At 34.8% G+C, this 288,358-nt stretch overlaps 12 protein-coding genes, 1 long non-coding RNA gene and 2 pseudogenes across 34 annotated transcripts; 8 read left to right on the forward strand and 7 right to left on the reverse strand.

The window, feature by feature from the left end:
- Positions 1-503: 503 nt before the first annotated feature.
- Positions 504-4,781, reverse strand: LOC138325217 (frizzled-4-like). Its single transcript, XM_069270716.1, has one exon. The coding sequence runs from the start codon at positions 3,372-3,374 to the stop codon at positions 1,692-1,694; it is 1,683 nt and encodes a 560-aa protein (XP_069126817.1). The 5' UTR covers positions 3,375-4,781; the 3' UTR covers positions 504-1,691.
- An 11,354-nt stretch (positions 4,782-16,135) lies between these two features.
- On the reverse strand, positions 16,136-17,287 carry LOC138323536 (uncharacterized). The gene is made up of 2 exons (XM_069268240.1): positions 17,260-17,287; positions 16,136-16,635 (listed from the first exon to the last, which is right to left on the reverse strand). Exons 1-2 carry the CDS (start codon positions 17,285-17,287, stop codon positions 16,136-16,138), a joined length of 528 nt encoding a protein of 175 aa, XP_069124341.1.
- A 6,057-nt stretch (positions 17,288-23,344) lies between these two features.
- LOC138325225 (E3 ubiquitin-protein ligase HACE1-like) lies at positions 23,345-65,276 on the reverse strand. Of its 3 annotated transcripts, XR_011208749.1 has the most exons (27): positions 65,106-65,276; positions 60,887-60,941; positions 60,130-60,219; positions 49,737-49,841; positions 49,153-49,228; positions 48,834-48,911; positions 47,590-47,643; positions 46,644-46,726; positions 46,361-46,457; positions 42,355-42,468; positions 41,972-42,078; positions 41,577-41,736; positions 40,320-40,801; positions 39,963-40,031; positions 37,811-37,898; positions 36,293-36,404; positions 35,512-35,609; positions 35,128-35,215; positions 34,589-34,738; positions 33,979-34,040; positions 33,380-33,514; positions 32,591-32,722; positions 32,213-32,308; positions 31,845-31,915; positions 29,494-29,607; positions 28,660-28,983; positions 23,345-28,615 (listed from the first exon to the last, which is right to left on the reverse strand). XR_011208749.1 is itself a non-coding variant. In XM_069270741.1 (26 exons), exons 1-26 carry the CDS (start codon positions 65,167-65,169, stop codon positions 28,881-28,883), a joined length of 2,871 nt encoding a protein of 956 aa, XP_069126842.1. In that variant the 5' UTR covers positions 65,170-65,276; the 3' UTR covers positions 23,345-28,880. The 3 variants fall into 3 exon arrangements, 2 of the variants coding, with proteins under 2 accessions (XP_069126842.1, XP_069126828.1); XM_069270741.1 differs by having other exon boundaries at positions 23,345-28,983; positions 42,367-42,468; XM_069270727.1 differs by having other exon boundaries at positions 23,345-28,983.
- A 261-nt stretch (positions 65,277-65,537) lies between these two features.
- LOC138325247 (synaptotagmin-1-like) lies at positions 65,538-145,307 on the forward strand. Of its 6 annotated transcripts, none has more exons than XM_069270773.1 (10): positions 65,538-65,618; positions 81,751-81,830; positions 132,970-133,204; positions 134,051-134,238; positions 134,683-134,808; positions 135,155-135,322; positions 135,797-135,973; positions 136,391-136,508; positions 139,774-139,907; positions 142,165-145,307. In XM_069270773.1, exons 3-10 carry the CDS (start codon positions 132,988-132,990, stop codon positions 142,348-142,350), a joined length of 1,314 nt encoding a protein of 437 aa, XP_069126874.1. In that variant the 5' UTR covers positions 65,538-65,618; positions 81,751-81,830; positions 132,970-132,987; the 3' UTR covers positions 142,351-145,307. The 6 variants fall into 6 exon arrangements, with proteins under 6 accessions (XP_069126874.1, XP_069126884.1, XP_069126902.1 ...); XM_069270783.1 differs by lacking the exon at positions 65,538-65,618 and adding an exon at positions 74,684-74,834; XM_069270801.1 differs by lacking the exons at positions 65,538-65,618; positions 81,751-81,830 and adding an exon at positions 81,876-82,033.
- A 347-nt stretch (positions 145,308-145,654) lies between these two features.
- On the reverse strand, positions 145,655-149,960 carry LOC138325237 (uncharacterized). Its single transcript, XM_069270754.1, has 4 exons — positions 149,347-149,960; positions 148,426-149,089; positions 146,645-147,028; positions 145,655-146,349 (listed from the first exon to the last, which is right to left on the reverse strand). The coding sequence occupies exons 1-4, from the start codon at positions 149,781-149,783 to the stop codon at positions 146,104-146,106; spliced, it is 1,731 nt and encodes a 576-aa protein (XP_069126855.1). The 5' UTR covers positions 149,784-149,960; the 3' UTR covers positions 145,655-146,103.
- A 392-nt stretch (positions 149,961-150,352) lies between these two features.
- Positions 150,353-153,790, reverse strand: LOC138325273 (uncharacterized). Its single transcript, XM_069270823.1, has 4 exons — positions 152,628-153,790; positions 151,586-152,249; positions 150,789-151,181; positions 150,353-150,622 (listed from the first exon to the last, which is right to left on the reverse strand). The coding sequence occupies exons 1-4, from the start codon at positions 153,125-153,127 to the stop codon at positions 150,398-150,400; spliced, it is 1,782 nt and encodes a 593-aa protein (XP_069126924.1). The 5' UTR covers positions 153,128-153,790; the 3' UTR covers positions 150,353-150,397.
- Positions 153,791-154,405: 615 nt separating this feature from the next.
- On the forward strand, positions 154,406-161,525 carry LOC138325280 (tripartite motif-containing protein 2-like). Of its 4 annotated transcripts, none has more exons than XM_069270836.1 (4): positions 154,406-154,549; positions 158,545-158,677; positions 159,118-159,268; positions 159,811-161,525. In XM_069270836.1, the coding sequence occupies exons 2-4, from the start codon at positions 158,545-158,547 to the stop codon at positions 160,694-160,696; spliced, it is 1,170 nt and encodes a 389-aa protein (XP_069126937.1). In that variant the 5' UTR covers positions 154,406-154,549; the 3' UTR covers positions 160,697-161,525. The 4 variants fall into 4 exon arrangements, with proteins under 4 accessions (XP_069126937.1, XP_069126942.1, XP_069126949.1 ...); XM_069270841.1 differs by having other exon boundaries at positions 154,412-154,559; XM_069270848.1 differs by having other exon boundaries at positions 154,416-154,548; positions 158,539-158,677.
- A 6,182-nt stretch (positions 161,526-167,707) lies between these two features.
- LOC138325306 (uncharacterized) lies at positions 167,708-178,485 on the forward strand. The gene is made up of 4 exons (XM_069270867.1): positions 167,708-168,190; positions 168,851-169,562; positions 176,625-176,741; positions 177,168-178,485. Exons 2-4 carry the CDS (start codon positions 169,457-169,459, stop codon positions 177,581-177,583), a joined length of 639 nt encoding a protein of 212 aa, XP_069126968.1. The 5' UTR covers positions 167,708-168,190; positions 168,851-169,456; the 3' UTR covers positions 177,584-178,485.
- A 2,807-nt stretch (positions 178,486-181,292) lies between these two features.
- LOC138325315 (uncharacterized) lies at positions 181,293-187,581 on the forward strand. The gene is given in 3 exon segments (XM_069270878.1): positions 181,293-181,629; positions 182,976-184,699; positions 184,701-187,581. Coding segments are annotated over 2 exon segments (3,120 nt in total). The 5' UTR covers positions 181,293-181,629; positions 182,976-183,055; the 3' UTR covers positions 186,177-187,581.
- A 1,142-nt stretch (positions 187,582-188,723) lies between these two features.
- Positions 188,724-198,237, reverse strand: LOC138325325 (uncharacterized). 2 transcript variants are annotated; one of them, XM_069270898.1, is made up of 4 exons: positions 197,808-198,237; positions 197,322-197,600; positions 192,837-192,989; positions 188,724-190,163 (listed from the first exon to the last, which is right to left on the reverse strand). In XM_069270898.1, exons 2-4 carry the CDS (start codon positions 197,551-197,553, stop codon positions 189,784-189,786), a joined length of 765 nt encoding a protein of 254 aa, XP_069126999.1. In that variant the 5' UTR covers positions 197,554-197,600; positions 197,808-198,237; the 3' UTR covers positions 188,724-189,783. The 2 variants fall into 2 exon arrangements, with proteins under 2 accessions (XP_069126999.1, XP_069126990.1); XM_069270889.1 differs by having other exon boundaries at positions 197,322-198,237.
- A 6,978-nt stretch (positions 198,238-205,215) lies between these two features.
- On the forward strand, positions 205,216-207,473 carry LOC138310372 (uncharacterized). Its single transcript, XR_011206412.1, has 3 exons — positions 205,216-205,448; positions 206,040-206,145; positions 207,253-207,473. It is a non-coding gene; the product is annotated as an uncharacterized lncRNA (long non-coding RNA).
- Positions 207,474-217,215: 9,742 nt separating this feature from the next.
- LOC138325341 (splicing factor, proline- and glutamine-rich-like) lies at positions 217,216-281,362 on the reverse strand. Of its 10 annotated transcripts, none has more exons than XM_069270975.1 (12): positions 280,823-281,362; positions 279,249-279,550; positions 278,627-278,919; positions 277,869-277,953; positions 277,217-277,343; positions 234,584-234,769; positions 234,082-234,189; positions 219,040-227,006; positions 218,786-218,869; positions 218,040-218,117; positions 217,676-217,760; positions 217,216-217,484 (listed from the first exon to the last, which is right to left on the reverse strand). In XM_069270975.1, exons 1-8 carry the CDS (start codon positions 281,312-281,314, stop codon positions 226,749-226,751), a joined length of 1,851 nt encoding a protein of 616 aa, XP_069127076.1. In that variant the 5' UTR covers positions 281,315-281,362; the 3' UTR covers positions 217,216-217,484; positions 217,676-217,760; positions 218,040-218,117; positions 218,786-218,869; positions 219,040-226,748. The 10 variants fall into 10 exon arrangements, with proteins under 10 accessions (XP_069127076.1, XP_069127049.1, XP_069127066.1 ...); XM_069270948.1 differs by having other exon boundaries at positions 277,217-277,361; XM_069270965.1 differs by lacking the exons at positions 277,217-277,343; positions 277,869-277,953; positions 278,627-278,919; positions 279,249-279,550; positions 280,823-281,362 and adding exons at positions 235,109-235,235; positions 235,761-235,845; positions 236,518-236,810; positions 238,952-239,253; positions 241,358-241,915.
- On the forward strand, positions 242,721-269,295 carry LOC138325332 (zinc finger MYM-type protein 3-like). 2 transcript variants are annotated; one of them, XM_069270914.1, is made up of 18 exons: positions 242,721-242,969; positions 243,662-243,698; positions 244,459-246,038; positions 246,558-246,615; positions 247,456-247,544; positions 248,543-249,809; positions 250,330-250,404; positions 250,966-251,013; positions 252,707-252,774; positions 253,163-253,325; positions 253,798-253,976; positions 254,363-254,489; positions 256,446-256,655; positions 264,682-265,131; positions 265,639-265,764; positions 266,576-266,833; positions 267,450-267,567; positions 267,864-269,295. In XM_069270914.1, the coding sequence occupies exons 1-18, from the start codon at positions 242,898-242,900 to the stop codon at positions 268,051-268,053; spliced, it is 5,115 nt and encodes a 1,704-aa protein (XP_069127015.1). In that variant the 5' UTR covers positions 242,721-242,897; the 3' UTR covers positions 268,054-269,295. The 2 variants fall into 2 exon arrangements, with proteins under 2 accessions (XP_069127015.1, XP_069127024.1); XM_069270923.1 differs by having other exon boundaries at positions 267,453-267,567.
- On the forward strand, positions 257,069-264,672 carry LOC138308272 (uncharacterized; annotated as a pseudogene).
- An 842-nt stretch (positions 281,363-282,204) lies between the features above and the next one.
- The window catches only part of LOC138325387 (zinc finger MYM-type protein 3-like), a 23,232-nt pseudogene continuing 17,078 nt past the window's right edge, over positions 282,205-288,358 (forward strand).

A 288,358-nucleotide genomic window follows, 5' to 3' on the forward strand; every position in this document is an offset into this window, starting at 1 on the left:
ACAACATATCTTACCTGAACATATTATTAAACAAACCAACCCTAAACTGGCAACGACAACGCAAATTTTCTCTTATATTATCTGTTTTAACAGTAGACATTAATCACTAGATGCCTTGTGTGACTGCTACTATGCCTGGTGCTAGGAATCTTGTTGAATTTAAATCGGCATGTTAACTACCACACCAGGTATTTCAGCTTATGAATATCCTAAAGTGTGTCCTTGTATACTGATTACAGTACTTGTATACGACGGATTTTCCTATTTTCAGCGAATATAATTTATGGTTTTATATATCAATAAATATCAGCCTAACTAGACTTAACAACCTCCAAAATATCAATAAAGGAATTAATCACAACATTAAACTGCCAAGACAGCTCGGAACACATATCATGTGCATCGCTTGCACTTAAGTACCACAAAACACATTATGTTGTGGACTGATAAATACACACCAGGTAAAAATCATCATATATGAAAAGTAAAAGACAAATATAATATAAGTTTAACTGTTTGTTTTATATTCGTTCATAAATAACAAAAATAAAGTAATGGTGAACAAATATTGACATCAATACATTAATGAACAAGAATAATGGTGAAACAAAATCCTGTAATGAACTTGTGATTTTGTGCCATTTTTAAAGCTACATCATGACAAAATTAAAATTGTGAGTAGACAATATTTATACATGTGACTAGTTGGCATGTGTAGGCAGGCAACTTTTTGGAGTAAAAAATATGTAACAGATTAGAGGTTCGTATCTGTTCGTGATTTAGACAGCTAGGAGGAACACTCTGTTATATTTATCGATCTTTTTTGTTACCAGAAGAAGTGAGAATGCACTACAGTATAGCCTGAAAGCTGATAACATACCCGTGTTGAATGCATAACATTTTGAGACCCCTGGCCCTCTTTATAGAAACAAGACCACCCGAAAAAAATGTATATCGGGGCGTATTACACCATGGTCTTCCAGTGTTTTGCCGCTTAGCTCGATAAACGGGTTTGTATTTTTACTGCAGTCGAGAGAATAGATTCAGAAAATTTTGGTTAGTGGTTAATGGATTCGAGTCCACATATGTCAGCGGTATTCGGGTAACTAGGCTTTTACATTGGAAAATAGCGGAGAAGAAAAACGTGAGGCCTACCAGGGGACTCGGCATGGAGTCTGACAGCCCAGGTCTGGTCCGTTTTACGCCGAACCTCCATCTGCCAACTAGTTACATATATGCCTGCCAGTATCACTAAAATGTTTTGCACTCGGCTTTCCGGTGATGGAAAACCATTTTTTGCCTATGCCATATAAATGCATTAGAAAACAGAACTTGTTTAACAATAAGTAAATCACAATTTGAAATTTAGTTTGAACACAATGGATGCCATGCTGAATGAATGAGTTCCAAGTTAATTAGTAAACTCAGTTGATTTGGTTCTTGTTTTTGGATAATTATCTGATTTTTTGAAATATTTTCTTTTTTATCGTTTGAACTAAGTTAACTTCTCAGCTGATATGGATAATTACCCTTTTAAAACTAATACTTTTTTGAGTATTTGGCCATCGTTCAATGCTACGGAATCAACAGAGGACGATATTTGGCTCACTTTTGGCCCACAATCTTCATTCACAGTATCTTTAAAGCCCAGCCGCTATTAAACACATTTTTTTGGATTTTATGCTTTTTTGTCACACAACTGTTTCACCATCTGTTTTTATCCTTTTGGATTTCTCGACCCGAAGTGTCCGGTTTTGTTGTTTTATTGGAATAAGTTGATATTGATGACTTTGAATATGATATTCAACATTTTTTCTGTCACGTTGTTTTCTAAAACATTTAAAACACACTTTCCTAGCAAAGTTACTCCAAGAATTCACAGTTTTTGTAGACCAAATCCACATTCCGCTCGTTATACCCACCACAAGCGACATGAATATTTTTAACATAAAAATTTCAATCTTTGGTAAACTAGTTGAATCTTTTTGATACCACGTATCTCTGTACACATATTCATAAAATAGACACCCAATAACACACGTAGCGGGGACTGTATATAACACAGAAAATATTCCTATCCGCACCATAAGGACCTCAAGCTTATCTGTTTTCACTCCATCACTTTTGATTTGTTCTCGTATTCTGTATAGTGATACAAATCCGGCGACAAGGAAAGAAACTCCGATCACGAGGTAGACTAGAAGGGGGACGATTGCAAACACCAAAAGTGTCTTGGTATTTTGGTTGCCAACGTAACAAATTTCAACGAGTTCGTCGGCATCAACGTCTCTCATGACCAAGATGACAATGGTCTTTACTGCAGGAACTGCCCATGCTACCAGATGAAAGTAACTACTGTGTAACTGAATGGCTTCATGTCCCCATTTTAGTCCCGCGGCCAAAAACCACGTTAGTGTCAAAATCACCCACCAGAGAGCACTTGCTGATCCAAAGTAGTATAATAACAAGAACACAATGGCACAATCTGTATTTTCTAGTCCCTCCTGAATTAAAATTCTGATATTATTTTGACCATCTGTGTCGCACGCGATAGATTCTCTACCCGCAATGAGTCTTACGACATAAGCTATACTGTAAATATTAAAGCACATTGATAGAAATATAATTGGCCGCTCTGGATAGCGAAATCTCTGAGAATCAATGAGAAATGTCAGCACAGTGAAAAGCGTGGAAATAAAACATAATCCAGTCCAGATGGACATCCAAATGTCAGTGAACTTTTTATCTTCAGCTGTGAAGGCGTCATTTGTACCACATTTCATGGCACATCTCTCTGTTCTATTGATGAAGATATATTTTTCTGAATTACGATATTCCATACATTGCTTCTTTTGAGGTCTTGGTATGACCTTAGGTACAGAAGGTGGAGGTTTAAGAGTTGGTTCCTCTGTCTCCTCGCCAGGTCCATCCATACACATGTGATTTTGATCATTTTTTGGAGGAAATTTCGAACAGTTCAATGCCAAAGGCCAGGGGTAGCCAAATTCTATGAGGACTGGTTGACACCTGTTTTTGACATTCTCACAAAGTGGTCGACATGGTCCTATGGGTACCCGGACTTTCTCTGTACACATAGGTACGTATACAGAACACAGGAAAAACTTGAGACGTGAAGAACACCCGTATTGTATGAGAGGGGTAAACGTTTGGAGCTGTAGCTGGGCATCCAGTTGAATTTCGTGACCAACAAAATTCGGCATCCCTGTTACATTATAGCCGAGGCCTTTACACATGTCTATCTGGATGGTCTCACAACTCCTTACAGTTTCACTTCTTGCTGTCATTATCCCATTCGGCACCACCAGGAGCAACAAAGTCGCAATGAACACCGCCACAATGCTACCGTAGCCCATTCTCACAGTCAGTGTGAAGTTTTAAGGTGTTTCATAAAACTGTTTTCAGAGTCAGCAACGTAGTAAAATTGATAAGTATAAAAGTTCGACTCGACACCATCAACAAACATTAAATTGCCATAACAGTGTGTAAGGTTGCCTCCTCCTTTTCATGTGTCTCTAAAACTTTCACATGGCGTTGGTTTCAGGACGCCCGTACACATATAAACACGTCCGTGATAGTAAAGTTCTGAATCCTCAGTGACACTCATCAGTACGTCCACTTCAAAGCCAACACATGAACTGAGGTTTTAGTCCGATCGTTGTAGTATTAGTAATCCGTGGCCTGTCAGTGTGTGTAACACAGAGAATAGTGCATGCCAGAGCTTAGGCCCCGCTGGTGTTTGGTTTCACACGCACCAAGTCCAATCAAATGGCCTGTTATTCTCGGTGACTCCTCCCCGCTCTGTTGAGTATGCCCACCGTGAACTATTCAATCACACCCAACCGCTGTCAATCATAGCCTGTGTCCAGTTATCAATGGAATCCTCGTGGTGAAGTGAAGCACTGCTGATTTGGATGCAGGTTTCCTATGCTCGCTTTTCACTCGAGTTATTCACAGTGAATGGTCCATTCTTTTCTATTGTTATGGTTTCTAGTTTCAATATGACTGTGAACGAATTAGATAATCAGGCATGCCGAAGTCGAACCCTCACATACACAGCATTTACGGGATCAAATAAGAAAAGCACATATGGATGGATGGCTATCGTACACAACACGCACAATATCCCCAATAGCCCTGGCAGATAATACAAAGTTATTGTTTTGTTAGACAGGCTGACAGCGTGTGCTGTGCTTATCCATACCAACTAAGTCTATAGAACGAACGTCTTCCTCTTTCCTTTCGCTTCATTCTTACCTTCTTTAAAGAACATTTAGTAAATCCCAGTTAGTTGGGCTGCGCCATGTCCCTTTAAATTCCCATGTTATACTGGCGAGGTCAAGCTTCAGCCCGCCTCGCTCAGAGACCGACTCGGGATTTATGACGAAACCACCACTTATCAGAACAAATAAAGCATATGACACTTTCTGCATAAAGTCTTCATACGTCAGGCCTACCTGTGTAATAAAGTTTGTTTTAACGGTAGTTTTAGACTTGGCTCCTGTTTATTATTCCTGGGCACTGCTACTCAACTCAGTCTGTTTTGGCTGCCATGCTATGTGGTCCGTCATATATATATATAACGATTGTATCATTTCACAGTAAGTGGCGATCAGGTAGCTTTCTAACGATCAACTAAAACGTGAATTAGAAAGGTGAATCCCATGGTCTTACCAGCTTCTCCAAACTCAGCATGAACGTCAGTGACAAAACGCAGAAACACTTCACCAAAACAGATAGCACGAGTGTAGCAGTATGATAACAACAGCAGACGATAGCATACACTCTAGCGCCATCTATCAAATCCGATAAAAACTATATTCTCTATTGTCCGTTCGTTCAAATATGTAACATACAAATAAGAATTAGATGAACTTATGAGCATTATGTGTTTCAAATAGCTTTGTGTTATGGAGTCAAAACATCTGTCGCCAAGCGGAGATTAGTGAAAAATCATTACAAATCGGATACTGGATAATTTGTTTGCTTACAAGTTTATGAAATCACAGCCGATGTTTTTTGTCGGACAGAACAAGATGGTAGGAGTAGTTTCCCCTGCTTGCTTCATGTCAATTTTTTAAAGTGTACAATAATTATATCTTGTTCGCTGAATAAATGATCATCAACAAAAAATAGTAAAACGAAATAAATCATAATGATAAATTATAATAGATCTAATACTAATGAAATTTTATAACCATTTTTGTTTAAGCGAATCATAGCATATAGATATATAAAGTAGGGGTTTTTAACGGACTATCTCGAGCTAATCAAAACAGTTTTCAACATAAATAAGCAATTAATTATGAGATGTGATGTAACTTTTAAACACGTTGAGGTTCGAACATCTGATTAAGTCTTTATATGGTATTATCTTAAATCTGATTCAAGATATAATAGTTTGATTTTTGCTCTGATGAAAATGACATTACAATCGAAGTTTCTTATTTAGACGTCTTGATGAAACCCTGAAGTAATGTTTTTTAACATGATGCATGAACTTCAAGAAGCGAATAATGTTATGTGAACAAATATAAATGTATTCTTAAAATATATTCATTTGTACATTGATTTAAAAGATAAGATTAATTTTGGTCCATTGTGATGGATACAAAATATGTAAGGTACAATACATACAAAGGGAGGTAAGGAGGATAGCAGAAAAGCCATGCTACTGCACCAGCAAGTCAATTATTTGTTGGTTTTTAAATGAATTTGATAATGATACAGAGAGTTATTATGTGTAGAAGTTCTGGTGCTATTATTATCAATTCTGTCGTCAAAACCATTTTCAATTAAGATTTGCTATCTAGCTTGACTTGACATAGATTTGTAAGACTGTTGTCACTGTGACCTATATTTATAAAGTGAACATCACTGTGACTTTTTGTAGGTTGGATGTCTCTGGCACTGTGACCTATATTTGCCATGGTTCCTTTTTCAGATAGCACAGAAATAATAGAACTTGATTTACTGCCCGGAAAGTTTACCTTATTTTGATACATTCTTAAACCGCCGAACCATGAATAATAAAGAGATAATTACTATAATTTCTAAAATAAATTGATTTTATCAAATTGAATTGAAATGGGATAACTCATACGTTTCACATCCAAGCAGTTGGTATTTTGTATGAATCTGTTACGAATCCGTTTTAGAGCAAGTCCCTTCAATAATAATTGCTTATGGCATAAATGTCACAGACGAGTCCAAAAGAAAGAGGGAAACATTGCATTGTGCTTTTGAAAGAACCAAAAGGCATGTATTACAAGATATTTTTTATAAGTGTTTTGTTCGTGGTTTGCCCTCACTAGTTTTATTGATTTTAGTATCACGTTATCGGTTTCATGGTGGCCTACTCGATCGTTAGTGTACGTTTAATGTGATTTCATTACAGCTACATTCGGCCTTTGTAAATTGAGTTAAAGAAAGACATTTAATGTAATTCATTCCATATTAATTTCGCGAAACATAATCAACTGGTACATGACTTCCTAGACGTTTTGATTCATAAATGTTTGGAAAATGTCCGAAATATCTTTACTCATCACCCAACTGGAGACAGAAATCTGGTATTAACATGACAGTAAGTAAATTGTAACGAAAAATACGCACAGTCGCGTTGCTTTTCAATCAAATTGGCAAATGCATTTTTTCGTTGGCTTCATAAACCTGATAACCGATCGACCAGGGGGTTCTTGATTAAAACTAAAAGCATAGAAGTTAATTAAGAAGAATATTGAGAGCGTCTGGCGCATAAAAAATCCAAAAATAATTCTGACATCTGATTCCACATATGTAAGGGAAATCAAAGTAGCATTTTTTTCATACTATTTTTATCTGAAAAATACGTGTTAATCTTTTGTTTTCTTTTCTTTTTCTGTACTTCATACTGACAGCAGGTAGCTCAATGTCACAACCTGACCAACGTTATTTCAATAATTCTGCTATTTTTGTGTTTGTTTACTGTCAATTACTTTCATGTATCATATGACTCATGTGCATTATTGTATAAATATTCCAATATACAAAAAAGGAACAAGATATAAGCATATGAAAATGGACAACACATACTGTTTCGTCATTCTAGACTACGACAGTAGTCAAATACAATTATGAAATAGTCAATATTTATCAAATTTCCAAGAAGATCATCCTCGTATCTAGCTCACGAAAATGAAAAATAACTACCATAAAGAAATATGTGAAGCTTCGTAATTACTACAAGATCCGAAAATATGTAAAATTATTACTCCCTTTAGGCTAACTGGTAAGGAAGCCTATTTATACTGAATTTGATGGTTTGTTAAGTGAATTTACGAAATTATATTTAACGAGGATTACGAAAAGCCTCGGGGCTACATATAAATTCTTGATGCTACATATGTATATAAATGCAAAAGTGAATCACTAAATTGGATTAACGCCTCGTTAAAAACAATACTGTCTACATCCGGAAGAAAATGGGACAAAACCATGCCTACTAGTGATGTCAGCGTGTTTTTTATCAACTTACGAATGTAAATTTTGAAAAGTATGGAAACTAAATGTTATTTTCGTCAAAATTCCTATTATATATTCATCTTTTACTTCTTGCTGTTATCTCCAACGTGGAAAACCGAAAGCAAACAACACAAATCATCTCATGCTGATAATACTAATGTTTTTAAGTAGATTTTCATAATATTTAGAGAACTAGAACTACATGTATATTAGAGAACGCATGTAGTACATATACCTGTAAGCATTAAGGGACACACATAAATGCGCAGTAAAACATATGACATTTTTTTTCCATACTGTAAAGTTACGTATTTTAGAGATAGTCATATTTTTGCGCTATTCGTGCAAGACTTTTTGCGCTAAAGTATGATTTCGCTAATTACATTTTCTGTAATTTGTTTGTGTAGCCATTATTATGAACGCGAATTCATCACTACGGTAACGTGTCCAAATCAATTTTAAGCTAAACTTTGATGTGCAAAAATATGAGTACATGTACATTATGACAAAACGTTTAAGCAAATTTATCGATTCTTCTCACATTTTTTCTTCATATGGCCAAACAGCAATTTTCACATCATTTGAGAGGAAATACTTTGAAAAATGAATATTTTCTAATGAAAAATATATAAGCTGTAATCAAATCAATTATGATACAAATTTATATACAACATACCCAATCGATTCTATCGATGCTCCTCACCTTTCTTCTTTACATGATCAAACAGCAATTTTCCACAACCACTTGAGAGAAAATACGTTGAAGATGAACATTTTCTAACAAAAAAATCTATAAGCTGCAATACAATCAATTATGATATGAAATTATATACAACATACCCAAAACCGCTGACTCGAGTTCCAGATAGTCTGTTTGAGTATATTGTAAAATGTAATTGGTAAGGGTGTGGTGGTGATAGTAGTAAATGATTGGAATGTGGTCAACAATTAGTCTGGAATGGACATAAATCGGATTCTGTTTACTTAAAGCTTAGTCAGTATAACAAATGTTAGTTTCATTTTGTTATTCCTTTGTTGTTAATCATAAAACCATTTTGAATTGTTTCTGCAGTATATCTTATAAAAAATCTTATATAATTCCAATTCAAAAATCAAAACAAACACAACTAGAAAGTAAACATAGGCTTTTTCATTATTCAAATTGCATGATTTGAAATGAACGAATAACATTTTCTTTTGATAAAATACCTTTTTGAAACATGACAACTAAAACACTGGACAAGTTACAAAAAAAGAGATTTCATCAGACGGAAGATGTATGCGTTAGACGATGAAGTCATAAGGGTTGGTTAAGAGTTTATTTAATGCTAAAGTTATCAATGCTAACTGGCCTTTACTTACAGACAGAAAGCATCCCTCCCGGTTCTCTCTAGTAAAGGGTGTGGCCAATTTGTCTAATTTGCAATACAGCCTTCATCTCTCCGGACAGGAGCGAATCAAATACATTGAAATTACATCTTCAACAAAAGATACAGAAGTATATTTGGCCATGATCAAAGGAAATGGACAATACTAATAAAAACCTGGCACCATCTTGAGAGCAGAGGCCAGAGATTTGGAATACTTTTCTAATAGCAGACATCCATATGCTCTTAGTGAGAACCTTATAACAGATACCGATATTATAAATCCGTTTGAAGGATGATAATTACTTACATTAGTGATATGTTAGACATACACTTTTTATCACAACATGGACGGTTTGTTTGATGTAAAAGCGTGCATTTCAACAGGTTTAATAATAGTTTATTTTATGTGTCTTGGTACATAAAGGATAAAATTGGGTTTCTCTGTCCCTTGTTTTACAATTTTGAAACATTTAGCTATATTTACTGACAACTGTAAACTCATCTACTAGATCTATTTTGCTGTTTCTTTACCAATTATGTTATTTCATTTGTCATTTCAAGAAAATATGGCTCTCATTACAGTCGTATTATACAACAATTAAAACAACTTAAAGGAAGATTAACGTTCACACTTAAATTATTACCTAATCCATGAGAATTATAACCTTTATAATTATACACGTACATTACGCAACACATATTATTATTATTTTTTTCACGTTTTCATCAGTTGAAAATCCAACTCTTCAGCTCACGATTTGCACTTTAATGCATATTTTGTACTTTGCAATTGGCACGTCAATGAAAGGAAGATGTCTTTAATATGTATCATTGAAGACCTCTCGTGGACATTTTAGAAATAAATCACCTTTCATTACTATTTTTTATTACTTATTAATCATAACAAATCGAAAGCAAATAAGACATTGTAAATAACGATTTTTGCGTTGTTGGAATAATATACTTCATTATTAAATCTGTTGTTTGTGTGTTAATGACGATCGTGATTATTACGATAACATACTGTAAACAAACATATATTTAAGTGATAACTTCGCGTTTTCATGTTCGACGACATTTTCATGGCTATCTAATTTTGCGATTTTAGGTGTTTCTTCTCTATTTTACTTGTAGCTGATTTTTTTCGCGACGATTTTTTTCGTGAATTCTAATCGCTCTCGAATTACACAAAAAATCGCACATGAAAATAGGTTCGAGTACAGTATAATGCATTTTTGTTTTGATCATGATATCTGTTGCTAACTGAATACGTATCTGATTACATACTCTGCATAGACATATAATAAAAGCATTGATAGAACCATGTTTTAGCTAATATAACAAACATTTTCGTTTATGATGTAACTATCCTTTGACATATTAGATGTAGGAATACTGAAAAATGAGAAGATGGTCTTCTCATCTTTCGTTCTCGTTTCATTTCGACCTGGATCAAAGAACTTTAGGCTACTCTTGTGATTTCGAAAGGAGTATTGTTCATATTTGTGTATTTGCAGTCATCTTAAAATATCAAAATCGGTTTCTATTGTTTGGACAATTTTGCATGCAAGAATTTTTAAACGTGATACTGGAAAGAGTAATCTTTTCCATTTTGGTCTACATTCTATCTTTTAAATTTATTCACAGAATCCTTGTTTAAAGCGATAACTTGACTAATGTAGCGACAAATGCTTATATCGGTTATACATTGTACAATGGACCTCATGTATTTGCTATCTATATGTCATACGACATTTGATAGGGATTTGGCAAAAAAAATTACACCAAAATAACTCAAAAAGCCAAATGTAAAATGATTCTCTCTATATGCCATTGAAATCATATGCTGTACATCATAACATATTTGAAATAGTTTGTGGTTTGTCATTGTAACAAGTACAGTAAATAGCATGCTTAAATTAAATATGTCGGATGAGTCGAGTCCTTTGGTAGGTCCCATTTTTTTTCCTCTTAAATTGCCGTATCTAACATGGATGATTCGAACACGTCTGAATCCAATACTGTTATTGCGTCGAATACTTTTTGTCGTACAACTCTTATAAAGTATAGCAACATTTATTTCCATTGATATTAAAACATGTATAATACAAATTTCGTTTTTGTAATTTGTGGTTCTGGTTCCATATCAAACAAAAAATATTTATCGTTCCATAGCAAACGAAATAATTAAAATATGCACAACCAACAAACTGTGATAAAGATCCCTCTTACGCGGATAGAGGACAACATATGGAGAGGTTTCTAGCATGGGATAACGTTGCTGCAAGATTGCAGTAAACCATTCTACTCGGACGAGAACCGAAAATTTTTCGGTAGGCTCCGATATGTGCGTGATTTAGCAAATGAATGAATACCATTGTCATTTATTTTACCATGTTTGGAATTCCATGACGCCAATAAACCAATTGGTCATATTTTTTGTTTTAACTTCTTGTAACCTTCTGCCAATTTGTGGAATCTTGGGAGACATATGCGATGCATGTATATGCCAAATTCTGTTAGCATGACAGTTGCGTCTTGCCATTCTTCAAACATTCAATTTGATTAGTCCTATTAATTACCCCTGTGGCATTTTGATCATTTATTTAAACAATCCGGCAGCCTACAATTTTATATAAGGATTGTGAATATCATGTCCTTCTAGACTCGAGATACGATCGATGTTAACTAAATTATCACAACCAGGGGTGATATTATTCTCTTCCTGCACGAAATACCGGCCGACATCTCCTTCGTGTAACGGCGTTTGGTCGAAGGCACGTAATGTCTTTTGAAGTACAATGATGCGTTTGACATTAATTGTCACTGTCAGACGATGTATAAAATTATATATCCTTTCTCTTAATTTTCTTCGCACGTGAGGTGCTCTGATATGTATTTGATACAATGTATAGCTAAATTTCATAGAATCCATCGTTGAAAAAGCACGCCCCTGTAGACGCTCTCGATCACCTAAATGATCTTAAATTGCTTGTTGAAGACAAAGAACGTCTTGGGCATTTTAAAATAGTTTCATTTTATATCATTTATAAGTATATGTGTTTCTTTATTGATTTTGCTTACAATTATTTTTAAAATGTAATTCCGGTAATGCATTCAACAAATTATAATATGTCTTTAAAGAAAGTTTATGCTGGGCAATAAAAAACATCAAGAAGAACGCTAAACATTTAAGTTTTAATCAATATGTTTATTGTATCTTTAAACGGGACGTCCAATGAAAAAAACAAACAAACGAAACTTACAATAGACAATGTAACGAATTTTTATCATTATGATGCTAAATATGGACACATGTTCACAACAAATGTTACAAATGTTGCATTTTAACAGCGGGTCGTGTAACAATGCCTCATGTGAAATTTAATTAAAAATGACACTACTTTAATCAAACAGTTGACATTAATGCGTTCACGTTACGTAATATTGTGAACGCCGGAGTAATTAACTTGTAATGGCCATCTGTCTACTTAACCGTTAACTTATTACATGCACCATGATGTATGTGTTACAGACCCCTCATAGTTAACACATAACTCAAGATACTCACTATAAATTAGCACTATTAGATTTTGTGCATTCATCGCGACCCCTTTCTATCAACACAATCATAACACCAAAGTGCTCGATAGCATTTCGTCGTAGCAGTGCATCAATGCTTAGCACTATTTTAGCATTGCTATATTAGCGCAATACGAGGCACCGCTATGTTATTATAGAAATTAGCACTAAGAATTCTAGTACTCCTAACTTGTCATTAATGTTGGCGAAATATGTAAAACAAAATGGATCACGACACACAATTTATTAAGAGTAAACACAGGTGCAACAAGATGGTTTGGTACTATGTGGTATTGTTGTCGTTGTTGTTGATTATGATGTTTGTTTGTTTGTTTATTTAAATACATTAACGCCCTATTAACAGCCAAGGTCATGTAAGTCATGTCTCCCATGTATGCGGTGTGTAGGGTGAATGAAGTGTGTGATGCGTGTTTTGGGAGACTGTGGGTATATTCGTGTTGTGTCGTCTTGTATAGTGGAACAATTACCCTTTTTATAGTGCTATTTCACTGAAACATGCCGCCTAAGACACCAAGCAACACATCGCACCCGGTCATATTATACCAACAACGGGCGAACCAGTCAGTGGTCCTATTCCATGTATGGTGATGATGATAATGATGATGATGATATGATGATGATGATAATTAATGCACAGACAAACACTTGTAGATGGGTTTACGCGCGTGAGGATGAAAGAGTAGTCGATTGTATGTGTAGCTGAATTGTGAAAATAAAATAAAAACAAGCAAACATCATATCCAGTGTTTAAAATGTCTGAAATGCAGAAAAAATGACACTGTAATATAAAATTCTACATTTGTATCTTTCTGAAGCTGTTGATAGAATAATAAATTTCAAATCTTCAAAAAGAATAAATAAATGATAATAATAAAATATATTATTTAAAGAACCAATATGACTCCCTTTCGTGGAAACTTAATTTGTCGAAACAGGTTTAACAAGTTTGCGAAGATTAATTTTCACAAGTTTTAAAATGTGAATGAAAATACCTTTCAACAATAAGAAAGTGGATATCAATTTGCGGTACACTTTTAACGTGAAAGCAAGTTGGCTTGCAGAAAGCGCATTGATATTAGCGTATTACGAGTTCAATGCTGGAAGCTAATGTGTATGCACACCAAGAAACGTCGTCCCATTTTGGTACTTGTCGGGGCCATACTTTTTATATTTATGGCAAAGTTAGTATCGCATGTTAGTATTTTTCTATCATAAATAGGCAATTGTGACAATTTTGTCCATGCATACGATTTATGCGGTTGACATCACATGCGTATGATTCGTTTTTCTCTATTGCGCGTTACATATAAGATAAGTTACATCAGTTATTTATCGTCGTACGCATTGTTTTAAAATATGAACCACCACTTACATCCTTCCTATTGACTAACACACTTAGCTCTACTAATTATATCATATATTGGTGTTGTTCGGCAAGGTTTACAACTTTAAGATGAGTTATGTTTCACTCGTTTTCACTCGATTCTCATTCCAGATGTTGACGTGACCCATAATTGATCTCGATTTGTAGGACGTTTTCGCCAATGAAGCAGAGAACGCTAATCCTTCCGGTGCACCTGAGTCTCCACGCAGATCTATATATTTGTTTTCTTTTGCTCTGATCGCCTTAGATTTTGAATGATCGTGTTTACTTTGTTATTAGTCATTCTGGAGTAATCCGTTTTAACTTCCATCATCGTGTCTGTTTTGACAGGCGTGTGATTCAGAAACTTTTTGTCCGCTTATTAGCACCACAAATGCCGTTGCGTCGACAAGGTGATACAACATCGAGATGGGAGGTCCGTTTGACACAAGTCTTGGAACTCAATTAATATTTCAACAATGCAAATAGATGCATAATTATTGTATGTTAAATTTGATTTTAATAATAAAACATGTTATTTTAAACAGATTTTGCAACGTATTATGTAAATCCGAAGGATAAACAGACATTAATTTAGTATAAAAAACAGTTTTATTTCTATATAATCACTGCTTAAATCTTAACAGGCATTGCACACGATGTCATAGCTTGATCAGCATAATGACTTAATTTGCCTCTTTTTTTCCTTTTTTTTCTTTTTTTTTTTAATTAACAAGCTATAATCTTGTCCTAACTGAAAGGATTTTCCTCAGTAAAACCGGTAAAAAAAATTAGTAAAACTGTAGGAGGACAAGAAGACTGCCAGAATCTTGAACTGTCTTAGATGTTTATTTTAGTGTCTTCGTTGACGCAACACAATGCAATTACCAGTACGTATCACCGTTGATACCTTGTCCTGATTTCTCGAACCTAACTTCAGTCAAAAACGGACTTTAGTCAAAACAACTTACTTACGTTACATTATGAACAAAAGTGAAGTTTTGACTTAAATCGGTGCTTAATGTTTCGGGAAATCGTTGTCAGGTCTAGATTGCAGGCTCCATCCATTAATTTCTTCATTTTACCATTTTTTTCTCTTCAACATCGCCTTTTCATACCAAAACATTTTATAGGACACGAGTTTCGAAAAAAGGGGGGATATGTTATATGTACATGTATATATATATAAAACAAAATGAATGACTAGTCTATTCGCATATTTAGACAACACAGTCCAATGACTCTCTGGTGGGAAGTTTGTTTAGATGTCGTGGGGTTTGTGTTGTAGAAGACGTTGATCACTTCTCGTGTTCCAATCCATCGACTCTTTGAACGAGACAAAATGTCGGCCATTAACCGGCCGTCTGTGGATTTATCATTGCTAAATGAAGGATTCGGAGGTAATTTAAGCGTATCGGGGGACCGCGATTTGGTTTGTTTTATCTTTAGGCATGTCAAGGCTACAAAGTCGCTGATAGTAAAGGGATTTCTGTGAAGATATTCCCCCATATAACCTTATTAGCCTGATAATAGCGAAATATACTTTGAGTATCCAAACTGTTGAAGTGAACACCATACTCTCAACCTATGTATTCGAGACTGTTAGGTACCGAATTATAGATAATACGTCCTGAAAAGTATTTTTTAACAAAAATGACATAACGAATTGCGTCATTAAAGTAATCCTCATTAAAGTCATTGTACACTTTAAATGTAACACGATTATCCCACTCTTCACGGTTAGACAAAAATGTGTATGCGAATAAAGTTGAACGGTATCGATTCTCAAATATTCAGAGTACATATTTAATTGAATATTTTAACAATTATACCACACATTTGGTAATGAGATATATCTGGGATTATAGTTTTTCAAAAGCAGCATGTAGAGAATTTAACTTTGACTGCCAATAGCCTTGAGCAAAGGCCATGGTCATTCATTTGGACAACTTTGTATACTACTCGTCTGATATCAAATCTCTTAGCATATTGGCTTTTGACAAGAAGTGTATTTTACAGCAAAAAGGCCTCTTCGATCCTATGTAACCTTGGATGCGGTCAATGTCATTTATTTGAGTAAAGTAAGTAGCATCCAACAGACCAATTATAAGATCTCTTGACTTGAAGGTTTTAACCATAATTTACCCATTTGACTTGGATAAAATTTCAATGTCATTCATTTGAAGAAATTTGGTAGGATTTATGCCAGCATTGATTAACTCATCGTTAATAAGTCACCGAAGTTGAAGCCCATTATTCTTAAAATACTAATGACGCATCATCTTCTATGACTGGTTGTACCGGTATGGCTACTCTGTTGCCTGGTTGTATCGGTATGGCTACTCTGTTGCCTGGTTGTACTGGTATGGCTACTCTGTTGCCTGGTTGTACCGGTATGGCCACTCTGTTGCCTGGTTGTACCGGTATGGCTACTCTGTTGCCTGGTTGTACCGGTATGGCTACTCTGTTGCCTGGTTGTACCGGTATGGCTACTCTGTTGCCTGGTTGTACCGGTATGGCTACTCTGTTGCCTGGTTGTACCGGTATGGCTACTCTGTTGCCTGGTTGTACCGGTATGGCTACTCTGTTGCCTGGTTGTACCGGTATGGCTACTCTGTTGCCTGGTTGTACCGGTATGGCTACTCTGTTGCCTGGTTGTACCGGTATGGCTACTCTGTTGCCTGGTTGTACCGGTATGGCTACTCTGTTGCCTGGTTGTACCGGTATGGCTACTCTGTTGCCTGATTGTACCGGTATGGCTACTCTGTTGCCTGGTTCCTGTTTTAATACAAAATTGTACAATTAGTGGGACCAAAAGGATAATGTTTTTGCTATTTCCAATTTTAAGAGTTGTTGTGATAATTACTAAATATACCAGATGAGCGATACAGACCCTCTTGGCCTGTTTAAGCTAAGCCACATTTTTGAAAATGCATGACCACCATTGCCGTCAGCTTCAAGATCTGGTTGGGTTCCTGCCTGGAAATAGCTGGTACGAGGTTATAGGAGCACTGTTCCTTTATACTTGTATCACAAATTTCGTGTTTCAGCCAAACATGACTTTTGGCAGCTGCCATGTAAAAGTTCTAAGCAAGATGATAAATCTAAAATTCACAGGGTATAAAGAAGTGGCCAACGAATATATAACCATTACGACCCTTTGTTTGGAGGTGGCAGTATCTGTCAAACACTTTTGACAAAATAGGCCTTCACATAAGATGTAGGTTCAGATACTTTTTCATTAAGAGGGTTTAATACAAAAGGGTGGTGCTGAATCATATGAAAATTTTTTTACTTGTATTATGAAAAAAATGTTTGAATTGTAAAATTAAACTGCAGTTTAATAGCTCGTGTTTCTTTTTTGTCCACCATCATCATCAGATAGTGGACAGTTCAAATCACCTTTTATCTGCGTCCAGCGTCTATCCATCCTTTAACGCTATTTCTCAAAAAGTTATCAGGATAGTGACAACCATCAGGACAGTGACAACCATCAGGACAGTGACAACCATCAGAAGTGAACAACATGAACCATCAGAATGACAACCATCAGACAGTGACAACCATCAGAAGTGACAACCATCAGGATAGTGACAACCATCAGGATAGTGACAACCATCAAGAATCAGAGTGACAACCATCAGACAGTGACAACCATCAGACAGTGACAACCATCAGGATAGTGACAACCATCAGGATAGTGACAACCATCAGGATAGTGACAACCATCAGGATAGTGACAACCATCAGGACAGTGACAACCATCAGGATAGTGACAACCATCAGGATAGTGACAACCATCAGAACAGTGACAACCATCAGGATAGTGACAACCATCAGGATAGTGACAACCATCAGGATAGTGACAACCATCAGGATAGTGACAACCATCAGGACAGTGACAACCATCAGAACAGTGACAACCATCAGGATAGTGACAACCATCAGGATAGTGACAACCATCAGGACAGTGACAACCATCAGAACAGTGACAACCATCAGGATAGTGACAACCATCAGGATAGTGACAACCATCAGAACAGTGACAACCATCAGGATAGTGACAACCATCAGGATAGTGACAACCATCAGGATAGTGACAACCATCAGGACAGTGACAACCATCAGGATAGTGACAACCATCAGGATAGTGACAACCATCAGGATAGTGACAACCATCAGAACAGTGACAACCATCAGGATAGTGACAACCATCAGGATAGTGACAACCATCAGGATAGTGACAACCATCAGGATAGTGACAACCATCAGGATAGTGACAACCATCAGGATAGTGACAACCATCAGGATAGTGACAACCATCAGGATAGTGACAACCATCAGAACAGTGACAACCATCAGGACAGTGACAACCATCAGGATAGTGACAACCATCAGGACAGTGACAATCATCAGGATAGTGACAACCATCAGGATAGTGACAACCATCAGGATAGTGACAACCATCAGGACAGTGACAACCATCAGGACAGTGACAACCATCAGGACAGTGACAACCATCAGAACAGTGACAACCATCAGGACAGTGACAACCATCAGAACAGTGACAACCATCAGGATAGTGACAACCATCAGGATAGTGACAACCATCAGGATAGTGACAACCATCAGGACAGTGACAACCATCAGGATAGTGACAACCATCAGAACAGTGACAACCATCAGGACAGTGACAACCATCAGGACAGTGACAACCATCAGAACAGTGACAACCATCAGGACAGTGACAACCATCAGGATAGTGACAACCATCAGGATAGTGACAACCATCAGGATAGTGACAACCATCAGGATAGTGACAACCATCAGGATAGTGACAACCATCAGAATAGTGACAACCATCAGGACAGTGACAACCATCAGGATAGTGACAACCATCAGGATAGTGACAACCATCAGGACAGTGACAACCATCAGGACAGTGACAACCATCAGGATAGTGACAACCATCAGAACAGTGACAACCATCAGGATAGTGACAACCATCAGGATAGTGACAACCATCAGAACAGTGACAACCATCAGGATAGTGACAACCATCAGAACAGTGACAACCATCAGGATAGTGACAACCATCAGAACAGTGACAACCATCAGGATAGTGACAACCATCAGGATAGTGACAACCATCAGGATAGTGACAACCATCAGAACAGTGACAACCATCAGAACAGTGACAACCATCAGGATAGTGACAACCATCAGGATAGTGACAACCATCAGAACAGTGACAATCATAGGATAGTGACAACCATCAGGATAGTGACAACCATCAGAACAGTGACAACCATCAGAACAGTGACAACCATCAGGATAGTGACAACCATCAGGATAGTGACAACCATCAGAACAGTGACAACCATCAGGATAGTGACAACCATCAGGATAGTGACAACCATCAGAACAGTGACAACCATCAGGATAGTGACAACCATCAGGATAGTGACAACCATCAGGACAGTGACAACCATCAGAACAGTGACAACCATCAGGACAGTGACAACCATCAGAACAGTGACAACCATCAGGATAGTGACAACCATCAGGATAGTGACAACCATCAGGATAGTGACAACCATCAGAACAGTGACAACCATCAGGACAGTGACAACCATCAGAACAGTGACAACCATCAGAACAGTGACAACCATCAGAACAGTGACAACCATCAGGACAGTGACAACCATCAGGATAGTGACAACCATCAGAGGATAGTGACAACCATCAGGATGGTGACAACCACCAGGACAGTGACAACCATCAGGATAGTAACAACCATCAGAACAGTGACAACCATCAGGATAGTGACAACCATCAGGATAGTGACAACCATCAGGATAGTGACAACCATCAGAACAGTGACAACCATCAGAACAGTGACAACCATCAGAACAGTGACAACCATCAGGATAGTGACAACCATCAGGATAGTGACAACCATCAGAACAGTGACAACCATCAGGACAGTGACAACCATCAGGATAGTGACAACCATCAGGATAGTGACAACCATCAGGATAGTGACAACCATCAGGATAGTGACAACCATCAGAACAGTGACAACCCGAGGATAGTGACAACCATCAGGATAGTGGCAACCATTAGGATAGTGACAACCATTAGGATAATGACAACCATCAGGATAGATTAGTGACAACCATCAGGATCGAATAGTGACAATAATCACGGTAGATTAGTGACAACCATCACGATAGGATAGTGGCAGCATCAGGATAGCGACAATCAGTGAGGATGACGCGAATGAGGGGTAAGAGGAGGAAACACTGTCTTCCCTCTCTGTGAGGAGCAGTTCAAAAACCCCGTCCCAGAGTCTCGCCTCAGACGCAACATTGTTTTACATGCCAAACGTGACAGTGACATGGATAAAGACCTATCTGGTAGGAGCTTGTATGACTACATTTTCTATTTTGATGCTGTGAAACAGCAATCACAGGTACGCTAGGCAAGCCTGCGCACATCAAAACAGTAATAACGTAACAATCCAAGTTTTGTTACTTTCACGCCCTAATTGAAGGTATGAAATGATAATGAAAAAAATGTGTACAATAATTTTCATAATGATGTTTACAATAACGCATTCGGTGATTTCTTCCAATAATTATATAGTTTATAAAGAAATGGCACTCAGATTCTAGAATTAATTTATCAACTAGTTATTAAATAAATGGCACTGAGGTTCTTACCGGATTTATTGGTGTTGAAATCGATATTTCAGAAATAAGAAATTCAAATTAAATATAAAATGTATTTCTGTTATTTCAGGAAAATGAGTAATTCAATTTGTTCTTGAGTCAACTTTAAATATCATGAAATAAATAAATATCTTTTGTTTAAATTCAATATAAATGATTACCAATTTCTTTACCCTTTCGTTTGAGTCCTTCATTCACAGCATCAAGGATTTATAAGTGAGTCGTATACGCCATTGACAGCATCTGAGTGGCCGGCCTTAGCACTTTGATTTCTACATTTCTGCATTAAGTTCTAAAATGTATTTTGTTTTAACCTTCGGTCTTTATCTTGTGTGTTACAGATTCACCCCAAACCTTGCAACAACTCGGCGCCAGTTAAGTTTTCTGCGCAGCGGAACTTCTGCCACTTTAACAGAACACGCCAGTGAGGAGAGGTCCGAGGACAGTTCCTCGTCACCACCCATCAAGATGTGAGTATCCTTCATTGAATGATCGTTGCTATATATATATATATGGATGTACTACCTTACCTGTTTGAATTCAGACAGTATTTTACTTATCGTGTGTCTTTTCTCTGTTACAGGAGTCAGACAGACCTGATGGAATAGAGGACTATGGAGCGTAGGAGGCACTGGAAGATTACCTTGTGACCCTGAGGAATCAGATGACAGCCCTGACCAGATGACAGGCGACCACCATCATTTCTTTGAGGGGCGACCTTCATCCCGTTGACAGGAGTCCCATCACCTTCCCCTCTCGTCACCGGACTAGCGCTTGGCACTCGTGAAAAATTATAATGTTTCCTCCTCACTCGATGAAATATAACTGGTATTCATCAAGATACAAGGAATATCCTTTATATATATATTGTGTAGTGTATATGAAATACTCCTATATGAATATAGAACGGTGAAAAGTATAATTTCATTTTCTTATTGTGAAACTATTGCATACAATGAAAACTATTGGTTTTATTGTTGATTTCTGTATTTTACAGGTTCAACAGAGGATCAAAGAGAGAGGATCGAAGTGTGTTGGAGCAAGGGTTACAGATCGAGATTTCAGAGGAGAGTGGACAAGCTCCTGTCCCGTCCCCGTTTGAACGTGCAACATCGATGTTAAGGGTACCCAAAAGCCAGCAACACCAGTTTGATTTGTCACTCAAAACTGCAGGTCAGCAACCAACACGGAAGCGTAGTCAGAAGTCCATATTGCCAAGAGCAGTGCCACGCCAGTTACATTGACTTCGGTTGCCACAACCGTCGTCTCTGTGCCTGTTTCTGTTACTTGTTCCGGCTCCCTCTACTGCGGTTCCTCAAGGGCCATACCAGATATCCTTTGGGTCTACACCTTCGATGATCGTTCCTTTCTTGTTACAGATGCCTAGTCCACGTCAGCAGTTTGTTCCGATACTAATATAGCAATCCTCTCCTCAACAAAGCCCTGTCTAGGCTATTTCTCAAGCTACCACTCCGACTCAGAAGTTCGTCCCTATACCTATCCTCAAGGCACCATACCATCAGAGCAGTTCCCGATTACACCATAGGAGTCCACGATGTCGCGTCCACCATCACCACTTCGTCCGTCACCATCCAATCCAGGCCCATCCCGAAGCAGCAAGTCGTACTACAAACGTCACAACGAATCTTCGAAACAACGGTGACACTTGCTTACTCTTTACATACTGAATTTTTAAGGATGACGCTCTTGATCTAAAGTGTATTTTTTAATTGAAACACATTTTTATTAGCTTTTTTCACATTATACAAAGAAAAATATCAAGAAATCCCAGAGGGATCTTGGCGGGGACCAAAGAATGATCTATGTCTGACATATCATGACAGAGGGATCCTTTCTCTGCTTTTCAAACTATCAAATCTAAGATGGCGGCTGGTCGGCCATCTTGTTGACAGATCGGTTCCAAAATGCAATATGCACAACTAGGGCCTAGGGGAACCTACATATCAAATTTGAAAAAAAAAATCCATGTGGTACTTTCTGAGATATAGTGGTAGCAAACTTCAACTACCAAAATCCAAGATGGCGGCCGGTTGGCCACCTTGTTGACCGATCGTGATCGATCACAAAATGCAATATACACAATTAAAGCCCTGTGGGAACCTACAGATGAAATTTTAGACAGATCCCTTCAGTACTTTCTGAGAAATAGCGGTAACAAACTTTAACTATCAAAATCCAATATGGCGGCTGGTCGGCCATTTTGTTGACCGATCAGTCCCAAAATGCAATATGCACAACTAGGGGCCTAGGGGAACCTAAATATCAATTTTGAAAAGGATCCCTTTAGCACTTTATGAGAAATAGCGGTAACAAGAATTGTTAACGGACGGACCGCGGATGAAAGGCGATATGAATAGCACACCATTTGGTGATGGTGGGCTAATAAAGGAACGTTTATCTTTTTCACTCTCACTTTCTCACTTACAATATTTAGTATATTTTGAATGCCTTGCATGGTTTTATTCACATGAAGACATTAAAATTTTGATATTTTTTTTCAACAGAGTATTTTGTTTCATTTTTCTATAGAATTTATTGTACTTTTATTTTATAATCTTCAGAATACAATTTCTATCTCTCATATTGGTAATTTTTAAGAGTCATAGTGTACAGAAGACCATCACTACTAGAAGTTGTTTAAAGAGGAAGGTTGACACAGATTTCTGTTTAGTGTTTTCTTTCTGTCTTCACATGCATGTTGGTGTAAAAAAAAGAACAAAATTAATGAACCATTTCCAGAGAAGAGGATATTTATTTGGTATAAAACAACATCCAATGAGAGAGGTCACAGATAAATAAATTAATGATGATTAACAAAAGCAGTAAAATAGATAATTAAATAAAAACGGGTGTATATAAAAGTATCACAGACAATCATGTATTTTTCACCTGTAAAACTTACCATATCTGAGCAGTGTATCGTTTTGAACACATTGGCAACACCAGAGATATCCCTACACAAAATGAGCAAAATTTCCCTTTTTCTTTTTTTCCCATTACCAATATCCTCTATCCTGATGTTACCATAACTCTTCCAATTCCGTCTTTGCATATTACAGAGTTAGCTCCCTTGCGGGTAGGTATCGGTTTTTGTGAGTGCAATTCACATCATTTTACCGAAAAGTATGACGTTAAGCTCACAAACACATGATGTCACACTCAATACCTACCCACAAGGGCAGATAACTCTGTAATATGCAAATACGGAATATAAATTTCAAAGATTATCATAAAAGGACACACTTTCAAACATAAAAGTGATTCTCCATTATTTTATATTACAATTATACTATTTTGCAGACAATACATTTCAACCGTCTGAGTGATTTCCCATTGTGTATAATTTTGCTAATTTTCAATCAATCATAATTTCAGTGTATCAAATTTAAGAGAGTGATAAACCTTCATCTGAGACCCATTGTTGATTGCACTATGCTATAGTACTATCAAGTATTACCAATATATTTTCTCATGTTCACAGTTCAAATTACTCTCTAAAATTATTATTAGTAATCAGAAGAAAAAAACCCATTACAAACACAGGCCTGTAGTCAAAAGCATAATTATCAATGATCTAGAATATGCTAAAAAACCCATAGTATACTGAATTATGAACACATTTTAAGGAAATCATATTTTCAAGCTTTTTGCTTGGTCTTAATTTGAATTAATGATTATAAATCTTGACTATGATATATTGTAATACTAATTTAAGCACACCCAACAAGAAAATTCAGAAGCAGTGGATTTCTTTTTGTATGATATATTTTCATTATGTTATATTATAAACAAGGAATTGTAAGGGAGATAATTCCAGTAACACGTTGTAAAAGTACAGGGGAGGTAATACTAAGGGAGGTAATCGAAATCATAACCTTTACAAAAAAATATTTTACCATTTATTATTTGTATCCTATCACTTTCCATGTGATTTACAAAAAGAAAAAAATCTTTCTCAATCACTAAATAAATATATTGTAGTCCACTTAGCTAAAACTGAGGCTACATGTACCTGGCCATTCAGATTATGAGCTCTTTTGATCCAGATTTACAAACAAATAAAGAATTAAAAAAAGGACGATAGAGATTACATACATTGTAGAAGTAACAAGCTGAAACACCTTAGAGGTATATGGAACAAAATCCAGGTTGACAAATAAACAATCCTATAAGCAATGATCAACATCTATCTAGCACAATATAAATATTAGTTCATAACTAAAACATAACACAGTCATGTTTAACATGAGGGTAAAAGCTGAATGGAATAACATCCCAAACATATCACAAAAACTTACTATCATAAATATACAAGACAATGATGACAATGGCATATTAACAATAATTATATTATCTTATTCTTCATTGAATATTACAGAGTTATCTGCCCATGTAGGAAGGTATTGATTGTGACATTATGTGGAAGCAAGAGATAGTGCAACAATATATTTTTCAGAACAAAAATTCCACGGAAGTGGATGTGTCGCCTGAACAGCATCACAAAAAATAGTTATTTACAATTGAAAATATTGTTAATAATTTAGGTGAAGTAATCAAGTCCCATAACTCTTGCAAATATTGATGGATTTTGAGAAGTATCGAACCCATCAAAGATCTCATTGATATAAAGCAATATACCAAATTTGGATGAAATGGGACAATAAATACTAAAGTTTTCAAGCGGAAGCCATGTTTCGACTATTTTAAGGTCCCGTAACTCTTGCAAATATTGACAGATTTTGACCAGTATCAAACCCTTCTAAGATCTCATTGATATAAACAACATACCAAATTTGATTGAAAACGGACAATAAATACTAAAGTTATCGAGCGGAAACCATAGATTCATCAGTTTTGACAATTTTAAAGTCCCGTTATTCTTGCAATTATTGACGGATTTTGACCATTATTAAACTTATCCGAGACCTCATTGCTATTAAACAATTTGTAAAATTTGGTTGAAATTGGACAATAAATATTTAAGTTATCGAGCAGAAACCATGGATTTTTCTGTTTTGACGATTTTAAAGTCCTGTAACTCTTACAAATATTGACAGATTTTGACCAATATTGAACTCATATAAGATCTCATTGATGTTGAACAATTTATAAAATTTGGTTGAAATTGGACGTTAAATAATTAAGTTATCGAGCGGAAAAACCATGGATTTTTCTGTTTTGACGATTTTAAAGTCCAGTAAACTCTTGCAAATATTGACGGATTTTGACCAATATTGAAATCATATAAGATCTCATTGATGTTAAACAATTTATAAAATTTGGTTGAAATTGGACGATAAATAATTAAGTTATCGAGCGGAAACCATGGATTTTTCTGTTTTGACGATATTAAAGTCCCGTAACTCTTGCAAATATTGACGGATTTTGACTATTATCAAACTCATCTCATTGATATAAAGCTATATACCAAATTTGGTTGAAATCGGAAAATAAATACATTAGTTATCGCACGGAAACCGTTTCCCAGATGCCGACATAGTGATACCTAAGTGTCGCCCTTGCGTTGCAGGCGACACAAAAAAAATGATGTGGGTTACCAAAATAATGATATATTCTTACAAGGGCAGCTAACTCTATAAATCATTGAAAGATATTTGAGGATTTCATTCTTTCATCTTGTCAAACTTTCATTCCAAACAATTTGTACACAAAGGAGGTTTACATGAGACATTACGGTAACACAACAATGGACACACTTGACATCGTACATTTATCAAATGTCAATGTGACAATGTACATACAGAACATTACAGGTACAGACACTTTTACCGTATTTATCAATATCCTAGCCATTGGCAAGAAATAAGCACCTTTTGATGTTGGTGCAGAAATGATAAGTTCAAGTGCGGTCTAAAAGTTCATTACCGTATTTACCAAAAAAATAACACACAGCTTGCCTAATATCTGTAAACAATGATTTCAAACTGATTTGGAATCATCGTTTACAAATAATGAGACAAAGAAAGCCCCCACCCCCTCCCCTCCTCTATACCATACTTGGTAATTAGATCTTAATTATATATAAATTAGGATTCATGAAATAACTTCATCAAATATTAGAAACAAGTCTTGTTGAAACAAACTTATCAATTCACATAACTTAAAACTGACGTCAACTAAAAGCAAAATATTGCTTTAAAGATACAAAGATAATTCTACTATAAGGCCAATTATCTAGCTACCCAAAGTAAGAGCGGTCAGGTGTATTGTCCGAGGACAAAATCACAAAAGCACAGGCCTAGGGTCATAATATTATTCTCTCAATATATTGATGCATCTCACTGATTGAAATATTAAACTGGGCATAGCTAAGCACATTGTGGAACAGGTCATGGTCAAAGTATGATTTATAAATACAAAATGTAGTTAATTGTAGGTAGGTTGAAAACACAAACCTCAACAAATTGAATAAGATATTGATCTTTGACTATAGTCAAGTGCTACTAACTCATGGTCCCCTATTACCTACAGGCTTGTAGTTCAGTAGGTTAGCGTCTATCAGTATTTCTTAGTTGAAAAAAATGTTGATGATATGAAAATAAAAGTACATGTAGACAAAATCAAAGTGTTACAAAAACTGTTGTTACTAAAGATGAACTTGGTTTCGTTGTAGGAATTGTTAACAATATACTGACAAAACCATTTTAAAGAAAATAATTACTCTAGAAATTGTGTCATGTTGTAACAATATTTAACAATGAGACAAATTTAAATCCATATGATTCAGGAATATGAAAATGTCATGGTGGAATGTATTATGATTTAATTACTCTAGCTCTAGTCTCTACTTTATCACAGTATAACTTGTCTAAACCGGATGTCACAGGGACCAGCATATTTAGCTGGTATAGACAAGTTTCCTGATTGGACAGGTTTTAATTATTATATATAAAATGCCAAACAATTAGGCGAAAATAGACAGAGACCAAATTAGACAAGGACCAGTTTTGACAAGTTATACTGTATCATACTAATGATATGTTTCTTTAAAGTTTATCATTCTTTCAGCATCATATATTGCTTTGTTTTCTGGCTCTTCTAAAACTACAGTACACGTTATACAAAATATCAGTTCATAAGTTCCAATATATGTGAAATATAAACTAGCAGAATCATTTGAATACGGTTTTACATAAGTAGTACATTTCCATAATTTTCATAATAAATGTGAGTTCTCGATAGATCTATGCATCTGATATATTAACAACAGAAATATTTGAGTACAATTTAATTTTTTCTCTCGTCTCACTAAAAAACTATTAAAAAATCCAAAATATTGTTCTTCCAATATGTCTTTAAGATTTAAACTCATTAAATTGTAAACTTCTCCAATTTCACATGTAATAATCAGCAATATGTGATTAGTTTTTTGTACCAACAGAAAAGATTCTATATGACATATCCTTGCTGCACAACTTCTGCACAATACAAGAATAAAGAATAGAAATGATTGTATTAATACTGAAATAATAGTATCCAATATGGTTGTTCAAAATGTATGCATTACATATCAAGTAGTCAATATTATTTCTTTCAATTACATCTTATACATCTTATTCACCATAACTCCTCAAGATAGAACATTGGGCAAATGTGACATTAATAAGCTTCATACTTATATGGAAGAAGATGTTTAAATAAAAATGAAATTAATAATCAATTGATCATGACTTGATATTTTCAATTATAGGATAAGCTGATTTAGCCAAGCATAGTGTCATATTTGTTCAAAACTGAAGGCACACATGCATGATAATTTTCAATTGAATTCACACAAACATGAAAGGCCTACAATTATTGCTGGTTAAATTTTGTGTTGCCTGAGGACTTTTAAGTGCATGATATTACTAGCAAACATACAAATGTATCAATCCGATAAAGCAGTATAACTTTACAACATGTAAAGTATATAAATCTACAATAAAATTCTGATTAAGCTTTGTCACACCTCTGATCAAGTTTGGCATACCATAAGATCAAGCCTTGGTATAACCCTGATCAAGCCTTGGTATAACCCTGATAAAGCCTTGGTATAACCCTGATCAAGCCTTAACCCAACTCGTCATCTACTTCTTTCTATACTTCCTATTAATCACTTGATAGCTCTTTTGCTTCTGGAAGCCTTTACTGTGTAGAGCATCAATCAAGTTGGCCTCTGGTATATATCACTGCCCAAACTATGTTATAACCTGACCAAGACTTGGTATGACCTTGATCAGGCCGTAGTAAAACCCCAATCAAGCCTTTTCAAGCATTAGTATATCCCTGACTTCCACATGCTGATGCTATTCTGATTCTCTCCTGAAGTTCCTCTTTTGTGGGATATTCTGGTAATTTCAGCAAATTGATGCTGAAAGAAAAAGAACATTTTTTCATATTAAAGGTAGATTCATAAAATGAAGTCTAAGATTTCATACAAAACTTGAATCTAAGTATGATCATCAAACAATGGGGATCATTTAAAATATCATTCCAATCAGTAAGCAGTCTGGGGATTCGTCAATAATGTATTTACCTCAAACTGCCAATTATCTTGACAGAAGTTTTCAGTTTTTCTCAAATATTTATCTGTTGATTACCTAATATTACAGACTATTTTATACAGATCTTAGAGACCAGTAGAACTAGATACCACCCATAGCAGATACTGCAAACCAACTTATTTTCATGACAACTTAATTTAGCGTTTTCATGCTTAACGGCTATTTCACAATGGTTTTATTTCTCAATTTACAGTTTAAAAACTGAAATGTGCTTGTGCTTCAAATGTTTTAGCAGCAATGTATTTTCCTGAATTCTAATCGCCCGCAAAATATACAAATCACTCGCAAAGACTTCCTGTTTCTGATGACATACTGACCATGTACTTGCTGTGGGGAGTATCTGGTATGTATATGGCGTACTACTGATGGTAAATTTCTGTGCTCCCCCTCCTCCTGTCAGCTTGGAAAATCCTCCGTACGGTACTCGGGAACTGTAAAATACAAAATCAATTATTGGAATTGTCACTCGCAATTGTAACTTTTCTCATAATTCAAACTCTAAATTCAAAGTATGCTTAGGTCACTTACGTAAGTGCTCATAATGCAGAAGAAATGGCTTTGCTAAATTTTACACCATTTACGTATATTTTATACCACTTACGTATATTTTACACCACTTAGTATATTTTACACCACTTACATAAATTTTTAACCACTTACATAAATTTTACACCACTTGTATATATTTTACACCACTTATATATATTTTACACCAATTATATATATTTCCAATCAACAACGATGCTTTTTGTTTTTATTTGAGTCCACTTACTTCTTGATTATCAGCATTATTAATTTGTTAGTACAGTAGTCTAGAACAAGAGGCCCAGAGGGCCTGTATCGCTCACCTGGTTTGTAATGCCAAGTAATGTTCTGAATATAAGTTCATTGTTTCTTTTCTGAAGAAATTTGGATATTTACCTCTTATTCCCCTATTGGGACCCACTCTTTCTCCTCCAGGGGGGTCAAAGCCAAAATTTATACAAATTCTGTTAACCCCAAGGATGTTTCTGGCCAAATTTGGTTACAATCCATGCAGAACTCTAAGACAAATAGAATTTTTTAGGATTTACCTCTATTACCCCTATTGGGCCCCGCCCCTCCTGCCCCCAGGGGGTCAGAGCTAAAATTTATACAAGTTCTGTTCCCCTTCCCCCAAGGATGTTTCTGGCCAAATTTGGTTACAATCCATGCAGAACTCTAGGACAAGTAGCGATTTATAGGATTTACCTCTATTAACCCTATTGGGCCCCGCCCCTCCTGCCCCCGAGGGGTCAGAGCCAAAATTTATACAAGTTCTGTTCCCCTTCCCCCAAGGATGTTTCTGGCCAAATTTGGTCACAATCCATGCAGAACTCTAGGACAAGTAGCGATTTATAGGATTTACCTCTATTACCCCTATTGGGCCCCGCCCCTCCTGCCCCCTGGGGGTCAGAGCCAAAATTTATACAAGTTCTGTTCCCCTTCCCCCAAGGATGTTTCTGGCCAAATTTGGTTACAATCCATGCAGAACTCTAGGACAAGTAGCAATTTATAGGATTTACCTCTATTACCCCTATTGGGCCCCGCCCCTCCTGCCCCCAGGGGGTCAGTGCTAAAATTTATACAAGTTCTGTTCCCCTTCCCCCAAGGATGTTTCTGGCCAAATTTGGTTACAATCCATGCAGAACTCTAGGACAAGTAGCGATTTATAGGATTTACCTCTATTACCCCTATTGGGCCCCGCCCCTCCTGCCCCCGAGGAGTCAGAGCCAAAATTTATACAAGTTCTGTTCCCCTTCCCCCAAGGATGTTTCTGGCCAAATTTGGTCACAATCCATGCAGAACTCTAGGACAAGTAGCGATTTATAGGATTTACTTCTATTACCCCTATTGGGCCCTGCCCCTCCTGCCCCCTGGGGGTCAGAGCCAAAATTTATACAAGTTCTGTTCCCCTTCCCCCAAGGATGTTTCTGGCCAAATTTGGTTACAATCCATGCAGAACTCTAGGACAAGTAGCGATTTATAGGATTTACCTCTATTACCCCTATTGGGCCCCGCCCCTCCTGCCCCCTGAGGGTCAGAGCCAAAATTTATACAAGTTCTGTTCCCCTTCCCCCAAGGATGTTTCTGGCCAAATTTGGTTACAATCCATGCAGAACTCTAGGACAAGTAGCGATTTATAGGATTTACCTCTATTACCCCTATTGGGCCCTGCTCCTCCTGCCCCAAGGGGGTCAGAGCCAAAATTTATACAAGTTCTGTTCCCCTTCCCCCAAGGATGTTTCTGGCCAAATTTGGTTACAATCCGTGCAGAACTCTAGGACAAGTAGCGATTTATAGGATTTACCTCTATTACCCCTATTGGGCCCCGCCCCTCCTGCCCCTGAGGGTCAGAGCCAAAATTTATACAAGTTCTGTTCCCCTTCCCCCAAGGATATTTCTGGCCAAATTTGGTTACAATCCATCCAGAACTCTATGACTAGTAGCCATTTAAAGGAAATGTTGACGGACGACGACGGACGGACGGACGACGGACGGACGGACGGACGGACGGACGGACGGACGGACGGACGGACGGACGGACGACGACGGACGCCGCGCCATGACATAAGCTCACCGGCCCTTCGGGCCAGGTGAGCTAAAAATAACCAATAACAATGTAAAAATAACTTGATAATTAACATACCTGCCGGTGACAAACTGTAGAAGCTGTACCCTCTCATGCTCATTTGACTCCTCCAGTATCTCCCAGAACCACTGTAACACAAAAGTTATTGATGGTGTAGGTGTTTGTTAGTGAATTGGAACTACATTTTCACACATCATTCACTCAGGAAAGTTCCTCTTCTCTTTTCTGTTTCAATGTGACCTTGAACTTGGGATGAGATCAATGTCACTGTGACTGACCTTGACCTCTGGTTTAGAACTTGAAAGATTTACAAAAGAAGCAAATACATGTATACTTATTGTTCAGTAAAGGAAGACACTTGTTCAGAATTCTTTTTTTTAACTGTACATATCATAATACATATTGATGTTATAAATTAGAGTTACCTTTATAATGGCAGATGCCTCACAGTAACCATTGTAGTCCGTATTGGCCTTCCAGTCGTCCACACAAATCTCAGGTAACCCAGACAACATCAGCTCCTACACAGAGCAACACAGGAAATGTAGAACACTTAGGTACAAACATGTCAAAATATTGTGTTTCTAATGTGCAGAGGTATCTGCTCTTGTGGGCAGAGTCCAATCTCCATAATTAAAAGTTTGAATAATCTTAGCATTCTAGTTAGGTTTACTTTAATATATATAGAGAATAATTTTTTTTAAAGTTCAACAAAATAAAATGTACCCGGTACCTCTAAGGTGCATATGAAGGTATTTAGTATTCTAGATAATTGAACATGTACAGTATATCGCTGTACGTACCAGTTCATACTCATCAAACATCTGAACCAGTGATTGTGGTATGAAGGCATGGAAGCCGGACAGGAAGCTCTCGATTTGTGGCTGTATGGCTCGAGTCATTCTCAGTTCCGTCACCAACTGGACATATTCTTCCTGTTACCATGGCAACATTGACAATATCAGGACATTGGTGAAAGATGCTATGCCCACAACAAACACTTCATCACAATTTATTTGTTCTGTACCATGCCATCAATGCTTTTTGTATAAAATCTCAATGAAAACAAGGTGCCTCCATGCATGGCTAAATCCCCTGCATGCTGCAGTAATATATATTTTGGTGTGGAACTTATTTGTGTTTCATGTTACAAATCTAGATTGTGTTTACATACATTAGATTTTAATATGATTCTATAGTAACAGAGACAGCCACACAGATGCATTGAGCCAATTTGATATTCCCAGCAAATGTGTTTCGTGGGGAGGGGGGGGGGCAGATAATATGTTCATCATTAAAATCTTAAAAGAAAATAAATCTTTCATCCTGTGGCCTTTGATCTGCTATTGCTTGTTGTTCTCAATTAACTGACTTTGCTATTTTCACTAAATTATATCATCATTTCATCATCAACCTCATGAGAGCTTTCCAATGATATTTCAACAATTTTCAATGAATTTAATTATGATCAATAACTTTTTCACAAACCGTTTCCATGAGGTGTACTCAAAAGGCATCCAAATGTAATATGATAAGTGAAAACATTTTAATATGACAACAATGGTGCTATGTCTCTACACAAACTTGTCTACCTTGTTTTGTTCCGTTACTGGAATCGTAGCACCACCAGGCTTTAATGCTACCTCCTGCATTTTCCCGAACACATCTGTTTCTACAGAGAATGTGAGATCAAGGCCAAGGTTACTTATATTGTGGTCCAGTATCCACTGAAAATACAAGAAAGCATTTGTGATTTCTAAGCTTCAAATGAGAGATATCAAACATATCCCAGGATTTTATATTTAGCTAATGTATATATATATGTATAGTTTTTTAACTGTCTGAAACCTAGAGCAATTTTTAACTTGTATACTGAACACCACTACTACTAGTGAAAATGGAGGGCGACACTTATATCAAGATTACATTATATTTGTATTACCTATACTTTTTCAAGAATAATGTTTTTGAGGTGATTGGCTGAAGTTTTTTGCTTTATGTCCTATCAACAGTCAGTGCCAATTAGGGACCGGTAGTTGTCCCACATGGGTTTCAAACTAGCAACCTGAAAGTATAGGGCTAGTAGTAAAATATCAGAACACTTTAACCACTCCACCATCATGCCCTATACAACTTAAGCCTAGTTATATGAGAATTAATAATTATCCAGATGTTTATTTTGATACTTTACCTGGAGATTCTTTGCATATTCTGGGTCAATAGAGGCCACATCTTTGTAGTTCACAGGGATACCTATGAAAAAGATGAAATACTGTAATTTTTGGTGTGGATAAAATATTTTTTAAGTGAAACTAGAAAAATAAATTTCAACTTTAATTAAAAACTGTAATCTGGCCATTAAATTCAGTGGATATATATTTCAGGATATAGCCAAAGGTCCTTTAAGACAAAAGTTCCGTAACTCTGGGGTCTAACAACTAAGGTCTGCATTCAGTAATAATCCCCCTTTCTCTTAAATTCCTATCATTTCTGGTAAATAAGATGGTAAACTAGATCTAGAAATAACCACTACGGGGAGTGGAGGCGCAACGTCCTGGGTTATGGAAAATGTAGAAATTCTTGATGAAACCGGCCCTGGATTCAAAAGAATAGAGAGGCCTCACTTGTAATCCAGGTAAATATATAAAAGAGCGAGTCCAACACGGCAGTTCCTTCCAGTAAGCTGATTACTGGAAGGAACTACCGTGTTGGACTCGCTCTTTTATATATAGATCTAGAAATGTAAATGTATTGTACTTAGGATATGTTTGTAGAATGAGTGAATGAAATAGCTACTGTACCTAGGATGTGTTTGTAGAAAGAGCGAGTGAAGTAAATACTAAGTAAGTGTTGGTGATAGAGAGCCAATCCTAGGATGTGGCCGGCAAACTGGAAGTAGTTGAGATGGTCCGGATTGATAGCAGAGTTACTGTTAGGCTGGAATGTACAACCTGTGGGTAGAAAGAGACATAAATATTAAATACAGTATGACATTTACAAACAAAAACATACACAAATAATATAGTTTGACAGTAAACACAAACAGAAGAAGAAAAGAAAAAGATCATTCATAATTATGCAGCTTAAAATGTCTGCATCAGTAACAATAAAGAATATCATAAATGATATAAAAATATTTAAATGTATTTTTTTCATAAAATGGTAAAATGTTGACCCTTTTCAATCACTTTTGCACAGACTCCTAAAGCAGAATATTTGAGAATTTTTTATCAATACCTAATATTGAGTGCTTTTTTGGTCACATCCAGCATCTAAATAGATAACATCCCACCTTTAACCAGCTAATCACATACAGAACTATTCATCTTTTGATACCTACCATCGGCAGATTGTGTGAACAGTGCATAATCAGGGTTAAGGATTTCTTTGGACAAAATATCAAACCATTCTCTCACCACACCTCGACCCTGAAAAATATTGATGTCAAATTTGACATTCGTTTGTTAGATAAAACACAGTTTTATCATCACAATTCTTCACAATAAGAAGGACATAAGACAAAAGTCTTTAATTATACAACAATGACTCATTTAAAAAAAAGAAATGTTTGAAGACTTCTTTAATCTTTTTTTAAATTAACTTTCTATATTCAGAGAGTAAAATATGCTATCATTATAGATATCCAATTTTAAACAAACAGTAATTTCTTTAGATGAATAACCTCCCCTTGTATACTTCTCAAGTGAATTATTTCTGTACTTACCACGCCTTCTTCACCTGTGAACTTCATAGAGAATGCCTTCTTTAGTTTGTCGGTAGGCATCACCATCATTCTCTCACAGCTACTGTGAAACAATCGATCTGTAAATACACATATACATTATTGTAAGGTAAGTTTCATAGAAGAGAATCAAAGGGATTAGTTTCGTTCAATTGGCTTAACATTCAATTAACTGCCTGGGTCATTTAAGTATGTGACAAGTTTATACCAGTATGTGAAGGAAAGCCGAGGTATCTGGAAAGAAAACACAGACCAGCAGTCAGTACCTGGCAACTGCCACACATGGATTAAGACTCATGACCCCGAGATGAAGGGCTCGTAGTAATTTGTTGGGAAATCTTAAACACTCAGCCACTGAAGCCCAAAACAATGAAGGCTCTGCTTATAATATAGGATACAGACTTCTGACAAGCAGTAGCATTTTGTTATGTAAATCAAAGGACAAAATACAGGTTACATGACATAGTTTAGTAGGTGACACACCTCTTCACTTATAAATCAAAGTATGAAGATCCTATGCCTTATTCTAAAGGAGAAAAACAGGAAAATATTCCTGTAGAGTGCCACAACCACGATTCGAACCAGGGTCTCTGGTATGAAAAACTATGGCTCTACTGACAGAGCCAAAGGACATGCTCCGTTAGCTGAGTGAAGAGACTGTATATTACACACACGTCACACCAACCTACTTCTCTTACAAAAGATAGCATGGGTTCTACTTAATAGTCAGCTGTACAGCTGACTTCTGACACAAAGTTCATACCTCTGTCGACCACCAGTATGTCTTCCTGGTTTAGTGTAGAGTGTATCAGTCCGTTCTCATCAGGGGTAGTACCCAAATTCTCGTAAAACCATCGTCGCCTTGTCTCAAACGGCTGGAAATCAAAATTGCTGCTATGTCCAGATCATTAAAATTATAATATTAATGACAATTTATTAAATCATACTTCTTATAAACAAGAGGCCCAGAGGGCCTGTATCGCTCACCTGGTTTGTAATGTCAAGTCATGTTTTGAATACAGGTTCATTGTTTCTTTTCCGAAGGAATTTGAATATTTACCTCTTATTTCCCTATTGGGCCCCGCCCCTCCTGCCTCCAGGGGGTCAGAGCCAAAATTTTTACAAGTTCTTTCCCCCTTCCCCCAAGGATGTTTGTGGCCAAATTTGGTTACAATCCTGTTTTGTTTTGTTTATTTTTACGTCCTATTAACAGCCAGGGTCATCCATGCAGAATGTAGGACAAGTAGCGATTTATAGGATTTACCTCTATTTCCTCTATTGGGCCCCGCCCTCTCCTGCCCCCGGGGGGTCAGAGCCAAAACTTATACAAGTTCTTTCCCCCTTCCCCCAAGGATGTTTGTGGCCAAATTTGGTTACAATCCATGCAGAACTCTAGGACAAGTAGCGTTTTATAGGATTTACCTCTATTTCCCCTATTGGGCCCGCCCCTCCTGCCCCCAGGGGGTCAGAGCCAAAACTTATACAAGTTCTTTCCCCCTTCCCTAAAGGATGTTTGTGGCCAAATTTGGTTACAATCCATGCAGAACTCTAGGACAAGTAGCGTTTTATAGGATTTACCTCTATTTCCCCTATTGGGCCCCGCCCCTCCTGCCCCCAAGGGGTCAGAGCCAAAATTTATACAAGTTCTGTTCCCCTTCCCCCAAGGATGTTTGTGGCCAAATTTGGTTACAATTCATGCAGAACTCTAGGACAAGTAGCGATTTATAGGATTTACCTTTATTTTCCTTATTGGGCCCCGCCCCTCCTGCCCCCGGGGGGTCAGAGCCAAAATTTATACAAGTTCTGTTCCCCTTCCCCCAGGGATGTTTGTGGCCAAATTTGGTAACAATTCATGCAGAACTCTATGACTAGTAGCGATTTAGAGGAAATGTTGCCGGACGGACGACTCGCCATGACATAAGCTCACCGGCCCTTCGGGCCAGGTGAGATAAAAAATGATTTTGCTTCTACTGAGAATTTAAATTACAATAATTTTTTCCATAGTTCTTCACCAGCCAAGTTAATGCAATTTTGTGGCACATTGTTATGCTCTGCGAAATTTATGAGAAATTATAGATATACCTGGTACATTATATGTAGGTATATATTCCTATAGGTTGATTGTGAAAAAAATCAAATCCACTTTCATGAATTTTAATCTTTCTCTTTTATATTTAATACAATGAAAATTTTGACCCACATTATTTTATTATCAAACGACCAACCATATAGTATTGTGTCACCACCTGGCATCTGCAATTATTTTTTTAATGTGACTTACCTGAGATTTGATAATTGGCAGAAACTGGGACATCAGTTCTGGGCATTCAAGTAGAAAATGAAAGTGGTCAAATATCACTTTTGGATTTCTGGATAACAAAGTCAACAAAATATAAATTTGAGAGAGCTTATTCAATAAGGACTTAGTCTAGATTTATGTCAATAACTAAAGGTAATTATCTAGTTCACCCATACCATTTTATCATTACTTTGAGATGGGTTATTGTAAGATTTGGTAGAGGCATGGATAGGTGAGCATCTGTGGCTGATAATGGTGTTTCTTTCTAGCCTGGCAAATTTTGTTGCAAGGATGATAATAATACCAACATTCAACCCAAAATTTAACTGTTGTAAATGTTGATCATGTATGTGTTTGGAAAATAAAAAATATTAAACAAGAGGCCCAGAGGGCCTGTATCGCTCACCTGGTTTTTTGTTAGTAATTATCACAAGACTCTGACAATTAGAAAAATAAGCAAATTGACTCCCAAAGTTTAATTTTGAATCACAACCATACAATGATGCTATTGATACCATACAAATATGCTATCCAATACATAGGTTCAGAGACAAAGTAATTTATATGAAAATAGTAGCCTAATTGACCTTTTGACCTCGCATCTATTGCCGTCTAATGCCCCGGGGGTCAGCCCTATCATTTGTACAATTTCAAATCCCAACCCTATAAGGATGCTACCATTGCATTATAAGTGCTCTTCCATTCTTAGTTGCAGAGAAGAAGTCGTTTATATGGAAATAGCTAAATTGACCCCTTTTGACCCCACCCTTCAGGCCCCCGGGGGGGTCAGCCCCATCATTTGCAAAATTTTGAATCCAAACCCTATAAGGATGTAACCATTGCATTATGAGCGTAATCCCATGTTAAGTTGTAGAGAAAAAGTCATTTATATGGAAATTGACCACTTTTGACCCCGCCCCTCAGGCCCCCGGGGGGTTAGCCCTATCATTTGCACAATTTTGAATCCCCACACTATAAGGATACTACCATTGTATTATGGGTGCTATACCGTGCTTAGTTTCAGAGAAGAAGTCGTTTATATGGAAATAGCCAAATTGGCCACTTTCGACCCCTCCCCTCAGGCCCCCCGGGGGTCAGCCCACATCATTTGTACAATTTTGAATCCCCAACCTATAAAGATACTACCATTGCATTATGAGTGCTATCTCATGCTTAGTTTCAGAGAAGAAGTCGTTTATATGGAAATAGCCAAATTGACCCCATTTGACACCGCCCCTCAGGCCCCCGGGGGGTCAGCCCCATCATTTGTACAATTTTGAATCCCCACCCTATAAGGATGCTACCATTGCATTATGGGTGCTATCCAATGCTTGGTTTCAGAGAAGAAGTCGTTTATATGGAAATAGCCAAATTGACCCCATTTGACCCCGCCCCTCAGGCCCCCGGGGGGTCAGCCACATCATTTGTACAATTTTTAATCCCTACCCTATAACGATACTACCATTGCATTATGAGTGCTATCTCATGCTTAGTTTCAGAGAAGAAGTCGTTTATATGGAAATAGCCAAATTGACCCCATTTGACCCCGCCCCTCAGGCCCCCGGGGGGTCAGCCCCATCATTTGTACAATTTTGAATCCCCACCCTATAAGGATGCTACCATTGCATTATGGGTGCTATCCCATGCTTGGTTTCAGAGAAGAAGTCGTTTATATGGAAATAGCCAAATTGACCCCATTTGACCCCGCCCCTCAGGCCCCCGGGGGGTCAGCCCCATCATTTGTACAATTTTGAATCCCCACCCTATAAGGATGCTACCATTGCATTATGGGTGCTATCCCATGCTTGGTTTCAGAGAAGAAGTCGTTTATATGGAAATAGCCAAATTGACCCCTTTTGGCCCCGCCTCTCAGGCCCCTGGGGGGTCAGCCCCATCATTTGTACAATTTTCAGTTAGTAGCCCATAAGGATGCTACCAGTCAAATTTTGTTGAAATCCGACCAGCGGTTATGGAGAAGAAGTCGATTGTTGACGGACGGACGGACGGACGGACGACGGACGACGGACGACGGACGACGGACGGACGGACGCCGGACGCCACGGTATGGCATAAGCTCACCTTGGTCCTTCGGACCAGGTGAGCTAATAAAAGGGAAAAAAATGTTGATACATACCTGCTAACTAAAGCCTTTAGTACATGATTATGGCGCCAAACAAATTCTATAAACCTTGGTGACGTCATTCTGAAGTAAAGAGACAGTACTGTAGTTATTAACAAAAACGTTTTGACCGAAAATTCTTCAGAAGTACAACATAATTAAATGTGATTTAGGATAAAAATAACTCATTATTTCAGCTGCTTTGGGGGAAAAAGGTTCAGTCCATTCAGAAATGAATTGTTGAGTAACATAAACATGTATTATATAGCTAGAAATTATTACAGGGATGATATTTTAGGAAAAATTTCATTGACAAAAAAATAGGATATTCATCTTTTGTCAACAATTTTCTTTAACAATGCAGTGACTTACTGTTGCTGCACTTGACATGAACAACACATGTAAAAGGCCTGCACTACCCCACAGATCCTGGGCAGGGTAACTCCCACCACATCTTGATCTGCCTGCTCAAGACTCAGACGTTTTAAAAGCTGCTCTTCCATATCTGCTAATGTGAACTTTGCAGCAACTACTTTGTGATGGGTTGTCTCCCCTTCTGTAGGAGTTATCTCCCATTCCACACTCGCTCCCATACTTGCTGGTTCTTTCCTCTCTGTTTTTACTTCAGTCTCTGTTTCTACTTTCTCCACAGAATCACCATTTAAAGTCTTTGTTTCCTTTACAGAATCATCTCGCTCTGTGTCTGTGTTACAGGAGTCATCTGGACAACCTTTGACAAGGGAATGCAGATTTCCAAATGATATTTCTTTTTTGAAATTTTCTGGATTTCTTTCAAATTCCATCTTGAGCAGATTTAGCCAATCATCAAGCAGCTGCCAGAGCATGTCCAGTGGCTGAAACAGAACAGAAATAGTCTGATGATATAACATAATTCATTTAAAAAAACATGTTACCATAAATCACTATGCTTTCATGAATAGTGTGTTTCAAAACTGTACATATACATGAGTCCATAATTTTGCTACAGTATATCAGAAGAAAACTCCAGTTCTTATTCATAAATTATCATGAATTATTTACATTCGCAATTTTTCTTGTGAATCAATATGAAAATAAACCTCATAAAAATGCAAGCCGTTAATAGAAAATAATAGAATAACTCATTTCAACATCAATACATTTTAATATCTTGTTTATACGAGTGTTGAGGATACCTTGAAGATTTGAGTAGTTTTGGGTGATAGCCTACCTTGAAGATTTGAGTAGTTTTGGGTAATAGCATACCTTGAAGATTTGAGTAGTTTTGGGTGATAGCCTACCTTGAAGATTTGAGTAGTTTTGGGTGATAGCGAACCTTGAAGATTTGTGTAGTTTTGGGTAATAGCATACCTTGAAGATTTGTGTAGTTTTGGGTGATAGCATACCTTGAAGATTGGGTAGTTTTGGGTGATAGCATACCATTAAGATTTGTGTAGTTGTGGGTGATAGCATACCTTGAAGATTTGTGTAGTTTTGGGTGATAGTGTACCTTGAAGATTTGAGTAGTTTTGGGTAATAGCATACCTTGAAGATTTGTGTAGTTTTGGGTGATAGCATACCTTGAAGATTTGTGTAGTTTTGGGTGATAGCATACCTTGAAGATTTGTGTAGTTTTGGGTGATAGCCTACCTTGAAGATTTGTGTAGTTTTGGGTGATAGTGGCGCTACTCCATTGATAGCGGAAGATTGAGGTGAGCTGGAGGTACCTGATATAGATCTATACAGAGTACACAGGGTCTTCACACATCGCAGCAGGCTAGATACTTGGGTCTCCAAGTTGCTTGAAACACTATACAGAAAACATTAATACACATTTACAAATGTATAGACTAAATATGAAACATTGATAATTGTTTATAAATTAACTGAGGAGGATGTGACCTATATTTTTACCTGAGGAGATTAATTTTATTTTTACCCAAGGAGTTTGTGACATTATTTTTATCTGAGAAGACCTATCATTTTTACGTAAGGAGGTTGTGACCTATATTATTACCAGAGGAGGTTGTGACCTATATTTTTACCTGAGGAGGTTGTGACCTATATTTGAAGCTTCCTCTGCCAGCTGGACCAACACTTTAACACCCATATTCCTGTTTTTCTCTATAAGATGTAACAGGACCTTTGTATACTGAAAAATAAAGAAGGAATATCAACACAGGTTATTCATACCTGAAACACTCCAAAAAGTTGGTATTGTTTTTAAAATAATCTTCTGAGATCAAGCTTGTGCAGTATAGTTTGGCATGGTTTTTTCAGCACTGGTGATCATAATAAAATTGAATTGAAAAAAAAAAAAAAAAAAATTAAATAATCAAAATATAACAGGTATTTTAAGCTCAGATAATGAAATTTATATAAATTACAGATCATACAAAATAAGGAGATTAACAAAAAGAAAATTTACAGTTATATATACCAATGATTCTTTTAACGTCTCCCTCCTGACCATACCAATCAGCTGATCAAAAAGTTTAGGCATGTGTTGTAGTAATATACAACATGTCTCACTATAACCTCCCTACAACAGATATACAAACAACATTAAATATAATCAACTTTTTGACTCAATCTTAAAGCTTTGGTGATCAGTTCTACAGGAGAAAAGCACAATTATATATAATTAGAATGTGATTCGAAAATATTACAAAGTCACCCCTGCTCAATTATAAAAGGCATCACCACTTTCACTACCCAAACCAATTACTGTACATGTACTGAATATCTAAATCATGGTTTTACTGGTTTAATTTGTTTAACACCCTATCAACAGCCAGGGTTATTAAAGGAAGTGCCAGTTAGATATGAAGCACCCACAGAAAAACTACTGACCTACAGTCAGTACCTAGCAACTGCCCCACAATGACATGACAAATTGCGAACATTGCCCCAGATATGGAGGGCTAGTGGTATTACATCTGAACAGCTTAACCACCTGTCCAGTGTGACTACCTATATTCAGTTAAAACAAGAGATCCCAGAGGGATCTTGGCGCCCACCAAAGATTAATCTATGTCTGACAAATGAAAGAGGGATCTTTTCTCTACTTTTCAAACTTACACTTCTTTTTTTCTGCTTTTCAAACTTTAAACTATCAAAATCCAAGATGGTGGTCGCAAAATGCAATAGGCAGAACTAGGGTCCTAGAGGAACCTACAAATGATATTTGAGAACAATCCCTTCAATACTTTCTGAGAAATAGCGGTAACAAACTTTAACTATCAAAATCCAAGATGGCTACCGGTTGGCCATTTTGTTGACCGATCAGTCCCAAAATGCAATATGCACAACTGGGGTCCTAGGGGAACCTACATATGAAATTTGAGAAAGATCCCTTCAGTGCTTTCTGAGAAATAGCGGTAACAAACTTTAACTATCAAAATCCAAGATGGCTACCTGGCGGCCATCTTGTTGACTGATCAGTCCCAAAATGCAATATGCACAACTGGGGTCCTAGGGAAACCTACATATGAAATTTGAGAAAGATCCCTTCAGTGCTTTCTGAGAAATAGCGGTAACAAACTTTAACTATCAAAATCCAAGATGGCTACCGGTTGGCCATTTTGTTGACCGATCAGTCCCAAAATGCAATATGCACAACTGGGGTCCTAGGGGAACCTACATATGAAATTTGAGAAAGATCCCTTCAGTGCTTTCTGAGAAATAGCGGTAACAAACTTTAACTATCAAAATCCAAGATGGCTACCTGGCGGCCATCTTGTTGACTGATCAGTCCCAAAATGCAATATGCACTACTAGGGTCCTAGGGGAACCTACATATGAAATTTGAGAACAATCCCTTCAATACTTTCTGAGAAATAGCGGTAACAAACTTAAACTATCAAAATCCAAGATGGCCACCGGTCGGCCATCTTGTTGACCGATCAGTCCCAAAATGCAATATGCACAACTGGGTCCTAGGGGAACCTACATATGAAATTTGAGAAAGATCCCTTCAGTACTCTCTGAGAATTAGCGGTAACAAACTTTAACTATCAAAATCCAAGATGGCGGCTGGTCGGCCATCTTGTTGACCGATCAGTCCCAAAATGCAATATGCACAACTAGGGTCCTACGGGAACCTACATATGAAATTTGAGAAAGATCACTTCAATACTTTATGAGAAATAGCGGTAACAAACTTTAACTATCAAAATCCAAGATGGCTGCCTGGCGGCCATCTTGTTGACCGATCAGTCCCAAAATACAATATGCACAACTAGGGTCCTAGGGGAACCTACATATGAAATTTGAGAAAGATCCCTTCAGTACTTTCTGAGAATTAGCCGTAACAAACTTTAACTATCAAAATCCAAGATGGCGGCTGGTCGGCCATCTTGTTGACCGATCAGTCCCAAAATGCAATATGCACAACTAGGGTCCTAGGGGAACCTACATATGAAATTTGAGAAAGATCCCTTCAGTACTTTCTGAGAAATAGCGGTAACAAACTTTAACTATCAAAATCCAAGATGGCTGCCTGGCGGCCATCTTGTTGACCAATCAGTCCCAAAATACAATATGCACAACTAGGGTCCTAGGGGAACCTACATATGAAATTTGAGAAAGATCCCTTCAGTACTTTTAGAGAAATAGCGGTAACAAGAATTGTTAACGGACGGACGGACGGACGGACGGACGGGACGGACGGACGGACGGAGGACGGACGGACGGACGACGGACCACGGACGAAAGGCGATTTGAATAGCCCACCATCTGATGATGGTGGGCTAAAAATCCACTTGTCCGACAACTAAATCCACTTGTCCAAACTTTAACCACTAACTTGCAGAGAAAAAAATGTTTACATAATGTCATGTTACTTACTATTGAAATACAAGAGATCCCAGAGGGATCTTGGCGCCCACCAAAGAATGATCTATGTCTGACAATGGAAAGAGGGATCTTTTCTCTGCTTTTCAAACTTTTGCAAACATACTACATATAAAATTTGAGACAGATCGCTTCAGTACTTTCTGAGAAATAGCAGTAACAAACTTCAACTATCAAAATCCAAGATGGCTCCTTGGCGGCCATCTTGTAAATCGATCGGTCCCAAATCGAAATATGCACAACTAGGGCCATAGAGGAACCTATATATGAAATTTGAGACAGATTCATTCAATACTTTCTGAGAAATAGTGATAACAAACTTTAACTATCAAATTCCAAGATGGCAGCCTGGCGGCCATTTTGTTGACCGATCGATCCAAAAACGCATTATGCACAACAAGAGCCCTAGGGAAACCTACATATGAAATATGAGAAAGATCCCTTCAGTACTTTGTGAGAAATAGCGATAACAAACTTTAACTATCAAATTCCAAGATGGCAGCCTGGCGGCCATTTTGTTGACCGATCGATCCAAAAACGCATTATGCACAACAAGAGCCCTAGGGAAACCTACATATGAAATATGAGAAAGATCCCTTCAGTACTTTGTGAGAAATAGCGATATTAATCTTTAACTATCAAAATCCAAGATGGCTGCCTGGTGGCCATTTTGTTGACCGATCGATCCAAAAACGCATTATGCACAACTAGGGCCCTAGGGGAACCTACATATGAAATTTGAGAAAGATCCCTTCAGTACTTTCTGAGAAATAGCGATAACAAACTTTAAGTATTAAAATCCAAGATGGCTGCCTGGCGGCCATCTTGTTAACCGATTGGTCCCAAAATGCAATATGCACAACTAGGGCCCTAGGGGAACCTACATATGAAATTTGAGAAAGATCCCTTTAGTACTTTCTGAGAAATAGCGATAACAAACTTTAAGTATTAAAATCCAAGATGGCTGCCTGGCGGCCATCTTGTTAACCGATTGGTCCCAAAATGCAATATGCACAACTAGGGCCCTAGGGGAACCTACATATGAAATTTGAGAAAGATCCCTTCAGTACTTTCTGAGAAATAGCGATAACAAACTTTAAGTATCAAAATCCAAGATGGCTGCCTGGCGGCCATCTTGTTAACCGATTGGTCCCAAAATGCAATATGCACAACTAGGGCCCTAGGGGAACCTACATATGAAATTTGAGAAAGATCTCTTCAGTACTTTCTGAGAAATAGCGATAACAAACTTTAAGTATCAAAATCCAAGATGGCTGCCTGGCGGCCATCTTGTTAACCAATTGGTCCCAAAATGCAATATGCACAACTAGGGCCCTAGGGGAACCTACATATGAAATTTGAGAAAGATCCCTTCAGTGCTTTCTGAGAAATAGCGATAACAAGAATTGTTAACGGACGGACGGACGGAAGGACGGACGGAAGGACGGACGGACCACGGACAAAAAGCGATTTGAATAGCCCACCATCTGATGATGGTGGGCTAATAAAGATGAAGAGACCAGGAACACCAAAAACAAACAATTTCTTTTGTTCCTATTTTGTAATGGAACAAGACCTACCTCTACACTAAGATCCATTGGGGTCTTGTTAGATCTGTTAGGAACAAACCTGGCTCCTTTATTCAACAAGATGTTAGCTGTGTCATGTTGTCCATGGCTGAAACAGCAAAGTTATAAAACCATTCCCAATATGACATAGAAGTAATTCAGTAAAACATGTTTATAACAAACATGCTTACAACAAAATCATGGTTATAACATAGTGTTTTTCAATCCTGTCAATGTTCCTATAAGATGCCTCCAATATGTGTAATAAGTTCATGATATTTTACACTAATCTTACCTGCAAGCAAAGTGTAATGGCATCCAGCCATAGTGATTTGGTCTGTTTACGTCAGCACCATGATCCAGTAGGCAAAGCACAGTCTGTGGATATAGGAGATAATATATAAATGGATATAGGAGAAAATACGTAAATAGATATAGGAGAAAATACATAAATGGATATAGGAGAAAATACATAAATAGATAAAAGGAGAAAATACATAAATGAATATAGGAGAAAATTCGTAAATGGATATAGGAGAAAATACATAAATGGATATAGGAGAAATACGTAAATGAATATAGGAGAAAATGCATAAATGGATATAGGAGAAAATACATAAATGGGTATAGGAGAAAATACATAAATGGATATAGGAGAAAATACATAAATAGATATAGGAGAAAATACATAAATGGATACAGGAGAAAATACATAAACATTTTCTCAGTGAAATGTCATCACAGTTTTCTTCACTATCAATGTCAAGATACCCAAATGTCATGAGTGAACCATGATTTGCAGTCATTCAATCCTACCTTTATCGTGGTGATTGTGGCGTTATATATTGACATCATTTTTGTTATGTGACCGAATAACCAGAGGGTGGGTCTAATCCATGGTAAGTTAAAGGGTCTAATCCATGTTAAATTATAGTTTACCCAAGTCATTTTGGTATCTCCTGTATTCACTTGTATTTATTTACCGACTAATCAATCACAGGGACACTACAGGACAAGGTAAATGTATGTAACAACAATACATTTGCTGGGAAGGGGGATGAAGATATGGATACATGAAATCTCCACATGGTCATTGTAGCTAATCTCGAGTCATCTCACATCCCTTAGGGAGTCACATCCAAAGCAAATGGCTATTTTTTTCAACACTACGCCATCCTACCACCATTTATAAGCAACCAAATTTTTTATATTAAGCTCCAATGTGTGTCTACAATACTTACAGATTTGTGTCCATTTTGACAGGCCACATGTAGAGCAGTCTGGCCTTGGGCATCCTGTAGGTGAAAATCCAAATATTATTGACTGGTGCTTGTGAATATGTAGCTTATACAGTTACATATACCATTTTTAACCCAACAAGACCCCATGTCCCTAATAGCACCCCACAGCTTCTTGAAGCCTTACTTTCATTTACCTCAAGTTAAATGCAGACTGAAGCTATGAAAAATGTGTAAGCTTCACCATCTGATGTCTTTTGCAAATTGATTAATGACTTACTCTGCAATAAATTTGTGAACTGTTAACCCAAATTTGGTCCCATTAATATAAGCAGACTGTTGCCCCTTCACTGTTTAAACAAGTGGCTCAGAGGGCCCCTATCACTCACTTGGTTTGTAATGCCAAGTTATGTTCTGAATACAGGTTCATTTTTTCTTTTCTGAAGGAATTTACCTCTATTTCCCCTATTGGACCTTGTCCCTCCTGCCCCCTGGGGGTCAGAGCCATCATTTATACAAACTCTATTCGCCTTCCCCGAAGGATGTTTCAGACCAAATTTGGGTACAATCTATGTAGAACCATATGACTAATACCGATATAATGAATTTACTTCTATTTCCCCTATTGGGCCCTGCCCCTCCTTCCCCTTGGGGGTCAGAGCCAAAATTTATACAAACTCTGTTTCCTTTCCCAAAAGGACGTTTCTGGCCAAATTTAGTTAGAATCCATGCAGAACTTTATGACAAGTAGTGATTTAAAGAATTTACCTCTATTTATCCTATTGAGCCCCACTCCTCCCACCCCTGAGGGGTCAAAGCCAAAATTTATAAGAAAAACTCAGTTCCCCTTCCCCAAAGGATGTTTCTGGCCAAATTTGATTAGAATCCATGCTGAACTCTAGTAGCATTTTAAAGGAAATGTTGACGGAGTGACGACGGACCGACAGACGACGGACGCCGCGCCATGACATAAGCTCACCGGCCCTTGTGAGCTAAATATTGTTTAAATGATCTGGGCTCAGTGAAATCTACAAAATCAAACACATGCGAAATATTCAGAATATCATTAGTGTAGCTTAGAACAACAGTATTGTATAGATTCACAAATTGCAGGGATCAGTACACTGCCAAATTTAGCCTTTGCAAATATATTCCTTATAATAAACTGCAAAATATAAACCCAACAATTTATAAAGCGCAAAACAATAATTGATTTTATAGCATTAAAGGTTAGACCTCAATCTTACCTCCACATCCACATCTTTGACATAGGTGAAGATATCATGTAGCAGTTCTGTCCTGCCGTTAACAGCTAGCCAGTGGATCTAAATACACAAATCAGAAATATGAAGGCCGTTGGAGATCAATAACATACACAAATGTTATGATGATATTAACAGTCAGCCAAATCATACAATTTTGAAATCATGTTAGGGGTATACCATCAACAGTATAATCATTTTACTTTTAAAGTGATATGTAAAACTATGATAAATCGTTATGAACCCTGATCAGCATTTTAAAATGTTATCCCATAATGTTGTTTAGGCTTCTCTATATACTTACTGTAGTTAAACCTTCATTATTACGAATGTTGACATCTGCTTTGTACTCGAGAAGCTTCATGATACATTTCCTCTGGCTAAAATCAAAAAAACAAAATTTCAGCATTGACTTCTTTTTTCAGAATTATCCGAAGAAAAATTTCAAATCTCATCTAATACCTAATCAATTATTAAACTTTTTAATCAATAAAGTATTATTTAATTACTGTATTATAGGCATATACATATTAGTGAAGTAAAACTGCATCATGTTTCATAGCCATTATTTTCAGCAATAAGTTGGTTAAAATAAAAAGAGTCAAATTATCAAAAAATTTTAATACACAACAATTGTTTTTTTTTATACAAATAAATCTTTGATATCATCATTGAAGACTACAATTTTGGTTGACTATGCTATGTGCTACACTTTTCACCATGTGATAAGAATAGGGATGAATAGTACAACCAACTTTGACTCTCTAACAATATTAAATCACTCAGTTGTTTGGCTATAATTTTGTATCTAGGTAACAAAGATGATCATATATGAACATGACTTTGTTGATTGTGGATTTTTAAAAATGAACTGAACAAAGTATTTACCCGTTCCTGGCAGCCAGATGGAGGGCCGTACATCCTGACATATCTTTGTGGTTGACATCGGCGCCTTTCTTCAGCAACAAGTGTAGACACTCATATGACCCACAACTGCAAAATTACACGCAAAGACAATGTAACAAACAAAATGTGTAATGAGATCTTAATCTTGGAGAAAACTAATAAATGTAAACATGTATACCATAAGTTATTTTTGGAATGAGTTGTTGCATGTTAAATTTAATATATAAAATCCTTCTTTTTGGCCTCCTTGATGAAAGCATAGAATTTAAAACCATGCATATATAAGTCTGCCTGATTAACAAACTAAATCAAAGTACTGAAAGTACTAAATGGCTCGGTCTCGATGATTGGAGGAATATATTTCTAAAGTCAACACTTTTTTTTGGACAATAAGAAATAAATTTTGCTAGTGTTCCTTCCAGTTTGGACTTTTGAGGATTTCTTGGACACCAAGGTGTTAAATAAGAAACACATACTAAACTATTGGGAGCCCATTCTAATATTTCCCATGATGTTATATGCCAAATGATTTTATAGCATCTTTAACCTTTTCCTTGATAATTTGATGTCAATTAAAATATCCATTCTGAATTGCTATTCTCATCAAGTTCCTGGGAACACAGTATCAGTTAACATGTATTGTTTTGCAGCAGAGACAGACAAGAGGCATATTTTTCTATGCCAAAATGTCTTAAATGTAGAATATGTCAGTCCTCTAGAAGACTTATTAATACAGTCATACCATTTCTGAATAAATTGGTCAATTGGTCTACTTTTAACAAGTTTTTGTAATTATTCTTTTGTAAAACAGCAAGTTGATTGATATAATATCCAAATATGATTTAAACTAGCTCTGGATAAAATATCTTACACATCTAACAGACATTAAAAAACGTCTGGTCCATTTTCATGTAAAGTATACATTAATTTATATAAATATTACTTCATAATTTATTTGATGTTATGTAGTTATGCCAAAAAGTAATCATTCTACATTTTATTTCAATATCACTTGGTTATCTTGTTAGCTCGCCATAGACCATGAATTGTTTTATACACTTTCCTAACTTGAGGAAATTACAAATGAATTTTTCTACAATATTTGTATTTTCAAATCCCAATACTTCTGATGAGTATAATAAAACTGGCATTACAAGTGACTAAAATATTTTAAGTTAAAAATAAACAGGAAGAGATACATTCCTTAGTTTCTTAAAGATAGCAAACACGGATTTAATTGTTTGTTCTGCAGTTTTTTCCTTTTCTTTAAAAACGCTACCATTAATGTTAAAAATATACCTAGATATGTATACCCTTCTTATCAAAATAATTATATATCCCATAACATAAACTGGTGTTGTTGGACCAATTTACGTTTTGAGAATATTACAACTTTTATCTTTCTGATATTGGGTTATAATTTCCATGTAATGCAATGTTGTTCAAATCGTCATCGGCATATAAAATGATAAAAAGTCTGGGATACATTTCAATATTATCTATAAATAATTTGTCATTAGTTGTCAGACAATTAACATTCTTTTTCCGCCAGATAAGATTCCAAGTCATCAAAGTAGATTGAAAATAGGAAAGGAGATATAAATAAGGTACCATACTGTGCATGTATATGTTCAGGGTAAATAAACAATATGTAAGCTGATCTTGCAGAATTGCAGAAAAGGTAAAATCACCACTTTCAGAGTGATCAGAGAAGATTGATCGTCAAGGAGGGAAAACAGATTGATCGTCAAGGAGGGAAAACCACCTGTGTTATGCAAATTAACATTTAATTTATTTTGAATAAATTGTGCCGAAGATGATGATTAGTGTATTATTAACGATAATCTAAATATGTTTTCTAAAAATATTAACAAATAATGTCATATAGTGTTATAAATTTAATATTTTATTTATTCTTTTTGTTTCAAGCATGTACATGTCATAGAAAATAAACAAATACCAAGTATATGCTTAAATCATATTAAAGTAAAATTCACAAATCACAACACTTATGTGTATTGTATATATGGAATGAAGATGTCATGATGATGGTAATTATTTGGATCAAAAATGTTTAAACAACATTAAATGTATTATACAAATGTAAATATGGAATTTGAACATGATGTTAGTAATTATTTTCAGATCAAAAACTATTACAGTATTAATTAAGCTACCACAGTTGAACATTATTTCTTTTATTTTGTTCACACAATTTTTCTCCTGGACTGGTTCCAATTGAAATGATACTAACTTGCATGTAGACATTCTGTAAAACATAAGGAAACAATAACTGTATTAACAGAGTAATTACTGAAAAGGCTAATATCATATAATTAAACATTTTTTTTTATAAATATCAATACCAGTTTAGAGTAAATATTATTGAAATTTATTTCCCGTTGTTCTTTAGTCCTCCTGTTCTTTAGAGTTTTGTTCTTCATAAATTGATTGTATTATAGCAGTTATCATATAATGTACATGTATCTGATAATGTGCACAAAGAAGTATTACTGCATACCTCCAACCTCTCACAAAGGAAAAGTGTGGCCAATAAATGTCTTGTTACCACAGTTGACTCCACAATAATAACCCCTTTCATGGCCAATCAGGATTACTTGACCATGAAAGGGGCTGAATTTCCCATTCATGGCCAATCAGGATTATTACCTGACCATGAAAGGGGCTGGATATGTGTGCACTCAACCATGGTAACAAATGCTGTAAGAGAGGGGAGATAATCATTACTCACTTTGTTCTAATGATTAGTTTAATCAATAGACCAACTAACCAATGCTGACAAGATTTTTAAAATTACAATGCAATAGGAAAATCACATTTATTTAAATGTACATCAAAAAGCTTCATTAATTATTATTTCAATTAAGCAACTTCGTATTGTAAGGAAAAGTTTTAACTCCTCATCAACCTTTATATCAACAAATGATGCCTTGGTATTAATATACGTATATGCATTTTATCAATTGAAAGCACATATGGAATTAATTTTAAATAAAATTTACTTACATTTAAAGTTTCCGACAATTTCTTTTTTCATTTACTTATTGTTCTTGCAATCGCTAAACAGAGCTTGATGATAATCAAATTGTTTCATACTGTACATATCTCCTAAAAACATTTTGATGCAGCATTTTGCATAAAAGCTTTTATCTCTACACATGGCAAAACACCTTGTGTTCCTTACGATGGACAATGACAAACTGATGTATAACCATTGAGCAAAGAACGTTTAATACTGAAAAGTGCTCACAAGCATAATAGGTACAGGTAAATCATACAGAGAACAATGGGAGAGTGGCGTATAGGGATGGAAAGGTGTGTATTTTTTCAATCAGCCTGTCTTTTTGTTCGAGGTTAAGAAGCATGCAGTAAGTCAGTTATTGCATGATTTCTCGTCACTCGGGACTTATTACCCCCTCGCTTCGCTCGGGTGTAATAAATCCCTTGTTACTCGAAAGCCATGCAATAACCTATACTAAGTATAGGCAGGTGTGCATTGGCACGTTGATAAGTTATTAAAAAACTGGCGGATGCTGAATATGAAAGGCGTAAAGTCTATTTTGTCGAGTAAAAAAATCAAAGAACATATATTGTTCATACCCAAAGATGTAATCGCACTAAAAACAGTGATCATGTAGGCTTTTGTGTGAGTGCATTTGTAAGACTGTGTCATGTGGTAGAGATTAGTTTCGCTCGAGTGATCACACAATGCAAGTGATAGAACGAATAATCATACCCTGCTATGGCAAGCCGTTTTGATATTTAATACATAATAGCTTAAGTTAAAAAGTTATTTAGCTTAAGTTAAAAAGATTTCAACTTAAGTTAAAAAGATTTCAACTTAAGTTAAAAAAACTTACATAATCAAAGTTTTTTCACTTAAGTTGAAATCTTTTTAACTTAAGTGGAAATCTTTTCAGCTTAAGATGAAATCTTTTCAGCTTAAGCTAAAATCTTTTAAACTTAAGTTAAATAACGTGATAATGCAAAATACTCTTTTCTAACTTAAGTTGAAAAGATAGCTGCACTATGACAATGTAAAAAGAATTTGTCTTAAGGTAGATTTCTCATTTTTGCATTAACACTTATTTTAACTTAAGTGTAAAAATATAACGATCGCACTTCCATCGAAATTGTGATCATGCAAAAAATGTGAAGTCAACCATGAAATCGCCTTTGGACTAGTCCAATATACTCATTCAATGAAAACACTCCATACATAACAGCCAATCACAGTCAGTCACAGTTTCGAAACTGCTTTGGGTGCGATGACAATTGCCTAACAAGATGGTGGCCCCCAATATTTATATGCCGAATACTCATTGCACGTTGCATTTTTCTGTTATTGTTAAGTCAAATGTTCATTTAGCATATTCTCCTGTTGCTCATCTAAAAAAAATTGCCTTTGTTAAAAAGTCAAATCAGACCAGCTACAATTAATCACAACCAAGCTGAAAAGTTTTTTAACTTAATAAGCTGAAAAGTTTTACTAGAAAAGTTATTTTAACTTAAACTGAAAAGGTTTTTTTATCTGAAGTAGAAAAGTTTTTTTTAAACTTAATTAGAAAAGTTTTTTAACTTAAGTTGAAAAGTTTATTTAACTTAAGCTGAAAAGTTTTTATAACTTAAGTAGAAAAGTTTTTTAACTTAAGCTGAAAAGTTTATTTAACTTAAGCTGAAAATTTTTTTAACTTAAGTAGAAAAGTTTATTTAACTTAAGCTGAAAAGTTTTTTTTAACTTAAGCAGAAAAGTTTATTTAACTTAAGCTGAAAAGTTTTTTTAACTTAAGTAGAAAAGTTTTTTTAACTTAAGTTGAAAAGTTTATTTAACTTAAGCTGAAAAGTTTATTTGACTTAAGTAGAAAAGTTTTTTTTTAACTTAAGCTGAAAAGTTTTTTTAACTTAAGTAGAAAAGTTTTTTAACTTAAGTAGAAAAGTTTTTTAACTTAAGCTGAAAAGTTTATTTAACTTAAGCTGAAAAGTTTTTTTAACTTAAGTAGAAAAGTTTTTTAACTTAAGCTGAAAAGTTTATTTAACTTAAGCTGAAAAGTTTTTTTAACTTAAGCTGAAAAGATTATTTAATATATACCAGGTTTTTTTAACGAAAAATTATTTCTAAGGCATTATTCAAATCCAGCACCTTTATTTTCTTACTAGCAAGGTGGATATATAAGGTGAAAATAATGGAAGGCGCCATATTTATAATGTCTTCTAGGCAGAAAACATTTCTTGTTGGGGTTACCTTGAAGTAGTTGATTTGATACCGTTCAAATATTTATCTGAATTGCTGATAGTACGTTGTCGGCCATTTTGTTTTATGCAATATGGCTGTTCAAGCTTGTCGGGAACACGTACAAATGGACTAGCCTAACCCATTATAAATATAAGGGGATGGCAGGTGGAATATTGGAAATACGATTTACTTATCTACAACCGGATTTTTTTAGCTTAAGTTGAATAAGGTTTATTTGCATTATCACTTTTTTCAGCTTAAGTCAAAAAGATTTCAACTTAAGTCAAAAAGATTTTTTTTGACTTAAGTGAAAAAAAGTGATAATGCAAAAAAACTTTTTTTAACTTAAGTTGAAATCTTTTTAGCTTAAGCTAAAATCTTTTTAACTTAAGCTAAATAACTTTTTAACTTAAGCTATTATGTATTAAATATCAAAACGGCTTGCCATAGATGGCAGGTGGAATATTGGAAATACGATTTACTTATCTACAACCAGATTTTTTTAGCTTAAGTTGAATAAGGTTTATTTGCATTATCACTTTTTTCAGCTTAAGTCAAAAAGATTTCAACTTAAGTCAAAAAGATTTTTTTGACTTAAGTGAAAAAAAGTGATAATGCAAAAAAACTTTTTTTAACTTAAGTTGAAATCTTTTTAGCTTAAGCTAAAATCTTTTTAACTTAAGCTAAATAACTTTTTAACTTAAGCTATTATGTATTAAATATCAAAACGGCTTGCCATAACCCTGCCTCCACTCCGTTCCCGGCAGGGTATGAATTCCACCCCGTTGCCGCTAGTGTTGCAAGCCCCGATGTGATCCACATCGGGCACTTTGAGATTGATAAAAACATATTTTTCGGGTATTATCCTTATGTAACTGTATTGTTCTAACAACTATGATCAATATTCAATTCACAAACCTTTCGATTATAATCTTTCATCAACTATTAGTGGTAAAATCCAAGGAAAACACAACACATGTATAATTCTGTTCAAATACGCCGCCATGTTTGACTTACCGGAAACCGTGACGAAATGAAACACTCAACAGGTAAAATATGTTTAAAAGTTTTAAAAAGCCAACAAACTAAGAATAAACATGGTGAAACTGAACAAATGTAAGTATTATTAAGAATTAAGCAAAAAAGATTGTTTAAAGTCCATGTCAAAAACTTTGTAACATTTATTTCTTTCGTAGTGAAAATTTGTAGGTCATTCCATATATGGTACTAGGTGCCATATTTGGAGCGCGAGACTGTCTAACGAGAAGCATCATGGCGGCCAAGTGAGCCGTGTCGGAGATGTGAGCCATTCAAAAGTGCTTCAAAACATAATTTAGACATGGAGGTTGGTAAATAAATAATCATCTTATGTTAAAAATGTTTGATATTGTTGAATTTAATTAAAAAAAATACATGACACACATGAAATGCAACATTTTCACCGCTGGATATTTTGCAACACTACGGGCAATGGGACGGAATCGTAGCTCTGACGACGACCATCTGTCAGAAATCTTCCGTCCGTCGTTCAGAGCTACGTCATCGCAGCTATGCAAGTGAGAGTCGGGAGTATGTTTATGTAAGTTTTAATTGCTAATCTCTGATGATTGTTGATAAAATATATCTCAGGATAATTGCTAAACATTTAACAGTTTTCTCCATGTTTGTTGTAGACTGAAACAGCTTTTTAAGTGCCGTTCTACGATAGAATTATGAAAAAGAAATTGGCATTTTCATCGATCTACAAATGTAGTAGTCCAAAAAAATCTCACTTTGAGTTATACCAACATTTTATGTATGATTTGTGTCATTCGGTTCAAATATTTACTTCGTTAATTACGTAGTTTACTGCTATATTATATATATTTTATCAGAACGTCAAGCTCCTGTAGGCCTACATTTGATGAAAGAGGCTAAAATGTATTTAAAGGATGGTTTAGTGACAACCTCTAAATGTGCTTAATATACACGTGCTTATAAAATTATCGATAATTATGGATGTGGTAAATATTCATACCTTATTAACTGCCGTAAGTTGGAAGATTACGCCACATTTAGAAAATGTTCATCGTCTGTCACGCGCTATTTGAGCAGTAGACAAAGTTTATCCTAAATTTTGTTGGAGTTGTCTTTCTTCCATTGTGGATTTACACGTACATGTGGCATAACGCAGCCGTGATAAACAAATCTCCATTTCGTCCTGAAATTTATTTGCTCCAGCACTAATATGATTCAAAGAACAAAAATCATTATTGTAACAATTTTGATGTTTGAGGTGAAATATTGATTTCATTTTTTCCGTTGCGGGACAATTGTCACTAGTAGGGACTAAACGCGTGGGGCGAAACGAAGCATTTTCGGGACGAAACGTCTTCATGCGTTGTAAACAACATTTTCGGGGACGAAAAGTCTAGATACATTGTAAACAATTCAAGTGAAAATTTTCCAACCTAAGATCATTTGGATAATGTATATGGTAAGGATATGAAAGCAGTAATCTACTAATCCTATTTCAACATTACAGATACTCTTATTTCAGTAACTTTCATATTCAAAATTGGCTATTTAAAATTCCCGGTAAAATCAAAGTTGTTGAATACACTGCCGTTAGGAGCGCTAGTATCTGCGAGCAAGTTCTTAGCCAATCATATTGAGGAAATTGACTGAAAGAGAATTTTGCAACCACGATCACAATGGCGAGGTAATCACCTCGCCAAAAAGGAAAATATTACAATATCCGTAATACCTTATTGTATGGATACATGAAGTTACAAAAGTTGCTAGTGAAAAAGATATGCATGTATCTAGTTTTTATCATTTTAGGAAATTACATAAACCAATTTTTTCCGTTACGGAATACTATCGTGGAGAGAGATCCTATTGATGGTGTTAATTAGATCAATAGATAACGATTATATTGTGTTACTGGCCATACAGAAGGCCATGATAAAACAGACAGGTGTTCACATTGGTCTAGATTTAGACAGTGTAGTATAACTAAATTGTCTGGTTTCTCAACATATACAGATCTAGATCTAGACAGTACTAGTGTAGTATAGGTAGCTAAATTGTCTGGTTTCTCAACATGTACAAATCTACAGATCTAGACAGCACTAGTGTAGTATAGCTAAATTGTCTGGTTTCTCAACATGTACAGATCTAGATCAGATTAAATGCCAATCAGTTTATTTCAAAATTGGAAAATTTGCATTTTATTGTGTTTGTTGATTTTTTTCATCAAAATTACCTGTCGTATGTTTTGTTTGAATTACTCCAGTCATTTAGGATAGTTACATTTTTGGTCATGTTGTGTTAATAGATTAACAAACAGACAAACTGGATCCAGAAAAACATATATATATATACCCACCTAATTTTGTCGCATCATGTCTATAATTACTATATTGATCATAGATTAATCAGCTACAAAAATCACATCTTGCTGTATTTTGAATTAAAATCTGTTGAGTGGGAATTCAGCTGGATATTGTTATTAGAATAAGCAAATCAAAAGTTGACAGATGCAATTGGCAGCTAGTTGTTTAAAGTGATGTCCAAATATATGTGTATATATATAGATATGCAAATAAACACACTATGGGAAAACATATCTGTGCATGTTTACACTTTCTATCTTTAAGGATTGCAACTAAACAGTGGTATGAGTTGTAAATATATTGCAAGTGTAAACAACTATGTCACTATGATTCTCTGCTGTACACACATTAAGAGTACAGTGTAAGTAGAAACTATCTATAAACAATCATAATTACTTTGTAAATCATTTGTTGGTGGCAGATGTTTTAAATATGAATAACTGTCATAGCAAAGTTATTTACTCCATTTTCTATAGATAAGAAACCAGAAATAAAGGTAATAGGCCTATAGGGCAGTCAACCAGTTCAGCCACATCAATTATTGACGATCTACGTCACACCTCCCAATATAATGGCCGCATGTTCTAGTGTAAGTGGGAAACCAACGGTTCATCAATAATTAACAATCCAATTACAGGTTCACTGTGACTGGTTATACTACATATACATCTTATTATCTCATCTTGTCAAGACAAACAAAAAACAAGATCTTCACTTTCAAAACACACCATCATTCTAATTCTCTCTTATCTATACAGAAGTAAATAAAATATATTCTATGACGGTCTTGGTGTAAATGTAAACAAGTCTATATTTAAAAGGAATGGTGCATATGAAGTGTTAAAGGTATACTGTACAACAGTTTGCTTGCCTCACATATGGCCTTGAGTTTGAGCATTTGCGCCATGACAAAGGTACGAGATCTGACCCCCGACTAAGACAGCAACAGTCAGTCTATAAATGTGGATACATTGTTTCTGTTTCTGCTTATATATTGCACTCAGTATAAAAGGGGGTAGAACAATATGTTTGTTTGTTATCAGTACATATACATGTAGTAACAAGCCAAATGTGTAGGATTTATAGCCATCACTCTTCATGCATGAGAATCAAGGGGCTATAACTCTGCAAAATATGAGTCCTATGTAACATAGTTTTTTTTAGCTTACAATCTTAATCTTACAGAGCTTAATTATCATTTGTTACTGCAATTTCATCAAAAACAAATTACACCAACTTTATGCCTTTATCAAAGGGCAAAAACTCTGTAAAATAATGTGTGGATTTTGAACACAATATAATTTATGTTTAGGAAATTGAACAGTTTTGAAAATGCTTTAGTTGAAATATATATAGTATAGAAATGGTTGAAAGAATGACAAACATTCCTGCATGAATCTATGAGCCAATTGCTTCTAAGCAAAATCAAGTCTGGAAAGACAGCAATCAAAATATTTATATAAGCATGAAATACATGATTACATGTACATGTTTTAGTTTATATTTTAGTGCAGGGACAGCAGATCGAGTGACAAATCAAAAACTCTCCAAATTAATGTTCCCTATTTAACCAACTCACCCCAGAAATTTATAATGAACTGTTAAAGTCTTTGAATTAGAAGATCTCAAATGTGTTTTGTTAGGGGTTAAAAGGGGCTCGAGAGACAATAAGAAGTCATTCAGGGATACTTTGTGTTTGCATTGTAATACTGGTGTGTGGGTCGGCCATGGCTGTTACACTTACTTGGCTGCAATGTGGAGGAGGTTTCTATTGGCTCTCCCATGGTGATAGTTCACATTGTATTTCGAATCACCAAGTAAATCTGACACTGATCTGAAACAATACATTAGTGAAGCAATACATTAGTGAAACAATACATTAGAACAAAGTTCATACAGAAAACTGAAGTCTATTATCATGGTTTATATGTTTTCAAGACATTTACTAAATTCAGGACCATGTATATCTATTGTAGCTGAATTTCAGGCATAACAAACACTAATGTTCTCCATTAAATGGAGAACCATGATTTAGGGCATAATGCAATTATATACATGTACCGTATGTGCCATAATTAGCACCCAGGGCACTATTTAATGAGCAAAAATGGAAGTTGTGTACGGATATAAATCACCCATATCTTAAATCTTTCTGTACTCATGCATATGGTGCATTAATCTGTTACAGTATGCACATCCCTTTTATTCTTGGAGACGCATTATTTTGTTTTGTAAAACAAAAAAGACGTAAAAGACTCAAAAGTTCATGTAATATGGGATACAATGTTGATCTTAAAGGCATCACATTTTGTTAAACATTAATTGTTAAATCCAGGAGATTGGGGCGTTTATACAACTTCAACTCTCCTCCAGAAAAGGGGAGGGGCGCTTATAGGGTGAGGGGTGCTAATTACGCCGAATACAGTAATATATACATTATACATGTATATAAAGCTTAATGGTATGATATAACAATTATTATGAAGCAGCATTATACTAACCTGTACTGATTAGCGATTACCATTGACATCAGCATATAAAAGGCAGATGTATCATCTGGAAATACAATAATAGTGTTTATAGAAAACAAAGAAATAGTTGTTAATTAGTATCCAGGTCATTATACTATCAGGGAGAGATACATTTATAGCTCAATACTCAAAACTATATCATTTATCTATAGGTACAATGATTTCTTGCATGTCAAGCTACAATAATGATCAGGCAATCAAATTAACACATATGACAAATACAATGTCATAATTATACTAAAACAGAGTGTAAACATGTAGATCTACTTGCATGTATAAATTAATCTGTAACAGTCTGAATTATATATATGCTGGTTCCAATATTAATTCCAGTTGCCTTTTCCTCATGATCAGCTCCTTCTTATTTAACTATGACCATGCATGTTTACACTATAGGAGATTTCGAGGATCAAAGATAAAGGGTCTTGTACTGTAGGGTTAAAGATGCTGCACCGCCGACGGATCCTAAATGACATTCATCATTTGAACAAATATTGGTGTTTGATCGTTTAAATATGTCTAATTAACACAAAATCATATAATGAAATAATTCATTTGCCTTTAGTGCATGCGCAATCAGTTTTCATTCATATAGGATATAGTGACATAGATTTTTTCGGATGCAATTAATTATTTTTTATATTTTTAACTTAAAGTAAAATTAGAAGCTCAAACTTTTACCATTTGTCAGCGGTGGAGCATCTTTAAACATTTTAAAGAAAAAAGAACTACATGTAACTTTACGTGTATGAAGGACAGATTAATGATTATGCATCATATCAGGTCTGTGAAGTTAATTTTTTTCACTGCTAGCTAGATATTTGGACTAATAAACCCCAAAATTTTACTAGTCCAGCTATTTAATCACTAGTCCAAATTAAATATACAACCTTTTTTCTTCAGCACTCTAGTCATGATCATGATCAGTTTATGATTTTTGACCCAAATTACAGTCTGTGCATAATATTCGTGAAAGCAAATTCTCACAAAATGATGCATCCAGACTGAAATAATCATATACACTCTGGCTATGCACTCAAAATGCAATTGACCATCGCTCTTATGAATAATATTATATATTATATATTTACAAATTTAATTCGGGTGGGGATCGAGCCACTAGTTCAATTGAACTATAGCTAGTTAACTACAATTGGCACTAGCGCTAGGAACAGCTATAATATTACTAGTCTTGGACATGTACATCAGACTAGCTGCTTAAAGTCGTAGACTATGTAAATCACTTATAGTTTGAAAAGTTATAATAAAATACAATGAAATTGATCTATAAGAGTTCAAACCTGGGAATAAATCAGATTTTGCTATCCTTGGATTACTGAATTTCTATAGCCTCTGTTTTTAATCTTACTTGTTTTAGTATCTAACTAATTATAATACAATTTGACAAAATAATGACAATTAAAAATATATATATATATACGTGATCTATAAGGTTTGATGTTCATAAACATCACTTACTCTATAAAAAATATCAATTAATCTCTCATCCAGGACCTTAGATAAACTATATAAATGTATTTGCATTAGAAATCAGAAAAGGGGACTGGGTCAATCATCAGCGAGTGATTTACAGGATTCAACTAGACAAATATACTGGACTCATGATCTATGATTTTGCTATTGGACTTGATTACTTTATAGAGACCACTATATATTTCTTTGTATTATGTATGGCCGGATTCGTAAAAATTGGAAAATTTGTGTTCTGGAGTCATAGTCGCCTTAAAAAATCCTACATCAATTAAATTGCAATATCAATTGCTGTGACAATATATATGCATGCTGATACATATATATATAGCTCAATCAGTAGAGCATCCGGCAAGTGTTTGGAGTTTCCAGGCTTCGACCCTAGTCTGGCCTCTACATAATTCCTACTCTCCCTGCCATTGCAAAATTGTAAGTGTAATTCGGCCTTGCAGGCAAAGACTTGCAGAAAGGAGATTATGGAATGTAGTGGAATTAAACTGAGTCATTGAACATTGGTACTGTGCAGGATAGCTCAATTGGTTGAGAATCCCCCTAACTAGTGTTTGCATGGAGACCCCCTAGATATTAGACTAATCTCCCCCTAGAAATTTTTTCGATGGCCATCAAATGTGTATTCCCCTTGATATTACACTAATCTCCCCCTTGATACTTTTTCTATGGCCATCTAATAAGTACGTATCCCCCTAAAGATATGACACTTAAATCTCCCCCTAGATACTTTTTCGATGGCTATCAAATATGTTCCTAGATATTACACTAATTGCTCCCTAGATTCTTTTTGATGACCATGAAATATGTATCCCCCCCCCCCCCAGTGTTTTTTCTGGGTATTTTGGGAAATTGCCACCTGGTGAAAATAGGGAAATTTTTTGCGATAAAAGTAAGAAATGAAAAATTTGAACGGTGTTTTGGAATTTTGGAAAAGGTAGAATAGACAATTATGCTTTTCTAAGAATCAAGTGTAAGAATGGTTACTAAAATACAACGTTCAGACTTCCTGAATTTTTTTTAGTTTTGTCGCACAAAATATGCGTCAACTCACTGATTTGGAAAATTTAGGCATAGATTTGGGAAAAAATAACAAAAAATGCAATTGGAAATGGGGCCTTATTTCGGCCCCAAATATATAGGCAGGAAAAACACTGCCCCCCTATATCCCACATTACGATAATACAAATATCTCCCCCAAATACTTTCTTTTGCATTGGTCATAAAATATGTATATATTATACTTCACTCCCCAAAGACATCTCCAGCTACAGCTATACTAATATAAATAAAGCCATTATGTATTTAAATATATATAGATATTTTATATATTTTCCCTCTGATGGACATTATAATTAATATAATTATAACTATGTACTGTACCTCCCCATCCTGATATATTGTAACATTTTTGTCTAGGCGCACATCCTTTTTGATAATATAAGTATCCCCCCGAGATATTTTCAACAAAACTGTAGATTTTATTTCCAGATCTATGCAACTATATGTATGCATATAGTGTCTAATCCTTATATAAAGTTGAATTACAACTGACGTACAATTTTAGACTTATATAATTATTCACTCATAAAATGATTTACATTGTATTTAAATTAGTAAATATGTTATCTGAAATATATATGACAAGTTTTATTATTATTTTTTTTGCCAGATCCAAAATCAATGTAATCAAACAATTGGTTCATATATACATATAAGCTTATAAGTTATAAATATGTTTGTATCTATTTATAACAAAGGTCTTGATGACTGAATAATCATAATTTATAAGCATTGAAAATATGTATACAAGACGTAAAGAGCTATATATATAGTTTTAAACATATGTTAGAAAACATAAATAAATTGTATAAATTTGCAAGCTCAATAAAATCATGGGATGATGTACCTTTACAGGTAAACATTTGGTAATACCACTGCGTACAGGTGACTATCTGACAGTGCCTATATATAGACACACTTGTACCTGTCCCTCCCACCACTAATTAGGTAGTTAGGTAATACCTGACCAGGTGTGATTAGTTACCTGGCACCTGTAAAGGGACACCTGGTATATCTTAATTTATGACCATTTGCCAACTAAAATTATAACAATCACTACTGATGTTATGGGGGGTTGGGGGGGGGGGGGGGTTACTTTTTTGATAGGGGGGGTACTTTTTTGATGGGCAAAAAGTATCTGGATACTTATTTGATGGGGGATACAAATTTGATATGACACCGCTAGTCGCTACCTTTTCTCGAAATCCTCTCCTGTATATTATTAATGTTCCATCAATATAATATATAAAGTCAGATTTGTTTAATGAAGTGCCAACGAATGATGAAAATATTCAATTTATGATGTTTTGATATATGCAACTAAAATAGATATGTTTCTATATATAAATATAGTTATCAATAAATATCAACAAACAATTCATAATCAGACAATCACTGAATCAGTGATGTCATGATCATGATAGCTGCATCAAAATGTAATATAACCCTCTCTATGGATAATTGTTAAACACATCACCAAAATAACCAACATAACATGCGCACATATTTAACAAAATGAGCAAAAGACTATAAAAAGAGGACCGGAAGACTTTAAGAGAAAAAAGCATACAAAATGTTGCTGAAGAGGAAATAGCAGAAAATACGATATTCTACAAAAAAAATGAACCTTGTGGAAGTTCCACTGTTCTAGCTCGTCTCAGTGATGCCGCTAGATCTTTTATGAATTCCATGATGTTGCCTTCCTTCTTCTTCCTTTTTAGCTGGTTATGGATGCATATTTTGAAAGATTAAATCATGATCACAAAAGTTATATTTATCAACAGACACCAAATTTCTAAAAATAGAATGGAACTCTTTAGTACTGAAAACCACAATATGTCGTTTAATAATTACAATTTTCTAAACATTTATTTTAAACGAACGCGTACTTTATTTTTATTTTTAAGTTAGATATATAAATAGTCAAATAGTCTTTCATTTCTTTTTTTGATGGCTTTAATTATCAACAGTAGTATTTAACAATCTAAAATTGCATACTTTTGTTGAAAAAAATGCCGAATAAAGATTTCCAATTGTTCGTTTGTTTTATATTTTGTAATATTATTCTATAGGATACAACTGAAAGTAGAAGTATATAATACCGCACGCTGAAAAACACAACAGGTGTGGAAAAGTGCAGGTAACTTAAAAATTGAACCTTTCAAAAAGTCTTTTAGGTGTCATATTTCCCTAATCTATATTTACTCTATATTTTATTCTACGTTTGGTTTATTTACCGATTTTGCATATGGTTGTAATATCATTACTGTACAGTACTGCAGTAAGCTAACTGTTGGTGTTGCTAAGTAAAATGTGTTTTCTCTCTATTTTTTCTGAGACTAGCATTGACAACCCTGAAACAATGGAGAGCATGTTGATAAATTTGTGGTTTGTTGATTTTCTTTATTTCAAATTTCTCCATAGGAAAAGTTTCTTAAGTTAAGTGAAGTTTTCCCCATAAAGCTGACAATACTTGACTAAAATCGAAATAAATAAAATGGATTTCATACAGTAAAGGTTTTCGCTGGGTGTTCAATAAATGGGGTCCTTGGATAAATTTGGGTCCCCTTATGTAATTGGAATGGACATTAAAAAAGTAAAGTCCTTTAAATTTTCTATTTATATACTAACTGGTTGGGGACATATTATTGTGAAGAACATATATCATCGTGATTTTGATTGGCACAGTATACCTATAGCGATTTTTAAGTGGTTTTGTGTTTAGAAAGATGCCCAAAAATACAAAAAACGTTTTCAAATTCAGAAGAAAATTTAATTTTTAACATAAAAATACCAAATTTCAGTAAATCTTAATTACCTAACAAGTACAACATTAGTCTGGGTGGGATGCATGATATCGGCTTTATTCTAGGAATAAATAGTTCCAATTTACATATTGTCTGCTTCCTCTGATGACAGGCAACAGCATTCAAAAAATGGAAGTTGTAAAGGAGGTAGTTCAATCTTAGAAAAGAACGCTGATTGGGGTCATGCACTCAAGCGCTTTTGACCAGACGGCAAAATACAAGGTAGTAAACTATGTCGATTTGATTTGTAATTTTTATTGTTTACATAATTAATCACCACCGGAAAGCATTCAAATATCTTTGATATTCAATCAGAATGCTAATAATTTATTCAAACATGTGAGAAATATTTGTCATTTTGCCGGAAATAGATATGTAAATGACGACCTCTTTATTTCCCCTGTAAGCGTAATCTAACGATATGACAGGTCATAAACAATACATGTTTTCTCTCTTTTGTAAACCAATTTAAACATCAATTAATTTTTAGAAAATAGTTCAAATGTTTATCTTTATGTTGATACCAAACTAAATTTATTCCATCACACATAACTATTTTAATTTTTTTTTTTAAATCACGATGATATGTTCAGTAAAATGACATGAAAACCTATTTGACTGATCTTTTTCAAAGGGCTGTTTTTATTGTAAAATATTTTATATATTCACTTATAGCTTATTCATTTGAAGTGCTGTGGACTAAAGATTATTTATAACTCTAAAAATCTAAATTTGAATACAACGTTTAGAAAGAAATGGAGAAAAATCACCATTTTTTCACGATAATATGTCGCCCGCCAGTAATTGTGGGGACAGCATAAACGCAAACCCTGCATTGTCATTACCCGTAATCGAAAGGGAAAAGTAAGGTAGAAGAAGTTCAGATGCATATGATTGAGCAAAAAAATATAATGCAATATTTCAAGACATTCTAATCCCTTTTATCTGTAAAAAGGTGATTTTTCTTATTTTTCAATATACATAAGGATCCCTGCAATTAACATGTACATATTGTTTAATGATGGTTCTATATTGAAGTGACTCGTGAGTAATTCGAAACTTTAAAAAGAAATATCTATTTGTTGATTCTTGATATGTTCAGTGGCTGAATATTATTTGCATTGATTTAATTCAATCATTCATTTTTCTATTTAAAGAAAAGCAATAATATTTATGAAATAGGCTAAGAATGAAAAACTTATTATATAGGATAAATTTTAACAACTACATTGTATTTGATAAGCAATGACAGTCGATCAACATGGTAAAAGAGAAGGTTCATATATATATACTAGTATATAAATACACTCTGTACTGTACATGTTTTCAGTTTCATTTATTCAAAGTCATCCAAAATATTTATGAAATTATGGGAAATCTGTAGATTATATGGAAGAATAAAAACTAAAAAAAATATCTTAGATGGAAGTCACGATCAAAAAAGAAAAGTAAAATCAAATTTTTGATTTAATATTTTAGGAAATCTGTTTTGTTTTAATATTGAAATAATAACTTTTTATTAGTAAAAAAATATTCCATAACAATTAAAGCTTAAATTCTTAGTTTACATATAAAGGAAATGTAAAACCATCACCCTTGACTTGTCACGGTCAATTTACCATAAGTATATACATGTAGTACAGTACCTAAACTGTAACCAAACCTAACAGTGCATGAAGAAAGAAATCTGTAAATTACTCATGTAATAATATTACACTTGTTTAAACAGTAAGAAAACAATAACAGCAGCAAAGAAAACTTAAAGAAACTACAGAAACTTGAGCTAATTGAGCTAAAGAAGAATAATATTAATATATAATATATGTATACCATAATACGGTATCATTTAATAAGCAGTCTTTTTTGTTTGACAGTCTGAGATAATTACGATAACTATATATGGTTTAATTTTCTGATGTTGATTTACTCATATATATATATATATATATGCAAGAAATACACCATTTAGTTTTACATTAGGCATAGATATATGCAGTGTGATTGAGGAAGTAATAAAGACAACTTTGGAATCAAATAACTGAGCTATAACCTTGATGGAAAATTATGTATACCAGCTGGTAATTATTATTTTTTATTATCTTGTAAATCTGAATACTACATGTAGATACGTTATACAATTGTCTCTTGTTATACCGTCACCTTTAGTCCAGCGCCAATTTGGCGGTACAACGAGGGTGGTGATACAATCGGGGTTTACAATATATATTTTGCATCTGTAGCTGTGTTATATGGTAATACCGGGTAACAAAACTATCAACAAATTGTACCTATAAAATAAGCAAAGAATTGAAGTTTTACCCATTCAAGTATGTAAAAACAAAGTCGAGGATTTCCAATAGGTTGACCGTTCAGGTGACTATAGGAACGGTGGAATCAGAGTTCAGGAATCCATTCTAAATTACAAAGTGGCGGTATGCGAGGGTGGCGATATTATCGAATGGTGATAGGTGGAATGATTACTGTATTTTCATTTGTCTGTGATATTTCATTAATCCTTAATGGATACCTATACCTGTAATGATTTCTCGCTCTCAGAATGAGAACCCATATGCCACATCATTATAATTTAGCTTACAACATAGAATTATAGCTACATTTAGAAATAATAACTGTTGCTCATAAGGGAATGTCCTTGTGTCAGTCTGAAGTTAATTAAATATCATGACATTTAGCTGCAATAACAGTATTGTTGTGTATTCCAGAGGGAATGGTCTATTCATTGCATGCAGTATTTGAGTATGAGCCTCAGGGGTATAACCAATTTTTGAGTTGTGTGGTTCCATGATCCCTATTCTATGTCTGATGGAGCAACAGACTAGTATTGGCTGTATCTGTATACAAACTTATTGCTTTATTAAGATAAAAATTGCTACAGTTGTAAGAATAACTTTAACCAATAAATTATCTTCTAAATGTTACATTACTGGCGTGAATCTTACATATTCCATAGAAGTTTTGTTCCCAATTATTTTCATTCAATACTGTTTAACATATTTACATTCCCAGAAGGGCACTGGTAGCAGTGTAGTTATCAAAGCTGTCCGACATATTACCACAAGCTATATACATCTCTGGATTTTGAATCACATGTAGGGCAGTTATATAAATTACCAGGTAATGATCGTTAGTCTGTGTTTTTACTCGAGATATACTCCAGCTTCCATCCATCAATATTGGTACATCCTTAAATGACCCTGGTGATTAACAGGAGGTTAAACAAATTTGAGGAGAAGACTAAGAAAGGCTATCTCTGATGTCTAATCCTATTGACACTTACCATCTTTTTATCAATGAAATATTTGGAAATTGAAACAAATCAAATCCATTTCTTCCATGAGCTGAGAACTTAAGAGAAAGAACAGAATAAAAGCAATAGAGAAAGGTAGCTAGCCGCTGTAAATTAATTAATCTTCAGTTGTAGGTTTATTGATTGGCAGAGAGTTATCTCAACATGTCTGTAATGTGCAATAGCTTTAAACATTATTTGGTGTTGTAAAAACAGATTGTTAGATGTGATACATGGAACTTTCAAAGTTATCATGTAGAAAGTATTATTTGTGCCGACACCAGCAAATTTACCATCTAGAAAAATCAATAAATCTGGTCCTCCCGGAATTACTGACAATGCCTCTGAAGAGATTTTCTAGCATGCTATATACAATGGTTTGATGGAGTATGTAAATGATTTGGTGTGTTTACATGTAGGAGGATAGGGGAAAACACTGTCATTGAATGTCCTTGTGACATCCATCCATGATGGCTGCTAGGTCGATAGCAAAGTTACGCTGTTCAGAGCTAGGGGCAAGATCCTATGCCATCCGAGTACAGTGCTGGAGTCGATCTTCATTACACATGATTAGATATAAAAAAGTATCATTGTAATTTGGTATTGATCTTTGATATTGTTAAGAGTAATTTGGATGGATGGTTTGGAATCTCTACAGGGCTATAATGAGGTCCTTTTGACATCATTAACATCAATAAAAATGACACCAGTGCTTGGCATAAAGTGTTAAGTTAATATGGACCTTCAGGCCTGTACAAGTCAAACTTTGTAGGGACACGAATCAGATGTGGTCCTCCGCTGGTCACACAATTTCAAACATTGCGGTGATTCTGATGGAGCTTGATCATTGATCACACCTCCGCTTACTGCTGTAGCTTTTATCGGGGATGTATGTAGTGGATCCATGTACACAATGTTCAGGGCTACATTCAAAATCAATACTAGGGATTGGTGTTCTGAGCAATTACAGAGGTCTGTAGAGGCATGGGTACATTTTCTTTCTGAGGCTTGGAAAATTACAGCATATTGAATACATGCATACATATTAAGGTTCTAGAGAACATGTATCTATAGCATGAAAGTTTCTAAAAAGAGGGAATGTATTCATCCTTGAACATGAGTTATTTCCCTTGGTGAGCTGTTTAATTTCATTACAGTTTAAATGAAATACAACCTTGCTCTTTGACTTGCTTTGATGTTGATTTCACTGAGCCTGTTATCTATAATGTCTGCATCAATCCGCCTTTTTGATTATATTTTAATCAACCTACATCAATAAATAGCTAGCCTGCCAACACTAAAACTTGCTGCAAGCAGTTTAATTTGTACGGATTCTCATTAGATAATAACTTACCTTTATCACCCAATCAATTTAAAAAACACTAAAACTTTTTTTGTAGTTGCCACTAAAACTATGATTACATGTATTTTGTTGACAGCTAGTTATACTACTCAAGCGCTTTATATTGTTATTATGTATCTTGGGATCTTTTATATATGCTTTGTGATTAAAAAATGGTACTTTTTACTTTGCAGACCTAAACTAATTCTATAAACTTCTTAAACATTCATGTTGTGTTGAAAGTTTATTTTTTGCATTTTCTTTGTTTTATGTAATAATGATGAATGCTGGATTGAAAGCTTATGGATGTAGATCTTGAAGTAACTTTATAGTAATATTTACAAAGTAAATGCTTTTTGTAATACCTTAATTAGGTCATCTAAATCTGATCATCGTTCAAAAGGGTTAAGATGACCAGACTTTATTAGTCATCATGCTTTGCCTATCATTGGCCGCCATGCACCATCAATAAACTTTTCACATTTCAAACTAAATCTTCACAAGTTCTATGTACATATACCTGTGGGGATAAGGTTGACAGTAAGAAATCCAAGATGGCCACCATTGCTGCTATATTGAAGAAAAAAAAAGTTTTCTCAGGTTCACTGGCAAGATTGACAGGGTAGCTGAAAATTAGTACCAACATAGATTAAAGTTCTATCTCCTATTGTTATTAAAGAAAGAAACAAATATGAATGAAATAATTATAACACATGATAATGTATGCAAGTAATGGTTATAGGCAAAGCTTTTTGTGATAACTCATCTGGTGTCAAATGATACTAGCCAAGTTATACTATAGAATTAAATAGGACGTATATGACTGAGCATCCTGTCTGTTTGTAGATCCAAGCTTTCAGCAGTCTTCTGTACCCATATATTGATTACCGTAGAATAAAGAACGCCGATAATGTCCTCTATCCGGAGCAGAAATCTAACCTTGGCTTAGGGCCCTCTTGGTAGTACTTTAGTTTCCAAATCTTTATTGGCTCTCTGCAGTACAATTGAAATGGGATTTTGGGGTTTGTTTATGTTAAAATCAGTATTAATTGACAACTTCTATTTCTGCAATAAAAATGGTTTGTTCAGCAGAATAACTGTTATAGGAGTTCGGTATTTAAGTCAATAGGGTTTATATGTATCTTGCATGGAATTGGAGTAGGGGCCGGCCCAGGACATACCTATAGTGTTAGTTGTCCATGTTTATACTGTCCTGTCCCAATTTTATGTGAAGATGTGGCATTCATATTTTTGAGATATATCTAGTTACAAATTCATTTATTATTCAGTACAAAGAATGAAGCTGAATATCTGTAATTGGACTTTCTTTGAAATTTCTTATGAATAAGGGGAAATTATGTAATTGGACTTTCTTTGAAATTTCTTATGAATAAGGGGAAATTATCGGAGAAATTATCAAATTTTATATAAATCAAATCTACAGGATATGAGGATTTACATGTACATGTAGTCACAAGGCATTATGGATAATGGGGCTGGGTTGTGGTTGTCCAACCATGACTACATGTGTATAAATAAACAATTAGCCTTGGGTCAACAATTATCTCATCCAAATTTTAATCTTCATATATTTGTGTGAAATCAATTTTAAAATGATGACAAAAGAATAGGGACTAATAAAAATGTGCCTAAAGGTAGCGTGTCCTTATGTAAAACAAGAAATCATCAGATTGTATCAATGCTGATGAATATCGGGTTATTTATATCCTTATAAGGAAAAGGTAAATTTTGGATCACATTGTAATATAAGAAAATCATAAAATAAATAAGAGATGCAACTCCTGAGCCAGGTATACTAAATGGTATATTATAGGATCATGTGGTGCATGCAGTTGGTTGCCATCATGTTTCGGCCTTGAAGGCAGGCCGTCATCAGGGCACAACTTACATGGTGTACAAATAGTACAGTATGACAATATAGGTCAATAATTGTTATACAATGTATAAGGTTAACCTACATGTACTTATACAAGGTTAATGCCACGGAAATATTTTAATCCCTTCTTACAAAATGATAAAACAGCTCCTCCTCCTAAATTACTGGAGGGATTTCAATGATACGTGGTGGCATTTATTCTTCTACAGTATAGATGTGTATATAATCTAGTATATCTGAACAAGATATCTCCACCTTTTTAGGTCATTTGACCCGAAGGATCAGGATTACCTATAGTCATCATGTTTAGTCCGTTGTCGTCCGCCGTAGGCTGTGTGTTAACTTTTCATATTTTGAACTTCTTCTCCAATTCTACCCCTGCGACTTGGCTTTTCATATTTTGAACTTCTTCTCCAATTCTACCCCTGCGACTTGGCTGAAACTTGCATGAAATGATCCTGACATGAATCCAACCAAGTGTTGTTTTTTTTTACCTGTCAATCTGAAATCCAAGATGACCGCCACAGCCGTCATCTTTAAAACACATTTTGAACTTCTTCTAAAGTTATACCATTATAATTTGGCTGAAACTTACCTAAAATGATCCTGATATGATCCTTATAAAGTGTTGTTACATCTCTGGTTGATCCCAAATCGAAGATGGCTACCTTTACACTATATCTAATCATAAAAACGGTAATTTCCTATACTACTATTGCCAATGTAGACAGATGACCGTTAACATATCCAATCAAATTACTTCCCCTTCACCTCTGGGCCATGAGTACGGCAACTGGTTAAGGGTTTTTCTGGGTACTCTGACTTTTTTCCACCGATAAATCTGGCATGTCCTTGAATAACCCTAGCTGTTGACATTAAACCATTAATACCAAATCAAATAATGTAATGAAAGGCTTCATATTAATAACTTTATACAATAGCACAACATTATCATACTAATGTAAATATACAAATTTTCTTCAAAAAGATGACCGTATAAGCTAACGTTTGTTATAAGACAGAATCTAGCTATGAACTGTTCCTAACTGAACTGGAACTATTAAAAAGTTCTCTTTTAATTTTAAATGATTTCTTTATAACTCAGTATTCGAATTCAAATTTTCAACTGTATAAATTTTGACAGTTTATCAGCAATGCACTGCATATTTTATATTGCAAGTGATACATAAAATATGACTACTAATTAAAAAGTATGGTTGTAATGCATGGTCATCACAGGGACCTGGCACGAAAAATTAAACCAACAGTATACATATATATGATACTATAATATATATATATGTATACTGTTGGTTAAAATTTTCGTGCCAGGTCCCTGTGATGGTCATTGATATGTTGTTTCTCCAGTAAATTGTATGAATTAAAAGTGCTATGTGATATCAAACACATGACAGCAATAACTGCCTAATAAAGGTATCGTGGACATCAAATCTATAACCAACTGTCCATGATGATACTATATATACAGGTGTATATTAGTATAAATTACACTCCCACGCTTGATACAAAGTTATATATATATAAGTAAGTGTCTATATTTAAATCTAACTCATGCTTTGGGACAGTTTTGGACCTGGAGTAGTATTAAATGTTGTAAGTCTATACAACACCCAATAGAAGGACTGTACAAACTTTACAAATTCCTACCATGATTAGTTTTCAGACGTCACAGTGTTGTTGTTAGTGAATCGTGACGGCACGATCTTCACCCAAAATGTATACATACAATATCCTTAATATTGACCAACAGACAATAGCTGAAAGGGAGTTAAAGTTCTCTATGCCCCTTTGATACACAACACAGTACAACATGTACCTCTGAATTAGCTACGTAGGTACACCTGAACAATTTAAATATCAATAGCTCCTCAAGACATCACTAGACGTGACGTTCCAATTTGTCATTGTTTGTTGACTGATAACATTCAAGATTGTGATTTCTGGAAATAGTTGTGTCTAAAAGAAAAGGTGGAGAAGGTCAGGTAAGATTAGCTTTAATCTAAACAAAGATTTGAAACAAAAATAAGATTATCATTCTGCAGTATTGGTTGAATGGATGCCTCTTAAATTAACATAATGAGAAAGTCATACTGACCATTTAGGACAGTTACCAACTTACGGGTAGGTGAAATATACCTATATAGTTGAAGTTTCTCTTAGAAATCAATGAACCTCCGGTTTTGAAATAATTGAAATGGTTATTCTGAATATAAATCTCATTGAATATGCAATCAAGAAATGATAAAGTGTACCTGTGTGGACTAAAACAGCATACATGTGCAAGATTTTGTGTTTTAGTGGCTGACTTGAAAGCATTTTGACATTAGATTAAGTTGATTATATATAGTTACAGTAAAATTCAATAAAGTCAAATTATGCTTTAACGATCATTATATGTACTGTAAATGCAGTATACCCCGGGGTAATCATATCTGTTTTATGTTTTCCTGATGTAGTTTAATGTTTCTTTATCTGTTTACGCAAACTTTAAAGAAATCCTATAACTAATATAGGATTGTATAGTGTTTCTATAGACAATTGTACCTTTCTCACTTCATCTCCACATATACTTTGTACTTTTGTCCTCAAAACTCTCCTGTCTGCATGCTATATGATGGTCGTCTGACATGTTTGAAGATAAGATTAGCATGACGCCACCAAGAAAGATCTATAGATGATACTTCTGCCTTCAATAATTATATGTACATGAATATTATTTAATTGATAACAAATTAAGCTGATGATATATCCTGAAAATTTCCTTAAGTATTATCTTCAGCCATATTAAAGTTTAGTAACATATATATAGATATACCGGGGTATTTAATTGACAATGACAATGGGTTCCACGGAGGTAATTTAAGATCATGAATCATAACTAGAGATAATGTTAAAATGGTATTGAAATATTTTTTAAAGTCTTATAGATCAATTAAATATCAAATGTCTTGTCCGAAAGTTTTTTTTATTTTTTTTTCAAGCTTTTCAACAGGCAGATCGAATGTTAGTGTTTGACTTTATAGATAATTTGGTAATAGATTTGTGATATGTTAATTTCACATTTAAATGTCATCAATACCCTGTTATTTTTGTTTAATGAGGTCACACTTGAAAACTGTCAAACAGGATCTAGAAAAGTAATGAGGTAATAAGACATGCCCCCTTTAAACCATTTAATGATTACATCGTTTTTTAATTGGCACTTCCTTTTTATAAAGTTACAATTTATAAATTGTTGCGTGAATGATTTTCAATGGTTGAAGGAGGTGGCGTTGGTCTGGAAAACATCAATATTTTTATCAGACTTCCTTAGTGAAACATTGTTAATCAATTCACAACACTATACCCTATTGGTCCCCAAGGTACCTGGTATATATGTAAGCTATATTGGTGCTAAATCCTAACATGGCCAAGACAGTCGATTTAAACACAGTGCATTAAAAGGTACTGATGATGCGATAATTGCTGATGAAGATTATCATATTCGCCGTTATTAGCGCCACTCCCCTTTTTAGGTCATCTGACTCGAAGGGTCAGGATGACCTATTGTCATCATGCACCGTCCATCGTTGTGCGCTGTCCGCCGTGTGCCGTGCTTACACTTTTCATTCAAACGACTTGTCAATAACCAAAAGGCCCAAGGTACTGATATTTGCCCTGTAGCATGCTTGGATGAAGGGCTACCAAGTTTGTTCAAATGAATGACCTTGACATTCATTCAAGGTCACAGAGGTCAAAAAAGGCCAAAAATCTTTAAACGACTTCTTCTCAAGACCCAGAAGGCCTAGGGTACTGATATTTGGCCTGTAGCATGCTGGGATGAAGGGCTACCAAGTTTGTTCAAGTGAATGACCTTGACCTTCATTTAAGGTCACAGGGGTCAAATAGACTACAACTTCTTTAAACAACTTCTTGTGAATAACTAAGAGGCCTAGAGATCTGAAATGGGACCCATAACAGGCTTGGATGAAGGGCTATCAAGTTTGTTCAAATGAATGACCTTGATCTTCATTCAAGGTCACAGGGGTCAAAAAGGCTAAAATCTTTAAACAACTTCTCCCAAGAACCAGAAGGCCCAGGGTACTGATATTGGGCATGTGGTATGCTGATATGAAGGGCTACCAAGTTTGTTCAAATGAATGACCTTGACCTTCATTCAAGGTCACAGGGGTCAAATAGGCTAAAATCTTTAAATGACTTCTTGAGAATAACTAGGAGGCTAGAGACCTGATATTGGTCCTGTGATAGGGCCTGTGATATGCTGAGATTAAGGGCTACCAAGTTTGTTCAAATGAATGACCTCGATCTTCATTGAAGGTCACAGAGGTCAAATAGGCTGAAATCTTTAGACAACTTCTTTTCAAGAACCGTAATGCCCGGGATACTCATATTGGGCCTGCAGCATGCTGAGATGAAGGGCTACCAAGTTTGTTCAAATGAATGACCTTGACCTTCATTCAAGGTCACAGGGGTGAAATAGGCTAAAATCTTTAAATGACTTCTTGAGAATAATTAGGAGGCTAAAGACCTGATATTGGGCCTGTGACATGCTGAGAATAAGGGCTACTAAGTTTGTTCAAATGAATGACCTCGATCTTCATTCAAGGTCACAGAGGTCAAATAGGCTGAAATCTTTAAACAACTTCTTCTCAAGAACCGTAATGCCTGGGATACTCATATTGGGCCTGAGCATACTGAGATGAAGGGCTACCAAGTTTGTTCAAATGAATGACCTTGACCTTCATTCAAGGTCACAGGGGCCAAATGGGAACGACTAGGTTGTATTGTGCTAATAGTCAGATGACCGTTAAGGCCCATGGGCCTCTTGTCTGGAGAAGGAATGTGAATCATGGCAGGATAAAGCCTCTCATATCTATGTTAAAAGGCACTTGTTTACTGTAACAGATTAATGTGTCATGAGTACAGAAAAATTTAAAATGTTGCGGAGTTTTATTTATCCACAACTTACATTATGGTTAACTAATATAAGTGCCCCCTTTGTTACAATTTTTTAAGCACCCTGGGCGCTAATTACTGCAGATATGGTATATGAGTCTGAGGAACTTATATCAAAGTGACTCAGTTGATTAAGATACTCTATCAAGGTGTTTAATTGTCACACCAGTGGACAGAACATACCTTAAATGGAAGTTTATATAACATGATTGAGTAATTTATCCGCGAGTATGTGTTCACATACATGTACCAAATAATTCATAAATAGCATGCATATTTGTTGATATTACATACAACAAATAAATACGTAGCCAAATATTGGTGTGTTAAAGTTTGGCACTTTCATGCCAAACGCCAAATGAGCCAAAATATGACCACATCCAAAATATCCCAATTTACAGTATACTTTATCCAATTTACTTGGCCACTGCGGGCTGCGCTAGACATGAAACTCAAACATCAAATGACATTAACAAATCCATGGATGGAGGAGAAAAACAAATCCGCTTGGTCCATGTGTGACAATTTGTGTGATGTATGAATAACAAAGATAGTATGGAGGTGTTGTTGTCCTTTCTGTACTCGCTGTTGACATAACTGGAGCTGTCAGATCCTTTTTTACACCCCTAATAAATTAGATTACATGGACACATGGGAATCCTACTATAGATAAAACGTTACAGCCAGCCTTATACAATGCCAGTAATCAATAGCACACAAAGTAAATACACCCATGCATGTCCAGCATTCAGTTTAGACTTTTTCTTTTTAAACATCATGCAAGCATGATAAACAAATAAACAAATTCTGGATCTGTTAGAAAAAAACCTTTTCAACTGAGTCTTGCATCAGAGTCAAGTTATTGTCTTCCTGGAATGGTACTAGAAGCTAAAAGAATGGGGCTGCTATGGCCAAGTGGTAAAGATGTGCTGATATATTACCACAAACCTTCACCTCTCCAGGGTCACAAGTCCAAATTCCATGTGATGCATTTGCCAGATACTGATTGTAGATTTTGGATTTTCTCTGGGTACTCTGGCTTTCTCTCACCACCAAATACGTGGCATGTCCTAAAATAACACTGGCTGTTAAAACAGTTACACTAAAGAAGCTAAGAGAGGACGGATTATTTCCATATTTACATATTTGTAATGATCCATGTTTGTTTTGCCTTTATTCACTTTATTTATTTTACTTCATGTGGAAGTCATTTTTGCATCTGAGCATCACATTTGCATAAAGGTATATGTGCAATTCTTAAAGTTTTGCAGAGCTAGCTTAAATGCATTATATACTCAGACCTATCGTATGATAACACCACTTTCTTAGAGTCCCAAGTAATCAATTAACAAAATTTTTCCTGTGTATAAAGATCATGTGACTATAAAGGCCAGATTTTCTTAGTCCCTCTGTTGGTCTTTTTAGACAGGTTTAATTTGACATATATATTACATCCTCACCATTACTTGCGGCTCTGAAGGTCAAAGGTCAGAGTAAACATTTTTTGAAAATATGATTTTTAAGCAAAATATGCTTGTTTTCTATAAACTGCTGATTGGTCAGAAAGTCAATGGACATTGCTACGGAAATTAGATGACCCATGTTGCAGGTGATAGGCATCAATTTCCATGGAGCCTTATTTTCAAATTACATTGCTTGTTGAGTGCTCAAAAGTCCCTTGTGCTGTTTAATGGATTTATTTTACACTTTATTGAATCCTGGGCCGAGTAGTTAAGATGTCTCGACATATTGCCACAAGCCCTTTACCTCTGGGTCGTGAGTTTGAATCCCATGTGGGGCAGTTGCCAGTTACTGACTGCTGATTGGTGGTTTTTCTCCGGGAACTCCGGCTTTCCTTCACCAATAAACCTGGCACATCCTTACATAACCCTGACTGTTAATAGGATGTTAAACTAATAAAACCCAACCTGTATTGAATCAGATTTATATTTAATTATCAGCTAAGTAATCATGACTAAAAAGCTTTGAAGATTACTGCTTTGTTGTGAAACAGTATTCAGTATTATCTGTGTAATTGGAGAGACCGGTGAATTATAGCCATTAGTGTTACATTTATATTGCGTTATTTAAAAACCATGGTTACAGACTAAGCACTAAGGATAATCTTGGAGTCCATTACCTTGTTCACACTTAGTTGGCTCCATATATGTACTACTATAGAATGGTAATAACGTCTTCCTCTACCACAACACGTGTTGGAATGTAACATGACAGGAATTACTGTCCCCTAATGTATTATGGAGATTCGATGATAGTGGCTATTTTATTCCAGAAATACAAAACATGGGGCTGGCTACAGAAATTTTCGTTCCTAATCAATACATGTTTAAATATTTTATAACTTCTTAAATTGTCAGCCTTCCTAATTGTACATGGTATTGTACGTATAGATGTATTGTGTGATGTTAATTTATAAAGCTACATGTGTACAGTAAAACATGGTTATAATGAACCTATTGAGACCAACAAATTGACTTAAATTGTTATAGCATGACGGGAATAAAAATTACTACGATATAACAATGGATTTGTTTTATTCTCAACCGCCGACAGAGCATAAACAATACTCATTATTTGAGCAATAAATAGGGGTTTAATCATGTTTATATGTCTAATTAACACAAAAAAATTATATTATTTATTTTGCTATTGATGCATGCACAATCAGTACTTCATTCCATATAGGAAATAGTTTCATGCAATTAATTATTTTTGATATTTTCATCTTGGATGTAATAATTGGAAGATCAAACTTCTCAGCAGTGGTAATGGTGTAAAGTAAGTAACTTTTGTAACTGAAGGAAAATACCAATTTGTTTGCTCGTGTTTTTGATAGAGAAAAAGTACCATTCATTAGCGGTGGAGCATTTTTAAACATGGTTTACTGTATATGCCAATTATATTTTCTTGTTTCAAAATTTTGACAATGCGAATCAAACATTATTATTGATAAAAGAATAAAGCCTGACAAATATCAGAAGAGTCTTTAAGAGCAGCTAGACAAAATTAGTCACATGTAAAATCTTTGAAAGGTGTGATGTTATAAAGAGTTTAATGTTTTATGGTCAGACCAGCAGGCAACAATTGTAACCTGTGGAGGTTTGAATTTGAACAAATTGATTCGAACCAAGTAACTGGCATTAAACCTATCTATTCTTGCTCTGTTTCATTTGTACCAGTTTATATTATTCAAAATGCCTAAATACTAAATATATATATAGTCAGATACATGTATTGTTAAAGCTGTAATGTCTTCAAAATTTGGTCATACAGTTTGTGACAGTTTGTTTCATAATAATTAAGATATGTCCGACATATTGCCCTATGACTGTGTGATTTTTAAAAATTCAATGTGTTAAGAACATATGTTCATGACCTAGTGTTTTGATTGAGCATAAACAACCAAATTGATCCTACACACAAACATGTATATAGAGTCTATCAGGTCAGAAATGTATAATCTGTGTTAACATTATTGGTTTATTTCTTTGGTGAGGTTAAGAAGTTTTGTAAATATTAAATCTCTTTGATCTACAAAACTTTATTTGAATATCAAACCTCCGGTGAATTAACTTACAGATGTGCTGAAATAGAATAGTAATGAAGAGTGTCTTATAATGTATTAAAAAAAACCAAATACATGTATATGGCAAAGTGACCTTTATCTTTTTTGTAGACAAATAATTATCCATACAGATTCATATGTTTAAAACAATGACTATAGGGTCATATAAACTTATAAAGGCACCAAAGTAGAAAACAGAATTAGTTCCGACTAATTGAATATGCCATTATCTTTTTTCCAGATGTAAATAATGTCTGGCTTGTGTTGTAGTGAGATAATGTAATTAAACATTGTGTAAGGATTATACTACACTTATCCAGAAAATTGATACTGACATTGTTTTATGTATATTACAGAATACGGCCAGCCTCATCCCCAGACAGCCAAATACGGATCACCACGATGCTGCAAATGGCCCATATATGGCAAAATTAAGGTAGAGTTGTCACCCCTGGGAGGGTTGGCCATTGATTTTATTGGAACATTGTTGAGGGCTTTGTATGTAAGTGTGGCTCGGTATTGCTTCGAGCTACTGCAGCTACAGGTTTATGTGTTGGCTATATCGCAGAAAATGTTCGTATGCTCTGAAGAGGAAGCCTAGCTAATTATCACAGCACACGTATAGACGTCAATTCTAAGGTAAACATTTCATCTTCGGTGTTGTAGTCAAGTGCTTTTGTATTGTGGGAGGTGATGTTGATGTGTGTATAATAAACAAAACGTTAAAGTTATTTTGTGGCAATTGAACCGTTTCTTTGATTCCATTATGTGGTTGAGGTTGATGTTGAGGTATTGCGATATACATCATCTCTGTTTCTGAGCAGTGCTCTCTTTTCATTTTCATCTGTGTAAAGCTTCTAACCAAACAGGTTCTGTAACTATATTAAGTTTAAAAATATGAACATTTTCAAAATGAACACTACACAGTAAATCCAGTCTACAAAGACAACCTTACTAGAAACAAGAAAAAAGTCTTTATATTTTACCAAGTGGTCCATACACATGTTGTGTTGGGCCAGTTTGCACCCAAAGAGAATGGTCTTATTAAACAGAGGTCCTTTTAGAGAGGTGATCTCTAAGACAGGTTTCATTATATCAGACTGATTTCATTTAATAGAGAATTAAATATTTAATTATTTGGAGTTACATTTATTAAATTTTGTCAAATCCTGACCAATTTTTAGATAAAAGGAATGTTTTTTGTGTTCAGTATGTGTAAATTTTCTAAACTGGATGTCGATGGAATCAGCATATTTTTTTTCGGTATATACAGGTTTTCGAGTATACCATTTTTTACTACTATCAGTTAAGAAGAATACACAATGATGCCAGACTACACAGGGGTCTGAATTAGACAAGGGCCAGTTTTGACAGGTTATACTGTATTTCATAATAAACAGTGTCTCCAGCACAGGGATCTGAATTAGACAAGGGCCAGTTTTGACAGGTTATACTGTATTTCATAATAAACAGTGTCTCCAGCACAGGGATCTGAATTAGACAAGGGCCAGTTTTGACAGGTTATACTGTATTTCATAATAAACAGTGTCTCCAGCACAGGGATCTGAATTAGACAAGGGCCAGTTTTGACAGGTTATACTGTATTTCATAATAAACAGTGTCTCCAGCACAGGGATCTGAATTAGACAAGGGCCAGTTTTGACAAGTTATACTGTATTTCATAATAAACAGTGTCTCCAGCACAGGGATCTGAATTAGACAAGGGCCAGTTTTGACAAGTTATACTGTATTTCATAATAAACAGTGTCTCCAGCACAGGGATCTGAATTAGACAAGGGCCAGTTTTGACAGGTTATACTGTATTCATAATAAACAGTGTCTCCAGCAGATGAAGATGAGCAGATGAGGATGCTACTAATTACAAAATTAGTACCTTTTGCCTGTTTTGTGAAACAAGGTGATTTCAGAAAAGAGTTTCAATTTGATATACCTGTAACAAATACTTTTGTCTCAGATTCTTTGCCAATAATGTGGAAAATTGGAAGTAATTTTGCAGCTGCTTATTTAATGTTTTGCATTCAATGAAATATCCATGGTTGCCTTTAAACATTCCTGTAGTAAATTATAACCCGGTGATGAAGAGAACAGTGGCTACAAGACGTTCAGAAAATGTCGAAATTGAGAGAAAACAAATTGCATATTCCCTTGGTAACTGAATTGCATGCTGTTCTTTGACGTTTTTCTTACAAGCATGCTGGTAAGTGAAAACTTGTAACTTGTAATATGCTTTATTGTTTTATTTGATAGGAATCGATAGCTACTACTAACTTTGATTTGATAAAGTTTAAAAATTGATGTGGTAATTATCTCTCCTTGCCTATTAGATGTCACCTGGAATCGGTTAGTTAAATAAACATCAAAATGTGGGTTTAAATAGGTGTTCTGGCATCATTGTAACAGCATTCATGTTTATGACAGAGAATTGGGGGGGGGGGGGGGTTAGTTGGAGCATTAAGTTTTACACTGATTACTAAGAAAACTTAATTTTATGACAAAACTCATTATGTATTCTAAGCTGATGAAATAAAGATTGTTAATTTCGTTACTTTATCATGCTGACATTCTTGCAAATAACTAAATTCTTAATGGGTGATTTGATGTATCAATGAATTAGCACAAAAATACGACATCATTTAGGGGATTAAGTCTGTGTGAAAATTGCCAAAACATAAAGACTAAATATGTATAACTGTGTTGAAATTATAAAGCTATAACCTTATCAAAGAGCAAGTGAACTTATACTTAGATGAAAATGTACATGTGACACATATGCAGGTTGTCTTAGCTACTCCGAAAGTCAAACGTCAGGACCAGATACAGTATATATTAGGCCTGTATCATGATAGGATAAAGAACCACAAGGTTTGCTCAAAAGATTGATTTTGACCTTCATTTAAGGTCACTTTATATTTTAGTAGAGCAAAGATGGTCATAATCAGATTAGCCTAAAATTTATAACAGAAGGAAACTTTCTCCATGATCTTTCAGCTATTGCATTGTGATTCTCTATATGGTAACTGAGAAGGTTCATGTCATTTGGAAGGTCAAAGGTCAATTGGCAGATTTTTAGCCCACCATCATCAGATGGTGGGCTATTCAAATCGCCTTTCGTCCGTGGTCCGTCGTCCGTCCGTCCTTCCGTCCGTCCGTCCGTCCTTCCGTCCGTCCGTCCGTCCGTCCGTTAACAATTCTTGTTACCGCTATTTCTCTAAAAGTACTGAAGGGATCTTTCTCAAATTTCATATGTAGGTTCCCCTAGGACCCTAGTTGTGCATATTGTATTTTGGGACTGATCGGTCAACAAGATGGCCGCCAGGCAGCCATCTTGGATTTTGATAGTTAAAGTTTGTTACCGCTATTTCTCATAAAGTACTGAAGGGATCTTTCTCAAATCTCATATGTAGGTTCCCCTAGAACCCTAGTTGTGCATATTGCATTTTGGGACTGATCGGTCAACAAGATGGCCGGACCAGCCGCCATCTTGGATTTTGATAGTTAAAGTTTGTTACGGCTAATTCTCAGAAAGTACTGAAGGGATCTTTTCTCAAATTTCATATGTAGGTTCCCCTAGGACCCTAGAAGTGCATATTGCATTTTGGGACTGATCGGTCAACAAGATGGCCGCCAGGTAGCCATCTTGGATTTTGATAGTTAAAGTTTGTTACCGCTATTTCTCAGAAAGCACTGAAGGGATCTTTCTCAAATTTCATATGTAGGTTCCCCTAGGACCCTAGTTGTGCATATTGCATTTTGGGACTGATCGGTCAACAAGATGGCCGACCAGCCGCCATCTTGGATTTTGATAGTTAAAGTTTGTTACGGCTAAATCTCAGAAAGTACTGAAGGGATCTTTCTCAAATTTCATATGTAGGTTCCCCTAGGACCCTAGTTGTGCATATTGCATTTTGGGACTGATCGGTCAACAAGATGGCCGCCAGGTAGCCAATTCTTGGATTTTGATAGTTAAAGTTTGTTACCGCTATTTCTCAGAAAGCACTGAAGGGATCTTTCTCAAATTTCATATGTAGGTTCCCCTAGGACCCTAGTTGTGCATATTGTATTTTGTATAAATGCGTTCGTTCGCCTTCCAAAAGTCCTTATATATCAAAATGACAATCAAGTTGTGCTTAAGTTGTTAAGTTAAGATAATTGAAATTATCGAAAAGCTTCATGTAAATTTAACACTTTTCTAAAAATAAATTCTGAAAGCAAGGTAGCGTGGGAATGTCAACATGGATATAGCCAGCTGGGAGGGACGTTTTAGGATTCCTTTAATACAGATTAATTTCTTTGTGCGCAGAGCAATTTTTAAGAGAAATTTTATTTTGTTATTTCATAAGAAATTATACTGGATATATTAACACCATTTTAACCGACTTTAGCTTCCTTTGCCCGACTATTCACTTTAAGAATATTAGTCTCTAAAACCCTGACAGGAAAACAAATACATTTTGCTGTCTTGATAAAAAACAGTAATATTCAATCTCATAACACTGTGAAAATCAATAGTTTTTCTGCCTGCTCCTCTGAGATATGAGTTGCTTGCTTGGAATATACTTGTATTGTACATATCTTTCAATTTGTACTGCGCTGTGAAACCAAGTCTTGGAACACTAAGGGAAGTCTTTCATCTCTGAATTGGTGGTGTGGTGTTTGTCCTGTAAAGTGCTGAAGGACAAGTGCAAAGGTATGGTTTCCTTCTGATCAAAGTGTTACACAGGCACTGATGCTTGTTTTGGGCTCCACCAGACACACAAGTGTTACTGGTATTGGTACTAGATAGAGTCACAGGAGGGGATACAGCGGCTAGTACTGTTTCTGGTATGAGAGAATGTCATAAAGGTCTCTAGTACTATTTCTGGTACAAGAGAAAACTAAAAACGTCACATAGGTCTCTAGTACTGTTTCTGGTATGAGAGAAATGCAATATAGGTATCTAGTACTATTTCTGGTACGAAAGAAAAACGTCACATAGGTCTCTAGTACAGTTTCTGGTATGAGAGAGTGCCATATTCTAGTACTGTATCTGGTACAAGAGAGAAATGTCATATAGGTCTCTTGTACTGTTTCTGGTATGAGAGAATGTCATGTAGGTCTCTAGTACTGTTTCATGGTACAAGAGAAAAACGTCACATAGGTCTCTAGTACTGTTTCATGGTACGAGAGAACAACATCAAATAGGTCTCTAGTACTGTTATTGGTATAAATACAAATGATTTACAATTTACAGAATAATTCATGATTTACATGTTATCATATAGGTTTCTAGTACTTTTATTGGTATGAGAGAATGTCATATAGGTTTCTAGACTCTGTTATTGGTATGAGAGAATGTCTTTATAGGTTTCTCTAGTACTTTTATTGGTATGAGAGAATGTCATATAGGTTTTTCTAGTACTTTTATTGGTATGAGAGAATGTCATATAGGTTTCTAGAAACTGTTATTGATATGAGAGAATGTCATATAGTTTTCTAGTACTTTTATTGATATGAGAGAATGTCATAAAGGTTTCTAGAACTGTAATTGGTATGAGAGAAATGTCTTATAGGTTTCTAGTACTGTTTATTGGTATGAGAGAATGTCATATAGGTTTCTAGTACTTTTATGGTATGAGAGAATGTCATATAGGTTTCTAGAACTGTTATTGATATGAGAGAATGTCATATAGGTTTCTAGAACTGTTATTGATATGAGAGAATGTCATATAGTTTTCTAGTACTGTTATTGGTATGAGAGAATTTTCATATAGGTTTCTAGTACTTTTATTGGTATGAGAGAATGTCATATAGGTTTCTAGTACTTTTATTGGTATGAGAGAATGTCATAAAGGTTTCTAGAACTGTTATTGGTATGAGAGAATGTCTTATAGGTTTTCTAAGTACTGTTATTGGTATGAGAGAATGTCATATTAGTTTTCTAGAACTGTTATTGGTATGAGAGAATGTCTTATAGGTTTCTAGAACTGTTATTGGTATGAGAGAAATGTCTTATAGGTTTCTAGTACTTTTATTGGTATGAGAGAATGTCGGTATAGGTTTCTAGAACTGTTATTGGTATGAGAGAATGTCATAAGGTTTCTAGAACTGATTTATTGGTATGAGAGAATGTCTTATAGGTTTCTAGAACTGTTATTGGTATGAGAGAATGTCATAATAGGTTTCTAGAACTGTTATTGGTATGAGAGAAATGTCTTATAGGTTTCTAGTACTTTTATTGGTATGAGAGAATGTCTTATAGGTTTCTAGAACTGTTTTATTGTATGAGAGAATGTCTTATAGGTTTCTAGAAACTGTTATTGGTATGAGAGAATGTCTTATAGGTTTCTAGTACTTTTATTGGTATGAAGAGAATGTCATATAGGTTTCTAGAACTGTTATTGATATGAGAGAGAATGTCATATAGGTTTCTAGAACTGTTATTGATATGAGAGAATGTCATATAGGTTTCTAGTACTGTTATTGGTATGAGAGAATGTCATATAGGTGTTTCTAGAACTGTTATTGATATGAGTAGAATGTCATATAGTTTTCTAGTACTGTTATTGGTATGAGAGAATGTCTTATAGGTTTCTAGAACTGTTATTGATATGAGAGAATGTCTTTATAGGTTTCTAGAACTGTTTATTGGTATGAGAGAATGTCATATAGGTTTCTAGTACTGTTATTGGTATGAGAGAATGTCATATAGGTCTCTAGTAGTAAACTGAAAACTCACATAGTTTGTACTGTTATGTAGAGAGAATGCCATATAAGTCTCTAGTACTATATCTGGTACAAAAGAGAAATGCCATATAGGTCTCTAGTACTATATCTGGTACAAGAGAGAAATGTCATATAGGTCTCTAGTACTATATCTGGTACAAGAGAGAAATGTCATATAGGTCTCTTGTACTGTTTCTGGTATGAGAGAATGTCATATAGGTTTCTAGTACTGTTTCATGGTACGATGAGAAAAACGTCACATATGTCTCTAGTACTGTTTCATGGTACGAGAGAAAAAACGTCACATATGTCTCTAGTACTGTGTTCATGGTACGAGAGAAAAACGTCACATAGGTCTCTAGTACTGTTATTGGTATAAAACAAATAATTTACAATTTACAGAAATAATTCATGATTTACATATTGTCTTATAGGTTTCTAGTACTGTTATTGGTATGAGAGAATGTCATATAGGTTTCTAGAACTGTTATATATTGGTATGAGACAGAAAATGTCATATAGGTTTGAAGTACTTCTATTGGAATGAGACAGAAAATGTCATAAGGGTCTCTAATACTGTTACTGGTAAAAGTGGGAATGTCACATGGGTTTCATAAGTACTTAAACTGGTATGAGACAGAAAATATCACATCAAGTGATTGATCTTTAGTACTGAAATTGGTATGAGAGAGAACCTGTTATGCTGTTATTTTTATATGAAAGAACATCACATAGTTTCATCTCTCTAACTATATTTATTGGTACAAGAGAGGAATGGGGCAAATCTCTAATGCTGTTATTGTATGAGGGCGAAACGTACCAGAACTTGGGTACCAGAGAGGGAAGGTCAAATACAGAACAGGAAATTATAGAAACTGTACTGTTATTGGTGCAGAAGAGGGAACATTATTTTTATAAGACGGATCACGTAGAGTCATATTGCTAGCATATCATGACATTATCTTACATTAGTTGCTATTTATGTTAATTGTTAGTTATGAGGAATTGTGATGATGTAAGCAAAGTTGATTTCAACCTAAAAGATTGTTTTAGAAAGAAAAAAATATCATGAAATAGTTTTCTTGGAAAGTTTAGTGTTTAAGATTTAATTGAATTCAAACTAAATCTTGATTACATTGTTCAACAATACTGTACATGTGTTTATTTTTTCAAAGAAATTTTCAATCTTACAAATTCTATAGACCTATAAGCTTAGGACTTTACACAGAATTTCCTGTTCTCATGACAATGTATTTAGCTAGTTTATATGCTGAATGGCGTGTTCTCATGCAAGGTATTGAGTTTCAATTATGTGTGGTACATTTACATTGTACATCTGTGATTAAAACCTTCAATTAGGGACTGTAATCATATAACTGGAGAATGCGACTTGACATATAGATTCGAAGGCTGAAGAAGGCACGGTAGCGGTGCTGCCACACAGTGATCTGGTGGTTGTCGTGGAAATCAATAGTGGCCATTTTGGCTTCTACTGCTGTAGAGAAATTAAACTTTGAAGAGTTGATTGATTGCCACAGAAGCATGGAGAAAAAAATTGAAGAATAAGGCTGTAGGTGGCCAACTTCACAACCAGGCCTTCAGTGGCTGATAATGGCAGCCAAGTTCCCTAGCTCCGATGGTGACAATAATCATTACACACCAAACATAAGATCTGCTTCCGTAAACCTTGGGACAGAGATTAACACGTCCACAAAATTTTAGTAGATATTGTAGCTAAATCTATAACTTGAAGGTGCCCAGATTGTAACATGCAAAAGCCTTGGGGCATATAGGTTATAGCTTCTGCAAATTAAATATAGAAATTTAGCTGCTTCAGCTTCAGACATGTGAGAAAATAGTTTGCAGTTTCTATATCATGGGGGAATAGATTGTTACTTAAATGAAGAGCAGAGATTTTAGCTTCTACACCTTCAGGGCAGAAATCACAGATCCTACAAATGGAGGGTAGCAGGAAGGAGTAGATATGATAGGACCAGTATTTGGCCTTAATTTTTCAGGCCAAAAAATATTAACTCTTATCCACATCAATTTCACTTCAATGAATACTCTCATACTTGCCATTCATCAAAACATAACTTTTTATAACCATGTACATGATGTGCTCCACCTATGACTTCACCAAATTGATGATTTTCCTCTTCTTGCCGAATTTTGCTAGAAATTCATCATCTTTAGGTTAGAAAAGGCCTGAAATGGATTTGGCCGCCACCTTGGAGCAACTTTATATTTTGCATGGATATGCGTAAATACACGATACACAACGTGTGAAAATCTCTTTCTGCTCCACGGAGGCAGCCGCATTCATTTATAGAGAAAACCACTCAAAAAGTATGATTTTTTAAGGATTTTTGTGAAAAATGGCGGGAAACTGCATGTTGATAACGTCATAGTGAACATAATTGGCACATGCTGGATATTTTTGGGATGTAATGTGTTAGCAAATGTATTCGACTGTTATATGGCAAATTATGTTGTTCTTTACTGGAGAATTAATTTTGCGGCCATATTCAATGCATGGCATCTAGAATGAAAATTGTTACTTTGACACAATAATGGCTGACAACCTATCTTGGAGGTAAGATATTGTTTAGTAGAGATAGCAGCTGTTAAAATATTGAAAGAGAGATTGAGTAAATTGAAGGACTCGAGCTCTGCATTCAGAACACTAATGCAATCTCTATTTAGATGCAAAAGTATTCAGCCTATAACTTCCACAAATGTTGGCGACAAGATAGGTATTCATGATAGTTATCTTAGGATTGTGTAACTTTGCTGAATATTTAGTTTAGGATGAAAAGCCATTGTTTTCAGGAGAGTTGTAACAGCAATTCATTATTTACAATCATTCACCAAAGTCTGTGAGGACTACCATGATTTTGCCCAATTCAGGTTTTCATTTAAATCTTTAACTAGCCGGTTCTAGAGGCCTAAAATGGTTGTGTGTTACATGTCTACAATAAAAGCAGCTCTTTAGGTTAGTAGTACTAGTGTTTGTTCTCGATGGACTGTATGTCCATGGTTAATTATGTATGGGATCTGAATCCCATTCTTGAGACCCAGGTTACCTTTCAAGGACTGTTTACCACTGAGGAATTTCCATTTGCAGTCGCTGTGGATCTGCTACGCAATAAAGCTCAGTTGCTTTTTTAAAGGTCAAACAACGGTCATGGTCACTCTGGAATTAGATGAAAAAAATTCTTTTCATAAATGGTAGAAATAAATATCCTATAAACCTATAATATTGAGTGTGAATTTGAATTTCTAAATAAAATGGAAAAAAATAGGGAGCTTGTATGGATCTCTCAAAGCTTAATTCCTTCACCCCTGAAGACAAATTTAGATGCATCCAACTCAAGGCCTGGAACAGTCCATAGTGAAATTTCAGTGGTGAATGACTTAATTCAGTTATCTGAAGAACAAATTTTGAGCTTGATACAAAAGACGTTTAGGTCACAGATTGCCTTGATTACTGTTTTGGATGACTTAGTAAGAGTTTATCATTGAAAGAGGTTTGAGCAAAAGTATTTGAAATTAAAGCTTGTTGTTAATGTTGAGTGCATGAATTATTCTGTGTGATCTATGGTAGGTAATGTGATTCTGAATTACAAGGTAAAGTTTACCTTTGGGAAATATATGTAGTGAGAATGCTGGAGTGAGTCAATCATCGGTGACCAGGTAGTTCAATCGGTAGAGCATTTGGCTATAGTGTTTTGAGGTCTTGGGTTTGAGCATCGGTCTAGATCTGGCCACTACATTTTCTCCTCTCCTGTTACAATACCTGGTACGTTGTTAAATTGGTAGCCACAATCCACCAAAAGTGAAGGTCATCATTGCTATGGAGAAACAGATTTACCAGTAGCAATGTAGGTTTTTTTTTAAAACTTTAATTACACAATGTACCTATGAAAATTTTTGCACACATTTTTTTCGGAAAATGTGTTTTAATAAAAAAAAGAAGGGAATATGTTCAGAATTTTCATTCAGCAAGTAATCAGATCATATATGATACAACTGCTAAATTATTTCCACAAATATTGAAGCTCTTTCCTGATACCAAGTAGAGGAAATATTGCTCTGTACACTTGGGGGAAAATGCCTTCCATATTTCACAAAAGTCCTCTTCCTGTGTCTGAGAAGCAAGCCATGCATTAAGCAAGCTTTAATTTGATTGTAATCCAATTTTTACCTTCCCAATTACAGAAGAGAGTACCTAGTTAAAATCCATTTGCTTGGCATATTGGTGTCTTTTTACCAGACTAGATTAGTACAGTAGTTGAATATCCTTAAGTTAATTTGATTATTTGGCTAGCAGACTGAAATTTGACACTGGAGGATAGTAGGAGCACTAAGTGTAGTATGTTGTGAATTCATTCCTCGGCTATACTGAATATTGATCAAGATATTGCACAAATTTAGACTGACATATAACTTAATCTTGGCGAACTTGCAATTGTTTTGAAATGGAAACTAGTAGCTGTGAAAAAAGGGTGTTTGCAGTATTCAATGTTGCTTTTGTTTTTGGAAGCATTGAATATATAAGTCCATCTGGTGGAACAGCATAGCATGCAAATACAGTTATTTGGCATTAAGGCCATTTTGCACAGTCAAAGCAATGCAATAAATATAGGCCGGATACAATTCACATGTAACAATGCTTATAAATTTGAAATGGTGTTCATCTTTGTTGTAAATGCTCCTCAAAATGCCAAGCTGTTGCTGTTTTATAAGATGTGTTGATTTCGTTTTCCAAACATACTTGCCACAAACCTTGCTACCTCTACTATTTTCATATTGATAAACATGTACCCTTGCTTGTCTTCAAACTATCAAGCAGTTCTTGGTAGTTTTTCTGCTTTCATGCAGATAGCTCTTTTTGGTTTAATTTGTCTACTTGAATTCTTCAAAAAAAACAAAACTATCACTTCTTTTAACAATAAACTCTTCTAGTTTTTTGTCTTGTATATATTTCAAATACCAGGTAGTAAAATTTGTCTAGCATGTTTGTCTGGGTTTTTAAATACCATTACCCCATGCAGTCATATTTGTCAGGTTCAGATCTTTGGCATTTAGTGTGTCCATGTTGTTGCTGAGTCTAAGGCTTGGTATAGTCCAGGCACTTCTTAGCTGTGCTTTAAACAGTCATAAATATATTAACTTGGCTTAACTGACAAAGACAGTTGAGCCCACGGGCTCCATATAGACTTGTTCAGTATAAAGAAGATTAATCAATATTGTGGATTCTTATGTAAATCTTGTTCTCCTATAGACTGGCATTGTTCTGGAAACATCACAGTATCTACAGGATGATATATCTTATCGTCTTAAAAGCAATGATCGATGTTGATTACGATCAAATCAAATGATAGTTTAATTGGGTTTTGTATCAATGAGTAAATATAAAATATTTTTCGATGCAGTGGAACTTGGTTGATACGAACTCGGATAATTCGAAAACCCGGCTTGATACGAAGTTCTTTGCCGGTCCCGGCCGAATTCCCTCTTTATCTTTGTTTAGAGAGCTCAGATAATTTGAATTCGGAAAACTCGAAGAACTCAGATAATACGAAGTAAATTTTGGATCCGAATGACAAATATCATACATAAAATGTTCTTATAACTCGAAATGAGATTTTTTGGACATCCTGCCGTAGAACAGAATTTCAAAATATATGTCTCGGTTTTATTGTTATAATTTTGCAACTACCATCAGCGATTTTGACATCTCTCTTGTTCACATCGTTTCACGACATGGAACTAGTCTATATATATCAAGTAAAGAAATCATCAGTAGACATGAGAACTCACTTAATTCGAACACTCGGATAACTCGAAGTTTTATCTCGGTCCCTTCAAGTTCGTATTAACCGAGTTCCACTGTAGTTAATTTATTTAATTTCATAACTATTGTAGTAATTTAAAAAGAATATTGATCTAAGTTATTGATCTACCTCTAGCCCTCGTTTACCTCACTTTCACAGTCCCTGTGTGGGACATTTCCCAGATACTAGCTAACTGTAGGTCAAAGGTTTTTCATCAGATACTCTGGCTTAATTTCCTCCACCTCTCATTAATTAGTTCTTTAAGGAAGTATTGAACAAAAGAAGATTTCTTATCATGATTAACCTCTATTTGATGTTGATGATATCAATTTCTACATTTGATAGATAATTTAGTTCTATTGATGTTCATTAATAGCATGGTCAAGTGTGTGCTATAAAATGAATACATTTGTATCTCAATAAAATGCCCAGAAAGCAAAGGTTTAGTTTATTGAAGTGAATTTCTTACACTTAGTATCCTCATTATGAAACTACATGTATTATAAATGTACTTTTAAGCCATTAAAATCTAATTAGTTTAATAAACAATCAATCAATAAATGTATAATATTTACAAAATTTAATGCAGTCATCAATACTGTTAATCCATATATACCTGCTAATTACCTTAATTGAGACTTCTATTGTTACTGTTTTTGTCATTATATTATTATGTATCCCACACCTTTTGTATAATGTTCTATATAAACATTGAAGGAACTGGTCCATTTTATTATCCACCCTATAAATCAATGGCGTCCCTAACATTTGATTCTATCATAACATTGTGCATTCATTATTGATATATTTCCTTGTACAAATATTGTCTAATTGATATTTAGTGGACACACTTTGGAATGAAACACATAGCTATATAAACGTTGAGAGTATTTTATTTTATTGTCCTTTAAAACACCGGGTATCGATCAGACCGTCTAAAGATTGATGAGAGTTTGTGAGTTAATGCAGCACACCATCACCATCAGTCCTTGATTTTAAAGTTCAGTTTCACCATCGAAGAGCTTTAAATCTGCTATCAACTGTAAACTTTAAGTACTTGTATGTTAGAAGTGCATTTTTTACAGTTTTCTCTCTCCATCAAAGCTGTAAATCGATCAATGAAGGTTGTTTTCATCTTTGATGTTTGGCTATGTAACATTATGTTTTAATGTTTTAAAGTTCATTTTTTTTGTGGTAAATAATTGCATTGATCTGTTTGTATGCGTTACTATCAAAATGTGGTACAAGCTTTGCGATTTCTTTCAGACAAACAAGATGTCAGCTTTATTTGTATATTTGTACCATAACATTCTTCAAAATTGCTTCAGTGGATTTTCAAGGTCAAGGAAAAGGTCATAGAACTTTGTAAAGATCAACTTTTACCCCCGTAAGTCATTGTGCGTATATGTAAAACGGAACTGCATCTTTAGAACAATTAATTTCATGACAGGAACATTTTTAGGTCACCTGAGACGAAGTTTCAAGTGACCTATTATAATCACCTTTTGTCCTTCGTCGTCCGTCGTCTGTCATGCGTCGTATGTCCGTAAACAATTTACATTTTCGACTTCTCAAAAACCACTGAAGCAAATTCAATGAAATTTTGCACAAACCTTCTAAGTCATAAGGCCAATCAAAATTGTGAATTTTATGGTCCCTGCTCCCCAGGGGGCTGTGGGAGGGGCCAAAAGGGGTAAAATTGACTATAATTTAAAAAATCTTTTTCTCCACTCACAGATGTGATGGAATCAAATACTCATCACAGATAGAAAGGTCTAAAGGTTCTTTACAAAAATTGTGAATTATACGACCCTGGGGTCTCAGGTTTCCCCTTGAGGAGGGGGTTAAGTTTACTATAGTTTATATAGGGAAAACACATTTTTGAGCATTATTTGGTCATTTGTAAAAGGAAATGAGTCAAAATTTGTCAGAATTATCCCTATGAAATGGCCATTGAATCCTATTAACAAATTTTCCATGACTGACTCCCAGGGGCCTTAGGAGTGGGGCCATAAGGGGTCAAATAAGCTAAACCTTCAAAAATCTTCTTCTGAAATTCTGGAACTGGTAGAATCAAATATTCTTCATAGATGGAAAGGTCTTAAGGTCCTTTACAAAAATTGTGAATTATATGACCCTGGGGTCTCATGTTTCCCCCTGGGGAGGGGATCAAGTTTACTAAAGTTTATATAGGTAAAACACATTTATGAATGCTATCTGCTTATTTTTCATAGGAAATTAGTCAAACTGGGTTAGAATTATTAGCCTGAGATAGCATTTTATCGTCATATCCATATTGGTCCTTGCCGACCCCCAGGGGCCTTAGGGGCACTGAGCCAAATTGGGTCATATAGGCTAAAATTTCAAAATTCTTCTTCTGAATTCATAGATTTGATGAAACCAAATACTCTTCATAGATTGGAAGGTCTTAAGGCCCTTTACAAAAATTGTGAATTTCATGGCCCTGGGATCTCAGATTTTCCCCTGGGGAGGGGTCAAATTTACTATAGTCTAAATAGGAAAAACACATTTATGAACATAATTTGCTTAGTTTTAATAGGAAATGAGTCAAACTGGGTTAGAATTATTAGCCTGAAATAGCATTTTAACACCATATCCATATTGGTCCTGGCTGACCCCCAGGGACCAGAGGGGCGGGGCCAAAATGGGTCAAAATGGCTAAAATTTCAAAATTCTTCATCTGAATTCACAGGTTTGATGGGACCAAATAATCTCCATAGATTAAAAAGTGATAAAATCACTGACACTGACTGACTTCTAGTTTGGTTTTGTTGTTTAACGTTAGCAAAGCAAATTGGAATTTTAAGCATAAGGTTTGGTAACATAATACACTAACTATCAAAATTAAAAACAAAAAATAAAAATTCAAATACGAAAGTTCAACTTTAAAGTTTATTTTAATTCGTAAATAATTTTTATAGATTTGAACAAACTTTGCAATGCTCTTTCTGTAGCAGCACTCAGGTGACCGTCAAGGCCTCTTGTTTTCTTTACAAATTCCTTACTGTTGAGTACAATGTGTCAAGACTGTTCCATATTCATGCAATGAGTCCTAGTTAGTAAACATATGTACAAGAGTGACTAGAGTCGAAACATGTCAACAACTATCTGATTAAAAAAATCAGCTTACTGGAAGGAACAACCGTGTTGGACTCGCTCTTTTATATTTGTACAAAATGTTAATTGCCTCAAGTCTCTTTTCTACCTTTTAAGTATGTATTGAAATACTGAAGCTTATGGCAATCTATCTATATAAGAAAACAATGGTTAATTTCAGGTGAACTTCCATCCTAATGCTTTAGCCTGAAAACAATAACTGAACATTTCAGATTTACTTAAAGGAATATTTTAGCTTAACTATTCATCTGTTGTGGTAAACAATGGGTTATATTTCAGATGACGTATTTCTTTGTTCAGCTCTTGCAGCAAACAATGGCTTATATATCATATTATCCCCGGATCATTGCCGTAACACATGAACGTAAACCAATTATAGAAACAAAGTGTTGTGACATATATAACCTCACTGACGCTTGATCACTTTATAATCCGGTTGTCATGGACCATCCAACATGATAATAATCCTAATCTCTAAAGTTAAAGACAGACTTGTTTACCAATTAATGCGGGTCATATACAGGTGATTATTGCCGTAATGGATCATCACTGGAGTTGCTATGGTAACATATTTACTCTTATTAGTGTTACAATTGTACTCATGTTCCAGCCCCGTTTCTCCTGTCCTATCCCGTGTCCTGTCCTATCCGATGTCCCGTCTTGTCCTATCCCATGTCCTGATCGGTCCCATCCAATGTCCCCTCATGTCCTATCCCATGTCCCGTCATGACCTATTTCATGACCAGTCAAGTCCTATCCCATGCCTGTCCTGTTCTGTTCTATCCCATGTACCGTCATGTCCTATCCCATGTCCAATCATGTCTTATCCCATGTCCTGTCCTGTCCTATCTCATGTCCCGTCATGTCCTATCCCATGTACCGTCATGTCCTATCCCATGTTCTGTTCTGTTCTATCCCATGTCCCATCATGTCTTATCCATGTCTGTTCCTGTCTATCCATGTCCTCATGTCTATCCCATGTCCTCCTTTCTGCTCTGTCTATCCCATGGTCATGTCCTATCCATGTCCTTCATGTCCTATCCCATGTCCCGTCATGTCCTATCCCATGTCATGTCTTCCCATGTCCCCATGTCCTATCCCATGTTTTGTCATGTCCATGTTCATGTCCTATCCCATGTTCTGTTCTGTTCTATCCCATGTCCCATCATGTCCTATCCCATGTTTTGTCATGTCCTATCCCATGTTCTGTTCTGTCTATCCCATGTCCCATCATGTCCTATCCCATGTTTTGTCATGTCCTATCCCATGTCCTGTCTGTTCCTATCCCCATGTCCATGTCTGCATGTCCTATCCGTCTGTTTGCCATGTCCATGTCATGTCCTATCACCTATCCATGTCCTTCTGTCTATCCCATGTCCCATCATGTCCATCCATCCCATGACCTATCCTATTCCATGTCTTGTCATGTCCAATCCCTTGTCCCATCATGTCCTATCCCATGTTCATTAAACATGTTCCATTCATAAATGTCAAGTAGATTTAAGGATATGACACGTTATAGTGGTGGATGAAATACAGAATACCTCAAGAAAAAACACCAACCTGCAGTCTGTACCTAGCATCTGCTCGGAAACCTAATAGCCATCATTAGCATTGCTACATGATAGATTTTCTTCAAAATGTTGCAGTATCTGTAGAGTACATGTGTATATGAAGTTTATAGCAATTCAAAAACATCAAAATACAATTTAAGATGTCTCTTACTATAAAACGTCTTGCTGACCCCATAGACCATGAAACAGCTCTGACATGACATGCATACAAATTGGCCTGAAGATGATCATTGGTTGATAACTTGGTGCTGGATTTCTATGTCTAGACTCAGCCCCCATATACAAACAGGAACAAAATACCTTGACATTTGATGACACAGACTCACAAGACTCTCACTTTCTCCTGTCTTGATTGGAGATTTTTATCTCGTAATGAAAAACAATTGTGTCTGGATGCAACTGCCATTGACATGAATATTTAACATAAATCATCATGTGTTTTGTTATTGATATCAGTTTCATATACTTCTTTAATTAGGGACATGTAAATGGTTGAGTTTCGCATAGGGGTTTAAATTGCTTAACTCGTGCACCCCTGGAAATTCATTATGAACTCTTCCAGCATTCGAATAGGAAGAGTTTAAATGTGTCTTTAGGGGTGAATGAGTCAATATGTCGAACATTCTACCATCAATAAAGTCTTTCACCAAAGAGTGTGTCACAATAGCTACTAGATATTAGTACCAATAGTCATCTGACCCGAAGGGTCAGGATGACCTATAGTCGTCATGTTTCGTCCGTCCCGTCGTCGTCCATCCATTTTTGAACTTCTTCTCAAGTTCTACTGGTGCGATTTAGCTGAAACTTGCATGAAATGATCCTGACATGGTCCCGACAAAGTGTTGTTATTTTTCGGGTCGATCTGAAATCCAAGATGGCGCCGCCACAGCCGCCATCTTGAAAACACATTTTGAACTTCTTCTTCTCAAGTTCTACCGGTGCGATTTGGCTGAAACTTGCATGAAATGATCCTGACATGGTCCCGACAAAGTGTTGTTATTTTTCGGGTCGATCTGAAATCCAAGATGGCCGCCACAGCCGCCATCTTGAAAACACATTTTGAACTTCTTCTCAAGTTCTACCGGTGCGATTTGGCTGAAACTTGCATGAAATGATCCTGACATGGTCCCGACAAAGTGTTGTTATTTTTCGGGTCGATCTGAAATCCAAGATGGCCGCCACAGCCGCCATCTTGAAAACACATTTTGAACTTCTTCTCAAGTTCTACCAGTGCAATTTGGCTGAAACTTGCATGAAATGATCCTGACATGGTCCCGACAAAGTGTTTTATTTTTCGGTGTCGATCCAAAATCCAAGATGGCCGCCACAGCCGCCATCTTGAAAACACATTTTGAACTTCTTTCTCAAGTTCTACTGGTGCAATTTGGCTGAAACTTGCATGAAATGATCCTGACATGGTCCCGACAAAGTGTTGTTATTTTTCGGGTCGATCAAAATCCAAGATGGCCGCCACAGCCGCCATCTTGAAAACACATTTTGAACTTCTTCTCAAGTTCTACCAGTGCGATTTGGCTGAAACTTGCATTAAATGATCCTGACATGGTCCCGACAAAGTGTTGTTTTTTTCGGGTCGATCTGAAATCCAAGATGGCCGCCACAGCCGCCATCTTGAAAACACATTTTGAACTTCTTCTCAAGTTCTACCAGTGCGATTTGGCTGAAACTTGCATGAAATGATCCTGACATGGTCCCGACAAAGTGTTGTTATTTTTCGGGTCGATCCAAAATCCAAGATGGCCGCCACAGCCGCCATCTTGAAAACACATTTTGAACTTCTTCTCAAGTTCTATTAGTGCGATTTGGCTGAAACTTGCATGAAATGATCCTGACATGGTCCCGACAAAGTGTTGTTATTTTTCGGGTCGATCCAAAATCCAACATGGCCGCCACAGCCGCCATCTTGAAAACACATTTTGAACTTCTTCTCAAGTTCTACCTGTGTGATTTGGCTGAAACTTGCATGAAATGATCCTGACATGGTCCCGACAAAGTGTTGTTATTTTTCGGGTCGATCTGAAATCCAAGATGGCCACCACAGCTGCCATCTTGAAAACACATTTTGAACTTCTTCTCGAGTTCTACCAGTGCGATTTGGCTGAAACTTGCATGAAATGATCCTGACATGGTCCTGACAAAGTGACCCCATATGTAATTAATTTTACTATTGCCAAGGTAGTCAGATGACCGTTGTGGCCCTTTGGGCCTCTTGTTGTGTTATATAGTATCTAAGCTTAGTAGTTCAGGCTCTGATTTCTCGAACCAAATTGCAGACTAATGCTTGGCATGGGTCACAATGATCGGCCGGTATCCGGGGATAGAGGGTGATCGGGAGCACACCGGTGGTTTTGCCATTTTTCTGACATCAGATAACACAGGTAAAATATTAACTTATCACACATCATTTACATAAAAAGGATGCCATGTGGTAATCTTACTGCATCTGTTTCGAAAGAGAACTTTTTGGGGACCGGTGAGACAGGGAATATTGACTGAACATATAATGCTAATCGGCCGATTATCATATGATGTCTGGGTGATAATTAGCTATTCACAGGAAATTGTACGAATATCGCCCGAGAATCTTATGGAAAAAGGAACGATAGTTGTAACAGGCCTGATGGAATTGCGGGAGGTGTGATTGCCGTTCGATTCCCGGCCGAATATCGGATGATACTAAACGGTGCATGAAGGATATGTTGCCAGTTATGAAAATCTACAGAACACCGGAGAGATTTTAACTTTGACTTAAAACTCTTAGGGCACCTCCCCGATTATGCCTGAAAGCCTTGGCCAACGGCCATCCATGACTTGTGTCCGGCTGGGAATCAGACCAAAATGAATAAAAACTATGCCGGGAGTACATCCTAAGCCTAATCGGGAGGGGTTGTAACTAAAGCATAAAGACAAAACTGAAGTTTTTCTCTTTTTGTAACTTATATGAAAACTTTAGACTTAAGTCAGTTTTGTTTCGAGAAATCAGGGCCGGGTCACTGACATGCAACCACTATACTTTCAGTTCTTAGCCTCACTTGATATTGTCAATATGATTATTATAGCTAAGTTGTTCGGGGATGTCAGACATTCTACCACTATAGCCCTCGATTCCACCTCTGTGTCTATAGGAGTTAAATTGTTACTGTTTCATAATGTCTCACAAAGTATTGCAATAGTTATTATCATTTACAAAGTCTTAATCCTCATGCCATTAAATTGTTGATGCTTTACAATCCGATATAAACATACAGGATTATCCAATAATGTGTCAGGTTTGGGAGATTCAGAGGAAAGCCAGAGCATGAAAAAAAAATCATCAACCTATTTATAGTCAGTACCTGGCAGCTGAAATACCATCGAAAACTTAAATGGTATTACTAAAAGGAAGAAGCAATTGTTTGGCTGCTGTGTTTTGCTTTCATGTCATGTTTCTGAATAAGAGCAGCCACTTTTAGTATGGCATTCTCAAGAGACTTGACTGAATTTCCGATATACATGTAATGTTTGTCTCTCTTGGAAACCTGCTACAGAAAAGTTCGGTGAAATTTTGATGTCAATTGACCTGAAAGATGTTTTCATTTCTTTACAAACTTCTAAGCCTAACTTTGGGAAAATTGTAGATCATTAATTAAGATATCTCAGCTTTATCCTGAAAATAAAATAACTATATTATCATTTGTCTGTAATAAATCTCAAGGGTACAGTTTTATCCATACTTGTATTATCAGGACTTGAAGTCTTACAAGAAAGCCTTCTTGTTAATAAAAGTATCAAATTGGATGTTTCTCACATATTTGCAAAAAAATAAGTTGACTGCAGCTTAAGTCAAGAGATTTTTACATTGCTGCTTGCAGAAATACCCCGCAAATGCTGGTTGACCATGCATGGCCACTTAGCCAGACTTGCGAATTGTATAGATTTTTGTGAGTGGAGAAATGGCAGTAGGCTATCTGTCACCATTACCGAATCAAATATGGCTATGTATAGATTTGTTTAGAGGAGAAAGCCCAGTGGTGCTCTCACCTTATGGGAAACATTTTGTCTGTAGATCGTTTATGCCAGGATACTGGTTCTGGTTGCCATACTACCGCTGGAAGCGAAGTCAAGAATGATTGAATCAGCAACATAATATGGACAGGTCTGGCTATAACTAGCCATTGTAACACCGCACTACTAACATTGCGTTAACAACTTTTGGTCAGGATTTGTTTATCAACTGTCGTCTCTCTCTTGATCTTGGTTTCGCTGACCAGTACTGTGAAAATCAATACACCAGAAATGTCTTGATGTAGGAATTCCAAGCACTGTAGAAATGAGCTGGTCGTAAAAATCTGTTGACAAAAAACGAAGGCTTAAAAAAATCACAGAAATATCAGTATATTCTAATTGTTGTTAACCTTATAAGTAACCTTTGAAATTCTCAATAACAATATTATGATATTGCTATATTGCTACCCCGCTAGTTATACAAATTCCAATATTCATACATATATCATGTTTTATACTTGTGCGGTACTGATTTGAGATGGAAATCAATACCAGATATGATATAATATGCTCTAATTCTGTAATCAGTGTAATTTTCCCAGTCCGTGATTGACTTCATTTCCTGTCCCTGATAATGGGAGGGCAGCGCCAGATTCAGTAATGGTAATATCTGTGCTAAGGAGTGGCGATCATTCGTGATGAATAACCGATGTTATATATGTATAGGATCTTATTTAATTACTTGGCTGGTGAATTGGTTTATTGGATATTCTAGAAAACAAAGGGAAAGGTGATGGTTCTGGAAATTCACGAATCCCTTGGTACTGCAGTTTATTGGTGTTGTGTCTATATAGCTCGGATCTCTTCTAGAACTTTCTTTTAAAAGCATGCATGAACAAGTTAAAATGTCGAACCTGCATGATATGTGGGAAATCTAAACACAGGTGATTGGCAATAATAAGATATAATTGTTCATGAAGTATTTATGTTTCCTACATCTTTATAATATGGGGGGGGGGGGGGGGGGGCTGCGGTGGCCAAGTGGTTAAGATGTCGCAAGATATTACAACAAGCCCTTCACTTCTGGGTTTGTGAGCTCAAATCCCATGTGTGGCATTTGACTGGTACTGATAATTGGGTTCGGTGGTTTTTCTTGAGGTGCTCTGACTTTCCTACACCAACAAACCTGGCACTGGAATAGGAAACCTTAGTAGATTGTACCTTAAATTTGGGATGGATTCTGTAAGGTTTTTTTGGCTTGTTACAATTATCTATCTTATGGTTTTCTTCAAAAATGAATTCCAAATTATTAAGTTTTTATTTTTAACCTATGTCCATGCAGTAGGATATTCACTGCACATTTGCAAACTAAGTAAATTGCAACAAAATTAAATCATACAAGTTTCCTTTTAGGTTGGGGTGTGTACAGAATATTTATTAGTCTTTCAACTTCTTGTAAGAAAATTTATGTCTGCAAATTCCTGTTATAGACATCGATAGACTTTCCATTAATTACCATAACCAAAGTACACATGCTCTCAGCATTTCTTTTACTATACACTCTGTTACCTTTACCAATAATTAGCATATATGAAAGTCGCCCAACGTTATGAGAATCATTCCATGATCTGTACGAACAAGTTCTTTTTTTCTATTCATTGTGTTTATGTTACATAACTCATACCATGTGATCAGCAGGTTTTAATTGAAGGGTGCATGTATTATGTGTCATTAGTTTGTACATGGATTGAATATATATATGTTGTAGGTGTTAGGATAAAATTATTCGGTAAAATTTTTAGTAATAATTTTGCTTTCATCGCAAAATTTTACATCTGCCGGCAAACCCTAGTAGATTGTACCTTAAATTTGGGATGGATCCTTCGGGTCAGATGACCTATTGTCATCATGCACCGTCCGTCGTTGTGCGCCGTGCGTAAACTTTCCATTCAAACAACTTCTTCTCAATAACTGAAAGGCCCAGGGTACTGATATTTGGCCTGTAGCATGCTGGGGTGAAGGGCTACCAAGTTTGTTAAAATGAATGACCTTGACCTTCATTCAAGGTCACAGGGGTCAAAAAAACTAAAATCTTCAACGACTTTTCTCAAGAACCAGAAGGCCCAGGGTACTGATATTGGACCTGTAGCATTCTTGGATGAAGGGCTACCAAGTTTGTTCAAATGAATGACCTTGACCTTCATTCAAGGTCACAGGGGTCAAATAAGCTAAAACCTTTTAAACAACTTCTTGTAAATAACTAAGAGGCCTAGAGACCTGATATTGGGCCTGTGACATGCTTGGGTGAAGGGTTACCAAGTCTGTTCAAATGAATGACCTTGATCTTCATTGAAGGTCACAGAGGTCAAATATGCTAAAATCTTTAAACGACAACGTTGTATTGTGCTAATAATCACATGACCATTAAGGCCCATGGGCCTCTTGTTTTGGCTTGTTACAATTATCTATCTTATGGTTTTCCTCAAAAATGAATTCCAAATTATCAAGTTTTTATTTTTAACCTATGTCCAGTAGGATATTCACTGCATATTTGCAAACTTAGAATAAAAGTAAATTGCAACAAAATTAAATCATACAAGTTTCGTTTTTAGGTTGGGGTGTGTACAGAATATTTATTAGTCTTTTAACTTTTTGTAAAAATATTTATGTCTGCAAATTCCTTGTATAGACATCGATAGACTTTCCATTAATTACCATAACCAAAGTACACATGCTCTCAGCATTTCTTTTACTACACTCTGTTACGTACCTTTACCAATAATAAGCATATATGAAAGTCGTCCGACGTTATGTGAATCATTCCATGATCTGTACGAACAAGTTCTTTTTTTCTATTCATTGTGTTTATGTTACATAACTCATACCATGTGATCAGCAGGTTTTAATTGAAGGGTGCATGTATTATGTGTCATTAGTTTGTACATGGATTGAATATATATATGTTGTAGGTGTTAGGATAAAATTATTCGGTAAAAAATTTAGTAATAATTTCGCTTTCATCACAAAATTTTATATCTGCCGGTAAAAATGCTTTACTTTGTATTATATTTTTATGATCTGTATTTGTTAAATAGCTAAATGCATTACATGATTCTTGTCAACATTTTTATGATCGACATTATGCCTTTAGCATAAATGAAAGCAAAGTGGTAATTAACTGTATTTTGCATTTATTGCATTTTGATAAAAAAAAATCCCTGATAATTACTGGTGATTTGTACATTCCTTTGATATTCAGAAAATTTAAACATCTATTCAGTAAGCACATATTTCAATCTGTTAATGTGACACTTAAAAAAAACTTTTATTTCATCAAAGTATCAGTATAAAAATGTTATTCTTTTATTATCTGCCTCAAAAAGCCATGTGAAAAGGTCTGCATCATATTAACAAGAAAACCTTTTCATATTCACATTTTCAAGGTACAGACATTCATTTCTGATCATCCTAATACATAGTTGTGCGTCACTACATCTATTGTTTTTGTTACATGTTAAACTGAGCATGAAGCTACATTGGGTTTAATACCTTACATGTCTCTGTGTGTTTTACATAATTGATACGCTACCAAATTTATCCCTATGGGGAATGATCGTTATCAGCAGTTTATCTACCCACACCTTTGACTACATGACGTAGAAATACTCGTCACAGACTATAGCCAGCACTATGTAACCTTTGACAAATATGTCTCTGTTGCAGAATAAAAAAAACTTTATCTTTTTATCCTATTTTTGGTGGTGCAATGGGATGATACATCTATTTGATAGAAATGTTTTGAATCTTTCACATACAATTATGTACTTAAATGTATAGACTTTGCTGAAATAGCACTTGCCAGAATGCTGATCAAATTGAGATGGAATGTCTTTGTGTAGGTGAAAGGGGAGAAAGTAAGATGATTCTGTTTCCAGCAAAATTTCTCTTATATAACTCTCCCCAAGGGCAGATAACTGACTCCAACATTAGTTTTATGCGATTCAGTAAAAAAGATTAATGAGGATTTAACTGGAAGACCTGCGTCATAACCTGAGACGCAAGTTTAGATCTACGAATGCTGGTGTTTTTTATTCAGCATTATAATGTTATTTTCCTTTCCTAATGAACTTTTTGGGAGTTGTAATAATTAGCCTACCATTCATGCAAAACTGTTTTGTTTCAGCTTCTCGGATAATTTCAGATCAATTTTTCATCAAGTTCGACCACCATCGAATCGCTCCTGCTTAAGGTTTATGAAATAGAATCTGCCAATCACTAGTAAATGTCAGATGGCGAGGTGATTATTGGGCGATTAAGTGTAATCAGGTATAAATATGTTGAATTATATAATGTTTCCTATATAAAGAAAGAAATAGGTTGTTGTCGTATATATAGGTACAAAATGATTCTGCTCTCCATTGATTGGTCCAACTTACTGTAAACCAGCTTATTTTCACATATTTTTGCAATTCAGTTTTGCAATATTTATTTCACAAGCAACATATTAAAAATTTAAGAAAGTAATTGTCGCGAAACTGACTTGAAGGCTGTTTGTATGGATAACTTTGAAGGAAATCATTGTATACTGTAAAGGTGTAATACTCAGATGTTACTTATAATGATTTAAATGAAAAAATTCGAAAACCTTCGTGATTTCAAACTATTTCCTCGTCAATGATGCACACAATTAAACAAATTCTGTGTGCAAATATTGTATATATTAGCTGTAATATATTGTATAGTGCCATTAGATTCAAGATTTTAGGGTAACAATTGAGAATAATAATGCTAATTATATATACAACTGCAACTTTATGTGATGAAGTGGTATATGAGTTTTAAGTTCAACATCAGGGGCTGCATTGAGCAAGCGTTCCAACATTTTTCCACTTAGTAAGCCTGCCAATACCTCTCTGGGGTCACAAGTTCGAAACCCATGTGGGGCAGTTACCATGTTAGTCATTGGTCTATTATTTTTCACTGGATACTCTGGCTTTTCTCCAAATTCTAAACCTGATAATGCTTAAATGACTTCTTAGGCCGTTGATAGAACAGAGAAGATTAACAAATAAAACATATAATATACATATGACATCAACTTTATCAAAATATTACTATAAATGCATTAGACCTGATGTTTCATTCAGGCATAATTTAATTCATGGTTCCCATGCAACCTTGAAAACTAGAAAAAGTAGGAAAAATTGAAATAAAAAATCAGGGTAAGGAAAACCTTGAGAAACAAAGAAAACGTGTTGAAATACCTTGATAAAGCATAGATTTTTATTACTTGCTTTAATTTTTAATTTATTAAACTATGTCTGATCATCAACTAGCTTATTTGTAAAACTCTTTAACATGAGAAGCATGTAGGAAGCTACACAAACAAACCAAATATATAGTTTATTCATTGTTTTCTTTCATTATAAATGTAGTTTTAGGTTGGAATAGGTCCAGTCAGCATCATTCAAGTTGCATTACTCTTAAAAAATAAGCGCATAACTTGTGAAAAGTATCTGAAAGTGTGAAAACATAACTTGAATTTCACTTAATGTCCTTGAAAGAAACCACTTTGAATTGGAAAGCCTTGAATTCTAGTCCCAAAAATAGTGGGAACCCTGAATTTATGTGTAAACATCAAAATTAAGCGATGTATAATAATTTGAGTACACTTGCTGTGTTATACAAATAGAAATATAATTTATATCACAATATTAGTCTCTGGTTCTTATAGAAAACTATTCACTTACAAATGAACGTGATATTTGATAGACTATGTTCTAAAGATAATTGTCCCCAACAGGTGCTATATTAGCATCATTATTGTCACAAGAAACAGGATAGAGAGAGAATGATACTGTCACTTTTATTTCCTATCTATAATGACAATCATCCGCTTTAATTAATAGACATCTCCCTCACACACTACCAGTGATAATTGATAGCTGGCTATATTTCTTAAATCACAAATATCCTTAGCAACTCTGACATATCTCTTTAGAGAATTAGTCATGAATCTTACATTTGCTACAGATACTCAGGGTAGGAAATATCTTCAGAGTTAAATTGATTCCCCACGACATTTGTCCAGCATATACATTAATATAGAGCAAGATTCCCAATATGTGTTAGAATAACTAGGAAGGTGAATAACTGTCTCACATTGTGTGTATTTTTGACAGTTTATGAAATGAATATTATATTTCTGCCATTCATATATATATATCAGATAAGGTGATAACACTTTAAATCTACCCTGTGGTTGTATAAGTTGTATGTACTCCTGCTGGTTTGTTTAATTTAATTTTGCAAACCCTGAAATGTAACAATGCAACTGTGATTTGTCTTTGTATTTATGATACAAACTGTAAAAATCTGCAGCTGTTTCTTCGACTTGTCTCACGTTTATATGTAGCCTTGAAAAGCGAGAATCACTTTATCTTTGTTCATTATTTCAGTGAACTATCTTTGTTCATTTCTTTTGTCTCTCAAGCCTTAAATTGTCTTCTCATGGCCACTGTTATTAAATGCTAATTATATAATTACATTGCACAGTGTCTATAGTTATCTCCCTTAGAAAATAAAATTCCAGGTTTTGAGTTATTGACATGTATCACATGATACTGTACAGTAAGGAAAGGGGGCATAACTCATGTTTTAACCCAAATGTGGCGGCTATAAAGGTAACACCTTAACCAGTTGGCCATTTCGGCTCCAGATCAGTAAGATGAGTAGAGGGCTTCTATACTTAGACTTAAACTCAAGACAAAAAGATGAGTAAATGGCTTCCATACTTAGACTTAAACTCAAGGCTAAAAGATGAGTAAATGGCTCCCATATGTAGACGTAAACTCAAGGCTAAAAGATGAGTAAATGGCTTCCATACTTAGCTTAAATGGCTTCCATACTTAGACTTAAACTCAAGACAAAAAGATGAGTAAATGGCTTCCATACTTAGACTTAAACTCAAGACAAAAAGATGAGTAAATGGCTCCCATATGTAGACGTAAACTCAAGGCTAAAAGATGAGTAAATGGCTTCCATACTTAGACTTAAACTCAAGGCTAAAAGATGAGTAAATTGCTTCCATACTTAGACTTAAACTCAAGACTAAAAGATGAGTGAATGGCTTCCATACTTAGACTTAAACTCAAGACTAAAAGATGAGTGAATGGCTTCCATACTTAGACTTAAACTCAAGACAAAAAGATGAGTAAATGGCTTCCATACTTAGACTTAAACTCAAGACAAAAAGATGAGTAAATGGCTTCCATATTAGACTAAACTCAAGACAAAAGATGAGTAAATGGCTTCCATACTTAGATGAGTAAATGGCTCCATATGTAGACGTAAACTCAAGGCTAAAAGATGAGTAAATGGCTTCCATACTTAGACTTAAACTCAAGACTAAAAGATAGTAAATGGCTCCCATATGTAGACGTAAACTCAAGGCTAAAAGATGAGTAAATGGCTTCCATACTTAGACTTAAACTCAAGACTAAAAGATGAGTAAATGCTCCATGCTTGCTTCCATACTTAGACTTAAACTCAAGGACTAAAAGATGAGTAAATGCTTCCATACTTAGACTTAACTCAAGAACTAGTAAATTGCTCCATACTTAGACTTAAACTCAGCTAAAGATGAGTAATGCTTCCATACTTAGACTTAAACTCAAGTAAATGGCTCCCATATGTAGACTTAAACTCAAGGCTAAAAGATGAGTAAATTGCTTCCATACTTAGACTTAAACTCAAGGCTAAAAGATGAGTAAATTGCTTCCATACTTAGACTTAAACTCAAGACTAAAAGATGAGTAAATGGCTTTCATACTTAGACTTAAACTCAAGACAAAAAGATGAGTAAATGGCTTCCATACTTAGACTTAAACTCAAGACTAAAAGATGAGTAAATGGCTTCCATACTTAGACTTAAACTCAAGACTAAAAGATGAGTAAATGGCTTCCATACTTAGACTTAAACTCAAGACTAAAAGATGAGTAAATGGCTCCCATATGTAGACGTAAACTCAAGGCTAAAAGATGAGTAAATGGCTTCCATACTTAGACTTAAACTCAAGACTAAAAGATGAGTAAATGGCTTCCATACTTAGACTTAAACTCAAGACTAAAAGATGAGTAAATGGCTCCCATATGTAGACGTAAACTCAAGGCTAAAAGATGAGTAAATGGCTTCCATACTTAGACTTAAACTCAAGACTAAAAGATGAGTAAATGGCTTCCATACTTAGACTTAAACTCAAGACTAAAAGATGAGTAAATGGCTTCCATACTTAGACTTAAACTCAAGACTAAAAGATGAGTAAATGGCTTCCATACTTAGACTTAAACTCAAGACTAAAAGATGAGTAAATGGCTCCCATACTTAGATTTAGATTCAAGGCTAAAAGATGAGTAAATGGCTTCCATACTTAGATTTAGATTCAAGGCTAAAAAATGAATAGAAGCTTAGGCTCCCATATGCAGTCTTGAACTCAAGGCTAAAAGATGAGTAGAGGGCTTCCATACTTAGACTGGAACTCAAGGCTAAAAATGAGTAGAGGGCTTCCATACTTAGGCTTTAACTCACAGCTAATATTGCCATTCAAATAAATACAAAACATAAGTAAAAGAACCTTGGCTAATAGTCATGTCTGTAAACATTCAACTTAATGTATCATCAATGTGACAGCTTAAATAAAAGTTCTTCAATAGTTTAAACATTGGAACAGTATCCTGTTAATGTTTATATTGATATGTTCAGCTTTGTTTGCGGTTGCAATGTTTATCAAATTTTCACGAGGGCGAGATGTTAGTGATATCAGCAGGGTATTTAGCTGTAGGCATTATAGTAATATTGATGGATGGAGTCTTCTTCAAACACTCCATTCCAGGCTGGTGTTCAAGCCCCGCACTCACGGGCTATATTTAGCAATGGAAAATATTGATATTTGTTGAAAATCAACATTTCTGCGTCACTGTTGCCATAACAACGGTATAATGTACAAAACATACATAATGAGCATTGACTATTAGAAGAATGCCTTTCTTTGTGAACAATAATTTATTTTCAATTATCTTGTTCGTAGCACAATGTCAATAATTATCTGGATCTGTGTATTGGGTAAAGCTTGGTTGTTCTGATCCAGGTTTAGGTACAGCTGTTAAAGAGTTCTGAATACTTAACACTGACACTTGCCTGGAGTTAGAGTTCCGTAGCAATGTCGGGTTCACTTATTGATAAAATTATTTGAAGTTTTCTCCTCACAAATCAATAAAGCGGACTGTTTTGAAAACAGATTTTAGACACCATTATCTAGCACAATTTATTTTTCAGAGGAATTGGTTTTCTAGATATCTTTTGGAGTGTTTTTTTACTCGATAACGGATTGTCATTGTGGTCATTGGCCTGATTGCAGTAACTGTATCTTGGAGTGTTGAGGAAAAATATTAAGTGAATAATCTGTTCTGTCAAAATAAATATTCAAAATGGATTAATTCAAATACTTTGATAACTGTAAAGTTTTACTACTGTTGGTTGGTTGGGCTCAATGTGGTATTAACAACATAGATTATCTATTAATGGCCTGTCTGACCCTGCATGGAAATTGTGTGGAATGTGTGTGTGAATGTCTGTAGGTTTTGGGAGGTTGTACATGGATATATTTGTATATGTGTGTGTGTGTATGTGTGTGAATGTCTGTATGATTTAGGAAGCTGTTGTATATTGATGTTGTGTCTCCTTGTGTTAGTGTGTTTTGGGAGGCTGTGGTATGTTAGTGTTGTGTCTCCTTTGATAGTGTGTTTTGGGAGGCTGTGGTATGTTAGTGTTGTGTCTCCCTATGATAGTGTGTTTTGGGAGGCTGTGGTATGTTAGTGTTGTGTCTCCCTATGATAGTGTGTTTTGGGAGGCTGTGGTATGTTAGTGTTGTGTCTCCCTATGATAGTGTGTTTTAGGAGGCTGTGGTATGTTAGTGTTGTGTCTCCTTGTGATAGCGTGTTTTGGGAGACTGTGGTATGTTAGTGTTGTGTCTCCTTGTGACAGTGTGTTTTGGGAGGCTGTGGTATGTTAGTGTTGTGTCTCCTTGTGACAGTGTGTTTTTGGAGGCTCTGGTATGTTAGTGTTGTGTCTCCTTGTGATAGTGTGTTTTGGGAGGCTGTGGTATGTTAGTGTTGTGTCTCCTTGTGATAGTATGTTTTGGGAGGCTGTGGTATGTTAGCGTTGTGTCTCCTTGTGATAGCATGTTTTGGGAGGCTGTGGTATATATTTGTGTTGTGTGTTCTTGTGATAGTGGGACTCTTGCTTCATGTACTTATTATAGTGCTATCTCACTGAAGCATGCTACCAGAGATACAGACCCCTCCAAGTCACATTATACTGACAACAGGCTAACAAGTCATCCTACTCCCTGTATATGCTGCTGAGTGCTAAAGCAGGAGCAGCTGAAACTACCACTTTTTTTAGACAATGGTGTTGGTTGGCCAGGAACAGATCCTGGAGCTTCCTTCACAGGGACGAGCACTCAAATCAAGGGTAAGAATGAGGGACTATCAGCTAAGGGAGAATAGATAATATAATTTAAGAGATCCCTTTAGTCACATTTACATTCAATGGGGGCAACTGTAGGTACAATTCTAATACTCTGGAAGGTCAAGTTTTATTAGAGTCTGATGGACCTTGGAAAATAAGGTTCAACTGTTTTACAATTAAGCTTACAAATTGAGAATGATTTATTGAGAATTAGAAACCTCAGGAAAGCATACAAATGTTTTGTGTGATTTTACATTTTGAAACTTTTGTCATGTGATTTATTATTTAATTCATCCAATCAAATAAGGATTATATTGGAAAGAGATGTTCGATTTTTTTTTTGAACAACAAACATATTGGTATACAGGTAATGGCCTATAGACCTTGATTGGTTGTAATTGTTCACTGATCATTGAAATCAAAACATTATACTTTTAACTGTAAAGATCGTACAAAAGATTATTTAGATATTTTTATCTGTATTCAATCATTATATATTTTAGATTAAAATATTATAGTGTGGTGTCTTGCCAATAAGTCCCTTCATTGTTTCTTATACCTTTACAGACCCAAATGATTCTTCCTGGTTCAAAGATTACATGAATTTTTTTATATATATATATAATCAAATAAAATGACAATATATATACAACTTCCTTGTTGTGATTCTATTTCATAGACAAAAGGTACTTAATACCCTTTTTTTAGTCTCTCCATTACCATTCCGTCAGACAGCTGAGAATTCTGTCTTTCATTGATCTGAACTCTTGTTCTACCTTATGTCACGAACTCCGGGTTAAATGTATTCTGGCTCATTTCATATTTATATACCTTAATGAGAAGGGAAGGAGCCAGGGTAAACAGATAATGGATTCTTGAGTTTGGCTCCACGATGATAATATTCCAAGATGCCACAACTTAACATATGTCAGATATATTAGTGACACAGGTTAAATACTATTGACTCAGTACTGATGACATGTTTTTGTTCTCTAAGTGAGAGCCATTCTTGCCATCACCACTGGTATACAGTATACACACGCTTACCCTGCCTCATCAATAATCACAGCCTTCCCAGGGTCCTTTGTGAGTATTGATCTGCTGGCCGTCTGCTTCGACTCTATCATTGCCCTTCTCCACTCAGTATAACCCACTCTCTCACGGATTTCTCTAGTTATTTTGGATGAAATGTGACTCTATTTGGAAATTGTTGTGAACATTTGATCAAAAACTGTGCCTGTTGGCATTGTTTGAGGATTTTTACCCACTAAAGGACCTCGGTAAGTTTGTAATAAGCATGAGTTTGAATCCTTGGTCAGTGAAAGAGTTGGTGGTGAAAAACCTCCACAATGGTGGCATCATATTGATCTCCATGATCAGCCTCAGTAACAACATCTCTCGATTACATTTCTCGTATCGGATATTCTACCTTCATGTTCAGTCATAGTATTACAACAGATTAGAAATAATGTTGAGAAACACATTGATATAAATTTATAGAACAGAATAATTTATGAGCATTGATGTTTTTATCAAGGAACTTATATGTATGGTATAAGGTCTTAAGCCTGATTCATTGATCTTTGACCTGACCTAAATTTTATAAAAAAATTTTGTCCACATAATGATTTTAGGTTGATCAACTCTGAAAAGGTTTTGAAATTTAATTCTTCATTTCAGCAAAAGTCAATTCTGAAGTAAGAATTTCACTGTACAAAATTTTCAAATTTAAAACTACCCGTTGAAATTATCCACCACTTTTGTTTCACAAATGAATTTATTTAACCCATGGTTCCCTGTTCGTAATGTCAGATTCAGTCAAATTTGGGTTTTATCAAAAATACAATGTTATGGTTTTGATGAAAATTTAAAAAAAAAAAAAAATATCCAAATAACATTTAAAGTGTTAAACTATAGTTTATAACCTCTTGAGTTTATGTTGTTGTGAATGAAACATATAGAAACTTCACATTATCGCTTAGTTCTACTGGGTTTGATTGATTTTATACTTGTGGTAATAATGAGGAATGTGGTAAGAGAATTGTGGTACAAGCTGAATGTCACTTAATGAACTGTATTGTACTGGGTACTAATTAGTGATTGATAGATCGAGGACTATATACACTGTAGTTTAAACATACATGTAACAGAATATCAATATATTGGAGGCCGAGAGAGTTGGTGTGAATCAACAGATTGGATTCATGATTAATTCTGGCCAGTTTTGTCAATCAACATTCATTATGAAAGCCCTTAGATTTATATATTCCATTGGAAAATAGTATTGACTTTGAATTCTAGAAAACTTTTCTTTGAAATTTTAAATGATGGAAATTCTTCAAGTTACCCTGGTGGTTAAAAATAAACATATATGAGAAGACTTATTAAGATAAAGTTATAAGGAGTTATATAAAGTTTGGGAGTAATTCTTTTATCCAGGTCCGTTGCTTTGTGAATGCTTAGTGTAAAATGTTTCCTCTATCTAAGGTACTGTATAAGTCACTTTCTTTTATCAAAGGTATACCATTGGTCAACATATGAATTTCTAATGTGAAGTCAGAGCAGGTGGTAATGTATTTATGAAATCTAAATCAGATTGATTATTACTTTGACTTCAAAGTGGCTACAGTGGTCAAGTGATGGAATCTTGAAGGCATTCAAAATATCCACTAGTCCTCTGGGATATCAAAATGCTTACCTCTTTGATAACTCGTTATATATTGTAAGTGAATGGTTTTTTCTCCAAGAACTCTTTGTTAAACCTTTATTATTTCCTCCAACACCAAAGCCTGTGTTTATTTGTTGTGTCAATGCTAGGCAAACCAACACTTACAAACTGACAAGTGTGAATATGACAGTTTGGAGGACAGTTATATTAAGCAAACCTATAAACTCTTTTATTCTTCTTGTGTAACTAGGCATTTCATCGTTACAAGACAGTAGGAATATTTTTAATTTTTTTTTTTTTTTTTGGGGGGGGGGGGGGGGGGGGGGCATATACCAGGCAATCCTGTCTATGAAGAACTCCAAAGGGACAACGGAAAAATTGTCTCTAAATATACCCAAGTGGGCTAAATAAAGAAAATGTTGTATAAGCAGGTGGTCTATTTACAGAGGTGGTCGCTAAGACAGGTGTATTATATATGAGATACTTTATATGGAGATGAAGAGTTACATGTTATATATTGGTGAGTGATGTATGGAGACTCTGGTCTGTAGTTGATTGATGAATTATAGATGAATGGAGCTAGGGAACTAATGCCAAACCTCGTAATATTGTATAGATTTTTCTAAAAGAAGGGGCCACTCTCAGTTATTTATTTATTGGCTAATATTGATGGAATTCAGAAGCTACTGAATGCCAGAACAACTTGTAAGGCAACTTCAACTCAACACACACTTTAATTACTGTACTATTATTGTTTAAAAAATCTATCTAGATTTTCACTAATGATTGTTTTGGATAAACAGCCATTTTGAGATTCCGTATCAAAAAGATGGTTATGATTGGCAAAATTAATTGAAAAACTAAAGTTCTAGTTTACCATTATTAGAAGTATATAACTTGGAATTGTTTCAGTTATGTTACTGCAATAGAGAAGAAAAAAAAATACAGAAAATGAAGCACCCACCCATCAAAGTTTGTCAAGAATGAAACATACTGACAGATGCTCAATGCAAAAGCTAAATGTTGATATTTTAATTTTGCCGTTAATTGATGTATTGAAACACTTTTCCTGCAATATCCTGTTTTGACGTTGTATGGTGTTAAAATGGATTTAATCAAGTTCATGACAATTACCCTGCACTTGGAGATGTTCACAACAGAAATATGCCATATTAAAGTAGCCTAGTCAGCAGACATGTGTTTGGCCATAGAGTTCCAAACGTTGTCGTCACATTGTTATGCTGATCCTTATACAACAATCATATGACTCTTGTGACATCAACAAAAAATATTCCATGTGTGATTCATAAGATGATGACAGACATGGCTGGATTATGTAATAGCTTTTCACAGGATCGTATGATTTCAATAATTTGATATGCAATATGGCAGCTTGGTGATCAAGTAGTATCAACAAATTATTTCAAGAGTATGATTTTGTAAATTTCATATATAAAATATTGCCACTAATGTAGGATTCTATTTATCACATATGCTTATGTAAGGATGGATTCTGCTATCATTAATGGCCAGGCTGTGAGACAGACTGCAGCAAGTGGTAGGTGTCAGTGATCAATATAACTGATACATCATCATCTCATATATCTCTGGGTGCCATATTAGAACTACTTTAATGTTCTGATGTCATGTATCTACATTTTATCTGTCACATAGTTAAGTTCCATAATGATGCAGAGTGACACTTTATGTATAGCAAGCATCCATTATCTTAGTCTGGCAGCAGAGCTGCATATGTAAATGATTTGGACAAGATTTATATTGATAAAAGTAGTAGTTAGACAGAAGACATTTTCCACAGGACAGACACTTTTGAATTTATATTTTCATTCAAAATTATTATGGTCAGCAATAATCTAGATTAGTTAGCTTTTCATGTATAGTTTCTTAAGCATTTCTTTATTAACTTTACTAAGTTATATTAGCTACATCAGGTTATCTCCCCTCTCAAGGGGGGATAAATCCAAAAAATGCTGTTCTTTCAAAAGAAATTGCCTAGACATGAAACATTAATTGTAGGCAGTTGTAATTTACAGTATTAACTTGTCCTTTCCGTTGTAAACAGAATTTATACACGACCATCGTGAGGGCAAGCTTGTTGAACCAAATGAATGCAAAACAAAGCAGGGACTTGTTCTGATTGAAATTGGCTGTTTATTAAATATAAACGCCCCGACTTGAAAATATTACTTTTCAAGCCAATATAAAAACCAAAAAACCAATTGATCTCACAAGACATCAAGGGGGGGGGGGGGGGGATAAAAAAACGCCACTTAACATAATACTTAACATGGTATGAAATACAAAAAAGGTTGAAAAATAAAGAATCATAGTAACAAAATTGAAAAAGAGGAGGGGGTGGAGGCGGCTTTCAATTCAACTTGTTAAAAACGTAACAAATAAGAAACTGACTGACCTTGAAAAACGTCCTTCATGTTTTTGTTTCTCTGTCACAGCTCTGATGCGCATGCTTAATGACTATTATAAATCAAGACATCATTTGGTTCGAGGGGGATAAAAAATGCCACAATGTTGTTCTTCAACAACAACATACCCCACCCGTTCTCTTACTTATGGCACTATGCGCCATTTTAAGTATTTTATAGAAATAACCGAAATATTCGAATAACAGTTATTAGATTAGTTGGAGTACTCTGTATATTGTTTCTTTTGTATTGAAACATGTGCAAAGAATTTTTTTCATGAATATCTTGAAACAAAAATCTCAGAGTTCACATAATTTTATGTGATATTGCATACAAAGCTAAATTCCTTCTCTCTTGCTTATATTGACAAGTAAAAAGACATTAAACTTACCGGTAGGTGCACATACAATTATGATTTTCCATCAAAAGAACACCTGGAATTAATAAATCTATCATACCTATAAATTGAATAAACTATCAATTGTTTAGGTTGATACACTAGCAATCTGTTAGATACACTTAAACGTGTTTGGAATTCTTTAATGTCATCCCATTATTCTCCCGATGTACTTAAAGTACAGATATTGGAATATAGATTATATTGATCTAAAAGCTGTTTATATACCACCCACATTATTGTGGGACATAAAAACACAGTAGGCATGCTGAGTTTTGTTTACGTGTCAGTCAAGCGGAGAGAGAAAATAATTTGAATACGGAATGAGTATTGTCAACCGATAAGCTTTACAATAATTTGCATGCTGTGTTTTTGAAATGCCTTCATTTTCTTCCGCTGTGCATATTTGTTTTAGCTAATTAGAGTTACATAGCAACACACTGCGACCATGATGGGATATCTCAGAATCAAAGATGATGGATACGGTATTATGGTAGCTATATAGGATGCTCTTTGACGTTCAACCCATTCACCCTGAAAATTCATAATGGACTGTTCCAGTTAAGGTAGAAGAGTCTAAAAGAAAATGTTTTCAGGGGTAAATGAGTTGAATCAGTGAGCACTCAGCCAATCAGAGTCTTAGAAAATATTAATTTGCTTGTGGTCAGTATATTGTAGGTGATTGAGATGTCTGTCTTCGACTGAGTACAGTTCAGTGAGATGAGATGTCTGTCTTTGACCGAGTACAGTTCAGTGAGATAACACTTTAAATTTGTCAGTAGTAGCTGTTACATTACATGAGGATACAAACAACAGATGCTGGATGCATACAGGGAATGACTGTCATAAGAGCTGTATGCAGATAGGATCGTAAGTGGGGTAGTACAATCAGTAGTCAAAGAAAAAGTATGTCAATATCACCCACATTATGACAGATTCTTTCAACCAAAAAATTAGGCAATTTGGATACATGCTGAACATCCTTCATTCTGTCATATTCACATAATTGCCCATAAAATAGGGTTACTTGCATACCAGCAGTTCATTCAAAAATGCCTAAATGCTTTAATTCAAGAAAAAGAATTTTTTGCATTAAACTTAAATAAAATATAGGTTTTCAGGTTCAACTGCATAAAGGTTAAACTTTTAAGAGTTCAAACATTGATGTTTATATATTCAATCATTATTCAAGATGAAATATTTCACATTTGATTGCAGTCTAGATATAATTTTATTTTGTACTACAAACAGATTAGCATGTTTTTAAATATTTGCTAATTAAAAGTTGAATTGTTGTAATACACGTATCCGTCTGGCCACCGTGGATGATACCTTGTTTTCCCCCCGATGTGACGACACGATTTGACAACATTATAGATGTTAATCTGTTGTTGATTAAATGTGATTTTTAGCTGTTGACGTGTGAAGGTGACAGCTGGTACATAAGTTCCTACATTGGTATGTGTTATATAGGTATGCGTTACAATATATATACAGGCTGCTGAGATTTACTGCACAGAGCTGCTGTATATGACTGAAGTGATTTATTAGTATGGCATACTTCTGGGTTTATATCCACATTGTTCACAGTGTCACATTTATAATAGAATTAAGTCTTGGTGGCATTATGTAAGAGAAAGCTTTGTGGTGACAAAGCATTAAAGTCTCAGATACTGATCTATGTATACTCCCACCATTTTCAAAAACCTGCTATATATTAAAGCTCATAAAATGAATGTTTCACAAGTTGAAAATCAAATTAAATTAATTAAGACTATGATAATATGCCACTATTTTGAAAACTTTTTCTAATAGATAAACTCATTAGAATGATCGATTTACTGACAACCATAATGAAAAAAGCAGTAAATTAAACTTGCATGGCTCGTATGAAAAAAAAAAATTAAGGGGTAGAATTTAATTATGAGGAGAATACAAAATTAATTGGCACAGTGGCATTAAATTTCACTATAATTCTCCAAATGGAGCAGGGTAACTGATGCCTAGATATGGAGTCCTGGGGGTACAGTCCCATGCAATATCAGGGTATTTTGATTGACGTCTTGGGAAGTGTGAATTGATTTCTGTCTACATGAAGACAAACTTAATTTGCACATCCATCGCATGCATCTCGTGTGGTTTAATTTATGTAACATGTTTATAACAGGTTGTTAAGTGAAAGAAACTTTCTTTAAAATAAAGTAAACAATTGATTACCATAACCATTAATTTCATCAATACAAATTCCTTTGTTTCTGTTGTTCTTTCTGGCCAAATGGTTAAGATGGCTCTTTACCTCTGGGTTGTTAGTTTGAATTCTATTTTGGGCACTTGCCAATTACTGACTGTTGTCTGTGGTTTTTCACTGGGTACTCTGGCTTTCCCACCATCTAAACCTGACTTGTCCTTTAATGACCCTGTTGGCTGTTAATAGAATGTGAAACCAAACCAATGGATACTGTGTAAATTGTTCTTAAATAAGCTCAGCAAGGGTTTATATAAATCTGAAGTTTACCACACCATTTCTCTAGTAATTAACACAATGATATAACAGGAATAATCTGTAACTCGGGGCACAATTGGACAGGATAATCTGTGACTTGGGGCACAAGCGGACAGGCATTTGTTGACATTTACTGAACAGTGATAAATTTGGGGGGGGGGGGGGGGGGGGGGGGCTTATTACCAGGCACATGGACTTATCGTCAGATATGGTAATGGTAAAAACTGTTACATTTACAACATTTCAATCAATAAAAAAATTATATGGTTAATGGAAGTTGTCATACAAAGAAAGGTTAAAACATCTTCAACAAGACATAAAGATCATGATAGATTTCCTAATACTATAGCCCAAAGCTGCTTTTATTTTTGTACATTTTACATTAGCAGATTACAGCTTTCATTTGCAGAGTGTGTTAGCACGGTCCTATAAGAGAATGAAAGTGATTGTTTAAACAAGATATGAAACAAAGCTATCGCCACCCACCTACGGAAAACTCCGGAATTCAATGTATGAAATCGTTCAGTGACATTAAAACCTTAAGTGGAACAGCATGTTAAAATCCAGGAGTAATGACTTGATTAAACCCTATGTAGACATCAGAGCCCTCACCTGATCGATTGGTTTTAGTGTTTATGTGGTGTCGGGTGTTAAAAAGGTTTGTTTTAAAGACAGCTGACACAGGTTGTTTTCTAAATATAACTGTACTGCTATGAATAATGTTGGTAATGCATGATGATTTTTTTATCATTGTTGGTTAGCATTATTTTTATCTGCACATTCTTTTATTATTAGTAGTTATAAAACTCACTGCTTGTCAGTAGCTTTTGTCTGCCTGTTTGACATTTTCTCAGTAAGTTTGCATCAGTTAGTGAAGTGTTTATTTGTTTCTTTTGATACTGATTTCATTACCGTTCTTGTATTTTGGTGTTCAAACAGTTTCTGAGAAATCCTGTTTCTGAAGTCTTTTGGCATCTCTTCTTGAGAGTGTTGATGTACATGTTGATTATATATAACTTTACCATTCCATCGTAAGCTGTGCTTATATTTACTTGGACATTACCAGTTCTAAATCTTAATTAGAGTTAGTATAAAAAATTTACTGTCATTATTGCAGTTGGCTCCCAATGACTGACAAAAATTGATAATACCATTAGCTAAAACAGGCCATCTACAACCGAGCCAGTCACACTTCCAGATCCAAATCCATCTAAGGTCTAAGGGGGGGGGGGGGGGTACTGCTTTGAATACCAACAGCAATACCATTTAGCATTGGTAATCCAAATTCAATGAATGTTTTTATCAAATATATAAATATATAGTCTTTGGATAAAATTGTTCTTTGTTCGTCTGTCTCATTTTCATTTGTGACTTTACTCAACATTTCCTTCAACGTTCTGTTGTCACGTTCTCGCAGTCCATTTGTCTGTGGATGGTAGGCAGAGGAAATTCTATGGTCAATTTGAAGTTCATCTGTTAAGAACTCCTTTCCTTGGTCTGTAATTTTGGTGTTGAATACCACAGCAATACCATTTAGCATTGGTTATCCAAATTCAATGAATGTTTTTATCAAATATATAGTTATATAGCCTTTGGATAAAATTGTTCTTTGTTCGACTGATGGCTGTAAAGTTATACAGTATCAACACCAGTTACACGTAACACTGACATGTCTACAAAAAATTGAAAAAGCTAATATATGTTCATATTTGTTTTATTGCTTTACATAGAATTTGTAGCAGCTACAAAATGCATTAACCATAACTAATATTGTGATGCTACAGTGATGATGGAAGCCCCTATTAAGCTTTCAAGTAATGTATCTCAGTATAACGAAATTATTACTGCATATATGGCAATTTTAATTCATAGACAATAGGGTACTTCATCACCTATTTTAATATTTTGTCCATGTTCTGGTGATCAGTAAATTGGCATTATGTTGTATTAGTTTCATTAAACTCTTTCTGAATAAGTTTAAAGACTAATGGATGCAGTGAATTGCTTTATGGTACAACTGACATATAAAATCTACATATGATTGGCGTAGTATATTTTGAACAAAGATCATACTGTGTCCTGAAAGCTATCAAGCATATCCTACTACTGTGTTCATTTCAAAGCTATATTTCATGATACTTGGCTTAGTGCTTAATTGAAGCTAGTACAGCCATGGCAGCAACCACACCACATAGAATGTCTTCTGTATACTCGCACTTTAGATTCCAATGATTTTCTGGCTAGAGAACTTGATTACTGCATTACTAAATAAAGTTACAGTATCCCCATATAGTCCTAGTTACAAATTATGATGTTCATAATTTAACAGTCTTTACACCTCTCTATGGCTGCTGGTGACAAAATATATGACTATATATGTATTGATTGTATCTTTAGTGCTTCTAAAGTGTTATTGTTCTCAACACTCTCAAAAAAAAGCCAAGAGTAAGCATAACCGAGAAATTTCTGACTTCATTCTTCCTTTCAGTGTGGATTTCAAAACAAATTATAGGGGTTACATAGGTGGGGTGATCAAGACGTTCTAATATTTCCCTGCTACTCTGCCCTTTGGACCAAGGTGCATGGCATAGTGGTTAAGATGGTCCAAACTTTTTCCACTAGCTGCATGGTTTCCACCATTTAGTCATGTTTTGGAGTGTTGCAGAACGTGAATTTTCAAAATGTTTGCAGGTTAATACAGACGGCTCTTCTCAACCTCCAGGTTGCAAAATTCAAAACCTACAATTGCCAGGTTCTGACCAAAGGTCCGTGTTTTTTCTCCAGGTACTCCAACTTTTCGACACTACTTAAACCTCGCAGTCCCTAAAGGACTCTGTCTGTAATTTATAATAATTAGAAGGACTTGTAGCAAAATGATTAAACCAGAATACACACAGAATCAAAAGGAAGTGTTAGGGAACAGCTGCACCTAAAAACATCAAAGTCACACTGAAATGAAATGTTCTCTATGGAATATAGGATGAAAGGCCATTGTGATCAGCTGTACACCGATTCAGCCTGGAGTTGGTCAGCCTGTTTAATGATGTTCCAAACCGATGTCTCTGCTAATCCCTATAATTGGAAAAGCTTGTCCGAATGACAGCTCTATTGATGGGATCTAATATTGACGTAGGGGTGTGGTGTCACCTAGATACTTCTGAGTACACTGATAATTGACGATTACATGATACCAGGGTATGATTGATATGTGTCGCTATGGTTACCATCCTCCACAACCTACGAGGAAGCATTGGCGAGTTACAATGTTATCTTGTGTTGGGTTTGATATGTCTTTGTGTGGTGTTATTGATACAGGTCGTTACATGGTCTACAAACCTGGTTTTATTAATAACAGCAGAACAGTAGCGGTATTTAATGGTTAGGATAGAAAAAAAATTAACTTCTAAATAGGATAGAAAAGAATTAGCTTCTAAATAATAATTAACTGTCACTATTATAAATTCCACATATACTGTAAAAACACATACATGTATTTCAGCAATAATTCAATATTGCTTGTTACAAGATAAAAAATTTATTCAAATTAATCCTTAAATATTCTTATTTTAGCGTGAGAAATGCTGTGGTAGAATATTGTTGTGTTAATTTGATTTTCTGTATATAGTTTACAAATCCATGATGAAGATTGTGGAAATTCTATATCATTACTTGTTCAAGATTGCTTTTGTGCTAAAGATTGCTCCAAAATTTAAGTATGATTACAGTATACTGTACTAGCTGTAACCCAGTTTGAGACAACTGAAATTTTGCATCTTCAGGCTAAATATTTGGAACAGTTTGTAGCAGCAAATATAGCATAGATATAAGTATTTATTAATTTATTGAATTTATCAAAACGATTGCGAATGTACACATTTGTTTTTGTTGATCGACACAAAATGGTATCGATTAACAATGGAATAAAAGTTAACGGAAATTGACCCTCAATAATGAGAATGACAGATATAATGAAATCATCTATTTTCTTGGAAAATCTTTTGTTGTCATTGAAAATCTTTTGTTTTCTTGGAAAACTCTGTTACTAGGTCACTTAGTTGCTGTGCCCTTCCTCGGACACTGTACATGTGCTGTACGTGCCACCCGTTTGATAGCGTTGATCGATAAGTTAAGATCTATGTGTCTGCTCTATTTCTCCCCTCACCTACCTTACAATGATTCTTTATCAAGATAAGAGGCCGACCTATTCAGGATATGTTCTGTGACAAAAGTCGCTCGGGAATCGTACAAGTGTCAAGATGGGAAATAATTACAGCGCTAAACCGACGACAACAACTTCTTTGCGTCATGTTAGAAGGAACCGATCGCTTGGCAACCATTGATCCACTCCAGCGAGCATATGAAGAGATGAAGTGAAATTGGACAGAATTAAATAGCTTTACAGAGAATACCGCTATGTCTGTTTACTATGTTACAGTCGCTCAAAGCTGTAGTGATTTCCCTGTGGGTCTGTTTCCTTTCCCGGCTAGAAAAGCCATTCCTTTATATTAATGCACAGGCTACACTCACAATTCATGTTTATAATCAACTCTGGTGTCCTTGCTAGCTTCTTCATTTAATGAACGGCATCTAAAAGCACTGATTTGATTGGTTAGCCTTGTATTTAAGGATTTTTTTATTTGCTAAATTCTTTTTAAATTGGCTGCTTTTCAATTACTTAAAGAATTTTAAGATGCTTCAGTTTTGATGTAGATTTATATAAAGATTTGTAGAACAACAGTATTTCTTCATTTAAATTTTCTTTTAATCTACAAGCTTCTTTTGAGACACTTTATGATAAATTCATAGAGTAAATCTTAGTTAATTAAAAGACTGAAATTGGCTACATGTCATTTTTCATAATCTTACTGATGTCAATGTTTTTCAATTTCCAGTATTATATCAATAGAAGCCTTTTAATTTGACCTCTAATGTATTATACATGTACTTACTTTTACAAAATGTGTTTGAACTTGGTGGAATTTTGTTAAACTTCCAAAGTGGTAAATACCAAAATATTTTTTTTTAAAGTTAGTGGTAAAAATGTATACTTCAAAAAAATGTTAAGGGGATATCACACCCAGGCTTGTAGAGGTTTCATTTTCTTGTTCTGAAAAATTCAAGTGAAATTTTCTGATTTGACAAAAAAAAAATTGAAATCAAATATGTTATCGTTACTGGACTGGTTCTCGAATAATCTGTTGTACATATAATTAAGATGTAAACCAAAGCATTAATGCTGTATATATATCTAGATTAAAGACACCATATATTTCATTGATATGTTTATTCCTTGGACTAGTCCAAAAAGTATCTAAGGTTTAAATAGGATTGTTTTTAGCATCCTTTGAACAGTCTCAGGTTCATTCAGTCTGAACCACAGATGTGCCAGGAAAGCCAGAGTACCCAGAGAAAAAACCACTGATCTACCATATGGTCAGTACTACCTGGCAACAGTGAGTAGCACATCTAGCAATGCAACTGGTCTGCAACATTTGACCATTGGATCACTGAGGGATATATAGTGCTAGCTTGGACTGTGGATTTTGTTATTAAATGTGTGCTAAACATCAACAAACCTCAAGTCTATGGGGAGAGGCTGGATTGGGATATACAAGATGGTGTGGGAGGCAGCAAGGCCACTGAGCTATAGTGAAGCCATCCCAACAAGATCAATATGTAACTATTGAATGTTTGTGCCTGTAGCTTCATGTCGTGACTAGTAGGAGCCATACAGCAGGAGTAGTAGAATCGGGGAATATTATGATGCAGATAGCTTTTCCAGATCTATAGTAAGTCACATACCACAGGGGAATATTATGATGCAGATAGCTTTTCCAGATCTATAGTAAGTCACATACCACAGGGGAATATTATGATGCAGATAGCTTTTCCAGATCTGTAGTAAGTCACATACCACATCCACGACTGAGTACGTGTTTATTGTAAGCTTGAGTTGCCCTGGTGTGTAGTGAAAGGTCATTCCTGTATACGTAGTTGAGCGTTCATGCTTGGATAATTTTGTATATAGACTTTACCCTATACATACGATAGCAGTATACGCCACCAAAATGGAGGTTTATTGAAACGTAGACTTTTCTGGTGAAACTTTACATATGCCATGGATTAAATAAGATTGGGTCCGTGGTAGGAAGGATGACTTTCGGTAAGTTGACAGTTTTCTTTAATTGACAGATTTGTTAAATGTCTATTTAACCGAGATCTGTGTATCGGCAGCCATTCAAGCTGAAGTTAAAATTGACTGTTTTTTAAACATGGTGAACTTTACTAAGGTGTTGTCAAAATTCCTTTGCTGGTTTGTATCTTTTGTACACTAGGATATTTGTGATGCCCGAGTTGTACTCCTAAAATAAATTACAACATTTTGAACATTTCAAACCACCAGTTTATCTGTTGTAACCGGTAAATATCACAACCTTTTTACTTGTACAATAGGAGATTTATCTGTATGTGTGGATCGAGGATTGTTTTGCTCATGAATTCAGTGTACACATCAATTGTTGTTGCTGTATCCGCCTCCTCTGTCTAACAGATCATTATGTGGATAGATTCAAGTTTATTGATTTTCATACCACAACCAACAGGTTTGTTGACATACAATTGATTTACTAAGTGTGAAGGAGTGAATGAAGAAATGAAGAAATAAAACACTCCCTCAAATAAGCAATATCTATGTCAACAGATTTTCACTTCCCATATTATGGAAAAGTTTTAACAGACATGAACTTCAGGGGGAAAAAGCCAACTGAAATAGACGATTTTGTGAAGAAAATTTTTTATTTTCAATAAAATCACACCAGAAGTATATGCTACATTGAGAAGAAAGTAAAACTTTTTTCAAAATTTATTATCCATATTTAAACACATGTACGGCTGGTTTTATTTAGCCTTTCTTGCACTAATGTTTTTCACAAATCCCACTCTCTATTAACACATTTTATAATTGTTTGTTGGTCATGAACATTTCACTTCCTCGCCAACAGAAACATTATATTCCTGATTATTTAAACCCGGCCACCCTGCAACAAAGTTTTGGGGTGTATTGGATTCAGTTGGTTCAATTGACTACTCCTCATAAACTACTGGAGAGATTTTAACAAAACCCTGTGGCATTAATCCGTATACAGTGTAGATGTACATAATCTTTATCTGAACAAGATATGTACCACTTTATTAGGTATACAGAACAATAAACAACTACTTCCTTTAAACTACTGGAGAGATTAATCAATAATTTAAAAGATTAGTTAAAACCAGAGTTATTCAAGTGTGGATGACATTTATGTGGTTTTAGCCTATGTATATCACATCTAAAAGGAAAAATATTGACTGAAATTCACACTTACGTACAGGAAAGTTAGACAAGCATCAAACAGATTATAGGTTATGGATTTTTCTTCAGGAACTTCTACTTTAATATACCACTACAGATACATAGAAAGTGTAGAGTAAGCTAGCATATTTGAATGATACATGCTATTCCTATAGGAGTTTTGTCCTGATCAGATAAAATGTTTTGAATGATCATGTGTGGCGTTATTTTAGCTATTAGCCATGAGTGCCATACTGATGTTGCCCTGATGATTTAAAGGGTTCTCTGTATTCCATCATAAGAGTTATGTACATGTATATTTACTGCATTCAGTTGGTAATTATGGGAGGAATGCTAACTGGACGATGGTAAATTTAATGAAGCATGCTAATCAATTTACTCAGTTATCTTACTAGAGTGATGTGTTATGGTAAAATAATGGGGAAATATTTTCTAAACTTTTGGCATTTTGACATGTGGTGGAATTTAAATATTGACAGTAGCAGACTTACCTTATTGAAATACAGTTTTTGGAGTGGATTTTTTAAAATTTTGAAAGCTGAAGTAATGTCAAGCTTTTTGATTTGACCTGTAAACTGGCAATCATTAGCTACTTCAGTCAATTGTTGTCACCACAGGACATATATGTGTCTATATCACAAATGGTTGGTTACACTATTGACATCTACATCTATATGTAGTTCAAGGAGCAAAAATTCACAGCCAGTCTGGAGTTCAAACCCCTGACTCTCTGATCACAGCCAGTCTGGAGTTCAAACCCCTGACTCCATGATCACAGCCAGTCTGGAGTTCAAACCCCTGACTCTCTGTTCACAGCCAGTCTGATATTCAAACCCCTGACTCCCTGATCACAGCCAGTCTTGTGTTCAAACCCCTGACTCTCTGTTCACAGCCAGTCTGAAATTCAAACCCCTGACTCTCTGATCACAGCCAGTCTGATATTCAAACCCCTGACTCTCTGATCATAGCCAGTCTGGTGTTCAAACCCCTGACACTCGATCTGTTCACAGCCAAAATCTACCTGTGGACATTGTAGGCGGATACGATACTGATTACAGTAATCAACCAGTATATACTCTTCCCAGCTCCCTCATTAGTTTTTCATCATAAAGCCTCAAATTACAAGCTATATTTGGTACCCTGTATCGCCTTGATATGCATTTACTTTACTTGAAATTAGGTTTGGTTACAGAAACTAAATATATTTGGGTATACGTACGAACACCATATGCAGTGGGCAAAAGACAAATGCACTGCCAAACTGAACTCAGAACCAATAGAGCTCTTTGGTCATTGGTTATTGACCCTGAATCCTGGAAAATCACCACATATATATGAATATACAACCAACCATACATGTAACTGGTTTCAGGTCATTGAGGATTGGCCCGCCAGCTGTCACCGAATCTTCCCTTTACGTTTTTGCAATGACGTACATGATATTTCAGATCTTTCCAAACCAAGTCTGTCAAGTTTGTTGGAAAGCTTTATCACATCCCATCTGTGAATTGCTATTATAAACTGATACAACAATAGCCTAATTAACATTTTATGGCATTGTATATATCCATATTTCTGAGGTAAAAACTAAAATGCTAGGCTACCAGTACTGTGAGTGCTAATGACATCCCCTAATACAGCCACAGAGATTTGATGGAGATGTAGATAATAGCCTACTGCCGCTAATTTGATTGTGACTGTAACAGAGGGTAGCTGTAAAAATCTATCTCATAAAGAAACACACATGGTCGAGACATAAAAGAAATGTTTATTACCCAATAGCTTATTATCAAACAAGTAGGTATCATCCTCATAATTCTAGATGACGATGAGACAATTCCACGGTAAGCCATGTGGTGTAATTACAAAATCTGTTTACTGGATTTTGACAAGGGCATAACACTGGTGACATCACCTAACTCAATCACCCCTGAAGACACATTTGGACACTTCTGAAACACAAAATAGACTAGTCCATTTTGCAATTTGAGGGGTGTATGAGTTAAAGAAGAAGACGAGACATGTGTAGAAAAGTCACATGTGACATAATGGGGGGGGGGATTTCATAAGATGCATATTATATGTCATTTGATAAGGGTAAAGCATTTGCTCGCCTGTCATCTCTCCTATGGCTGTCTGCGGGATAGCTATACAATTGATATTATCCAGAGACTTTCCTGATATCTCTATCATGGTGATGCAATTTATGGAGATGCAAAAGAAAATGTAATTTGAAACAGGATTTATAAAGTTTCTTATCTTACAGTTATTTTATCACATTGTTTCTTAAATTCAAGGTTATATTTGTTAAAGTTGATCCCATAATGGTTATAGATATAGGCGCGCCTTCAGTTGTTGGGTAATAATGATATTATAATAGTTAATGATAGATAAAAGATTTTAAGTTGAAAATTGATTCTGTCAGAAGTCGTGTCCAGATGTATTGACCTTATAAAACATCCTTCAGTTAAACCGTTTATATTATAATATTATAAAATATCCTTCTGTTAAACCGTATAATTTATATTTGTAATACAGTACTATCGACAGCCTTTCACAAAACATAACTTTTGCGTATGCAGTGTATTGCTTGATAGAAATTCAAAATTATAGCTCTTCTCTAATACTGTAACAGATGTCAACGGAACATATTTGGTCTATATAGACAAGTTCTGGATTATACAGGTTTTCATTATTATAGATTAAGAAGAAAAATCCCTCTAGAGTTAATGCTGACCAGATTTGATCCATTGTCCAGTACAGTAATAGCCTGTGGCTGACCTTTGTTGATTATGTCAGGCATCGGAATTACACCTGATGGACACTGAATAACAATGGTGTGTGATTACCATCAGTTCAGTGACAGGATTACCTGTACAGACATTAACATCATAGATAATTAGTATCAGTACCATATACACCTGTCCAGGTGGTTGATCCATCCATTTATATTTTAAGTCATATTTTCACTCTGTGTTACTGCCTGGCATGCTTCAGTGAAATATAGCACTATAAAAAGAGTAAGAGTTCACACTACATGTATTACAGAAAGTCACAACATGAACATGATACTACAGTCTCCAAAAACATATACACACACTGCATACATGGGATAGCATCCCTATATTACTATAGCTGTTAATTGGACGTTAATTTTATCAACCCACTACATATACACTGTATTGTTATGAAAGGGAACATTGGTTGGTTATGATTATATTACAGTTTTGTGAAGGTTTTTGTGGCATTATCCTCAATTCATCAAAAAGATGTCTAAATTGGTGACATATTTTCTAATGTGGTGAGGTATTCCAAAGTGATGATGTTTAATTAAGTTGTAGTATTAGTAAAACGGGTAGCTGTTGTCATCTACCTCGTACAAGAGAGGTCATATGCTTTTACAACTCACTCAGATTAACAATACCATGACGTCACACCAACAAAAGCATGACATTACGACAATGCTGAGTTTACAAACCTCATCAATATATACCCATCCCATCAATTCACATCAACTTTACTGTGCATTAAAAATATAAGGTGATCAATAGGGAAACATTGAGAAAGATAATCATTCACCCCTGAAATTGAAACTGGGTGAATATCAACCCTAGGGGTAAAATTTGGACACTGTCAAACACTTAATTTAGCCTGATGTTAGGATTTTTTTTACTTCAGAATTTTCCAGTAGAGTTGATATTCTACTGTACTTTTGTGTCACTTTCAAAAGAGGGTGAATAATTCTGCTACATTGTATTAGTAATAGCTAGCGACCATAAGGTATCTCTGTAATTTTTAGAATCTAATGTGGCTCCCTAAGTATCTATTGATTTATAGATGGACACCAAAATTACAACAGACAGTCAGAAAGTCACATGACATATTATACTGGGTATAAAATATCATCATGTGATGTAGATTTGAAACTGACTACCATCAGCATATTGAATTATGAATTTTTGTATCAATATCTATATCGGATTGAAATAATTTATTTTCCAACTGTGACATGCATATATAATAGATGAGAGTTTGTAATAAGTTGATATCTGGAAAAGACTTTTATATGCCTACGTGAGGTACATGCATATAATATTCATTTCTGCTCGAAATTGTTACAATATATACATTGTATATAAATATTAACCATAGCATGTTGCTAGAAAAAAACACGTCAATATATAGCTTTGTCAATCCTATAAAATGATTTGGTGAAAACACACAGTGAAGCTGAAACTATTGACAGGTGGCCATTCATACTGGCGATCGTCAGAGCAGGTTTGATGTTGTATATATAGACGAAATTCATGAACACATGTAATTGATATAACTCTTTTATATGTTTTGTCATATGTACCAGTAATGCTGTTTATACTTATATTGTTTCCCATTTTTGTGTACTTACAGAGTAGGGTGGTGTGAGCTATGCCTGTCCTAGATAAGGACTCACTCCTTCGGTTACGGCGGGACCTCTCAGCCACCGTAACGAAGGATGTGGTGTCCACAATGGCCAATGTCATTGAGGAGGTCACGGGAGGCGGCGATGTTACAGCACCGAGCGGAAATGGCACAGACTTCGCCACCACACCGGCCACAGGCTTCAACAAGTTCAAGGACATGGTCTGGGATAAAATAGAATCATGTAGGTCATTTGTACCCCTGAAATTCCATAATGAATTGGTCTATAGTCTTTGATTTAGAAGAGCCTAAATGTGTCTTCAGGGGTTAAAATATATGCATAGATCTGTTCTAAATCTAATCCATTACTTTATCCAAGTATCTATCATTTATGTGTGAAATTTAAAGGCCTTTTGAGGAATTTCTCTGGATTTCCCTATTTTTGGACTAGCCTTTCATAAAATTATTCTACAAAGTAAGCCATAAATCAATTTGCAAAAGAAATCAGTAAGGAAACCAACACAGTTTTCATATTTTGTCTGCATATAAATCTATGTAAGAAAAATTAAGAAAAATGGGGAGGGGTGCTTATAGGGATGGGGGCGCTTATTGGGTCAAATACGGTATGTTATTGTGTTATTTTAAACAAATCTTTCAGAATTACAAGAATTTCAACACTGTATACAGTTGAACCCTTAAGTATCTCAACATTATAAATAATCCAAAGAAACTGTTTAATTCCATGCATTTTGTTGAACTGGATTAATGGTATACATTCAAATCCACCTAATAAAAAAAATTGAACAACCTGGGAACTCAAACTTTTAGGCATTTTATCGCAAAAATATTCACGAAATTAAGCCCTTATGAAAATATTCACGTTGACACTATCTATATATATATATATCAAGGATATGTAAAGAACATAAGTTCTGCTTTTAGAATTTGTTTTTCATACATTTAGCAGAAACGTATATACAATGTATATGTATAAATAAAAAAATAAAATAAAAAAATTAGAAAAAAAATTGCCTTTAAACTAAAAGCCTGACTTTAGGAGTTCTTCAATAATGTGTACGTTGTATTACAGTGGGTCTACCCATCTGGGCGCTGGTCCTCATCGCCATCGGGGCGGGGCTGTTCCTACTCTGCTGTCTCTACTGTATATGTAAAAGATGTATATGTAAGAAGAGGAAAAAGAAAGACCAGAAGAAAGGTCTCAAAGGAGCCGTCGACCTCAAGAGTGTGGCTCTGCTGGGAAATGCTATCAAAGAAAAAGTATGTAAAACAATCAATGCAATGGAACAACTCAAGTAAACTGCAAGTCAATTAATATTTGTGTGCTATTAAATTCCTCATACTTCACTGGCAATTAAAAATTATAAAACTGATTGGGGTTGAACATTTTTCAATCGTAGTTTAAGTAAAACCATACAGTATGTGTCTATAAATTGCAATATTAAAGTCCCCATGAAAATAGTACACTTATGCATTAGATTTCACCAATGGCTTCCAGTCACAAAATTTTAACGTAGAAATATAACTATCATTAGAGGTTTTTTTCTGCCGGAAATCATGATATTATGTACTAAAAATCATTGGCTACCATCAAGTCAGAAAAAATATTCATAATTTTGTAAAATGGGATATCAGACTTTGATATGTCTCATTTTATAAGACTTCTTGAAGTTTTAATCAATTTATTTCTACTGGTGTAAACAGGTTCAACCCGACCTCGAAGAATTACAAGTGAACATGGAAGATAATGAAGATGCAGAAAGTACAAAGTCTGAAGTGAAATTAGGAAAACTTCAGTTCTCACTGGAGTACGACTTCCAGAAAGGGGAGGTAATTCTTATCTGTATGACTTTCACAGTGTATAGTGAAATGGTTTTCAGTCTGAAGGATATTACATCAAAATGGAAGAATCTTAAAAAAAAAGAAATGTTGGAACATTATACCTTCTGTAACTATAAAAATACTATAATAAACAATCCAATGAGATATTCAAAAAAATATCTTCAGATTTTTGTCACCCTTGGCAATAATCTCCCTTGTAGGTTATATTTTCATGGTCCTTGATGGTAATCTCCATTTGATGTTTTATATAATCTCCCCTGATGGTACACTCCCTTTATTGTTATGGGTTATCTCCCTTGAAAATAACCTCTCATTGATGTTTTGTGTAATCCAGCTGGCTGTTGGTGTGATACAAGCTGCCGATCTTCCCGGAATGGACATGTCAGGAACGTCAGATCCATACGTCAAAGTTTTCTTCCTCCCAGACAAGAAAAAGAAGCACGAGACCAAAGTTCATAGAAAAACTCTCAACCCCGTTTTCAATGAGACTTTTGTATTCAAGGTGAGGTTTTTTCATTTAAAAAATCAGTAGACTCCCACACAAGTCTCAAAATTTTAACTAACACTTGATGGATTATTGTAGAGCATATTAATTGGCTAGTGAATAAAGCATTCTTAGCTCAAATCCTGGCTAGGACACTGGATAAGGATTATTGCTTTAGCTATTCAAGATTTGGTTTGGGAGCTGTTAGCATCCAAGTAGCAGCTGTGGTTATATTCTTTTCTGGAAGATAGGAAGGCATTTGCTATTTAAGAATACAGACCAAATAACCATGTATGGTAGTTTGTGTACTACTTTCAGTTTGGGCAATCTTACTATATATAGGCCTCATAATGTTCACCTTCCATAGACAACCCCTGTAACTTTGACCGACATCAAATGAAGCTTTAGTTATTCTTTAAACAGAAAACTTGAAATTATGAATTAAGAGTGATTTGTAAGAACTCATTAAGCAATCTTGATTTTGTTTTCCAGAATGTTCCATTTGCTGAAATCGGCCAGAAGACCTTGGTCTTCTCAATCTACGACTTTGACAGGTTTTCCAAGCATGACCAAATTGGCCAGGTGAAAGTACCGATGAATTCAGTTGACTTGTGTCAGACCATTGAGGAATGGCGTGACCTTACCAGCCCCGACACTGATGCCGAGAAGGTAATGATTCTCCCAAACCCTTCATTAACCTACACTTAATATTTCTGTCCATTTTCTTGTGATGTCAAAAACTTACCCGCCCAAAAAAACTAACAGCTAGAACATTATGAAGGGAAGTAACTCTGACAAACTTGGAAATTATTTCTTTTAAAACTAAATGTAGTGAAAATATAGTTAAAATATCTCATTAACTCCTTCATCCCTGGAGACACATTTGAAAGCTTCTTATTCAAAGGCTGGAACAGTTCATTATGAATTTTCAGGGGTGAATGAGTTAAGGTTTATTGACTTTTTATGTGGCCAATGTTTGGTGTTGGACTAGTACCAAAAAAGCTAAAACACAAAATCCAGATTATCAGCGGTTAAAAAAAATGTATCATTACTGCTTCAGATAATTTAGTGTTTTTTCTTTGACAGGAAAACAAGTTAGGAGACATTTGTTTCTCCCTGCGATACGTTCCCACTGCTGGCAAGTTGACAGTCGTTATACTGGAGGCCAAAAATCTCAAAAAGATGGACGTTGGCGGACTGTCAGGTGCGTTTAATATCCTTATTACTTACTGGCTAGAATATTGACTGTTAACGCCATATTAAAAAACCACAATAGTTAAGACTACAAATTTGGATGGATATAAAGAAAATGTTGAACAAAATCTATTAATGAAATTGTAACGACAATTAAATGTCAATCATTTGGCAAAGACTTATTCTAAAAGCTACAATTAGCAATAGATTGGCTATATACAGTAAACATTTCCATTTTAAAATTAAATTTGTTTTCTTTGCAATTTGTGAATTTTGCTTAAATAAAATGTTATGATATTTCTTATATCTGAGTATGTTTATTCACTTGTTGGATTTATAGAAGCGTAGTGCTGATGTACCATATGTTGAAAAAAAGCTACAGAAATTACTGTATGCAGATATTGAGAAGAAAACATTTACAAACATAAGTTAACTTATGTCTTGTTAATGAATGGATTTTTTTATGTTACGAAGATATAACACATAAATATGAGTGTTATCTAAATAATTCGTAAACCTCGAAGCGGTTAATGTTGAGAGTGTACGCTTATGCCTTTTGTGTTATATATGTACAACAAAAAAAGATTTATTCAAATTAATCCAAATACAATATAATATTAATAGATTAATTGTTCAAAATTCACTTAAGAACTCTTTTTCTTTGATAAAATACTGCCATTGAATCAGCCAATCAGAAATAATGATACAAATATGAACTGATTAAGAAATATTTTAAGCAAACGAAAACGCTTTATTACAAGCAAAATTGAATTATTTTAGGATGAAGTGTGTATGTCAATATTTTCTCTGATCTTGTTTTGATATTCTATATAAATTAGATATTTTTAAAAATTCTCACTTGAAATTAGGTGCATGATACGTATATAATAGATATTTTATGTTGATATATTAAGGCCACATTATGTTTTATCATGCATTAATTTTCTGCATGAAAATCAGATAGAACCAATTGTCTAGATGAAAATAAGGACAGCCCAATCTGTTCTGCGTTACAAACAACGTTCTCTCTGTTTTGAACAATTATAGTTTGGGTCAAAGGGCACAAAGCACAGCTTATATCGATTTATAAATACTTTTCAGTAAAATTGAATCTCAAACAAAGAGAGAAAATCAATATTAGAGGAGAAATGAAGGACATGATTCAGGTATATAGATCTTATCATACCTCCCCTCCGTTTTGTTGAATTTGCTTTATGAATACTAAATTTTATCTTTGAAATTCACCTGAAAGGTTTTAAGCACCTTAGTATATGGTGTTAACTTGGCTAGCCAACTAAATTTCTCTCTGTGAATTTTAATTGCAGACTGTTCTGCATTTTCAAAATAAATTTATAAAAAAGAATGAATATGCTTTCTTTTGCATATTACAGTTTTCTCGTTCTTGAGCAAAGATATTGATTATTGCTATAAAGATAATGCCATATTTCCCGAGAAATAAGACTCCGACAAATGTTAGTACAGCAATACAATATACAGAATTTTAAGCCTAATCTTTTAATTAAAATAATAATAAATGAAAAGTCAGATAACTTCGTAGTTAGAAATGTTTTCACTTTATGAAAGAGCAATCAATAAATTATATTGACTGAAAATTTTTTATTTAAAAAATTTTAAAAAATGATTTAAATACATTTTTACGTGCAAATTAATTACACATTGACCCAAACTATAATTTATTAAGAGACTGTGTTTGTGTTGACAGGTTGTACTGTCGTAACTATAGGGCATTTATAGTGCAATATATAACATATAGTGCATTAATTTCTGCAGATTTTATGTTGTAGGGGGAATGTATTATCATATATGTCCATTTCACATTCTTTAGCAGACAAAGATTTTAATTTGTTATCAATTGTTATTGTGTTACTTATCATATTGTAGTTTGAATGTCACTCAGTGCACTGTAATCAATTTGAGAGAATTGTTAAGAGATATATCTATTGGTTTTGTATTTGAACATTCAGGTATTATTTTCAATTGAACTTTTTTTTTTAATCCCACATTCTATTTTCAAGTAAAAAGTTATCATTAAAATGTTTCATCATATTTCTGGTCGGATATTTGGAGTTTCAATCTGAAAGAACAAAATTATTTTATCTATACATATTCAAAAAAATTTTTTTTTTTTAAATCTTGATCAAAGTTTTCATGTCAGGGGAGGTAACTCTGACATGCTCTGTCTCAACAAGTGACCTTTTTGTCCTTATAGAAAACACATTGTTACCAAGAATATCTGCTGGAGCAGAGATCAAAAGCCAATAATATTTTGTTATGTTCTTACAAAATACTATGTATGCAACCTTTGTCTCGTTTACCAGATCCGTATGTGAAAATAGCTCTGTATCAGGGCAACAAACGCCTGAAGAAAAAGAAAACCACTATTAAGAAACGTACTCTGAACCCGTACTTCAATGAATCATTCACATTTGAAGTCCCCTTTGAGCAAATACAGGTATTTGGTCACTCACCTGTTTGTTATTATTATTGCATTGCCATGGTTACAAGGCGTTTTTATACTATTGGTGATGTGATGCCATGTCCAGTTACCTTGACCTAATTACTAGATCCAGTGTTATCTAAATCAAAAACGTTCATGGTCCATTTTTTTTTTAGTTTTTGTAAGGAAATGCCCAGTTTTTTTGCATGTGTACTTATGCACGACAGCTCTGTCCTACACTTTTGTCTGTGTTGAACTGGTGATTTACTAAGCTTTTGACATGTATATCCATGGTAACCATTTAGCTTTCTCTATTCCCACATGCTGCTTCCTAGCAACCTTGTAATCATGCTTATATTCTCAACATCAATGTGCTTATTGCAATTTTGCCCCCCCACATTTTTTTTTCCAAAAAACACCTTTTCTCTTGATGAACAATTTTTATTCTCACTTCATCTTCATCATACATCTTATCAAATTTTTGGCAATTCTGTTTTCTTCTCAGTATATCTTGTAGACAGAGAATGTGACTTATTGATTTAAAGCTTATTACGTGTATATAATCTTAATTTTTTCTTCTGGGATTGCTTTTAAGTGTTATAGAATGTACACACAAACTTTTTAGTGTCCTCAACCTTTGACCTCTACAAAGGTCAGCACCCATGCCCCAAATACGGTCAAAAACTGGACATGGCATTAAAGGTACTCGTGCATGATTTGTTTCTATCTTTTTTTACAGTTTTTCTTACATTTCTTAAGTGGGTTGTTGATGTTTCTGAAAATTTTCCTTTTTTTCCATTTTCATTTCGTCTGGCAGATCCTTATGTTAAGATATCTTTGATGTTAAATGGGAAGCGAGTTAAGAAGAAGAAGACGACAATTAAGAAGTGTACTTTGAATCCATACTATAACGAGTCATTCACATTTGAAGTTCCTTTTGAACAAATCCAGGTATTGTTGGTCTGTAGTAGCTGTGTGAAACAATCTTGTGATGTACTGCCGCACATTAGTGTAGAAATCGGTGTGCTATACAAACTAGTGTTTCATCAACTAACATCTATAGTGCCTGTTCCCAATGCTTTACATGTATTGAACCCAGCTGCGTTATTTTTTGAACAAGATCAGAATTCAAAAAAGTATTTCAGTTTATGTTTCAGTTAATATCCTTTGATGTTAGAAGACTTCTATTAAATGCAAAAATGATTTTTGAAAGAAAATTGTTCAAGAAATCTGGGTAATGCATGTTATGTAGAACATTCACATTTATCCATAAGCATGCTACACTGACAATGGTTGGGTCAAAGATTTATAAATCATGATGCTATCTTTAGCTAACCACACAATATCAAAACCTTTGAGAGCATTTGATAAATGGAGAACCAATTTTATAATAGTACATGTAGATGAGGAAATTTTGATAATAATTTCTCAAAAAAACCTTCTTACAAACAAAGTCATTAGAGTGGAACCACCCTAGTCCTTAACTTGAAGACACTGTTTAGCTCAAAGTATACTTTGATGGCTCAAAATAAGACAAGGTTCAACTGAATTCATAATGATAAATGTATAAATTATGAGAAGAAATGCACAAGGAGACCCCCTTTGACAGCTGTGGTTTGCTATTGTGTTATGCTAATGAATGTATATTAGATATGCTGGCATGGCCTAAATGTGTTTCACTTTGTTGTAAAAAGAACACCAGTTACGTCTTGCTGAGGTAGGCTATTAATAGACCTGATTAATGCAAAATATTTATAGTCATGGAAGGAAGACATTTGATGTAGAAAATTTGGTTTCATTTTATTTCAAATTCAAGTTATATACTAATTTTTTGAATAATTTTGAGGTACTAGAGTTGAATGTTGAGCTGGTAGCTGTCTATATATACCAATATATTGATGGTTCACAAGTAGATCACAGTAGACGGTAGAAGTCATGTGACAGTACTATCATGGTGTTCATCCTCACATTACACTCCCGCTAATCCCTTTGACCAAATTACTGACAGGGGACGTAACCCAATCACTTATTAGACCTTTTGACAAGGGAGATAACAAGGGACATAATCAGACTACTAACTGGGGCCTACAACAGGGGAGATAAAATATTCAACTAGCCAAGTCATTCGACAGAAAATTCAAATATTCACCAGGTCGTTTGATAGGGGAGATAATCTAACCAATTACCAGACCATCTAATAGGAGAGGTAATTTTTCACAAATAGCCATGCCATCTGACAGAAGAGATAATTGTTAACAAGTAGTCATGTTATCTAACAGACTAACATTGGAAAAAAGTATAACTAACTGGGCCATATGATAGCTAGGGAAATGACTTACTAACTATCATTTCATCTAACAACTAACAGTTTGTGGCAAGGGAGGTAACTGGACCACTAACAATATACTGAGACGGGGAGATAATTTGATCACCACCCATATCCTTTAACAGTAAAGATACTTTAACCCTTCTATTTATTCTATTTCAAACAAGGGGTACAATAACTCTAATCTGGGATGTGAAGGGGCTATACAGAAGACTTTGAACAAGGGACATAACTCTAACTAAGACTTTTAATAAGGAACATAACTCTTAATCCTGACTGAGCCTTCAGTGTATCCAAATGTTGTGCTAACAGATACTGCACCAACATCAGAGACCCCTTCCCATGTGTGTAACATACCATCATCTAGATCATGATGTGTTCTCAAGTCTTGCCAGAACAACTAGAGACTGCAATCATTATCTACTAACATTTTGTATGATATGGAATGTGATTTATGTTGTTAAAATTATGCATATTCCAGAATGTAGTTACTTGATTATTTTATTTCAGTGATTTCCTCAATAATAATTTTAATAATGCTTCCTTCATTTGTTTTATCTGGAGAATAAGCATAAGAATCTTTGAATATTTAATAATAAAAAAACGAACAAAAACCAGAGTATGAAAATGCTAAAATGCTAATAATGAAAGAAGGAAATAAAGATAAAGCCTGAACACTGTGCCTTTGATTGTATTGTTGAACTGGTTTTCAGCATTTATATGTTGTATGCTTTAAATGTATATCTTGGGGGGGAAAACTTCAGTAAAATCTTTTAACTGTTACAGTAAATGATGTTTATCTTGACATTATTATAATATATATTTACTGATGTATGCTACGATTGACATATTATTGACACATTTATTTTTCTGCTAAAACAGAAAGTGTCTCTGTACGTCACAGTCGTGGATTATGATCGCATCGGGACCTCAGAGCCAATCGGCCGGGCATTGCTGGGATGCAACTCAAGCGGAACGGAACTTCGTCACTGGAGTGACATGCTTGCCAATCCGAGGCGTCCAATCGCACAGTGGCACACCCTACAGGAAGTGCCAGAGAAGAGCTAAAGCGACCTGGCTGGACCAATCAGTGCAGGACAGCCCTGTGTACTGGTCGATATGTCCTGTTAAGGCCATGGTGTGCAATGTCATCAGACATATATATATATTTAAACTGTTGAACATATATCGTTACATGTCATATTTATGACAAAGGATGAATGACATATTATATTTGACAACTTCTTGCTATGATATAACATACTTGTTTTCTTGTTTTGGGGTAATACGTGTATCATCTTTCTGTTGTAGTCTGTAGAATGTTAAAAAAAAGAAAGCATTTCGAACGTTTCTGCTTTCAGGGTTGTAGAACTTTTCATCGTTCTTTGATACAATATTTTCAAGTTTTGAATCATTCAACTTAGACCCCAAAGTTAAAAGAAACAGATGAAAACAGCAAGGAAATATTTGTGTTGATATTAAGATAATGTCATTATAAAGTAAACAATGCAACATTTGAAAAATAATGTGTTATGTGAAAAGGACGTAGCCAGTTCTCATTGTCCCCTATCTAAGATATTTATATATACACAAAATTGTATGAGAAATCCACAGTATCAGACCTATTCCTGAGTATTGAATTGTAACAGAAATCCAAAATGTCTGACAAAAACACCTTTTAATAGCTATGCTTTTTCATTTAATATCTATATTACATGTATTTTAAATCATATTTTTACCAAAGAAAATCAGTTCTGGGCCCAAGTGTTTACTGTAAAACTTGATGAAATCATTTTACTTCAGTATTGGCTTTTGAACAAAAATCTTCACATTCCATTTTACTTTTGACATGCCAGAATAATACTATATATTCCTCTAGGTTTTAGTCACTTAGAAATGATCATTAACGAGTAGAGAGTTTTATCGACTTCATACTCTTTTGTGGGAGATATTAATTTTTCATTCAATACCGGGTAAGAATCACATGATGTAAATACCTTTTACCATGTAACGAAAGTATACATCGTTTTAGACTATCCAGTTAATGGTTTCTGTATTAAAGCTCCCCTGATAAGCAGCATGTAGATGCTGTGTTTGTCGACCATTAGAATTGCATCACCGTTCATTACTTTTCATCGCCAGCCGCCACAGTAAGTGAGATATTAAAGTACCAATATATCTATAAAGTTCAGGCTAGTTCCTTCCTGACAACACAAACTTATTTAACATGTTCACCCCTGAAATTTCATAATGGACTGGTCTAGTCTTTGATTTAGAAGAGTCTAAATGTGTCTTCAGGGGTGAATGAGTTATGCATGAATTTCTAAAATATGTATAGAGATATCCACTATTACATGTCAAAAGAAATAACTTCTAATTGAAAATTGAAGGGGGAATCTCGCATCATCCAGATGGTACCAGCTAGGGGAATTGTTTGGAAGTCTATGATTTTTTAAACAACAAAAAAATCTCAAATTGTATATAGATTTAAATTTTATGTGGAATTGATGACACAGTTCTGTGATTTTTCCCTGTGTGTGTAGCCTGTATATAGTTGCCCTCACATTCTATCGTTATGTGTTTTTAGGCTTCCTGTACTTATACCACTGGATCAGACATGCTGTGATAATTTTACTGGGGTTTGTGTCATCAGACAAAAACTCCCAACATCTCATACATCTACAGAGTTTTGCGGCATCACATGGAATACCATAATCTGGTACTTTACATGACGAAAATCCTCCAAAAATCTGATAAAGCTACAGAACTTTGTGGGGTTTGCAAGACAAACTAATAATTTCTGGAGAAAAACATGCTACTGTTTATATGAATTTCATCTCTTCAGATGTTTAGTTTCATCTCTTATATTAGCTGATATTACAGAGTTATCCATTTGTTGTGTCATGTCATTTAAAGTACAATGGTAAAGGATTGAATTTTCACTTCTACATTCAAATTAGTGGTGTAATGATAGCATTTAAATGTACGTTTCATAAGTAGTTTAAAGTGTTATTGAGATCTAAAATCCTTACGGTAGTTTCCAGGTTTCCAGAACCTCACAAAGAAACTAAACAATTGAAATGCTGGGGAAATGGGTCAACATACATTTTTGTGTGTAGTAAATTCCCTTTTCACAAAGTTATCTTTCGCCTCCAATGAAAGATTGGTGTTGTTACAAGAGATTTTTGTTCTATAACGTTTTGTTTGAGAATTTTATGTTAGATAACGGTCATTCCCGGTAAGGTTTGTGATATAATGCAAAAATCTGCTATTTGTTGCAATGCATTTGTTGATTTATTCTTCGGTTTACATATATTCTATTTAATTCTGATTCTGAATACAAAAAATTCAAAATGTTTTTAATGAGAGACGCATGCTTTCAGCTTCAAGAAATCGGAATCATTGAATTTTTGTGTGGAAAGATAACCAATCATTCCATTGAATTGGCATGTGCCAAGTACATTCCAGATCATGTAATTTTCAGATGGACAAATATCTTGCTTATATGACATAATCATCATTATGTGAGGTTGTAGTTGGTGATTTTTCAGTCAAATGATGATGTAACAGTCAAATGTAATTTCCAGAGTAACAAGAAATGGTCTAGTATCCGACGGCATCTTATTGATATTTTGAATCAAAACTGTTAAACCCTTCTACAATTTTTAAAGTTTCAAAAAAATATTTTTGTCTTTTAGGTATTTGAACATGAATCTCAATTTTTTGGCAGCTCTATTTTCCAAACCTTTTTTTGAGGATTTTGTTTTAAAAGAAATGATCATTTTGGACACAATTTGTTTGAAAATTGTTTTGTTAAACATTTGGCATTATTTATTAACATGGTAAATTGTTGAGAAGTCTTACCTGGCGGGTAAAAGCCTCTTCCTTTCTGACAGTCCTTCTCTCACACATTTTACACGAGGTCACAAATATGTAGATGTACTAGGAACTGAATGTGTATATTCCACCATGCTGTTACATAGAAAAGTCTACTGTTGGTGAAATAAAAGTCTGTCTGTCTGGTTTATCAGTTTCCTTTTATTTATTTCAACAAACGTTGTCATGCCTTCAGAACTTATGTTTTCATCTCAAAATGTATGACAACGCCGTTTCCATCGTTCATTTTTGTTCAGATTAGTTAAACATTTTATCTAAAACTCCTTCATGATGAAACAATTATCTGAATAGAAAAAAAACACTCTTTGGGAATCACAATACTTGCAATGAATAGGGTACGTTTGATATTACAAAATTAAAATAAAAGATCAAAATGAATTTTGGCAGTACTGCCAAAACATTATGTTTACGTTTGCAGTGCAAAGAAATGTGTACATATGGTCAAACCATGAAACCAGTTTGTGGTCTAAAAAATTCATTTCACATTTTTACACTTATTAGTAAATTTAAAGGGGTTTCTACAGATGATTTCATCTAAACATACATAAAATATAAAATCAAGAACTGCAGACAGAAATTCTGTGATAACCAATGTCTATAAGGTATCGTACATGTTTGTCTGTCCATTTGAATGATTTTCACAGCTTTAATACGGTTTTTAATTGATTACTGAAGAAGAAATAGCATGTCAAAATGTTCGCCCTTTTATGGCACACTTTAAGATCCACAATGTCTTGGTTCGATGATAACTCAAGTTTCTTATTCTTATACAATTTTTAAAAGTAAGATTCGATTGGACACAAATATATCCAGCAGAACTATTTTGCCCTTTGGATACGCGTCCATGATGAAACAACATGTGATTGCCATAAATGAATAGCAAGAAAATGAATACAACAATTGTTTTACCAAACATGACAATTTTTATTTGTTTTCTGTTTCGTTATCCCCATTTGTATAATCATACGTGAATAAGCATGCGCGGTATGCCGATTTGGACTTGACCCTGATGATGCCCTTGGGATTTAGCTGCGCGATGGAATAGGGGTCGTAAAGCTGAGTGTAGACGAGGGAGGGTACTAGGTGGTGCTCGCTTCCATAATCTGCCTCGAAGTAGTATCCAAAGACGCTATCGTTGTGGCGCTTGTGTCCAATATCGGGCCAAACTACCTGAAATAATGTGTCTCGAGTATTTAAGCAAATAAAATAGTTCAGATTGCTGCAAGAATATGGAAATAAAAAATATGTACTTATGAAAATCACTGTTCGATAGATATGGGTAAAAACCATTAGATGAAAACTTCACATGGCAATATTAAGACAAAAACGATATATTTGAAGGAAAATCGAATTCCCTTATAGGTTCCACAAGTACACATAACACTTAGTATAATTACCAATAAACTCAAACTACAAATATTTGGATTCACGCTGTGAAACGAAAACGGTGCTAAGAGAATATTACCTCAGTTAAGCCCCCTACGTGGAAGCCTATGATTACTACAGACCAATTATATCGGTTATGGAAGGAGCAGTGGCCAATGATCGGCCGACCAGCGTCATGGTAGACCTGCTGTGCCAGTGTGGAACTCATGTTCTTCGGGATGCACGTGAAGTAGGGATCCCAGTCCGACACCGCCACCTTCTGGACATACACTGCCCCGGCGGATAAAGCCATGTCTAGTCTGCCTTTTGTGGCTCTGTCCATCGAGATCGAGACCCCGGGCACGGATGTCGGGAAACAGGGGTTCTCTCGGAGAGATTCAAATGCATCTATGTTTAACCACATGTCGAAGGAATGACGACTCTGCTGGATCGTTTCTCTGGCTTTAAACAATGCTTCCATTACCTGAAAGCATCATAAATGGTGAAGTAAAATGGGATTTGAATCAACTACTTTTCGTTTTAGCCCACCATGGTGGGCTATTCAAATCGCTTTTCGTCCGTGGTCCGTCGTCCTTCCGTCTGTCCTTCCGTCCGTTAACAATTTTTGTTACCGTTATTTCTCAGAACGTGCTGAAAGGATCATTCTCAAATTTTATATGTAGGTTCCCCTAGGGCCATAGTTGTGCATATTGCTTTTTGGGACCGATCGGTCAACCAGATGACTGCCATGCAGCCATCTTGGATTTTGATAGTTATTTAAAAAGTTTGTTACCGCTATTTCTTAGAAAGTACTGAATGGGAAATTTTCAAATTTCATCTACTGTATTTTAGGACCGATCGGTCATTAAGTTGGCCGCCAGGCAGCCATCTGATTTTGATATCAGAAAGTACTGAAGGGATCATTCTAAAATTTCATAAGCAGTTTCCCCTCGGGCCCTTGTTGCGCACATTGCATTTTGGGACTGATTAGTAAACAAGATGGCCGCCATTTTCGGATTTTGGTAGTTAAAGTTTGTTACCGCTATTTCTCAGACAGTACCGAAGGGATCATTATCAAATTTCATATGTAGGTTCCCTTAAGGCAATATTTGTGCAGATTTCATTTTGGGTTTGATCGGTCAACAAAATGGCCGACAGGCCGCAATCTTGGATTTTGATAGTTGAGGTTTGTTACCGCTATTTCTCAGACATTACCCAAGGGATCATTATCAAATGTTATCTGTTGGTTCTTCTAGGGCCCTAGTTCTGCCTATTGCATTTCGGAACCAATCGGTCAACAAGATGACCGACCGGCCACCATCTTAGATTTCTTGGATAGTTTTAAGTTTTAAAGGCAGAGAAAAGAAGTTTAATTTTGAAAAGCAGAGAAAAGCTCCCTCTTTCATTTGCCAGACATAGATCATTCTTAGGTGGGCGCTAATATCTCTCTGGGATCTCTTGTAAAGAAATGCCGATCATAAATCACATTTGCTCCGAAAAAGTAATACACATTGCCATGAAATACCCTTGAAAAGAGCTTTAAGTCATCCGAGTCCAGGAAACCCATCTGACTTAAGACATGTTGAGGTATCTATATAACATCATTTGGGCCTTAAAATCCAAGTTGCTATTAAAAGAAAGAATGACATCCCGGTTGTGTAATCCCAGTTTAATGTAGAAATACCACTAAAATTCACATGAAATATGGACAAGAATTTCAAAGTTCAATTTAAATGACATAGATTTACATTTGCATTTAAAAACAATATGCTAAACACATTTATTGGGACTTAAACTTTGATAGGAACGATTAATACATCGTTCCTATCAAAGTTTAAGTCAATTTGGAATTGACGAAATATGACATTAACTGTAAATTACCTGTTGGACGCTTCCAGTGAAGAAATCATCAAAAGTGATGTTTGGTTTGAGTTCTGGATTCTGGTAGTGTAACACTGCGTCAAGCGTTTTGTCGACCTGTGCTATTGGTAAAGCGTTCTGTGTTGGCCAATAGTAACAAGCTTTTCCGTAGCCCCGCCCTTCTTGGACGTTCATGATGTCAGCTGATTTTGTATTCACAAGTGCGTTGAATCCGTGAACATGCTCGTCAATACTGAACCCTCCAGATTTCCTCAAGTCGACGGAGGAAGAAACTAAGAACTTCTTGCCTTGGTGATGAACAATGCTAGCCTGTCTAGAATATAACAGAAGAGTATCATTGTCACTTGTGAACGCGCCCAAAGGTTTCCCATCTCCTGTGTTATACCCAATAATGACGTCGTAAGCCGTGGTGTATTTGGACTTCTTTGCAGGAATGGCCGAATACCTTTGCTTCTGATAATTCATAAGCCTGGCAATCCAGTCAAAGTATGCCACATTGTATTGGTTGTTTGTTCCTGTGGTAGTCGACATGTAGGGGATTCCTAGGTATACGGACATGTTCCTGTAGGCAGCTTCATGCACCAGCAGTTCATTTGAATCGACGCCATCGTAGGACGTGAAAAGGACAACGACAGAGGATCCATTTGCGAAGTCACAGGGTTTACTGCACACAATACAAATAAATAATTACGTAAATGATATTAATTATTAACATTTAAACGTTTTTTCTTTTACTTTTTCCCTAAAGCGGCCATAAAACAGCCATAGATAAAAAAAATGTTGGCAAAGAAAACCCAGTTCTTGAACACCAATGAAAACAAAATCACTACGCTAGTATGATATGATATTGATGAACATTAGGACGTGTGGAAGTTAATCGATCTTCAAAAAACCGCAAACAAACAAAAATATGTATAATACCTCTGTGGTCTGATTGCAATCGGAAGTACAAGGCGGAAGTAAATTCTCTCACGAACCAATTTCCTTTCGAACGATGGACACGCCATAATTGTATCGGTGAAGTTCTCCCCGCCCTTATAAGATGCGAAAGATGCTATCTTGAAGCCGAGTTGATCCATTTCTTTTTTTGCGTCCTCGAAGCATGTTGGTCCTGTTTCGGTTTTCACAGTAGAGCACCACGCATAGTCTGGATCTGCCTCCATGTCCTGTTGTGACCGGAGCAGGAATTGCTTGGGTCGTAAAAGGACTGTGTCGCCGCCATTCCTGGTGAAGTTAGACAGCGTATTGTTCCAGCTAGTTCGAGAGTCGTGATCGCTGAACCATGCAGCAGTTATAGGATATTTCTGGGCTGAACTAAGGCATAGCAAAGACAGAGAAATTCCTATAAACAAGATCATTTTGGTAGCTTTATACACCAGATAGGGCACAAGATTAAAGTCGAACTTTACAGACTTTGAAGTTCAAGGCTGTTGTATATCTATTTGATAAGGCCGACAGAGTTTTGATATCAACACACACAGTACTGTACTGTACCATTTAAAAACAATTCTACGACGAATTATTAGATTTCTTTCGAGATTTAGTTGTGATTTTCTATATACATGAAATTTTGTCGGAATAATATGCAGATTTGTAAATTGTATGCTCCGACTAAATTTGGTGGGCAATGGGAAAACACGAAATAAATCACTGTGAAAATGCTTTTCAAGTACAGATAACGTAAAACCAAAGAGGTTTTGATCGCGAAATTAAATTTTCGTCGAACAGTCGTTTTGAGTGAAAACGCGAAATTAAGTCGCCGCGTAAACAAGGTGGTTTACAGCTATTGATGCCGTATTAAATGGCAAGGTTACAGCGTATTTGGAAATTGTCAAGTCAGTATCCAATAAAGTCCTTTCACGATATTACGTAGCTATAATAGGTTTTAGTACGCAAAGCCATGATGATTGATTACGACAACTACAAATTCATTTTCCTATAGCATATTTATTTTATTATCTTGTTTCGTTATCTATATATATGTATAGTCATAAGTAAATATGCACGCGCGGTTTGCCCCTCCGGCCTTGACCCTGACGGTTCCTTTGGGATTGAGCTGCATGACGTTATAGGGGTCGTATAGTTGTGTGTAGATGAGGGAAGGAACCAAATGGTGCTCGCTTCCGTAAGCAGACTCGAAGTAGTAGCCGTGGACGTAGCTGGTATGACGGGTATGTCCAGTGTCCGGCCAAGTTACCTATAATCAAATATATTTACATATATTGGTACAATATAACAACATGAGGATTTTGATGATAATAGAAAAATAACTTTTTAGAAAACATAGGATAAAACATCTGACAATGAAAATAATGTCAATAACCTTCTTGAAAGTATGTTCGAGACTTTTCGCCTATACTTACATTAAATCCTTGTGTTAAGCCCAATAAGTTGAAGCCTATGACAACAACAGAACGGTTATATTGGTTATGGAAGGAACAGTGAGTGATGATTGGCCGACCAGCGTCATGGTAGACCTGCTGTGCAAGTGTAGAGCTCGTGTTCTTCGGGATGCACGTGAAGTAAGGATCCCAGTCCGACACCGCCACCTTCTGGACATACACTGCCCCGGCGGATAAAGCCATGTCAAGTCTGGCTTTTGTGGCTCTGTCCATCGAGATCGAGATCCCAGGCCCGAATGTCGGGAGACAGGGGTTCTCTCGGAGGAATTCAAATGGTTCTATGTTAAGCCACATGTCAAATGAATTATTATTTCTCTGGAGTGTATCTCTGGCTGTAAACAATTCTGCCATTACCTGGAAAAAAGCAAAGTTTTCAAGTAACGTTTGGATGCATGTCACAGATCAATGCATATAAACAGCTATGTCAGCTTCAGCTGTAAAAAAAATAACTGAAAGTGGAAAACATCATAATGAAGTGCATCATCAATAATATATGTATTTTTTCTGATGACAGTTAAAATATAAGAGTATACTTTCGTATACATTGGGGACTAAGTCGCTTTCTTCTGCAACGAAGCTTACCGTACCGTGATGTGGTTTTAAAGGGATACATAACTGAGTGGGGGATTATTCTTTTCCAATTTAATTAATGTAGTAGTTATAAAAGTGCACTTATATAACTACTTAATGTTATTATTTTCGTATCCAGCTTGATTGGAATTTAGAATTAATGAAGTAAAAGGCTAATGTAGCAGTACCTGTTGGACGCTTCCAGTGAAGAAATCATCAAACGTTATGTTTGGTTTGAGTTGTGGGTTCTGGTAGTGTAAAACTGCGTCAAGAGACTTGTCGACCTGTGATATTGGTAAAGCGTTCTGTGTGGGCCAATAGTAACAAGCTTTTCCGTATCCCCGCCCTTCTTGGACGTTCATGACGTCAGCTGAGGATGCATTCACAAGAGCATTTAATCCTTTAACATGCCCGTCAATACTGAACCCTCCAGATTTCCTTAAGTCAAGAGAGGCGGATACCAAGACCTTCTTGCCATAGAAATGCACAGTTGCACTCTGAGAAGAGTATAAGTTGAGAATATCTTTATCATTGGTGAAATTTGCTAAAGGTTTCGCCTCCCCTGTGCTATATCCCGCAACGGCACCGTAGCCAGTTGTGAATATGGAATGATTAAAACTCATGGAAGAATATCGTTCCCGTTGGTCGACAATTAACCTACTTAACCAGTCTAAGTAAGCTAAAAAGCAATCGTGGTATGGTCCGGATGTGGAAGGTATATTGGGGAATCCAAGATAGACGGACATATTCCTCTCTGCAGCAGCGCGTACCACTAGTTCATTAGAGTCAACACCATCGTAGGACGTGAAGAGGAGGACGACTGGGGTTCCTTTAGGGTAGTCACAGAGCTTACTGAAATAGATAAAGTAAAAATACATGAGATCTCATAACAACCCATCTGGCGTTGTCAATTGACAAACGGCTTTCTGGCACTCGGGGTAGAGATGGTATATGACTTGCAGAAAGTATTAGTCTAACACAGAATATATAGAGACAAAATTTGTGGATCAAGGGAATAGAATGTTAACCAACATGACATTAAATGGTTTCCATTGCAGTATAATCTGAAAGAATATTAATATCCGATTATCTACAATTTTCTGTGGAGATGATGTAGACAATTTTTTTCTTTTGGATATCTTATTTATATCTTCGAAAATTTATCAGCAAACAAATATATTTTCAAATGAAGCATTAACTGTTTTAGCTAGAAAGGACGTAAATATTTACCTATCTGGCGTTATTTTTGTCGGCAGAACTAGACGAATGTAAGTCCTTGCACGCACCAATTTCTTTTCGAAGGATGGACAATGAATAAGAGTATCACTGAAGTTTTCGTTACTTTTGTAGGACGCGAAAGATGCTACTGTCAAGCCGAGTTGGTCCATGTCATTCTTTGCGTCCTCGAAGCATGTTGGTCCCACATCGGTTACCGTAGCACTGCACGATGCAAAGTCTGGGTCTGCCTCCATGTCTTGTTGTGACCGGAGTAGGAATTGCTTGGGCCGTAAAAGGACTGTGTCGCCGCCATTCCTGGTGAAGTTAGATAAGGTTTCGTTCCAGCTCTCGCGTGAGACGTGATCGTTGAACCATGCAGCAGTTATGGGGTATCTTTGAGCTGTGCAGCCACACACTATAGATAGAATAATCTCGAAATACCACATCATTTTGGGAGCTAGACATCCAAGAGATAGCCAATAGAAAATAACGAATACGAATGTCAAGGTCATACATATCTTTCTGATAAGAATTTAACATCTTTGATTTTGACCAAAGCTGTCGGAGATAAGGCTTTTGCTTGTAAACAGAACATAGGTGCAGTCTCTTCAATGAATATCAGTAGTCTAACAAGTGCAAAGGTAAATAACCGAGCGCTTCAGAAGGGTGAGCGTTATCTGTTTCATGGACAGTATATGCTCTTTTTCATTGATATTACATATTCTTCTTCATTGACATTATACGCTATTTTTCATTGACATCATATACTATTCAATTCTAGGCAAGTTTTTTCGGGAAAATATTAAGTCAAATACTGGTCTAAGAATCACGTTTTTGTCTTTCTGCTTCTAAGCATAATTAAAAGTACAATTTCATCTAAATAACTGCTGCAGCGAAAACACTTCCTATTTTCTTTGTTGTTTTTGTATAAATCAATATCAGATAATATCGCAGTAGTGGCAGAATGATTAACTGTTATGTAACATATCGATTTTACATTCATCTGTGTGTAATTGGAATATGAATCCGGATGCTGTTTGGCGATGACAAAACACGTTAATGTGTGAGCTGGCATAGAAACTATATCCCGACGACATGGCGTGGAAGGAAATAGAGAGGAATCTACTCTATGGCAAAATAAAGATAAATGAAGGGGTAACCCTGTCATCTTCTTGTTAACAGTACATTTAGTAGATCAAATACATGGTGGTATTATCTTGACTGGCGAAACATTTAAAATGATAAGACAGAGAAGTATTGTCAATAATTCATTAGAAATAACAGTAATTAACGTTAATTATGACTGGCAGAATATTATTACCTGTTGTTCTTGATTTGTCAGAAAGAAAATTACGTCTCGTATAACTTTAGTCAAAAGTTTGGTATTAGTAAATAAAGGAGATTCAATAGGTTATAATATGAAAATATATTAACAGTCAATTAATGTTTTCACATGAATCATTCCATTTATGAATAATTCGATTTAAATGACTAATGACTACAGATAAATCCAGTTGAATACCTTATCTGCTTCACACTCTATCCCTCACCCTACTCTAGAAGACATTGTATATTGTTTATATAGGCCGAATGTTTTATTGTCACAACACTTAACAGTAAACACTATGACCGATAAACAAGCTGAAGTCTAACCTCACTTTGTTGTTCTAGTTTATTATATTACAGATTATCCGATTGTGTGGGATTTAAATGTGTACTGACTTTATAATATGAAGTGCTTAAGACCCGATACAATCCTTCGAAAAAGCATGCGCGATGAACCCGGGTGATATTGTACCCAACAGGTCGGGTCACGTCATCTGAACACATTACTTCCGTTGCTAACGAAGCTTCCGTGCTGTACTGGTGCCATTGAGTGACAGGGAATGGATCCCAGTTAATACTTTCAATCAGCTGTTCTGCACGAGTCCAAGGTGAGCTCAGGTATTATATACTTACTTATGAAATTTATTGTCTATATCATCGTATCTCTGATAATCTCTCCGTCTGTTTAAAAGGGCGGTAGCTTATACAAATATACAGTATTGACTATTTGATTGGTGTATTGCTATTTAAATGAGCATCCTTGATTATCCATACCTGCATTGTAGATATCAATTACCGTATAGCCTAGATAGTATAGTATTGACAGAATAATTTGCAATTTTATTTCAAAATATTGAACATTTTAACGATAATCAAAATTTTTAATAAGGATAATATATTTGTTGGGTACTATACAACTTTAACCTCACGTGTATCGGCTCACATTTCTTGTTCCTCTTACCTGTGTTGGATAGTTCACACCTGTTCATACAAATATCAGTATCTAGACCACAATAGACGTCCGATCTTTTATTATGCCTTTAAATTTGTCACCACAGATGTAGATTAGCTCAAACTGGCGTACATTTTGTTGTTTGTCTACCGTGCTCTAGATTTGTATATTTTAATAACGACGGAACCTTTATTCGTGAGCAATATGTTTAATAATAGATAACGATTCGTACCTTTGTTGTGCTATTTTAACGTTTATTACATATTAATCATGAGCAATATGTATACAGAGATTAGGTCTTTGTACTATACCTTACAGATAGGTATCAGAATGCATAAGGTACATGAACAATGATTCTCTCGTTATTGGATATAAGTGTTTATCTTAAATCTACCCGGCTTTGTTACTGTAAAGTCTGATAAAAATATTGTTAAACATTTCTATGTCTTGATCAAAGCCTGCTTCTTATAATCCCCCGCAGAACCAAAGCTGTAGAATCCACGGAGATAAAAAGATTTACAAATGCTTTATTAACAGCCTTACACAGCATGTGCCATACAAACTGAAGTTCATCGATTGTAAGAAAATATACAACAAATTGATTTGGCTTAATGATATGTAGGTAGTCTTGATCTCATTCTGGTAGGTTATTGTATGGTTATTTATTCTATAGCCGACAGAGATAGCCAGCACATCAGGTAAGCTTACCGCATTATCAGGTTTATTATAACACACACTCTCCGTTTTTAATTTAAACAACATGCATTCCTTTTTTGTTAGTCTATGTTACATATATTGAATTTTGTATAAGGTATGCAAATGTAAAGCAGTTCTGTATTGATTTGTAGTAAGCTGGCTTCTGAAATGTTTAGAAAGCCAAGTACTACACCACATTAATTATTGATTGTCATATATATACTAAGTATTCATTCATAATTAGTGAATGTAAGAAGTATCATATTTTGCAATAAGATATATTACAAAGTGTTATATTGCCCCTGTGGCGTTCAGTACTCTGGTTCTGATTTGTTGTTGACAATATCATCACGTTAAAGTCACATTACAATGGTATGTAGGACAATGGCTTCTATTGTGCACTTTCAACCCATTAACTTCATGTCATATTGTTGGTATTGTTTACAGATTAAACGTAAACAACTCTCAATAGTACTGTATTTGTCTAGTTTAAACCGCAACAACTTGCTACCTTAAATTTTGGTATATTTTGTAGTAAAGTTTATTGAAAATATTACTTTTTAATTTTCGAGGTAAGATTGGTTTGAATAGATTTTTTTGTACTAACTGAATTGCCGTTTCTTGTCATGGTAAAGTTTGATGATTGAGAAAACAGGGTCAATTTATAATTTTGAAGTAACTCGCGACCTAGAGGTGAATGACTAGGTCTAAAATGTCAAATACTTTTACCACTTGACCAACGCGCACAGGAAGATGTAAACAAGATATGATAAACAAGACATCATTCTGTATAATGTAAATTGCTTGATGCTATATTGATATAAACCTTTACAAGAAGTAGGCATTATTAAGGCTTGAGTTAATTTCTTTCAAATGCTTACATTAAGTTGACAAAACGTCAAGACAAGGTTGGTCAACATGTAGATGGAGAGATATTACAAACACACCCACAGAATGATTGTCGACTAAACGGTACCAATGTTCACTCGGAACACGAACCACTTGGGATAGCCAGTATGATTGTACTGGGTATCGATTATATCCCACCCGATCCGGATGTTGTTGACCCAGCACCTATTGATATTTTCCAGGGAAATTGTACAGCTTTCCTGTCTATAACTAATATCTATTTACTTTTGTTCAAACATTCCCATTACTTCTACTTGATTGACTCTGTGCTATGCTCTGCACTAGCGGAATCTACTACTTTTAAGAATTATGGTTTATTTCGGCCAGGGGACAAAATCTTTATCCTTCCTCACATGGACGACTTATTTGTTCATGTTAGTATGAGCTAAGCGGGTGGGGTGTGTTGTTCGGTGTCTTCTACGGCATACTTCAATGGAATAGCGCTATAAAAAGATTTTCACTATAACTCTATACACATATACCACAGTCCTCCAAAACATACATACATTAACACAGGTAAAACATGAGAAGTCGCCGTTAAATCACCCTGATTTGACAGAGGGTACCATTACCTAGCTCCTCATAGGTGATTGAAGAGCAACACATGTTATAGAAACGTATGGTCATCATTCACATGCAAACTATAAGTATGCTTCAATAACATGTATTTATATCGTGTTTACATTTATTAAATGGAAATACATGATGGTAATCATTTGGAGAGGACTTTGCCTACTGCCTGATCCATGTTGAATCAATTACAGTGAAGCTTTGATAAAACATTTTGAAATGAAAACATGTATAATGTTGATGTTATAAAATATCTTTATTTTACAAAAGTTGTTAAAAATCCGAATGTTAGCCTAAAGGAAAATATCGTGTACCATTGAGCTATGCAAGTCAGTCATAATTATTCACACGCAAATATGCCAAATATGTATGATAGTATTGATAATTGAGACGTAATGTATTTTCATGACATTTTAAACGTACTAATGTGAATCAGTTGAATGATTTTCTATCAAAACATACAAAGTGGAATTCAATATAAACATTTAGTGAATAACATTATCTACCTTGAATAACGAATAATTGAATATGCATGAAAAGACTAACCTTGTCGTATGAATTTAAAATGTATTTTTTTGTATATATTCAAATATAAGTCATGCAAAGCAAAAGTGGCAATGGTTTTGTTCGATATAACTGTTAATTAAATCACCCCGTTGGCCGTATGGTGCTCAATATTGGTTGTTGAAAGATCTTTAAGTACACAGCTTTGAGGTGTACTTTGAGCACTTATAAATCCAACTAATCGTGATGCAATTCCATTTAGATCCTAATATATATCAAATATTTTATCATAGATACGCGCCCTCCTCTGTGAACTAAAGGACAACAGATATAGATACTCATTAATCAATAAGGGGAAAATATAACCATATACAAGTATTCGTCTTTTGTCTTTATTTGGAGATTTATTAATATGAAATTCTGTTCATTTCACACGTTTATTCTGAAAACCTAAGTAGACTTTAAAAGAAAACGGGATGTCTGATGTCTGAATGAGAAAATCAAGTGAGGAGCCACTTTTAACCATAGTTTCGAGATTTATTTTCTATTTGCCATCGTAAAACGAGGTATTGTTTATTAACTCAAAATTGATTTACTTACATTATTAACATAAGCTCAATGAACAGAAGATTTATTGCTAAATTAATGCCATTTTTTTTATTTATTTCTTATCAAGATCGTAATATTTTTATTTCAAATGGGTTATATATATTATTTATTTTAAGAATTGCAGATTACGTGAAGTCCTACTTTTAATGTTGAAAGATAGATATTTTCAATAGCGTTGCTTGAAAGTTTAGACATTTTAACCACAGAGTATATATTAGTCGCAATATATTGAATACAACAACAAAAAAATCATTTTTTTTTATTTCCGCCACTTAGATCACCTCTATGTAACGACCACTAACAGGTCATGATAATACCGATACTCCATACTAACCTCTGATATTTGATTCCTTTACCGTGAAGATGGTTGACTACTTGTCCCGGTATCGGCTATACGGCCATGGCTACACTTCTCCAGAACAACGCTACCCCATCACCACGTACAGAGAGATCTACAGAGATAGTGCACCACACATCTTTGGTCGCAGACCACGATGTAAGTACCAATACTCAACTTAGACAGATGTTAAATCTCAGAGTTGGGGCTCTTGTATTGCTTATTGTCTTATGATGTTCCGGTATTAAATTCTTTAGTTTTTAAGATAAAATGTAGGATATATTTTTCTCCTTATAACGAAAACAAAAAATAATCATTAATCAAGTTTATTTTTGTTTGCAATTAGTATTTAGCGAATCTAAGCAGATCTAAAATAGACTGTAAAAAGCGAAATAAAAAAGAAAAACACGAAAACATGAAAGCGCTAAATTTAAGTCTTTCCATTAATATTTGCACAGAGAGGTGTGTTTAACAATTATTTTCATTAATTCACAGAAAAATACAAACACATATTCCTAGGAAGTAGACATTGAAATTGAAAATATATCACAATCCTCTAATAATAAAATAATTACCTACAATTACCTACTGAACCACAGCTCATGACTGTCGTATGGATACTATGAAAGATCTGACAGAAAAGAAGGACTGGGAGGCGTGGATGTTCTCTCACGGTCTCGGGCAGGTATACAGAAGTGTCAACTACCTCCACAACCAGGAAAAGGAGGTCACCCCCCAGGGCACTGCTGCGTAAGTACTGTATATGGCAGATCTAACAGTATGTGTTAGGCACCGCCAATCCACAGGGAAATCCACATAGAAAATGTGGTTTCTGTTCAGGTCAAGTTTAACTGAAAAACTGTCAGTTCAGGGTTAAAAATTTAAACTGAAATTAACCAGGTATTGATCTGTTATTAATATGAAGGTTTCTTCATGTAAAAGTGATTTCGTTTTCAGGTGGATTTCTTGTGAATTGTATGTCAAGATCTTTTCGGTTATTCTGATTAACGTGAAGAGATATTTTGTCCTTTAGGTTATAGTACTTAATACTTTACATTGCAACCAAACAACGTAATATAGATTCCCTTGAAATAGTCAAATTGAGCCCAGATCAGGAACGGACGATATTTTAATCTGGAAGCTTTCAAAGTCCAAACGACATGTTAAATTTGTTTTATTAAAATTTACTTTGTAAGTTATAAAGCTAAATTAAGGATATATTGTGTAAACATAGCATTTTTAAGACGCGTATCACCATGCCTATTGTTATTTTATCTATTGTGTTATTTCAGACCCGACAAACTGCTCTTCAATATCGGGATGAAGGGTCGAGGAGACGGCGACTTCCACTATCCCCGCGGCCTATCTGTCACATTGGACGGGGAAATTCTTGTCGCTGACACAATGAACCACAGAATTCAGATCTTCAACCAATACGGAATCTTCATTAAAAAGATTGGTACCAAAGGTAACGGTGAAGGACAGTTCGACCAGCCAACAGACGTTACTGAATTGCCAAACGGGGATTTAGCAGTGGCTGATAAGAAAAACAAAAGAGTTCAGATTTTCTCACAAAGAAGACAATTTAAATACATGTTTCCAACCGGTGATGAGCCTTTCTCAATCGCAAGTGACAAAGACTACAATATCATAGTGTCAACGATACGAAGGTCAATAGAGGTGTACAGGAGAGGCGGGAAGCTAGTGCATGCCTTTTCTGTTGGAGGGTCAGCCAGAGACAAAATCGGCTGTCATATATGTGTCAATACAAAAGAGGAGGTGATCGTCTGTGACGCCGTGAATAACTCAGTAAAGTACTTCACATATGGAGGTAAACCCTTGTACAAGTTTTCACCAATATCTACGGGCGAAGGCTTGTCAATGTTGCCTTCTGGGATATGTATAAATATGCTTGGAGAGGTCATCATAGGAGATGCCCTTAATCACACAGTAAATTTGTACTCAGAACGTGGGGTTCTTCTTAAACAGCTTGTTGGACCCTCTGACGAGGCCGGTGCCGTTCAGACATGCGCAATAGGACCGGAAGGACATCTAATGGTGACGGAGTTTAGTGTTTCCGGTCCGCATTCATTGAAAATATTCCGTTATAAACAATGTTATTGTCATTTAACTAGGCCGGGTTCAAGTAAAAGGAGAACCCCGACTAAAATGGAGTGATGTTGTATCTATATGTCCTTGTTATCTTCGTTATCATTTAACGCTGTGCCAACAATTTTAAAAAAAAAACCTACATTTCTGGCTAAACTGTATTTTGTATGTTTCATTAATGTACATGTGCTAATGCACATCAAGGTAATTAGTTCAGTTAAAATCAATAGCAAATGTTTATGATGATGGTTTGTACAAAACACCAAATTATATTCTTTGCTTAAAAGTCTAGAAATATTTCTGGCCCCAGAATAATGAAACAGTCTTAGATTTAAGTTTTTGCTTGGCTAATAAGAAATGGCGTAACTTAGTCTAAACTTAATACTGTTTTAGACCTAGGATCGTGCCATGATATTGAGGCCAGTGTTATGTTCCTTTACATGGTCAGCTGAAAAATAAAACTATTATCAATGGATTCAAGATGTTATCAAGATAATCATGTATAATACTTCATATTTCATTGTGAATGTAAATTCTTTATCGATATTATTTTTTGCAATATCCTAGTATAAGCATAATTTGTATAATATTCATATTTATAGAGTTAACTTATCTCAAAGAGAGGTAAAAAATATATCCATATTTAGTAACTGTGTTATTTTGTTGGCTGACGTTCGTATCGGGGGAAACTTTAAAGCATATTATTTGAATACCTCAAATTGTGGCAGACATTTCCATAGTAAGTTCATGTCATACTTGCTCAAGTTAACCGACCGATGCACTACCAACAATTCATTGTTTCCTAATATGAAATAAATACTTGGTATTAAAGTTATCAGAGCTGAATTTTTCAGGTTGTGCAATACGCCTTCACCTCGCAACTATTAAGTAGAGCGACTTCAAATCGAATCATTATACGTGTATGTTCAGGTAATAGTTTTGCCGACTTTATTCTGCATTATTATGGTTCTGTGCATATAATTTCATATTTTATTACCTTTTTATTGGGCGATCGCATGCAAAAGTGCTTTATCTATCTGATTTTTTTCCATGTCTCCATACTTGAAAAAATGAATTGATAAAATGAATTGCATTATAATTTCATCATTATCTTTTTTTTATATTTTTTTACCATTTTATAATTATTTAATCATCGTGAAATCAAGGAACGTATCTTTATTTTGAACAGTACAAATAAAAGTTTTTCCAAATGATAAGATGTCTGTGTTATCACGTTTGTATATATGGATATTAAACCATGACACAACAGGACCACTGAAAATTGCTTAACTACTTCAGACAGTGTTTTATTGAAAGTAGCAAAATGAGATTAAAAAATACTCATTAATGTATATATATATTGTAAAATGATACTAACTCATTAAATTGTCGAATATCGTCATAGCAAAAAACCATTCTTGATAGCTCAGATACAACTATCACTGTAACTACATCCGCTCATGGATTTTGTTCATCCTCGATATTCCAGTGGTTACTTTCACTGGCCTCATATGCCCTCCTAGACTATGTCATAGTGAACTGGATGTGTCTCAGGAGAAAGATACTGACCAACCATAAGACTACAAAGACTGTTTTTGAAAAATACAGAGGAGCGATGCCCTACTCTTAATCCAAAATAATGAACCGTTTTGGAGCAACTTAATTCCGTTAAAGAATACCAATGAACTAAACTAACTTTTCTCATCTTACAAACAAGTTTTCGCTTACATCGACTCCAGAATTGCTAGGATATAGTTCAGAGATGAATATAACAGAGTGGCAGTATCCAAATTTAGAGTATGTCAATAAATATAAATAAAAAAATAATAGTTCTGTAAAATCACTTGGCAAGAATAATATTCTTCGATGAAGTTCTATATTAGAATATTGGATCCAAAAATTGTGTTTCTTGTTTTGCACTTAATAGGCTTCATATCGCACAAGATGTTAAGGGTTATCTAAACCTTAAATGTAACACTTTACAATTAAGATGAAGACAGTTATCGTCGTCACTGTAAATTTGCGGTACACATCAACCTCAAACTTCTCATATGATTAATTAAAACAGAAACATTTATCGATAATTGTCGTCCTTACAGAAGTGTGCTCAGATAAGAAGAATCGGTACATCGATTGTAGAAATCCTTTTTTCCCTTTAGACGAGTTATGCTACTACATATCTCTCTCTCTCTCTCTCACGCGGACAGATATTAAGTGCCGATATTGATTTGAATACATTGTCTCTGCTCTGTCCATGAAGATAAAGAGTTCTTGATGAGGTGAGGGCCGACATTTAATGAAACGGTTTACGGTTATTGACATCATTTGATTATGCCATGCCTTTATTTAAAGATGCTCCACCGCCGACAGAGCATAAATGATATTCATCATTTGAACAATAATTGGTGTTTAATCGTGTAGATATATGCCTAATTAACACAAAAAATAAAATGAAATAGTTTATTTCGCCTTTGGTGCATGCGCAATCAGAATATAGTGCCACGGAATTTTTTCGGGATGCAATTAATTATTTTTCATATTTTTAACATGAAGTAAAATTAGAAGCTCAATCTTTTCAATGGTGGTGATGGTGTAAAGTAAGTAACTTTTGTAACTGAAGAAAAATACTTAATTGTCTGTTCCTGTTTTTGATAGTGAAATTATTCCATTTGCCAGCGGTGGAGCATCTTTAAGAAGAATACCAAAAATGTAAAACCGAAAAATAAAATAAAAAATATAAAAACCGACGTTAATTAACTATGATTGTCGTCTTTCAATAATTCACATTATTAGAAATTTTTGGAAAAAAAGAAGAGAACACCTTCTAAACTTGTGCTATAACTTTTTTATTGATATCAACGATTGTCAATTATTTGACGGTTACCTCCCTTCTGCTGTAGATTTGAAGCGTGAATTCAAGTCCAAAAGTAGACAAACAGACGAACCGATGATAAAAAGTAAATTTGTAAAAAAAATATATCAAAATTATAAATTCTGATATATCATACATCATAAAGTATTTTTCATTGAGTATGACTCAAATCAATGTGGTAGATGTAGTGGGACTAGACTGGATCAGTTATTTGTTATATACGACGTAGATTGTTTTGAAAAGTCGTCATATAGTGTTAAGATAATTCCTATCTCGAATCCAAGGATAAAGTCCTTGGCCTTAAGATCGACCAATTAAAATTCAAGTCCCGTTAGAAAGACTTGTAAGGTATCTCTTTGTAAGCCAAATTATTTCGCTCTCATCAGATGATTTCTATTGATTTTAAAATGTTTGGTACATTCACTTCCCTGTCTTTTAATTACTCATATTGCCTAATGAATATCTCAGTCTTCTTGGTTGCTTGATTTAATGCAGTGTCGTGAAAAAAATAAGAAAAAGTCGTTTTATGTGCTAACATATTTTATAAAGACTAATGTTGGCACCAAATTTTTTCTTTATATTTTGTTCTTTGATCTTAATGTTGTTGTTGTTGGGTTGGTTTTTTTAGACAAAGATAGAAGTTAGTGGAAGCAACAGTTTAATTAACTTATCACAAATCCAGCGGATCATCTTTTACTCTAGCCAATTTATTAACTGTAAATGGAAATATATCGAAGTTTTGATGAAAATGTATCTATACTAGAGTTAATTTAAAATTAAACTATTTTTCATGGTTTTCCTGTTCAATTGTCGATAAGTTGGGTATAAATAGAGCCTTATATTTGGTATCGGGTATCGATTGTATTTAAGGTAATGATATTTTATACTCACTTTCGGTGTTTCAATACATGTTACCAAAAGCAGAAAAAGCTTTTATGATTCTCACAAAATTCTCTCTCTATATGTTAGATAATGAATAATAAACCTCATCATTTTTATTTAAGCATCAACCATATCATTCCACAATCAAAATGCTCTTAAAGTTTTAAACGAAGGTAAGGTTGATGATAATAGATCAAAACGACTGAACATTCTTTTATTACTTGTAAACGGGTTCAACATAAATTCTCCCCTTCTTTTCTCTATCGAGCATTTAAATTTCAGACACATTTTTCATCTTGCTTCGCAAATGGGTTTTTTTTATCTACGAAAGAAAATGTTCAGGTAATATTATACTTCTGTAACTTGTTAAAACTAGTTTCTGTTATATCCACGGATCCGTTGATACATAATGGTATACAAAACTTTGATTTACACAACCGTGAATTGGTATTATGATAACATCTGATCATTTTGTCTACTAAGTTTGAGACGTTTCTGCTTTTCGCTTTTTCTTTAACATTTGTTGAAGTTACCACTGTCATATTTTGTAAATGAAAATACCTCGTCAAAACATGTTCACACACTGAAAAACATGTACATTATGGTCCCTCAAAATCTGTCAAAGCCAGTAAGTTTACCAATAGAAAATTAAATCTTTACTTTTGATGATATGATAAAATTAATTATGTACATGTTGTATAAAGATATAACTTAATAAAAAGTCGTTCTAAAACGTTGAAAAAAGTAATAAAAAGTGATTGCAACCCTAGTATTAAAACCAATGTAGAAGTATGATGGAAAACTACATTTAAATGTATAGAAATATGAATTATAAAAGTTCTGTCCTTATTGCAAAAACCATTGACAAGATTAGTTGAAGATGTGTGCAGAATCAATTATCACCTGTTTCATTACTGTAAATATATTTTAGATTATGTAAAAATATGTATACTCCATCTATCGCTTTTTATTTTATTTCATTTTGATTTTACATGAACAGATGCATCATTGATGTATCATTAATTATATGGATGTACCTCCCACCAAGCATTCTGATTTAGTAGTATCCTTAGAATATGTTCTTAATATCAGAAAAAATATTTATTTATAAGTTCTTATTTCATGGCTTTATCTGTTTAATTGGAATATGGAAATTTAATTATCTTAAGCAATTTCTGACGGTTTTACCTGCGAGTTTTGCAAATGGCGTGGTGTGTACATTATGTAGGATATATGTGGAACTTATTTATGATATTATTTTATATGTATAGTACATTTGAATGAATTATTACTTTATAATTACCACTGTTCAGATTTATTTATACATTCTGTAGATGTTAATGAATGAAATAGAATTACTGAAAATCAGCGTTAACTTAGCCATCTTTAAATTGAATTCTAGCGTGTATGATAAAAGAAACTACTAAATAATACATATTACGCCGGAGGTGCTTGCATATATAATATGCGAATAGCCAAAAAAGGTTTTCGACTGCCATTAAAAAATTTAAGCTCTTTTGTGATTTTATTTTGATATCATATTGTTTCATTTTCAGAATGAATATAGTTGTAATTTTAAAATTCTAGTGCATGACTTGAAAGATTATCAACGGTGTAAGGCACAATTATACAGAAAAGCTAACAGAGAAAGTTCAGAGTAGGTCAGTATACTAAATGGGCGGGCTAGGTTTATTATGATGCTGATTTGACAGTAAGTTGACACTAAATATCGACCTAGTACTATCTCAATGCTTTACAATATAATAACACATACCATATTATTTTAATTTAAAGCGACCAAACATTTGTATTATCACAGGGTATCGATATGATATACTAAGACCTTATTTACAGAGTATGTAGCCGGCATGTCAAACAAAATGCTATGTCTATGGCCACATCAGGGGTCCTTTTGTTTACCTGTCACATTGTCCAGTGGTCAGATCCAGTACACTGAAACATTTGACCTGTACTTTAACCAACACAAGATACTTGAGAAATGGATATTTTTCCGTTGGCCACTGAAAGTGAGACGTTGTTTACGTGAAACGATAAAATGTGGCAAGTTATATTTCCTAATTAGTAACGAAATCCTTATTATTGTTCTTTATCAAATAGACAACTACACACTGAAAGTTATGACTACAATAATTTTCAGCAGTACTCCGATAACAAGGAGTGTGTTATTAGCACGTATTTTGTTTTAAGGCAAGCGTACTGAACTAGGTAAGATCGCGATTGTTTGGCGGTGTACTTTACATCAAGGTATATTGTAAGTGTATGGTTGTCAGATATATCCGATTTTAACAGTTAACATTCATCTTAAATAATTTTTTTTAATTTAATACCTATATGTCAACGGAAATATGATTTCATTCCGTAATAAAATTTCTATTGAGAAACACAGTTAACAATGATAAAAAGAAATAAGCAATTACCATATTTCATTACACATTATATCTGGCGTAAAGATGTCTTTTCAAAGCTCTTTAAATCTTGAGTCGTAATGAGAAACAATTTTCTCGATTTGAAACGTTTCGATCAGCTGTATACAGCTTAAATCTTCAATAGGATAATGTTACACTTTAGCAATGTACAATTACTGATCTATTTCGCAAATGGGTTTTGCCGACAAAACATCCATTTACATTAACGTTCTTCATTTCGTTTGTGACAGAGGTTCCGAACTTTATAAATCCATTTTTGTGAACAGGATATAGACTTAAGATTGATAGAATAGTCGTGTGACATGTATGGGAGGCAGGTCTAAACACGATGTTTATCAAATTACAAATATACTAAATAACTCCAAAATCTATAATGTTTGTAGTATCATTCAACGGATATTATTGTTAACTTTTACAGAAAGGAAGGATACAGATTGTTGTATATTTAAATCAAATACATTTTCTGTAAGCTAGAAATACTGAGGGAGAGGGTTTTGGATCGCTAAGCATACCGTTATATCGCCATTATCAAGAAATTGTATACATTAAAATATTCTAAAATTATCAATATTGAAATATTTTCATTAAGATTAAAAATACCAAGACGGTTTCTTAACTGCTCCAAATCAAATAAACATAGTTAGTTTTTTTAATCAAATTGCATGATAATCTCTCGTGCATGTCTTTGAAATTGATTTTTTTTGCTAATTCTTAATTGAATTTTACAACTGCATGTCAATTAAGTGGAGCAGTTGTCTTCAATATGTACTACACTGGGGTAAGTAATATGTAGGTAATAATGGTTCTTACAGGGGGCGCTAAAGCGAAATTTTGTGTTATCAGTAGGTAATACACCCAGGGTAAAGCTTAATTACGCGTAAAGGGTTGCACAATGAAATCTCTGATGGAAACATACCATACATAGGATAAAAAGTGGTAACGACAGCCCAAGGCCGTCTCAACAACGCTACGTGTCACGATCACCCGCGAATCAAGAGTCTCTTTCAGAAATACCGAACTGACGGAAAGAGCGTCCGGAAAATACCGTCACTATTCGACACCGCAGGATTTGACAGGCCACAATTTACTGAAGTTTTCAATTAACGGTCGGGTCATTGACAATCAACATTGTTTATTGGAGAGGGTGAATTGTTAGAATCCGAGTGTAAAACTATCCCCTAACTACGTCAGTGACGTATGCTCTAGGTGTAGATACCTGCCGGTGAAAGTTTTAACAATATTTTATAATAATGTAATCAGTTAGTGATAAGTGCAATCAGTGTTTAAGAGCGGACTGGCCGGCCTGCTTCAGTTCCGCGATAAGACGGAGGCCAGAATCAACACACTCGGCAGGGACCCCTGGTAAGTACCTTGTCATATAAACACATGAACAGTTTATGATAAATGGAACATAATTATTTACATCAATTGTTTACGATTATTCTTATTGGCAAAGAGATTTTCCTTTTGATTTAAATAACGTTGAACTTGAAATAAAAATGTATTTGCGCATGGTTTTAACCAGTTGTATTTCTTTATATCTGATAGAATTTAAATATATAAACAGTATTGAAATGAAAACATAATTAGCATTCTTTTCATTCGCCGTGGAACAAAAATCGTTGGCGTTTTGACAACATACAAGCATGTTAGATTCTCAAATGAATAGGTGAATTCAAACTACAAATAGGAATGCAAAAGCATATTAATCTAAAATTAATTGGGCATGTTTGTTTATATTAAACCCTTCAAAATTTTATATTGGTTTGTGATTGGTAAAGGGAAATGCTTGATTATAGATACATATGATGTAGTGTATGAATGTAAATAGTAATGTTTTCGTTAAATATTAACCGTATAGTGTTTATTTTTCAGAATATTGTAGATATGTTCACATAATTCACTTTGAATCGACAATTGAAATTAAATCGGCATTTATTAGAAAATCAAAATACTAATATTATCAACAATAATAGCAACAATGCCAAAGGAGTTTAACCTGTGTTAATTATTCTTTTACAGAGAGTCCTCAGACAGTGTACCTAAACATTTCACGTCAACTGGACCAAGGTCACAAAACAAGCTGATAATGTGTCAAGATATACACGCTCAAACCTCACAACAATAGCCTTTGGAACAACACTTACTTGTAACATGTAATCGTTGATGATAAGAGATAATATTGTTCCACCTGAAGAATGATTAAGTGCTTATAAGGTCAGAGTCCTGGTCATATCTTCTCCGTGGGCAATTGGTCGTAAAATTGTTTTTTCGCGTGGTAGTGGACACAGTTAATACACATCGAGTTATATTGAAAGTAGGACGACAGCAGGACAACCGTATTTAACACAGATCTACTTTGTCTCCTAGACGGTATTTAACAATGATTAATACTCCAGTTGGATTGACCAAGCACTGACCATTGTGATATACAAAACTGAGTATAAAAAGTGAGATGTACAGGCGTGTGATTAGTGCATGTAAAGCGTCGTATTGACATTGGGACTGTAATCCAAGTCACGTCACTTTTCACAGCCCAAACAATATTTGGAGTAATTTTCAACGAAATTGTATCGATATAAAGTATTAAATATCGTTTTACTGGTGTGATATATATCTTGTGATAAAATGGCGAAACCAAAGGCCCAGTTAGGATTAGATACAGAGTATGATGCCCTCAGACGACGGATGAGTCGTATTCGAGTTAAGGAAGGACAGAAACCAACAGCAGACGGTGAGTTGTAAATGTCAAGGTAATCATAGCGATGTTTATGTCAAGGTCTTTCGGGTGGTGCTTAAACTTAAAAACTTGGGTCACTTTTATTTAACCTGCTTTTTCCGCTTTGACGTTATTCTAATAATAGGTTGTTTTAAAAGAAAAAAATATGTACTCAATTTCAAAAATCTAAAGTAATAAAAATCGTTCTTTATCAGAAATTGTAACAGATTGTAGGTCTCTTTTTTAATTGGCTTGGACGCCTCTTATCATCTGCACTTTAAATCCTTAGTTTTACTTGCACATTCCTGAAGTGACCGAAGGTCAAAACTATTAACTTTACGGGCGTGTATTAGAAAATAAATGCATCTGTATTGTCCCTAGTTTCAATAATAGTGCAATTGTAGTATTCAAAACACGTTTATATCTATGTGTATTTAGACAATATCTTACCATGTTATCCGTTCCATCAAAATAATTTGGCCTAGGTCAATAAGTGTTAAATATTGTGGAGTAATTATCTTTTAAAGTCATTCTGTTTATTTCATTTTGTCTGTCTAATTATAGTATGTTTATAATTGCTGTAACAGATATACGTTTGTATATAAATTTAATTGAGCTTAAGAACTTTAATTGAATTAGTTCAATGTTCGATTGCCATATTCAAGGACATATATTAAATAAGAAGTTACGCGGATCGAACAATTTCACCGATCGTATTATTAGGATATGTAACGAGGACACGTGTTAAATCATACCGGTTTAAATCATTAGGTCTGGGACAGTCTATATTTCTGACAGGGTAATCATACCATTTCACATTTACAACATTTACCTAGCACTCTATATATTCACATTGAAATACAGTATTAACAGCCCTGTGGTTACGGTTATGACAGCAAGGGTCTGTATACATCAGACGACATCAAGATGGACAGTATTAGGGCTTTGTCTATGCTGAAATTTGCAATGATTGCTAAGTCGAAGTTCAGTAAAATAAACCATTCATTCCAGTTATTCTATTTTTAAAATACCGCTAGCAACGTGATAATGAATACAAAGTTGCCAAAGCAATCAATAATGATGTCCTGTATCAAAACGTTTTATTTATTGCATTATTTATTTTTCGTTGTTGGTAAAAATAAAGGCTCAATTGGTTTATATTTCTCTCAATACAAAAAAACACCATTATTCGAATAATACAGCAACTACATCTCAACACTCGATAAAATAATAGCTGGGAACTGTATTTGGTGACCATTGCCTCATGTTCTTCAATCGTTCACAATGTCAACCATTGCATTCGGCATCCCGTCAAACGCCTTCTTAATTAAAATCAGCTAATTTTTAAATTTCAATCAATCAGAAGACGCTATTTTCTTGACTTGGCAATTCATGGTTTCTCAATGCTCTTCTATACTAGGAGACGTTTAAAATGAAATCTAATATATAGAGAATAGGAAAACAGAACCGGGAAATTCTGAAGAATAAGCGTCATCGACGACACCTACCGCAGGAATTTAGGTCAGAGAGAAATTGCCCGCGGTCAAAAGGTCAAATGTGTCAAGTTTAGTCATGAATGTTTTGTTGATTGGTTTCTGATAATGTACCCACCACTTCTAATGAAAGTAATTAGTGATTGGCGGCAGGATATGCAAATATTCGAGAATAACGGATTGAGGTCAAATGTCAAAGATATCAGATTAGAATAACATCGTCATTTAAACCCTTGTTCAGTTTTTTTTTCGTTCTTCTTCGTTATTGTGGAATGCTTTTTCAATACAAATATTGTAATTTCCATTGATCAATGTCGAAATGTATGGAAAAAGACTATTGTTCTTTTTGGAATTTAAATACATTAAAGACCTTGTAACTCTAATCGGTTTTATTAGAAAAAAAAAATTGTGTCGTAACGCTTTTTTCCCTTAAGGAAATTCAATACTCTTCCAGGCCAAGATAAAAAGTACATGCATACATAAGGTCTCGTGTTTGTGCCTGCTGTAGCGTCGGGTATTTAGTTATACCTTGATGTGTAATTCACATTTGTTATTAACTGGTGAGCTATCCAAGCATACTCGCTATCTCAAAAATGTCTCTATCAGATAAAGTCAATGCATTTCCCGTGTTTTACATATACACAAACATTTACTTTTAGAGCTGAGTTATGTTAATATAAGTGTAATATTTTCGTTAAGCTATGTGGAGTTCATAACATGTGACTTTCTTGTCAGTCAAACTATCGATAGAACATATATCATTGTTGACATCCACGTCATGTAACTTTAATTAGTATTAATGCATTTTCGATCAAAGGACAAACGAGCTTGGGTTCAAATATTTTCTTCCTAACTTTTACTTGGATGTGATTACATTATATCTTTGTGAATTACACTGTTAAATTAATGACAAGCTAACACATGTTTTTGTAGATTCTAATTCTGATTCTGAAGCGCCAATACTTACTCAAAGTCAAAAAAGATAAAGATACAGGTCAACTTATAGTGAAACAGCTGATGAAAAAGGAACATGGACACTAATTTCTTCATATTCTTTCATAATTACATAACATCATTGTCTTTTATTTTTTTAGTTTTCAAGGTACCACTTTGATTTCTTAAAAGGAAGCTTAAGAAAAGTGTAATATAAGAAACTTCTGTAATCCTTATCTTTGTACAATATCAAGATAAAGAGTAAAGGAAGCATGATGTATGATCATATTGTTAAATAAACAAATTTACCCAATATAATAGCACGGCTATTATCAGCAAGTTCTAATAGACTACATAGCTCAATAGTAATAGACAATAATTCAAATCTTGTCAAGCTATGATAACGAACAAAACAAATTAATCTGACGTCATGACGTCATATCAATTAATGTAAATTCAATTCTAAAGGATATTTCTAAAATTTTATTATGACGGTCCTGTCATTGTTTATTTTGAAGTTAAAGAACATTGAGACAAAATATATTATACTGATACCTTTTACTTTCATACGTAACACTATCAGGGGTGTTCATTTGTTTTTCATCACATATTTCATTATAAGTAAAATTGTATCTATTCCTTAAGTATTGGCGATTCAGAAATTGTCAATATGTTGTTATCAATATTTACTTTATTTGTCAGTATCTTTACATTGTTTTGATTATGTTTCCATCATCAATTTATTGGTATTTTCCTCATGAATTGTTATTTCTAAGAGAGTTTATTTATTACTCAGATATAACTGATTATTTTATTTGATAATCAATTCTTCGACTAAGAGGAAAAATTGCTGACGCGAGTTTACTTATAACATACATATATAATCATTATTTAGTTTTGCGTACTCAAATTTTAGCATGTCGTCAAAATTCACTAGAAAATGTTTGGTTCGAAACGAAAAAGACGTATCCCTTTGCAGAAAAGCTGTTTAAATTAGAATGATGTCATATGGTTTTGTACGAGCCTTGTTAAAATTATCATGTTCCCTTTAGCTCTTTTTTTCTGAACTACATGTATAAAAACGGATTTTTTTAAAATCTTTGTATTGTAAAATGAACTCTAAATATGGAAACATTTATATATTAACAAACCCAGACTGTGTTAACCTTGTCGAACTCATCATCGATGACGTAAAGAACTGAGGTGCTGATATCATGACTCGATACAATATTTGCCTTAATAGGTATCATAGTTAAGTAAATTTTTCTGTTAAGACCACCTCGACCTGTTATATTTATCATTCAATCTAATTGCCAATCAGTAATGTCTAATTATGCTTTCAGGTAGCACTATGTTCATTTCCGTCTCATTCACTGCCCTTTTGTCAGGCACCATGATACAAGCTTTGGAGATATGCTCCATTCATTCAATTTCATGAGTCATTGATGGCCTTAAGCATATAGAAATGGCTAGTGTTGTCTGTAATAGTTCCCTTAATACAAGGCCTGTCTATCAATATTTTAACCCCGATAGGCTCTGTTTTATGTAGACTCTATATAATGGCACATCTGTTACAAAAACAAAACCAACTTATGAGTAGTTATTTAATATTTAATTCTATATACTGTTCATCATTCACTAGTAATGTCTTTTAAAGCCCATGACGTTTAAGTACACTTTTAAATGTACCGTGAAATTATCTATATATCTATACACAATAATAATATTCGTATCTAAAATGTGTAGTGTTTGTCATTTGATAATCTGTACACTAAATACTATATATTTAGTAAGTTCCTTGAAGACTTTAAAAGGTTCTTACTTCACCTTTGCACATGCATTACATATACATACGATATGTTTAACTTTGAATTGCAAGTACAGAAAAAATTGTTTTTGCGTTCCGTTACATGCTCTCTTTCAGTTTCTAGTTGTTTTTGTAAAAGAAATAACAGATTATCATGTATAAGATTGATATTTTATTCAATAATTTAATTATTTATTTCGGACCCGACCTCCATAACTATCAATACTTATCCTTAGCATCTCGATTTGTCCTTGAAAAATGCAACAAAATGCAAACATGTACGGAATCTGCCTATTTGACAAATGAAACGTGCACTGTACTTTCTGATTTCTGATACGTGCAGTCGATGTCTTTCAATAGAATTATGCAATTTTCAAATTTTATAATCCAAACAGTTTACTAGGTTTTTTTAGGACGTGGTATCTATCATACATAGAAACTATTTTTTTTTGTAAACATGAAATTGAAATTACGTGACCAAACCGGTGCAATTAGAGCTTATCCCCCACATGTAAAATGAGGGAGAGTTCCGATTGCAAGTGGTTGTTGTTAAGAATATCAATCTCGACATGAAATACATGTTATGACCCGGAGAGCATACCCGAAGTATATCTAAACACCCTATTGACTGGAACAATGGTGAAGGTTATTTATCTTATGGACATTCACAAAATCTTTCACTCTACTTTTGAAGTACGAGCTAGACTTTCTTTAAATATTTACCTAGCTGATACACAAATACTAAATCCATTAAAACTTCAGGAACAGCCGTTTTGAATAACAGTGTAGGACATTTTAATGTTTTATTCTATGTGGCCACTGATATGGTAAATTCATACCCCATAGACGACGTAGGTGTAAGTGCTAGGAGATTAGGGTTCCATGTCTCAGAAGCAATTTAAATGTCGTTGATTAATTGACTAGTTATCTGCCTCTAAATGACGCAAATTAATGATTAATCGATTAAATTGACAGGTGGAGACGATCGATCATGTTCAAGAATTTAAAAAACACACTTAAAACGTCTTTTAATTCAACAAGTAATTTTTCGAGAATTATTAAAGCATTATTCTCAATATCTTTGGGGTTATGAGGTCATAGACAAAAAAACGGAAGGACATTTCTCATAGACGCGAAGCGTGTATGAAAAAGAATGTCCGCCCTTTTTTTGTCTATGACTTCATAACCCCAAAAGATATTGAGAATAATGCTTATAATTCAACTCAGATAACTCAATCAGGTACTAATTAGTCAAAAAAATTCCATAATTTTACTTACTTTTAGAATAAAACAAATTGAGTTGTGGCACATGTATGTCTTATCCAATAATTCAGTTTGGCCAATGACTGTGCCGCTTTTAAAATTCCCCGTGAAAACGTTTTGCATTTATGACGTCATAAGACGTGACGTACAATTCTTTCGGTCTATGGAAAAATAACCTCAAAGATCTAACCAATAGAAACATATGAAATTAAATTATTGTCACATAACCAAAACAGTACTGTTGACTCTAAGCACAGTGACAACACAATTACGTCATAGAGCACAATTGAATACGTTCTGTAAACTTTTGGTATACTGTCAAACAGATTTACTCCTAATTGATCATTTATTTTTGTTCTCATATTTCCCAAATGTTCCCATCTGTTAGAAATATTGCGCCACTTAGCAAAATTATTATGTTCCAGAAACCTATGGTGGTCAAACTCTTCTACTCCTAACTGATGATTTATTTTTGTTTCACCCTTTTTTCATTATTATTTGGCTGCTGCTTCAATTGTAATTTTGCGTTATAGTATCTTAATTTGGAATATTCGTCTAGTATCTCTTGTGTTGCATGATGCATCAATATAATCTATATATCAATATTATTCACAATCCTTAATAATAACTTTGGGGTTTTATACTGCTGTCTTGTTTATATTTGGCAAAACCATGTGTTTCCTTTAACTTGGATCCTTATTAAGCATGAATCGGTATTTGATTCTCCATGTGTTCGCTGATTGCCCAAACCTATATATGATACTTAAAGATGGATGTCGTGTGTTGTACTAGGGAAATGCTTACATCAGGATTTATCTTGACTATCTTGAATTACTACTATGATTAAAGTGAATAGTCGGGCAAAGAAAACCAGTCTAAATGTGTTCATTGGGCTTCCAAAAGTTCTCACATATTAATACGACGGTCAAGTTCTGCTTAGTTTCCCCGTTCTGACCATTAGAAAAGAAAAGTTATAAGCATTGAAAGCGAGGCTGCGTGGAAATGTAACCACGTACATAGTGAGCCGGGAGGACGTTTTAGAAAAAAAAAGGGGGGGAGGACGTTTTAGAATTTCCATACTTTAAATTAATTTCTTCGTACGCAGACAAATTTTGACGAGAGATTTTATTTTTCCATTTCATAAGAAATCATACTGGATACATTCACACCATTTTTATCGACTTTAGCCATCCTTGCCCGACTGTTCACTTTAACTTCAAAGAATCTTTGCGTTATTCCTGTATGGGACTGTTGTAGTTGATTTGATTTTCTTAGTTTTTTTCTTTTCTATTTTTCTTTTCCTTCAATTTTTTTGGGGGGAGGGGGGATATTGTTATTTGGTGTTTGGTTGGTGGTGGATGGAGGGGTTCTTTTTTCAAACTTTTTTCATTTTTCCCTAGGGCATCATCACTTGGAGATTTCCTTGATCTTTTCTATCTCAATAACTACAACTAGCTATAAATACTGAACTATCTAATAGATTGTGTTTACTATGCGTGTAATTCATGTGAAAATCAACATTATGATAATATTCAAGGAAACAATATAATGAAAAACTCATCACTACTTCTAATGTTGCAGACATGGATATAGTTGAAGAGGAGGAAGATGAAAATTTCAAAGATCTCATCAAATTCTGGAAGAAGCACAATGTTGGTTTCGCCAAGGAAATGATGAAGATGGTAGAATCAAATAAAGGTTCGTATGTCTGTTGAAATAAGATTATCAGTAAGTTATAAGACACTTACAGGAAACCATACAGTATCAATAGTTTTCACAAGGACATTTCGTTATCATTTAGTTTTGAATACTATAAACAGTTTAGCTCTTACCATTTTTTGCGGTCATTGTAGAATGAGACATTTCATTTACAAATACGTTTATTACAGTCAGACCTCGTTAACTTGAACTCGATTACTAAATTACTTGAACACTTTATCTAACTCGAAGTCGTCCGTTGGTCTCAATCATTTCTATTATGCTCAACTTGAATTATTGCATTTTTTAATCCAAAGTCTGCTCCGAATGGACGACGGTGCAGTGACATTATCATTTTACCTATTTGATCACTTTCTATATATCAACTGTGTAAACGATGTTTTTTTGTGATTTAATTCACAACAGCTAAAAAGACAACAAAAGCGAGAGGCAGAAGAAAGTCTATAGAGTTTGAGGACTTGGACCAGACATCGTCTGGTGAGTTAAGACTTCCTGTACACATGTCATCGAAACCAAGTAAAATACCAGAGGAGGAACATGACGAGAATAACGACGACGTCCCCTCGATCAGACGACCACGCAAGGCGTTGTCTCAGAAACAGCGCAGTTTCACGTCTTATCGGACCACCTCTAGATCCAACTTAGACACAGGATCTCCACGGACTGATGGACAGGCAAAGAAACATGTGTTCCGAAGGGCAGAGTCTGAGAATTTAACATCAAAGTTACCTTCCAATACTAAAGCTATCCGTGAAAGGATCGCTTCGGAGTCGTCTAGTAGTACAAGAACTGGATCAGCAAAAACTGTCAAAAAGAAATAGTAATAAGCCGACACACTGTTTATTGTTGTTTCAACGTGATTTATCCGTCCATATTTAATCGATGTTACAGTTGCAATATATACTGTAAATGTACGTATTTCAGCGCAGTTAAATTTAAGCGTTAATGCCAAAAACTGTACTTTATTATTTTTTACCGAAAAATATAAATTAGCGCCATTCGGTGGTTCAATACTGTAAACATGAATTAGCGCTTCAAAGACAACACAAGTTGTTCATGAATTAGCTTCTAAAACAGCACGAAAAACGCTAAAATAAAACTAACGCTAAAATGAGTACGCTTACAGAACTTTATGTGTTGGGTGATTCACTCAGGAACTTGGCGATTTTAAATAATATCATTGTGTAGGTCGTGTTTAACCCTTGTTGTAAAGCATCTTCAGTTTTGTGAGTGAAAACTTTTTGAATGATATCTTATGTTGGTGGATGAAATTTAGCGTAGAGAAAATTGTGTGTTACTAATTTGTGTGTACTTTCTCTCTCCCAATTCTTTACCTTTGTGGTATGTACAGTATATATCATTTGTGAGTGGGATGTTTTAAATGATGGTGTGTGATTGAAGAAAAGCCAGCCTTGATGAAATAATTCCTCCTGTACAGTTAATATTTTATACAAATGCTTAGAAAATTCCTATCAGTTTGTTGCTTATTTCTTAAAAATCAGCTTAAAATAACAAATTATAGCCGTTACCTTAATTCAGGAAAAAATGTTTGTTGTACATGTTGTACATTATATATACCACATAATTGTTATTTTCTTGAAAGGATTCATAGTTGAGTGGAAGAGGAATATTTACTGAATGTGAAAAAGAGGGATACCAAATAAAGTTTGCATGATACATATAATGCACTTCAATAATTTAATAAACGTTTTTGTTTAAAATATCAGAACATTTTTTTTCAATGTATCACAACAAACAATTCTTAATAGGATCTCTCAAACACATTTGCATTGTAACGTTTTATTATGTGGCAATACTTTAACATTGGATACAACAACAAGAGTTTTTATACTAATTTGGGAGGTAAAAGGCATACATTACTGTTTAAAGCTGACTCAACCACCCACATCACTTAAAGGAGTATTCACTTTCTTGCACCCAACTATTCCGAGTGATGCCTTAAGTATCTCGATAACGGACCTTTTTCCATAATTAGATTTATAATTTAGAGCGCTCTACAGTTTCCCATTGGATTATAAAAACAACAAGCAGACGATTATGGAATAAATCGGAATCAAGTGCGTGTTACATAATTTCTTACCATACATCGTGTTCTGGAAATTATATTGATTTTGATTTAAACATGTTTTATTTGCATGTTATATAAACTTACAATTCGTCTTCCCCTATAAAAATAATGGTGATATTTGCATATGACCGCAATTAATAATCAAAATGATGATTGGATAACGTATCAAAACTAGCTTTAAGATAAAATTTACAATTATAATTTTCAATTATATTAATAGTGAAGCTGTTGCCACATTCTTGAATTGTACATTCCAATTGTAACCCACTCCAGTGGGTTATTTTTTTACAGTTGAATAGTGTCCAATCTTCAATCCAGGAGGGATCTAACAGATCCACATTGGTCAACTTTTAAGCTGGTAAACAAAGGCCGGTAAGAATAAGACAAACTTACTATATACAGGTAATAACAGAAGACAATGGCAGTTATTCCTAGGTCAACATCCGTGCTCGTCAACTCCTGTAAAATGCCTAAACTAAATACCTTGCTTGGTTAAGATACTACCAAAGATGGATAAAACAACGTCATTGATAGCTGATCCCAATTTCATCTATCATCATTCGCCTGAGAAAATTTGTTTACAAACGTTTTGAATGAAAATTACACAGGTCAAGGAAAATATGACCAACGTCCTTAACATATATTTATCCCATAATCCGCCTGATATCCAGTGATTTCGCCAGTGTAATATTTTTGCATATGTCACTAGTGTAATATGAGCTCGAGCGATTTTCATTGGCTGAAAATTCATTGTTACGTCAGACACAAACAACAAAATGACGTCAGGAAAAATGACGTGACGTCAGGATTACGAGGACAGCGGGACAAAATGGCGGTCTCTGCTGGATTTTCGAAATACATTTTGACGTTAAATTCTTTGTTATGTATGTATTTGTAGATATGTGATAAAAAGTATCTTATATTTGTGTTCATTTCATATGAGATTTTGTGAAACTCGTCTCAAAGTTTTAATGTTTGCTCGCCGAGGCTCAAATCTCATATGAAATGAACACTTATGTAAGATCCTATATATACTTTATAAATGTTTTCATTTAAGCATTGATGTCACTATTTTTTAATTTTATCGGGGTATGAAAAAAAATTGTTTGCAAACTGTGTGAATCCGCGTAGCGGATTCTCACAAAAGTTTGCAAACAATTTTTTTTTCATAACCCGATAAAATTAAAAAATAGTGACATCAATACTTATAATTAATTTTATACTCTATTTGATAAAATGAATTATGTTTAATGTAACATTATAGTGGTTTTTCAAGGGATTTTTTTCCGAATCAATACGCAACGTCAATGTCTCTATTGTGACGTCACGTTAACGTCGAGGTTTCGCGCCATTCTCGGATTTTATTTTCATAGTGGTATGCAAAAAAAATATTGGCCAATCAGAAAGCCAGATTTGGTATGAAAACAAAGAAAAATTCATTATATATGAATAATATCGCGATTCATGATATAAAAATAACTTCATTTTGAGATAAATGATGTCTAAAAGTTATTTACAAACAATTAAAAGCTGTGTTATTATTGCAAATAACACACTGTTAAGACAACATTCTAATCCTGAAAACTGACAGATTTATAAAAAGGCGTGATGTGCAGTATCACTACAGCACACTAAGAAATGTGGTTTAAAAAGATATTAACTTAAAGTGAACAGTCGGGCAAGGATGGCTAAAGTCGGTAAAAATGGTGTGAATGTGTCCAGTATAATTTCTTATGAAATGGAAAAATAAAATCTCTCGTCAAAATCTGTCTGCTTACGAAGAGATTAATTTAAAGTATGGAAATTCTAAAACGTCCTCCCGGCTCACTATGTCCGTGGTTACATTTCCACGCAGCCTCGCTTTCAATGCTTTCAACTTTTCTTTACTTTAATGGTCAGAATTGGAAAACTAAGCAGAACTTGACCGTCGTATTAATATGTGAGAACTTTTGGAAGGCCAATGAACGCATTTAGACTGGTTTTCTTTGCCCGACTATTCACTTTAATCGTAGTAGTAATTCAAGATAGTCAAGATAAATCCTGATGTAAGCATTTCCCTAGTACAACACACGACATCCAACACCCAACTGCACACAATAGGTTAGAGACAACAAATATGGTAATGATGGATGGAAGGACAAAAGACAGAAGACGAAGAAGAAGAACAGATTATTAAATTATAATTGAATTTTAAACCTTAAAAAGACTGGCGATATCGAGCGAAATTATTATCTAAAATTAAGCAAATTGGCAGTATCTTTTCTTGATAGACATAAAGGAAAATGAAGGGAAATACATTTCCCATGGAAATTAATTAGTCAATCTTTGATTTATGCATGTTTTCATACATTTTACAAATAATTGTCGACATTTTAATTGTTTATAATGTATGGTTTCTTTTTATATAATTTTTATGTAATAATATAAATTACTTCAGCATGTATCCAAACAAGTGTGACACAATATTGTAATTCATGTCAAATCGAATCTACTCATAACGAGTGACAATCATGTTCTTGACGTGCTATTTGGTTATATTTGTTTCAAAAGTTTTATCAATATCATATATGATATAATTCAGGGATAAATTAACATAAATTATTTTCTGTTGCAAAAAGATATCTACTGGCAAAGGTGGTTTAAAATGTTGTATTTACTATGGAAGGGAGACTACTATAAAACAAAACTTCACGTGATATGTGTTTTGTCCACTTTACTGGTGATAAGAAAATCTCATAATGTGTCCCACGCTTATGTGAATGTACAACAGCTAAAATGGTAAGTATATGGTTTTGGTACATGCATAACAGCATTGTGTGTTTAATAATGTTTTGTTAGAACAAGGCATTTGCCTGAAAGGATAGAATTATGCAAGTTCTGTTTTGAGACATTGAGACATGGATTGAATGATAAATGCCTATATATGTCTAATACGAATCGAAAGTAAATATGAATTTTAATATTTTTTATGCATTTTTTTCACATGAATTGACCAATTATATCTTTTCTCCTAAGATAAATCTAAATAGATGAAAGGATATTAACTTGTTGACGTATAACTAAGAAGAAAATGATAATAAAAACTATACCAAATCAAGAAAGACAACTCTTTATTCCCCAGGGAAAACAGACTCTCTGGAATGATATCTCACCAATGTTGTAATGTTAACAACTAATATTATGTTTTATAGCCTAAATAACAAATCTGACAATAATTCATTAATCACTGCTATACATTTAAACATGTATTGTTATTACTGTTTGTGAGTAGAAAATGGCTTCCATTTTGTTGTCGAATTTCACTCATCATGGCTCTCAAAATGTAAGCTTCTACTAATTTACACCCATACTTAGTATTAAGTTATTATACTAAACGTGTTCATTCTGTTGCTTTATGATCCAAAAACGTTTTGATTGATATACTTAATATCTTAAGCGATTGAATATGTTGTGGTGCGTAACTCATTATGAAACGTTTTTGTACATAAGTACATACATTACCAATAGATATGTGGAAGAACACGTACATGTAATTTGTTTTGGTCAGAGTATTATGCCAGTATCTATCTATTTTTTTTATATTGCTAACACTATAGACGCAGATTACAAAAGACCTCACTTTCTTTCTCACTTTCTCACCTGGAAGAGGTACTAGTGCCTTCCGGTCAATATAAAGTTTTGAATGCCATGATCTCAATGTACCTAACACATAGATTTACTTACTTGATAGATTACAATTTCCTCCAAAGCTGTCCATACATTTCTCAATCTAATAAAAGAACAAACTCTGTTCAAATGCATAAAATGACCATGACTCTTTAATTTTCAAAATCTTGTGAGTGCATATGTACTACAAGCTTGTGCCATGTAGTGATGTTATTGGTTATTTATAATGTTGACAGAGCCTGACCAAAGGCAGCCAAGAATAGTACCCCTTGGACTGAAGATTGTGTACGCTAGTGATGAATAACTTTTGAAGAATTTTTCAATCAAAGTTCCAAATTCTAATGACCGACTTTCTCTTTATCAGTTTACAACCCAGAGACAGATTATTATACATGTATATCATTTAACACATGTATACATACTACATTTACTGATATCTACTGTTTTTTCTTCAACAGAACTCTGTTTTAAAGATGAAGAACGTTATTCTTCCAGATTCATCTCTATAGCCTAACACATTACAAGTAATCCATTCATCATGCCTTGGGTGAATGAATTGCTCTGCCGGATACAATACCAAGATCACACAGGAGTGAAACGTCTTCTTCAATCTGGTACATCACCAAATAGAGCATGCGTAGACAACCGTGCACCCCTGCTTGTGGCGATAGACAACAGCGATCTGGATATGGTGAAACTGCTGATTGATCACGGCGCGGACGTGAATGTGACAGATAGTGAAGGAGAAAGTGCCCTTCACTATGCCACTCAGGATACGGTGGAATATGAGGTAATGGAGGTACTACTGAAGGCTGGGGCTGATGTTAACTGCTTAAATATGTGGTCCAGAACGGCGCTACATTACGTGTGTTATGGGGGAGATCTGAACAAGATAGAACTTCTTGTGAAAATACCACAAATTCGTGTAGATATACATGATGAAGATGGAAACACGTGTTTACATGCTTTGATGACATATGAAGAAGGCGAATTTGATGACACAGAATTCTGGAGAAGAGGATTTGATCTTCTCATTGACGCTGGCGTGGATATAAACACCGCCAACCGAACTGGAAAAACAGCTTTGCATATGGCAACTGAACACAAAACTAGTCTGCCAGGCGCAATATTATCAACACTGTTAGATATCAGTAAGGATTTGAAACCTAAGCTTACAGATGCTGACGGAAAGACTTTCTTACATCTGTTCATTGACGGATTTAGCGAAGACAGTGTTTTGTGCAAACTGCTCAACAACGAATTCAAAGCATTTAAGGATTGGAGTCCAACTTATATCAAGGATATCATTAATATGGAAGACAGAAATGGACTTACGCCCTTTCTGATTTTTCTATTTTCATCCAGCCATGTCGATGTGAATATTCTGCAACGCTTTGTTCGTGCTGGTGCAGATGTCAAAAAAACAAATAGTTTGGGAAGAACGCCTCTTCATCGGAAAATGATGGCAGAACTCAGTGGAAATCGCCACCATGTGTGCAAAATACTACTTGATGGAGGTGCCAACACAAATACCCAAGATTACTTCGGTATGACTCCATTATTCTGGGCTAGAACAGAGAAGCAGGTTTCTATTATGTGTGGTGCTGGTGCTGATGTATCTCTCAAAGACAAGTTTGGACGCAATGCCTTGATGAGTGTAATGTTGCAAGGTCAGCTTGGTGCAGTAGAGTTGTTGATACGCAAAGGGTGCTGTGTCGATAGCGTTGATGCTTACGGATCTACGGCACTACATTATGCAGTTTGGATGGATGACGCCAAAATGCTAAAAACTTTATTAGACGTCGGTGGAAATCCTTCGATTGCAGACAGCGAAAATCGAACTCCGAATGAACTGGCTCTTATGTTACAACATACTGAAATATCTACTACTCTAGATATATATGACATGAAAACATTCGACAAAGATACGAAAGGAAAGGAAGTAGAAATCATATACGAAAGAGTCAGTAACTCTTCAAAAGCGCACTGGCTCGGGAATAACCTCACAATTAACCACGAAGATGTTGTAAAATCTGGAAAATGCAGTGATCTTTTGGAAATACACGGATACAATGGCAATGAGTTGCCACAGCATCTTCTCAATAAGCCCGGGTCTGGAAAGCTCTATAACCACCCTGAAACTAGAGAGGTTATAGATAGTGTCAAACGGATTGTAGAACAAAATGTCCAAACGTATTTCACAATGTGATCCAAGATTCAAAAATTCGATCATCCCCATGGGAAGTGCGAGAGAAGGCACCAAGACAGGATATCCAGACGAATTTGATTTTGTATGCTGTCTTTCCGAGTTTCTAGAATATTGTAATATCCGGAGTGACAACGGACCGAAAAGTGAAGACTTTGTTGCTTTGAAACTCAGAGATAACTCCAATTTACCCTCTCAAATGAAAGTATTCTTTGACAAAAACGGTTCCCTTAAGTCTTACGATATCCGGATGGAACTTTTCAAGCTTATATGGGACATATTGAAAGAGAAAGACATGTGGCAGGATGCAAACGTTCTTTTTGAAGGCGATGATATGCGGAATGGGTATGATCACATACCCGTTCTAAATTTCCAAATTGTGTGGATTGGCAGCGTTTTTAAAGGTCTCAAAATAAGTATAGACTTTGTTCCAGCGATACGTGTAGACAGAACTTTGATTGACATTCCCACAAGAGACGAGTGCACAAGTACACAAGTAAAGAACGCCGTTGAAGCAGGGTTTTTCATGTTGTTGCATCCTCCAGATTTCATGGTTCCACAGACCAGAGACGTCTTTAAAGTGGAGGATAATGTGTTCTCTAGAAGAGAATCTATCTACGACGAGGAACTGGAGGTTATTATGAAGAACCGCCTCCGTGTATCTTGTGCGCCAATGGAAGTATCCTTCCTAGAATCTTTGCCGCTCGTAGTGAGAGAAAGTTATGTGTTAGCTAAAATAATCAAATGTGAATGCCCAAAGGTGAAGTTCAATGAAGAATTCTTCTCAGAACTGTATGAAAGAGATCCAGTGGAAATACGGCGACATGAAGATGTCCATTTTACAGGAGGAGAATATAGTGCATATGCTGCTATAATGGCAATGTGTAATGAGACGCCCGGCAGTGATACGGAAAGCAAGATGCATCTGCATAGCACTGAGAATACCAAGATGGAAGGTGAGACGGAGTCTCTGGATTACTCCAAGCAGTCAAACATTTCGGGTGAAGATGTGGATAGTGTTGGAATGGGATCGTACAATGTGGATATATCATTAGATGATATTCCTTCAGGTGATACAGAAATCGCAGAGGAAAGTGACCAAGGATATGAGGCAAATAATGATATAACAAGCTATATGCTGAAAAATGTTTTGTTTCATTTGGTTGGACAGCACCCAGAGCTGTGTGCCAATGATTTTGGTAGAGATTTAGCAGGTGAAGAACGCTTAAATACCACTGTTGATCTGACCATCAAAATATTTGAACTTCTGAAAAGCATGAGTAAAACGGGCGAATTACCGGTGTATTTTCTCCCACAGCAAAACATTTTTAAATTCGCATTCGAGTTTCGAAAGCCGATGGACGAGGAGGAAATGAGAAGGCAAATCAATTCCGACGGAAACAAAAGGGATGTATTCTTGAGCTTGATGTTGTCGATTTTGAAGGCATCATGACGTGCCATGGACTCAATAGTTTACTTCAAGTTAATGACAACAAATACTTAATTTCCAGGCTCTTACTGGCGCGTCTCAGATAAAATGGTATCTTTATCGTCAAGCTGAATTTGAAAAAAATCTATCCCTTATCTGATCTTTGTACAATCATCAGACCACACTACAAGCGGGAACCGCTGCTGCTGAGTGGTAAAGATATCTGATATATTACTTTAAGATTCTCACACCTGGGTCGCAAATTAGAAACCCACATGAGACAATTGTCATTTGATGAGTACTGCACGATGTTATTTCTCCCGGTATTCGCCTTCTTATCCAGGCAAGTCCTTAAATGACCCTGGTTGTTTCAAACAAACTCACAAAACCTAAATCAGCCCTCAGATCGTGTAAGACCTGGAGTTAAAAACTTATGATGTATAATGGTCAAGGATCAAATTTTAATTCTTATTGTACATAATCATTACCACTGTCTATAGTGTTCATTGCCATGAACTTCAGACAACCCGTGCAACATTCTCTTTTTATTTAGTAGAAGATCGGTAAATATATAATTGATATGGATATGTCTGAAAATTAATTGCTGTAACATTGCGTTTTATACCCGATTAAGATCAACCTTTGAACCGGTGTAACGTTGAAAATGGAACCCCGTTGAAAACTGACCTCGGGTCATTTTTCAACGTTGAAAAATGACCCCGAAAACCGTTGAAAACTGAACTTTAAGCGCACTTTTTTAAACCGACCCGTTGAAAATAGACCCCGTTGAAAAGTGACCCCATAAGAACTCGTTTTTACACAACCACACAACACGACACCACAACAACACGAAACCACACAGCATCACACAGCACATCAACACACCAACAACACAAGAACACTACACAACACAACACATCACACAACACTACAAAACACAACATCACACAACACAACATCACACAACACAACATCACACAACACAACAACACATCACACAACATAACACAAGAACACATCACACAAACACGCAACAACAACACACAACACCACAATAACACAACACGACTCACAACACAACACAACATAACAACAAAACATCACACAACAACAGCTAACACAACACACAACACAACCACAACATACAACCACGCAACAACAATACAACACCACCCAAAAACAACACAACAAAATAATACACAACAACACAACATACGACAACATCACACAACACAACATAACACAACACAAAATCACACATCAAAACATCACACAACAACACATCACACAACACAATAACACAAAACACAACCACACCACAACACAACACAACAACAATAACACCTAACAACAACAACACCCGATAACAACACAACATCACACAACATAACGCAACAGCACATCACAAAAACATCACACACATCATAACACAACAACACACACACACACACACAACAACCACACCAAAAACACAAAACACAAAATAATACACAACACACACATATAACAACACAACAAAAAACACACAACACACAAACACACACACAACACACACACAACACACATAACACATCACACAACATCACAACAAACAACACACAAACACACAACCACAAAACAACACAACAAACAACACAACACAACACAACCATACGCAAAACACAACATAACTGATCCATACGCAGATATATAATACATGTATTCTTGTATTGCAGAATAAATATATATCAACAATTACTGAATACCTGACAAACATAAAATCGTTGAAAGTATAATCATAAAAAATCATTAAGAAACAAATTAATAATATCACATAATTATGATTTTGTAACACTATCCCCTGGTACTTGGAAGTGAGCACCACATAGTACAAACCTTTCAAAAGACCATCCGTTGATAGTTTACCAAGGTCATTTTTCAACGGTCATTTTTCAACAGATCTGCCGTTGAGAATTGACCCTAGACACTGTCAATTTTCAACGGCATGTTCAATTTTCAACGGCATTTCGGGGTCCATTTTCAACGTTGAAAACTGACCCGAGGTCAATTTTCAACGGAGGTCCATTTTCAACGTTACACCGGCATTGTGTCAGTTGTTTCTTATTTCTTAGCTAAAAACGTTTTATCCATATCAAGGGACAGCCAAGGGATAGAGATTTAAATTCCTAATGGTCTTTACCTAGTTTTTCGTTTAAGGTCCCGTGTTATATATCGTCGACGGTTAAACACAACAATTGAAATACAATGGTATTATATATGTTTGCTATCATCCATATTTATGAGAAGTTCTTAATAGTCGGTACTGGTCAATGACCAGTCAATCACAGAAAGCAGCCTAGGGGCAGTTTCGTAGATAGTTTAATGTCTATTATCCAAGGGCATTGACCTATGGCTTATTGTGTTTGCTCAAATATAAGATAGTGTTTATCATTTATTAAGTAATCTTATCTGTATAGCAAAAAATATTCCCAGTGAGTTTACTTTTGTTTCCTTAATGTTGTGATGTGAAAAGTCGCCCTTGTTTAGGTTGAAAAGATTACCGATATAAGATAAGTCTTAAAACTAAGAAAATATACCATTTGAAGAAACAGCAAAATAATTTATTATTATTGGTATGCTATCAGTATATCGTCTTTAACAGACCATGCTTCTTAATACAATGTCTTTATACATTCCGGGTAGGATGTTGATATGTGCACAACTTTCTTTGTATTTGATTTACATCAAAATACTTGAACCCAATGACATTTTTCAATTGAACATAATAAAATACAGAAAGAGTCAACATAGGAAAGTACATGTAATTCCACAACATTTGTTTAATTTATGGTTTAAAACATTTTAAATTGTTGACCAAATTATAGAGACAATGACATGTTTATTAAAGCAACATCACAAAACTATAAACGATATATATCAGTTTATCTAAGATTATGGACGGAATTAAGTTATTGTGTATATATTATCACAGAACTGATATCACTTGATATGTTTTCTTTACAAATAATCACTATGTTTTACAATCACTAGAAATTGAGCGAGTAACAACTCCATATCATGTCCTTTTCGATAATCATGGGTTAAAGATAAGTATTTATAATTTGGTTTGTAATAAATCTTGTAATGACAGATAAGGTATACGCTGAATATTTTCCTTCATTATAGGACCACTTTTGTGTATTCTTATTTCATACATTTGAACACAGAACTATTACAGAAATCGCATTGATAAATTATTACACTTCACTCCAGCCAAGCACCCCTTTTGAATTACAAGATCAAAATATCACACTGGTCAGCATTTCAATACGAGGGTTTCGAGATATCAAAAAGACTAGAAAAGTACAATTTACCATCAATAAGTTCCACGTTTCGGTGTTTGTAACGTCACAAATAACTAGACTGGATTAACTACCTTAGTACCAATTTTCTCCGCAAGACTGCGGTCATAAATACCATTTTCAGAGCGAAGCCTAGCGGCGAGTATAAAACTACGGTAGCCAATCCTGTCTACACAAAAATTATGTCAAAATATGACGTCACAATCACCAAAAGATGAAACTAATCGACGGTAAATCGTACTTCACTCACGTAGCTCTAGTTTCTCGAAATCGACGTATTAATGTATTCCTCAGGATTTTTTCTCTGGTCGTTTTTTCTTAGAGTCTGATCTCGCGAGTTTGTGCAGTTCTGACGTAAGTTCCTGTTCCTCGACAGTCTTTCTGGCACGCCTGACAGATTTAGTGGCTACTGGATTTCCTATCCAGTGCAGGTCCTCCAAAGACGACACAGCAGACGACGAGGAGGTGTCAGAACTATCACGTGTTTGTCTGTCCGTACTCCCTCGGACAGAACTCAGAGATCCCGATGATGGACGATGAAAGTTTCGTCTCGCCATCAAGCTCTTAGCCATATTTGGTGCTTCACGTAACTTCCCAGTCTTTGTATTGATTTCGAGGTCCTCAAATTCTTTCGACATCCTACGTCCTCTTTGTTTAGCATATGCCATACCTTTAATGTAAATGAAAGGTTATTATTATTTCTATTTTTTTCCAATATATTTAGTTTGATTCAATATAAACCACAATGTATTAATCAAGATTAGGCTTAGCCAAATAACTAAACACATATCGTTTATATCATTGGCCAAGTCTAACGTAAGACATCCTGAATATCCCAGGGGTTGCTATCATTGTGATAATATCCACCACTGGACTATATCATAGAAAACTTAGGGCTTTATGTTGCGACAACAGGTGAGACAGATTGTTTGACTCTTTGATGTTCATAAAACAATCGAAGAACGGGACAATATGATGACTGTATGGCTCTGATATAAAGTCGAGCGTCACTCTCTGTAATTTTCAAAAGAAGTCTCTGCAGGCCTCTATTTTTCCTCTTAAACTGCCTGCAGGTTCAGTGTGGCTCAGGAGCGAATATTACGACTGTGATAGTAACCTCTTGAATACCGACGATGAACATAAGACTGGTAAAACCAGTACAGTAAACCCAAACTATTATGATTTTGTTATTCCGTCTTTGCATATTACAGAGTTAGCTTCCTTACGGGTAGGTATTGATTGTTACGTCATTATTTTGTGAGCGCAATTCACGTCGTTTTCTCCGAAAAGTATGACGTTACGCTCGCAAACACATAACGTCACAATCGATACCTACCCGCAATGGCAGATAACTCTGTAAAATGCAAATACAGAATATTTAACATGAAAAATAATATATATTACTGGGCTATATTTTAGTTATTATTACCAAAATATATTGATATTGTGGTTCCTGTTAGATTAACAGTTTTACAAATTAGCTGTGATTAGTTATCCAAACTGTAGTTTTATCCTTACTTAGTCAATCCAGATGACTTGGTTTTACATTAGACGCATACGATAGTTTTTGATATCAAATTCAAACGTTAAAGTTACATTTTTCTCTCTTGATGTTTCCGTAAATATTTGTCAAAACGTGAGAAGTATGTGTCTTGTTATATATTGTTTGCATCGAATTGGAAATGTTGTTATTGAATTACAGAAACATCAATACAAAAGATATAATGTGTTACAACGGATATAACACCGCTTTGTATATGTTTGCTATCGCCCATATTTAGGTTGTCATATCAAATTTCTTAGGTAATGAAAAATCATTCTCAACTATTCATAAAACGCGTGTGTAACTTATGCTTTATTTAATGATAGCTTATGATATCTTCGAGTCATAAACATATTTAAAACATGCTAAAGGTCGTAGAAAGAAAATATAGATCTTTGCTTTGACCAATTATCTCCATAACAGACCACAGTAACCCCTTCTATCGAAACTCAAGCACTTCGGTTGAACCTTGGGTTGTAGGGCTGGTCATAAATATTGATATAGAAATAGAAGAGGTTTGGGATATAGAACTAAATAAGATAAGCTGAATTTATCACTAGGAAAACAAACATTGACTCAAGTACACAGGAGATATGACTTCAGAATGTCAGTGTCTTGTTGTTGCGGGACATCTGATGACGTCACTAAATCCTTAAACACGCGAAATTCTTCTTCGCTATTCCTACCTCTGGGAGTGCTTTAACTCTATAATCTATATCAACGACCTATCTGAGACACAAAGTATGGCAAACCTGATCTCTTTAATCAGAGGGCTTTATCCTTCGTGTGATAGGAAGCATGAAGTTCTTTTAAACTGTTTGATAAAAATATCTTCCTACCAAATGGATCTGATAAAATTTGACAAAACCAGGAAATCCGAGTATGTTTTATGACCTTACAACTTCGATATAGCATATGGTATCATCATTTATAGATCTTTGGTGTTAAACAACAAAATATTCAATCATAGCGGATATCATGTGATATAGTAGGTTTTAAATCGATAGAAATAATTGATTATTTCAACTAACGAAGCAAGTTGATCTAAAGTTGTATTTTTATTTCGCGTGCTATGTGCACTTTTCAACGATTTTTAACACTAGTTAATGAAATATCCTGATCGTTAATATCAATAACTAGGCTTTCAAACATGCTTTACGTGCAGTAAATAATATCTGTATGGTAATCACTTTCATTTGTGCTTGAATATCACCAGGTCGGACCGCGATGACCAAGTATTCATAATGCCCCGACATATTACCACAAGACCTCCACGTTTGGGTCGCAGGTCTAATCAAATGTGGTGCAATCCTTAAATGACACTTACAGTTAATAGGACAATGAAACAAACAAGCCAACCCAAAAACTATCACCAGAATAGAACAACATACAATGTACCAAAGACAAAATCCCTGCTACTAATAACATAACTTATTTACGATACCTGACCCCTTAAGACCAACAGCAAGGTCACGCATCATATTTCTCTAAATCATAAATTTACTTTCTAGATGGTTCATACATCACCTCATCTACTCAATGTAATTCCTAAATATAGAATAATGTTCTTCATATACTTACGCGTTCGTGATATCCACACCTTTCATAGTCAGCTTCTTTTGTGATTATGTATTACTTATGACGTAATTTCATGAAAGTTACTTCGTAAATATCTCATAATAAACAACGGGGTCATGACCAATGGTCAATTTATGTTGCTCTTGAAAAAACTGCGTTAACTAACATTACATTATCGTTCGATATTTTAATGATATATATATATTGTAATATAACACTTGCCTGTATGAGCCAGACTCGTCCCCGATCTGTTCCCGAGTCTGGGTGACCCTCGGGGACTCTCTGAGAGGGTGACAGGCCAGGGTTCCGTCGGGAGGTGACGTAGTTCTTCCTCTTCCTCCCCAATATCGCCATGGTTACCCTTTCTCACTTTCTCTGACAAAACAACATGGAAGTTAAGATACATGTATGTATACAGATTCAGGAAGAAAAATGTGAAGTCATTTCCTTATTGCCAGAATGTCAAACATTAAAAATTGAACAAATGTAAAGAAAGACGTAAAATAGTAAAACAATTACTATTTATAGGTTTAGACCTTCATTCATTCACTATGAGCGTTTTGTTACGCAGTGCTGTCTGTGTATTATTTTACTGCAAAACTGTACCGATGAATTAACAGTAAGATTTTTTTATCATTTCAGATGTATTTAACATGTAGAGTCAAGGATAAAATATTCAAAATGTTCATCTTATTTCGGGTACGATCTCAACTTACTTTATGAATTATTGATAATGCTCTATGCGACTAATCGACCGTTTGAACGGCAAATGGATCGTTATAACAAACAACAACTTCAGCTGAATTTTTCAACATACCATGCAAAATCTGAGTAGCACATAGTATGCTATTTCTAGTAGAAGTACGACACAAATGCTTCCCAAAGACTATCAAAAGAGTTTGAAATCTTTTCAAATCACTGAATAATCATATAAAAGAAAAGTGGCAAACATAAGTTATTTTACCTATTGGTAGTGTATTGTATCATTGTGCTATAAAGTTTTCATATCTTGATCCGAATTACAATCTGAATTAAGTTTTGGGTTAGAAGTAGGCCTAATATTTGATCGACACCTTGGTTAGAGATAAAAACCTAACTACACATATTTGAACTCTTCTTATTTTAAGACCGGATCACTTCATTTCAATATGAGGGGTGAATGAGTTCGTCAACAAAGTTCACAAATAGTACTTTATGTAATCAACAAATAATTTATCTAGTTTTGGTATTACGCAACGCTTACATGTCTTTGCCAAAGTTAAACCTACCTACGTATATACGTAGTATGTTAGAGGGGATATTAGGTTTAGCCACTGTAATATATACCGTTATACCGATAACGCAACGTAATTAATAGCGATAGAGTAAACATTTCAGAGCCCATTTTTCACGTTCAGCGCCTTAAAAAGTCTGTATGAATTCGAAAACCAAATATCGGGTATAAATATACACCCATTAGTCACGGCAAAGCCTTTGAGTTCAAACTTCATTAATACTGCTCGTTAAACAGTCTTCAAAAGTATCAACATTCTTCGCTCATTTTCGAATTTCTTGCCTCATCTAACTTATTCATTTATTCACTTTGACAGATATAGCATAATTCTAGTTTAAACACTCACACTTCATTGAAGAAAAAGCACTTGCGAATGCTTAATTCTAGTTAAACATTCGCAGTGTATTGAGAAAAAAAACCCACTTATGAATGTTAAAGGATTTACTAAAGTAAACAAATATATTTAAAATTGGGCATTATACACCAAGATATTATCTAGGCATCAGCAGGGGTTTGATCAAAGTGTTAATTAAGCAATCATGCTCGTCTCCATATTTAAGCATTTAGATAATTACAGACCAACAACTTAATAGAATGCTGGTTCATAAATATATTTATATATTTTTTTGTAAATATCTTCTTCTGAAATAACGTATCTATGCATATGATATGTATCAATCAAAAATGCTATTAAAATCCATATTATGCGGGATAAGGATATGGATTTTATAATTGAAATTAGAATAATCTGAGATGAAATAGATCAACTGCAATTTGTTTACAATATATTTATTTCTTTTGAATTACCATACCCAATTTGCGTATTTATGAAAAATTGCACCTATGTCATCTTCAACATTGTTTGATGTTTGTCCTTAGACTTATAATATATAAATGTTTACCACAAACGACCTAAGGATATGTGACGTTGAGAGATAGTACAGTGTAGGCTATTCTTCGTCTTTACCACATACGGAAATAATTTACATAATAACATAATAAAAAACAAATATAAACACGTTGAGCTCGTACTGAGAGAAGACAAATATTTTGACACTGTTAGGATTGGCATTCCTTAAGCAAAATTAGATGGAATAGAAATTTGCTGTCTAACCAAATCGATCTGTCAAGAAACTTTATTGCTTTCGAAGGGAGAAGACGTTGGTACGTGCTGGTTTGGGAAAGTTCTTGTTCTTGGAGAGAGCGAGGACGGGAGTACATTCAATAATGGGAATATATTTGGAACGGTACGGAAGTCAAATAAACTCAAGAAAGTTGTTGATCGGACCTTCTAAGTGTTTACATTCTGGCGTCAAGTAATCTTCAGTTTTCTTGATCAATACATATTTCTCGATCAATACGGTTTTTACGGTATTATAGGTTAAAAGTCCACTACCTTTCCGAAACAGCTTTTAATTTTTAAAATGGGAATGTAAAACGAGATCGATAATTTTATAGATTAACAAAAGTTATTAACTTACCGTTAATACTACACTCATCATCTTATGAAAAAGATAATTAAAATAAATAAAATTTTAATTTTCATAACGCGGGTCGTCTTATGTTTCCCGCCGTCATCCTAAATACCGCAGTGTTTGAATATTACTGCGCCAGACGGCAAAACAGCGAAATGAATCTACAGTGTTAACATAGTTTACGCAGGAAATCTTGGTGTTGTTACCTCAGCTTAGGCCATCGATACAGTTGTATGTATTTTCTTATGTTATTAATGTTTTCAAGAAACCTTTAAATTTAAATGCAATGTGTAACTTTTACATTATAGCTATGCTGCATGTGAACGAAACTCCTTTCTGCATTAATTGACAGAGTCATTGACCAACGAAGAGGTTGCCTTAATTGGTCTGGTATCTGATACGAGAAGTGGAACTAGGTATTAAAGACTATATTATCAATCTATTTACTGAAGGCAAGCAAGCAAATTCGTAACATTCATACTGAACGAAGGTGCCTATAAACTCTTCAAGGCAATTTTCCCATAAGATAGTCTTGAAAGGTGTAATCGTCTAACAGTAACACGTGATAAACGGTGTCTTAAATTATTTTTGTTGCTATAGTCAGACATAATTAACTCTTCTTGAAATAAAATATCAGTTTACAAGTGTATTGGTTACACGTATTGTCAAGCATAATACGACGAACATCTAAGTAACTTCTCATCATACATGTAACACGTATACAAACTTCTCGTACCAGAAACTGTTAATATGCTATTCTAGAAGGATGGAACAGCTATCTGATGCAGTCAACGTATTTAATCGTACTAATGTATTGTGCCTTTTGCACAATTTATGGAACTATAACTTTATGATGTTCTATACCCTGAATTAGAAAGGAATAATAAGGAAAAAAGAACTCTAAAATTTATAATACTGCTTCAGCGAGTATAATCACACTCTAAGCTAGATATTTATTCTGATATTACTTTGGATGTTTATGTTTGAGTGAACTGAACAAACAGCACACTTTAAACAGTTCATAAAGATTTCCTGAGATTTCGTTGACCTCTGACCTGATATCTCACAGATATCTCATTCATATTCAGTTATAAACAAACTTCCAAATCATGGTTTCAATAAGAAAATGTACCATGTACTTGGAAGCGATACAAATATTCTGACAGCTCATCAATCTTATGTGAAAGGAAAACAAACTCATAGTGTCGTATTTGAATACAAGTGAGGATTGTTGTTGATCTTAATCTTAAAAATGAATTGCAGACGTAATAATGAAAACATTATATAAAGGCAAAACCATATAAAGTCGCAGACAAATACCATGTATGCATTTTTGAGCATACTTAGACCAGATGCTCCGGAAGGAGTAGCTTTCTCTGCTTCATCGGCAGCTCTTATCAAGTGTTGATCTGAAAGCGATTTCAGATCAAAGATCTTTTCCTAATAAAAACACGATGTTGAGATATTTTCACTTGTGTGGACCTCAGTGAAAATTAATTTCTAAATCCAAATCTGAACAGCAATACGTAATTTTATAATGGATTTGTCTTTGTATGTGTGCAGAAATATCAATCGTTTATATACCTTCAAGAAAACCTACTTGGAAGGTCGTTCACATGCCTTCAACCTTGAATACATCTTTCAGTTAATTATCAGATAACTATCTCAGCTGGATGTCACATTCCAAATAGATATTTACATATGTGCATATCGAACGCTTTGATACATTCCTCCTTTATAATACCATTATACATGGTTAATACATCAATCGTCATGTGAATGGTTTGTTCCTACAGTATGTGTTTATTTCTGTATTATGTTGCAATGTTTTATTATCAAAGAATTACTTTTTTTCTGGTTCATTCTCTTCCAGTTTTCAATTCAGGCTTAAATATGTCTATTGTAATCTTATCATCAGGACCAAGAACTGCTTTTCACTTTTTGAAAATATGTACTTACCTCTCATATTATGTACAATAGTGTTCTTCATTTTGTCGATTTGCATATGTCGGAGCTGTTCCCTCAGTTGTTTTTCCTCCCGTCCGAGGTTTGCTGCTGCCATCTTCCTCTCTGTTTCTATCCCCATGGTTTTCTTCTGTAACGAGTTCCTTCGTGCCGAATTCTTTACTCGACAGCCACTGTAACTCTTGCTGCTTTCCCGGATATACCGGTCCACGTCTCCTTCCTTCATTTTTTCAACTTCCCTGACTTGCAGCAAGGCAGATACTGTTTTACAATCTGTATATAGAAATTCGTTAGGACAGTATTTCCAAATCTTGCGTTTTTTCTTGGCAATAATGTTTTGAGCGATGTTCATGTAAGCTAGTACAAAGATAGTCGTAAGTTCTCCAAAAGTCAAGACACTTTAAATCTAGAACATATTTTCTATTTGTTTTACATTAAAAACACCAAATGTATAAAATTATACATGATAATTAGCATTACATTCCGACGTGCAGGTTTATATCCATGATGATCATGAGGCTGGTTGTTTCGCTGTAATAACCTTTTTTCAGTACAGCGTTATGTATGAAGATGAGTATTGTCCTAGCCTATACGTGTCCGCATGGTTGTCCTCCCGGCCTCCTGGTTTGGCTTTTAATGTACTATCTATGTTCCTGGAGAGTCAATATATGATCTGAGTTACCGGATATCTCTGTCGACTACCGATCGAGCGCAACCCTCTCGTCTGTTGTACAGGTAGACCACCCTCTTACCTATATAGTCGTTCAATATATGTAAAATCAATGAGTTAATTGTGACGGAAATCTTTATCGTTGAGCAAATAATTTATGTGGAATTTACAATGTAATGGATTTAGTATTAGCTTGTTTGATAGCGGACATGACTTGTAGTACCGGACGCTCGATACCACCTGTTTACACCCAACATCCGTCCTTTCAAGTAATTTTTATTTGACAAGTTTTGCGTTAGAAAGTGTTTTCCTGTGGATAATTTATGCTCATATAGTGATCTCGACAAACACCGCAACTCCCGTATACGTAAATTACATTATACTCCGGGCACGGGCCTTGTTTACAAATCCAATTAAAGTGAGACCTATTTTGTGACGTTGTACAAAATATTGACTCAGAACAAACAATTTACTATAGGGTATTTCTTAGGCGAGTTTGCTTCTTACCTCCACTAAGCGTATGGCAAGTCCCAAGGACTCGTCTTTGTCAATGTGTCTCCTCACACGCAGTTAATCAAAGTAATACTTAGACTTTTGTCACAATTTGTCTGAAAACGTATACTGTAATCAAATGTTTAATTGTTCGTCGGTAAATAAGAAAGAAGACATTTAACCGACACAGCAGGTCATACGGTTTTCTTTAAAAGAAAGAGTTCGTTGTTTTCATTTTTAACTTTGAGTTGATTTAAATCTAATTCAAGGCCGATTATTTTCCAGTTGGTGTATGTTAGGAGTTCCGTCATTGACACTTGAGATCATTGGGCGGTTCTAAAATGATAAGTGACGCATATACAAGTATAAACATTTCTTTGGAAGATTTAAACAATTGAAATAATCATGTCCAAATACAGAAGGGGTTTATACAAGAGCTCAGACCATGAATTCTTTTTTATTTTATTTTTTTTGCTTAAAAGTCCAACACAATCACGTTTTTTTTTTAAATTTTTTGTTGTTGTTGTTTTTTTTTTTTTTTTGTTTGTTTGTTTGTTTTTCTTTTTCTTTTTTTATATGTTTGTTTGGTGTTTTTTTTCTCTTTTTCCCCCTCTCTTGTGAATTACAAAACGGTAATGTATTTTACATAGGTATCCTTCTTGAAATTCCAGTTACATATTTGTGCACTTTAAATCTACGTCAATGTTATGTTATTGTATGGAAAATGTGGAAATGTATATAATATGAACTTATTTCATTATTCAGTTTAACGCTTAATATTCTGTCTGGTAAAACAGACACTTCTTTGGAAAATTTGGTGAGGAGATCAATATCGTGATATTATAATAAAACGTCAGCGAATCTAACAAACATGTTAAAGTGCTATGATTGCTTCAGTAAATATTAATGAGGTATTTTGTGATTGTGCCTAATAAACGAATACCAAGCATCACGTACAGATGATGAACACGTCATTTTGAAGACATGAGGACAAACCGTACGTTTCACACTTACTCATAGAGAAAATAAACAAACTTAATTATAAAAATTCCGCAAGTGATAGTCTCACCCTGGATACATTCTGTAATAAAGGATTTGACAGAGACTAAAGATGCACAATATCTTTAGGTTTAAAAAATCCACTCCATGATATCAAATAAGATTACGAATAAATATAATATAAAGATACCTTGATTAAAATTGTTAATAACCAAAATCAATATAATAAAACAAACATTGAGTTTACAAGGGTACCATGAAACAGACCATGTGTTTAAAAAGATACGGCGTCTTTTGTAGGATGATATACAATTACATGAACAGCATTTAGCATAATATTACAGACTACAGCTGAGAGGTAAGGGATCATTTAGGTCACCTAAAAATACCGTTTCATACTAGTTAATAGGACACAATACAAGAAAATGGCAGAATGAAAATCACTTTACTTGAAATAAATTCTCAAAGTTTAAAGGATGGCCTTGATGTATATTACAGCTAATAAAACAATTAGAGATAACATCAAGGCGGTTCAAGGACGGTTTGCCACTTCGGCTAAAGGAAGACTTGGTTTTCCATTTTCTCTCTCTTTAAGCAACCCTTAAAGAAAAATTAACCCGGTGACCTATGATTTTAATGCGGTTTTTCTGATCAGGGTATACCTAAAATCAAAATATCAAAAAATGAACGAAATCCTTGATAGGAAATCAGAAGGGACGATCTACCTTAACAGTTTTTATAGTGACGTACATCTGTTAATAGATTAGTAAGTCCCATTACTCCAACAACAACAACAGGGAATGCACAAAAAAGGAATCCAATGTGCAAAAGCAAAAATATATAGGAGCAGGAACAATTATGGAAGATGTAATAGAGTAGTTTGGTTCACATCAGGCCCTCCTTAGAAATTAGCAATGAAGCTTACCATAACAAAGAGAGTGGGAGTGCTGTTCGTCATTACTCCTACCACAACTTTAACAGTTATTTAAAAATCATTTTGCATGTCATATTGTCAATGGTAGAACAAAGCTAAACGGATTTTCTAAATTAGGATTAAAATATACATTTGTCAATGTCATGTAAATGACGTGGAATTACACATATGTACGTTTGTAGATTTCTATTATTTATATATGATTGATGCAATCACTGCCATTGATTCTGACCGATAACGTAAGTCCCGCTTTGACCTATGGTTTATCGAGTACATTTGTCTGACACATTGCTGATGCTAATTATTAATGAATTTGTGACAAAGTATGTTTTAGATTTTCATTACACCGTATAATACCTGTCAATAGTTTGCCATTGTTCGCGGAACGCTGGCATCAGTGACAACGTCCGTCTCGCTAATTACCTGAGACTAATTATACAATTACATACATCCGGGTAATACAGCTGTACCAACGCAACTCAGCCATTGATTGTGTCAAAATAGATTTCATCGATTGGCTAATATTTTCTGGGGTGTCAATTAGCGCGATGATTTCACACTCTATTGTTGTTAATGTATTCCTATAAATTGTTTTCATCGAGTTACATAACTTTGTTGTATTTGTTATATCTACCGGAGCTTATCTTAATTGTTAACGGTAGGTCTGCAATAATAAAACACTGTTAATTGCAACCGTTTTGTATAGGCAATTCCAGATATTGATATTTTTCAGATATCATAAATTAACAAGCTGTCATGTTAGCATCTTTGTTTTAGTTTTAATAACTATTTAATATATTGTTCACGTGTTACATGAAAGTGCAGTTGTCATATTACCAGAAGCACTACCATCTCTGGGTCGCATGTTTGAAATACATATGAGGCAGTTGTCATGTACTGACTGCATGTCGGTAGTTTTTTTACCGTTGTATCATAAATTCATACATGTATATGGTGCTGATTATCACACAGATAATATATGCCACTATCTAACCACTTGCACAACCAGAAAACATCAGCGGCTTGAATAATGATATTCGACCATGGTTATCATGTAGTTAATCCAAGACGTCGGGTCTCAAAATCATCGGTGACCATACGACCGACATGCCTACGGATAATATACTACTCTAATAAAACCGTACACGATAACAAGGATATTTTATGTACAAAAACACAACGAGAACAAGAATGATAGAAATATCGATCTCTTTATCTTGATCCAGAACATGTAACAATATTGAAAGAAGCGTAAACATCAATAAGGGTCAATAGTTCAAATTCCATGTATCGATCTTGTTCTTTTCTTATTTTGTTTATTATCGTTTCTTGTCTAATTAAACAATAGTTTCAATTATTTCTATTGGATATAAGGAACAAGACACACGTTTCATTTAATTAAAAGAGGAAATGTTATTCCCAGTCATATAGAGACCATCTAGAAGAAATCCAATACTCAATACATTTTATTGAATGTATTACAGAGGTAGACGAGCAGAGAGCATACCATTGCATAAAGAAAGACATCGACCGTTTTATCACGGACATTCTATAACAAAATGCATCATTATGAAGTGGAGGTCACATCAAAGTTAATTAATTTTGAAAAATCGAACGTATAATTATCAGTTATAAAACATGTGCTCATCAATAATACACTACAAATCGACACCTTTTATAAATGAAAAAGGATGAAGGTCATAAGTATAGGAGAAACATGCTTAAAACATGGCACGGAAAGTCTCTGGTACTTTCCACTATTACACTGGGTACTATTTAACTATTCCACAGCTCCAGATAAACCCTTTCTACCTATAAACCTTGAGACCTATTCGTGATTCATTTCATTACCTCACTTGAAGAGCAAGATTCACGATTTGAATGATTTTTTTAAAGATCCATTCACAGGAACTACATGTATATGGTACTCACACTGAAACATTTACTCAGTTTTCACTGTTGAACATTGAGGACTATAACTACATTGTATGTAGCTCACCATCCAGATTTAACACATAAAGGATTGGGGCAAAAATCTTTTCCCTTGCAGCACAGGCATTAGAGAGAACTAATCAAATTTAGAAGAAGAAAAAAATAAAAAAATATATATTCCCTTACATTTTATATCATAATTCTACCGGTACATATACACACGAAATGTGAAATCATGTGGCAAAAAAAGTGTGTTTTTTAAGTATTCCTTCGGAATTATAATCTTCTTGAAAGGTGTTGGAATGTAAAGTTTGATAGATACCATTTTTATGGAATATAAAGTGTTTTGTTTTGGAACACAAACTATGGAAAAATCATGTGAAGCATCTGTTATTTTATTATTTTTTTTCCAGAAAATTCAGCATTTGTCTCATAGAATTTAATCTTAATCTTCTCTCTTCTCGATTTGTTAAAGTGAAATGAACAATATGGAAATATGGAAAAGAAAAATCATGTCAAGCATCTCTTATTTCATTTTTTCAGAAAAATTCAGCATTTGTCTCATGGAATTTAATCTTAATCTTCTCTCTTCTGGATTTGTTAAAGTGAAATGAACAATATGGGAAATATGGAAAAGAAAAATCATGTCAAGCATCTTTTTCATTTTATCAGAAAAAATCAGCATTTGTCTCATGGAATATAATCTTAATCTTCTCTCTTCTGGATTTGTTAAAGTGCCATCTTTTCTGGGTTATGGATACCGTGGCTGTGAAAGAAATGATGAAATTTATTTTGGAATGAAGTGATGAAAATTAAATATATCAGTATTATGAAAATATATCACGACAACGTTGACAAGTACCTGAGTTAATCTTTAATTCATTTCTACATTGTTTTAATAAATTAGGACGTATTTCGGACTACATTCTAAGCCATGTTCATCAGTCTCTACATTTATCTTCAACTGTGGAATAGTTACTTCCATAGTAGTAGGTGATAATTTTAGACTTTGCACCGACTATACCTCAAGCTATAACAATAGATGACATCACAGCTATGTTTTAAAGGTTTTTTAATGTATGAAACATTGTCGGTATGTTCCGCCATAGTATATATAATAAGTCGTTTATTTCAAATCCATTTAAACTACAGCGTGTTTGAAGAATTTTGATGTTTGACATTTTTACAATCTTATTTACTATTTACTTTTTCACTGTAAACAATTTATAAAAGGCAAAACAACGACATTATTTCCGAAGCCTTTGTATCAGGTGTTTACAAACAAACCTTGGGTGATTTACGGACAATCATGTCCATATGTTGCCACATAAAGACGTGTATTCCATATGGGCATTTGGTCTTTAGTAGGATAGACCAGGACATGTGTGACGCTATGCTAATCTAGGACACGGTATGCCTCGTCATCCAATTGTTAGATAAAACGATACACATCTCCACAATGAAGAAACCTAGGTCAAAATATATATCTTTATATATGTAATCTATTATCTTTTCATTAAAAACATCATTTGACGAGTATTTTTTTCTTTGGTAAAAGTATACAGTGTAATTGTAATAGCAACGTTTGTAAGACATTTCATTTAATTGTAATAAACAAGCAATAAGGAGATATATTAATTTGAATTCTTTTTTCGATTACATGAAATAGTTCAAATTATTTGGCAAAGGTACAATTATTTTTTTCTATCTCATCATTTCAACCGTAAATGGGCTGATTTGTTTGGTAATGGTTTGTAACGAAGGGATGATCTGGATGCAATTTTTTTTACATAGCTATAAGCTGTGGACGCTTATATTAGTCCAAAGTGTTCATTGCTTTGTTTTCGTGTAGCATGATTTCTAAATTACAAGGATTATCAAAATATTTTGCTCTAACTCTACCATATGTCTGATTTTAACTCGAGGGATATTCTAGGGTGAAAATTCAGTTGAGACATCTAATGGTCAAACCGCCAATTGCGTTTTTTTGTCCAAACTTTTTCTGGTTTTCAGGTTGATCGTAATTTGCCTTTTGGTTGGCGTCTTGACTTCAGAAGGACACTGAATTCTACCTTAAAATTTGTTTACTTGTTAAAGTGTGAAGTGATTTTAATGTGTGTGGGAGAGTCAGGATTTTACCTACGTTTTAGTGAACAGCTGGTCAGTGGCTTGACTCTGTGGCCGGAGTAGCTTGAATTGATGACCACCTAGTCCTACTGTAATCCCTGGTCAGTCTGGACGTAGGCGAATGACGTCGTCTCGTGTAGATAATATAGTTAAATTCATTGCCATACATAGCAGTCTTTATTACAACAATAAGTTGAATTGACCACTCAATGTTTCAAATTTTGAAGCAAATGTGTCGTAGTCACCAAAATTGTAAACTTCATTTTTTCATGTTCTAGAGAATAGTGACCTAGTCTTATATATATATATATATATCCATATTCATAATGAAAATATTGTAAAATTAAAGATGATATTTTCGTTTAGATGAAATTATTTTTTAAATAATGAACCTTTAGACATTAAAACTGACATGCGGTAGTGTTAGTTGACCTAAATAGCTTTTAGGCCTTGTATTCAAATCGCTATGTGGTACATGTATGTAAATTTTACATCTATGTCATAATCTTTATATTTATTTCGTTCAAATACAGCAATGCATTTCTGTAATATTACAATGGTGAAGTTCGTAAATGTAATCTCCATTATCACATCATATGCAATGCTGAAATAATGCAAGATAAATTAAAAACTCTTCATACCATTTCTACAGATACGAATAAAAACACTAGTTTATAAAGATCATAGCACATTATCATGGACTCTTCATTATTATTGTTTATCCATAAAATGAAGGGTCATACATTTCGTCACGAAATCAATCGTCAGTTGACGTCGTTGACACAATAGATTACTTGAAGCTGACACCGAATGGCACTCAACGGAACCCCTCAGGGATGTACGTAGACCAGATGTTACACCAAACCCCGGTCATTATGATATATAAACCAACCCATCACCTGTATCATCAACAGAAGTGGATAAAAAAATTTCCTTTATACAATCACAACCTCATCCGTCTAAAATTGTGAGTATAGTTTGTGCATTAATAGTCTTTAAAGGTTCAAATCTATGGTTTGATTCGATTTAAAAAAATCGAAAATAACGGTGAAGTTATAAGTATGAATATACTAGTGGTATTGATAAATTTAGGAAATCCTAGTGTAAATCACGATCATGTAAAGTCAGTTTGGTTTGTTTCAAATCTTTTTATACATTTTCCCATTTGAAGTTTTTAAGGGGAAAAATCGATAATGGTCTACGTTTGATAGCATTTGACAATTATACATAATTACATAAAGTAAAGAATGAAAAAGCATGATTAGCAATGTTGAAAAGTAACATTGCTAAATCAAAGCAATTAAAGATATCAACAATACGGAATATGTTAATTTTTCGGGTTTATTTCATCAAAATGGCAATTCTAATAATGATATTATTGATTTTTTCATAACAAAAATAAATAAATGAAAATGTGCAATACTAAAAATAAACTTTAAAGTCTATGAAAGGTGCAATAATTTGAACTTATAACAGTATTATGAATCAACAGTTTGATCAAGTAAAATGATGATAACAAATGACACTATTAGTAGGCCTACCTTATTTGATATTACAGAATTTACCAGTACATTGTAATCACATGAGTATGAAAACCACCTTTGTCTGTATCTGTGTGTTGATGGTGACCGTGACGATGGCACTCCGGCGTAAGCTTGACGGAGGTGAGATATAATAACATTTTATAAATAATATGCACAAAAGAATAGATTTATGCCAACCGAATTAAAAATAAACTTGTAATTCCGCTCCAATACAATCTAACTAAGATAAGACTTCTACTAACTTGTATTGGAGTGTAACGTTGAGCATCGTAGTGGAGCGGTATTAGAAGTCTAATTTTAATTAGATTGTCTCCATTACAATGTTCTATAGTTTTATCTTATTGTTGAGTATCGTCGTGATAAGGAATAACAAGTATAATTTTGATTAAATTTGGACTTATTGGAAAAAAATCGCAACTTTGTTATTCATTTAAACAGTATTTTATCAACTATACATGTACATTAAGAATATATATTTTGGAACTCAGTCACATTTACAATGGTACGCTTCTAACAGAAGGGAGACAAATAATATAACATTATAAAGATACAAGCACGGATTAAAAGTCTCATATACACTAATATGATAATATCTATATTATCTTAAACTAGAGTTTTCTTTTCGATGATAGTATATTTCATTTCCTATTGTCCTGTATTTGGGTTCATATTCCACATTTTACAATATTAGATTTACTAGTTTGTGGGGGTAATTTACATCTTGAAATTAAAGTTTTGCTATATCGGTATATTGTAATGCATTTTTTTCAATTGCCTCCATTTTAACCTGTCTATAAAGACTACACACAGGGACAGAGAAATGGTGTTTAAACCCAAGCGAATATTATACACAGGTCAATGTTTGTTGCGATACTGTCATTTTGGGACCCCAAGAGAAGAAGATGTTCTTATTAATTAATCTATTTTCCGATAAAAGAGGTAGTTATGATGATGTTTTTCGGCACTTCAGGTGACGATTTTTTTTTCAATTTGATATTCACTCATTATCAATTGTCAATTCGTTCGGCCTTTCACGGGGGATCTCTAAAAGGGCTACGAAACAGATGTATGCTGACAAACCTAGTCGATAGCTATACCCCCGTGTTTTTGTCAGTCCATTAAAATCGATATATAACATTTCCATTTAGATATATATATATTATATGTCAATAACATCAATATTTCGCTTCTGTAATCCGGAATTAAATTTACTGTATTGCCTTACAGACTGCATAGAAAGGCCTCCATCAGGCTCCTGTTGGCCCAAGATGACCATGTACTTCTACAGCCCAGCCAGGAAAGGCTGCTTTCCCTTCCTCTGGAGTGAATGTGATGATACAGACCGAGTGAATGTATTCGAAACAGAGACGGATTGTAAACGTATATGTGATCATTGAGTTTTGTCTCATTTTCATCATTTCACATCATAAATAAAGTATTTGTTGTTATGATCGTTTTATTTCATTATTCTGCCAGGAAAACAGTGATTTCTTCTTTCAATGTATTCTGTTTTGAAGCATGCATGTCGTTTAAAAAAAACAAAAAAAAAACAACCTAAAAACCCAAAAATAGTGCATATATATGAAAAGCTTCATGAGTGTTGTTTCTATGAGATTTTATTAAACAACTATGTTACTTTTTTTCATTTTTGCAAGCCTTGTCGACCAAACAGATGTGTTTTAGAAATAGACAAAACAAACATATACGATTGTCATTTTACTCAACTCTGTGGCTTCTTCGAGATGAATGTAAAGGTAGATCTAAATGCTTTAATGTAAACTGAGCAATTAATATATCCTATTCAGAACGTTCGTTTTTATCTATAATCTTTCTCTGTGTTAAAAATTTGGAGATATATTCATCTACGTTATGTAAAAAATGGGTAAAAATAAAAACGACAAAAACATGCAAAGTTTGGTGTCCTTAATCCGAAATGCATTTAATACCTCACAACAATTATTGAAAAAGAGTCTAGTTCAGTCAGATGAAGTCAATTTACCTTCATTGTATATAGTTAAGCTGACATATAGACTTATTCACGAACATTTTTAACCTACCATCATTAGATTTATCAGAAAGTACTGAAGGGATCTTTTTACAATTTGATATGTAGGTTCCCCTAAGGCCCTAGTTGTGCATATTATATTTTGGGAACGATCGCCCAACAAGATAGCGCCAGGCAGCCATTTTGGATTTTGATAGTTAAAGTTTGTTAGCACTATTTCTCAGAGAGCACTGAAGGGATCTTTCTCAAATTTCGTATGTATGTTCCCCTAGAGCCGTAGTTGTTGTGCATATTGTATTTTGAACCAATCTGGCATCAAACAAGATGGTCGACTGGCTGCCATCTTGGATTTTGGTGTTTGAAGGCTGTTACCGCTATTTCTCAGAAAGTACTGAAGGTCTCATTCTCAAATTTCATATGTATAGGGCTTACGTATGCCCTATATTTGCATAATACATTTTTGGATCGATTAATTGGTCAACAAGATGACAACCGCCATCTTGGATTTTGATAGTTGAACTTTGAAAAGCAGAGAAGAGATTCTTCATTCAATTGTCATGATGATGCATACATCATTCTTTGGTGGGCGCCAAGATCCCTCTGCGATCTCTTGTTTTAATTAACGTTGGAGTAATTGCAACTTGCAATGGTTGTGTTATTTACGTATCTTAGATAAATAGCTTGTCAATCCATAAATCCGAATAAGCTTGTTGAAAATTTTAACCACAATCCTTGTAAAAACAGGTTGAATGATCTTGAGTTTAACTACACAGAATTCATTTTTTATATCTTGAAAATAATGCTTATGTGTGGTTATTGTGCGTTTTAGACACTGCCTCTTCAGATAAAAAAACAGGCTGTAAAGAGTTAACCTGTGTTAAAATTTAAGCTATATACATAATTTTAAAACGATCGATTTAAAACATAAAACAGAAAAAATACAATCGACGTTTTTATTGAATAAAATATTACTCTATAGATCCAAGTGACCACCAGTCAACACTGAAATAAAATCAAGACATAGTTAAACAAACACATAAAAAAGAAAACAACTGGTCTGGTTTGGTCCTATTAACAGCCAGTGTCAATGAAGAACGTGCCAGGTTTAGATGATGGAGGAAAGCCAAAGTAACCGGAGAAAAAACGCCTACCAGTACCTGACAACTACTTCACATGGGATTCGAACTCGCGACCCAGAGGTGGAAGGCTTGTCCGGACATCTTATTTTTATAAATATCATTTTAATATCCCAGACAGGGCCACGGGGGATAGGACTCCTCGCAATGCAAGCAACATTTGCAATAGTCTGTATGACCACTCAGCCACAGTTGTCCATATTAATCAGAACAAAGTTCATGACTTCATAATTCACTAAGTTCTGTTTACGACTAGATCAATGAGATAATTTATATCTGTGTATACTAAAACCCAGCGTTATATTCATTTTTATTAGCGGCTACTAGGCTACTATAAAATATAGTTCGCGATTTCCAATTCAAAATATTAAATCGAAGTACTCAAAGTACTGCAAATACAACGCAGCAGAAACAGAAAATTAGAATGAAATGAAATGAATTTAATGAATTCAGTACTGAATGGTGGCTGATTTATGCCATTTCGTCTTTTCGTCTTGTCGCCCCGAAAAGACGAAAATTAACAAACCTTGAATTTCGTCTTTTCGTCTTTTCGCCCCGAAAAGACGAAAATTAACAAACCTTAAATTTCGTCTTTTCGTCTTTTCGCCTTTTCGCTCCGAAAAATTACAAATTACAGATATACTTTGTAATCTTTCATATACGACGGAGATTATAATGTAATTTCTAGTGTACAATTATGATGAAGACCATGTCATGTATGTAGTCAAAATATCTGTTGATTGACTGTTATAATTAATTGTATTTGAGCAATTTCTTGGTACAAGTCCTTCCTTTAAACTCAAACTCACGAGTTGTTTTTCATAAAAATATTTTGTTAACAAGTTGATCCGTGGTTCAAACGCTTTCAAATATTACCCGCCGACAACTTTTTTGTTCAAGTTGTGTAGGGGAGGCAACTGCTGTAAGTACTATGTTTAGCATCTTAAGCTCATTATGTCCTAACATATACACGGTAATGTTTTGATAAGCGTAATTGCTAAATAGGGCGATTAGAACACAAAAAATAAGATATTAATGAATTTTAGAAAATGAATCAATCACGCTAAAAGATTTGCGGAATGATGAATCTGTTAGTGGCACGTGACATATGCCACGTGTGAGAAATCTACGTAACTGCTGTAAACATACATGTTGACTTATGTTTTAAAACTTCTAATCTTAGTAATTGATGAAGATACTTGTAACACTATCAATTTAATAAATCGATTGTTATCATAAACTACTTTGATGCTTCCATATTGAACAATTAAGTCAATATTAAGATAAAAAGATTTCAAAATGACTTCCACACCAGACCGGAAGGCGAAAAGACGAAAAGACGAAAAATAAGGTTTGTTAATTTTCGTCTTTTCGGGGAGAAAAGACGAAAAGACGAAATTTAAGGTTTGTTAATTTTCGTCTTTTCCGGGCGAAAAGACGAAAAGACAAAAATTAAGGTTTGTTAAATTTCGTCTTTTCGGGGCGAAAAGACGAAAAGACGAAAATTAAGGTTTGTTAATTTTCGTCTTTTCGGGGCGAAAAGACGAAAAGACGAAAATTAAGGTTTGTTAAATTTCGTCTTTTCGGGGCGAAAAGACGAAAAGACCAGAATTTTGAAGGCGAAAAGACGAGAATCAAAGTCGCTAATTAGCGTGTATCACTTTCGTCTTTTCGTGTTTGACTTTTCGTCTTTTCGTCTTTTCGTAGCGAAAATACGAAATTTAAAGTTGTTAAATTTCGTCTTTTCGGGGCGAAAAGACGTTAAGACCAAAATTAAGTTTTCTTAATTCTCGTCTTTTCGGGGCGAAAAGACGAAAAGACGAAAAGACGATATGGCACAAATCAGCCACAGTAGGACGGTGGCTGATTTTTTAACAAATTTAAATTTGTTAAATTTCGTCTTTTCGGGGCGAAAAGACGAAATTTAAGGTTTCTTAATTCTCGTCTTTTCGGGGCGAAAAGACGAAAAGACGAAATGGCACAAATCAGCCACCGTCCGGTGGCTGATTTGTCTTTTCGTCTTTTCGTCTTTTCGTCTTTTCGTCCCGAAAACACGAGAATTAAGAAACCTTAATTTTCGTCTTTTCGTCTTTTCGCCCCGAAAAGACGAAATTTAACAACTTTAAATTTCGTCTTTTCGCCGCGAAAAGACGAAAAGTCAAACACGAAAAGACGAAAGTAATACACGCTAATCAGCGACTTTGATTCTCGTCTTTTCGCCTTCAAAATTCTCGTCTTTTCGTCTTTTCGTCTTTTCGCCCCGAAAAGACGAAATTTAACAAACCTTAATTTTCGTCTTTTCGTCTTTTCGCCCCGAAAAGACGAAAATAACAAACCTTAATTTTCGTCTTTTCGTCTTTTCGCCCCGCCCGAAAAGACGAAAATTAACAAACCTTAAATTTCGTCTTTTCGTCTTTTCGCCCCGAAAAGACGAAAATTAACAAACCTTAATTTTCGTCTTTTCGTCTTTTCGCCTTCCGGTCTGGTGTGGAAGTCATTTTGAAATCTTTTTATCTTAAAATTGACTTAATTGTTCAATATGGAAGCATCAAAGTAGTTTATGATAACAATCGATTTATTAAATTGATAGTATTACAAGTATCTTCATCAATAACTAGGATTAGAAGTTTTAAAACAGAAGTCAACATGTTTGTTTACAGCAGTTACGTAGATTTCTCACACGTGGCATATGCCACGTGCCACTAACAGATTCATCATTCCGCAAATCCTTTAGCGTGATTGATACATTTTTTTAAAGTTCATTAATATCTTATTTTTTGTGTTCTAATCGCCCTCTTTAGCAATTACGCTTATCAAAACATTGCCGTGTAGATGCTAAACATAGCACTTACAGGAGTTGCCTCCCCTACACAACTTGAAAAAAAAAAAGTTGTCGGCGGGTATTATTTGAAAGCGTTTGAACCACGGATAAACTTGTTAACAAAATAATTTATGAAAGACAACTCGTGAAGACTTTGAGTTTAAAGGAAGGACTTGTACCAAGAAATTGCTCAAATACAGTTAATTATAACAGTCAATCAGTAGGTACAATGTACTGTGTATTATTTGAAAAGACATTTTGACTACATACATGACATGGTCTTCATCATAATTGTACATTAGAAATTACATTATAATCTCCGTCGTATACGATAGATGACAAAGTATATCTGTAATTTGTATTTTTTCGGGGCGAAAAGGCGAAAAGACGAAAAGACGAAATTTAAGGTTTGTTAATTTTCGTCTTTTCGGGGAGAAAAGACGAAATTTAAGGTTTGTTAATTTTCGTCTTTTCGCCCCGAAAAGACGAAAAGACGAAATTTAAGGTTTGAATAATTTTCGTCTTTTCGCCCCGAAAAGACGAAAAGACGAAATTTAAGGTTTGTTAATTTTCGTCTTTTCGGGGCGAAAAGACGAAAAGACGAAATTTAAGGTTTGTAATTTTCGTCTTTTCGGGGCGAAAAGACGAAAAGACGAAAAGACGAGATTTTTGAAGGCGAAAAGACGAAAATTAAAGGCGCTGATTAGCGTGCTTCACTTTCGTCTTTTCGTGTTTGACTTTTCGTCTTTTCGTCTTTTCGCCGCGAAAAGACGAAATTTAAATTTGTTAAATTTCGTCTTTTCGGGGCGAAAAGACGAAAAGACGAGAATTAAGATATTTAATTTTCGTCTTTTCGGGGCGAAAAGACGAAATGGCATAAATCAGCCACCGTAGGGCAGCCTTATCAATAATCATTTTAAAACATAACTATAATGTACACAGAAAGAAACTCAGATAAGTTTATTTTTAACTCTAAGAGCTGTAAGCCTTAAGTAATTCCAATTTGTATTGTCGTTAACAATGTTTATGTAAGTTGGACAGAGGAGTGTGTACACATGTAGAGTAGGTGTGTGTATATTCTACACAGAGGCTGTGTGAATTCCACCAATCAGAAAGCAGGCTTCCCATGACAGCATACACACAAATGCAGTAATGGGTATGTCACATTTTGATTGGTCCGAAGGAATATTGTTTGACATTCTTTTAAATTAAAAATTCCTACATAAAATAAACAATTTCAAAGTAAAGAAAGCATTTAAGTCTTATATTCTTTAAAAAAAGAATTTTTGTCCTACACTCTTGACTCGTGTTGCACACTTATGATGTAGGTAAAACCTGCATGCACACATGAGAGCAGCCTTATCAAATAATCATTTTAAAGAATTTTTATAATGTACACAGACAGTAGCTCTGAACTGTTTACTTTTTAACTCTGAGGTCTATAAGTCTTATATTGTAATTCCAATTAGTATTATCATTAACAGTTTATGTAAGTTGGACAGAGGAGTCACAACCAGATGTAGATTGTATGTACATATACATGTATACACATGTAGACACAGTTAGGAGTATATGTGTGTATATTCTACAGAGGCTGTGTGAATTCCACCAATCATAAGGCAAGCTTCGCATGACAGCATACTGCAGTGATTGGTCAAAAGGAATATTGTTCAATAAATAGGGATTTTATGAATGGAAGTTTATGAATGAAATGGTTTAAGAGGTCACCACTAGATGTCATTGTGGGGCAAGTCCTACTCAGTTCTACACATTATGGTAAACCGGATAGCATTAATACAAACGCTAGTCGCGTTGTATTAAAAATTGAATGAAAATTAATTTTAATGAAAATGGTGCATATATCAATCCGCAAAGATAAACTTTCTCGAAATTACTTATATCGCGAAAGTAAATCGAACCCAAGAGAAAGCTGGTTTTACAGTATATGTGTATCAATGTGAACCCGATGCGAACAATTTCGAGTCTATAGAACTCTTCAACCTTGAACAATGACCTCCAAATTCACCTTTATCTATAAAATTGTATAATGTAATGATTTCTTTTCTAGTTATATTCGTTTCAAATTTCATTAAGTTATAATTTACCTTAATCTATTACATTACATTTATTGTATATATCTTACCTCTTGGAAGGAGCCTTTGAACATGTGCACTTTGGACATCTGCCATCTTCATCGAAACCAAACGGGCATAAAATTCTACATGTGAACAGACACTGGGATTTTGGTACTATAAACAAGAAAAAGAACAGAATTTGCGGTAACCTCATGAAGGCAACAAGAGAGGCGTTTATTCTCAAAGATGTGTCGACGACAAGTACAATAGCTATATACACTGTCCTCTATTTAAAAATAGTTCTGTAAACAAAATTTCTTTCACGGTAACTAAATTTCGCGATTCCTATGTTAAATCAAGTTTGCGAAGATTAACCTTGGTGGAGATTGAAAAATTATATGGATCTACCTTTCACTTTAAGTAAGGTATATACATTCGCTATGATAAACGTTCGCGTATTTACTTTGATCGCGAAATAAGCGAAAGTTAATCACACGCAAAAAAAAAAGTTGATTTACATTTCAAGCAACGGAACGTTTGGAAAAGTGTATGCTTTGACAGTTATACATACAAGTGCGGCTCGTAACAAATGCCATCGCCACCTGAACCAAAAGACAGAGGGCCACTGCATTCCTCATCATGGATGATACAGATTTTCAGTCAGTAAGCAAACTGTTAACCAAATGGGTTTGTTATCAAACAATTACTCACTTTTATAGCACAATCATTTTTTTAACAACAGCTGGTATTTATAGCAAAATATATAATGATATTATGGAAATGTTTGTTTTTATCAAGGTAAGCAGATGGAAATAATCTGTTTGGTTTGGACTAAATGTAAATTTAGCCTAAAGCATACATGTATTGACATGTGGGGTTCAATATCGAAATAAACCAGTATTCTGATTTGTGGTTTATGTATGAAAATTAGCCTCGCTGAATTGTCTCTTTAAAGACCTTATCAGATAAGTTAGGTTTTTTGTTTTGTTTTTCAATTTTAGTCGGTGTTTGAAGGTAGAATTCCCATCAAAACACAGAAATATTGTAGTATGTTTAGTATCAGCCAACTGCTTCATGTGAGCCTAGAACTAGAAGTGCTGCTGGTAGATAATGAGATCCTTAAATGTTACGAAGGCTAACACATTTAGTTATTTTCGACTGAATTGTGATATTACTTCATTACTATATCAAATCGTATTTTTCAAATGACAAATTTCATTGACTTTTGATGCAGAACGTAACTTACATGGCTTAAATATTTGAATTGTTTCTTATAAGCAGATTCTAGCTGCATCTCGGTTTTAACCTGTTCAGATCATCAAATAAATTGTTCTGTCAAAGGATTTCATTATAACTGTCACTCTCCCTAAAAATGCCGCAGGGAAAATTCTATGGATATTCACAGATGTTTTGAGCGAAAAGTGCTAAAACATTCAATACATTATGTATAAGATATTATTTATGGAATACTATGTAAAAACGCGCTGTTGTAATATTCTACAAACAATGCTAAAATAGATAACCTAGGATCGTTACATCAGAATATTTAAAAAAAAATATTTCCACACATTTCAGAAAATAGATTAATAATAAAGTGAATGACTTATTAGTTATAGTTATTTGTATTTTAAGATTTATTTATTATAAGACAGCCATGAGTTATAATTCAAAATGCATTCGGACACCATACAATGAATTGCCTTTGTCTATTTATCTGTCGAGTAGCAGTTGTCAAGTCGGAGCCCTTACTAGTAACGGTATACTAATAAACAAGGCAATTTACTAAAGTTTGGCGGTTTTCTGTGCGAGTCTGTGTTGATCTATCAGTTACTTCTCTTCGTTTCAGATCAGAATGTGGTCTATAGGAATCACGAAGGGAAGAAGTAATGTGATTAAAAAGGTATCTTACACAGCATTTCAGGTCCGTACTAGGTAAGAAAATGTATTATAAACAACTTTTACCTGCGTTGTTTTGCGCTTTTGTTCACAAGCAGGGTTCCGACAATCCTTGTGCTGCTCAGTCTAGAAATCTGTCACCTTGCTAAAATATCCCTATCGTCGTAATTTCGAAGAGATTATCAACAGCATTGCTTCCTTATGAAAAGATCTCTCATACCGATTCTTCGATGACAACTTTTTACATAGACATCTTTAACTTGGCATAGCTTAGGTAAGGGAATCAAAAATACGTTAATGTAGTGTCATTTTGTCGTCCATATATATATATTTATCTTTCAACATATACAAAAATCATATCTTGACCGGGATATCTGTCAAATAGCCCATCCTTATCAATGATTTGTTTTTGATCTTTTTTGACCGAGATTGTTTTAATGTTGATGCTGCTAAGTATGAACATATATATTGATCACTGTTAGGTAACTATAAACCATCTCATTTTGCGGTGACTTGATTTCATGTCTAACGACTTAATATAAACATTTCAAACGCCTTGAAATATTATCACCATAACTGGTTTACAGTAATCTACAGCTTTGATAATAGAATGAACTCGATCGAACTATCGCCAGAATAGACGACTATCATCCCCCGCTGCACAAATTTAACTTCGTTGCAGGGGTATAACAACATAGCATGTTCCTATAGCAATGAAAGCGTTCTTTCTTCCTATAGAAATGGGAAGATTGAAATGTATTTTTTTCTCTTTAAGTCTCTGATCAAGATTTTGATTTTCTGTTGCGCGATTACAAACAAATCTAATTTGTCAATAGTGTAAGAATCTATTAAAACCCTATTTTCCCTAACCATTATTAAGAATTTTATAAACAAGCTTACAGTAAGTGTTGCGAGCAAAACATGCCCCTGCCATCAATAATATTTTCTAATCTATGGCAAGTTGTTATTATTGCTTAGTTAATTTAGAAATGATATCATTGTACGAAGTTTGAACAAATTCTGTTGATTATTCTCAAGTTATCGTCCAGAAACTAAAATTTGTGAAACTTTGTGTAGTGACCTTTGTAGTTGACCTTTTGACCCCTAATTCAATCCTAACCAGTATTTTCTGATATGCTACCATTGTGTGAAGTTTGATCAAAATCCTATTCTCCGGACAGACAGACAGACCTGGCAAACACTATTCCCCTCAGGTTTCACCGGCAGGGGACTACACAAACATCACAAGAAATTCAATAAGTTTCAAGTTTGCTTTTATTCAGGTAAAATTACAAGTGAAGTCGAGATTTTACCAATACTTCTCAACTTTGTGAGGAAAAAAATATATTGTTCTTGGAAACACGGACACAATTTAACGATAGCGCATAGCTTCACTTCAGACAGGTAATGGGGGAAATGGTCCAATATTCCATGTATGTCCGACATTCTCCGAAGACAGCATCAGATGCAGGAACCAGATGTTTTCAGCTGTCCTACAATTGTGTCCCAATTACTCCATACAACCGCTGAAAAAGAAACATAATGTGCAATATTTGACAGGCTACTTTAAATATATACGGGTATTAGTTATAATTTGATAAACCTTCAATATTCAAATTTGTATGTAGAAGTTTCTGACACTCCACAGAATAGCATTGTATATTTTATTAATCTCAAAATTTACAATTACAAATGACATCTTTTATGTAGTTCTTACCTTATGTAACCTGACTAATGTTTCAACTGTGTAATTTGACGTGTTAGTTCCCTCTCCAGTCACATTAGTCAGCAATTGCTGTAAACTGCAAAAACAACAAGCAATCTGATAATTAAAAGAAAACAATGAAAATTCAATATATAAAACCTGGTATTTTGAGATATTAAATGACATTAATTTGGTTGTAACTCAACATACAGTGTTTCATATGGAATCCTCAGTTGTAATGATAAACTTCAAATTTATTTCAGAAGTTCAGACATTTATAGATAAAATTCATCACTGGATTCATTTTGTTTGAAAATAAAATTATTATCACATTCCTCTGTTTTCTGTTTCTAGCTTTTTGGCAATTTGAAATTACCTCCAAAGATTTGAAGTGATCTTTGTAAACCAGGCTTCCAACTGACAAGAATATGAACTTTACATCACTGATGAATGGCTGAAACAAGAGAAAGGAAGGATGAAAAGAATAAAAAACATCACTGATGAATGCCGGAAACAAGACAAAGGAAGGATGAAATGAATAATAAATATCACTGATGAATCGCTGAAACAAGAGAAAGGAAGGATGAAATGAATAAGAAACATCACTGATGAATCGCTGAAACAAGAGAAAGGAAGGATGAAATGAGTAAGAAACATCACTGATGAGTGGCTGAAACAAGAGAAAGGAATGATGAAATGAATAAGAAACATCATGGATGAATTACTGAAACAAGAGAAAGGAAGGATGAAATGAATAAGAAACACCACTGATGAATGGCTGAAACAAGAGAAAGGAAGGATGAAATGAATAAAAAACATCACTGATGAATGGCTGAAACAAGAGCAATGAAGGATGAAATAAATAAGAAATATCACTGATGAATGGCTGAAACAAGAGAAAGGAAGGATGAATGAATAAGAAACATCACTGATGAATGGCTGAAACAAGAGAAAGGAAGGATGAAATGAATAAGAACGTCACTGATGAATGGCTGAAACAAGAGAAAGGAAGGATGAAATAAGAACAAATGTCCACCAACACAGATATTTTCTTACAGGACTGAGCCCAAGCAAATGGTATGTATTTACAAAATCAGATACAGTTATACGTTGTTTACTTACCAATGTTGGAATGGGGGCTTGATTTGATGTCAACACTTGGCTTCCATCACTGCAGATATGGTTCTCCAGTTGATGTCATATAGCCTGGAAAATCAATCATTTATGAAATTTGCGATTGGATTGTAAACGTTCCCGCATATATTGATAATGTGTTTTTCAAATTCAAGTCTGGAAAAGATCAACCATTTATGAAATTGAGATTATATTGTTAACGGTCATACATACAACAATTTTGTATTTCAAATTCTACATACCTCTTGAAAGACAAACAGCGCTGAAGGAAGTTATTCCTCATCCACAGCAAGCAATCATCTAATGAAAGGACAGAAAAAAAAATCAAATACACGATATATCAACATATACTTCACATACGGTTTTCACCAAGTGAAATCAATAAGTATATATGTATTGATGTTCTTTTGAAAAAAATTTTATTCCAATCAACTAATTATTTATTGTAAATGTAAACTTCGTAACTTCTTACTTTACCTGCAGACGCCTAATCATTTATTTTAAATTTCAGTAAAAATGTTTCATTCTTTTATACCATAAATTACAAGAAATTACACAAAATTTTCCATGAGTAGTGATCGGATTATCATTTATCTGAAGCCGATGTAGATATAGACTGTTGTCTTTTAATCTTCGGGTGTCATAATCCTTTTCAATGAACACATGAAATAAGACACTCTACTCAATATGATTTAGAATCTTGCATTATCATCATCAATGGCAAGCTGGCTTAACAGCCGACCTGATAGGAAAGTTAAATTGTGGTCAAAGCACCAGTTCTGTGAAATTTTTCACACTTGTCTCATTTAACTACTGGAATCTAGGATTCATAGAAAGATATTGGTACAAATAAGGGCAAAAATCCATTACTTGGCTGGAAGTTATGATCACTAGTCTCTGCATGTACATTGTACACTTTAACAGTCTCTGACCAAATAATCATTGTGTCACCAAAGCTCCAGCTTTAACTTCTCCGAATATGTCAATCTGTATCAATTCCTTTGTGTTATATAGGTATATTTTATAAGAAAAAAGTTTTAGACCCTCAATTGCCTTATAGATGTAAGACACATGTCAGCATAGTTTTTATTTAACGATATCCACAAAATCAACTCAAATCTCATTTTTCCATATTAAGATAGTCTATCTCGTCACTATCTTATGTCCCTCTTAAATACAAAATATTCTTTTTCATATACATGTATTTTGCAAAGCGATGTTTCCCACCCCACCGTTTTTTTTTTTTATAAATCGTCATATAATTTCATCAGTTTCTACTGTGCAAATATCATTTGCAGCAAGAAATATACAACATATGGACATGAATTCATATACTAGTAATACATACCTTCCGTGGACTCTTAATGTGATAGTAGGTTTACAAGATCTCCGGCCATTTTGTGGAGTAATAAGCAACAGGTTGTCAAATCTCCATCTTACATTATAATAGATACAAACAGTCTAAGACACATACAGGAGAAACAACCAAGGATGACCCATCACCTTGTGGGAATTTGTAAATATAGGCACAGGTATATATTGAAGGGATTTCTCCCATAAGACTATACTTCTGCTTAATGTTAGCCAGTTTGAAAGTTGGTAATGGTTATTGTTTTCGAAAATTATGTACATTTATTACAACACTATCTATGTCATAGTAGTGTTGGTCATTATCTTGTACACGTGTGTATTGTATCCCATATTACGATAAATGTGCTATGTACAAGTTAAAACCTTACTTGATTTAACGTACTAGTCCACTAACTGTATTGTGGCAAACTTCATAACCAGAATGATAGTACATGTAATTGAACAATTTACTATAGAAATTTCAGGTGTGCAGATTTTACTATTTCTGAAATTTTTTGCCATATATGATTACATTTCGCACACAAGCTTAAGATCCCCAGCAGTACGTGTTAATCACAAATAATGCAGTATCACTTTTAAAATGTTCGGAAGAAAAGGACACGAAAAAAGGAAAGCAATTTTTTGGATTCCAATCAACGGTAACTAACCAATTTCGAATTTTAGAATATCCAGGATGACTTATTTATTGCATGTACAGTGTATACAAGTATATCTCCTCCCCCTTTTTAGTAACTAATAGCTTGACCTTTAATATTGTGATATGAAAAGCAAGCCAAAGCAAGCACTTTTGAAATGGAAGGTTTCCATTTTCCGATTTTGATTAGTTGAAGGGCACTTTACGGAATGAAAATCTCAGTGAATGGGGAGATGCCAACATCAAGACCGACATATATATTGTGATAATTAGAACATGTCACCTTTGTATTTGGATGTCACAAGAGTAAAGTCGAATTTCTTTTGTTTGGTATTGGTTATACAAAGTTAAGACTTCATAATACTAACAGAATATCATGATCATGAATTTTATCATGGATCTAGATACATGTACAGAGACAAAAGAATATTGGTATGAATGAATGAAAAAGCATATTCAATATAAGATTTTAATGAATAATACTAGAGTTAAAAGTGTCAAGATATCTAGATCATCAGTTAAATGAAGGTGATGACCATGCATGACTACCAATGGAATGATGATGATGATGATGATGATGATGCAATGAAGTATGATACCCCCCCCCCCCATCTTATTTGAGCACAAGATTTCCGAAGGTTAATTAAAATGTCTGATATAAATGGGTAGACAATAAAGATTGTATAATATGTTAACTAGCTACATACATGTATTTCAGAAGAAGACTTTTGGACCCCAGTTAAGGTACATAATATCACATGCCACCTATTTGTGTACATATGGTTCAAAATTTCTTCAATGCAGATTTAAATGTTTAGAATATAATTCATCATCTGAAGATTATATTGGGCACTGCCAATGATATAGCATTTTAAATCCAATCTGAAACTATTTATTTAGTCCACATTCTGTACATTATTTGCACAAAAGCAATCCCAGGAAAAAAAGAAGAAATGTGTCTTTTTCAAAATATCACTTTCATATTCAAATTGTTAGAACGTAAATGAATATTTCAATACTTCAGATATTCTATTTTTGCACATGCACTTACAGAAGCTAAAACCACTTCATATCTACCAGAAAAAAAAACAATCATATCCTTGATGTGTATCTTCATGTGGGTCCATCACTGCTTACTTAAAGCTACTATATATGCAAAGGCTAATAGTTATAGGTAACCTGCCAGCCCAGAAATAACCATTGCATATATATAGCTGAAGCTTGTTTGGTCATACTGTTGAGGAAAGTTTACAGTCGGATGAATACAGCTAACACTCCAATGGTTTATAACCTGAAATAAACTGGAAGCATCAAAAGTTCAATGCTATAGCCCAAATGGGCTAAACAATTCCCCAATACCCATCGACCCAACAGAAAAATTTCCGTAAGGGACTACATTTGTCTACCATAATCCCAAATACAAAATAGTAAATGTTATGTGCAAGCGTTCGTTCTTGTCCATCGTATACATATCGCAAGAGGCCCAAAGTAAATCTTTGTGAAAGTCTTTTCAATAACCTCCCCCAAAACCAGCAAATCACAATTTACATGCATGACAATCGAAATATTTCAATCCCTTCCCATAATATCTTATCTTACAATTAGATGTGTGTATTTTCACATTCCTGCATTGTCCTTCCTTTTTACTTTACAAATCATTACTACAATCGCTGCCTAAACTGCTGAGTATCAAAGATCATGATCAAAATGCATATGCATGTACATATGACTTTAGTCCCTCCTCATCCTCCATTTGCCCAATACTCAAACATGTAGATTTAAATATCAACATATACTTACCATTCCTCTACATTGAGGAGGTATACTTACAATGACGATCACATATCAAACTCCTATATATTACAGGTTGTCATCCGAAATATATCTCTGGCAATATCATTGCTAAAACGTAACACTGATCTTCTTACGAGTATTGATTTCTCCACTTTCCATCAATGTACAGGAATTCTTATTCCTCATTCATACAAAACACATTTTTATCTCTAAAAGGCTCTATTTGCCTGATGAACAATGAAGTGTTTAACCTTTATGTAAGTCTTACTTTTCCATGATGACATATAACACCATTATACATGCAAGGGAATTTCCATTTTCTTCTTGGAATCGTATCTGGCAAAACGTAGTTTCATTTACGACCATATGATAGCCCCAGATATCAAATTCTAACAAATGCTTTTGGTTTTTAGTACTATAATAGCCGTATTTGATTGTTTCTTTTATTTTTTTTAGGACAAAGTGTTTACAGACACCTATTAAGGTTAACAGATGATCAGTGTTTAACGCAAGAAAAATCTAACATAACAAGTCATCACCAGATGTATACAACATGCATGTATGTCTTCATTATGGCAATGGCCAAAGCCTCTGCTTTAAGGTTAATTACACATCGCCTTACCTTAGAGTTACCATTTTACCAAGTTTAAAACAGTGTAATCTATCATAAAAAGCCAAAACTGTTCCAAAGGGTTAACATATAATATGTGACTATGAGTATACAAAAAGTTTCTTTTATCAAACTCTCAGCTATATAGCCTTTTTTGCAGCTTATACAACATCTGTCATCAATTCATGACTTAGTAAGCTGCAAAATGTTTCCTCAACACTATGTAGCCGAAAACTTGGGATATAGTTATAGAATTTTTGTATAAATGTATAATGCATTATAATTTTGAAATGTTTTTTCAACTCAATAATTTATCCCTTGTTTACTTGTAAAATATTTTTGGAATTGGAGTTCTATATTCATTTATGTTGCAAGGAAAAAAACTTAGTCTTATCCATAATACTTTTCTCCTTTGAAAATTTCTTATTTACAGACTTAACTGCTTTCAGATCTCCCAAAATCTGTATTATATAATGATGTTTACAAATTCCTTGTAATATTCATTTTTTTTTTAAATTTTATATTATTTTAGCATATAAAAAGAAAAATATTTCAGTGCATGTCATCTATAAGATTGACCAATATCCATGATATTTTCAATGTTTTTAATTAATTAAACAGAAACAAGATATCTAGGACATTAATGTCCTGCTTTAATATCAAACAAATTTTGTTACATTTCATTCAGTCACATTTCAAGAAACAAAATTTTAATCCGAACCCAGGAAACAGCTTCTTTTTTCACATCATGAATACTGATATCACATTGTCTTCATCTACTTACTCTCAAATTTCATTCAAATCAGACATTGTTAATTTGGACGAATAGTGACCATCATGAATTATGAATGCATAACAGCTGAGCAGATTTTTTTTTTTTTATAAACGAGTTATGGCACACTATCATATTTCTAACCAAGTTTCATTTTCATCCAAAAAAGAAAACAAAGTCTAAAGCAGAATATTTTGAGTCAATTAAGAGCAGGTATGGGGTAATCGTAATCGTGTAATCGTAATCGATTGTAATCAATTACATTTTCTCAAGTAATCGACAGTAATCAGTAATCGAAGGCTATTTCGATTACTTGTAATCGTAATCGATTACAGTAAATTTTTACTGTGTAATCGTAATTACATTTCGATTACTTTTCAATTACATTATACCTTTTATGAAGTTGAATTTAGCAGCCAGTATACTAAGTTTAGAAAGTGTAAAGTTCAACTTGTATGCTGTAGTTCAATTAAAACTGAAGATAGATATAACAGTGTTTATTATTGGTCTATTTCATAATTAGTTTTCTGATGAACTGTAAGACTCAAAGAAATAAAGAATACAAACGAATTGTCTATACAGGTACACTTTATAGCTAATTTTAAGTTTCACCAGTGTGCCCATGGGCATAAGAGCACGTTGTATTAAACAATGGAAAGCATTGTTTTCATAATTGTCAACAGGCTTTGACTAAGATCAATTCAGGTGTTCAGGGAGTATGCATGTCCTCAGATTTCCAATGAACTTGTTGTTTTAGGAAACAATGAGAAGTCAATTAATTCTGTTTGGTATTCCCAGTAACTGTTCTTTTTACCTGTACAGTCAACCAAGATTTATCTGTTTAGCTCAGAAGCATAAGTCACATTTTTGCTTTAAAAAATCCTTAAATTATATACTTTATTCATTTTTATATATTTAACATGCATTGAATTGTAAATGAAAACTATGAATATAAGAAAAATTACACTGCTACAGATTTCCGCTTTCTCACTAGAAGAATCAAGAATTATATTTCAGGTATAAAATATCTACTTGTTGTGTTATACCGTCATCTGCAAAATGCTGGTTATCAATTAACCACATACGAAAAATACACATGGTCATTTCTAAGACACACCAGCTTAAAAAGCATGATGTGGGACAGGTGTAAACTTGAAACTAAATTAACAGTTTAACTAATTCCAATGATACTATTTTATATAGATATAACTGGTCTTTGAATGCTATCAAATCGTTAAAAGAAAAAAATGGAAAATATTGTGATAGAAGATAAAATTCAATAAATCAACAAAATATGTAATCGAATGTAATTGAAAGTAATTTCAATTACTTTTTGTAAAGTAATCGATTGTAATCGATTACAGGATTTTCTCCCAAGTAATCGATTATTAATTGATTACATTTTGGAGTAATTGTGCCCATGCCTGATTAAGAGACTATGATGAAGATATAGATCTAATATATTGAATATGAAAAGGCATGCATATTCAAAGCTTTTTCATTGTTATGCAAAAAAACATTTAACTGTAAAAAGTTTCATATGATGTTTTTCGACTTCCCAAAGTGGACCAAGCTGTCAATTTACAGACCATCTTTATTTTATACTTGGGTCAACAAAATTCCACAAACTGCAATGCACCTCACTTCACAACTTCACAATGTGTTGAAACGTTTGTCATGTCAAGCCATATTAATTGATAGTCACAGAGACAACACTCTTATTTCACATTTTTTTTTTTTTTTAACATTAATTACTTTTGGGAAGCAAGATATGTCCTTGCAATGATATAGTGTAAATAATAAGCATGACCTTCTTTATGCATGCTTTTATTTTCTGTTCAAATTATTTTGCTGACTATCCATAAACTCTAGTTAGAAGTTCATTCTTGACCTTTGAATTCTCAATGATTTTAGGACATCAAGAGCATGACTATATGATTATGTCCAAGATTCTTCCCATCCCAACATTTTTAAATATTAGAGATGGGCCTGATGGAGCAATTTAGAGGTCATATATCCTCAATTTATCTCAACAGGGTAGCACTAAGTGATGTGATATTAAAATATACAGCAAGTTGTTTACAGGTACAATATTTTATTCATTTTGACAAATTTTCTACATATCAATGGACACATTCACACACAATAAAATAGTGGTTATGGGGTATCGACACATAATGATAAAGAATGCTTATATAATCCTGCTATTGAGTTCATAAAGGGACATCAATGACATCTTCTGTATGCGATTTAATTTGGGACTCTTGCCCAAAGTGAAATGAAATATATAATGCAACATTTATTTAAAATGATTCCCCATCTTGAAACTATACAGGATGAAGTAATATTTTATATACAATGACAGGGCATCTCGCCATATGCAAGACACACACAAAGGGTCACTATTTGTTAATTTCGCTCCATCATATTACCAATGACAGAGACATAATTGATCTATAAAATACAGCCCACCCAAATCAATGTTTAAAAACATTTCAATGAGCACATATATACGAGTTCAAATTTAAAGAGGGTATAAAAACCGTGGCACAATCACTTTCCACACAAAACACATTTCTTCTGTTTATGAATTTTTCATGCACCACTAAGAATGGCCACATATCAAGCTCGAATTTGCAGTTGATGATCATGATTGCTTAAACAACTGGTCCTAAAGTACTCTAAGATAGAGTCACCATGTTCATGATAGTTTATGTCTTTAAATTTTCAGTCTTTAAATACTAATGCTAATTGTCACAGGTTTTTTTTCCTAGTAGCGACGCATTCTCTTCATGTCTCCGTAGTCATCGCGGGGTCCTCCAGCTTCCTGACGCCTGCGTTCATTCATGCCCCCACGGCCACCTCCCATATTTCCACCCATACCCCCGCCTCCATACATGTTACCACCCTGCATACCTCCACCCCCATTTCCTCCGCCCATGCCCCCACCTTGGCCTCCCATACCCCCGCGACCCCCAAAGTTTCCGCCTCCATAGTTTCCGCCTTGTTGATCAAATCTTGACTGACGCTGATGTAGATTATTTTGTTATGTCAGGGTAAACATTCAGATAGATGAATGTAAATGTCCATCACATTTCAGGCCGGTATAATATTCATGGTCAAAGTCGACCAATTTTAAATCAATTTTTGGATTGATTTACAAATTGTTGTTGAGGTCATCATTTTCAGGATAAATCCATGACGGGCATAAGAAAAAAAGGAAGAAAGAATGGTACATTAGCAAACATGAAATAAAGATTGTCAATGAAGTCTCTTACCTCGACATGGTACTCCAAGGAGCACTAGTGAATGCTGTAGGTGGGTAAAACATGATTTCAGTCTTATGGCTTTTCAATCACAGTCTTACAGATCATAAATAAATCAATATAATAAATATTAGCTTGTGTCTAAAAAATGACCATGTGTGGCACAAATACAATTTTTATGATTCCAGTATATAGGTTTAAGTTCATTTCTGAAATACAACAAACATATACAGGTAACTTTAGGTCAACAGTGCTTAAATGCACATGTCATATTGAAGAAGTGATTAGATTTACCCACTGTTCACTTTTACTATATTCATCATATGTTTTATGCCAAACCAAATGCCCCAACCCGGACAAAACACCCCATCTGAAGCTTCTTAACAAACTTGGATTATATCACAAAAGTTTGTTGGTTCTTATATCTGACACACAGCAAACCTCATTCATAGAAGTTAGAGTATTTGGGCACTCTGAATTGTGATCATTAAGTGAATATGATAGTGTTATAGTATGTCAACTACTCAGCAAGTAATGAGTATGATGTACTATATCATGATGTTCCATTTTAATCATCATCTATTCCATTAACTGCATCATTCATAGCTCAAAACAAAATGTTCTATTCCACTGCATCATTCATAGCTTGGAGCCCAAATGTTCTATTCAACTGCATCATTCATAGCTTGGAACCAAGTGTTCTATTCAACTGCATCATTCATAGCTTGGAACCAAATGTTCTATTCAACTGCATCATTCATAGCTTGGAACCAAAAGTTCTATCTCCTTTACTATCACTCTATCAAATACTCTGACAAGTATACATGCACTTTCAAAAAACTTTCCTAAGTGATCCAGAGGGCCGCAAGCAGGCAATGTTATGAGTATTGGACTCCTACTCTAGAAGATCAGAGCTACCATTTATTGAAATGATGTTTCCTTCCCCTAAAGGATGTTTATGACAAAATTTGGTTGCAATCCCTTTACAGAACTTTGTGACTAGTAATAGCATCCATCGATATCCCAACCCAATATCTAGAGGATCCAAATGATGTCTCTGACCAAAGCTGGTTATAATCCATTTTGAACTTTGTAACCAGTAGTAGTAATGCCTCAATTTTACCTTATTGTGCCCTTCCTTTCCTATACTTCCACAGGAAGCAAGATAAATATGTGCTAATAAAATGTGCTTGTATTGTCTTCAGAAACATCTCATTACATATAACCACTTATTTTATAACTCAAAAATTAATAATTGTGGACAGAAATTTCGAATTAATGATTACTTTAGGACTCCTGCTACAGACAAGAAATTGACAGATGTGCCACATGCAGTTGATGTGTTGGGTGTCAGACTACACTATTTCAAGCCCTTCTATCTTTTTACCAGGTAACATATCTAATATTTCTACAAATGGTTTCTCAATAAACACTGCCTGGAGAACCTGAAATCAATACCAAACAAGAACCATTGCCAAAGAAGATGTGAAATCAGTTACTTCAGTTCACCTTTGCCTTGAACTTTCACACTTGAAAAGTACTTAGCAACTACTCCATACAATCATTTGAGGACGATTTGCAAACATTTGATTTGCTAAAGAGAATCAATTGGAAAACTTTGCAGATGCTCATGTACCTTTCAAATTTCTGTTGCCTACAAGAGGTATTAATATTTTTACAGACCATTAACTATAGTTCTAGTTACTTAAAACATTGCTTTTATAAATATATTCTCCCTTGCCCCAACATGTTTTCCAGTTCAGTAACAATGACAATCACTTTCCATAAAATTGCACCATTTCCCCCTCAAAGTGACAGTAAAATACAAGCTCACCAATTACAAGCAAGCAACTTATCAAGAGTGTTCTTCTATTTATAAAGACACTCCAATCATTAATTTAAATACCTTCCCTCAACACTTTAATTTGTTTTTATATCTAAAACATAACAGTATGTGTCACAGGACAGGTTATTAACGGTCCACAACAGTTTGGATGTCTACTTACTTCCAGCATGCACAATCAACATCATTAAGTGCAGAACTGGATAGGTTAATTTTAAGACACAAGATAATACAATATCATAATTACATAATTATCAGAAGAATATAATCTGTTTTGTTATAAATTTGCAAAAATGATAATAATATATAGCCATAAAAGACGTCTACCATCAGATACCTACCACACAGCATTAAGACAAGGCATATATCATATCACTACATCTTGTGTGCATTGACATTGTTACTGCACATCATCATCTATATCAGTGTTTTATCATATCATCCTGAAACTTGGAGCACAAAGAGTATGAATGTACATCTACATAAGTATGTACAAGGCAATTATAATCAATACATATTTACACACATAGCATGTGTGCTAAATTCTCAGCTTCCTTGGTACAACTACAAGGACCCGCAGGTACAATAATCATATACATGACATATTTCAAGTGTGGTAATTGTGTCCCTTGCATCAGAGGTTTGAGTAGGTTTACGTTTTGATCTAAGTTTATTTGTTTTTTTATTTTTATAAACGGATAAATTGTATATATATGTTATACACAACACATGTCTTTACATTCCCAATAATCCCATGTCAATCTAGTGCAGGGATCCATGCACTCTGTCAACAAACAATTATTACAGTAATATATATTGACTTGGTGGCATTATTACATTTAGTATATTCCCTACCACATATAGTGTATCCATGCATTTGTCAGTCAATCAGACCAAAAAGACTTCCTGTCATAATCCAAAGATTTCAAATTGACAAAATGTAGTTAATTTGTCCTAAACAATGATGTCATAGATAACTCTAGAATAATATAATTCATCCAACATTTGAATGTTCTGGAAATATTTCAGCAATAGTAGTCATTTCCCCCACAGGATAATCATATAGTACATGACCTAAACCCATATTTCTCTTATATTTTTATGTTCTGATGAAGCAACTAATTGGAGATTGATCATATGATCAAAGCACACGAGATGCAATGAAGACCTCAGACAAATAATCCATAACTTATTCCACAAGAATGTGGAACCCCATCCAATTACATCTTCAGACTGAAGTTACCTTTAAAATGCACAGTCTGCTGTCCTTCTTATATGCTAAAAGTTGAAAAAATTAGTCAGTGACTTTAAGCACTAGTCCGATGCCCATGACTAGTAATTTTTCGGCCGGACTAGTGCCAATTGTAATGAACAAGTCCACTTGGACTAGTGGCTCCTCTACCAATTAAAATCGGTAAATGCTTTGCAGTGTCTGAAAGTGACAGCAAATTTTCCATAGACAATAGGTCTACAGAGAAAGAAAATTCTATGGCCCCTGCCATTTTTTCATAGACCCCTTATATAAACTCATACATGTATTGTTCTAAATATGAAAGGACATTAAGATTGATTGTAATGCTTCAAAGGGTTTTGTAATACTAAAGCAACAAAAACCAATGGAAATTGCTAAATTTAAAGATTTTTCATTATGAATTTTATAATATATCCTTGTCAAGCATTTCACTTAATATAGATCAAAATCATAATTTGTCGATGGATGCAGAATAAAAGAATTTTTTGTCAAAATTGCACAGCCAATTGTTCCAACATGATACGATTTTACATAGACCGACCAGATTCTATAGTCTTGGGCCATCGGGCCAACTTTACTCCTGAACACTGGCTATGTTTACAAGAGCGGTGGTCAATTGCATTTTTCGACACATTTTGAGTGCATTCTGTATGCAACTGTTTCTGTCCGGACGCATCATTTTGTAAGAATTTGCATTCAAGAACGCACCTGACTAATTTGGGTAATAAATTCAAACTGATCATGACTGAAGTGCTGAAGCAAAGCTGCTGTATATTATATTTTGGACTAGTTATACTATAGTCGGACTAGTGAAATTTTTGGATTTACTAGTCCAAATGACTAGCAGCGAAAAGTATTAACGTCACAGACTGCAAAATTCCAAAGTTTTAACTTCATGAAATAAAATACCTATAATTTACATTAGTCTGAACTCAAAGAAAACAACAAACTATCAGCTCACACAAGATTAATCTCTCCAACAAACCAACCACATCTTAAGTTGTTCTTCTCTTTTAAAAGTTCAATGAGTCAATTACTTCTGTACATATTTATATCGCTGTTTATTGGTTAATGATGAGAAATCTCATAAAGTTTTATGACTACTGAAGTGACTGTACAAGTTTCATCACTGTCTTTAACCTTAATTACAAATTTCATCATCACTGTCTTTTTCACAAGATTCATCATCATTGCCTTAACTTTAAATCAGATCAATCAGCAATTTAATGTGTCCATAGTTAGTTTTGAAAACTTTCATTTAGAAAAAAATAATAATTGAAAAATATGAGTAAATAAGGACAAAAAACATGTTTCATTGTCAGCAATCCATGTCAACTATAAACTGTGAAACTTCAAATCAAAGCAAATATGTATGGAATATCAATATGATCAATAAAGAGTCCTTAAGATTGGTATCCATCAGTTCCACTTTACCCCAAAATGTCAGAAAATCACAAAGTACGGTCTATGCAGTGATCTATCGAAATCTGTCTTAATTTTATTAACATTGAAAACACACTATTGATATATATATTCAATTCTTAAATGTAAATGTCTATATAGGGAATTACAATATCAAGCATTAAATAAATGCCTGAAATACACTGAGGATACAAATCAATTCAGATTTCAGACAAAGTTGTTGTTGCTGCAGATATTTCGAAGAACTTCATAACAAAAGAGTAATTCAATACCAATAAGTAAATTATTTCAACAGAATATAACAGTACTGTAATATAACAGAAACTATTGTAGCTTAACTTTCAAATGAACATTTTAAAAGGAATATTTAGATTTTTTGAGACAGTGAACACTCGTAAATTGACACATAAATTCTTTTAAATGTCCTTTTAAAATGCAATGTATACATGACTTAGAATATGCACATAAGATTTCAGAAGTCTCCATTTTCAGTCAAATCAAGCTGTGTAACTGTATTATAACAGTAATCCCTATATAAAACTCCATTTCAGAGTGGTCTCTCAAGACCGCCATGTAGTAAACGTTACCTTAAATTACCTCAAACGCCAATGCCTTAAAAACTACAGATTTATCTATACATATTTTGTTTTAATTTCTGTACAAATGTAGCTGTCAGAGCAAAATTGGTTATTTTTTTAATTTTCACTTCAATAAAACTTAAATCAACAAGACTGAAATGGCACCGGCCTATTTCCTTTACTAGAGGATTTATTTTTTCTTAAAAGTTTCAATATTGACTTAATCTTCGATGTTAAGGTTAAAATGATGTAGCATTCAGAGTAATTTCCATCCAAGAACAGTGACTTGGAATCCCAAAACAATAAAACCATCTCTCCTTATTAGGTAAAAAAGCCATATTCGAAATTCTTTAAAGCGTTTTAAGACAAACACTAACAGCAATGTATCAACAAGACACCCTATATAAACATATTACAATATAACATATGACATGTCTTCCTTACACTTTGAATGTTTGATTCCAAGTCTGTTATCTTATAGCCAAGCCTATCAACACTGTTCCAATCAAATAGATCTCAAATAAATGAATTGTAATTAGAATTGAATCTTCCATAGGAAGTTCCACATCAAACATCTCCATAAAAGTTCGACCACAAACAAGACAGCAAACATTAACAAAGCACCGAGTGTATACCAAATATTTGGCATTATAACAGTATATCATTAAAGGATATCGGTACAGGATCCTGTGACAATCCAGTTTATCAAAGTCATAATGGAATCTTAAAAGCAGTGCAGTTTACTTACTCCTAAAAAACACCACATTTACTATCTTTCTCCTGTATCAGTTGATTCAGCACATTAACATTGCAAGTTGAGACTATTGAACATGATTCTCCTCTTATTTATGTGAAAAAGTGTGAAATATTGAACAGATGATGACTACAGAGGTAGCTATATTATGTTCCCTTCAAATGGTGGTATTAATACAATACACTGCATATTAACACTCAACATAGACTCCAAACCACCAGTTAGTGTGAGATACAGTTTGACAAGCCATGGTTCCTGTATACCCTAATCAAAGTGACACTAAGTACACAATAAAGTGGTTGGCATGGCTAAATTTTTCTATAAAGGTACCACACAATGTAACATGATTTCTTAAATTTGAAAATTTCTGGAAAACTTGTGAAAAAAAAAGGTTTTAGATTTGCACATACTATGTGTACCAGTAAGTTATACAGTAGAATCAATCAAGGCCAGTTCAGACATGTCCATCTATTATCATATTGCTACAGTACGCATAGTATTTGATAGGAATGAAACACATTTTTTGTCCTTACACAACATTTTTGACAGTGATGAAATGCCTTAGTACAGTTTATTCTTTAGATTCATTGTTTTATGATGCAAGGGACACAAAACCTTAAACAAGCTTGAAATCTCACGGAAATATTTCAGAAATACAGCTTCTGTGCTAGTAGCACTCAAAAATATTCGTAAGACTATCCAGGTTTGGTCATGAATGGATGAGCACTCATAATGTGTGTGAACCATAATCAATTTCTGTATCATAAATCTATACTCCTCATAGATGAGAGGATGAAGTCCATAAATGGACACTGTGACAATATAACACATTTGTGACACAAGGTAACAAATGCTTTCCGGTCGCTTCATCAGGATAGTGTCATGTTTCCATACAAAGTCCAAGTTTAAAGTGTGACAAGTGCACACACAATGCAGCATTCTGCCCACTGAATAAAAGAGAACAAACACAGAACAAACAAATACATACCATTCCCTGACCTTGACCTCCCATTCCCTGTCCTTGACCTTGCATTGACCCCTGGTTGCCACCAGATCCTCCAAATCCTCCACCCATGGATCCCTCATTTTGTTGTCTCTGTTGTTGTCATGCACAAATGTTGTTACCATGAACCATATTTTAATGTACATCTTTGATACAAATTCTTGCAGAGAGTACAACAGGCAGTACCATAGTCAAAGTACATTAAACTATTTTGTGAAAATATCAACTTAGCCCCAAAACTCCAAAATAGCTGGTATAATTTTCTGTTTATTCTATATCATTTATCATTAAATAAGTTTTATAAGTCTTGAGGTACTACCAGACCAGATGTTTTGCAAAACAGCCATTTTGCTCCCTTTCAATAATGTTTCTCTCTAAAAATATTCAAACTGCAATTATGTTCTATGCAAAATATAATTTGTGGGCCAGATCCTCAATAACATTTAAAATGATGTTGTTGACATAATGATGTCAATGTGCAACTTACATTTTCGATACCCATAGCAGCAGGAGGGGCTGGGGGTGGTGGTACAGGTGGAGGTCCACCAGAACGACCCCGCTGTCCTTCACCCCTCATACCGTCGCCTCTCATTCCTTCACCTCGAATGCCTTCTCCACGCATTCCTCCCTCACCTCGCATACCATCTCCACGCATACTGTCACCGCGCATTCCCTGTAGGAATATATCAAAACATATTAACTGAAGACAAAGAACAGCTAACACATTAATTTACAAATATATGTCTCCTGCGGTCATTCAAATGCAATTATTGAAATGGAACTACATTATGTTTGTACTGGTGTTATCTGGATGGGCTGTTTCAGTTAAAATACTAGGTGTAGAGATGAAAGAAACCATAACTTCATCATCCACCCACTCTGTTTACAATGGGTTGCAGACCTTACACTGGGCTGCTGTGGTTGGTTATTTACAAGATAAAACAAAGTCGACCATCCTTCAAAACACAGTTGCTACTTACAATAGTTATGATAAATATATTTTGTGACTTACCTGGTCCATTTGATTGCCACGATCCATTGGTCCTCGTCCTCCTCTCATACCACCTGCGTCTCCTCTCATTATCATCTCACGCCGTCTTTCCTCCTCTTCTCGTACCATCCGGTTTTCTTCCTGGCGCCTGAAATTATTGCCATTACTGACCAAATATACCCATTAAAACAATTGTCCGTGTTTTGTTTGGTAAAATGATCTTGGACCAAGAACTTTATTTCAAGATGTTCAACTTCATTACAACATTTTTTTTATAAATTTATTTAAACAACTGTACTATTGAATATCAACATATTCATATCACAACACACAATTTTGTTTCATATTATGCATTTTACAGAGTTTTCTGTCTGTTTGCTCACAAAATGATCTTGCCATAATCAATACCTACCCGCATGCGCAGTCAACTCCAATATGCAAAGACAGAATAGTTGATCATGAGTGATGCTCATATAAAATTAATATGGGATTTTTATTCTCTCAATTTTTTATTCCTTCAGTATATATACAATTATCCTGCCAATTTTATTGTAGTTTTAATCCAAATTTGATGCCATAAACTCGTCAGCAAAATCTTTTCAATTCTTATAAATTATTGAACCATGTCCATGTGCTATCCTGAACTATTAAAATAACACTACATTAAACCTACCGCATGTCCATTTCTTGTCTGCGCCTCATCTGTTCCTGTCTCATCTCTTCAATTCTTTGGAGTTCTTCTTGTTGTCTTAACAAATCTGCATGACATGGAAAATACACATGTTAGTGTGAAATATTCAGGCATTTGGTGCAAATTTTTTTTAACAAATATACCACAGAACCTTAATGACTTTTGACTCAATCACTCCAGATACACTTTGGTGTGTAAAAATTAAATAACTCTAATTGAACCAATTCATCTACCAAGTGAAACCTGATAACGTTTGTGCGGGACTAGTATCTCCAGTGGTGCTGGAACAGAACTATTTGTAATTTGCCAGGTGAAATGATGTTAGCATGGGATACCATCTTTTGACATATTTTCAGCACCAATAGAAATAATAGTCCCACATAAACTGATCAGGTATCCCATGATACGTGAATTTGTCCAATGCAATGGAACATTTTTACACAACAGAACTTTTACCTTGGTAATTAGGCTTAGTTTTAGAAGTTATCAGACACAGAGACAAACGCTTTGAAAATTTATGAATCAATTACTAAAATATATACACTATTTTATCAAACTTGCTCAAATATGTAATTCATTTTATCACCCTGTTAAACATTAATTATTCACCTTTATACACATGCCAGAGAAACTTTTCCTTAAAGCTGTGATTTGCAGGCGTCTTCAATTTAAAAGAATTTAGTTTGGTCTAAGTTAATAAATCTGCTCTTTGACTTCTAATTCACCTATGAAAACCCACCTGCTCTAATCTGTTCAGCTTGGAATTCGTACATAGCACCTTCCATCTCTGCCTCTAATTTGACCCTTGCTTCTTCCATTTCCTTCTTCACTCTTTCATGTTGTTGCTTCTCAAGCTCATCTAGTTCCTTCCATCTCTGTGCAAACCTGAATTCAAAAGATCCAGGTGGGGCAAACCTTGGCTCCTTTTCGCGATCTTTTCTGCAATGCTCATTTCTTGGCAAGAACTTTTCTGGCAAACCATCCTCTTCATCTTTTTGCTCCAAAGGCTCAACAAACACAGGTCTTGGGTACCTTTATGCAAGTAATGAAAGATAGCTGGTAAGACATTAAAATCTGAATAATTTACCGTATTTTCCGGACAATAAACCGCACCTGTGTATAAGCCGCAGAGGCCTTTTTTTACAATTTTTTCAAGTTTTGTACACGTATAAGACGCACCGTTATATCAGCCGCACCCAAAAGTTAGGCCCAGTAATGGCGAGTAAAACTTACGATTTTCACATATGAATCACGACATAATAATGCAAAAACGTGGTCACGTTTTGGTTTTCGTCCCCGGATAAGCCGCACTGGTGTATTAGCCGCACTCCCGATTTTCAGGGAAAAAAGTCGCGGCTTATACTCCGGAAAATACGATAGTAATTTATCAGTACCGTATTTTCCGGACAATAAGTCGCACCTGTGTACAAGCCGCAGAGGCCTTTTTTACGATTTTTTCAGGTTTTGTACACACATAAGACGCACCGTTACATAAGCCGCAACCAAAAGTTAGGCCCATGCACCCACGCAACCCTCTGTGTATACGATCGATCTCTAATGAAGCACGGTAATGCTTATCGATCGATTAGAATCACGAAAACTGTCTGTAAACTTGTTCTGTAAATGTATAACAAATAAAACTCACAATGATGTAAATATCTTTAGCAAAATTGATTTGGTCATGTTTCTGTTCGTTGTTTACTCTGCCATTACGTAAGACTTCTTGTGTGTAAACAAACATGGCGGCCGTACGAATTCACGCTTACTCTCTCTCATATTTCAACATGCCGGTTAAAATACTTTCCTCAATATGCATACGATTTTCTTTTATATCTATTTTGATATACTTCGCGTATTAATTATATTGATGTGTATAGGATTACTTTATTATCAAGACTATCATTAACCTAAAATTGACTTCGTTTAGAGTGTTCTCTCTCAACTTGCCATCCCATGATGCAATTCACCGAAGCCTTATTTTTGTAAACTTCCGGATGTGATTTCGTGGTGTTTGCCGCTGCAGAGATCGATTAAATGATGTTTTATACGACTGTTTGGTGCTTTTTAACATCGCTATAATGTCCTATATTACATGTAATTCACACTATAAACTTGACTGCCGATTATTTCATTGAAGTCACAGCGACAGGATTCTGAGAAATACACATGTTGACCGTGTGTAACACGTGTGCAAGTTATATTTAGCAGTCATTCAGAAGATTGTTTTTTCCCTGTCTGCGGACATTTCTTTCACTCAAATAATATTTAAATAATATATTTAACTTATTGTTTGATATTTGATGGTTTTTGACGTTTTAGTTATTATTTTCTTGGTAACGATCCTGCAGCAAATCGATAGCGAAATCAGTCCGCCATTGTGTTGTGACTGTAAACAACCACGCTTCAGTCGGCCGATTTTCCATGAATTAAACAATTTTACGATTGAACATGTATCTGGTACGTTATTATTTTTATCTTTATTATATTTTCATCACATATTATATCGTTTAAACACTTTTACAGTGATATTTTCGATGTATAACTTTACTAAACCGCTATTGTGTTGCGCTAGTAAACAAACACGTTTCAGTCGGCGGATTTTCCTTGAATTAAACAATTTTACGAATGAATATGCATCTGATATGTAATCATTTTCATCGTTAATATATTTTCATTGCATATTTTATCTTTTAAACACTTTTACAGTGATTTGTTCGATGTATAACTTTACAAAACTGGCGAGTAAAACTTACGATTTTCACATGTGAATCACGACGTAATAATGCCAAAACATCGTCAGATTTTGGTTTTCGTCCACAGATAAGTCGCACTGGTGTATATGCCGCACTCCCGATTTTCAGGGAAAAAAGTAGCGGCTTATACTCCGGAAAATACGGTAGTTTAACTATTATCATTCAAACCCTAGTAGTATCACTCAAAGATACAAGATACCAACTTGACATTGCACTTAATCAGACCCATTGTTCTACTATGCTGTTCCTCAGTAAACTGCACATTATACATTGGTATCAAAGTTTTTCATAGAAAAAGTAAGAGATATTCAAATATCATAAGCTTGAAACATCTGTGTGCATGCAATTTCAACACAGACTGAGAAATGTTCTTAATTCTTTAATCTAAACCAATAATTATTTGCGAAGAACAAATCTTACGCGGACATCAGAAAAACTCCCTCGTTGATTCTTTTCATAGCCTGACTGGCACCTGGTTTCCTAGCAAATTCTACAATGCCCTCTCCATTTGATCTGCCTCTATCATCAACACAAACGATGGCTCTTTCAATGTCGCCAAACTGGGAGAAGGATTGATGCAACAGTTCATTGGATACAAATGGAGACAGGTTCTTCACGCGGACAGCAGCACCGTGATTGGCAAATCTTACTCTCAGACTGCGGCCTTTCCTCTGTGTTCCATCTAAAGCAGCCTTTGCTGCTTCAGCATTATTTCTGTAATCCTGTAAAAAGTGAGACATGCTGGTCAAGTTTTTGTCTAGGTATGAATATTTCTCGATCTTCTTTATTTTTTTTATCTAGAATATATAGGGAATTCAGAAAAAGGACAGGGTGCTAGGAAATGAGTGGTGCTGTGCCCTGCTAAGCTGACCTAACTGGAACATCAATATGTTAGACACATGTACCATAAAGACTCTATACTGTTTTAAACAGGTCAGAGAAGCCACCAACAGGAGACTTCCATATTGTATGTAAAGTTAAACCAGCCTATGTTTAGTATAATTATTTAATAAAGTTGAACGCAATAACCTTTTCAACACACATAAACCGAGGTGCAAATTTAATCTTGATGGTTAAGAATATACTCTCAGTTTTCTTTCAACCACCATGGGTAAACCCCAATATGTGGGTTTCAAGATCCTAAAGTACAATTTACAGTGGATTAGTCCCACCATCCGGTGATTACGACATCACCATTTGACATTACTTTTGTAACACCATAGGTCTAATAACCCAAGTTGGGACTAATCCGCGGTAAATTGCACACGTCTACCAGGCTATCAACCTCCTTCACCGTGTTGAAGATTATGTTGATATTGAAAGCGTGTGCTATGGTACAGGGAGTGTTTATATTCTAATATTTACATTTCCGTTTTCACTTTCCTATATAACCTTACTAACCGGGCAATCGTTTACACTTGCGTAAACGCAGAGGGGCTGCTGCGCAAGAACACAAACCAAAACACTGACTTCCGCCCTTATGTGAATGCGCATCCGGTTAGGCCCAAATATATGCCATTACAAGGGTTCGATATCAACATCAGTTTGAATACAATGGAAAGCATTGTGTTAATATTAAAAACATAAAAAAATGAAAACATGGAATAAATGGATTAAAAATGATAAAGTTATTGTGAAATTGGATTTCATTTACTCCTGGAACTTGACATATGTTCCCGCCAAATTGGAGCAAGCTGTTTCGCGATTCCATCAATTACTCAGCTGTTCCATCAATCATTTAATGTTGAAAAAACAAAGGTTTATTCACCGGAACACTAAATTTAAATGAAATGGTCGGTTGAAATGTAAATATTAGGAATGTTGTTTACTGGTGTGTAAACTGCATTTTTTGTACAGAAATTTCAACATGGCGCGCGCCATTTCAACTAAATGTACAAAAAATGCAGTTTACACACCAGTAAACAACAAAAAATAAAAATCATTCCTTGAATGTTTAATTTGATTTAGCCGGTTTTTGAATTGTTAGCCCAGTTCTTATTTACAAAGCACCCCCCCCCCTACTCCCATAACATGAGAGTCGACTGGTCAGCCGTTTTTTTATCGGACGTTACTTTGCTGACTGTCGACTCTCATTTCCGAAGGCCTATTTCTTTGATGCAGCTTCCGACGTCAGATGAAGGCGGAATGAAAAGTGCAATAATATCATTATTTCTTGCTCGAACAGTGATAACATTGACGTGTACTTACAGTTTATGTATTAATTATCCCATTTATCTAGGAAAACCATAACTTGGGGCCTCATAAAATAGTATTTTAGCAGATTAGATATGATGAATCCCTTCCGTAACATTTTGACCTAGTTTTAAATATGGCGGCTGGTTACTACAAAAAACGGAACGTGAATTCAAGCGGGCAGCATGCAAGTAAAAGTAAAGGCAGATCAAGCGTTTTGGGGACTTTGCAATTCGTTTTTTTCTATTTACCGCCTGGATCGCTTTCATCATGAAGTTTTGTCTAGGTCATGAAAGTTTACGTTAGGAGATGTAAATATTTGTTTTAGATGGATTTTACTGCTGATTTTGTCAAAATACTTGTTGATTTATAAAAAGAGGTAGGTATTTGACATTGATGACGATTTATATATGATTTAAACGTTTTATATTGTCACAATCCAAACTTTGAAAATGTTACCCTCAGCATCGGGTAAATGGCCTATCGGAAGTTAGAGGTTAGACACGACGTAATGTTCCAAAAGTGTCTCGTCGTGCTATACCTCTAACATTGTTGGAGTACCCCCCCCCCCCCCCCCCCCGCCCAACACACACCAAATACAATACACACTCGCAGCGCTTATATAATTCATACCATACGAATGAATCCAAATCCCTTTGAGCCGTTGACAAACAGTTCTGATATTTCACCATATTTTGTAAACATGGCTTTGAATTCATCTTCGGTTATGTCGGGTGTCAAGTTGCCGACGAAGAGTCGACAGCGTCCTGTGAATTTCAAGTCTTCTTTAGGCCCAGAAGATTCCTCAGTAGATTCTTGGTCTTGTTGTTTTTTGTGTTGCATATTAGAGTGGCGTTCTCCGCCCCCTCCACCTTGTGAAAAGTTACGATTATTGTTAAATCTTCCTCGGCCTCCCCCTCCTCCGCCACCACGGCGTTGGCCTCCATGTCCACCCCGATCACCGCCATGATGATGGCCACCTCCCCGGCCTCCTCTGTTTGGAGGGTGATCTTGATGTTTATTCCCATCTTGAGGAGGTTTGTTTTTGTTCGGCGTTGGTGTTTTGTTTTCTGTTGTGTCTTTCTTAACCGGCGTGGCCGCTTTGGTTGGCGTTTTCTCGGACATCGTTAGTTGCTTTGTCTCCCCTTCCTTCCAAATAAAATGGCAGCGTGCTTATGTTAATAAGTCACGTGATCAGTTTATGAAGCCTGAGTACATTATAATAATTAAAGTAGGTTGGTTTAAAATTCCGGATTCCAGCATTTCGTTTTTTTTGAATATTTTTTTTCTTTGTATTTACTGCTCAAAGTACTTTTATATATCACTATGAAATTGTTTTCTACAAAAAATGCTGACATTGATTTGGACCAGTGGAAACAAAAACTTTCATTGCCTATAAATACATTTTTGACTGTACGTAGCTGGGGTTAAAATCACTTTTTAACTTTAATAGGTTTTTTCGTGCTGTATCTTTTATAATAAGAATTTTCGTAGTTGTTTTTCAAATCACACACACAACTTTATGATTTAAAAAAAAATGCAGCTTAATCTTTGATGGAATTCTGATCAGGACAATACAAATATGTTATTCATCATAATAAGCATGTGTCTAACTGTTATACTCCAAATGAATAATCGTCTGTTTGGGAACGGAAAACAGGAAAACGATCTTTGGAACCTCAAAAATTAACGGAGTTGTAATGGGACGAAACGTCCCGCGACCCTTCTTCATGGCCTCTTCAAGAAATAAATCAAGCCCGGATCCGTTTCATTTCTTAGAATCTCCTTAAATAAAATACATTAAAACTTCATTTAGTATCATGGAAAGTTGAAAGTTTTTGAATTTATTTCACTATTTAATACATTTTCATAGAATGCAAGCAGAACAGACAATTTTCTTCATTTTATTAATATTTTACTTTTGGTATACTGAGTAATATATTAGTGCCAGGTCGCCTTTGCGCTGGATGCAAGATCTGAAAACGAGGTTGAGGGACAATCAAAGGGCCTTACCGAGTGGATCCCATGTTGTAGATGTGATGCTTGTATCATAATACCGGCTTCATATTAATGTCTGATACATTTTCCATGTAACAGCGTCACTTATTCGTGATTTATTTTGGTAATCCAAAGTGACAAGCATTCTAAAAACGCAATTTAAAAAGTCGCGGCAATGAGTGAAGCGGGGCCTGCATCCGAGAGTTCTCCCAACGATAACAAAGACACACCTCTTGATCACTTAAAGGTAAAGTTCACAAATGTAATCTTTAAGTTGAAATGTTTTAGAAACTAATTGCATTGGCATCAAATATTTATGTCTATGATAATCGGTTAATATAGTTATGAAGCGCTATCCATCCGCAAGGGGGGTAACTCTAGAACGATTAAGCGAAGTTCTCTGACTATAAATATTGTAAAAATAATCATAAACTATTTTTTTATGGTGATATGAGAGTCAAGCACCGGTGAGTTGAAATTTGAGTTAATTAAATTCGATAAAATATAATTATGGAAGTGAATCATTATTTGTATTAATTTAATCAGCATTTTTTAATATTTTTTTTTTCAATTATTTAATTATAATATATTTTCCTCAATATTAATAAACATTGATAACAACTGGAAAAAATTGGCAATAATGAAATCAGTATATTTTTAATTACTCATTTGATGGATGTTTTCAGATAATGTATTCATTGCATAATGAGTATAACGATTCTATTATTTGAACTTATACTACGCATAACAAATTTTACAATCACACCTACATTCAAAAGCAAATATTTATATCAGATTAAAAATCAACTTCTACAAAGATTGTTGGAAAATATTTTCTGTTCTATGAAGGATTGAAACATTAAATAATTTAGAGACATTTAGGACTTTATCATGCATATGATTTTTTTCATGGCCCTATATTTTGATATATTTGCATAGGAACACCAGGAAGAGGATGGACAAGCTGAAAATACAGGTTTGTAAATGTCTTGATGAATATTGTGTGAATCTAGTTATCTTAAATCTGGAATAAGTGACAACAAGTAATTCAACTCAGATTTTGATTAAACATGCTCTAAAATATGTATCAAATCCGTATTTAAAGCTGACAATGCAAGTTAAAAAACATACATTTGAAATAAAAAATTAATGATTTTTTTTTTCGAAAATTGTTTCTGAGACGTTCCCCAGTTATGACAGTATGTCGTATCAAAGGAAGTGGTAGCCATTTTCTTTTGCTCTGTTTAGTTACCTTCATTGGGCAACACCCCCCCTTCCTCTATATAAAGCACGGAATTTGACACACATGTGCCATTCTAAATATATCATGTGTCAGAAACACATTTCTTGATATTGCAAATAACATTGTCAAACTGAAAACAAATACTGCACTCACCTGACAAGGTTTCATTGAAGTAATATATGAATTTACTTTTGTCAACTCTAAGGTCCCAAAATACGTCCAAAACACTTTAATATTTGGGGTCGGTGAATGTATCGGAATGTAAAACTTGCATTATCAGCTTTAACATAATTTTTTTTTTAATATGAAGAAGAAGAAAAAACTTAAATATCTATCTTATGTATATAATGATGTCATTATGCTTGGATTGGGTGAAAGTTATTATAAAAGTCCTACTCGGGTGACCAAATATCAGACATTAGTAGTGCTTTGTGAATAAGGAAATAAATATAAAGCAATCCCATTTACTTCAAATTATATTATTATGTTTTAGAAGAAACCATGGACCAGAATTTAGACAAGGAAACTGCTAATGCAGATGCAAGTCAGGAACAAACGGAGGAGTCTGAAGATAAAGAAGAAGAAAATCAAAAGGAGACAACTAGTGCTGAAGATAATGACAATCAAATGGGGGATGAATTAGAGGTTCCAAAATTGTCATCAACAGTATATGATGCAGCTTTTGAGGAGGAACCCTCAGCAGTAGAGGATACACCTACGGTAGTCAATTCATCAGCAGTAGAGGATACACCTGCGATAGTCAATTCATCAGCAGTAGAAGATACACCTGGGGTAGTCAATTCATCAGCAGTAGAGGATACACCAAATGTTGTAGATTCATTAGCAGTAGAGGATACACTCATTGCAGGAGTTTCATCAACAGTAGAGGAATCAATAGCTGTAGATGATGTATCAGTGCTAGCGGTAAGGGATACACCTAATGAAGATAGTACATCATTTTTACAGAATAAAATAAATGAAGATGAATCATCGGAGGTGCAGGATACACCAGGTGTAGAAGAACCATCCACAGTTGAGAAGTTACCTGTTGCAGCAGACGCAATGGATTCACCAGTAGTGGACAACTCACCTGTGCCAAAAGAACCAGTAGAAGACCCTCCAGAAGTAGACGAGTCATTTAACCTGATGGTAGAAGATTCACATGTAGAGGAGGGCTCTCCTTTATCAGATGATTTAGTTACAGAGACTAATAATAATGAAAACGTCGAAGGTGCTGAAGGTGTAAGTTTAACAGAAAATGATCAAAGTCAAACAGAAAGTCAACCAATGCATGAAGACAATGAGGTAGATAAAAATGATGATGCTAAGACCGAAGAAAAACGCACAAGAATGCAGTTGGATGAGGATGATGATAAATTACTGGCAGATGAAGAAAGTTTAAAAGCCAATGCAGAAGATGGAAAACAAGAAGACCAAGATAATGTGGCTGAAGATAAGTTGTTGGCTGATTCTGAAAACCAGGAAAGTTCAGAATTAATGGAAAATTCTGAAAACAATTCAGGCAATGAAGAAAAATTTAATCAGTCAAAACCTAATGAAGATGAAGATTCTACCGGGGATATCCAGCTGCAGATTGGTTCTGTCACCGGAAACGCGGAGATGGTGGATGATAGCGAGGTGATGGAGGTTGACCAAGATTCCACTCCGAAAGATGAGGACAGTTCAAAGGTCACGGAGGTCGCAGAGGAAAAGAAAGATGGGGACGATGATGTTGAAATGATAGAAGCAGATGAAAAAGAAGATGAGAAAGAGGTTATAGATATCAAAGATGACGATGTCGAAATGAAAGAGGATGGAAACAAACAAAATGAAAGCACCGCAGAAGCACAAAAGATAAAAACGGAACAGGAGGAAAAGCCAGAGGATACAAAGCCTATAGTAGATGATGACGATGATGATGACGATGTTAAAATAATTGATGTTCAGTCTAAGGACAACAGCAAAGCCAAAGAGGTGAAAGTGAAAGATGAGAACAAGGATGCTGTATCAAATGGAGAAATGTGTCTGCAAATAGCTTCGGTCAGTGGAGGAGTGGACATGCCAGAACAGAATGTAAGTTATTGAAAGGTGTTAAATCAGTACAACAGCCAAATCTTGGGTTAGGGACCATTAATTAGATCATCCTTGATACTACAGGGGTTACTATCACTGTTATTATATCCACCCTGGAATATGTCATAGCAAAACTGAAGGCAGTTTAGGGATGGATATGGGATGGATATAACGACAGTGATAGTAAGCCTTTGAATATTGAGGATGATATTAAACAGTGTCATCAAGGGACGAAATTTCATGATAAAGAAATTACAAACATATTTTTAGTTGTATTTTATAATGAAAGAATATTTATGTATATGCAGTAGTCCACATATTGCATCAGTAATGATCTATGCCTTGAGATGATATTTAGATAAAGTTTGTATTCACAAATAATTCCTTTTCAGACATGCACAAATGGAGGTCTATAAATGAATTTTCAATTTTGTAGAAATCTAGTTATGTTTTGTATATCATGAAATACTATCTGTATGGCAAAGATATTTCAAATAACTCTTGATATTCGTTTTGCAGTTTGATGATAAGAAGGAAGAGAAGAAAGACTTAGATACCAAAGTCAAGGAAGAAACTGGTAAGATGTTTATGTTTTTGTATCATAGTAATTATCCCTCCATCTTGGGGGATTGGGTGGCGTGTTGGCTAATTCCTTAGCCTTTAATTTTACATAGCCGGCTATGATTTGATCCCCAACATTGACATCAAAAGGTAAAGACTAAAAAGTCATATGCCTAATCCTCCCAAAGTCCAGGGTTGGATATTACAACAGTAAGAGTAAACTCAGGAATATTGAGGATGTAAATCAACATGTAAATGGTGGTTTCTGAATGTGACCGAATTATTTAAAACATAAATATATACATTTAAAGTTCCAATATCTGTATTTACTTTATTTTTTGATGCATTAGAAGAACGGAGAAAAATATCTTGTTGTAAATCATGTAGAGACAGGACTAAATCGAAGTCAAGATGAGTGATCATAATTCATTAACTTTTGATAAATATCAAATAAATATTGAACATGGCTAAGTGGCTCCCATTTAGTCAGACAAGCCAAAGTAAGCTGACATTGTAACGTTGTTGCCAAGAACGTTGTGTGACTACCATAACTACGTAACGTCTGTCAGAACTCTTCCGAGAATGGGTCATGAACTTTCTGACTCCCGTTCGACATCATTAGTAATTTATATGAGGACCAGTTTAAAATGAAGGCATGTTTACAAGTATTGACTTTCAACAACTGCTCTACCAAAGTTATTAAGAAATCATTATAAATATTCTTTGATATAACTCAATTTTAACTACATCTACAAATACTTATAATATCGGGGTCGAATCTAACTTGACCTTTTGTTGATAGTTACGTATAGTGTAGCTTTAAGTTCATTGGCTGATCTTTTGCTCTAACACTCAGGATCGAAGGATATCAAGCAAGAACCCAAAAGTGGAGAGAGTAAATCAAAGAGTACATCGAAAATTCAGACCTGTATAGTCTGTCAGAAGGTAAGCAATAAGAAGTTATCAGGTAGGCAAATACAAAGCTCATGGAAAGATGTTCTCCAATCCAATTTATCACTCTGTTTCATAGAGGTTCTGACAACATTCCATTAGGGTCACATTCTGATGACCCTTATACTCCCTGTACTTCAGTTCAAATACATTTATGTTTTTGGACAAATGAAAGGTCACCAGGACATGACCCCTAATGGAATGTTGTCAGATCCTTTATAAAACAAAGTGAGAATAAGGATCTACATTTTAATCAAATTGAATGTTGCCCAGTTTATCTTTCTCTGTAATTTTTATCATTTCTGTATTCTCTGACTTCAATTCATTTATATTCTAGAAATTAAAGTTCATATGGTGCTATCTACAGCACATGTATTTGAATTGTACAAGTACCGTTTTCTTTAAATATATACATTGTATATATATATATATTAGGGGATGTGGATGTGGCGCAGTGGTAAAAGGCGCAGGTATGTTTGGCTAGACGATTGGGTGCCGTAGATCGTGAGTTCGAGTCCTGGATAGGGCACGAGTCAATAACTTGTCATGCTTTGATTGTGTCATTTCCTGATTTTGTTTTATGACGTCATAGCTGTTGTATACTTATGATGTCATGTATATTGATGACGTCATATTATACAAATATTGACTTTTTGTAGGTTAATACAAGGAACTGTTAAACCTGAGAAAGGTAATATTCCCCGAGGCTGAAGGCCGAGGGAAATATCACCTTTCAAAGGTTTAACAATTCCTTGTATTAAACTACAAAAAGTCAATAATTGTTTTATTCTATGAAACGATACTAAACATCCATTCGCCTAAAGACGCCTTGGAAGGCAGAAAGGTCTAGCAAGGAAGCCTAGTGTTTCTTCTTTTTTACATATCTATATAAAGCACATGGTTCAATTACCATATTACCAATCTAGATTTTGATAGATTCTCTTACCATGGATAAGATAAATGATACCAATACCTTTATTTTTGGTTTACAGATTGGGAAGTGTAAATATAACATCGTGAGAAATGGTGATGTTAAGCATCTGTGTGATGACACATGCTTTAAACAGTTCCGGGCCAACCCTACCATGTTCCTGCGTGCTTCCACCGACAACCAGGTCACCAAGAAGCCAGATAGCCCTGCACAAGCTCCGCCTCCAAATGTACCTTCCCCAGGTCAAGAGAGATACAAGACATGCTCCATTTGTCAGCTGATGAATGTGAAAACATCCAAGCCTTTCCTCAACTGGCAGTGTATGGACTTTTGTGGCGAGGACTGCTTGGGAAAGTTCCAGGCAGGGCTAAATGCAGCTTGTAATTATTGCGGCCAAACGGTCCCGCAGGCTTCGAAGGCTAAGTTTTGTGCAAGGGTGGACGACAATGTCAAACAGTTCTGCTCAGCTCCGTGTTATAATGAATTCAAAAAGAGACAGAAGCTCTGTGAATACTGTCAGAAAGATGTTACTAAAATTTCTGATGCTTTTGTAGCACCAGTTGGGAAGGAAGCCTTATTCAAGGATTTTTGTAGCCAGGGTTGTCTGCAGAAGTATGAGGCAAAGTCTAACGATGTTGAAATTGTAGGTGTCGACCGTCCTCAGAAGTCACAGGTCCCACCAAAAGGAAATTTCCAATGTGCTGTTTGTAGGAAAACAGGACCTGTCAAGCACGAGATAAAACTGGAAGGGAAAATGAACAGACTTTGTGGTGATCCTTGCTTCTCAGCTTTTCAGTACGCAAACAAACTGACCATGAACACCTGTGACAATTGTGGTGTGTACTGCTACAATGAGGGAATGGCACCTCAGTACATACAGTTCGAAGGTCAGCAGAAACGGTTCTGCAGCTTCATGTGTGTCAACACATTCAAAACACTAAACAAGAAGGTGGTGTCTTGTGCATGGTGTAACTGCAAGAAGAGCAACTTTGACATGATCGAACGTGTGGACGCCAACAACAAATATCAGCTGTTCTGTTCTCTCAACTGTCTGTCGCTGTACCGAGTGAACCTACAGGCCACGTCCAACCAGGCTGTGGTGTGTGACCAGTGTAGAAAGTTTGTACCGGCCCAGTACCATCTTACCATGAGTGATGCATCTGTTCGTAACTTCTGTTCCTACCAGTGTGTTATGACATTCCAGTCTCAGTTTGCAGGAGGTGCCGGTAAATCTCAGACACCAATAATGAACACTGCGCCACAGAACCAGAAAAGCACCCCTGCAAGGACTCCAGCTAGAAACACTCCAACTAGGGCATCTGCAAGAGGTATACACTTCAGCTACATTTTGTAAAGCCAGAAAAGGCATTGATTCCAGAATTTGTTTTCTGAAGCAAAAGAAATATACAGTCAACCTTTGTTGACTCTGATTATGGTTAGAAGTCATCAGAACTGTTGTAAAGCTAATATTTAAGTTAATTACTGAGAATTCCCAAATTGTTAGATGCAAAGCCTGGCTATATCATTCTTAATCTTCTATAGGTTTTAGAAGTTATCATTTTTGGTTTGAAAAAGTTAAAATTCAGTTTAAATGATATTGTAAATACTTTGGCAACATATTGAAAAGATGAGAAGACATGCAGGGGTTATGGCGATCATTGTCTACGAAACATTCAAAAATAAAAATCTGTTGGATGTTATAGAGATTGCTAAAGTATTCAAGTTTACCACATTTTGTTACAGAATTCTGTATCTTGAAATTATTGTTTCACTTTTGAATCACAAATATGATCTAGGAAAAGCATTAAAAATATAGTAACAGAGATACATTTTCATTCCTTATTTTAGCGAATACAACACAGCAGAAACAGGCAAACGTTCCAGTCATCTCCAATGTAGTTTCCTTGTCAACACAAATCGCAGGTAAATACATCTTAATTTTTTATGGTACATGGTCAGCATCAATTAGAGATACCTGTTTCCAAATAGATAGTATTACCTCATCTCCTTTTGTTGTCCTTGCTATATTTGACTATAAATATCGGTAGGTAAATTGACATTTGGTGTGGTAACCAGGAATTTGGATTTTAGAACAAAACTTTTGTTAACATTGAAAATTAATGCTTTTTTCTTAAGCTTTAGGTTTAACTTAAGGTTGGGTGTTACAAACCATCCATCAAAAAAGTATTGTTATATTCATCACCTGTAAATAAGGACAAACATAAAAATCTTAAAGCTCAATTTCAAATTAGAAAACAATAATTCTTAAAACACCAAACCAGATTACCAGATAATGATCAATTACGCACCATCTCATTATATGTACATGTAATATAAAATACGAAGTCAAAAGATTTCAGAAGAAAATGATGATTATCTCATTTTGGTTTCTGTAAAAAATTGATAAGAAGAACAGCACCATGCCTATTATCCAACTTTAAAGTTTCAGTCATTCATAGATAAAATGTGTGTCTTGCTATACAGATGCAAGCAAGACCCAGGCTAAAAAACCAAATGCCCCATTACCACGAGGTATTTCATATGCAAAATGCATGCACCTATTTTTCTAATATCATGTAGAATATATCGTTACCTAATCTTGTTTCAAATAATGTATTTTAACATACTAGTGATGATTTGTCTTTCATATTAAGAATTTCTTGAAAATCAAATAAAAAATATTAATATCTATCAATAACTATCTTTTCATAATTCATTATTTTAGAATAATAAATTTTATCTGTATGATGTAGCATAACAATAGCCACAACAATGATGTTGCACAACACAATAGATATTTGTAGCATATATGTTTATTTCCTAAAAATTGCAGGACAGATTATATCTGAAAGAGAACTAAACTTCCATATATAGATACATGTGTATGGGTTTATTGCTCTAGATTCCCCTGTCTGTTCAGTGTCTATGTATTCTTCCAGTGTATAGTTATAGTATTGTTTTGGAACAAGATTATGTTTAGTTTACCTACATTTTGCTTAGTTATCACAATATTTAATTTTGCTTTAGATGTGTGTGCTAACTGTCTATGTCTTTTAGCTTTTTTTCCCCTGTGTTTTAATTTCTTCATCAAGTTGCTTAGCTTGTTGTCTTTTTAATTAAAATTTGCTAAAAAATAGGAATTTGCAGAAAAGAAAATATAAAAAAAAATACAGAGACAAATCCATTATTAATACAGAATTCTTTGAAATGCAAGCACAATTCATCAGAAAATGTTCATAGAGAATCTTCAAGAAAATTCATGTCAAAATATTTAGTGTACATTTTACATACCACTATGCAGGATACAAAGTCGATACTTCATGTTAGCTAAACATTATATTTTTGAGTGAATAAAACTTATATATTAATTTTCACAGTCTAAATCTAGAGCTGATAGCTTTGTAATTAGCAGACAAATTTTTAAAAAAATGTTTGAGACCTCTTCTGTTGCTTCAACTAATATGTATGCTTATAATAAAACTGCTTTTAGCTGTATTTGTCACATTTCATGTACCTTTCTTTGTACTTATTCTTGAAAATTCTATTATGTAAATCATTGGTAATGCAGATCAGATCCACAACAGCTGATACGTTACGAAAGTTATAGATTTTCATACATGATATTATAGTAGAGATTATTGGAGATGTGACAGATAGGAATTCATACATAAACATTATAGTAAGATAATGATATGTTAATGGGAGAGTGCAACCAACAATTCTGATTTTGGGGAAAGTTCAATATGCTGCTGCAGCTTATGGTGTTGTGTAATAATGCATGTACTTAATGGTGTACAAAAACTGGGGAGGACATTTATAAGGACGGGGTGTTAATGGGTCGAATATGATGTGATTATAGTTAAATAACAAATGAAATACAGCTTATGCCTATTTATGACTTCTGTTAATAATAAGATATGAGATATAAGATATTGTAAAGTGTTCATTGACACACAGATTTGTTAGTTTTGTAGCCTTATACATGTATACTTTATCTATATACCAAGATAATATTCATTACTTAATTGAAAATTGGGGTCAAATTTGAATGAAAATAATTTCAATTGTAGAATAGAATTAAATAGTATTCTATGTAAGCAGGAAAAAAAACCCAACCTATCATTAACAAGATGATACATTTTATCCAGATTATCATAATAAATTAGCTGGTATTCAATAATAGAACTTCGACCAAAATTCAAAAATGCTGTGTGTTACATTTCAGGATCTCAACAACAGACTGTTAGAAGCAATCAGATGCCAGCCCTAACTAACAGTCAGAGCCAGCCAAGGGTTTGTATCATCTCATAGTTACTGGTTAACTCCCCACATAACTCTGCCCTTTGACTGTCTAAAATCAATCTATGATGTATACTTGAAAATTTAAATCCAAATTTACCCTTGGTAGGATGTATGAAACAATAAAATAATACATTAATAATAAGTCCTAAATTGTTATAAGAATAAAAAGCAACAAAAAACTCCTGAAAAAAACACTTTAAATGGACATTAGACATTAGATTTGACAGACTCGCTCTTTGTGTTGCATGGAAAGAAATCTAACAACTGAAGCTATATGTGTATAAAAGGTACAATATCTTTTATTAGGAAAATATTTTCAGATAATTATATTAAATACTAAATTGAATGTAAAATAAACAACTTTTATTCCACCCAACAGTCGTCTGTGACAAATACTTCCATGCAGACGCCTCCACAACAGATCATCATCCAACCGCCGCCACCAAAAACGGTCAAGAACAAATCACTGTTGTGTAAACCCTTTGTACAGACCAAGGCCACATCCTGTAGGCCTCACACACAGACTAAAGAGACACAGACAGGTAAGTTATAGTTTAGACCAAGGTATACATCATCAGCCTTACACTTACTTCTTAAATTTCATGTGAAATTCGATTAATATTTTCACAAAAAAAAAAAAAAAGATTTCCACCAACTGTAGACTAGCTATGTTTCAAAACATCTTATCGTACTTGGACTCCATTGTTTTAAATATTTGTAAATCTCATATTATACATTATATTAATATGATGTAATTTAATAAAATCAAGAATTTTTAAGGGCCCATATGACTTGCAAGGCCCTTGGGCTTCTTGTTTTAAGATTTTAACTATTAAAGTTCGACTTTCTTTTCTATATTGTACTGTAATAAACTTTCATAAATCATCAGTACTGAAACTGACTTGGAAATGGAAACTTACGTTTCTTTAATGCTGAAACTGAATTGGAATTAGAACACTTTCCTTTTAGTAAGCTTCAGAATAATGAATGCTATGTGTTATTTTGATATTGTAGATGAAAGTGCCCCCAAACAGATGGTGATCCCGATACCGATTCCCTACTACATCCCAGTACCGATGATGATGTACACGCAATACACACCTGTGCCCCTCCCCATCCCCGTCCCTATCCCTGTACCCTGCTTCATCCCAACCACTAAGAAGTCATCCAGCAGTATATTTAAACACATAAAGGTCAGTGCTGTAAGGTTACATAGAGCATTGTGTGACATCATATTTTGATTATGATGTCATTATTACCTGTGTGACATCATATTTTGATTATGACGTCATTATTACATATGTGACATCATATTTTAATTATGACATCATTATTACCTGTGATGTCCCAATAGTGTTAGTACACGTGTTTTACGATATTTATGACATGGCCATCTGACATTGCTAAATGGACAAGTTATGGGATATTTATTTATCTGTTGACTGTCAATGCTTTATGGAGTCCCTAAACTTACGAAAGGTCAAATTCATCACAGCACTAACAAATTATTACGCTAAAATAAGTTTGTTTACACTAGTCCTTCCTCTGTATTTGTACTACTCTAAACTTTTGTGAGCAGGAAATCCAGGAGAGAATCCCGTCTGATCCACTGGAAGCCGAACTGCTGATGATGGCCGAGGCCGTAGCTGTCGCAGATCCCGAATCTGACTCTGACACTGAAAATGAGGATATATTACCTGCATCTAGTAAGTAATTCTCAACATGAAAACTAATTTTCTTCATGACAGAAAAAATTTAGCAATTTCTTAAACATATGTATGCAGGGATAAAGCTTTAATGTTTTTAAACTGAATGGTTTCAGTTTAAGGGTCCCTCAACAACTCATTAAGATCATTCAGCCCCAAACTTAAAATTGCACAGAAGGCCATTTAGAACCAAACTATATATATTTCACATAAAAGAAAGCTATAATGAGATAATACAGATATGGTAAATGTAATACAGTAAAACCCCTCTAACTTGAACCCGGATTCCTCGAATACCCCCTATTCGTCGAACTGGTCGTACGGTCCCGTCCGTCTCTCTATATAATCTAAGTAACAAAACCCCGGATAGCTCGAACAGCTATTCGTCGAATACCCCTTATTCCTCGAACAGAAATATGTCCCCGTTGCATCAAATACATAGTATTTACCCATGTATTTGTCGAACAGGTGTTCGGCCCTTGAGATTTTTTTTACCTGTGTCACACCTGACTGCACCGACCAACATGGATAATTGCTCACGATCTTGTGTTTATACAATTGGCGTGTCAAGCCTTTAGGTAATTAAGGGATTAACGGTGTCATTATTACCTACCTACACAATCGCAAGCCGTTGTTTAATGCTAACTTTATTTAAATATTTCAGAAAAGGCATTAAGTTATTAATGTTTCTCTCGTAATAATCTTCGTTGTAAATACGGAAGTTGTTGATCCGTGTTAATAGAAAGTACACATTGTGAAATGACAAAAGAGGCGGAAGATATTGCTGACGTCCGCCTAATTATAAAAGTTTATTTTTTTTTTAAATTTCTTCGTTGGTTTCATTCGACAGGCTAACACAATGTTATTTGCCGAAAGATGTAAACGATATCAAACGATATATGCAAAGTACATTTTATCAGTGCGTTCCGTATCTTTTCATGTAAATTGTATTTTGTAACTTTACTCGTAAATACTAAATAGACATCTATAGATATCATTCCTTATGTCCGTAAATATGCTGGTTAATAACTTTATTGTGAGTATGTATTTTGTAAATGTTTTAAATAATTTGTGATAATTAAATAATAGAAAATGTACTCCTTGTTGACCAATATGGATATTGTACATTTACCTAGATGACGATCGTTTAATCTGATGTGAATGACATTTGATCTAGGGCTTTCTCATTAGCTTTTCCAAACGCTAAATTTATGTTATACATTTTTTCAACTTGATATTGCTATCAATACAACACTTAAATAAAGAAATCCAAAATGCTGAAAGATAGGGTAATTAAAATGTCATTGCCGTGCATTGTTTGTCATAGTTTGAAACTGGACATTTTAACTGTTGATCTTGACCAACCTCGGATGAGTCGAATACCCCGTATTCCTCGAACTATTGACCTGGTCCCCTGCAGTTCGAGTTATAGGGGTTTTACTGTATTTAATTTTCAGATACAAACTGTCCATTAACAATTTTGAAATTGAAATCTCCTTGTGTAAGTTGCTTTATTTGTGGGGGAATTTTGCTACATTTTTTCAATCAACTTAAATTCTGAAAAATTGAATGCCCACAAATAAAATTGAAACAATGACAAGCAAGAAAATCTGTATGAATTATTAATGTTAAAAGGTGACGTTGTGTGAAAAAAATTCTCCCTGCAAGTAAGAAATCACGAAATTTTCTCTCTACAAAATGACGCAACCATCCTTAACTTTATGGAATTTCTTAACTAAAATTCCCCATAGGAAAGAATTACAGAAGTTAAGAAAAAACCCTTAAGTTAAGGAGCCTACCTTAAAATATGTAATGCTTTCCTATGGGAAATTTTAAGTTAAGGAAGTCCTTAACTTTAAGGAATATTTGTGAAACTGGGCCCAGATACAGTAGTTTGAAATATAATACAGGTTGATGAATGATGATATATAATTATTTGTTCTCTTAATGTGACAGAAATGTTAACTGGTGATGATGGAGACACCCTGTCCAACTCGCCATCTCCCATCCCTGATCCGGTCCCCGAAGTCACACCAGCACCTGGCCAATCTAACGGAGAGTTTGGCGAAGACATGCTGCAGATGGCGCTGCGTATGGCTACAGAGATGACCTCTGAACCTGTGATGGACCTAGAGAGTTCTATAGACCCTGTACCTGTAAACACAGGTAGGCATTGTGTGTCCTAGCAAGTTCGTGTCAAAGTGTAGCTTTAGTTTACCCGGGTATATGTCAGATGTGTCGCTTGTCAATATGTTTATCTTAATTCTCCATTCTGCTTCTGCACCCAGCATCAACAGAGTCTAAACTTGATTTGCTCTCTTCTACTTCTAGAAGACTACTTCTGATCACTATATTTGAAGCTTTTCTGCTTCTGGAAGCTTTTCCATCTTTGAGGTGGAAGATCTTCTGAGAATACTTCACTTCTTAGAAGAGCGCAAACAGAGTTGGCTACAGGACTAGAGAGACGGATTTAAACTCATGGGAGAATTGTGTAAAACTGTTGCTAATGTTTGAATTTTCGTGTGATCAATGTTATTTTGTAAATTCAAATACAGAGAATTGATATGAAATGATTATTTATGTTGGTATGTCTAGAGGATGAGGTGGACAAGTTTGTCCACTTCTTACCGAGGCCGGTAGTTCCTACCCAGACAGACTATTCACTCGTATCTATACACCCACAGCTACAGAACCTACGCAATCAGATGATTCTTGATGCCCAGAATCCAAATATAAAAAAGGAAGTTCAAACATCAAAGGAAAAGACACTAGTGATTCCAGTATGATTGAGTCTTCTCACACTTTGAGGTCTACGATAAGAGCGATCAAGAATGCAAACAAATGCTTGACTTTCATACTAAAAGTGAAACAGAATGCTGTTTCAAAATAGATATAAGAGAACCTTCAACTACAGTGTACCTCCCACTTAAGAAGGAAGAAAGTTTTAAGCAGAAATCCAGTGTTAAACAGTCACCAAACTCACATGGAGAATTCTCTGCCAATACAATGAGCTGTACAAGACGAAGTGTTCGATACTTGAAAGGTACTCGTATGTTTTGGATCATGATACAATACAAATTCAAAAGTATATCAAAACATTTTGATTTCTTAACTCCAGGTATTGCAATCATAAAAAGCAATAATTTCTTAACTGTAAAATATAGTTAATGTTATATGTCAATGTTTACTAGAGCCCAGAATCCATTCTGTCTGTCTTCCCACAATTAGTTGTGAAAGATGTGCTAATAGAGTTTGACTTGTGATTTTTTTTTTTTTTTAAGAAATCCTGGATCATTGTGATTGCTGGAGCCTAACTTTCAGTTCTGAATTTGGGGGCCATAGCCACTGTTACTTTCAACAAATTTTCATTAATTTTGATCTGCTCCATGTATCTGCTGCAAAGATTATTCTTTACATGAATGGAGTCCTCCTGATGGTCATCAGTTCTCTATGTATAATCTAATTGTAAAGGATTTTTAGACAATAGTAATAAAAATTCATTTAGAAATTAAAAAATAACTGGTTCATATTTATTCTAGTTGGCGTCCATTTGTTTGCAGATTGGTGTAAACAGACAGATATGTGTGAAGACTTGTCAGTCATATCTACTGCAGATCTAGCGATGGCACTCGAGTTATTCTACACAGACAAAAAACAGAGCTTTCAGAAACTGTCCATGCTAAACATGAGAAGTTCTTTAAAACGATACTTTTGGCACATCGGTCGCACAGATATAGACATTGTGAAGGATCCAGAATTCCGAAGAGCTAATGGTGTTATTAATTCCATGAGCAAACCAGACCTTCAGACAAAACGACGGAGAGGCTTGAAGAAAAAGACACAGTCAACCAGGTTACCATTTCACAAAGCATACATAACTTTATGGGTGCACATACCCTGAACGTTAAAGAGGTAGTGTAATGGAAATGTTCCTTCCTTTATTCAGAAAGAAAATTTTAATCCAACAAAAACAAAAAAATAATTATGAAAATCGATCTAGAAATCTTCGAGATATTTAAGATCGAAATTTGCCCATTTGCACCTGTTTGAAAAACAATCAATGCGACTTCCGGTTTGGCTTCGAAGCATTGTGACGTCATATGAGCAACATTCAAGGCAGTGAGAGCGACCACCTGGCGGTACCGCCAACGAAGGAATAGCTTTTTATTAGGGGGAATCGCTATATTGCACACTTTTAAGAATGTTCGTTTTAGTATATTATTGATACTTTTCTTATATATGATATTTAATGCATTTTGACTAATTTTCAGTCGAATTTCACGTTCGTTTTTCAACGAATTTTCCATAAATTCTGTGTTAGTGCTTAACAAAAAATTGACGTCAATATCATGTTCCGCTAGCGATAAAAATGCATGTACCTTTAAAATATAAATTAAATAGACCACGGAAAATCATACCATTATTATGGAATCTGCAAATTTTTATCTACGATCATACGGAATTTAATTAAATTTGGTTAAATAACGAAACTGTGACAATCAACTAAAAATATGTCAAAAGGCATGAAATATATTAAAAAAAATTATACAATACCAGGAAATCTGATTTTACAATTAATTGCAATTTGCAAACGTAAAGAATTGATTTCGACAATGTCATAGGCCAAATACACGTAACTTTTTAGTTTTTTAACCACAAACATATATGTACAAGAAAGTTTTACCACGTTCTCTCTGCATAAAATGTTAACTGAAGCTAGGTACATTTGTAAGTTGTTACTGAGAAGACATGAACGTGCCTGAGACATTGACATATCTGAGCTTTAATTTCCAATATCGCAAGATTTTACAGCAATCAAATTAAAGTTAGCTGTTCACTATATACTCCGTTCATAGGGAGTTTACGGCGTATACATCAAATTTAGTAGATTTTACAGTGATATGTATATTTTATTCTGGTTATGCAAAATACAAGTCCCGGAACGTAAATTAAAGTTTTTTGCAACATAAACTTGAAGATTTCTGTATAGCGACACATTTCATATCATATGCTTCGGTTTGGTTGCAGAAATAAATGATTCAGTAACCAATGGAACACACCTCGTCAATCAGTTGGTAATTATAATTGACTGACACGTGAACATCGAGGCTTGTAGCCAATGCTATGGCGGGGGCGGGCCTCTAGATCTACGGCGACCTCCTGCAAAAAAAAAAAAAAAAAAAAAACCAACATATCCATGTACTTCGGTACAAGATTTATTACATAAAAATGCATGTGTTCGTGTCAAATGACAGGTTGTTATGGACTTATAGCGATACGATGATCAATATATTGCAAATATTCCAGTTGTGAATATCAGAAAAATAAATTACAGCCAATTTATTCAAGATGCTCCACCGCCGACAGAGTATAAACGATACTCACCATTTGAACTATAATTGGTGTTTAATCGCGTATGTATAAACATGTATCTAATTAACACAAATGATAAATTAATTTGATTTGGTGCATACGTATTCAGTACTTCATTGCATATAGGACATAGTGCCACAGATTTTTTCGGGATGCAATTATTTTTTTTTATATCTTTATCTTGAAGTAAAATTAGAAGCTCAAACTTTTCAATGGTGGTAATGATGTAAAGCAAGTAACTTTTGTAATACTAAGTGTAAAGTCGTCTTCTCTTGTTTTTGATAGAGAAAAAAATACCACTTGTCAGAGGTCATCTTCAAAAATGCTGAAATCAAGAAATTGAAGCATATTTCATTCTCTTACCGATTAACTAGTACTACTTAAGATCGGGATTAAGTCGATATTTTGTAAGTTACTACACGCTTCAAAAGTCTGTCGACAGCATAATTTACATTCCATGTATCTTTTACCATTAATCACTGACAGATACTTTTAAGGATTTAATTTGCCGTAAACTAATTATTGTATGATATGAAAGATAACTGCAGAGCTTATAATTAACCGACTTGAAAGAAAAATGATAACATGCATTAAGGTTGTTAATGAATATTTATATGTATAAAATATATCGTAAAATTGACACATTCGGAAGTCTGAACTACAATGTACATTATTATTGTACCATGGAACACGTGTGTTTATGACATAAGATTTAGATCTTCGTCGTTGGTTAGAGTTTTAAAAGAAAAGAGAACTATTCTTGTACATGTATAAACAAGTTGTCAAAAATTATAATCAATCTTAATTTTTACAATTTATGTTCGTATTCTGTAAATTATAAAGGGGTAGAATCTACTGCAGTATTTCATATAACAAGGATTTATAGTTGAGGCATTAAAGATTAGGCCAATGATGTATCTTTATATCATTATACCGACAAAGATACCGACAAGTACCGAGATATCGGGAAAATGTCGAGGTGGAAAAAAAACCCAAGTACCGAGGTCTCCAAGTGCGAGATGTCCTGATACCGCTGCAGCCTGCTGCAACAATGCACCGTCATCCTTTGTGCCGAAAACTTGCCATTTTTATCACATTTACAGGAAAAAAACTTCAGCTTAGGAATACAAAAAACTGTATACGTACGTAAAAAGATAAATTCAAATATAAAGAGGCGATGAGTTATAATGCAATGTTTTCAAATTGATACGTATCGAGCACGAAGCCACCGTGTTGTCACAACACAGCAGACGTAATCTGTTGCTCACAATACGTCACTTCCGGTAAAAAGGGGAATTCCCTAAAGTTGAAAATTCTAAAGGTATGTTTTTGAACGGAGATTACTTTTACGCCTTTTATATGTGAAATGACGCACCGGAAATTGCTAATGGTGTTATTAATTCCATGAGCAAACCAGACCTTCAGACAAAACGACGGAGAGGCTTGAAGAAAAAGACACAGTCAACCAGGTTACCATTTCACAAAGCATACATAACTTTATGGGTGCACATACCCTGAACGTTAAGTTTTTAGCATTTTTTATAAAGCATGTATTATTAACAAGTACCAGTTAATTATACTTGTACTTTCATCATGTAAATACCCACCCAAACCACAAGTAACTTATGACAACATTTCGTGATACTGTAAAATATAATCAACTACATAAAAGCGAAACTCATAAATAGATAAATAAACATTATTGGATTGGCATTCAAAAGTACATATGAAAGCGTAACAGTGTTTAAGGAAAGTTCCATGCATGATGTAAGATTTTCCCCTTTTCTGTTACTTCTGTGATGTTTTCCTATGTACAATTCCAAGTTAAGGAATTTCCTCTAAGTCAAAGAACATTCATTTGATAAAACTGGGGCAAGGTTCAATACTAATGTATTAACTAATAGCTCGTTGACAATGCGGGATACAAATGACTTTTTATTGCTTTATTACATATTTAATGCTTATACTGGATTCAGAAATATCCTACAAAACCTCTATACATGTATTCACTGTAGGCATTTTGTTCTTGAATATTATGAAAATGTTTGCTTCATGATTTCTTGTCAGACTGATACTCTGATTATGGGATGAAGCTAGACATGGTAAAGGTAACAGCAGAAGAGTTAGCGTTGATCCTAGAGAGACTTTACACTGACGCCACATCTAGGAAGAGGAAATTACAACTTTCTCTGGACAGATAGTGCACCTATATTTAATGCACATTGGACTTGCAAAAAAATTGTAATTGCTCTTTGAGAAGGATAGGAAGCACTCTCAATGTGACGAAGGACTATTGCTGAAGTACTACTGCTTTAAAATTGCAAACAGTCTCTTAAGGAAAAATAATTATTCTCATAAAATAATTAACATAATTTTCTTGAACAAATTATTTGTAAGGTAATGTGGCATTGGTATCTCGGTATTAAGTATTGTTAAGCTTTCAATAGTTTGTCTGCTACCGAGAACAAAAAGGAAATAGTTTGGTATGTTACATAAAAAGCTTGATGTCCATTAGAAGATTTTAGGATAGGACACTGTGACATTTGATTAAAACTTTTTATGAATCTATAATTGCATTAAGTACTAGTGTAAGCTTAATTAATTATTTCAATAGCTTTGTTGAGTCCTCACTTTCATTCATGGATGGTGTGATTTGAATTGATATTCATTAAAAGTGTTCTAAGATATTCCTCATATGGGTACTCTTAACTGTATACTAAGTTTGAGTCAAATCAATAAAAGCAAGATGGTTGACATAGAGCATTAGTTATAGTCAAAAGCATATTTATACCAAAACTAGGTATCTGTGGAGCCACGATGGCTGAGAGGTTAAGATGTCCTGACACAAGCTTCCACCACTGGGTTGTGAATTTGAATAAAATTTGGAGCAGTTGCCAGGTACTCACTGCTGGTCCTGCTTTCCCTTGTTCAAAAGCTAAAAGCGTCAAGTACCAAATTTAGGCTACTTTGACCTGCATTTTGTCACTAAATTTAGCCTACATGAAGAAAGAGCTTATCCAGGTTCAATACATTCATAAGACTATAATTCATCAGATAGTCTCATTTGTATAGGCTATTCACCAGTATAGCATCTATTATAGCTAAATATACTATTGTCTCAATTAAGGTAGGTCCATTTTCATTCAAAGTTCACTGTTCAAAATTAACATGTTGGGCTTCCTTTGTTGATATTAATGCTTTTACTTGTTTGTCCAACACAACAATTTGTCAGTTGTGAGGCCGATTGGAAACCATCTCTTTTGACATGTAGTTCAACCTCGTTACATCTCCATCTTCTTTTAGGAGATTTTGTATTATAACAAGAATAAAATACTGCTCTTTGACCAAAGAATGATGATAGAATTAGAAAACTTTATGTAACAGCTGGTTTTATTTGAGGTTGCTTCGTAAAAAAACCTTGTATATATATACTAGTACATGTATATTGTCAGTGCAATCTTCATATGAAATTTCAATAACTAAGTCTTCAAATAGCATTGATCTTAGCTTCTATTACCAAATGCAACCCAATAAGTGCCTTGCAATAAGTCCCCAGGGTACTTAAAAATCGGAAAAAAGGGGGAGGGGGGGTGAATAGAACCAAATATGGACTAGCCTTCCGTCAAATTAAAACTCAAAGTAACCCATAAATCAATTTGCAAAAAGAAATCAAATAAGGAAAGTTTCAGTGAAAGTGAAGTCAGTGAAATTTGGGTCTCAAATAGGAAGAAGGGGACTTATAGGGATGGGGCGCTTATTTGTTCTAATGCGGTGATTTGAAAATGCTTACAAGCCTTTTACAGTAAAACACGGTTATAACGAAGCACTAGGGACCAACAAAATTACTTCGTTATAAGCATAGTTCGTTATACACTTTTATAGAATCTTACAAGAATATTGAAGAGGGGAATTAAAATTTCTATGTTAACCATGAATTGGTTGAAAGCGTGTTCGTTATAACCGTGTTTTACTGTATGACATTTAACAAACTGTCGTTTTGATTGATTTCTATTCAGTTATTTGTTTTGATATTCATGCCAGTTTGTATGAATAAAGTTTGTAGTAAAGTAGACCTGTTCAGTTTTGTTTGTGCATGCTGTTTTGTATATGTTTTTATCACATAACTGGCCCGTTCAGTCATGTCATACGCCATGTCATAAATGTTGTAAGAAACATGACTGTATAATAACACTATTGTGACATCAAAGGTAGTTTTGAGATCATAGTCAATATGTGACATCCTTGGTGATAGGTTTGGAAGACGAAAATGTCACATCCTATCCGTATTTCGTCTGTCTTATTTTTCCATTCCATTACGTTAGTTATGTGATAACAGAATCTTACTCTGGCCCCTACATACTACGAACTGAAATTTTATCAAACAATTTGAAATGCAACTCGTGTAAAGGCTTGTGGCATATCAAATTATTGAAGTTGTTTGATTAAATTCAGATTGCATAGCTTTTTATGTAAGATTCTCTATTGTAAATATATTCTATTCTCGAAGTTTATTGTTTGAACATATATATGTTTTGTATGTACCTACTTTATAATTGAAATAATAAATTTATCTTTAAAAAAATGCTAAATGCTGACCATATACATGTATGAACCTAAAATATATTGCACCAGCTCAAGGTTGATTTTCTGTGCTTATTTTAACATTGAAATAAGGTGTTCTATAAAAACTTTTGGAAAAGTTTTCTAAAATATGTAACACCCTAATTATTCATTGTCTTGAAAATAATCCAAATATCCAATACAATAACAAAATGAAAGACAAAACTTATGATTATAATAATGTTCTTTGTAATTATAGATCCCCCTCCACCTGCTCCCCAGGAAGAAGAAGAGGAGGAACTTGTACCAGCAAGGGAGACAAGGTCAAGAGGTCGTGGCCCTAAGAGGTCAGGGTCAAGAGGAAACCGCAAGAGCAAACGCCAAAAGGTTGTGCATCCACTGGAACAGGAGGAGAAAATGGAGTCCGAGCCAGCCATTGAACCAGAAGTTCCCGAAATCCCTCCGGATGCCAACATGTACCTCAAGTACACATATGGAGTAAATGCATGGAAACACTGGGTGGTTTTAAAAAACGCCCAGCTGGAGAAAGTATCTAATCAAGGCTCTGGCAAACTCAAGCTGTTCAAGACAGATATGATGGGTTGTTCTGCAGATGAACTGAACTATTCCCTGTGTTTGTTTGTAAAGGAGGTCCGAAAACCAAATGGGGATGAGTACGCTCCTGACAGTATATATTATCTCTGTCTAGGTAAGCTGTTCTGTAGTCCAGGGAAAGTTTTTATGAAAAAAAAATGGTTACAGAAGAAGTACAAATTGTAGTTTCATGGTCCACCATTCTGTTTTATTTCAGTATACAATCATTATGTAAATGCATACTGACATTTGTTTGTTTAATGCTGTATAGTTAAAGAGTAAAAAAATAGAAATGAACATTCTAGAGTTAAAAATGATCATTAACAAGAAGGAAATAGTGCTGTAATTTAAGTTTTAGAATTAAAAAATGATCTCTGTGGGGATTCTGTTTGTCTACAGTGACAACCTGTGAAAGGGGTGTAAAACATGGTTATAACGAACTTCTAGGTACCAGCACAATCACATCTTTATAAGTATAGAACTTTTAAATATATTACAAATATATTAGAGAAACATTGGTTGGGAATTAAAAGTACTAGGTTATAACCATAAATTTGTTGTAAATGTGTTCATTCTACACGTGTTTCACTGTATCTTTGAAATGTATGTATGTGTTTTACAGGAATTCAACAGTACCTCTTTGAGAATAGTCGGATTGACAACATCTTCACAGACGTGTATTACGAAAAATTCACGGAATGTCTTAATGAAGTCCTCAACAGATACGAACCTAAGATCAACACAGCAGGTAGGTGACTGAACTTAATCGGTTTTCCATTGTTTATAAGGTGACATTCTAACACCTGACTCTTCATCTCTGGCTGAAGTGACCAAGTTGTTAGTTATTCTGCCACTAGCATCTGGCTGAAGTGACCAAGTTGTTAGTTATTCTGCCACTAGCATCTGGCTGAAGTGACCAAGTTGTTAGTTATTCTGCCACTAGCATCTGGCTGAAGTGACCAAGTTGTTACTTATTCTGCCACTAGCATCTGGCTGAAGTGACCAAGTTGTTAGTTATTCTGCCACTAGCATCTGGCTGAAGTGACCAAGTGCATGTGACTAAGGTGTTTGACATTTTACCTCTAGCCCTCCACCTTGGTCACATGGCTGAGTCTGACATCGCATATCTTATCAAAATCCAAGATGGCAGCCTGTCAGTGAAAATGTTCACAGATTGATCCAAAATGCAATATGCACAACTAGTATACTAGGGAAATCTAAATATGAAATTTGGGACAGATCTTCAGCTATTTCCGAAAAATAACGGTAAAAGTCTAACTTCAACTATGAAAATCCTAGAATGGCGGCCTGTTGACCATCTTTTTGTTGTTTTGACTGATCGGTAACAAATTGCTATACCTGGTAATCACAACTAGGGCCGTAGGGAAATCTTCAAATGAAATTTAAGACAGATCCTTTCTGTACTTTCTGAGAAATAGCGATAACAAGAATTGTTAATTAACAGGATGGATGGACCACAGACGAAAGGCGATTTGAATATCAGATGGTGGTATAAAAAGCTAGACCAGAGACAAATGTTCCATTAATTTGTTTTACAGGACAGTTGGTGTGTCGTATAGAGGAGGAACACCTATGGGAATGTAAACAGCTGGGAGCCCACTCCCCACATGTACTCCTAAATACACTCGTCTTCTTCAACACCAAGTTCTTCATGCTCAAAGAAGTTGACGAACATATAAAACTGTCATTCACACATATCATGAAGCATTGGAAGAAAACTCCGATCGGAAGGAACAACACTACTGGTCGCACAGTCTACCTACGTTACTACTGTCCTAACCCAACCAAGGCCACAGGTCAGTTTGCTCTAGGCTTCAGTTTGACTCATCACATATTTCAAATAATAGTTACCATGGAGACATAACAGAGTCTTCTGAATTTAAACATTGTGTGATTTAGCTGAAAATCGTCATATTCCATCTTTGCATATTACAGAGTTAGCTCCCTTGGGGGTAGGTATCAATTTTGACGTTATTATTTTGTGGGTGCACTTCATGTTGTTTTTTCTGATAAGTATGATGTTATGCTCGCAATCACTTCACGTCACAATCAATACCTACTCTGCAAGGGCAGCTAACTCTGTAATATGCAAATATAGAATGAGAGTTTTGAAGAATAACAAATATGGTTCTTATAGTTTTCAAAACATAAAATGTTAAATTGTTTAAATTGTTAAATAACCAAATGAAATGTCACAATGAAGGTAATTGGAAATCTGTGTATGGATCAGTGGCAAAAATATTGTTTGGATGTGAAAGATGGCAAATACAATGGTCCTATTTTAAACATGTCATTTTTGTTGCCATAGTTTCAAAAGAGAGGTAGAACGGCATACAAATATAATTGCAAGACATTGCCTTACAGGTCTAGTGTATTTAAATGGATCACTTTTATGTGGCTTATTTGTTTCAGCAGACATGAACCAAAAGAAGAAAACTAAAGACGAGGTCCCAGTGTACGAACAGGCTGAGAATCTTGACAACCCTTTAAGGTGTCCCGTCAAGTTATACGAGTTCTATCTCTCAAAATGGTTAGTAGCATTATACATTAACACCTCATATCAAGATAAATTAGATATGTTAAAAGTTCACTCGACTTTATTTCACATTCTGGTTTTAAGCACCTGAAATCACAGACTTGTAGACAGAGGTCAAGGTTAAGTAGTCCAAGGTCACATGATTTCTTTGCTATCGACACATTGAATTATTGTATAGGACATGTTCATGTCTATTAATTTGTGGTATGCACATAAAATATTTTAGTTCATGCAAATTGACATCATTCTTTAATATTTAGAACTAATTGGTGTATTTTGTTTCTTTACAGTCCTGAAAGTATAAAGAATCGTAATGATGCATTCTACCTGACACCGGAGAGGTCTTGTGTCCCTGACAGTCCAGTGTGGTACTCGACCCAGAATCTGTCCAGCGAGGCCATGAATAAGATGTTAAATCGCGCTCGATTGGTTCGTGAGATTCAGGAGGCCATGCTTCATACACAACCAGTCTACATGTAATATATGTTCAGGAATCACAACCACATCTCTTATGGCTGTTTTTTAGACAATGGGAGAACTTAAAGGACACCAAGATGTTGATGAGACGTCTGAAATGTATTTGTTTTTCAGGGAATTTCTTATGTCATAAATGTCCATAAACTGTCATGGCATTACAATTATACTGGCCAGATGACAGCATATATCTATGAAATTTTTGTTATGTATCAAAAACATTACCCAGGTCAAAAACCGGTGTAAGCAGTAATTATCTCTGTGCTAGAATTAATTTGTAAATTTTTACTGCAATGTTTGTGATTTCAAATGAAAAAGCAGACTAAATGAATCACTTGAGCTGTCAATTTTGTTTATTGGAATCAATGATGTTTATATATATGCTGCCATTGAAATAGTCAGATATGTATATCATTATATATATCATAAAATTAAATGTTTCAAACTGCAATAATTTCATCAAGGTTCAATTGAAATATTCTACATCTAGTTGCTATGCATTGCCATTGATCAATTTATTAATTAATCTTTTTTTTTTATTGTATATCCTTTATGTACATTCTTATTACATCAATGAATAATTTTTTACTCCACCAGGTATATTCCATTATGTCCCTGCCCTGAACACCTCCTCATGGCCCATTTCTAATTCATATGAAGTTGGGGCATTTTGCCCTATGCATACAGACATTGCTGAAACTGATGAATGAATATTTCCTGTAAATGAATCGGTCCCTGACGATTGTGTATAACATTTTGTTAAAAAACAAATTAATTAATGATTAATTAAAAAACAAAGGTAAAAATATCAAATGGACAAAATTAGAGTAACATACTTTTCATACCTGGTACTTTATTCACTGAACATTTTCAACTAAAATGTACATAAACCATACAAGTCTTGTTTGTTGATTGTGTATTTGTTTTTTTGTTTCATACACATAAAAGAAAGATTTTTATATAGTACAATGGTTCATTGTATCTTTAAATTCATCAACTCATTATTCCTGTTACCAGTATTGCAAATTATTAATTCTGCATCAATGCAAATGACAAATAAAAAAAAATTGACTCCTAGTGTTTAATGGCAGATAAGAGAAATAGCCTTCTCTATTGCTACAATAAATGGGAGATTAACAGGTATTTGCCTATTGTTACCAGATAACTACAGCATTGGTAGGTTATTGTTTTTAGCTCACCTGGCCCAAAGGGCCGGTGAGCTTATGTCATGGCGCGGCGTCGTCGTCCGTCGTCCGGGTCCGTCGTCCGTCGTCCGTCCGTCCGTCCGTCCGTCGTCCGTCTGTCCGTCAACATTTCCTTTAAATCGCTACTAGTCATAGAGTTCTGCATGGATTTTAACCAAATTTGGCCAGAAACATCCTTGGGGGGAGGGGAACAGAACTTGTATAAATTTTTGCCTCTGACCCCCCGGGGACAGGAGGGGCGGGGCCCAATAGGGGAAATTGAGGTAAATCCTATAAATCGCTACTTGTCCTAGAGTTCTGCATGGATTGAAAACAAATTTGGCCAGAAACATCCTTGGGGGAAGGGGAATAGAACTTGTATAAATATTGGCTCTGACCCCCCGGGGGCAGGAGGGGCGAAGCCCAATAGGTGAAATTGAGGTAAATCCTATAAATCGCTACCTGTCCTAGTGTTCTGCATGGATTGTAACCAAATTTGGCCAGAAACATCCTTGGGGGAAGGGGAACAGAACTTGTATAAATTTTGGCTCTGACCCCCCGAGGACAAGAGGGGCGGGGCCCAATAAGGGAAATTAAGGTAAATCCTATAAATCGCTACTTGTCCTAGAGTTCTGCATGGATTGTAACCAAATTTGGCCAGAAACATCCTTGGGGGAAGGGGATCAGAACTTGTTTAAATTTTTGCTCTGACCCCCCGAGGACAGGAGGGGCGGGGCCCAATAGGGGAAATTAAGGTAAATCCTATAAATCGCTACTTGTCCTAGAGTTCTGCATGGATTGTAACCAAATTTGGCCAGAAACATCCTTGAGGGAAGGGGAATAGAACTTGTATAAATTTTGGCTCTGACCCCCCCGGGGACAGGAGGGGCGGGGCCCAATAGGGGAAATTGAGGTAAATCCTATAAATCGCTACCTGTCCTAGTGTTCTGCATGGATTGTAACCAAATTTGGCCAGAAACATCCTTGGGTGGAAGGGGAACAGAACTTGTATAAATTTTGGCTCTGACCCCCCGGGGACAGGAGGGGCGGGGCCCAATAAGGGAAATTTAGGTAAATCCTATAAATCGCTATTTGTCCTAGAGTTCTGCATGGATTGTAACCAAATTTGGCCAGAAACATCCTTGGGGGAAGGGGATCAGAACTTGTTTAAATTTTTTGCTCTGACCCCCCGAGGACAGGAGGGGCGGGGCCTAATAGGGGAAATTAAGGTAAATCCTATAAATCGCTACTTGTCCTAGAGTTCTGCATGAATTGTAACCAAATTTGGCCAGAAAACATCCTTGAGGGAAGGGGAATAGAACTTGTATAAATTTTGGCTCTGACCCCCCCGGGGACAGGAGGGGCGGGGCCCAATAGGGGAAATTGAGGTAAATCCTATAAATCGCTACTTGTCCTAGAGTTCTGCATGGATTGTAACCAAATTTGGCCAGAAACATCCTTGGGGGAAGGAGAACAGAACTTGTATAAATTTTGGCTCTGACCCCCCGGGGACAGGAGGGGCGGGGCCCAATAGGGGAAATTTAGGTAAATCCTATAAATTGCTACTTGTTCTAGAGTTCTGCATGGATTGTAACCAAATTTGGCCAGAAACATTCTTAGGGGAATAGGAACAGAACTTAAATAAATTTTGGCTCTGACCCCCCGGGGGCAGGAGGGGCGGGCCCAATAGGGGAAATAGAGGTAAATCCTATAAATCTCTACTTGTCCTAGAGTTCTGCATGGATTGAAACCAAATTTGGCCAGAAACATCCTTGGGGAAAGGAGAATAGAACTTGTATAAATTTTGGCTCTGACCCCCTGGGGGCAGGAGGGGCGGGGCCCAATAGGGAAATTTAGGTAAATCCTATAAATCGCTACTTGTCTTAGAGTTCTGCTTGGAGTTTAACCAAATTTGGCCCAGAAACATCCTTGGGGTTAACAGAATTCCTATAATTTTTGGCTCTGACCCCCTTGAGCAGAAAGAGTGGGGCCCAATAGGGGAATTAGAGGTAAATATTCAAATTCCTTCAGAAAAGAAACAATGAACCTTACTAGGCATTACAAACCAGGTGAGCGATACAGGCCCTCTGGGCCTCTTGTTTGGTACATACTATATAAAGTTGTGCAGCTAATGTGATCTTCATTAAACAGTGGTATAGTGCTGTAACCCAACTTATTCTTTAACAGTGATTTGACTTCTATGGTTCGATATTACCTTTATTTGAAATGCTTTTGCAGTGATATGTTTCACAATTAGTTTACTGGCTTCAAATTACCAAAAATGTAATCACACACAAAAATCAGTTGGTTTTCAGTACTTTAATGTAATTACGCAATCCTTCCTTAACAGGAATTTATATGTTGAAATTCACACCATTATTAATGTCAAAATCCATTACATGTCATGTGTTCATTTTTGTTATATGATTCTTTTATTGCCCTCACAAAAGTTATGATCTGTTCTTTTTTTTTTCTTTAGTTTTAGTTTCCTCATAAAAGGATTATGTATATATTGTCTATTATAAAAATTATTGTTACATGTAAATGTGATCAAATGTTGAATTTAGGCATAGAAATATATAATAGATATAAATGAGGGTATTGTTTGGGACACACACATAGCTGTTCAATAAATTTGAACAAGCATTAGAAAAATGATCTGCTCTACATCATCACCATTTTTGCTGCCATGTTTTGTTGTAAATGCCAATACGCAACATTATTACTTGTTATTATTAATTTTTGTATTTACTTTTATGTGCTTGCTACATTAAATAATTACATGTAATTCATTGTATGAATTGTAAGAATGAGTTCTTTTTTTTTCTTTACATGATATAATGTGTCCTGCATCTATCTATATATCTTGAAGATTATAACTTCAATCCTTTCAAAAGAAAGATAAATATGAAAGAGACTTCCAACGACGAAATACTTATCTCCTCTGACCAAACAGATGATTGATTTCTTATCGATGTTTCTTTATGTATTGCTAATGGCATGCTTTACGAGAAGAAGCTGCTCAGCCATTCTTAATTGCTTTGAAAAAAAGAAACAGATGTCTGAAAAGGTGGAGGGTAATATAGATAATGCTCATTTGTATTTCCACCAAGTTTCATTGGAATCTGTCCAGTATTTGAGGAGTAGTAGGTCGATTGCCGTGTCTGGTACAGACTGACAAAAAGGATGACCTGAATGAGGTATACCCCTCCTAACGTCATTGTGGGAGTATCATTTAATGCAGCCACAGGTTGGCTGACTATGAACATTAATATCCATAAACATTTCCTTTGAATCTTTCCAGTAGTTTAGGAGTAGTCGGTCGATTGTTGTGTAAAACCCTCCTAACTTCATTGCAGGGGGTATAATTAAATATAGCAACAATTTGACTGACCATGAACATTAGCATCTATAAGACTGAACATTTTAAAACTAAGAAATAAAGTGCACACAATATTTCATGTAATACAGTACCTGTAATAATTTGTAAAGACACACAAACAAGACTTTTTTGGTTATAGCACTTTAATTTAAAGTCATGACCTTATAAGGTTAAGTAATGCAAACAACTTAAAAGTGAAGTTAAATTGTCCAATAAGCTAGAGCTATAATGCTCTGCTATCTACAGCTGTGTGCTATATAATGACTTGTGCTACACGATCAAAATTGTTCCGCTTTTGAACATTTCAAGGTTATCTGCCCTTGCATGTAGGTGTATCAATTCTGATGTTGGAGCAAGTGCCGATAACTCTGTAATATATTAATCAACTTTAAGGAAATGCATATGCAAGGATGTTAAATACTTTTGGCAAAATTTTAAACCTCTAGATAGGGGAACAAGCATTCTTTGAAATATAACAAAAAGCCGTCCGCAGAGTAAAGCAAATAATTTGGTCATCATGGAATATTTTTTATTTTGATATTTTACGTTACATACTCTGTTTTTATTCATGTATAGATTTGTATTCTCATCGGTTGAAAATAATTCACCTTAAATTCTGCATACCCTCAACCCCCTTCCCCAAAATTTAAGCTATATACTTTGATGCAATAATTTTACCTTCCCTAACTTCAGCATTTATTAATATAATAAAACTCAAATTTTAATATTATCAGTTTCATATACAGGTTCAAGAAAAAGACAACAAAACAATTGAATTGTGCAATACTTGTGGTACATGTATAATGCTTGAATTTAAAAAATGTCAATATCTCAAGTCCCAACTTCTCTCAACCCATACATCTCTAAACAATTATAACATCTATTTCATAATGGTAAATACAATATACATCAAAATATAAAGGAAACATAATAGTCAACAGCCTTTAAAATAACAAATTATGCACACACACAAATATACATGTATAAGATATAAACAACAACAAAATTCAACAAAATTTAATCTAAATAGTAAACAAGCTCTTTAAGTTACAAAACCAATAGCTGAGTGAAGAAAGCATTTATATAAATATAACACAAATATTCCAAAGAGCTGAACAATTTAATATTTAGTATTTGATATGGTTAATAATCAAGACATACAATAGGTATTTGAAATCACTACTGTAACAGGGTCCTGTCATAATAAATAGTTGTCTGGGGAAAGTAATTGAGAAGTTTTAATGTTTTATAGTAAAGCATACCTGTCAACTCTCCCTGATTCCCTGTGAGTCTCTCGGATTTTCATAACATCCCACAGAATTTCCCACACTCGCTAAATCTCCCAGTTTTACCCCTTATTAAAGAGAAAATCCAATATCCTGTCAAATAATTCCCCTTTCAGAGCCACAAGTAATGCATAATCCAGCAATGCAATTCCTGAAAGTTGACAGGCATGGCAAAGTATTATTTACACAATTTATATAACTTTACAAATCAAATTTTGAGATCTTGTCAATGTCCTGTAAAACCATAAAAATTACTTAACATAGAAAAACTCAACCAAACTAGCTTTACAAAGCTGTAACTACAGCTGGTGTAGATCTAAACCAGCATCATTACATTCTGAGGAAAGTATAGGCTTACAAAGCATTTATTATCTATACAAATGTATACATGTACAAGTATGTTATACATGATATCTTCATTTGTATGTTTGCTGTTAGATCCTGTATACTATATGTATTACAGTATCTTTATACAAATCCTGTACACTATATGTATTACAGTATCTTTATACAAATGTATATATTTTGGATAAAAAAATGTAAAAAAAAAAAACGCAATATATTTTGTGTTTATCCACATATACATCAAATATCAATTTTGTTCGTAAGAGATCTTCAAAGTCCATATAGGGACACTTTTTATTTATCATTTTTTTTTCTAAGAGGAATAAAATCAACAGCAAATCATAATAATATTAAAGGCCCACTAGAGTGACAAACAACTGTATACATTGCAATCATATACCACCTCACACATGGACATGGAAGGGAGACAAGCTCATAGTACCAATGAACATGTGTAAAATCAATATGTCATTCAACTGATTTTCGGAATTTGGAATCCCAAAACAATAAAACCATCTCTCCTTATTATGTAAAAAAGCCATATTCGAAATTCTTGAAAGCGTTTTAAGACAAACACTAACAGCAATGTATCAACAAGACACCCTATATAAACATATCACAATATAACATATGACATGTCTTCCTTACACTTTGAATGTTTGATTCCAAGTCTGTTATCTTATAGCCAAGCCTATCAACACTGTTCCAATCAAATAGATCTCCAATAAATGAATTGTAATTAGAGTTGAATCTTCCATAGGAAGTTCCACATCAAACATCTCCATAAAAGTTCGACCACAAACAAGACAGCAAACATTAACAAAGCACCGAGTGTATACCAAATATTTGGCATTATATAACAGTATATCATTAAAGGATATGGTACAGGATCCTCTGTGACGATCCAGCTTATCAAAGTCATAATGGAATCTTAAAAGCAGTGGTTTACTTCCTCCTAAAAAACACCACATTTACTATCTTTCTCCTGTATCAGTTGATTCAGCACATTAACATTGCAAGTTGAGACTATTGAACATGATTCTCCTCTTATTTATGTGAAAAAGTGTGAAATATTGAACAGATGATGACTACAGAGGTAGCTATATTATTTTCCCTTCAAATGGTGGTATTAATGCAATATACTGCATATTAACACTCAACATAGACTCCAAACCACCAGTTAGTGTCAGATACAGTTTGACAAGCCATGGTTCCTGTATACCCTAATCAAAGTGACACTAAGTACACAATAAAGTGGTTGGCATGGCTAAATTTTTCTATAAAGGTACCACACAATGTCGCATGATTTCTTAAATTTGAAAATTTCTGGAAAACTTGCAAAAAAAAAAGGTTTTAGATTTGCACATACTATGTGTACCAGTAAGTTATACAGTAGAATCAAACAGGGCCAGTTCAGACATGTCCATCTATTATCATATTGCTACAATACGCATAGTATTTGATAGGAATGAAACACATTTTTTTGTCCTTACACAACATTTTTGACAGTGATGAAATGCCTTAGTACAGTTTATTCTTTAGATTCATTGTTTTATGATGCAAGGGACACAAAACCTTAAACAAGCTTGAAATCTCACGGAAATATTTCAGAAATACAGCTTCTGTGCTAGTAGCACTCAAAAATATTCGTAAGACTATCCAGGTTTGGTCATGAATGGATGAGCACTCATAATGTGTGTGAACCATAATCAATTTCTGTATCATAAATCTATACTCGTCATAGATGAGAGGATGAAGTCCACAAATGGACACTGTGACAATATAACACATTTGTGACACAAGGTAACAAATGCTTTCCGGTCGCTTCATCAGGATAGTGTCATGTTTCCATACAAAGTCCAAGTTTAAAGTGTGACAAGTGCACACACAATGCAGCATTCTGCCCACTGAATAAAAGAGAACAAACACACAACAAACAAATACATACCATTCCCTGACCTTGACCTCCCATTCCCTGTCCTTGACCTTGCATTGACCCCTGGTTGCCACCAGATCCTCCAAATCCTCCACCCATGGATCCCTCATTTTGTTGTCTCTGTTGTTGTCATGCACAGATGTTGTTACCATGAACCATATTTTAATGTACATCTTTGATACAAATTCTTGCAGAGAGTACAACAGGCAGTACCATAGTCAAAGTACATTCAACTATTTTGTGAAAATATCAACTTAGCCCCAAAACTCCAAAATAGCTGGTATAATTTTCTGTTTATTCTATATCATTTATCATTAAATAAGTTTTATAAGTCTTGAGGTACTACCAGACCAGATGTTTTGCAAAACAGCCATTTTGCTCCCTTTCAATAATGTTTCTCTCTAAAAATATTCAAACTGCAATTATGTTCAATGAAAAAATATAATTTGTGGGCCAGATCCTCAATAACATTTAAAATGATGTTGTTGACATAATGATGTCAATGTGCAACTTACATTTTCGATACCCATAGCAGCAGGAGGGGCTGGGGGTGGTGGTACAGGTGGAGGTCCACCAGAACGACCCCGCTGTCCTTCACCCCTCATACCGTCGCCTCTCATTCCTTCACCTCGCATGACTTCTCCACGCATTCCTCCCTCACCTCGCATACCATCTCCACGCATACTGTCACCCGCGCATTCCCTGTAGGAATATATCAAAACATATTAACTGAAGGCAAAAAACAGCTAACATATCAATTTACAAATATATGTCTCCTGCGGTCATTCAAATGCAATTATTGAAATGGAACTACATTATGTTTGTACTGGTGTTATCTGGCTGTTTCAGTTAAAATACTAGGTGTAGAGATGAAAGAAACCATAACTTCATCATCCACCCACTCTGTTTACAATGGGTTGCAGACCTTACACTGGGCTGCTGTGGTTGGGTATTTACAAGATAAAACGAAGTCGACCATCCTTCAAAACACAGTTGCTACTTACAACAATTATGATAAATACATTTTGTGACTTACCTGGTCCATCTGATTGCCACGATCCATTGGTCCTCGTCCTCCTCTCATACCACCTGCGTCTCCTCTCATTATCATCTCACGCCGTCTTTCCTCCTCTTCTCGTACCATCCGGTTTTCTTCCTGGCGCCTGAAATTATTGCCATTACTGACCAAATATACCCATTAAAACAATTGTCCGTGTTTTGTTTGGTAAAATGATCTTGGACCAAGAACTTTATTTCAAGATGTTCAACTTCATTACAACATTTTTTTTATAAATTTATTTAAACAACTGTACTATTGAATATCAACATATTCATATCACAACACACAATTTTGTTTCATATTATGCATTTTACAGAGTTTTCTGTCTGTTTGCTCACAAAATGATCTTGCCATAATCAATACCTACCCGCATGCGCAGTCAACTCCAATATGCAAAGACAGAATAGTTGATCATGAGTGATGCTCATATAAAATTAATATGGGATTTTTATTCTCTCAATTTTTAATTCCTTCTGTATATATACAATTATCCTGCCAATTTTATTGTAGTTTTAATCCAAATTTGATGTCATAAACTCTTCAGCAAAATCTTTTCAATTCTTATAAATTATTGAACCATGTCCATGTGCTATCCTGAACTATTAAAATAACACTACATTAAACCTACCGCATGTCCATTTCTTGTCTGCGCCTCATCTGTTCCTGTCTCATCTCTTCAATTCTTTGGAGTTCTTCTTGTTGTCTTAACAAATCTGCATGACATGGAAAATACACATGTTAGTGTGAAATATTCAGGCATTTGGTGCAAATTCTTTTAACAAATATACCACAGAACCTTAATGACTTTTGACTCAATCACTCTAGATACACTTTGGTGTGTAAAAATTTAAATAACTCTAATTGAACCAATTCATCTACCAAGTGAAACCTGATAACGTTTGTGCGGGACTAGTATCTCCAGTGGTGCTGGAACAGAACTATTTGTAATTTGCCAGGTGAAATGATGTTAGCATGGGATACCATCTTTTGACATATTTTCAGCACCAATAGAAATAATAGTCCCACATAAACTGATCAGGTATCCCATGATACGTGAATTTGTCCAATGCAATGGAACATTTTTACACAACAGAACTTTTACCTTGGTAATTAGGCTTAGTTTTAGAAGTTATCAGACACAGAGACAAACGCTTTGAAAATTTATGAATCAATTACTAAAATATATACACTATTTTATCAAACTTGCTCAAATATGTAATTCATTTTATCACTGTGTTAAACATTAATTATTCACCTTTATACACTTGCCAGAGAAACTTTTCCTTAAAGCTGTGATTTGCAGGCGTCTTCAATTTAAAAGAATATTGTTTTGGTCTAAGTTAATAAATCTGCTCTTTGACTTCTAATTCACCTATGAAAACCCACCTGCTCTAATCTGTTCAGCTTGGAATTCGTACATAGCACCTTCCATCTCTGCCTCTAATTTGACCCTTGCTTCTTCCATTTCCTTCTTCACTCTTTCATGTTGTTGCTTCTCAAGCTCATCTAGTTCCTTCCATCTCTGTGCAAACCTGAATTCAAAAGATCCCGGTGGGGCAAACCTTGGCTCCTTTTCGCGATCTTTTCTGCAATGCTCATTTCTTGGCAAGAACTTTTCTGGCAAACCATCTTCTTCATCTTTTTGCTCCAAAGGCTCAACAAACACAGGTCTTGGGTACCTATATGCAAGTAATGAAAGATAGCTGGTAAGACATTAAAATCTAAATAATTTAGTAATTTATCAGTAGTTTAACTATTATCATTCAAACCCTAGTAGTATCACTCAAAGATACAAGATACCAACTTGACAGACCCATTGTTCTACTATGCTGTTCCTCAGTAAACTGCGCATTATACATTGGTATCAAAGTTTTTCATAGAAAAAGTAAGAGATATTCAAATATCATAAGCTTGAAACATCTGTGTGCATGCAAATTCAACACAGACTGAGAAATGTTCTTTATTCTTTAATCTAAACCAAAAATTATTTGCGAAGAACAAATCTTACGCAGACATCAGAAAAACTCCCTCGTTGATTCTTTTCATAGCCTGACTGGCACCTGGTTTCCTGGCAAATTCTACAATGCCCTCTCCATTTGATCTGCCTCTATCATCAACACAAACGATGGCTCTTTCAATGTCGCCAAACTGGGAGAAGGATTGGTGCAACAGTTCATTGGATACAAATGGAGACAGATTCTTCACGCGGACAGCAGCACCGTGATTGGCAAATCTTACTCTCAGACTGCGGCCTTTCCTCTGTGTTCCATCTAAAGCAGCCTTTGCTGCTTCAGCATTATTTCTGTAATCCTATAAAAAGTGAAACATGCTGGTCAAGTTTTTGTCTAGGTATGAATATTTCTCTATCTTCTTTATTTTTTTTCTTCTAGAATACATAGGAATTTCAGAAAAAGGACATGGTACTAGGAAATGAGTGGTGCTGTGCCCTGCTAAGCTGACCTAACTAGAACATCAATATGTTAGACACATGTACCATAAAGACTCTATACTGTTTTAAACAGGTCAGAGAAGCCACCAACAGGAGACTTCCATATTGTATGTAAAGTTAAACCAGCCTATGTTTAGTATAATTATTTAATAAAGTTGAACGCAATAACCTTTTCAACACACATAAACCGAGGTGCGAATTTAGTCCTGATGGTTAAGAATATACTCTCAGTTTTCTTTCAACCACCATGGGTAAACCCCAATATGTGGGTTTCAAGATCCTAAAGTACAATTTACCGTGGATTAGTCCTACCATCCGGTGATTATGACATCACCATTTGACATTACTTTTGTAACACCATAGGCCTAATAACACAAGTTGGGACTAATCCCCGGTAAATTGCACACGTCTACCAGGCTATCAACCTCCTTCACCGTGTTGAAGATTATGTTGATATTGAAAGCGTGTGCTATGGTACAGGGAGTGTTTATATTCTAATATTTACATTTCCGTTTTCACTTTCCTATATAACCTTACTAACCGGGCAATCGTTTACACTTGCGTAAACGCAGAGGGGCTGCTGCGCAAGAACACAAACCAAAACACTGACTTCCGCCCTTATGTGAATGCGCATCCGGTTAGGCCAAAATATATGCCATTACAAGGGTTCGATATCAACATCAGTTTGAATGCAATGGAAAGCATTGTGTTAATATTAAAAACATAAAAAAATGAAAACATATGGAATAAATGGATTAAAAACGATAAAGTTTTAAATATATGTACAAAAAATGCAGTTTTACACACCAGTAAACAACAAAAAAATAAAAAGCATTCCTTAAATTAGCCGGTTTTTGAATTGTTCTAAGGTGGTAGTAGTTGTGGCCAAGTCGTTCTGAGATATTGAAATATTGGCTATTGTAGATTGCTTATCCCATCTCATCATCATGTGACCATGTCTGTTTTGTATATCTTGATAAGGGGGTAGTTATAGGCTAGTTTTGGTGTGTAACATGCCGACGTCTGGTCAAATTTTACTTAGCCCAGTTCTTATTTACAACGCACCCCCCCCCCCCCCCCCAACACACACCAAATATACAAATACACACTCGCAGCGCTTATATAATTCATACCATACGAATGAATCCAAATCCCTTTGAGCCGTTGACAAACAGTTCTGATATTTCACCATATTTTGTAAACATGGCTTTGAATTCATCTTCGGTTATGTCGGGTGTCAAGTTGCCGACGAAGAGTCGACAGCGTCCTGTGAATTTCAAGTCTTCTTTAGGCCCAGAAGATTCCTCAGTAGATTCTTGGTCTTGTTGTTTCTTGTGTTGCATATTAGAGTGGCGTTCTCCGCCCCCTCCACCTTGTGAAAAGTTACGATTATTGTTAAATCTTCCTCGGCCTCCCCCTCCTCCGCCACCACGGCGTTGGCCTCCATGTCCACCCCGATCACCGCCATGATGATGGCCACCTCCCCGGCCTCCTCTGTTTGGAGGATGATCTTGATGTTTATTCCCATCTTGAGGAGGTTTGTTTTTGTTCGGCGTTGGTGTTTTGTTTTCTGTTGTGTCTTTCTTTACCGGCGCGGCCGCTTTGGTTGGCGTTTTCTCGGACATCGTTAGTTGCTTTGTCTCCCCTTCCTTCCAAATAAAATGGCAGCGTGCTTATGTTAATAAGTCACGTGATCAGTTTATGAAGCCTGAGTACATTATAATAATTAAAGTAGGTTGGTTTAAAATTCCGGATTCCAGCATTTCGTTTTTTTTTGAATATTTTTTTCTTTATATTTACTGATCAAAGTACTTTTATAGATCACTATGAAATTGTTTTCTACAAAAAAATGCTGACATTGATTTGGACCAGTGGAAACAAAAACTTTCATTGCCTATAAATACATTTTTGACTGTACGTAGCTGGGGTTAAAATCACTTTTTAACTTTAATAGGGGTTTTTCGTGCTGTGTCTTTTATAATAAGAATTTTCGTAGTTGTTTTTCAAATCACACACACAACTTTATGATTTAAAAAAATGCAGCTGAATCTTTGATGGAATGCTACTGATCAGGACAATACAAATATGTTATTCATCATAATAAGCATGTGTCTAACTGTTATACTCCAAATAAATAATCGTCTTTGGGAACGGAAAACTGGAAAACGATCTTTGGAACCTCAAAAATCAACGGAGTTGTAATGGGACGAAACGTCCCGCGACCCTTCTTCATGGCCTCTTCAAGAAATAAATCAAGCCCGGATCCGTTTCATTTCTTAGAATCTCCTTAAATAAAATACATTAAAACTTCATTAAGTATCATGGAAAGTTGATAGTTTTTTTAATTTATTTCACTATTTAATACATTTTCATAGAATGCAAGCAGAACAGACAATTTTCTTCATTTTATTAATATTTTACTTTTGGTATACTGAGTAATATATTAGTGCCAGGTCGCCTTTGCGCTGGATGCAAGATCTGAAAACGAGGTTGAGGGACAATCAAAGGGCCTTCACGAGTGGATCCCATGTTGTCTAGATGTGATGCTTGTATCATAATACCGGCTTCATATTAATGACTGATACATCTTTCATGTAACAGCGTCACTTATTCGTGATTTATTTTGGTAATTCAAAGTGACAAGCATTCTAAAAACGCCATTTAAAAAGTCGCGGCAATGAGTGAAGCGGGGCCTGCATCCGAGAGTTCTCCCAACGATAACAAAGACACACCTCTTGATCACTTAAAGGTATAGTTAACAAAAGTAATCTTTAAGTTGAAATGTTTTAGAAACTAATTGCTTTGGCATCAAATATTTATGTCTATGATAATCGGTTAATATATAGTTATGAAGCGCTATCCATCCGCAAGGGGGGTAACTCTAGAACGATTAAGCGAAGTTCTCTGACTATAAATATTGTAAAAATAATCATAAACTATTTTTTTATGGTGATATGAGAGTCAAGCACCGGTGAGTTGAAATTTGAGTTAATTAAATTCGATAAAATATAATTATGGAAGTGAATCATTATTTGTATTAATTTAATCAGCATTTTTTAATATTTTTTTTTCAATTGTTTAATTATAATATATTTTCCTCAATATTAATAAACATTGATAACAACTGGAAAAAAATTGACAATAATGAAATCAGTATATTTTAAATTACTCATTTGATGGATGTTTTCAGATAGTATATTCATTGCATAATGAGTATAACGATTCTATTATTTGAACTTATACTACGCATAACAAATTTTACAATCACAACTACATTCAAAAGCAAATATTTATATCAGATTAAAAATCAACTTCTACAAAGATTGTTGGAAAATATTTTCTGTTCTATGAAGGATTGAAACATTAAAATAATTTAGAGACATTTAGGACTTTATCATGCAATATGATTTTTTTTTCATGGCCCTATATTTTGATATATTTGCATAGGAATACCAGGAAGAGGATGGACAAGCTGAAAATACAGGTTTGTAAATGTCTTGATGAATATTGTGTGAATCTAGTTATCTTAAATCTGGAATAAGTGACAACAAGTAATTCAACTCAGATTTTGATTAAACAGGCTCTAAAATATGTATCAAATCCGTATTTAAAGCTGACAATGCAAGTTAAAAAACATACATTTGAAATAAAAAATTAATGATTTTTTTTTTCGAAAATTGTTTCTGAGACGTTCCCCAGTTATGACAGTATGTTGTATCAAAGGAAGTGGTAGCCATTTTCTTTTGCTCTGTTTAGTTACCTTCATTGGGCAACACCCCCCCTTCCTCTATATAAAGCACGGAATTTGACACACATGTGCCATTCTAAATATATCATGTGTCATAAACACATTTCTTGATATTGCAAATAACATTGTCAAACTGAAAACAAATACTGCACTCACCTGACAAGGTTTCATTGAAGTAATATATGAATTTACTTTTGTCAACTCTAAGGTCCCAAAATACGTCCAAAATACTTTAATATTTGGGGTCGGTGAACGTATCGGAATGTAAAACAAAAATGTTTATCCTTCACAGGGGAATGTCTTATAAAGGATTAATGAAATACAAGTAATTATTTTTTTATCTCATTATGATAGTTTTTTAACTTGCATTGTCAGCTTTAACATAATTTTTTTTTCAATATGAAGAAAAAGAAAAAACTTAAATATCTATCTTATGTATATAATGATGTCATTATGCTTCGATTGGGTGAAAGTTATTATAAAAGTCCTACTCGGGTGACCAAATATCAGACATTAGTAGTGCTTTGTGAATAAGGAAATAAATATAAAGCAATCCCATTTACTTCAAATTATATTATTATGTTTTAGAAGAAACCATGGACCAGAATTTAGACAAGGAAACTGCTAATGCAGATGCAAGTCAGGAACAAACGGAGGAGTCTGAAGATAAAGAAGAAGAAAATCAAAAGGAGACAACTAGTGCTGAAGATAATGACAATCAAATGGGGGATGAATTAGAGGTTCCAAAATTGTCATCAACAGTATATGATGCAGCTTTTGAGGAGGAACCCTCAGCAGTAGAGGATACACCTACGGTAGTCAATTCATCAGCAGTAGAGGATACACCTGCGATAGTCAATTCATCAGCAGTAGAAGATACACCTGGGGTAGTCAATTCATCAGCAGTAGAGGATACACCAAATGTTGTAGATTCATTAGCAGTAGAGGATACACTCATTGCAGGAGTTTCATCAACAGTAGAGGAATCAATAGCTGTAGATGATGTATCAGTGCTAGCGGTAAGGGATACACCTAATGAAGATAGTACATCATTTTTACAGAATAAAATAAATGAAGATGAATCATCGGAGGTGCAGGATACACCAGGTGTAGAAGAACCATCCACAGTTGAGAAGTTACCTGTTGCAGCAGACGCAATGGATTCACCAGTAGTGGACAACTCACCTGTGCCAAAAGAACCAGTAGAAGACCCTCCAGAAGTAGACGAGTCATTTAACCTGATGGTAGAAGATTCACATGTAGAGGAGGGCTCTCCTTTATCAGATGATTTAGTTACAGAGACTAATAATAATGAAAACGTCGAAGGTGCTGAAGGTGTAAGTTTAACAGAAAATGGTCAAAGTCAAACAGAAAGTCAACCAATGCATGAAGACAATGAGGTAGATAAAAATGATGATGCTGAGACCGAAGAAAAACGCACAAGAATGCAGTTGGATGAGGATGATGATAAATTACTTGCAGATGAAGAAAGTTTAAAAGCCAATGCAGAAGATGGAAAACAAGAAGACCAAGATAATGTGGCTGAAGATAAGTTGTTGGCTGATTCTGAAAACCAGGAAAGTTCAGAATTAATGGAAAATTCTGAAAACAATTCAGGCAATGAAGAAAAATTTAATCAGTCAAAACCTAATGAAGATGAAGATTCTACCGGGGATATCCAGCTGCAGATTGGTTCTGTCACCGGAAACGCGGAGATGGTGGATGATAGCGAGGTGATGGAGGTTGACCAAGATTCCACTCCGAAAGATGAGGACAGTTCAAAGGTCACGGAGGTCGCAGAGGAAAAGAAAGATGGGGACGATGATGTTGAAATGATAGAAGCGGATGAAAAAGAAGATGAGAAAGAGGTTATAGATATCAAAGATGACGATGTCGAAATGAAAGAGGATGGAAACAAACAAAATGAAAGCACCGCAGAAGCACAAAAGATAAAAACGGAACAGGAGGAAAAGCCAGAGGATACAAAGCCTATAGTAGATGATGACGATGATGATGATGACGATGTTAAAATAATTGATGTTCAGTCTAAGGACAACAGCAAAGCCAAAGAGGTGAAAGTGAAAGATGAGAACAAGGATGCAGTATCAAATGGAGAAATGTGTCTGCAAATAGCTTCGGTCAGTGGAGGAGTGGACATGCCAGAACAGAATGTAAGTTATTGAAAGGTGATAAATCAGTACAACAGGGGTTACTATCACTGTTATTATATCCACCCTGGAATATGTCATAGCAAAACTGAAGGCAGTTTAGGGATGGATATGGGATGGATATAACGACAGTGATATAGTAAGCCTTTGAATATTGAGGATGATATTAAACAGTGTCATCAAGGGACGAAATTTCATGATAAAGAAATTACAAACATATTTTTAGTTGTATTTTATAATGAAAGAACATTTATGTATATGCAGTAGTCCACATATTGCTTCAGTAATGATCTATGCCTTGAGATGATATTTAGATAAAGTTTGTATTCACAAATAATTCCTTTTCAGACATGCACAAATGGAGGTCTATATAAATGAATTTTCAATTTTGTAGAAATCTAGTTATGTTTTGTATATCATGAAATACTATCTGTATGGCAAAGATATTTCAAATAACTCTTGATATTCGTTTTGCAGTTTGATGATAAGAAGGAAGAGAAGAAAAACTTAGATACCAAAGTCAAGGAAGAAACTGGTAAGATGTTTATGTTTTTGTATCATAGTAATCATCCCTCCATCTTGGGGGATTTGGTGGCGTGTTGGCTAATTCCTTAGCCTTTAATTTCACATAGCCGGCTATGATTTGATCCCCAACATTGACATCAAAAGGTAAAGACTAAAAAGTCATATGCCTAATCCTCCCAAAGTCCAGGGTTGGATATTACAACAGTAAGAGTAAACTCAGGAATATTGAGGATGTAAATCAACATGTAAATGGTGGTTTCTGAATGTGACCAAATTATTTAAAACATAAATATATACATTTAAAGTTCCAATATCTGTATTTACTTTATTTTTTGATGCATTACAAGAACGGAGAAAAATATCTTGTTGTAAATCATGTAGAGACAGGACTAAATCGAAGTCAAGATGAGTGATCATAATTCATTAACTTTTGATAAATATCAAATAAATATTGAACATGGCTAAGTGGCTCCCATTTAGTCAGACAAGCCAAAGTAAGCTGACATTGTAACGTTGTTGCCAAGAACGTTGTGTGACTACCATAACTACGTAACGTCTGTCAGAACTCTTCCGAGAATGGGTCATGAACTTTCTGACTCCCGTTCGACATCATTAGTAATTTATATGAGGACCAGTTTAAAATGAAGGCATGTTTACAAGTATTGACTTTCAACAACTGCTCTACCAAAGTTATTAAGAAATCATTATTAATATTCTTTGATATAACTCAATTCTGACTACATCTACAAATACTTATAATATCGGGGTCGAATCTAACTTGACTTTTTGTTGATAGTTACGTATAGTGTAGCTTTAAGTTCATTGGCTGATCTTTTGCTTTAACACTCAGGATCGAAGGATATCAAGCAAGAACCCAAAAGTGGAGAGAGTAAATCAAAGAGTACATCGAAAATTCAGACCTGTATAGTCTGTCAGAAGGTAAGCAATAAGAAGTTATCAGGTAGGCAAATACAAAGCTCATGGAAAAATGTTCTCCAATCCAATTTATCGCTCTGTTTCATAGAGGTTCTGACAACATTCCATTAGGGTCACATTCTGAAGACCCTTATACTCCCTGTACTTCAGTTCAAATACATTTATGTTTTTGGACAAATGAAAGGTCACCAGGACATGACCCCTAATGGAATGTTGTCAGATCCTTTATAAAACAAAGTGAGAATAAGGATCTACATTTTAATCAAATTGAATGTTGCCCAGTTTATCTTTCTCTGTAATTTTTATCATTTCTGTATTCTCTGACTTCAATTCATTTATATTCTAGAAATTAAAGTTCATATGGTGCTATCTACAGCACATGTATTTGAATTGTACAAGTACCGTTTTCTTTAAATATATACATTGTATATATATATATATATTAGGGGATGTGGATGTGGCGCAGTGGTAAAAGGCGCAGGTATGTTTGGCTAGACGATTGGGTGCCGTAGATCGTGAGTTCGAGTCCTGGATAGGGCACGAGTCAATAACTTGTCATGCTTTGATTGTGTCATTTCCTGATTTTGTTTTATGACGTCATAGCTGTTGTATACTTATGATGTCATGTATATTGATGACGTCATATTATACAAATATTGACTTTTTGTAGGTTAATACAAGGAACTGTTAAACCTGAGAAAGGTAATATTCCCCGAGGCTGAAGGCCGAGGGAAATATCACCTTTCAAAGGTTTAACAATTCCTTGTATTAAACTACAAAAAGTCAATAATTGTTTTATTCTATGAAACGATACTAAACATCCATTCGCCTAAAGACGCCTTGGAAGGCAGAAAGGTCTAGCAAGGAAGCCTAGTGTTTCTTCTTTTTTACATATCTATATAAAGCACATGGTTCAATTACCATATTACCAATCTAGATTTTGATAGATTCTCTTACCATGGATAAGATAAATGATACCAATACCTTTATTTTTGGTTTACAGATTGGGAAGTGTAAATATAACATCGTGAGAAATGGTGATGTTAAGCATCTGTGTGATGACACATGCTTTAAACAGTTCCGGGCCAACCCTACCATGTTCCTGCGTGCTTCCACCGACAACCAGGTCACCAAGAAGCCAGATAGCCCTGCACAAGCTCCGCCTCCAAATGTACCTTCCCCAGGTCAAGAGAGATACAAGACATGCTCCATTTGTCAGCTGATGAATGTGAAAACATCCAAGCCTTTCCTCAACTGGCAGTGTATGGACTTTTGTGGCGAGGACTGCTTGG

This window comes from Argopecten irradians, chromosome 1, assembly GCF_041381155.1.
Source record: "Argopecten irradians isolate NY chromosome 1, Ai_NY, whole genome shotgun sequence".
Classification (NCBI taxonomy): domain Eukaryota; kingdom Metazoa; phylum Mollusca; class Bivalvia; order Pectinida; family Pectinidae; genus Argopecten; species Argopecten irradians.

What these genes read in the sequence shown, in the direction of transcription:
- LOC138325217 (XM_069270716.1), bottom strand. Translation starts at nt 3,374, where the DNA reads ATGGGCTACGGTAGCATTGTGGCGGTGTTCATTGCGACTTTGTTGCTC.
- LOC138323536 (XM_069268240.1), bottom strand. Translation starts at nt 17,287, where the DNA reads ATGGATAGACGCTGGACGCAGATAAAAG. An exon ending in ACGCTGGACGCAGATAAAAG is followed by an intron (nt 16,636 to 17,259) that starts GTGATTTGAACT and finishes GTATTAAAACAG; the next exon opens with GAACCAGGCAACAGAGTAGC.
- LOC138325225 (XM_069270727.1), bottom strand. Translation starts at nt 65,169, where the DNA reads ATGGAATTCATAAAAGATCTAGCGGCATCACTGAGACGAGCTAGAACA. An exon ending in AAACTACACAAATCTTCAAG is followed by an intron (nt 40,802 to 41,576) that starts GTAGGCTATCAC and finishes GTTCTGTTTCAG; the next exon opens with CCACTGGACATGCTCTGGCA. An exon ending in GTTCACACAATCTGCCGATG is followed by an intron (nt 34,739 to 35,127) that starts GTAGGTATCAAA and finishes TTCTACCCACAG; the next exon opens with GTTGTACATTCCAGCCTAAC.
- LOC138325247 (XM_069270773.1), top strand. Translation starts at nt 132,988, where the DNA reads ATGCCTGTCCTAGATAAGGACTCACTCCTTCGGTTACGGCGGGACCTC. An exon ending in GAAATGCTATCAAAGAAAAA is followed by an intron (nt 134,239 to 134,682) that starts GTATGTAAAACA and finishes TGGTGTAAACAG; the next exon opens with GTTCAACCCGACCTCGAAGA. An exon ending in GGACGTTGGCGGACTGTCAG is followed by an intron (nt 136,509 to 139,773) that starts GTGCGTTTAATA and finishes TTCGTCTGGCAG; the next exon opens with ATCCTTATGTTAAGATATCT.
- LOC138325237 (XM_069270754.1), bottom strand. Translation starts at nt 149,783, where the DNA reads ATGATCTTGTTTATAGGAATTTCTCTGTCTTTGCTATGCCTTAGTTCA. An exon ending in ATTGCAATCAGACCACAGAG is followed by an intron (nt 149,090 to 149,346) that starts GTATTATACATA and finishes TATTGTGTGCAG; the next exon opens with TAAACCCTGTGACTTCGCAA. An exon ending in TCACTGGAAGCGTCCAACAG is followed by an intron (nt 147,029 to 148,425) that starts GTAATTTACAGT and finishes TGATGCTTTCAG; the next exon opens with GTAATGGAAGCATTGTTTAA.
- LOC138325273 (XM_069270823.1), bottom strand. Translation starts at nt 153,127, where the DNA reads ATGACCTTGACATTCGTATTCGTTATTTTCTATTGGCTATCTCTTGGA. An exon ending in ACAAAAATAACGCCAGATAG is followed by an intron (nt 152,250 to 152,627) that starts GTAAATATTTAC and finishes TATCTATTTCAG; the next exon opens with TAAGCTCTGTGACTACCCTA. An exon ending in TCACTGGAAGCGTCCAACAG is followed by an intron (nt 151,182 to 151,585) that starts GTACTGCTACAT and finishes GCTTTTTTCCAG; the next exon opens with GTAATGGCAGAATTGTTTAC.
- LOC138325280 (XM_069270836.1), top strand. Translation starts at nt 158,545, where the DNA reads ATGGTTGACTACTTGTCCCGGTATCGGCTATACGGCCATGGCTACACT. An exon ending in CTTTGGTCGCAGACCACGAT is followed by an intron (nt 158,678 to 159,117) that starts GTAAGTACCAAT and finishes ACTGAACCACAG; the next exon opens with CTCATGACTGTCGTATGGAT. An exon ending in ACCCCCCAGGGCACTGCTGC is followed by an intron (nt 159,269 to 159,810) that starts GTAAGTACTGTA and finishes GTGTTATTTCAG; the next exon opens with ACCCGACAAACTGCTCTTCA.
- LOC138325306 (XM_069270867.1), top strand. Translation starts at nt 169,457, where the DNA reads ATGGCGAAACCAAAGGCCCAGTTAGGATTAGATACAGAGTATGATGCC. An exon ending in ACAGAAACCAACAGCAGACG is followed by an intron (nt 169,563 to 176,624) that starts GTGAGTTGTAAA and finishes CTAATGTTGCAG; the next exon opens with ACATGGATATAGTTGAAGAG. An exon ending in GATGGTAGAATCAAATAAAG is followed by an intron (nt 176,742 to 177,167) that starts GTTCGTATGTCT and finishes AATTCACAACAG; the next exon opens with CTAAAAAGACAACAAAAGCG.
- LOC138325325 (XM_069270889.1), bottom strand. Translation starts at nt 197,679, where the DNA reads ATGAACATCGCTCAAAACATTATTGCCAAGAAAAAACGCAAGATTTGG. An exon ending in TATTGTACATAATATGAGAG is followed by an intron (nt 192,990 to 197,321) that starts GTAAGTACATAT and finishes TTGTTTTGTCAG; the next exon opens with AGAAAGTGAGAAAGGGTAAC. An exon ending in GACGAGTCTGGCTCATACAG is followed by an intron (nt 190,164 to 192,836) that starts GCAAGTGTTATA and finishes TTTACATTAAAG; the next exon opens with GTATGGCATATGCTAAACAA.
- LOC138325332 (XM_069270914.1), top strand. Translation starts at nt 242,898, where the DNA reads ATGAGTGAAGCGGGGCCTGCATCCGAGAGTTCTCCCAACGATAACAAA. An exon ending in ACAGTCAGAGCCAGCCAAGG is followed by an intron (nt 252,775 to 253,162) that starts GTTTGTATCATC and finishes TCCACCCAACAG; the next exon opens with TCGTCTGTGACAAATACTTC. An exon ending in CCCTGTACCTGTAAACACAG is followed by an intron (nt 256,656 to 264,681) that starts GTAGGCATTGTG and finishes TTGTAATTATAG; the next exon opens with ATCCCCCTCCACCTGCTCCC.
- LOC138325341 (XM_069270948.1), bottom strand. Translation starts at nt 281,314, where the DNA reads ATGTCCGAGAAAACGCCAACCAAAGCGGCCGCGCCGGTAAAGAAAGAC. An exon ending in GGAGTTTTTCTGATGTCTGC is followed by an intron (nt 278,920 to 279,248) that starts GTAAGATTTGTT and finishes ACTTGCATATAG; the next exon opens with GTACCCAAGACCTGTGTTTG. An exon ending in CTGCTATGGGTATCGAAAAT is followed by an intron (nt 234,190 to 234,583) that starts GTAAGTTGCACA and finishes TGACAACAACAG; the next exon opens with AGACAACAAAATGAGGGATC.